This window comes from Amblyraja radiata, chromosome 6, assembly GCF_010909765.2.
Source record: "Amblyraja radiata isolate CabotCenter1 chromosome 6, sAmbRad1.1.pri, whole genome shotgun sequence".
Lineage (NCBI taxonomy): Eukaryota > Metazoa > Chordata > Chondrichthyes > Rajiformes > Rajidae > Amblyraja > Amblyraja radiata.
In genome coordinates, this window is record NC_045961.1 from 16236019 (window position 1) to 16524376 (window position 288358).

At 44.3% G+C, this 288358-nt stretch overlaps 5 protein-coding genes and 1 long non-coding RNA gene across 17 annotated transcripts; 3 read left to right on the plus strand and 3 right to left on the minus strand.

Annotated features, from left to right (window-relative positions):
- Nucleotides 1–18988: 18988 nt before the first annotated feature.
- Nucleotides 18989–23272, plus strand: LOC116974693 (EEF1A lysine methyltransferase 3-like). The gene is made up of 3 exons (XM_033023412.1): nucleotides 18989–19108; nucleotides 20600–20711; nucleotides 22878–23272. Exons 1-3 carry the CDS (start codon nucleotides 18989–18991, stop codon nucleotides 23270–23272), a joined length of 627 nt encoding a protein of 208 aa, XP_032879303.1.
- Nucleotides 23273–32200: 8928 nt separating this feature from the next.
- dnajc3 (DnaJ heat shock protein family (Hsp40) member C3) lies at nucleotides 32201–108931 on the minus strand. Of its 3 annotated transcripts, none has more exons than XM_033022223.1 (13): nucleotides 108650–108931; nucleotides 108383–108592; nucleotides 92204–92314; nucleotides 87919–88043; nucleotides 87717–87791; nucleotides 82638–82790; nucleotides 74611–74792; nucleotides 65148–65267; nucleotides 64852–64957; nucleotides 58247–58367; nucleotides 49880–50012; nucleotides 45570–45718; nucleotides 32201–34081 (listed from the first exon to the last, which is right to left on the minus strand). In XM_033022223.1, exons 2-13 carry the CDS (start codon nucleotides 108462–108464, stop codon nucleotides 33924–33926), a joined length of 1515 nt encoding a protein of 504 aa, XP_032878114.1. In that variant the 5' UTR covers nucleotides 108465–108592; nucleotides 108650–108931; the 3' UTR covers nucleotides 32201–33923. The 3 variants fall into 3 exon arrangements, with proteins under 3 accessions (XP_032878114.1, XP_032878113.1, XP_032878112.1); XM_033022222.1 differs by having other exon boundaries at nucleotides 108383–108525; nucleotides 108593–108931; XM_033022221.1 differs by having other exon boundaries at nucleotides 108383–108931.
- Nucleotides 108932–118285: 9354 nt separating this feature from the next.
- Nucleotides 118286–146202, minus strand: alg5 (ALG5 dolichyl-phosphate beta-glucosyltransferase). The gene is made up of 10 exons (XM_033022235.1): nucleotides 146084–146202; nucleotides 143385–143559; nucleotides 140304–140350; nucleotides 138211–138279; nucleotides 133210–133302; nucleotides 126663–126776; nucleotides 125346–125405; nucleotides 123995–124146; nucleotides 122631–122716; nucleotides 118286–118841 (listed from the first exon to the last, which is right to left on the minus strand). The coding sequence occupies exons 1-10, from the start codon at nucleotides 146141–146143 to the stop codon at nucleotides 118726–118728; spliced, it is 972 nt and encodes a 323-aa protein (XP_032878126.1). The 5' UTR covers nucleotides 146144–146202; the 3' UTR covers nucleotides 118286–118725.
- Nucleotides 146203–146604: 402 nt separating this feature from the next.
- Nucleotides 146605–170793, plus strand: exosc8 (exosome component 8). The gene is made up of 11 exons (XM_033022236.1): nucleotides 146605–146747; nucleotides 150854–150890; nucleotides 151090–151153; nucleotides 152748–152821; nucleotides 157558–157603; nucleotides 159146–159251; nucleotides 160063–160108; nucleotides 161966–162062; nucleotides 164499–164619; nucleotides 165160–165266; nucleotides 170583–170793. The coding sequence occupies exons 1-11, from the start codon at nucleotides 146731–146733 to the stop codon at nucleotides 170729–170731; spliced, it is 864 nt and encodes a 287-aa protein (XP_032878127.1). The 5' UTR covers nucleotides 146605–146730; the 3' UTR covers nucleotides 170732–170793.
- Nucleotides 170794–170846: 53 nt separating this feature from the next.
- Nucleotides 170847–234839, minus strand: supt20h (SPT20 homolog, SAGA complex component). 10 transcript variants are annotated; one of them, XM_033022228.1, is made up of 25 exons: nucleotides 234768–234839; nucleotides 232811–232900; nucleotides 229757–229792; nucleotides 229597–229655; nucleotides 229446–229512; nucleotides 228161–228287; nucleotides 227427–227530; nucleotides 224952–225068; nucleotides 223732–223785; nucleotides 221654–221793; nucleotides 218824–218980; nucleotides 218667–218723; nucleotides 217845–217910; nucleotides 215142–215308; nucleotides 212145–212177; nucleotides 211935–212052; nucleotides 211132–211240; nucleotides 207499–207654; nucleotides 202168–202480; nucleotides 189920–190074; nucleotides 186202–186248; nucleotides 178330–178407; nucleotides 173264–173363; nucleotides 172402–172517; nucleotides 170847–171060 (listed from the first exon to the last, which is right to left on the minus strand). In XM_033022228.1, exons 2-25 carry the CDS (start codon nucleotides 232811–232813, stop codon nucleotides 170938–170940), a joined length of 2502 nt encoding a protein of 833 aa, XP_032878119.1. In that variant the 5' UTR covers nucleotides 232814–232900; nucleotides 234768–234839; the 3' UTR covers nucleotides 170847–170937. The 10 variants fall into 10 exon arrangements, with proteins under 10 accessions (XP_032878119.1, XP_032878115.1, XP_032878117.1 ...); XM_033022224.1 differs by having other exon boundaries at nucleotides 178330–178449; XM_033022226.1 differs by having other exon boundaries at nucleotides 178330–178449; nucleotides 232811–232889; nucleotides 234768–234835.
- Nucleotides 203603–226364, plus strand: LOC116974100. The gene is made up of 3 exons (XR_004412281.1): nucleotides 203603–203702; nucleotides 218405–218417; nucleotides 226353–226364. It is a non-coding gene; the product is annotated as an uncharacterized LOC116974100 (long non-coding RNA).
- Nucleotides 234840–288358: the final 53519 nt, after the last annotated feature.

Below are 288358 nucleotides of genomic sequence, written 5' to 3' on the forward strand. Positions count from 1 at the left end.
TAACTGCTGAGAGATGTTAACGGACCCAGTTCATCGTCTCTATCTATACCTCACACGTAGGCAATAAAGTAGCAAATATAATGAATGACCGTGCACCACTCCAGTCATTCTCTCCCCCGCCTGGCTGTAATACAAATGTTTTACCGCACGCAGCACAAGATTCAAGATCAGCTTCTTCTCGCTTTTGTTCGACTCTTAAACTGACATCTCATTTTCGAAGGACGAATACACGGAGATCTATTTTCGGCTCGTTTCTACTCTTAAGCTTATTTATGTGCAACTGCTCTGTAGCTGTAAACTTATGTTCTGCATTTTATTCTATTCTTGTTTTAAGTCCGTGATTACCCATGTATGATATGATTTGTCCGGCTAGCGGGCAAAACAAAGTTTTCACAGTGTGCATTGGTACACACCACAATTTTTTTTTTAAACACGTACCAATAGTAATTGTGGTTCCCTCAGTTTTCTAAGAGTTTTATCGAGGTGAAATCAACGAAAAAAGCACTGAACGAAGGAAACCTGAAAGGGCTGAGGGTTTAACCAGGCGCTCATCTGAATCGTCTTCGTGCCTCTCCCCACTGCTTCAATGAAACTTTGCTGTAATATGAGCCCAGTTGTCCTAGATGTGTTGACCAAAGTTGGATATCACGGCCTGGTGCAGATTCAGATGCACCCAGACCTCTGCTAACAAACCACATGAGCGAACGCGATGATGTTGGTGCGGAATCTTGCCGACCGTGCGCTCAACATTTTCTCGTATTTGCCGGCGTTAATAATAAGAAATATATTTGCATTGTAGGGACAGATCGATTGTACATTAATACAGGTAAATAGATTCCCGTGTGGAATTAAACAATTAAAGTTAAATTAAGTAAACGAAATAATAGTGCAGTTTTGTGCAATATTAGTCGACTGAACGACACAATGCATTGGACAGAGAGCCACTATTACTCTGCGTTGCAGTAAACGAGATATAAACTAGGAGGCACTGATACAGATACAATAACTTACCAGGAATACCCACCGCTGCAAGTATAGGATAGTAAATTCTGACGATGTTGTAAATCGCTGGATAAACCATTTTCTAATGAAGCAGCGATCACTTGCATAAAAATCAGTTTGTCCAAGAGTACTGGTTCAATTAGTTCTTATACAACCGGGAAAACCTCAGCTCGGCTAATTAGGGTCCTCCTCGGACACATTAGGGCACAGGCCACAGAACAAACACTTCGATGAACTATTCCTGCCTATTGTGTAACAATTGCAAATATATGATGTAACATAATTTAATGTTGTTTGTACAGATTTTCAGCCGATATCGTGGCACGATTTATGCAGGGTCACGGAGGTGATACCGTTTCAATTATCTTTTATTTCTTGTTAATCTTATCAACAAATAATCGTCATTTTCTGCAATCACCATCAATTATCACATCATGGTATCACATAGAAAAAAGTGAATATCATGACGTGAAACCACAGTTACGTCTTTCTTAGCAGAAAGGTGACAGTCTGCCACCTATCAAGAGGCTTTCGTGGTGGAAGCAACATTTGCGGGAGGTTGAGATTTTACGGCAAATAAGAGATTTACTGCATCCGCCTGAGATGCTCCACACAGAAACCGAGTTGTCCGGAAACAGGCTGTTATTTACACACAGACCGATAATTGGAAATGACAATACAAAATCTATCTACTTCTCCGAATCGTCGGACTGTGCCTTGTATTTGTATTGACCAGCTCACTTTGCATCTATGAGAGTTGATATAGTCCCTGTATTTCTGGACGTCCTTTATTTACCTCCATTATCTTTATCAATATTTCTAACGTTCAGATTCTATGGTTATTCTGGTAAAGTTATTTCATGCCTTACAGATATCGCCTTGCATATAACCACTGACCTACGCGGAATGTTATACCTTCCTTCGTTTCCCTGCGTCACGTTTAATAATATATTTAGACAACAATATTGTCATTTTCAGATATACAATACTCAAGCATCACGACATGAATTTTGTTCGCACTGCGTGAAGATACATCGTTAATTCTCTACGTGGAGCTCTTCATCCTTGACCCGACACGGCCCTGACGCGCCGCATCTCGCCCCTTTTTCCAAACACCCCTTTCATTCTCGAACTCACGGTTCAACTAAAATGAACATTGCATTTATGTGATAATAGAAACCATTTGTGATAATGTGATAATGGAGTAAACCATTTCTATTATCGGTGTATTTCACCCGTTTTATCGATTTCCTTTTGCATTTCCGTGAGATCGCCAGGCGCTGTTTTATTCGCATGCAATCAGCACTGTTTATGACAATTGTCCACATCAATTTGTAGCTCTCGCCATACACAAGCCACACATTACAGATTGGAGCACGATTAATTAAATTGTGTAATAATTAAATTGAGAAATTCAAACAAATGCATTAAAACACTGGACATCGCATCGTGCTCTGGTATTTCCTCAGAGTCATATTTATACATCACGGAAACAAGCCGTTTACTCCAACTGGCCCAAGCCAACCAAAATGCCCCATCTGCGCTAGTCTCAGCTAACCACTTGTGACCGATATCCCTCTGTCCTTTCATATCCATGTACCTGACCAGGTGTATTTAAATGTTATTATAGTATCTTCCTGAATTACCTCCTCTGGTCCTCGGTTGTCTATTAAATCTTTACTTAATGCGGCAGAGTGTATGGGCAGGGGTGCTGTGTGGGCGGTGTGTGTGTGCGGGCGGGGGCGTTGCGTAGGCAGGGGGGCTTGTGGGGGTAGGGGCGTGTGGGCAGGCGGGCAGGCGGGGATGAGGGTGGGTGTTGTGTTGGCGGAGGAATGGTGGGTGGGGCGGATGGGTGTATGTGGGGATATAAATGTGGGGATTGGGTGTGTGCGGGTGTGGGTGTGTGGGGGGGAAGTGTGTGTTTGTGTGGGGGTAAGGTGGGTATGTGGGCGAGGGGGGTTGTGGGGGGAGGGAGGTGTGTTGGCGGGAGGGGGGTTGTGGGATGAGATGGATGTGTGGGGGGGGGGCGTTGTGGGGGGAGGGAGGTTGTGGGGGGAGTGGGAGACGTGATTCGCGGGATGTTATAGGGGGAGAGGGTTGTGTGGGCGTGGGGGTGTTGTGGGGGGAGGGAGTGTGTGGGCGCGGGGCGAGTTGTGAGGGGGAGGGGTGTGTGGGAGGGGTGGTGTGGGGGAAGTGAGTTCGGAGAAAAGACGGGGTAAGAGCAATGGGGAAGAGGCGGATATCTCGGTAGAGGGTGGCAGCGAGGGGGACCAGAGGCATAGCAGCTGGAGCTGGCGGTGCGATGGGGGAATTACAGCGGGCGCTGGTCGCTAGTCGCGACATCTTCGACTGCGGGCTGGACTGGGCTGGGTCTCCGAATCTGGGCAGGGCTGGGCTGTGCTGCGTCTCCGACGCTGGGCTGGGTTGGGTCTCCGACTCTGGGCTGGGTCGGGTATTTATTCACACAGAACGTTTGCAGAATATTTTCACAGCCCATGTAATTGGTTAACGAATTCATGTTAAACACCATGTCATGGCGCTGCTTTTACCGTTCAACCAAACATTTGTCGTTTTCCTCCTTTCGGGGGAAATATCAAATAATTTACAATGTTAGTAATGAACACCAGAACCCCTTCAATCCTACTCTATTTAACAATGCTTTATTTATTTAATATCATATCAAATTTGGTTTCAACATGTCGAAAAAATGTAAGACCATGACATTCCCTTATTTACCCCGTTCACGACAAACCCGGTTAATTTGCACATGATGTTTGGCATTATATCACTTTCGTAATTCAGCCAGTAAACTAAAATTGTTTATAGAATAGATAAATAAAGATGTTCTCCCATTATGGATGTCTCTATTCTGCAGGTTGTTTCATATCCCATCTGACGGCCTTCCACTTTTTTGCGGCTTCCTTCATTTCGAATAGCCGGACAATAAAAGTCTGCCAAATATTTACATCAATTCAGAAGCACGAATTAGCCATTTGCTTCTTCTCTGCAATTCATTAACATCATATCTGATATAACAGCAATGGCACTTGTGATCCTGCCTCTGGTAGTTCCAGGAGAAAATGTACCGTGCTTTATTGTTAGCTTTAACATTACCAAAATAAATATATCCATTATTGTGGAAGCGGATACATTTCCACCTCCACCTTCAAATGCGCCGATGGCATCATCGTTGTTGAATGAATTCCGAATGATAACGAATCAGAGTACACAAGAGAGATTTAAAGGTGTACAAACAGCAATCTAACATCAATAAAACCAAGAATGTTTAAGAAGGAACTGCAGATGCTGGAAAATCGAAGGTACACAAAAATGCTGGAGAAACTCAGCGGGTGCAGCAGCATCTCTGGAGCGAAGAAAAAAGGCAACGTTTCGGGCCGAAACCCTTCTTCAGACGAGAATCGTATTTTACCAGAGAAAAAGCTATAATTTCATTCTTCACATGATTAAATTATAATGTTTTATTCTTAATTGTTTACTATATATCGTGTTGTTTCTCACCACGTCCTATCTCACCAGGGACTAACTTTACTGAACGTTTTTCCTTCCAATATTTAATATGTAAAATAATATGTGTGTGTTTATGATTGTGATTATAGTTTGTTTGTTTGTTTGTTTGTCTTTTAGCACAAAGTCCGCGAGCATTGCCACTTTTCATTTCACTGCACATCTCGTATGTGTATGTGACGAATAAACTTGACTTGACTTGTTTCTTGCGAGCAAAGCGCCAACGCAAACCCCTTGTATGTACGCACACTTGACTAATAGCACTTATTCAATTCAATTCAATTCAAATTCAATACAAGAGGAAACGGAGAAGATGGCAAACAAATTTCTGAACACACCCCTTTACATCGACCATCCACCATCCACGGGATCTTGAGGATTCGGTGCCCCAAAAAGACAGCCATCGTCATCGAGTTGCACACCGCGCTGGCCACGTACTCATTTAACTCCTGCCATTGGGAAGAAGGTAGGAGCTTCAAAACTGTAACGCCCAGTTTCACGGATAGCTTATTTCTGGCAACCATCAGGCTATAAACGCTACAACCTACAACTAAGCTCCGAACTAGATAGACTTGTGGCACTGTGGTTTTTTTTAATCTAATGAACTGATTTTTGTTGTTTATTGAGATTATCGAGTATTATGTTTACATATCTGTTGTGCTGCTGCAAATCAGAATTTCGTTGTTCCGTTTCGGGACGTTTGACAATGGAACTCTCTTAATTCCTGACAATGATAGGCGGAAGTACAAACGGGGGTGTTCATAACCCCAGGTTAAAGAGTTGATGCAGGGAGTATGCATCAGCACCGTTCCCGTTCCATAACATTCCAACTACCTGCCATCCCCATAACTCCACATCACTGACTGGGCTTGGCAGTTTCGCGCCTGCGGTTGTATACGTGAATGCCACGAGTTCTCAATGCCGTCATTCTCATAATAGGAATTGAACAAAAGAACACAATCGCAATTTTAACTCCGTGCAATTCACGTGTGGTGCTGTCCGTCCGTAGACATCCTGTGGGTTTTTTTCAGCTTCGTGCCGAATAAACCTCTCAATGTAGAGTAAGCTGCCCTAACGTCGTCTCCTGCGGTTATATTAGTCTCATAAATACAAAAACTAAAAACAAACGAATCAATACTCGAGCAATACAAGGAGCTGCAGATGCGGAAATTTTGAAAAGAACACAATGTGATGGAAGAACTCAATATTCCATGCGGAAATAAATAGCCTTTCTCTGAAACGCCCCCGAACACTCGCCACCGAATAAAGGCTGTACACCGTGCGGCGTGGCAACGAAGGTACGAAATAGTTTAAATGACGTATTTCATGACAATGCATGAAATATATTTCTGAATGATTCACATACAGTTTATTTCAAAGGCAAATGGGGTCAGGGCAGTGTGAAAGTGCAGTGATAACTGGGAAGGAAGAAGGTGTAGTGCAACATGCCGGGGAACATGAGGGGAAGTGGGGTCTGGGCAGGGTGAAGATGTGTTAATGACTGCACAGGGTGATGTTATAGGGGGGGTCAAGGTAAAGGGGCAGTGGGGACTTGGCAAGGTGAAGGAGCGTTGCTTACTCGGCTGTGGGGAAAAGCAATGGGAACCGGAGTAAGGTGAGCGTGCAGTAAGGACCGTGCAGGAAGGCACGGGCGAGAGGAAGTGGCATTGAGGAGTGTGCGTTGTGAAGGTAACATTTCAGAGTCGGCGGGATCATAGCAATGCTGGGAGCAGCGGGATAAATATAAGTGAATACTGGTCAGCGTGAACATTGGGCAGGGTGAAATAGCAATGAAAAATGGGAATGTAATGTGTAGTGGGAACCATGGGAGAGCAACTAGGGCAGTACAGACAGCTTTTGGTGTGCTGGCCTTTATAAATCAGAGCATTGAGTATAGAAGTTGGGATGTAATGTTAAAATTGTACAAGGCATTGGTGAGGCCAATTCTGGAGTATGGGGTACAATTTTGGTCGCCTAATTATAGGGAGGATGTCAACAAAATAGAGAGAGTACAGAGGAGATTTACTATAATGTTGCCTGGGTTTCAGCAACTAAGTTACATAGAAAGGTTGAACAAGTTAGGGCTTTATTCTTTGGAGCGCAGAAGGTTAAGGGGGGACTTGATAGAGGTCATTAAAATGATGAGAGGGATAGACAGAGTTGACGTGGATAAGCTTTTCCCACTGAGAGTAGGGAAAATTCAAACAAGGGGACATGACTTGAGAATTAAGGGACAGAAGTTTAGGGGTAACATGAGGGGGAACTTCTTTACTCAGAGAGTGGTGGCTGTGTGGAATGAGCTTCCAGTGAAAGTGGTGGAGGCAGGTTCGTTTTTATCATTTAAAAATAAATTGGATAGTTATATGGACGGGAAAGGAATGGAGGGTTATGGTCTGAGCGCAGGTATATGGGACTAGGGGAGAATACGTGTTCGGCACGGACTAGAAGGGTCGAGATGGCCTGTTTCCGTGCTGTAATTGTTATATGGTTATATTATATGGTTATACAGGGTATAAATGCAAAGGACATTCGGCATGTTTGAACTGCCAATGTCAATACTGCTCGACAACAACTGATGATAGGTAACAAACATTGTATCATGGTTTGCCCACTACCCAGAAACAAGGCATCACACCAGATCCGGAAGTGGCGGCGCTGTGCTACGGCTGCGGCTCGCCTGCAGTCTGTCTGTTTTTACTTTTTTGTGTTGTTTTTTTTGTCTAGTTTAGTATATTTTTTGGTTATTAGGTGGTGTTATGTGTGTGGGGGGGGGGGGGGTGAAACAGGGCTTTCTGTCTCTCCCTTCTGGGGAATGCGACTTTTTTGTCGTATCCCCCTTCTCTTCCCCCGTCTGCGCTGAAGCCTAATGGCGGAGCTGGCAGCCTCCAACTTGCGACCGACCTCGAGGGTCCGGAGGTAGAGCCAGCCAGGACTCACCAACGCGAGGCTGGCCGTCTTCAAGCTGTGGCGACGTCCGGGCAGAGGCACGACTCGGCGCTCCGGTGAGGGCGGACGGCGCGGGGCTGAGACACTCCCGTGCGGGCGGCACGGCTACCGGCTGGAAGGCGCTCCCGTGTGAGCGGCCTGGATCCCGGCTGGAAGGCGCTCCCATGGGGGCAGCCCGGTGCGGGGCTGATACGCTGCCGTGTGGGTGGCCTGGCTACCGGCTGGAAGGCGCTCCGGTGAGGGCGGACCGGCTCCCGGCTAGAAGGCGCTCCCGTGGGGGCTGCCCGGTGCGGGGCTGCGACGCTGCCGTGTGGGCGGCCCGGTGCGGGGCGGAGACGGTGCTCCGGTGGCTGATGGCGGCGTTCTGGCGGCGGCGACCTGGATCCGGGGCTCGGCCGCGGGCCAGTGGATGACAAAGTCGGGAGCTCGCAGGTCACAGGCTGGTGCCTGTTTTCCTGAGCTCCCGTTGCAACAGCTGCGTCCGCTGGACTGGAGGGCGGCAGCTTCGACCACCCCCGGGCCGCGGAACTTGAACCGCGGGACTGATACCATCGCCCGGTGGGGTATCGCCTCGGCGCAGAGGGAGAAGTGGAGGGAAGAGACAGTAACTCTAAGACTTTTGCCTCCATCACAGTGAGGATGTGTTTGGTGAACTCACTGCGGTGGATGTTAATTTGTGTTTATTGTGTGTTGTTATTATTACATGTATGGCTGCAGGCAACAGCATTTCGTTCAGACCGAAAGGTCTGAATGACAATAAAGGAAATCTAATCTAATCTAATCTGAACCGAGGCAAGAGCACGGCCAAGGACAATTAGTGTCATTCCAATTACATTAATTTGCCACCGCCGTTTGAGACCACAATTCAAATAAGGCGAACAGATGGCTTAATTGGGCAGGATTCAACCGCCTAGACAGGATTAGGGAAGGTTCAAACAAGCTATGGTATACCACAGTCACGCGATGAATCAGGAAAAGCTGTGCCTCTTCTGAAGTCGTTGCGTCAAAAACAACAGCAAGCATATGTCGGGAAGGTTTTCAGCTAGACCTAGGCCAAAGAAAGAAGTGAAAAACGAATGAAGGACAAAACACCGAGCAACGATCTGATACCTGCAAGTCCAATGCTGATGTTCATCAATTCTTTGAGAAAATGATTATGCAATTGGTACTTTCGAACAGTGCGATCAAGAATACCCATTTCTCAGATATTTCAAGTTACATTTCAGATTGAGATTACCAACATGTTATTCCAAAAGCCCCCTCACCAAGGAAGTACAATAACAAATTTAATTGTCGCTTCTGAACAGGTAATGGTGTAAAAACAAACTGAAGAACATTGCATAATGTTGCAGTTTGAAAGAAGACGCCGGGTAATTCCGCGGGAACATTTGAATTGAGCAGTTGTCACACAAGGATTACATGAAAAGGGGGAATTAAAAAGATCAATAATTCTTGCAGTCAGATAACAGCAGTAAAGCAGCGCAGAGCAAAACAGAGTAAATTAAATCTACGAATACCGTTGTGTAGCTACGCACCAGGAACACCAAAAGCTGCTAAAGTAGGACAGTGAATAGCCATTCTTTGAACAAGTAGCCAGGCAGCCGTCGTTTTTTAGATATTACGATTCCACTCTCGATGCAGTCGGCGTGAATAGTGTCAATCCAGTGTAGTGATGTATACGACATCTCTTACTATATAAAGCTCCAGGTGCATAGTCTCTTGATCGTTGATGTCAGTTACACTCATAAAACAAACACGTTACGCCACTATTCCCAGATTTACACGGCTATTGGAAACAATTATTTATTCTGACACACCAAATAGCAGTATGTTAATTTTGCTTCACAGCAGTTGAAAACACGGGGTTATTGGGGCAATGGGAGTGCGAAGGTAGGAGAAGAATCAAGCAAGATTAGAATCGTCACTGTTTATTTTCCATCCAGCTGTGCTAACAGCAAAATGAAAGGTCAATGACAGCTGCCATTCAATGGCAGCATAGAAAAAACGTGAGAATGAATGAACCAACTAACAGAGGATTACCATTGTGGGAGGCCAAATAAAAAAAAGATAGCGGTGACGCCACGTCATAGGGTGTTTGGTCAACTCAGCACGTCAAGCTTATGCAAATCAGCTTGGTTCACTTTCTAAATCGTTATAAACAGGCTTCAGCCAAGCCGCGACTCGAACACTGTGTGCTTTTCCAGTCTCCAAACATGGAGGACACCTGATTGTATGAGGGAGGTCGCAGAGGAGATTAACCAGGATGTTGAATGGGATGGGGAAATCCACGAGGGGATAATTAATTTGCTGGGATTTTTTGAATCTGGAAAAGAAACGCCATTAGATCCTGACTGGAGCATACATAATAATTTGGAACATGGATAACTTTTCCCCAGAACAGACGTGACCAAACTCAAAAGAGTTTTAAATACGAGGCAGGGGATTTACCTGTATCTGAGAAAGATTACAGCCAGAGCGAGATTGGAGTTTGAAAGTCACTGCCTGTGAGATTACGGGATAGGTAGCGGAGGGTCGAGTGCAGTAAATTACAAATAACACCAATAATAATAATTGATACGGGATAATGCAATATTCCAAAATCACAATTTCGGGGTTGTGGCGGCGTTCCGGCGGCGGCGGCCCGACCTCGGAACCTCGGAGGTTCGGCCGCGGGCCAGTGGACGACATCGTCGGTAGCTCGCAGGTCACAGGTTGGTGAACTGTTTTTCCGGAGCTCCCGCAACAACAGCTTCGTCCGCTGTACTGGAGGGCGGCAGCTTCGGCAGCTTCGAGCACCCCGGGCCGCGGAGTTTGAACCGGCCCATTCGCGGTGCTCAGATTCAGCCGCGGGACTGACTTACTTACCTTCACCCGGCGGGGTCACAACATCGGAAGTCTGGATCGCCTCAGCGCAGAGGGAGAACAAGGGGGGAAGAGACAAAGACTTTAAGACTTTTGCCTTCCATCACAGTGAGGAGGTGCCTGGTGAAGTCACTGTGGTGGATGTTAAATTTGTGTTTATTCTGTGTTTTTGTTATTTTATTATATGTATGACTGCGAGGCACGAAATTTCGTTCAGACCGGAAGGTCTGAATGACAATAAAGGATACTTCGATTTAAATCTTTTTATTTGAATTTCACAGCAATTTGCATACATACAATGATAACAGACAGTGACAGTCAAGGCATAATTGTGCAACAGTATGTAAGCGACCCTCAAAGCCCTTACCCTTACCCACCTTCAACCCACCCGAATCAGGTCGGAACCAAACGGGGACAAACAACACTCACATACATACACATCCACACAAATATGGTAAGATAAACGAAACAAAAAGTACTAAAAAAAATAATAATAATAATAAATTTTAAAAATGGGGTCACTAATAACAGTAAATAAGTAAGTAATTAAATAAATAAGTGTGGGGAGGGGGGGGATTAAGGGGAGAGCAGCTGCAGTAGAGCAGAACAATGGTGGAGAGCACTCAGTCCTCTTCCGAGTCCGGGGACAAGTTGAGAGAGTTAACAAGTTCCAAGAAAGGGTTCCATGTATCTAGGAATGACTTGGTAGAGCCTTTGAGAGAGAACCTAAGTTTTTCAAGCTTTAAATTGTAAAGCACCTCCTTAATCCAGCGGGTGTGTGTCGGGGGACAGGTGAGCCTCCAGTTAAGCAAGATCAGTCTCCGGGCTAACAAGGTTGTAAAAGCTAGAACCCGTTTCACCGCAACAGAGAGGTTGGTGTTGGGAGGGGTACCGAAAATGGCTGACAGTGGGTTTGGAGGAATAGTCTGGCCGTAGGCTCTGCTTATCAAGTCGAAAGCACTCCTCCAAAAGGCTGCTAGCTTAGGGCAAGACCAAAACATATGGCTATGGTTGGCAGGGGATTGATTACATCTGTTGCAGGTGTCCCTAACAGCGGGGTAAATTCTAGATAATCTTGCATTTGTGTAGTGGACTTTGTGAAGGACTTTGCATTGGATTAGGCCATGACGGGCACATATGGAGGAAGAATGGATCAAGTCCAAGGCAGAGTCCCATTGCTGGTCTGTTAGTTTCGTATTCAGCTCACCCTCCCACGCAGCTTTTAATGAGGTATGAGGTTTCAATATAACCGACCCTAACAAGTTATACAAAACAGAGATGCATTTCTTCCGGTTGGGATCTAGAGCTAAGATGGTATCGGTCAGGGTTTCAGGGGGGCGATTTGGGAAATGGGGGAATGTCTTCTTCACAAAATCCCTAATCTGGAAAAACGAAAAAGGTGGGAGTTTGGGAGGCTATAGTTGGACGAGAGCTCCGCAAAAGACGAAAAGATGCCATCCTTGTATAGGTTTTTGATACTACTGATACCGTTGCTATGCCAGGTTTTGAATGCGTGGTCTGTACTTGAAGGTTTAAAGATGTGGTTTTTAAGCAGTGGGGTCAAGATGGAAGGGCCTTGTAAACCGAAGTTTTTCCTGAGTTGACTCCATATCTTGAGCGAGAGGGACGCAATTGGGCCTGCACCCACAGATGTTATAGGAAGGGGGAGTTGGGAGCATATGACAGACCACAACGGGAGACGTGAACTCGCCTTTTCCATGTGTACCCAGGTCGGTAGGTGGTCGCAATCATCATTCATCCAATACAGGAGTTTTTGCAAGTTAGCTGCCCAATAGTATCGCCTAAAGTCAGGAAGTGCCAAACTGCCGTCGCTCTTAGGAGACTGCAGTATCGCCTTTCGGATTCTAGCCGGTTTGCTACCCCATAAAAATTTAGATATTGTCCTTTCTAATTTATCAAAAAAAGATTTAGTGATAAGTATAGGGACGTGCTGGAAAAGATACAGGAATTTGGGTAGGACGACCATCTTGACCAGATTTATCCGGCCCACGAGGGATAGCGGTAAAACTGACCAGCGGTCAAAATCTCTTTCAGCTTTCTCAACCAGAGGCAGAAAGTTTGTGCGGAACATATCAGATAAGGGTGTTGTGATAAAGACGCCGAGGTAGCGAAACCCGTCCTCTGCCCATTTGAATGAGGTTAAAGAGCGAGGGAGCTGCTTAGCCAATGAGTTAATCGGTAATAGCTCACTCTTTTGGTAGTTACGTTTATAACCAGAATACGCGCCAAACCGTTCTAAAATATTCGTAATCACAGGGAGAGAGCTGACTGGGTTCGAGATGTACAGGAGCAGGTCATCCGCATACAATGAGACTTTATGAGTTGTGTCGAACCGTGTAATACCTTTAAAGCCCTTCTCTGAGCGTAACCAGACCGCCAAGGGTTCTATCGCGACAGCAAACAGAAGTGGTGATAACGGGCAACCCTGTCTGGTACCTCTCTGAAGGGGGAAGTGGGGCGACAGTGTGCCGTTTGTTTGTACTGAGGCCACCGGGGACGAGTATAATAGACTGACCCAAAGAATAAAACTGTTACCGAGGCCAAACCTGTCCATCGCCTCATATAGGTACCTCCACTCGACCCTGTCGAAAGCTTTTTCGGCGTCGAGGGAGACCACTATCTCCGGGGTCTCACTACTCGGTGAATGGATGATGTTAAGGAGACGCCTAGTATTGTGGGAAGACTGTCGGCCTGGTATGAACCCTGTTTGGTCTAACGAGATAATAGAGGGCATCACTCGTTGAAGACGGAGCGCAAGGGCTTTAGAGAGGATTTTGAGGTCCACATTCAGGAGTTAAATTGGTCTATAGCTACTACAAAGCAGGGGATCTTTCTCCTTTTTAAGAATTAGGGAGATAGTAGCCCACGACAAGGTGGGCGGTAGGCGACGATGTAAAATTGCCTCATTGTACATATCTCTCAGGACTGGTGCGAGGAGAGCAGAGAAAGCTTTGTAATATTCTACAGAGAAGCCGTCAGGGCCGGGCGACTTTCTGCTTTACAGCGATGTGATGGCTGCTTGGACCTCAGCAACAGTTATGGGACCATCCAAGTCTCTCGTGGCTTCATCGTCAATTCGGGGAAACGTCATACTACTGAGCATGTCACCTGCAGTGGGAGGACAATCGGAAACGTATAGTTCAGCGTAGAATTTAGCAAATGCTTCATTAATTCTAAGAGGATCAGTATGAATCTCCCCTAAGCTGGATCTAATGGCTGTAATTAGCCGTGAAGTCGCCTCGGTTCTGGCCTGATGGGCCAAAAGCTTCCCAGCTTTATCCCCAGATTCAAAAAAAGTGTTGCCTAGATTTAAGCAGTCGTAGCTTAGCTTTATTAGTAGACGTAAGGTCAAAGTCTGTTTGTAACCTAATGCGTTCTCTATAAAGGTTAGGGTCTGGGTCAGATGCATATTTGTCATCATTGTCCTTTATTTTTTGTAACAGGTCTGCCGTTTGGGACGTCTCGGTTCTTTTCAGGTTGGAGACAAAAGAGATAAGTTGGCCCCTAATATAGGCTTTTGAAGCTTCTCAGAGTATACCTCTTTCTATGTCCGGCGAGTCATTCAGCTCAAAATATAAGGTAATTTGGGAGTGCAAGAATTGCATGTAGTGAGCCTCTGCTAATAATGAGGAATTGAACCTCCACTGTTTAAAGGGGTTAGTTCGTTTACGAAAGTGGAGATCGAGGGAGGTTGCAGCGTGATCTGATATTACGATGCTATGATACTCGCTGGATTTGATTTTGGAGAGCAGTCTGTTATCTAAGAGAAAGAAGTCTATACGGGTATAGGTACGGTGCACGTGGGGAAAAAATGAAAATAATTTAGTCGTGGGGAATGTAAATATGTATGGGTCTGTGAGCCCAAGTTGTTTGGCGAAAGCATGCAGAGTCTTACCTGATTTAGTTAAAGTAGAGGCTTTGTTCGAAGATCTGTCCAGTATAGGGTCTTGGACCAGAATAAAATCTCCACCCACAATGACGTGGTGATTTTCAATATTTGGGAGAGATGTAAAAAATTTGGTTACAAATGAGCTGTCATCCCAGTTGGGACCGTAAATGCTGGCCAATATGACAGGTGTGTCTTGCAGTTTGCCAGACACCATGACAAAGCGGCCAGCAGGATCCTCCACAGTTTTCTGTGGTTCGAACATAACGTTCTTACGAATCAGGATAGCAGTACCCCTAGCCCTATCATTAAATTTCGAGTGAAATAAGTGGCTAATCCAGCCTCTCTTAAGCCGTGTTACCTCTCTGTTACGAAGGTGGGTCTCTTGAATATAAAATATATCGCCTTTGAGCTGTTGCAAGTGGGCCAAGATCCTGTCAGTCTTGGTAGGACTTCCCACCCCCCTCACGTTCCACGAGACAAATCTAAGAGTGTCGTTTGTGTTGGCCATACTTAGCTATATCCAAGCGAGTGGGCAGAGCGCTGTAGTACTGCAAGTCGAAACGGAAGAGCGCATCGAAACCAGCTGCCGAGAGTGGGGATTTGGGGGGAGGGGGGGGGGGAGAGAGGAGTGATAAAAAAATTAAAATAAAATAAAAAAATAAAAAAAGATACTTACACACGTATACACACAACAAACAAGTGGGACACATATCACTTAACCATCTTTCAAACCTGAGTCCCCGGACCTGAGATCCCCCATGTCCCAACTGAACCTTGAGTGCCCATTGCACCAAGGTGCGTTGTCCTCGCATCCGCATGGAGATATCCGATCTTAACTCCCAATATTTCCACCTCCCAAAGCAACAAAATCGCTCAATGTCAGTAAAGTAACATAAAATGAAATGAGTGTAGTAATAATAATAATAACAATGATAATAATAATTTGAAAAATAGAAAGTAGAAATAAAGTAAAATAAACATAAATAAATAAATACAAAGTTGAAATAATTGCCATAATAGTTGCACTGCCAATGTCATTGCTAACACTAATGGTAATGGTTGTAATGATGATAGTAATAATAAGACAAAGCAAATTAACAAAATGGTGATACTGAATAAGCAAGCCAACGTATAAGTGGAGCAAGAATAGCTTCCTTTGGTATTACATAGTATATCTTAAAATCGACAAGGAATAAAGAAAGAGTTAGCGTTAGAGACAGTTAGCGAGTTGCAAACTGGGCTCTTGGATTAAAGCGCAGGGCAAAAGAACATAAATTAAGTATTGTTAAACAAAAACGCTGTAGGAGCAGATTGGTATAACACAGCCTTGGCTGTAATGAGCTCTTATCAGCCCCAGACAGTCCGCTAGGAAGACTAGTGTAAACAAACTAGCCGAATGCTGGCAGCGGGGCTTTTCACGGGGCGACTTGACGCAAGAGTTAACCAGAGTGCTAAAAACAAGAAGGCAGAGACCAGATCACGAACCACAAAGTGGGTCCCTTAAGCCCAATTTTATAGCATGTGCAGGTGAAGAACCTTTCAAGTATGATTACACATAAACATTATAAGGAAAAGTTGGCATAGGATAGTCACGAATCGTGGTGAATTCTTACCAGCCTCATACATTTCAAGACAGGGGTCTAGTATAATCAGCAAGGCCGAGCGCTAGCAATGGCTAGTTGCTAAGAGCAGTCAAGCTAAAGTTAGTCCATAGTGTAACCGTAGATTAACCGGACCCCTGTGCCACTCGGATATAGACGTACCGAGCGAAGTCAGTCGTCTGTGTGTCCCGGTCTGCGTCGACGGTAAAATGAGATGAAATCCTGAGCGTCCTCAGGAGATGTTAGTCGTCGCCTCTTTCCTTCCCCGGCCATGATGAACAGCTTGGCTGGATAATGAAGGGAGGGTTTGAGACCCAGGTTGTACAGCTCCTTCATAACGTCTCGGTACGCGGAGCGTTGTTCAACTATCTCGGGACAGTAGTCTTCGAAAATGTGGATCGGGATATCCTTGTACTTCAGCTTACCCCTCTGCCTCCGCGCTTCACGCACCACCAACTCGCGGGTCTGGTATCTATGGAAGCAGATCACAACTGCTCTGGATTTCTCACCAGGGCTTGGCTTGGCTGCTGGCGTACGGTGGGCTCGGTCTAGCTCCGGGGCTGATTCCAGTGTGTGTTCGCCAAGAGTCTCGAGCAGGAGTTGAGAGAAAAAAGCTGTTGTTTGGGGGCCTTCGATGTTCTCGGAGAGACCGACTATCCTTATGTTATTTCGGCGACTCCTGCCTTCCAGGCCGATAAGCTTAGACTTTAGCTTGGCGTTCTCTTCGGTCACCGTAGTTAGCATTGTCACTATAGCTCGTATGTCTTGGCTGGTGGTATCAGCAAAAGACGGTGTTGGTGATCTAAAATTGTGGTCTGGATATTGTCCAACTTCGTTTCCAGTTTGGTGAACGCTGCGTTGAATTCTGCCAGTAGCGATACCTTATGCTCTGTTAACATGGCTGCTAGCGTTGCCATGCCGGTGCTGGTCGTCGGGTTTTCCGTCTTTTGCTCCTCTTTCTTTCCTCTGCCTGGCATCTTTACGGCGTGGAGAGGTGCTGTCAATGGTGTTTAAATATTTATGGGTAATTATAAAACTTAGGCTGAGCTATAATAAAAGTTGGATGTGAACAGGTCGGGAGCGTGGAAAAGTGCGACTACTCCAACATGTCGCCCCCAGCGGATCCCGACAATAAAGGATACTTTACTTGTACTTTACTCATCAGAGCTAGCACTTTCCTGTAAATCGACGACAGAATTACAAATCCACAAAAGACACAAAAAGCTTCAGTAACTCAGGCAGCATCTCGGGAGAGAAAGAATAGGTGTCGTTTCGCATCGATACCCATCGAGACGGCGTTTTAGCAAACGGCGAAACGAAATATATAGATGATGATGTAGAGAGATAAAGAACAATGAATGAAACGTATGCGGTAAATCAACGATGATAAAGGGAACAGGTAAGCTGCTGTTGGATAAGAACGAGAAGCTGGTGCGACTTTGATGGGGATGGGATAGAGAGGGAGAGAGGGAATGCCGGGGTTACTTGAAGTTAGATGAATCAACACTCATACCACTGGGCTGAAAGCTGCTCAAGCGAAATATAATATGCTGTTCCCCCAATTTACGTTTAACCTCACTCTGACACTGGAGGAGAACTGGGACAGAAAGGTCAGAGTCGGAATAGGGAGGGAGAATTAAAGTGTTTAACAAACGGGAGATTAAGTAGCTTCAGGCGGACAGCTATGGTGTTCAGCGAAACGATCGCCCAGTGAACGTTTGATCTCGCCGATTTTATAAGAGTCCACATCTTGAACAACGGATTCAGTAGATAAGGTTGAATTATGTGCAAGTGAACCTCTGCCGAACGTGAAAGGACTGTCGCAGTGCCTGGACAGGGTCGAGGGAGGAGATATTGTACTTGAACTGCCAACTGTTGTAATCTTAAACCGTGGCCGGTGACCAAACTGAAGTTACGCTAAATTTATTTTGGTTTAACGTCTATTTATTCCATTCCACGTTGTTTTCTGTCACATCCGAATGGCCTCCAAGATAATACTCGCAAAGGTTATTTTTCCTTCTCGTGCGAGGCCGCAACTATGCTTCAACTTCTGTTCACATGGTACACCGTGCCAGGTCAGTTCATGAAAACTCAACTGAAAGCAAACAAAAATAACGGAATCGCTTCTATTGAGGCCCCCCCCCCCCCCCCGCTCCGCTCCCCACCTCGGTTTAATTCCTTCATGCATGGGGGATTTTAAAAGTGAGCAAATATTCAAAACAACGCCTGCGATACAATGAAACTCCCCGAATGAGTTGCCAACATTGGAGAGAACTGGACGTACTCGATGTCCCCGCACGGGACACGGAGTGAAGAGAGTTCTCTGGACCCTAGAAACCGCATATTACGGCGGACTGAATATTTAGCTTCGTAACACTTCCGCCAGGGTGAGGATGTTGCAATTGTAAATCGGCGTGGCCAGTTAACATTGAAGCTAATGTTCACCGAGACAGCTTGAGACAAACATAGTTTGCAGCCGGTGGATTCAGAACGTCGCTACAAAGGAAAGCGGAGCGTCATCGAACGGTAAGGTAAATCTTAATGTTTACACTTGAAACTTATGAACACCAGCGTCACTCGTTATTTCTACACATTGCTTGGACGGTAAAGTTGCTTCTGAAACAGATGGTTCATTGTTTTCGTTGCAACGGATTCTAAACAAAAATCCTTTATGTTACAAGAACTATCATTAAGATCTAAGCGCCACAGAAATTCCTCCTCCTCTCCTTCCGGAAGGAACGTCCTTTGATTCTGAGGCTATGACTTCTGGTCCAAGATTCTCCCACTAGTGGAAACATCCTCTCCACATCCACACTATCCAAGCCTTTCACATTTGCCCATGAACCTTCTAAACCTTTTCCATCCCTGTACTTGCCTAGATGTCTTTTAAATGTTGACATAGTGTCAGCCTCATTTGACGCCTCTAGCAGCTCGTTCCGTATACCCGTCATCCCATGTGTGAAAGTAAATTAAAGTACGATGACAGCTTTCCAAGTAACTACTCGCATTTTTTTTCCTTCCACTGAATGTCAACCCCACCCAAGTCTCAATATTGAACTTCTTACAAGGAAGGCGGTAACATTGAGTCAACGTAAACTCCCGGAGAGTTGGCCGAGAAAGTATAGACCAACCACAGCAGCAAATGGAACATTCAATGACCTCCGAATCAAATCAACAACAACTCTATCAATTTTGTGGGTACGAACTGAAGATTACCCAAGATTTCAAACACTTAACCGTACCAGCGATGATCTGGGACGCTGTAAGTACAACGTTCGATCCATGTTGTTGTAGAATTGTCGTAAGTTTATTATTGTTACGTGCGCCGAGAAACAGTGAAAAGCTTCTGTTTGCGTGCTGTAAAGTCAAATTGAGCCATGTGTGCATCAACCCATACCCAGGTACAACACGTAATAAAAGGGGAAACACACCAGTGTGCAGAATATAGTTTTACAGCAGTGCAGAGAAAAAGCCCAAGACGGTAATGAGGTCGGGAGATCGGGGTTATATCCAACTCTATGTTCAGTAATATGATAACCTGGAGGAAGAAGCTGCTCCTCAAGCAAGTCTCGACCTGAAACGTCACCCATTCCTTCTCTCCAAAGATGCTGACTGTCCCGCTGAGTTACTCCAGCATTGTGTGTCCACCTTTCTCAAACTGTTGGTATGTGCTTCCAAGCTTTTTTATATTCTACCCCACGGAAGAAGAAAGAACACCTAATTACTGGGGAGTAATTGTTTTATTGATCAAATGTCCACATTCCTGAGACATCGTGAAGTCTAGATGGAGTCGACGGGGGTGAGGTTGGTCTGTGTTTTGGGCTGGGCTACATGGACAACTCTCCGCAATTTATTGTTCCGCAGGAAAAAAAACAAAGTCCGCAATGAGGTAGGTTAGAAGTTGGGTTATGTTCAGTAGTCTGCAAACGGAGGGGGAAACAAGCTGTTCCTGGAATAGTTGGTATGCGGTTTCCAGCTTTCGTATCTTCTACCCAAAGGAAGAGGAAAGGAGATGGGATGACTGTGTTGTGAGTGATTATATTGATTCTACTGGCTAAATTTCCGAGGCATCGTGAAGTGACGATAATATCGATGGTGGAGAGGCAGCTCAGTGTATAGACTGGGCTACATCTACAACTATTTGTAATTGCTTGCATTCTTCGGCAGAGACGTTCCCGAACCAAGCCGTGGTGTAACCCGAAAATATGTTTTCCCCGTGCATCTAAAGAAGTTAATATAAGTTGTTGGGTCGCCTGAGAAAGCAGAGGGACTAGTGTGTTTTATTGACCGGAGTTTCAACGTGGTGGATCTGGGACTAATATTGGGTAATATGTACGCCCAGGAACTTGAAACGTTCCACTATTAGCATTTACATCTCGCTGCCCCCAATATGTTTACAGCTGGTGTTACTGTCATAACTTCTATTGACAAGAAGATTGCAATCAACGAGTGGTGGCAACCTCATGATTGCACAATTGGGTTAAAATTTGAAATGATCCAAACAACCAAAAAAAAAGATGTAGTGGAAAAACGATTCTATTAACTGCAGGGCAGAATTTTAGGCTCATGTACATTGCATTCTAGTTATGCACCACACAATTGATTTACCTTGCACGGAAGAAGATATCAGTGTTAAATTGTGTGCGGGTTGAGTTAATGAGTCCTTTATGTCCCGTGCAACTAAAATTGGATTACAGAAATAAAGGGGAAATATATAGTGCAAATAATTCTAAATCTTATTTTATCCGTACAGGGGATCGTACTCTGCCGGTATTTTGAGGAAACGCGCATCAACTTTACTGGGAAGAAAGTGATTGAACTGGGGTCTGGCACTGGGCTCGTGGGGATTCTTGCCAGCCTCTTGGGTGAGTGGAACCCTACACGTGATGGCACTTTCAGAGAAAATATTTGCACTTTCCCGGCATTGTGTCGGTTAGAAGATGGAACATAATGAGACGTTGAGTCATGAAAAACAGCAACTCAACTTGGGCCTAACTCATCATGGCGATCACCAAAGATAGACTCAAAAAACTGGAGTAACTCAGAGGGTCGGACAGCATCTCCGTCTGAAGAAGTGTCTCGACCCGAAACGTCACCCATTCCTTCTTTCCAGAGATGCTGCCTGTCCCGCTGAGTTACTCAAGCATTTTGTGTCTAACATCTGGAGAAAAGGAATAGGTGACGTTTCGGGTTGAGACCCTTCTTCATACTATCTTCGATTTCAACAAGCATCAGCAGTTCCTTCCTACAAATAGTGATTACCAAGATGTCCAGATGTGCCTGTGCCATTTGACCCTCTTTGATCCATACCCTTCGTGGGTATACACCTTGTTTAAGAAAGAACTGCAGATGCTGGAAAAATCGAAGGTAGACAAAAATGCTGGAGAAACTCAGCGGGTGAGGCAGCATCTATGGAACGAAGACCCTTCTTCAGTCTCGACCCAAAACGTCACTTATTCCTTCGCTCCAAGGGTATACACCTTAATCTTTCACCTTCCTGCCTATCATAAATCTACAAAAGTATACGTTAATACAATTCAAATCATCTGCGTTCATCGCAGATTTTCGGGGGGGGGGGGGGGGGGAATAAACGCGTCTTATCTCATGAAACGTGAAAACGTTTTTCCTCATCTCCGTTCCAAATTGCCTGCCCCGTATTCTTAAACTGTGGCCTCTGGTTCTGAACTCCACCAATGTCGTGAACACGTTTCCTGCATCTGCAGTAATCCCTTAATAATTTTATATATTTCCATAAGATATCTTCTCATCCTTCTTAATTCAAACGAAAAAAGCCCAGTCGCTCCATTCTTTCAACATATGACAGTCCCGCCAGCCCGGGAATTAACCTGGTGAACCTACGCTGCACTCCCTCAATAGCAAGAATGTCCTTCCTCAAATTTGGAGCCCAAACTGCGCACAACACTCCAGGTGCGGTCTCACCAGGGCCCTGTACAACTGCAGAAAGACCTCTTTGCTCCTATACTCAACTCTGTTAGGACGACCAACTTTAGCTTTTTTCACTGCCTGCTGTACCCACATGCTTATTTTCAGTGACTGATATACAAGGACATCCAGGGCTCGTTGTACTTCCCCTTTTCCTAACCTAACACCATTCAGATAATAATCTGCCTTCCTGTTCTTGCCACCAAAGTGGATAACCTCACATTTATCCACATTATACTGCATCTGCCATGCATCTTAGTTTAGAGATACAGCACGGAAACAGGCCCTTCGACCCGTTCGCACTGACCAGCGATCCCCGCACATTAACACTCTCCTTCACACACTAGGGACAATTTACACATACACCAAGCCAATTAATCTACAATTTGGAGCGTGGGAGGAAACCGAAGGTCTCGGAGAAAACCCACGCGGTCACGGGGAGAATGTACAAACTCCGTACAGACGGCACCCGTAGTCGGGATCGAACCCGGGTCACTGGCACTGCACAGCAACTCTACCACTGCGCCACCGTGGCCGCCCACTCACCCAACCTGTCCAAGTCACCCTGCAAAATACATAAGAAACTTAAGCAAATATGGGGGCCGGTTGCGTTTCCTGGACTACTCCGCCATTCAATAAATTTATGACTGATTCAATTCTCGCTCTAACTTCATGCACCTTAATCCCCTTGTGATCCCATTTTCTGCCAATCGTCAACTTTAATGTACTGTATGTATACAATGAGTCCCTCTCCACGACTCTGTGGGACAGAATTGCAAGACACTGAGGCGTACGCACGGGAACAGGTCCACCACCATAACCCAGCATGGTACCAACCTAACCTAACCTAGTCCCCCACTGCCTGAATATTTCACCGATATAATTCTGCACCTTTCCTATCCCCGTGCCTGCCCAACTGTTATCTCCAATAATGTGCGTAGGAGTGGTGTGACCTCTCATGGACGGAGGTGGGGATGGCGCGTGGGTTTTCTCAGCAGTTAAAGCTATGACCGAGACCGTAATATGCATGCGTGTTCCACTCGTTAATCTAAGTACTTGTCGCTTTTATGTTCCTGTTGATTTCGCAGGTGGAGAGGTTACATTGACAGATCGGCCGAACGTCCTGAATCAGATTGTGTACAACGTGAATAGTAACATCCCCTCTGAACTCATAGCGAGAACAAAGGTTAGTGCCCTCCAGTGGGACCATCCACACGACCAGTATGCCTCTAAGTATGATATTATCATTGGCTCGGATATCGTCTATGATCCACGCCAATTCCAGCCACTTATAAACATGCTGTTACACCTGAGCAACCCGGACACCGTTATCTACTTCAGTTCCAAGCTGATTAAGAATATAGCGGCGGTTGTGTTTTATGAAAAAAAACTACCAATGCACTTCGACTTCGAAATTGTTCATACACTTCCACATCAATTAATTAACGTTTACAAAATCACCCGGAGAATTGACAGCGACTAGCAAAATAATCCCGCAGAAAGTTGGGTGGAAATACTCACATTGCTCTACAATTCAAAATCGCCTTGAGGGGCCGGATACAGATTGTGAATCGTGTAGGGACGTTTATGAAGGGTTACATTGCCTTGCGCTTGGGTGGAATCCTTGAGCTAACACGACGCTGTTATGTTTCAGATCTAGGTTTAGGAAAAATATATTAAGCCTATTAATGGTCGTGAAGAGTATAGCTGGGAAAGGGATAAAATCACCATAAGGAACCATTCAAAGCAAGTAGATCCATGATTACGGTTTAGAGTAATAGTAACCGTGAGCTTCGCAATACAGTGAATCAAACCCAGCATTTAATAGACGATGAAATATGAGATTAACCGAGCACTCTTGGTTGCCCTGCTAAATTGCTATGTAAGTAAGTAAGTAAGTAAGTTTATTGGCCAAGTATTCATATACAAGGAATTTGCCTTTGTGCTCCGCCCACAAGTAACAACATGACATACAGTGACAGTTACGAATGACTCAAAAAACACTAAACATTAATAATAATAAAACATTCATGATAAAACACCATTGATCAAGCATGTGAACCAACAAAATACCAGATCAAATGTGTGTCCCTTGCATCGAGATTAGGTTGATTGTGTTGTACTACTGGAAGATTGCAATGATGTTGCGCAGATGATAAAAGATTAGATCTCAATACATTAGAAGTTTACAAACGGTTCGTAGCGGCGCCAAGTTTATCCGTACGGTCACCGCTGAGCATACAAATAGTTCCGACATAGTCCACCAACCTTGTAGTCAATAAACATAGTTACTGCAACACATTGTGCTTCTTTTTTTAGATATAACTTTACTTTGGCTAACTATATGTCGATGCGTTGCTCTCATAATAATCCTGGAGTGCGATTTATACCACAAATATAATTTGCAGTCATTAGCCTGAAGCCTACAATAGTCATAAACAAGAATACTACACATTGCTTAATAGAGTATAATTGCACAAGCGTCAATTTAAATAATTACTTCTCAATTTCAATGGCCATCTGGGATGAATTTAGCAGCCTGTGGCTCAACGACACAATTGTGTTTCTTTACTGTCGGGAGGGTAAATGGAAACATTTCTCCCCAGACAGTTTTTTTTATGACACATTCCCTGCTCTGTCAATTTCCAAAGTAACGTTACGTTATTCTCTGGTTACTGGTCGAAATTACGTTATATTCAATTATTGTTATGGAAACACGCGTTGCATCAGAACTACTTAAAGGCAAACGTGTGGCGGATGGAAGTCAAGCTGCCATATACTGCTTTCTACAGTACTTGCGATCTAAAGGCCACTGGGGACCAGGAAACGTGGGATGTGAGTAGATGCGGACATCATTGACATGTGGAAGTTCACGGACATAACCTACACTCAAATAACCAGATCGAAACACATGACACATCTTTAAGGAATAGTTAAGTATCTATATTTACCTCAAAGGCAATGTATTGCTAACTATACCACATTCAAACAAAGGGATGACTCGGGAGAGGTTAGGGCCAATCAAAGATAAGGGGAGTGTGTTTTTGAGTCAGGGAATGTGGGCGAGGTACTAAATCAGTACGTTGCAACTGTATTCACCAAGAAGACAGACGTGAAGGATAATGACATCATGGTAGGGGTATTCTAATATTGCGCGAACATTTGAGATTAGGAACAAGGTCGATTAGGGACTCTAGAAAAATTATTAAAGTGGTTACATGTCTATATCCCGGTGGAAATCTATCCCATGTTATCGGGTAAGGTAAGAGAGAAGATTGCAAATTCCTTGACGAAGATATTTATAGTATCAGCGGCGAGATACCTGGAGAATAGCCAATGTCGTTCCTTTGATAATGAAGAGAAGTGGAGATGATCCATGGAATTACAGGCCGGTGGTCTTTACGCAAGTGGAATGGCAACTGTCTAGAGGAGGGTTCTTTGGGACAGGATTTAGTCTAATTTGGAAGAGAATGAGTTAATTAGTGACAGTCAGCAAGTTATGTCCTGCAAACTTGATCCACGTTTTTGAGAAGGTGACGAGGTATCAAAGTCAATTTTATTCGTTTATTGAAATGAAATGTATTTACCAGCAGCGATACACTTAAAAAGAACATACAATATACAATAACATTTAACACAAACATCCACCACAGCATTCTTCACTGTGGTGGGAGGCAACATAGTTCTGCCATTCCTCCTTTGTTCACCCGTGGTCGGGGCCATAGACCCTCCGTAGTCGCCGCTGCAGACGACCCGATGTACAGACTCTCTCGGCGGGATGATGGAAACTCCGACGTCGGAGGTGGGGCGGTAAATGTTATCTACGTGGATTGTACTAAGTAAGGTCTTTGACGACATCTCTCGTGGCAGGCTCATCCAGAATATTAAGGTGCATGGTTTCCACGTTGTTTGGTAGGTTGGCTTACCCATTGAATACAGAGACTAGTCGTGGAAAGATGTTATTCTGGCTGGATAGTCTATGACCAGTGGTCTTTCGCAGGGATCTCTGGTGGAACCTGTGGTTTGCAACGAAGTCTTGTTTCTTTATAGGTTGTTTGGTACATTTATAGTTTATACAGGATGGCAACAGACCATTCGGCCCAACACGTCTTTGCCGCCCAAGGTGACTGTCTGAGTTGGTGCCGTTTGCCTATGTTAGGCTCATACCCTCCTCAACCTTCCCTGCCCAGGTCTCTGAAACGATGTTATTGTACCCACCTCCACCATATCCGCTGGTAACTCGTTCCATATCCCTATCACCATCTGTATGAAAAAAAGTCCTTTAAAACCTTTCCTTCTCAACTTAAATGCCCTATCTATGCCATTAATCTATGCCATAGACGACTCATTCCTCTTGGAAAAAGACCAGGGCCATCCACATCATCTATGCCCCACATTATTTTATATACCTCCTTACCTTGATTATTTTAAGCAGTTCGAGTGCATTGACCAATAATATCCGTGCAGTCTTCAATTAGTTTTTTGACAACAACCTTGAAAGGGTACTGATCTAAAGCATAGGCGTCCATAGGATCCCAGTGAATTTGGCAACATTTTTACGAGATTGGCTTGACAATAGTAAGCAGAGGGTGGCCGCCGAAAGTCATTTTTAGATTAAAAACTTGCGACCAGTATTTACGACAGTAAACGAGACTGGGGACTTTGCAGCGTGTTACGTCTGGATGTGGCCAGATAACAGGCTCGAAGATGAACGCCCATTTAGACTGTGCATAGGACATGAGGCGGGCGGTTATGGCACAGCTATGCGCAAGATTCGGTTGGTTACAGCTTGGGACTCGTGTGGCTACGTTCACAAAGCTGCAGCGGGGACGGAATGGCACTGGAGAGGGTAAAGAGAGTTTTCCCCCAAGCTGCGGTCTGGATGGAGCGCTTCACTTCTGAGAGGAGACTGGAAAGACTGGAAATAGAATCCTTGAAGCGCATGAGCCTGTGTGAGGGGGGCAGACGGGGGTGTACATGTGCGTCACCGATATGGTAGATTGTAGCGGTATATTAAGATGAGGATGAAGAGTGAACTATTCAGGGAGAATCTGTTCTCTTTAACATGCAGAGATGGTCGGAACTCGCTGATCTGCTTGACGGATCTTCAAAAAACGTATCGAGATAATATCTGAAATTAGAATGGATTACTTATGTAGCATTGGCAGGTTTGTAATTAATAACCACGAATAGCCGAGGGAATTCTTTCTGTGGTGTGTGACTGTTACTCTATAATTCTACCACCCGAGCGAGTTACGTTCTGGAGAAAATAAAGTTTCGGGTCGCGACCCTTTTTTCACTAGTGACTAGAATTGATGGATATTTCTAATGGCATGGTCTTTCTAACGGTGTACACAATTGTCTGAAGAATGGTCCGAAACGAAATCGACCCGAAACGTCACCCATTCCCTTTTCCAGAGATGCTACCTGTCCCGCTGAGTTACCCCAGCATTTTGCGTTTATCTTCGATTTAAACCAGCATCTGCAGTTCTCTCCTACACATAGGTTGTAAGCGCTCCGCTCTCACGTTCGGTGCTGGAGTTAATAAACATTACAGAGCGAACAACTGATCTACCGCTGTATTTGACGACCTGCCACACGGTAATATTAAAAACATATGCAGCTGTGGCAGGGTGGGGAGGAAAATGATTCCGTTGCGAGATACCGCCGAATGTTCTTATTCAAAACTTAGAAGTGTGTACAGTGTGTAAATGCATGCTGAGTCTTTGACCTGCTCTTGTAAGGGACACACACCAACTCTGCACATCGTGAGAAATAAATCATGATAAAGTCCGAATGAATGAGAAACCGACAACCAACATGATTAGGCAGGTAAAATATAGATAGAATTTAAAACATAAATAGCGCATTATTAGTTGTACGTGAGGAAATTGTAAGCGCGCCACCATCTGCATATCATGCTACTTCGGGAAAGCACCAAACACAATCAAGGGCCACTTACGCCCGACCCTCTTCTCCCCACCCACTTAGGACAGAAGACACAGAAACTTTAAAACACGTCCCACCAGATTTAAGAACAGTTCCTCCCCCGCTGTTGTCAGACCTCTGCACGAATCTTTCATAGACTATCTCTAAACTGTCAGGGATGAAAATCAGGGATGAATTCCAGTCGTTCAATTTATCTCGTCACTCGCCCTTTAGTTATTTTACCTGCACTTTCTCTGCAGTAAACATCATTCATTTCCATACATCTTGAAATAACATTTTAGTTCAAGGTGCTACAATCAAAGCAATGACTCAAATGGAGGCAGAGTGATGAAATGCATCAGAGAAAATCCTTTACAACACGTTGTTACAAATACCCCATTTTAGTTGATAGCCATTGTATGAAAAGCAACCCCACCGATTTGGAAAGAGTGCATTAGCCGGTAGCAGTAACCAATCACAGTAATACTTTATTAGCCAAGTATGTTTTGCAACATACGAGGAATTTCATTTGCCAGGTCAGTCATACAAACAAAAAGCAACGGAACACATAAAATACATTTTAACATAAACATCCACCACAATTACTCCTACACATTCCTCACTGAGATGGAAGGAGAACAAAGTTCAAATCCCTTCTTTGCTCTCCCGCGGCCGGCGGCCTTAAGCCCTCCGTTGACTGGACATTTCTTGACCCCCGTAGCCGGTGCGTTTGGGTCCTCCGCGTCGGGGCGATCAGCTCTTGCACGGGGGGATGTCAGCTCCCCCGCGCTGGACAATCGAACCCCGGGTCGGGGCTGGTCAAACCTTCTGCGTCGTTGGAGCTCCCCGACACGGCCTCTCCCGAGACTGCGAGTTCGCAGGCCGCGGTTAGAGCGATCCCAGGCAAGGGATCAGCTCCGATGTTAAGTCCACGCCCTGCGGTGGGGCTCAAGTCAATCTGAGGAGGCCTCCAGCTCCACGATATTAAGGTGCAGAGTGATCGGAGATACGATCCGGAAAAAAATCGCATCTCCGGCAAGGTAAGAAACTGAAAAATAAGTTTCTCCCACATGAACAAACCGGAAAACATTTACACAGTCTCTTAAAACGCACTAAAAATTAGAAAAAAAACAAAACGAAAAAACAGACAGACTGTTGGTGGGGCTGCCAACCGTGCGGATTCCTGGTGGATTCATTTCAAAACAGCATTCATTTCCATACATCTTGAAGTAACCTTTCATCAAACCAATGAATGCAGAGTGATGAAATGCACCAGCAAATGTAGTTTACAACACTTTGTTCCTTACTACCTTTTTGTTGAAACAGATTGTATTAAAAAAAAGTTGCTAAAATAGTTATCAAAAATTACAGCAGGATTTCGATCAGTTGGGCAAATATGCTGACAAATGGCTAATTGAGATTAAGGCAGATAAAGATAAGTACAACCAGGTCTTGCATTTTGGGAAGTTAAACCACGATCGGCCTTTACAGTGAACGTTAGGATTCAGGTAATGGTGTAGAGCAGAGGGGTCTAGGAGTACAGGTGCATGCAGTGCCTTCCATAAAATTTGGGACAAAGACCCATCATTTATTTATTTGCCTCTGTACTCCACAATTTGAGCTTTGTAATAGAAATCACGTGGTTTAAGTGCACATTGCCAGATTTTATTAAAAAGGTATTTTTATACATTTTGGTTTCACCATGGAGAAATTAAAGCAGTGTTTATATGTAGTCCCCCCATTTTAGCGCACCATAATCTTTTGGACACATGGCTTCACAGATGTTTGTAAATCTATCTGAGGATAGACATTCTTGTCATAGAGGGAGTACAGAGAAGGTTCACCAGACTGATTCCTGGGATGTCAGGACTTTAATATGAAGAAAGACTGGATAGACTTGGCTTGTACTCGCTAGAATTTAGAAGATTGAGGGTCTTATAGAAACTTACAAAATTCTTAAGGGGTTGGACAGGCTAGATGCAGGAAGATTGTTCCCGATGTTGGGGAAGTCCAGAACAAGGGGTCACAGTTTAAGGATAAGGGGGAAATCTTTTCGGACCGAGATGAGAAAAACATTTTTCACACAGAGAGTGGTGAATCTCTGGCATTCTCGGCACAGAAGGTAGTTGAGGCCAGTTCATTGGCTATATTTAAGAGGGAGTTAGATGTGGCCCTTGTGGCTAAAGGTACGAGGGGGTATGGAGAGAAGGCAGGTACAGGATACTGAGTTGGATGATCAACCATGATCATATTGAATGGTGGTGCAGGCTCGAAGGGCCGAATGGCCTACTCCTGCACCTATTTTCTATGTTTCTAATTGCTCAGGTATGTTTAAATGCCTCCTTAATGAAGGTATAAGAGAGTTCTCAGCACCTAGTCTTTCCTCCAGTCTTTCCATTACCTCTGGATTTTTTTATTGCTATTTATCAACATGAGGACCAAAGTTGTGTCAATGAAAGTTAAATAAGCCATTATGAAACCGAGAAACAAGAATAACACTGTTAGAGACAATGCTTATCAAAATCAACTGTTCAGAACATCATTAAGAAGAGAGACCTTACTAATCGCAACAGGACTGGTAAGCCAAGGTGGACCTCCACAGCTAATGACAGAATAATTCACTGTATAAATAAAGACAAATTGCCAAACACCTGTCCGATCAGAAACACTCTCCAGGAGTCAGGTGTGGATTTGTCAATGACCACTGTCCACAGAAGACTGCATGAACAGAAATACAGAGGCTACACTGCAAGATACAAACCACTGGTTAGTCGCAAAAATAGGATGGCCAGGTTACAGTTTGTCAAGAAGTACGTACTTAAAAGAGCAACCACAGTTCTGGAAAAAGGTCTTGTGGACAGATGAGACAAATATTAACTTAAATCAGAGTGATGGCAAGAGCAAAGTATGGAGGAGAGAAAGAACTGCCCAAGATCCAAAGCATATCACCTCATCTGTGAAACATGGTGGTGGGGGTGTTATGGCCTGGGCATGTATGGATTCTGAAGGAACTGGCTCACTTATCTTCATTGATGATACAACTGCTGATGGTAGTAGCATCATTAATTCTGAAGTGTATAGACACATCCTATCTGCTCAAGTTCAAACAAATGCCTCAAAACTCATTGGCCAGCAATTCATTCTACAGCAAGACACTGATCCCAAACATACTTCTAAAGCAACAAAGTAGTTTTTCAAAGCTCCAAAAGGGTCAATTCTTGAGTGGCCAAGTCAATAACCCGATCTGAACCCAATTAAGTATGCCTTTTATACGCTGAAAAGAAAACTGAAGGGGACTAGCCCCCAAAACAAGCATAAGCTAAAGATGGCTGCAATACAGGCCTGGCAGAGCATCACCAGAGAAGACACCCAGCAACTTGTGATGTCCATGAATTGCAGACTTCAAGCTGTCATTGCATGGTAAGGATATGCAACAAAATACTAAACATGATGACTTTCATTTACATGACATAGCTGTGTCCCAGACATTATGGTGCCCTGAATTGGGGGGGGGGGATTATGTATAAACACTGCTGTAATTTCTACATGGTGAAACCAAAATGTATGAAAATGGCCTTTATTAAAATCTGACAATGTGCACTGTAACCACTTGATTTTTTTCTGTTACAAATCTCAAATTGTGGAGTACAGAGGCTAATAAATAAATGATGGGTCTTTGTCCCAAACATTATGGAGGGCACAGTGGTTCCTTTCAAGTGGTGTCACAGGTAGATAGGGCGGTCAAGACGGTTTTCAGTCATCATCAATCAGGGTATTTAATTTGAAGTTGGGATGTTATGTTATAGTCGTAGATGAAGTTAATGAGGCCACATTCCAAGTATTGCGTTCAGTTATGGCCAACCTGCTACAAGAAAGTTGTCAAGCTGGAAAGAGTGCAGAGAATGTTGGAATGTTAGGAGAATGTTGCCAGGACTTGAGGGACTGAGCTATAGGGAGCGGGTAGACAAGCTAGGACTCTATTCCTTGGAGCGCAGGAGCACATATTCATTTCACTTGCACTTTATGTGCAATGTGACAAATAAACCGTATTGTATTGTATTGATGTGGGATGATATTCTTGAGGTATACAATGTCATGAGGGGAACAGAGAGGGTAGATGCACAGAGGCTTTTCTCCAGATCAGGGGAATCAAGAAGCAGAAGGTATAGGTATACGGTAAGTCTGATATTATTTAATAGGAAGCCAAGAAGAAACATTTTCACATGGTGGGTACATGGAATGATCTGTCTGAGAATGTAGTTGTGGCAACATTATAACAACATTAAAAAAAACAAAACATTGGAGATATCTGGATAGGAAAGGTTTAGAGAGATATAGGTCAAACGTGGGCAGGTGGGACTAGTGCAGAAGTGTTATCTCAGTCGGCATGGGCAAGTTGGGCCAAAGGGCCTGTTTTTCTCATGTTCTCACTGACTATTGCCAGAATACACAAAAATAAAATTAAGCACATGGGCAGACGAGGAAGCATAAAAATGTACAATAATCTTTATTCAAACTTTTTATTAGAACTATTTGACATAACCATTTCATGCATTGGTAATGAGTAAACTCATTCATCACCATTATAAATGGAAAGATTAGACAATCTATCCAGAATTTGTAATGATAGCATTGAAAGAGCTGAAAATCCAGAACAAAGTTTGGTGGGGGAGGAGGAGGGGCGAGAAATATTCCCAAAACATGTAAAACTAAATTTTGAAGCATAGTTTGGTTGCATCGTCATTTCTATGTAATCTTGAGTAATTTTAAATCTCGTATCAGATACCAAGTGTCAAAACAAGCCTAAAAAGCTGAAAAAACATGAAAAAATCCAAATTGTTTTGTGCAGTACGTCGAGAATACATGGATTTTTTTCAACAACTGGAAACCGAAGATGTCATACACATTCAATGTTCTAAAGTCGATTGGCAGACACTTCTCAGATAGAAAGCATATAGGATTTTGACAGCATAAACCTTCTGTCCCAAATAATGTACATGAGATGTCTTTTTTAGACCTGGCATTAAATATGTCCTCAGAACAAATAAGGCATTAGAATATATTCTAAATTCAACACTAGTCTGATCAAAAAAGTACACATCTGTAATTTCAAACATGAAGTTTTCTAATGTATCACATGAATAGAAAACACTCAAAGCACACTTCAGAAAGGTTATGTTCCTATTAAATTAGAGACTTTAAAAATGATATAATTGAACATTTAAACAGTGTGCTACTCCTCAAATGTTGAAAATGGAGGTGGCTGGTTTAAAGAGAAATCATAGCTCCATCTACAAACATTCACAGACCATGGAATAGGGAGTTTGTACAAAGAATGGAACAGCCATAATAAGGCACGCAAATAATTTGCCACCAAGCTAGTGTTTCAATCTTTTCGAATAAATTATATATATATTCAACTTAAGGTCTTCTTTCTATTTTGAGTGATGAAGGTATTATCTGCAGCAACTCCATTATTTTCATCAATTTTAAAACCAATATAGGTTTATAGCACAAACAACACTTCAAATTCCCAAATGTCCACCAAAATTGTGAAGAGGATCCAACCAAATTACTGTATGGCAAATAATCGTATTTTTGCCTCTACAGTAGTGAGAATAATCCATTACCCTCAACTTAAGTGGATCACATAATGAATGAAATACCCCAAGTGCATGTAAAAAGGTAAGCTCTTTAGATCTTTACATCAAATGAATACAACTTTGTTTTAAAAAGTGCAAGCTCTACTATGAATTTTCCCAATACAAAAAGGTCAAACATTTAATTTGGCGTGTCATTGTCCACCTCAATCCTATCAGACGTTATTCAAATAGTCCTTGGTCTAGTTATTAAGACACATTGATGGTACTATTGCCACTTAATCCCATATTTCATTGATGATTTGTTACTTTGCTGAAGAAGTTTTCACATCACCTATGCAATAAGAAAAAATTCAGGAGAATAAATTGTTTTAAGTGGGGTCAGATTTATAAGGCAATTGTCTTTATTAAATGTGTACATTGCTTTTCATTATTTTTCAGGAAAATATTTCAAAACTCTCACATCTGTAAAATACTATATGCTGGACATTTTTGGCTGAGCAAAAGGGTTACACTGTTTAAATATGAAGACTAGGTCTCTGGCATCACATTCAACACTTGATCTTCTGAAGTCCTTTCCAGAAATGAGCAGCCAATACTCAAGAATTAGTTAAAATGAAATTTGAAATTAAAAGGTCCTCCTGAGCCAAAAGGATTGAACCCTTGCCATTGATTCCAAGATCTATGAAAGTGTTGACCACCTTCACCCTGTTGATTTTCTGGGTCCAGAGGATCTTCCCCCGAATCAAACTTCTTTCTCATCTCTGGAATAAAGAAACAAAATATAATAACTACAACAACCTGTCTCAAAATAAAATTTACTTTAATTACTGTTTAGTTTTTATTATATTCACCACACTTCAAAATCACAATAGTGCATAGAGAAGTATGCAAAGATCCTAATTTTATACTTTCCCCTTCCTTTGATCCAAAGATTGAGAGTTGACTTTGGAAATCAGAGCGGAAACAGGCCCTTCGCTCGCGGAGTCTGCACCGACATGAGCTCACCCCGTACACTAACACGATCCTACACATTAGGGACAACTTAAAAATTTACCAAAGCCAAATACCCTACAAAATCTACACATCTTTAGAGTGTGGGAGGAAACCGAAGCACCCAGAGAAAACCCACGGGATCACAGGTAGAACGAACAAACCCCATACACACTGCACCCATAGTCAGGATTGAACCCGGGTCCTTGGCGCAGTGCAGCAGCAACTCTGCCACTGCACCACGGTGCCGCACAAATTATAAGCAACTTAACTATAAACTAACAATAATTAAATTCTCTCAAAGATTAGATTAATTTACAGACATTATGGTCTGAGATTAAAAATCAGATGCATCTCTATGCAGCAGTGGAATACAATCATGTCATTTATTATAAAAAGAAGGCATCAAACTAGAAATTCCAAATGACAAAATAGCTGCTTGGGCAGATGATGTTTTTTTGAAAATAAATGAATGCTTTAATTGAATTCCGAGTAAGTGTTGAGGCTTTGAGTCGAGCGTCAAAGGCTCAACACTTACCCTCAAATATATAGTATAGTATATCTTTATTGTCATTTTCCTGAGTACTCACATACCCAGAGGAAACAAAAAAACGTTGCTCAACCAGTGTCCATTCAGTGTGCAATAAAAAATAAATAGAAATAAAAATACATATATCATGAACAAATTAAACACTCTACTCTCTACTAAACATCAACAGGCATTCCGATCGGCAGCGGCACGACAGTGGCTCTGCTGCAGTTTGTCCAGGTTGGTGGTCGGTGTGCGATACTTTGGCAGGGGGCAAAGTCCGTTTATCAGTCTTATAGCCTGCGGGAAGAAGCTGAGGAGCATCCTGCTGGTTTTGCAGCTAATGCTCCTGTACCTCTTCCCAGATGGCAGGATGGAGAATATGTGATGCGATGGGTGGTAGGGGTCTTTGATGATGGAGATGGCTCTGCTGATACATCTCTTCCCGTATATGTCCAGCAGGAAAGGGAGTGGAGCACCAATAATCCTGCTGGCGGTCTTCACAATCCTGTCTAGTTGGTGCCGTTCGTACACCTTGCAGCTCCCGAACCAGGAAGTGATGCCGTAGGTTAATGTGCTCTCGATTGTCCCCCTATAAAAAGTTCGTAGGTGTGTAGTGGGGAGACCTGCTTTCCGTAGTCTTCGGAGAGGGTGTAGTCGCTGCTGGGCTCTCTTGATCAGTGCTGTGGTGTTGGTCGTGGACGTCAGGTCATCTGACAGGTGGAGTCCTAGGAACTTCACGCTGCTGACCCTTTCCACATCAGCTCCATCGATGTGCAGAGGTGTATGGTGTTGTTTTCCCACCCTCCTGAATTCAACCACCATCTCCTTAGTTTTTCCCAAGTTGAGAATGAGGTTGTGGGATTTGCACCATCCTGTGAGCAGCTCCACCTCCATCCTGTACGCCGACTCATCATTGTCACTGATGAGACCCACCACTGTTGTGTCATCAGCGAACTTGTTGATGAAGTTGTTGTTGAGTCTAGCACTTGGCCTCTTGAGCTAAAGTGCAATTTAAATACAGAGAAATGTGAGGTGTTGCAGTTTGGGAAATCTAACATGGCCAGGACCTACACAGTGAATGGTAGGGCTCTGCGGAGTGTTGTTGAGCAGAGGGGTGGATCTAAGAGTGCAGGTGCATGGTTCCTTGAAGGTGGAGTCTCAGGTAGATAGGGTGGTCAAAAAGGCTTTTTGGCATATTGGCCTTCATCAGTCAGAGTATGGAGAATAGAAGTTGGAAGGTCATGTTGCAGTTGTATAAGACGTTGGGGAGGCCGCATCTAGAGTATTGTATTCAGTTCTGTCCATCATATTATAGGAAAGATGTTGTCAAGCTGGAAAGGGTACAGAGAAGATTTACGAGGATGTTCCCAAGGCTAGAGGGTCTGAGCTATCGGGAGAGGTCGAGTAGGCTGGGACTCTATTCCTTGGAGCGCAGGAGGATGAGGGGTGATCTTATGGAGATGTATAAAATCTTGAGAGGAATAGATCAGGAAGGTGCACAGTGTCTCTTGCCCAGAGTAGGGGAATCGAGAACTAGAGGACATAGTTTTAAGGTGAAGGGGAAAAGATTTAATAGGGATCTGAGGGGTAACATTTTCCGCACAAAGGGTAGTGGGTGTAAGAAACAAGCTACTAGAGGAGGTAGTTCAGACGGACTATTCCAACATTTATGAAACAGTTAGACAGGTGGATATGACAAATTTGGAATTATATGGGCCAACCGCAGGCAGGTGGGACCATCGTAGCTGGGGCATGTTGGTCAGCGTGGGCAATTTCGGCCAACAGGCCCGTTTCCACACTGCATCACTCTACGATTTAGTAGTTTTTAAGGATAGTCAGTGACTGATTAAGATTAGTCAGCATGACTGCGTGTGAGAGATTATGTCTCACAAACAGAGTCTTTATTAAAAAAGATCACCGAGAGGCTTGATGAAGTTGGGGCAGGGGCTTTTAACAAGGTCTTTGACAAGGTCGTGTGCAGTAGGCTGGGTTTATGGTTTATAGGTTATATTGCACAGAATCCAGGGTGAGCTAGCCATTTGGATTCAAAATTGGTTTGGAGAAAGGCGTCAAAAGTTCTGGCGGATCATTTTTCTGACTAAAAGCCTGCGACCAATAGAATGCCACAGGGCTGGTTACAGTACTGTTTGTTATATACATTAACGACTTGAATGTAAACATATTTAACATTGTAAGTACATTTGAAGAGGATACCAAGGAATGAGATAGTGCAAAATGGGTATAAGGAGTTAAGTAAAGCACTAAAAGGGTAACCTCCAGGGTGGTGATCTCTGGATTATTGTCAGTGCCAGGTGCTAGTGAGAATGGGAACAGGAAGATAAATGCGTGGCTGCGGAGTTGTTGCAGGGATTCAGATGTTTGGACCATTAGGATCTCTCCTAGGGCAGAGGAGACCTCTACAAGTGATATGGGTTGCATCTGAACTGGAGCGGAACCGATATCCTGGCAGACAGGTTCAGAAGTGCTACATGGGTGAATTTGCAAGGAGCAGGACCCTCTGCAAGCCGAGGCAGGTGAAAAGCTGGTATGGAGGGTGATGAAAGAAAGTTCAGTGGGCAGAATAGGCAGGAGCATTGCAGGGAGCGAGGAAGATTTGTTGCTTTGAATTGCACTTATTTTATTGAGTGATGACTGAAGGGTAAGGCAGGTGAACTCAGGGCGTGGATAGGTACGTGTGACTGGGACGTGTAAATGTTGTAGCCATTGCAGAAAGCTGGTTAAGAGAGGGACAGGACTGGCAGCTTAATGTTCCAGCAAGCAGATGCTACAGGAGAGATAGAGATGGCTTTATTGATGAAGGAGAAAGTCACAGCATTACTGATGGTTTGTCCAGGCTATATGGTGGAGCTGAGAAATTTAAAAAAAAAAGGGATGAGCATCTTGTTGGCAGTGTACTTCAAGCCCCAAAGAGTCAATATGAATTAGAAGAGCAAATATGCTGGGAGATTGCAGGCAGTTTCAGGACTAATAACATTGTCATAGCAGGAGATTTTATCTTTCACAATACTGACTGTGAATGTTAAGTGCTAAAGGTTTAAATGGGGCAGAATTTCTCAAATGTTTTCAGGAAAGTTTCCTCAGACAATATGTACAGGGCCCTACACGGGAGAGGGCAACGCGATCTAGTCTTAGGAAATTGGGAGGGGCAAGTGGATGAGGTGTTCATGGATGAGCCTTTTGGGACCAGCAACTATTACTGGTCTAAGATAGTTTTGGATAAAGACAAGGCATGCCCAGAAGTTAAAATTCTAAACTGGAGCAAGGCCAACTTTGCTCGTATTAGACAGGAACTCACTCAAGTTGATTGTAGCAGGAAAAGGAAGTGTGATGCTTTTAAAAATGTGCTTAAGTGTCCAGGGCATGCATGTTCCTGTTGAGGGGGAAGGTAGGTGAACATAAGGAAGCTTGGATGATGAGAGAAATTGAGGCTCTGGAAGGTCATAAAATGTTGGTGAGGCCAGATTTAGAGTATTGTGTCACCATGTTATAGGAATGATGTTGTCAAGCTTGAAAGAGACAATGTACCAGGATGTTGCCAGGACTTGAGGGACTGAGCTCTGGGGACTGAGCTCTGGGGAGAGGTTGATCAGTCTAGGGCTTTATTCCTAGGAGCACAGGAGGATGAGGGGAGATCTTGTATAGGTAGACAAAATCATGAGAGAATACACACACACACACGAGGAAAACGCAGCGTCTTTTGTCCAGATAGGGGAATCGAGAACCAGAGGACATTGTTTTAAAGTGAGGGATGAAAGATTTAATGGGAACATGAAGGGTAACTTTAAAACAAAGGGTTGTAGGTGTATGGCCTGTTTCCACAGAGGCATGGGCCAGGTATAGGCAGCTGGGCGCAAGTGTATCCCTGGAGGATTTTGGAAACTGAGGAGCACACTAAAGGAGGAATCAGGAGGGCAAAAAAGGGGCATGAGACAGTTTTGCCAGATAATATTAAGGATAATCAAACAAGATTTCTGGAGTACATTAAGGGAAAGAGAGAATAAGGGCCTCAGGAATCAAAGCAATCTTCTCTGTGTGGAGCCATCGATGATAGTCCTCAATTAGTATTTCTCCTCTGATTTTACCATTGAGAAATATGTGGTAACTTGGGGCAGTTAATTGAAGTGTCTTGAGGGCAGTCGGTATTACAGTCGAGAAGGTGATGAACGTCCTAATGCATGTGAAGGTAGACAAATCTAATGGGGCTGATCAATGTATCTGAACACACTGTGGGAAGCCAGAGAAGAGAAGAAATTGTATGTGCCCTGGCTAAGATACAAGTCATCACTATGTACAGGTGGCAGAAGTCTGGAGGTTGTGCCTCTATTTAAAAAGATAGGGTAGATGCACAGGGTCCTTTACTCAGAGTAGGGGAATCACGAACCAGAGAATGTGGGTTCTAGGTGCGAGGGGAAAGATAAGTAGCTGAGGGGCAACCTTTTCACACAGAAGGTAGTGGGTGTATGGAATGAGTTGCCGGAGGAGGTAGTTGAAGCAGAAACTATAACAATATTTATAAGACTTTTGGAAAGTTACATGGAAAGGTTAGTTCTAGGGGAATATTCGCCAAACACAGGCAGGTGGGACTAGTCTAGATGGGCACCTTGGTCAGCATGGGCAAGCTGGGCAGAAGTGCCTGTTTCTGTGCTGTATCATCAAGGTGACACAGGGATAAAAAACAAAATATCAGATCGGTCGTAAGTATGAATGGAATAAACTGGAATCATTATTGAAAATTGTCAACTTAAAACTGGAAGGCTTTAGCAAAAATACCAGAAATTTGAAACTCAAACTCAATATTGGATTCAAAGATTAGAAGATGAGGTGCAGGTTCCTCAAACTTACTTCAGGCTTCATTGTTACAGGTTTGGAGAAACTGAAGACTGAAAGGTCGAGAGCGAGTGGGATAGATAATTAAAGTGTCATACAACAGGCAGCATCTCTGGAGAGAAGGAATGGGTGACATTCCGTGTCTAGACACTTCTTCAGACTGGAGTCTGAAGAGGGTCTCGACCCGAAACGTCACCCATTCCTTCTCTCCAGAGATGCTGCCTGTCCCGCTGAGTTACCCCAGCATTTTGTGTCTACCTTCGATTTAAAGCAGCATCTGCAGTTCTTTCTTACACATTAAAGTGTCAGACTTGGGAAGCTTGGGATCATATTTGTTCACCAACATAAAGTAGAAATCAATTTGAATTTGGTCTCTGTTACAAAGTAAATCACATGATCATCAAGTACAGTGCACTGGTTGAAAAATTACCAAATTTAACTTTCACACAATCATGACATACTTTCCCCACAAGTAAAATGCAAGTGAAGTTTTTCCAAATGATTTGTCCAAATTGCAATATTATTAATGCTATTAATAAATATGAATCTGCCATGAAAACGGAGCCAAATGTTCTTCAGTACTTTGTATGCAAAGGAAAGAATTTGCCATTGTTACTCAAAGGTAAGTTTAGTAAATGGGCTATTTGCAGTTTCTTTTTTCTGCAGATGATACTCATTTAGTAAAAATTCAATTATAGTGGTTAGAACCACTTAACAGAATCTATAACCAGGGAGTTTTGGAAAGAACTGCAGATGCTTGTTTAAATCGAAGGTAGACACAAAATACTGGAGTAACTCAGAGTGACAGGCGGCATCTCCGGAGAGAAGGAATGGGTGAGATTTCGGGACGAGACCCTTCTTCAGACTGAGCTTTAAGCTGAGAGGAACAAAGTTTAAAGGAGATGTGCAGGGCAAGTTTTTTTAATATGCAGAATGCCTAGAACTCACTACTAGAGATGGTGGTTGTGGAGGTAGATACAATAGTGGTATTGAAGAGGCTTATAGATCAGCACATGGGCATGCGGGGAATGGAGGGATTGCGATTAATCAGACAGAGATGAATCATGTTCAACATGGACATTGTGGCCTGCAGGGCTTGTTCCTGTGATGTACTGTTCTTATTCATTTCAGATAAAGTTAAAACATTCGAACAGACTTGTTTACTTTTAGCATGCCATTCTCTTCCAATAAGACTTGGCTAATGTGCATCACTAAATCAACATTGGCAAAGACATTACATGAAATCAGAAGTACAATCAGAAAACGCTGCAGATCCCATTAGAGAGTGGAAGGGCAAAATGAAACAAACATTGGCAGAGGAAGAATGAAGTGTTGGAAATAATGAACAGGCTAGTTAGTTTAGTTTAGAGATACAGCACAACCAGCTGTTTGTAATAATTCTACATAACCTCATTTTCTAATTCCTGTACATTAAGGGCAATTTTTAAAGAGACCAATTAACTTACAAACCCTTAGGGATATTGGAGGAAACTGGATCACCCAGAGGAATCACACTCAGTCACAGGGAGAACATACAAACTCCATAGAGACAGGTCGGGATTGAATCTGGGTCTCCGTTGCTGTGAGACTGCAGCTCCACTAGTTGCACCACTGTGTCTCCCTAAAGGAAATCTCCCCGGTTTGAATTGAAACCTCTCATGTGACAGGCAGCAATGCAGAGGAGATTTACTAGAATGATCCCAGGAATGAGTGGGTTAACATATGTTGAGCGTTTGAAGACACTGGCCCCTGTACTCGCTGGAGTTTAGAACGATGAGGGGAGACCTCATTGAAAACTACTGAAAAATGAAAGGCCTGGATAGAGTGGATGGGGAGAGGATGTTTCCACCAGTGGGAGAGTCCAGGACCAGAGGCCACAGCCTCAGAATAAAAGGACGTACATTTAGAAAGGAGATGTAGTGCAAAGGTTAATCAGACAATTTCAGCAAAAATGTAAAATGGAGTTATCTGCTAAATTAGCAGCATGGCATTCTGTAGCCCTTCGAAAAAGATTCAAACACACTGTTTCCCAGACAAGTGAGAGATATTTTCTGCACCTGTCCATGCCTGAGAGAGTCTGACTCTTATCACATCAGTGTAGTTTTTCTCAGGCCATTCTATGGGAAAGCGTAGTGTTGGTGAACAAAACATAACAGCAATAGTTAGGTAGACCACCTGTGCCCCCTGCCGCTAGTAGCACAGAATGGCTTACGATTGACTTGGGGAGGGGGTAGTGGCACGGTCTGCTCTGATATGAAAGGCCATAAAGGAGGGGTGCTGGGCGCCCTTTCAGGTAGAGAGCTCCAGCCTTGGACCATGTCACGAATGGTGGCAGGTGATCAAGAACAGAACCATCCTGCGGCGTGCTCTGCTGTGTTTGCGAGTGTACAGGGACATACGGGGAACATAAGTGCATGTGCCTTATTTGGTAGTGTAATAAAATACTCAATGAATCAAACTCTCTTGTCTGAATCCAGTGATTTATCGAACACACCAGGAGAAGAGGACAAATTTATCTCGTTTGAGGATGGTGAATCTGTGGAATTCATTGCTACACAAGGCCTTGGAGGCCATCAATGGATATTTTTAAGGTGGAGATAGACAGATTCTTCAATAGTATGGGTGTCAGGGGTTATTGGGAGAAGGCAGGAGAATGGGGGTGAGAGAGAGAGAGATAGATCAGCCATGAATGAACAGGCCCAATTCTGCTCCTACAATTTATGAACATTGACTTGATATGTTAAATCTGTCTTTCTGCTCAGAAATTGCCTAAAATTACATTTATGGGCCTGTCCCACTTAGGCGACTGTCAAGTTGCCTGCAGTCGCCAGAAAAACCAGCAACTGGAACGGCGACTATCACAGTGAAACACACACACACACGTCGCTTCCTTCACCAGCCCACTTCCTTCACCAGCCCGTTATGCAGGCGGGGAACAGGGCAAGCGGGGGGGCGGGGAGCGCTGTAAAAAAATCACACAGTGCAAAGCCAAGGTGAAACAGACACACACCGCGATGAACAGGAAGGTTGGCGCTGTAAAAAGACGGTTAAAACACAGTATACGGTAAGTCCTTTAAAAGAGGGGGGGGGGGGGAAGAAGGAGTGGACACAACTTTTAAGAAGCCAGAGATACACAGCTGCGAAGCTTGGCGGACATTTAACATTGCCAGTCGGTTATCTTTAGTTCTGAAAACTACTGCTTACCTTTTTTCCCCAATGAGCCAATGAGTAGCTCCGGCTACAACCTACAAGAACCTCTGACCTACTGGCAACCCATTAGGACCTCCTGGCGACCCACCTATGGCTCGAGAATTCTCACTACTCTCCATGGCGGCTTCATTCTAGTCGCCGCTATTTTTTCAACATGTTGAAAAATTCATGGCGACCATAATGAGGCCACGACTAGTTTCCAGAACGTAGCAGGAACTCCTCACGACCATGAAAGTAACTCCCCAGCCTAAGTCCCAACTGATAGATTACATACTCAACTCTTGTATAGAGTCATAGAATCATACAATCATGGAGACTTATCGCGTGGAAACATGCCCACACCAGCCAACATATCCCACCTACACTAGTTTCACCTGCCTGCATTTGGCCCACATCCCTCTCAATCTGTCCTATCCATGTACCCGACTAAAAGTTCCTTAAACGTTGCGATAATATCGGGCTCAACTAACTCCTCCAGCAAGCTGCTCCATACACCCACCACTCTGTGCGAAATAGTTACCCCTCGGGTTCATATTAAACCTTTTTCCCCCTCACCTGATGACCTCTGGTTCTCAATTCCCATACTCTGGCCAAGAGACTCTGTGCATCTATCTACCTGGTCTATTTCACATGATTTTTTCCTGTTCCTACCCTGCTCAACCTCTCCTTATAGACAATGAGAATTACAGGCCCTCGAGTCTTGGCAACATTCTTGTAAATCTTCTCTGCACCTTTTCCAACTTGACAACATATTTCCCATAACATGGTGCCCAGAATTGAACACAATGCTACAAATACTTAGATGCACAAAATCTCTTGCCCAGAGTAGTGGAATCAAGGACCAGAGGACATAGGTTCAAGGGCAAAAGATTTAATAGGAATCTGAGGGATAACTTTTTCCACACAAAGGGTGGTGGGTGTATGGAACAAGTTGCCAGAGGAGGTAGTTGAGGATGGGACTATCCAAACGTTTAAGAAACAGCTCGACAGGTACATGTATACGAAAGGTTTGGACGGATATGGACCAAGCACAAGCAGGTGGGACTAGTGTAGCTGGGACATGTTGGCCAGTGTGGTCAAGTTGGGCCGAAGGGCCTGTTTCCACACTGTATCACTCTATAACTCACCTCACCAACATCTTATACAACTGCAACATGACCTCCCAACTTCTTTACTCAATCCCCTGACTGATGAAGGCCAATGTGCCAAAAGTCTTTTTGACCATCCTATCTACCTGTGATGCCACTTTCAACGAACGGTGTAGCTGTACTCCTAGATCCCTCTGCTCTACAACACTCCCTAGATCCCCTCCGTTCACTGCCAATGTTAAACTTCCAAAAATACAGTACCTCACATTTCTCTCTATCAAATTCTATCAATCATTCCTCAGCCCCTCTGCCCAACCGATTACAATCCTGCTGCAATTTTTGACAACCATCTTCACTATCTGCAATACCACCCACTTTTGTGTCATCTGCAAAGTTGCTAATCATACCATGTAATCCTTTTTGGTTACATCCTCAAACTCAGATTCGAGAGACATAACCTCCCACGAACAAAACCATGCTGACTATCCCAGCTGACTATCCCAAATCAGCCCAAGTCCATCTCAATGCATGTATATCCTATCCCGCAGAATATTCTCTCGTAATTTTCTAACCACAAATGTTAAGCTCACTGGCCAGTAGTTCCCAACCTTTTCCCTGCAGCCCTTCTCGAATACAGGCACATTTGCCACCCTCCAGTCTTCTGGCACCTTGCCGGGCTCCACACAGAGTTGATTCCATTGGGGGTCCCAATCTCTTCGGATTATCCTTAATGCTATCTGCCAGCGCCATCTCCTGTACCCTTTTTGCCCTTCTAATTCCCTTGTTTAGTTTGTTCCTTAAGGGCCTGTCCCACTTGGCTGTCATTCGCGCGCCGTTCACGCGACCTGCTAGCGTGCGGGTAGCGCGTGGGTAGCGCGTGGAGTGTTGTGGAGGAGTGTGGACTTAGTCCTGCGTGAAATCTTTGCGTGCCACCGGCCTACCGCGTAACTGATGGCCAAAGTGGGACAGGCTCAAGACAGGCGCAACGTCTCACCTCCAACAGCAGCAGAAGCAAGCAAACGATCGCCGAGCTCGGTCTGGGGCTCATGGCCGTTGTGGATCCGGATCCGCCTCCACTCCTACTCCCAGAGCGGGGCCAAGACAATTGGAGATAAGACACAAAATGCTGGAGTAACTCAGCGGGACCGGCAGCATCTCTGGAGAGAAGCAATGGGTGACGTTTCGGGTCGAGACTCTTCATCATCCATTCCTTCTCTCCAGAGATGCTGCCGGTCCCGCCGAGTTACTCCTGCATCTTGTGTCTATCTTCAAATTACGTCACGTGCTCCAGACGGCTGTGCGGACGCATGATGACGCTCTCGCGACCGTCGCGCGTCAGTCACTACCGGCCTGTCGCATAAATGGTGGCCAAGTGGGACAGGCCCTTTAGTTCTCGATACTCCTCCGGGAATACACTTGATTCCAGGCGCCTACATCTGTCCCATGCCTCCTTGCTACCCTTGACCAATGCCTCAATTTTCCTCGTCATCCCAGTTTCTCAAGGACTCGCACCCAATGTTAACATACAATGGAAACATAAAATATCTAGGAAAGGAGATGTCTAAAACAAAAATCCCTCACCTGGATCTATGAGTACTTCTTTAGCAGCTGCTATGTCTATGAATTTTTTTTCAGCTTGCTTCTTCTCATTTTCTTCCTGGAAGTTATCAGGATGCCACTGCATTGCTAGTTTTCTGTACGCTTTTATTATCTCCCGTTTTTTAGCGTTTCTGTTGAGAAAAAAGTTCAATGAAACTGTGTACAACTATTGATCTGTTTAATAGATTAAACCACACAAGTTATACACATTCAATGTTGCTTTCCTTTAATTGAAAAGATTGGCAAGATCTATTGCTGCATAATGCAGTCTTTTGGAAATAATTTAAGGGATAAAGACGCAAGTCTGGAAGTACAGTTAAAAGCATTTTGTGAACACAAGAAAATGCAGATGTTGGAAATCTAAGCAAAACATTTGCATAGGAAAATGGACTTGGCATTTGGGTTGGGATGCTTCCTCTGTCCCCATTTCCTTCCACAGATGCAGCCTGACCTGCTGAGTTCCTTCAGCACTTTGTGTTTTGCTAACAGCATTTATGTACTTATTATTTTTACTTGAATTTGTAAAATTAACATCTTGAATATTTTGGGAAATCACTCAATGTAAGCTACGTCCCATAAGCTGCCTAACATTTTAAAATAAACTATATTTGCAATTGCTACACAAAGTCACAGAGCTGACGCAAAGGAAAGCTAAATCTCAGAAACTGTCTGCACCTGATAGTACACCTGATTGTGTTCTTCAAATCTGTGCAGACCAAGAGGCCGAAGTTTTTGCAGACATCTTCAAACTCTCATTACTGAGGCCCCCACCTGCTTTAAGCAGGCATCAATAACACCAGTGCCCAAGAAGAGCAAGCCAAAATGCCTCAATTACTACAATAATGGTGGCACTAATGTGATGAAGTGCTTTGAGCGTGTGTAGGAAGGAACTGCAGTTGCTGGTTTACACCGAAGATAGACACAAAATGCTGGAGTAACTCAGCGGCTCAGGCGGCATCTCTGGAGGGGAGGAATATATGACGTTTCTGGTTGAGACCCTTCTCAGACTGAGTCGGCGGATGGAAACTAAAAGGTATGAAAAGGCACGAAGAACAAACGAATGAAAGGTATGAAAAGAACAAATCAAAGGCAGAAGCCATGATCAATGAAACGAGAGTCAACAATCCTCCATTGTTGGCTGTGGAATAGGTGGTAACGAGTAGATACAAACGGTGAAACTATGCAGGACGACAGTGAAACTAGTAGGATGACTATGGTACGGGAACATTGGAAAGAGAGGGAATGCAAGGGTTACATGAAATTAGTGAAATCAATATTCAATCCGCTGGGCTGAAAGCTGTCTCAGCAAAATATATGGTGCTGATCCTCCAATTTGCGTTTGACCTCACTCTGATAGTGGAGGCGGCCCAGGACAGAAAGATCATAATGAGAGTGGGAAGTGGAATTAAAGTGTTTCAAGTAACCCTTGCATTCCCTCTCTTTCTGTCCCTCCCCCACCCTAGTCATCCTATTAGTTTCATTGTCATCCTGCTCAGTTTCACTGTTTGCATGTACTCTTTCTCAAGGGGTTTGAGAGGTTGGTTATGGCGCAGATCAACTCCTACCTCAACAAGAACCAGGACCCACTACAATTTGATTACCTCTACAACAGGTCAACGGAGGATGTAAAAACGCTGGCTCTCCACTCTGTACGAGACCACTTGGACAATCAAAACACATACGCCAGGCTGTTGTACATGGACTACAGATTGGCGTTAATCACCACTATCCCCTCCAAACTAGTTATCAGGCTTATGGAACTGGGTCTCTGCACATTCTCTGCAACTGGATCCACGTCTTCCTCATCAACAGACCACAATCAGTATGAATTGACAGCAACACTTCCTCCTCGAAAATCATCAGTCCAGGAACAGCTCAAGGCTGTATGCTCAGTCCCCTGCTCTACTCACTCTATACTCATGATAGTGTAACCACACACAGTTCTAATTCCATCCTCAAAGTCGCCATTGACACCACTGTTGTTGGACGAATTACAGATGACGACAAGTCAGAGTATGGGTGGGCGATCAACTGACTGACCAAATGCTGCTAGAACAACAACCTTGCTCTCAACATCAGGAAAAACAAGGAACCTATTGTCAACTTTGGAAGAGGAAGGCAGAGGGCCCACAAACCTGTCTCCATCAAGAGAGTCACAACCCTCACATTCCTGGGCGTACACATCTCTGAAGATGTGTCCTGATCCAAGCAGATTGGTGCAATCATAAAGAAAACACCTCAGTTCCTCCAAGAAGATTGGAGGGATTCGATAAGTTGACAAATACTCTTTTTAACTTCCGCAGGTAAACAATAGAAATCATATTGACTGGTTGTATCACAGCCTGCTTCAGCAACTGGAGTGCCCATGAACGAAGGAGATTGCAAAATGTGGTGAACACTGCACAGTCCATCAGGGGTTCTGACCTTCCCACCAGCAAAGGGGTCTACAGGAGTCATGGAGTCAAAAAGGCAGCCAGCATCATCAGTGATCTACATCACCCTGGCCACAATCTCATTTCACTCCTGCCATCAAGAAGGTGGTACACCAGCCTGAAAACTAATGATCATGTTCAGGAGCAGCTCTCTCCAGCAACAATCAGGCTAATAAACACTACAAATAAGCTCCAAACTACATCGACCTGGGGGCATGGTTTTTGTCAGTCATAAAGCATAGAAACAGGCCCTTCGGCTGGACTTGCACACAAAGACCAACATGTCCCACCTGCCTGCGTTTGGCCCATAATCTCTCTAAACCAAATGTATCCATACGCCTGTCTAAATGCATCTTTAATGTTTCATGTACCTGCCTCAACTACCTATTCCAGCAGTTTGTTCCATACACCCACGACTCTTTGGTAAGAGGGTTTAGTCAGAGGGTGGTGAATCTGTGGAATTCATTGCCACAGATGGCTGTGAAGGTTGTTAATGGATATTTTTGAGGTGGAGATTGATAGATTTTTGATTAGTAAGGGTGTCAGGGGTTATGGGGGCGAAGACAGGAGAATGGGGGTGAGAGGGAGAGATAGATCAGCCATGACTGAATGGCAGAGGAGACTTGATGGGCCAAATGGCCTCATTCTGCTCCCAGAACTTAAGATAAAAGTTAACCCTCAAATTCATATTAAATCGTTCCCCCCTCACCTTAAACCTACATCCTCTGGTTTTCGATTCCCTTACTCTGGGCAAGAGACTCGATCTATGCCTCTCACAATTTTGTATACCTCTACAAGATCATTCCTCATTCTCCCGTGCTCAAGTAATAGTGTCCTAGCCTGCTCAACCTCTCCCCATAGCTCAGACCCTTGAGCCCTGGCAACATCCTCGTAAATCTTCTCTGAACCCTTTCCAGTTTGACAACATCTGTCCCATAACACGGTGCCCAGACTGGACACAATACTCTAAATTTGGCCTCACCAACATCTGCTATAACAACAACATGACCTCCCAACTTCTACACTCTATATTCTGACTGATGTTTATCTGCACTCAGACTTGGCTTTGTGTTATAATTATTTGACAGAGACAGAGAGAGACAGAGACAGAGACAAATGCTGGAGTAACAGCGGGTCAGGCAGCATCTCTGGAGAAAAGAAATAGGTGATGTTTCAGGTTGAGACCCTTCTTCAGACTGAGTCAAGAGACATAGACAGTACTTAGGAGCAATGAGTGGAAGATATGTAAAAAGCACTGATAATCAAGGAAATGTGGGGCATACAATAGGTAATCGTTGGGTGTGAGATAGGTGACGAGTAAACAGAGGAACTCAATAGGACGAACGTAAAACTAGTACGACGACTTAGGTGGGGAGAGGATGGAGAGAGGGAAAAAGCAAGGGTTACTTGAAGTTAGAGGAATCAATATTCATACCACTGGGGTGTAAGCTGCCCAAGTGAAATATGAAATGCTGTTCCTCCGATTTACGTTTGGCCTCCTGACAATGGAGGAGGCCCAGGACAGAAAGGTCAGTATGGGAGTGGAAAGGGGAGTTAGTGTTTGGCAACCGGGAGATCATGTAGGCAGAGGCAGACTGAGCAAAGCTGTTCAGCAAAACAATTGCCCAGTCTGCGCTTGCATACAGGTGTCCACACCTGGAATAGCAGATACAGTAGATGAGGTTGGAGGAGGTGCAAGCAGAGCAATAACCGTAAAACTCTTGACTCTTGAAGCTTATTGGATTAATATGAAGATTTATTTTTCAACACTTAAGCACCTCCTGGATATCCTATCCTGTCACATCCCAGATCCACAAATTATATTTGGATATTAACAATTTTTGACAAATTCACAAGTACCTTTTTACTCCTAGTATTTTATAGTAGTCTTTCTTTTGTGACTGCTTTAGAAGTTTCTGTGCCCTTTCCAGTCCTTCTTTTACTCCTTGATCATTGTCACTGTGGTCCCTTGCAACTTCAAAGTCTTTGATCGCTGTAAAAAAAACCTAAGTACAATGACTTCATTCTTCACAGTTAGTCAGTTATAGTAATGCTGGACTTTAAGACTCTCATTCACCCAGTTCAGATCTTCACCAAGTAATAAGAAACACATGATTGGTATGTTGTAGAATGCAAGGATGGTTGTCCCAGGTTAATAGCATGAGAGGTACGGATAGGGTAGACAGTCAGAACCTTCTTCCCCAGGGTGGAAATGTCCAGCACTAAAGGGCATAGCTATAAGGTCAGAGGGGTGGGGGGGGGGGGGGGGGGGGGGGGGGGGGGGGGAGAGTTTAAAGGTTGGTGCAGAGGGCTACTTTTGTTTTTACACAGAGAGGGGCAGGGGCTGGTGGCAGATACAATAGTGGCATTTAAGAGGCTTTTAGATGGGCACATGGAAGCGCAGGAAATAGAGGGATGTGGAGATGGGTCTCGACCCGAAACATCGCCCATTCCTTCCCTCCAGAGATGCTGGCTCACTCGCTGAGATACTCCAGCATTTTTCGTCTACCTTCGATTTAAACCAGCATCTGCAGTTCTTTCTTACACAGAGGGACATGGATCGTGTGCAGGCAGATTAGATCATTTTAACTTGGTATCATGAACAGTACCAACATTGTGAGCCAAGGGGCGGCATTCCTGTGCTGTGCAATGATATAGATCAACTAGAAAGTTGGTCAAAACAACAGGAAATAGAATTTAATCCAGACAAATGTGAGGCAATACATTTTGGGTAACCAATGCAGAGCGCTTGGGCAGGTTAGAACTTTATTCCTTGGAGTGCAGGAGGTTGAGAGGCTAACCTATAGAGTTGTATAAGATTGTGAGGGGAATAGACAGGGTAAATGCAGAGTCGTTTACCCAGAGAAGGGGAAACAAGAATCAGAGAACCTCAGTTTAAGGTGAGAGGGAACAGATTTAATAGGAATCCGAGGGGCTGTTTATATAACCATAGAGGGTGGAGGGTGCATGTAATGAGTTGTCAGGGGAGGCAGGTACTATAAAAGCATTTAATGGACACTTGGACACGTACAGAAACGTTTTAGAGGGCCATGGGCCAATACAGGCAAATCTAGCTCAGAAGGGGCTTCTTTGTTGTCATGGACAAGTTGGGCCAGAGGGCCATTTTCTGTGCTGTACGACACATGACTCCCTGAAAGTGGCAACACAAGGAGATAGAATGATAAAGAAAGAATACCAATGGTAAAGAAAGAATAACAATGAACAGCAGATGCTGGAATTTAGAGCAAACCACAAAGTGCTGGAAGCTCTCGGTGGGTCAGGCAGCATCAGGGAGGGAATGGACAGCAACATTTCAGGCTGGGACACTTCTTCAGCCTCAAAAAGAATCAATAACTTCTTCTTGCACTTGAGAAAGGGTGCAGCCGCCTTAGTCCTGAAGTTGGAGTGATCCCTCCCCGGGGTGTGTCCAGGGTTTAAAGACCCGTCGTCATGGTGCCCAGATGGGCCAGAACCTCGACCAGCTAAGTTCCTGTCGACTTCGGAGTATAGGATTTTGGTGTGTGCGCGCTTCATCATAATTCCTTACAATGCTATGTACGACAGTGATCGCAACTACTACTGAAGCATGGATGGCCTTCGGCTCGGTTTGACAGGCCTTGTTTTTGGTCCTGCTGGGGGTCCACAGCCCCCTCCTCACCTGGTAAAACAGGTGGGAGACGGTTTAGTCGTCGATTATCCGATCATGGAAAGAAAGCGAAAGGTATGCTTGCCTTCATCAGTTAGCGCAGTAAGTATAAGAGTCAGGAAGACATGCTGCAGCTTTATTAAACTTTGGTTAAGCTGCATTTGGAAGATTGCGTGCAGTTCTAGTCACTCCATTACAGGAAGGATATATTGGTATTGGCTTAATGTCAAGTGTACCGAGATATAATGCAAAGCTTTCGTTTGCGTGCTATCCAGTCAAATCAATTCATACTGCACACCAGTACAATCAAGCCACACACAAGTACAACTGGTAGTGCAAGAGAAGAGAGAACAATGCCAGTGTGGAGAATATAGTGTTGCAGTATTACAGCACAGCAGTTGCAGAGAGAGAGAGAGAGAGAGAGAGAGGAAAGATTTAAAAGGGACCAGAGGGGCAATTTATTTTTAAATACAGAAGGCAGTACATATATGGAATGAGATGCCAGAGCAATTGGTTAAAGCTGGTACAATACCAGCATTTTTTTAAGACGTTGGTACAGTTATGTAGATAGGAAAGGTTTAGAGGGATATAATCCAAACATTGGCAAAATGGACTAACTTCGATGAGCATTTTGGTCAGCATGACAAGTTAGCCCGAAAGGTCAGTTTCCGTGCTGTATTACCCCATGATCCTATGAGTCACTCCTGGCCTCGTAAGGCCTGCCTAACCATTTAATAAGATCATGGCTGATCCAGGGCCCACTTCCTTTTCGGTGGTTGTTCCCCTCTGTAATCAATTCTCTTGATTTTTCAAAAATGTATCTACCTCTTGCAGGATGAGGGAATTCGGGGGACAAGTCGCTGGTGCCTCTGACGACGACACCTGTGGAAATTGTGCCCAGGTGCAGTTCCTGAAGGACAGTGTTAGGGAACTGGAGCAGCAGCTGGATGCCCTCAGCACCATCCGGGAAAACGAGAGCTTCCCGGACAGGACCAACAGTGAGGCTGTCACACGGAGGATACAAGAAGAGCGAAGGTGGGTGACGATGAGGAAGAGAAGTAAACATGGAGTGCAGGAGTTCCCAGTGGCTGTACCTAATGGAAAATAGGTACACCCTCTTGGCGGCTGTCGGGGCGGATGACACGTCAAGTTTGAGCGGCAGCCAGGGCTGTGACTCCAACCCTGGTGCTGAAACTCAACGGGGAAGAACGACGTCTCGCAGAGCCGTAGTGGTGGGGGACTCGATAGTCAGATTTTGCGGCAACAGGCGAGACTCCAGGATGGTGTGCTGCCTCCCTGGACATCCTCCAGGGCCCAGGACTTCTCGGTGCAGCTGCATGACATCTTCAAGGGGGAGGGGAGCAGCCGGAAGTTGTTGCACATGTTGGCATAAACGATATAGGTAGGAAGAGGAAGAAGGTTCTGCAACATGAATTTAGGGAATTAGGTAAAAGGCTGAAAAGCAGGACCTCCAAGATAGTTATCTCCGATTTGCTTCCAGTACCTCGTGCTCGTGAAGGTAAGAATAGGAAAATAGGAGGAAAGGAATCGGTGCAGGGGGCAAGGATTTAGATATCTGGACCATTGAGGTCGCTTCTGCGGCAGGGGTGACCTGTACAAAAGGGATGGGTTACACCTTAACTGGAGGGGTACCCACACACTGGCAGGCAGGTTGGCTAATGCTACACAGGTGGGTTTAAACTAGATTGGCAGGGGGGTGGGATCTCATACAGGACAAAGGCAGATGAGAGGTTAGAAGTTGGTATGGAGGGTGATGAGGGAAAGGTTAGTGGACAGAATAGGCTGGTGAAAGGCAGAGAGCGAGGAAGGAGGGTTGGTTTAAACTGCACGTATTTTAATGCAAGGGGCCTGACGGGCAAGGCAGATGAGCTTAGGGCATGGAGAGGTACGCGCGACTGGGTCGTTGTAGCCATGACTGAAACCTGGTTACGAGAGAGGCAGGACTGGCAGCTCAATGTTATGGGGTACAGGAGCTTCAGGAGAGACAGGAGGGAAAAAAAAAAAAAAAAAGAGGGGGAGGGGTTGCATTGTTGATTAAGGAGGATGTCACGGCTGTGTTCATAGGTGACATTACAGACGGTTCGTCTTGTGAGGCTATGTGAGGAGCAAGAAAGGGATGATCACCTTGATGGGGGTGTACGACAGACCCCCGAATAGCCAATGGGAATTAGAAGAACAAATGTGCCAGGAGATTGCAGACAGCTGCAGGTCAAATAAGGTTGTTGTTGTAGTAGGGGATTTTAACTTTCCCAATATTGACTGGTAAAATCATAACGTGAAGGGTTTAGATGGGGTGCAGTTCCTCAAAAGTGTTCAGGAGAGTTTTCTCAAGCAGTATGTAGAGGCCCCCATACCCGAGAGGGCAACACTGGATCTAGTATTTGAAAATTGGGAAGGGCAAGTTAATGAAGTGTTGGTGGAGGAGCCTTTTGAGACCAGTGACCACAGTTCGATTAGGTTTAAGATAGTTATGGATTGGGACAGAGAGGGCCCACGTGCTAAAATGCTCAACTGGGTTTAGGCCAACTTTGAGGGTATGAGAGAAGGTCTCGCTCAAATTGACTGGAGCAGGTTATTTGAGGGGAAAGGAACATCGGCCAAGTGGGATGTTATTAAAAGTGTGCTGACAAAAGCTCAGGAAGTGTACGTTCTTGTTGGAGTGAAGGGCAAAGCAGGCAAACGTAAGGAAGCTTGGCTGACGAGGGAAATTGAGGCATTTGTCAAAAACAAGAAGGATGCATGGGGCAGGTATAGGCAGCTGGGATCATTGGGCATCCCTGGAGCAGTTTCAGGATCTAAGGAGTAAACTGAAAAAGGAAATCAGAAGGGCAAAAAGGGGCCAGGAGATAGCTCTGGCAGGTAGCATTAAGGACAATCCGAAAAGATTTTATAAGTACATAAGGGGGAAAAAAAGTAACTAGAGAGAGAGAGTGGGACGTCTCAGGAATCAAGGAGGTCACCTCTGTGTGGGACCACAGGAGGTAGGCAAGGTCCTCAATGAGTATTTCTCCCCTGTATTTACTGAGGAGAATGACAGGACGGAGGAACTTGGGGCAGTCAATAGAAGCATCTTGAGAGCAGTCAGTGTTACTGTCGAAGAAGTAATAATAATAATAATGGATGGGATTTATATAGCGCCTTTCTAATACTCAAGGCGCTTTACATCGCATTATTCATTCACTCCTCAGTCACACTCGGTGGTGGTAAGCTACTTCTGTAGCCACAGCTGCCCTGGGGCAGACTGACGGAAGCGTGGCTGCCAATCTGCGCCTACGGCCCCTCCGACCACCACCAATCACTCACACACATTCACACACAGGCAAAGGTGGGTGAAGTGTCTTGCCCAAGGACACAACGACAGTATGCACTCCAAGCGGGATTCGAACCGGCTACCTTCCGGCTGCCAGCCGAACACTTAGCCCATTGTGCCATCTGTCGTCCCAAGTACTGAATGTACTATCGTGTATGAAGGTAGACAAATCTCCAGGGCCTGATCAGATATATCCGAAGACATTGTGGATAATTAGAGGGGAAATTGCCAGAGACCTGGTTGAAATTTATGAGTCGTCCTGAAATACAGGAGAGGTGCCGGAAGATTGGAGGGTGGCAAATGTTGTGCCTCTACTCAAAAAGGGCTTCAGGGATAATGCTGGGAACTATAGGCGAGTGAGCTTAACATCTGGAGTTGGAAAGTTACTGGAGTATTCCGAGGTATAGGTTATACATGCATTTGGATGGGCAAGGACTGATTAAAGATAGTCAGCATGGTTTTGTACGTGGGAGGTGGTGTCTCACAAATCTGATTGAGTTTTTTTGATGACGTGACCAAAAAGGTCGATGAGGACAGAGCTGTAGATGTTGTATACATGGATTTCATTAAGGCATTCGACTACGTTCCGCATGGTAGGCTGCTCTGGAAGGTTAGATTGCATGGGATCCGAGGAGATAGCAGAATGGATAGCAAATTGGCTCCATTGAAGGAAGCAGAGGGTGATGGTGGAAGGTTGCTACTCGGACTGGAGGCCTGTGACTAGTGGTGTGCCTTTAGGTTCGGTGCTGGGCCGTTACTGGTTATCATCTACAGAAATAATTTGGATGAGAACATACAGGGCAAGATTAGGAAGTTTCCTGATGATACAAAAGTTAGTGGTTTTGCTGATAGTGAAGATGGTTGTGAACGATTGCAGCAGGATCTTGATCGATTGGGCAGGTGGGCGGAGGAATGGTTGATGGAATTGAATACAGAGAAAAGTGAGGTGTTGCATTTTGGGATGTTGAACAAGGACAGGACCTACACATTAAATGGTAGGCCTCTGGGGAGTGTTGTAGAGCAGAAGGATCTAGGAGTGCAGACGCATGGTTCCTTGATGGTTGTGTCGCAGGTAAATCAGGTGGTCAAAAAAGCTTTTGGCACATTGTCCTTCAGTCAGAGTAATGAGTTAGAAGTTGGGAGGTAATGTTGCAGTTATATAAGACGTTGGTGAGACCACATTTAGAGTATTGTGTTCAGTTCTGGGCACCATGCTATAGGAAACATATTGTCAAGCTTGAAAGGGTTCAGAGAGGATTTACGATTATGTTGCCAGGACTAGAGGGTATGAGCTATAGGGGTGATCTTATAGAGGTGTATAAAATTATGAGGGGAATAGATCGGGTAGATGCACCGAATCTCTTGCCAAATGTGGGGGGATCGTGGACCAGAAGACATAGGTTCAAGGTGAAGGGGAAAAAAGATTTAATAGGAATCTGTGGGGTAACTTTTTCCACCAAAGTGTGGTGGGTGTATGGAACAAGCTGTCAGATGAGGTATTGAGGTAGGGTCTATCCCCAAATTTAAGTAAAGGTACGTGGATAGGATAAGTTTGGAGGGATATGGACCAAATGCAAGCAGGTGGGACTAGTGTAGCTGGGACATGTTGGCCAGACAACAACCTGGCTGCTCACCCGGCTTGAGATCTAACTATTCCTTTGGTTTATGTTTCATTTGCAAGAAGAAGTTGGCCGGTGTGGGCAAGTTGGGCCCCAAGGGCTTGTTTCCACACTATCACTCTATGACCTCTTCTTTAAATCCTCCCAGTCATCTAGCTTTCACCTCTCCCAGGAATTCCAGAGAGCTACCACCCTTGCATGAAACCCAAACTATTTAACATCTTAATTCAAATGATAGGAACAGGAACGTCATTATCAGTGGTAATTGGACTGGACTACACTTTCACTGGAAGCAGTTCATCTCCAGTGTGGTGGGTGTATGGAACAAGGTCTGTGGTGAATGTTATGCTATTTGATCATCCGTATATAAGGGAGGTCATATGACCAACACCCACATGCTGTGAATGTGTGCTTCATCTGCCTAGGTGTTTGGCAGGAAACCCCTTGCAGAAATATTTCAGTATTTAACCCTCAATCATTCAGAGGTGCAAATGGACCTTAGACATTCCAAAGTAGACAGATTATTCTGAAATCATGTGGAAGGAGCATATTTTAAATAACAAAACAAAATCTCGCAATTGACTTTACCAACCATGAGACCAGAGCTCATCTTTTCATTCCTCTGCTATTTCCCTCTCCCAGATTAAACTACCCCCTGAACTCCATCACTGCTCCACACCAATCCGCTACACCTGAGCCCTAGTCTGAACCAGAGTCCCTTGACCCTTTCCAGAGTTTCAAACAGTCAGAGGCATCTTGCTACCCGATGAATCACTTGCTATAGGTTAAAGCCCCAACCGATTGGCGAGGGATGCAACACATCAGAAGACAAGAATCTGCAAGACTGATATTGGTGGACATACTGTGTCTCTACCTTCCACATGACCAAGTAACTTCAGTTAGTTATTCCCATAATTAATGGGCGTTGGATGATCCATTCCATTAGCAACTATCTCTCCACTTCTAATGCTTATTGCAAGAGTTTTCACTGCTGTTGCCTGCAAGTCGGTTAGTGATGTTAACGAGACAATGTTAGTGAGTCGTTAGCAATGCATTAGTCGAGAGTCACAGTTAAAAGATGTTTGACATAGGTCTTTAAATGCACAGAAAATAGTAGGTGTCTGGAATGTGCTGCAAGGGAAGTTGGTTGAAGCGAATATGACTGGAATTAGACATGGACATGTTGGGAATTGAGGAATACGGATTATGTGCAAGGAGATGGAGTTAATTTAATTCAATATCATGCTCAGCACATAAGTCATTTGCCAAAGGGCCTGTCCAATGCTGTATTCTTTGAATAAAACTCAACTAGCATCTGGTTCATATCCTCACTTGATTATTCATGCTCATATATAATTTGAGTGACAAATATGTCGTAGATTTTCCAGATTGTAGAGTTATGAACAGTGATAATTTTGGCATTAGCACTGGTTTAAGACCAAAGCAACAGGGGGAATAAAGGCTAGATAGGAATTATTTGCTGCATCTACCATACACCTTGAAATATCATCGGTTAATATTGTGCTTTTAAGACTGCTCAACATAATTTAAACAGAGGCTTAGAAAGTTGCTCTCTTCAGCAAAATGCATGTACCTAAACATTCATAGAACGAAACACCAGTAGATCGTACCTTCTTCAAACTGTTCCTCTAAAATATAAGCTTCTGCCCTGTCTTTCAAGGCATTGATATTGCCTGCATCTTGTTCCAATACTTCCGTGCAAGATCTGATAGCTTCCTTTGCTTGTTCGTTCTGTGCAAGATATATTATAATCAAAATAATATCCTTAAATGAACATTTTATTGATTAATTACTTAAATGTTCTGAAAAATGTGTTTGCTCCATCCCCATCCCCAGCCAAACCCCATCCATCAAAATGCTTAGATTTGTTCTGATTTTGCATCTTGGACCCGAGACATTAACTCCATTTCTGCTCATGATGGAAATGGAGCAAGGCAGGACTGAGGAAAATGCTGATTGTCCCATCCATTAGATTGGCTGAATGATAAACAAATACATGGATACAGTAGGGACTGGCAACGACAGAGATTTGGAGAAGATGGTGATGAGGCGAATGGATGGGTCAAAGCAGAGCATTCAACCACAACATGTTGTAATGCTGCAAAACCAGCATGGCACAGAACATTTTATCAATCAATGCACCCCCGATACAGAAATTGTGTCAGGGTACAAGTGTACACACATAAACCAGTGTCCTGGCAGAATTACTGAAAAAAAAAAACCTGGAGATGGATATTGTTGTATTTTACCAGCAGTAATTATTTTCAGATGCATTACACAGGGGGGAATTACTTGGAGGGGAACCTAAGAGAGGTGCTTCCATGTGCCCTAATCCTTTACAGTAGTAAATGTTGCAGACTTAAAAGGTACTGTCGAAGTAACAGTGGTTTATACAGTGCCCTCCATAATGTTTGGGACAAAGGCCCATCATTTATTTATTTGCCTCTGTACTCCACAATTTGAGATTTGAAATAGATTAAAAAAAAGTCCAGAGGTGGTTAAAGTGCACATTGTCAGATTTTATTAAAGGGTATTTCTACACATTTTGGTTTCACCACATAGAAATTACAGCAGTGATTATACATAGTCCCCCCATTTCAGGGCACAATAATGTTTGGGACACAGCAATGTCATGTAAATGAAAGTCGTCATGTTCAGTATTTTGTTGCATATCCTTTGCATGCAATGATTGCTTGAAGTCTGCGATTCATGGACATCACCAGTTGGCGGACCATGTATAAACACTGCTGTAATTTGTACATGGTGAATCCAAAATGTATAAAAATACCCTTTAATAAAATCTAACAATGTGCACTTTAACCACATGTGATTTTTTTCTATTACAAATCTCAAATTGTGGAGTACGGAGGCAAATAAATAAATGATGGGTCTTTGTCCCAAACATTATGGAGGGCACTGTATTGCAGACGGTATACACTGCAGCCAATGTGCATTGATACAGAAGGAAGTAGGTATTTACAATGGTAGATTGAGAGATAAGATAGATATATATTTGGATAGTGGTAGATCGGGGCATACGAATAAATTAGGTTTTTTGAAGAAATAACTAAAAAGGTTGACGAAGACAAGGCCAAAGATGTTGTCTACATCTTCTTATAGCTAATAACCTCTCTCAAACTCCCTTGATTAAGGGCATCTCAAACTGGAGAATTCAATGTTCATACCGTTGGGTTGTAAGCTATCCAAATGGAATATGAGGTGCTGTTTCATGAGTTTGTATGTGGCCTCACTCTGGCAATGGAGGCGGCCCAGGACAGAAAGATCAGAGTATGGGAATGGGAAGGATAGTTAAAATGGTTAGCAACCAGGAGATCCAGTCGGCCTTGGTGGACCTAGTGTAGGTGTTCAGTGAAATTGATGCCGAGTGTACTCTTTGCCTCCTGTGCATCGATGAGGAGACCAAGCATAGACTCTTGGACGAATTCTCCAATAACCACTTGGAAATCCCTACATCAACCCCCTCAAAGTCAGGTAGCATCTCTGGAGAATATGATGACTGTTGTTTTGGGTCTTCAGACTGATTCGTGGGGTGGGAGGATGAAAGTTAGATGAGAGGGGCAGAAGAAAGCCTGGCAGGTAACAGGTTGATACAAGTTGATAAGCAATGGCAGGGCAAAGGCCAAAAATGGAAGGCAAAAGGATTGAACTCAGAATCATGAAGCTAGAGGAAGGAATGTAGGCGGAAGGGAAGAGGGGAGAAATAGCTGGGAGTCCAGGTGGACACAGGGAAATTGGTGGCGGGGGAGCAGGGGAGATGTGGTGAATGTAAGGAGAGTGGTCCTTTTGCCCATGTACACTTATCCTATTCCTTTTTAGACGGTGTTAATCTTCATGGGGATTATAGGATCTGGAGTTGAGTCTATTGCTTTACAGTCCTGATTCAGCATGAGAGCAGCTCACTGCAGATTCCCCAACCATTTGTCTGCTGGTGTAGCTGTCGTTTGTATTCAGCTGGCCCAGTTACGTTTCTGGTCCACACGGATACATGGATGCTGATGGGAATAGGATAGAGAACATAGAACATACAGTATAGCAACTGGCCTTTAGGCCCACAGTGACTGTGCCGAACAAGATGCCAAAACCAGCTGTAACCTGCCTGCATAAAATCCATGTTCCTCCAATCCCTGCATATGTTTATTTAAAAATCTGTTAAATGTCACTGTTGTATCTGTCTCCACTACCACTTCTGGCAGTGCATTCCAGGCACTCACTACCCACTATGTAAAGAAACCTGCCTTGCACACCTTTACATTTTGCCCCTCTCACCTTAAAGCTATGCCCTCTGGTATTTGATATTTCCATCCTAGGAAAAATGTACTTTGTTACCCTATATACTTCCATCATGTTTCCCCACAACCTTTAGAATTCCAGAGAAATTCATCCATGTCTGCCCAAACTCTTCTTGCAGCACATTTCCCCTAATCCAGGCATCATTGTGATAAACATCCTCTGCACTCTTTTCAAAGCTTCCATATCCTTCCTGTAATGGGGCAACCAGAACTGTACATAATAGTCCAAATCCAACAATCTGACTCTTATCTTCAATGCCCCAACCAAAGAAAGCAACCATACCATATGCTTTACGTCGTACTATCAGGATGGACTGTTTCTTTGCTGAGGAATTGAGAATAAAATTGAAAATTGAACATTCATCATAAGCATTATCAAATCTACTGCCCTGATGTCCTGGGTGCGGCCCAATATTTGCCCTTGTGAAAGTCATTACTTCAATATTTGGTATGTTTCCCTCTAACCCATTGTTCTCCCACTTTATTTGAGGCGCCTGATGCCATACAGCATACATGATCAAACGCTGCCAGGATGTCATTGGCAGTCACTTTCTCCTCATCTTGGGAATGAACCTTTTTAGCCCTTTATTTGGCCCAGGCTTTGACAGACGCATGTTCCTGGCACAATACAACACTGCCACTCTGAAGAGATTATCCTTCCGAGTCTCACTTGATAGCACTTTTGACAACACACTGCCAATGACGAAGAATAGATGGGAAGACAATAAAATTGATTGAATTTGTCTTTTTTTGTGAGCAGAATCTACCAGGGCAGTTTTCCCATGTCACTGGGGAGCGGTCATTATTATAACAGTGCAGAAATACCTTTGTTACAGGTGCTACTGGCTCTACCCACCACATTGAGTGAAAACGTTATCCCTCAGGTTCTTATTAAATCTTTTCCCCTTCACCTTAAACCTATGTCCTCTGGTCCTCGATTCACCGACTGGGAAGAGACTGAGTGCATCTACCCGATCTATTCCTCTCGTATGTTAAAGAAGATCCACAAATGAGTTAATGTTCCATGAAGTGAATGATTAAGAGGATACCCAGGTCACAGAGGTCCGGAGAATTAAAGCAACACGCAACTGGAAAAATCATGGGTGCATTACTGACCTGCTGTTCACAGCATTAGCCAGGGGGCCCATGGCAGGTTGGTAATTAGATTTTAAATTAGCTTAGTGAAAGGAGACAAAGGATGAAGGGTCTGCATATGCTGGAATTTAGAGCAAAAACAAAACTGCTGAAGGAACTCAAGGGAACTTGTGACAACCACGGTGGAGAGAAATGGTCAATCAATGTCTTGGGTAGAGACCCATCATCTGGACACTGAAGCTCAAATGAAGAGCCTCAACCTGAAACGCCAACTGTACATTTCCATCCACAGATGATGGCAGAGTTTTGAGATTGGATGCAAGTAACTCATGTTGTATAAGGATTGGTACTGGGGCCACTGCTGTTTGCAAATGTTTGCAAATAAACTGGATATACAAGAAATGATCATTGGACAATACAAAAAAATGGTGGAGCTGTGATGCAGTTATGAGAGTATGAATGAGACGAGAACATGTACCGTGAATGGTAGGGTGCTCAGAAGTATTGTGGAGCTTGGTGTACAAGTCCAAAGATCCTTGAAGGTGGCAACACAAATAGATAACATGGTTATGAGGATATGAGAAACTGGCTTTCACTAATCAGGACATTGAATACAAGAGCAGGGAGATAACGCTCCAATTTTATAAAACTTGAGTCAGGCCTCAGTTTGAATACTGTGTACATTACTGGTCACCACACTGCAGGAAAGATGTGATGGTGCTGGAGAGGATGCAGAGGAGCTGTACACTGGGAAGTTATTTGGAATGGAGCGATTCAGTAATGAGGAGAGCATGGAAAAGCTAGGTCTGTTTCCCCTGGTGCAGAGCTAAAGCAGAGAAATGTTGAGGTAAATACAATTATGAGGGATGTACATCGAGAAGACTGCAAGGAATTGTCCCTGTATTAATTAAAAGTGAGATAAAACTAGAGGACATTTCGAGCAAGAGTTAAGAAGGTTGGAGGGGATCTGAGGGGAACCATTTTCACCCAGAGAGTACCGATTACCTGAAATACACTGCCTGGGAGAGTAGTGGAAAGAGAGTTGCTTTCAGCATTAAGTGGTGCCTAGATGAAAGTTATGAGCATAATGCTGGGAGATTGGTCCCCACTGGTTAGTGTGGATGTGGTGGGGCTAGTGGTCACTTTCTATGTTGTTTGACACTATCCCACTAATGTGCCCCATTCCTCTCTCTCCAACTGTCACCATTATAGCTTACCTGGAGTTTAACAAAGCCTTTGACAAAGTTCTACAAGCCAAGCTGATCAAAAAGTCAAAGCGTTGGGGAATTAGGGTAAGTGGCAAATTAAATCTATGGTAGGCACAATAACAGAATGGTTGGGTGCAAAGAAGTCATGGTTAACTGACATTTGTATTACTGCAAGACCATTTCACAAGGAATACTTGTTTTCTTGTTTTTAGCTTTCAGTTTTTGTTTATTGTCACGTGTACCGAGGTACATGAAAGGTTTTTGTTTTCGGTCGGTGTAAGGGGCATGACGAAGTTGCTTGTTCATGAAACAAAAATAGGCTGCATTGTTGTGTGTGAAGTCCAGCACGGTAAGGAAACAGAACAAATAACAGGCTGTGAGATAGGGTGGTGGAATAAAAGGACCTCGTAACACACATCCAAAGGTTCTTACACAGGGACAAGAAATATTGCTTAATAAACAATGGTTAAGAAGGAACCGCCGATGCAGATGTCTACCTTTAATAAACAAAGGGATGTTTTCTTCCATTTGCTGAGACATCAAGACTACTATTTCAATACATGTCAGAACTGTATACAGATCACAACACATAGCAAAATTATTTGATCCTGAGGTTGACAGGGATCTGGAATTTATTATCTGTAAGAGTTGTAGAAGCAGAGACCCTCACCATATTTAAAAAGTACATGGATGTGTGCATCAAAAATGGAGCCCAGCCGAGGTCTCACGGGTCGGTCGGAGGAGCCAGGCCTCACGGGTCAGAGCCCGGGTCGTCGTAGCGACCGACGGAGCCCACCGCTAGGGACCGGGGCAGCACCACGGGGGCCTCAGGAGAGGACACTGCAGTGTTGTGGGGAGGTCGGTGCGGCAGCCGATTATGGTGTCGACCGACGAAAGAGACGGTCACGTGAAGTGGGGCGTCGGCAGCAGTGAGGCCTCGCGACGATGGGGCCTCAGCGATAAAACAATGGAGGTCCCAGCGTGGTGGACAACCCTGAGGGGAGGGGGGACGGACGGACCGCTGTGGCGGAGAAAACAAAAGCAAGAGGAGCCGGCGCGCTTTGTAACTTTGTCAGCGCCATTGGCGGCCACTATTTGTATACATTGGATATACAAGCAAAGTATAATAAATTACACTGTTATTACAAATTGTACAAACATTTATATTTTACAGGACATTGTGTTTTTTCTTTAAAAATGATGTGTATTCTGCTTGTCTGGTTGGAAAACAAATCTTCTGACCCTCCCCCTCCAGATCTTTCCACCAATTCCATGCTCCTTGGTTATAGTAGACACAAAATGCTGGAGTAACTCAGCGGGACAGGCAGCATCCCTGGAGAGAAGGAATGGATGAAGTTTCAGACTGAAGAATGGTCTCGACCCGAAACATCACCCATCACTTCTCTCCAGAGATGCTGCCTGTCCCGCTGAGGTACTCCAGCATTTTGTGTCTACCTTCGATTTAAACTAGCATCTGCAGTTCTTTCCAAAACTCCCTGGTTATAGATTCTGTTAAGTGGTTCTAACCACTTTAATTTAATTTTTACTAAATGAGTACCATCTACAGAAAAAAACTGCAAATAGCCTATTTACTAAACTTACCTTTGAGTGACAATGGCAAATTCTTTCCTTTGCATACAAAGTGTAATGAAAAACATTTGGCTCAGTTTTCATGGCAGATTCATATTTATTAATAGCATCAGAGAATCTATAATCAGAAGAAAATAATTTCAAATCATTGTAAGATTTGTCCTGTTTTTTGTAATCAGTGGCTCATTTGCTGGGATTATACAGCATTACAGTAAGATTATGCTGATCAATGGCCAAAATCTTAAATACCCATTGAACCTATTCCAAGTTGGAAGATCAAACCTGGAATAATTTTAAGATGCACTTACTTTTCTTGTCTTACGAGATCTTCTCCTGTTGACAACTGCTTGTTAAGTTTTTTCACTTGCTTATAATGGGCAAAACATTGTTTGTGATCTGGATCCAATTTGAGGCATTCCCGAATTTCACTGTGTGCAAATCAAACAAAATTTTACACATACCGGCAAACCCAAGGATTAAACTTACTCTCTAATGCAATGGGGCCAACTAAAAGAAATCGACTGACATGAGAAGGAAGGGTAGGTTGGATTCAAATATGGCAGACTGGGTAGAGTACAATGGCTGTATAACTTGTTGCAATTTGTTGATTCAAATCAAATATTATGGTTCGCTGAACACCGCCGCTCAGTCCGCCTAAACCTACCTGATCTCCCTGTTGCTAAACACTAACTTCCCCTCCCATTCCCACACTGATCTTTCCGTCCTGGGTCTCCTCCATTGTCTGAGTGAGGCCCAGCACAAATTGGAGGAACAGCACCTCATATTTCACTTGGGCAACTTACATCCCGGAAGTATGAACACTGACTTCTCTAACTTCAAGTAACTCTTGCTTACCTTCCCTCCATCCCTCCCCTTCTCCGACCAGCCTGACTGTCTGACTACATTTTATCTGTTTTGTTATTACCTTCTCCCAGCGAACAATGATCTATTCTACAAATGTATTTGATCCCCATTCTCTTTGTCCTGTTTTCATACCTTACATTTCTTTATTATGCATCTCCCTCTCCCCTGTCATCAGCCTGAAGAAGGGTCTCGACCTAAAATGTTACCCATTCCTTCTCTCATGAGATGCTGCCGGTCCCGCTGAGTTACTCCAGCATTTTGAGTCTATCTTCGGTTTAAACCAGCATCTGCAGTTCCTCCCTACACATTATGGTTAATTTCTTGTCCTCTCTTCGCCTCTTTTCTCTGCTCATATCTCCATTAAAATTACACAGTGGTGAATCACATCAGCAACATTATACAGCCATTGTACCCTATCCAACCTGCCATATCTTCACTCAGTGAAATTTAAATCTCACAGCTATCGAGACTAATATTTATTTCTCAAGTGTGAAACGGTAACTATTAATCTTTCCACAGTTACAGCCCGACTAGCTTAATTTCTTAAGCAAATATTTTTTTTAATAAATCATGTTAAATCAGGTTTTCTTACAATCTTATACATGCCTGGCCTGTTATGCAGGTCTCATCATCTTATTACACAGATCAAGCAGTTAAATGAGCTGTAACTACTGCCATTAAACTACTTTGACTCTTCTTGGCACAGATACTCATTTGATTCTACACATTCCTACAATTTCCCCTCCATCACCTTTCCTTTCATTGAAAATTAACTTGCATTTGTCCATTTCCCAATTATGATGAAGAGTTACAAACACAATTTCCATTTCTATTTTTGTACACAAATTTCTTGTTCTGAAGTGTTATTTTAAATAAGGCCTAATGTACTGAAACGTTAAACTAACTATATCATACTTTGAATGTGGGATGTCAAGCACATTGACTTTCTATCTGACCAAGGTAATAACATAACATCAGATTTTGTCAAAAGTTTATGTTGCCACCACAATTACTTATTTAGTATCACAAAGGATCCAATTGAAATTCTATGATTTTGATGGATAAAAATGCATTCCACAATATTTTATATCAATAACCCTCCACTGAAAATGAAATAATTAACAAAACGTTCAGTTTGGTACAAATAAATAAAGCTGTCATCATTAGATCTGTGGCACGAGGATTGCCTCGGAGGCACTGTGTAGGATGGAACTGCACATGCTGGTTTATTTTGGAAGATAAGACACAAATTGCTGGAGTAACTCAGCGGGGCAGGCAGTATCTCTGGAAAGAAGGAATGAGTGACGTTTCGGGTCGAGACCTTTCTTCAGACATGTCACCGAAATGTCACCTATTCCTTCTCTCCAGAGATGCTTCCTGACCCAGAGTTACTCCAGCATTTTGTGTCTATCTTTGGCACAGAGGCACAGCAGCGAAGAGTGAAGTCAGAGTGATTGTGACAAGAGACACGATGGTTAGGGGGGCAGGTAGAAGATTCTGTGGCTGCAAACACAACTCAGTGATGGCGTGTTAAGTCCCTGGTGTCAGGATCCAGGATGTATCCAGAGGAGAAGGTTGAACAGCCAGAAGATGTTTACATTCACCAAATGACATAAGTAGGGAAAAGGATGAACTCTTGCAGAGTGAATATAGGGAGTTAGGCAAAAGGTTAAAAAGTGGGAACTCAAATACCTTACTCTCCAAATTTCTCCCAGTGCCACGTGCTCAAGAGTAGGAAGTGAAGATAAGACTATTGAATGCATGGCTCAAGAATTGGTGCAGGGGCAGAGATTCAGAATTTTGGATCACTGGGATCTCTTATGGGATGGAGGTGACAAGGGAGACGGGTTGACCCTGAACTGGAAGGGGAAACCAATGTTTGGATGAGCAGGTCTTCAAGTGCTACCAGAGAGGGTTTAATGGAGATTGGCACAGAGACAGGATCCAATGCCTTGTGAGGCAGGTAAGAGGCTGAAAATCAATACAGAAGCCAATGAGAGTAAATATGGTAGGCAGCATTGCCAGAGAGCGAGGAAAGTGCTGGATTTAACTGCATTTATTTCAATGCTCGTGGTCTGACAGGCAAGGCGGATAAATTCAAGCAGTGGATAAATATATGCGACTGAGATGTTATAGCCATAGAGGAACCTGGCTAAGGGATAGACAGAGTTGACAACTTAATGTTCCATGGTACAGGTGAGCTAGAGGTGGAGTTTTATTGACTAAGGAGAACATCATGGCAATGATATTACTGAGGGACCATCCAGTGAGCTATATGGGTGGATCTGAGAAGTAAAAAAAGGGATGATCACCCCGCAAGTCCCCAAATAAATGACAGGAATTAGACCAACAGATATGCCAGTGTTGTCATGGTACGAGATTTTAATGCTGTGATTACAGAAGTTGGGAGGTCATGTTGCAGTTGTATAGAAACATAGAAAATAGATGCAGGAGTAGGCCATTTGGCCCTTCGAGCCTGCACCCCCATTCAATATGATCATGGCTGATCATCCAACTCAGTATCCTGTACCTGCCTTCTCTCCATACCCCCTGATCCCTTTAGTCACAAGGGCCACATCTAACTCCCTCTCAAATATAGCCAATGAACTGGCCTCAACTACCTTCTGTGGCAGAGAATTCCAGAGATTCACCACTCTCTGTGTGAAAAATGTTTTCCTCATCTCGGTCCTAAAAGATTTCCCCCTTATCCTTAGACTGTGACCCCTTGTTCTGGACTTCCCCAACATCGGGAACAATCTTCCTGCATCTAGCCTGTCCAACCCCTATATGGCATTAGTGAGGCAACATCTAAAGTATTGTGTTCAGTTTTTATCACGTTACAGGAAATATGCTGTTAAGCTAGAAAGGACAGAGAAAACAAAGATGTTGCCAGGATTTGAGGGCATGAGCTATAGAGAGAGTTTGAACTGGTCAAGACCATATTCCTTGGAACGCAGAATGATGAGGAACGATCTTATAGAGGTGTATAAAATCATGAGGTGAATAGAAAGGGTAAATGCACAGAGTATTTCACCCAGGGTAGGCAAATCAAAAACAAGAGGACATATGTTTACGTTGAGATGGACAAGATTTAACATGAAGTGGAGGGGCAACTTTTTAAACAGAAGGTAATGGGTATATGAAACGAGCTGCCAGAGGATATAGTTGAGGCAAGTACTATCGTTATGTTTAAGAGACATTTGGACAGGTACATGGATAGGATAGGTTTGGAGAATTATGGGCTAAGCATGGGCAGGTGGGACTAATGTATCTGGGCACGTTGGTTGGCATGGGCTAGTTGGGCTGAAAGACTTGTTTCCACACTCTAGGACTCTGAATATAGATTTAAATAGTATGGAAACAGGCACTTTGGCCCACCGAGTCCGCACACCAATGATCACCTGTACACTAGCTCTATCCCACACACCAGGTTCAATTTACACAAGCCAATTAACCTACAAACCTGCACATCCTTTGAATGTGGGAGGAAACCAGATCACCCGGAGAAAACCCATGATGTCACAGAGGAAACATACAAACTGCACAGACAGCAACCAGAGTCAGGATCAAACCTGGGTCTCTGGCACTGCAAAACCACAACTCTAATGCCGCTGTGCTGGGTCGCCCTCTGCCAAGACCTTAGATGATGAGGAATTTGTCAAGTGCGAGGGGATAATTTTCTCAAACATTATGAAGTCCAACAAGGGAGAGGGCAAAACGTGACATACTTAAAGGGAAGATAGACACAAAATGCTGGATTAACTCAGCGGGACAGGCTGCATCTCTGGAGAGAAGAAATGGGTGACGTTTCGGGTCAAGGCCCTTCTTTCGGGTCGAGACTGATCAGTCTGACGAGGATCTCGACCCGAAACGTCAGCCATTCCTTCTCTCCAGAGATGCTGCCTGTCCCGCTGAGTTATTCCAGTATTTTGTGTCTATCTTCGTTTTAAACCAGTATCTGCAGTTCTTTCCTACACATACTTTAAGGGAATTGGGCAGGGCAACTGACCACGGTGGCAGTGGGTGAACACCAGGGGGTTGGCGACCACAGTTCTATTAGCTTTGAAATAGTTATTTCAAAGGTCTGGTCCACAAGTTAAAGTTCTAAACTGGGCTAATGCTAACTTTGATAGGATTAGACAGGAACTTGAAAAAGTTGATCAGAGAACGTTGCTTGAGGGTAAATGGACGCCCAGAAAGTGAAATGCTTTTAAAAATGTTACAGTGAGAGTTCAAGATAAACATGTTCTTGTTCAGATTGAAGAGCAGGGTAGGAAAGTTACTGGAGTTAAGGTATACTGAAAACAGTTGTTTTTACTGACCTCTTCATAACGGTTTTCAGTTATAGCGGACTGACTTACTGACCTTCAATGCCAGGCTGAGCTGCCGATGCCTCCCTTGCCTTGCATGCTGCCACTGTTGCCCCCTACCCAGTCCCACCTGCCGCTGCCCCCACTGCCTCCCCGGCTGCTTGCACGCCAAACCTCCTGTCGCCACCACCATTATCCCAGCCACTCCCAGGCCCCATCTGCTGCCGCTGCCATCAACACCCCAGCAGCTCTCGTTACCGCTACCACCCCAGCCATTCCTGTATCCATCACGCCCACTGCCATCAATCAATCTGCACGCAGGCCGCGCCTCCCGCAGCCACCACCACTGTCATCGCCACAGTAGACACCTCCGCAACCGCCAGGTCGCAATGTAGGCTGCTCTGGAAGGTTCGATCGCATGGGATAAAAGGAGATAGGTCCATGAATAGAAAATTGGCTTCATGGAAGGGTGCTTTTTGGACTGAAGGCCTGTGACTAGTGATGTGCCTTATGGTTTGGTGCTGGTCTTGTTAGTTTGTCATCCATGTCAATGATTTGGATGAGAACATACATGGCAAGATTAGCAAGTTTGCAGATAATACAAAAGTGGGTGGTTTTGCAGTGAAGATGGTTGTCAAAAATTGCAGCAGGATCTTGTTCAGTTGGCCAGGTGGGCTGAGTAATAGTAGGCCCCCCCCTCGGTCATGACTGACCATGGGTGATGCATCCTGGTCGGATGCAAGCCTGGGCGGAAATATGGAGGACAGGCTGTTGCCCATGCATGTTCCCCCTCTTCACGTCGCTGATCGATCCAAAGGAACAGCAGGGCCGTTACAGTTTGGCACCAGCGCAGTCGCAGGAGCTGCCAGAGTGAGGTTGTAGACAACGACGAACTGCCTTAGGGACTCTGACTCAGGATTTTCTTGAGGTTTACTTCTGGAGCCTTTTCCATGACTGGATATGGCCACAAGGCATTGAAGGTATTAAATCATTGGAGTTTTCCCTCTCTTAGATGGACTGCCTTCCCAGCCCCATCTGCCCGAGACTCGTGCGGGCAGGAGCGTCTACCTTCCCGTGCAGGTCTATAGCACTTGCCCACTGCCCACTGAGGAATGGTTAATGGAATTTAATACAGAGAAATGTGAGGTGTTGCATTTTGGAGCAATAATATGGACAAAACCTAAACAGTGAATCTTAGGGCTCTGTGGAGTGTTTTAGAGCAGGGGGATCTAGGAGTGCAGGTACATAGTTCCTTGAAAGTGGCGTAGGGTGGTCAAAAAGGATTTCATCACATTGGCCATCATTAGGCAGAGTACCAAGTAGAGAAGCTGGGAGGTCATGTTGCAGTTCTATAACACGTTGGTGGGGGCACATTTGGAGTATTGTGTTCAGTTGGAGGGCATATTTGGAGTATTGTGTTCACCATGTTATAGGAAAGATGATGTCAAGCTGGAAATGGTACAAAGAAGATTGTTATGACTAAGACTCTATCCCTTGGAAAAGCAGAAAGATGAGGGGTGAATTTTTGGAGGTGTGCAGAATAGATCGGGTAGATGCACAGAGTCTCTTGACCAGAGATGGGGAAATCGAGAACCAGAGGACATATGCTTAAGCTGAGGTGTGGGGGGGGGGGAGGGGGGGAATACTTTAATAGGAATCCGAGGGGTAACATTTTCACACAATGGGTGATGGGTGTATGGAACGAGCTGCTGGAGGAGGTAGTTGAGGCAGGTACTATCGTAAGGTTTAAGAAACATTTAGACAAGTATATGGATAGGATAGGTTTAGAGATATATGGACCAAGCACAGGCAGATGGGACTAGTGTAGATGGGACATGTTGGTGGGACAGTTAGGTCAAAGGGTCGGTTTCCATGCTGCATGGTTCTCTGACCACTGTCGTGAATTTGAGCACTACCAAGTACGACTACCGCCGCTGCACCTTACCCGCCCACAAGACGCGATCAATTACTCTGCTGATTCCCACCTCTTGCTCAGCCACCTGCAGGCCAGGGCTGTCAACTCACCTGGACTACAGGCCCAGTTCCAGACAGAGGGTCTGAACAAGGGTGTCAACCCGAAACATCACCTATACATGTTCTCCAAAAATACTGCCTGGACTGATGAGTTACTCCAGCACTCTGTTCTTCTGTGTATTAACCAGCAACTGGAGTAGTTTCTTTCTACTACTTTTACAATAAAAATACCATAGTTGGAAATAACGGACACAATTCCATCCTCCTCCTCCCCCTCTCCCCATATGGTCCCTTATAATGAGGGCTTACTGTACAAGCATTTCCAAAGACAGATTAACTAGGGATAGACAACATGGTATTGTGTGTGGGAGATTGTATTTTGGCAGTTTTTTTAACGTTGCCAAGAAAACAAGTAAAGAAGGAAGTGCAGATGCTGCTTTACAAAACAAAAATACTGCGCTGGAGCAGCTCAGCGGGTCAGAAAGCATCTCTGGAGAACAGATAGGTGACATTTCGGGTCGCGACCGTTCTTCAGAATGTGAAGTTAATGAGGTCAGATCTATAGAAGTAGCTTTCAATGATCTTCAGCAAGGCATTCGTTAAGATTCCACATTGAAGGTTAGATCACATGGGATCTAGGGAGAGCTAGCTCAATGGATAAAGAGCAGAAAACAAAGTGCTGGAAGAACCCAGTGGGTCAGGCAACATCTGTGGAGGGATTGGACAGATGACATTTTGGAACAGGACCTTTCGGCAAACTGGATAATATAATTTGCTTAATGGTAGGAAACAAGAGGGTGGTGGTGGTGGTTTGTTTTTCAGAGTGGAAGCCTACGAGCAGCAGTGTGCCTCAGGCATTGGTGCTTGGTCCATTACTGGTGGTCTTCAATAGCAACAATTTGAATAAGAATGTACAAGGCATGATTACGTAGATTGCACGCATCACTAAAATAGGCCATATCTTAGACAGTGAAGATGGCTATCAACGATCACAGCAGGATCTTGATCAGCTAGGCAAGTGGCTCAACGAACATCATATTGAGTTTAATTCAGGTAAGTGCGAGATGTTGGGAACTCAATTTAGGGCCGATCCTTCAATGAACGGTTCACCCTGAGGAGTGTTGTAAAGCAGAAGAATCTACGAGTACAAGTACATAGTTCTCTAAAAAAGGTGTTACAGGTACATAACGTAGTGAAGAAAGCTTTTGCCACGCAGGGCGACATTCTTCAGGGAACTGAGTAGAGAAATTGGAATATTATGTTGCAGCTGTACAGGACGCTATGAGGATACACTTGGGAGTATTGATCACTTTTGGTCACCCTATTCTGGGGAAGATGTAATTAAATGGAAAGCATCCTCAGAATAAGAGGATGTTGCCAGGACACGAGGGACTAAGCTGCAGGGAGAGATTGAGCAAGCTGGGACTTTATTCCTCAGAGCACAGGAGGCAGAGTAGTGATTTTATAGAAATATATAAAATGATGAAGGGAATGGAAAGGGTGAATGCACAGAATCTTTTACCCGAGCAGGGGATTCAAGAAATATAGTTTCCACACAGACCACAATGGTTATATGGAACGAGCTGCCAGAGAAAGTCATTGAAGCAGCTGAGACAATAACAACATTTAAAAGACATTTGAACATTTACATGGACAGGAAAGATTTGGTCAATGGCCAAATGGGGACATCTTGGTGGGCATGGCAGAGTTTAGTTTAGAGATACAGCAAGGAAACAGGCCCTTCAGCCCAGGCCGACTTGCTGTCCGCATATACAAGCACTATTCTGCAGACTAGGGACAATTTACAATTTTTGCCGAAACCATATCAGCCGACAAACTTGTACATCTTTGTAGTGTGGAATGCCCAGGCAAAAGTCAGGCGGTCACGGGGAGAATGTACAAACTACGCGTAGACATGACCGGTAGTCAGGACCAAACCCGGATCTCTGGCACTGTACAGCAGCAACTCCACCTCCGCGCTACCATGCCGCTCCAAAGCTAATTGAGGCGTTGAGGGGGTTATCACTGAGCCCACAGTCAACAAATGGACCATTGTGGGCTCCACCTTTCCTTGATTGTTACTTTTTGCACATCTTTCATTCATTTGTTCCATATCTCTCTAGATCACTTCCCTTTCCACTGACTCTCAGTCTGAAGGGTCTCAACCCAAAACGTCACCAATTCCTTTTCTCCAGAGATGCTCCTGAGTTACTCCAGCTTTTTGTACCTATCTTCGGTTTAAACCAGCATCTGCAGTTCCTACCTACACAAGGGATATGAATCATGTGCAGGCAGATGAGATCAGTTCAGCTTGGCATCATGTTCGGCAGACAATGTTTGTTGGTGTTCCTATGTCCTACTGTTAGACAATAGACAATAGACAATAGGGGCAGGAGAAGGCCCTTCGAGCCAGCACTGCCATTTAATGTGATCATGGCTGATCATCCCCAATCAGTACCCCGTTCCTGCCTTCTCCCCATATCCCCTGACTCCGCTATTTTTAAAGAGCCCTTTCTAGCTCTCTTGAAAGCATCCAGAGAACTATGATCCTATGATCCAGAGAACAACTTCTATGATCCTATGACTCTACAGCGTAATCTGAAAACAAAATTAGAATACTTACCCAAGAGACAACTCATGATCTCCAAGCTGATAATAAATTATACTAATTTTGTAGAATGCTTCAGTGTTGTCATATTTAAGTTTTGATGCTGCTTTCAAATCATTTATTGCTTTTCCACTTTCATCAAGCTGTATGTAGCATTCTGCCCGGAGTTCTCTTAACTCAGAATCCCAAACACAAGTCTGATGCAGGAAAAAAAAAAAAAAAAAAATATCAGCACCAAATAGAAAACTTCTGATAACTTGCAAATATGTACCCCAACACAAAGATGTAATCAAATGAGTTGCCTAGAACAAATACAATGAGAGGTGAGATACACACAAGACAAGAAATGTGGGGACTGAGTGGGGTATTAGGTAAAGGACACAAAGAGATTGCAATCAAGAGGAAAGATTTGAAAGGATTTAGCCATAAGGATGTGTTTTGGGAACTTTGGAAAAGTGGATGCAAATAAAGTAAACCGGTCAATAGATTAGGACAGAAAATGCTGTGTGTACATGGCAGAAGCAGTGGGAGGCATCTTTCTGTACTCTGTCTACACTACTCCCCGCTTGCTATTGAGCCCATAGTACAATCCCAAGAGAGTGTTTGCACCATTCTTATTATTTCTAAGCTCCACCCATTCTGCCTCAACAGATGGAGCTTCCAGTGTGCCCTCTCTGACCGTCTCCCTGATAAGTCGTACAAATCCTCCATCTCAATCACGTCTGAAACATCAAAATCCAGGAACATTAAGCTGCCCGTCATGGCACCCCCCTCAACCACATTTCCATAACTTCAGTCTCAAGCATGAATCCAGACTCTAAGTTCATCTGCTTTCTCCACTATAATCCTTTGCATTGAAGTGAACACACTTCAGCCCATCAGCATCATTATATTCCAACCTCTCCCTGCATTTCTTTTCTATGAAATGTACTGGCACCAACCTCTATCTTCCCATCACTCGTTCCAATTTCTGACCTACTATTCCGGTTTTAACCCTCCAGAGTAGCATGTGTGAACCTTCCTGCAATGATACTGGGCCACCTCCAGTTCAGATGTAACCCGGCCCTCGTGTACAGGTCACCTGTGCCCCAGAAGAGATCATAATGATCTAAACGATGAAACAAGGGACTGCAGATGTTGGTTTACACAAAAGAATACAAAGTGCTGGAGTAGCTCAGAGGGTCAAGCAGCATTTCAGGGGCACACGGGTAGGCGACGTTTCGGGTTGGGACTCCACTCAGAGTTTGAAGACAGCTCCTGACCTGAAATACCACCTATCCATAATCTCCAGCAGCTAAGTTATTCCTGCACTGTGTCCAATGGTCTAAAAATCGGAATCCCTGGCCCCTGCACTAATTCCTGGGCCACGCATTCATGAGCCTGTTTCTACCCGAACACATGGCACCAGGAGTGATCCAGAGATTACTATCCTCAGGGTTCTGCTTTTTAATCTTCTGCGTAACTCCATATGTTCACAGGACCTTTTCCCTTTTCTGACCCTGTCATTTATGTTAATGTGTACAATGACGTCCAGCAGCCTGCCCTCCCCCTAGAGAATGTGAGGCAACTGCTTGGAGATTCTGAACCCTGGCACGAGGGAGACAGCACACCATTCTTGCTGCTACAGAATCTCATGCCTGTGCACCTAACTAACGAGTCTTTTATCACTACGGCTCTGAGTGACCTCTTTCTTCCCCACGTGCCTCAGAACAGGTACCACACCGCAGACCACTGCTGCTCCTCTCCCCTGACTAGTTCTCCTTCACAACAGTATGCAAAGGAGCATTCTCGAGGGGAACGGCCCCAGGGGAGTCCTGCACTTTCTACCTGCTCCCTAACCTGGTGGTCACCCATCTACCAGAGGTGTGACCACCTCACTGCAACTCTCATCTAAGACACCCAGATCCAGCTGCAGCTCCAGTTCCTTAGCATGGTCTTTAAGAAGCTGCAGCTGAATGTACTTACTGCAGGTGGAGTCCTCAGGTGCACTGGAAATCACCCCGACTGCCAACATCCTGCAGGATCATTCCACTATCCCACCTGCCATCTCTACTGCAAGAAATATATAGGAAGAGTCACCCATAAAAACAGACTGTACCTTAATTTGCTAATACTCTTTTCTTCAGCTCTCGCCAAAGCCGCTCGAGACAAAGCCTCAGCATTGTACTTTCCCTTAACACAGCACCAAACCTCTTGAGCCAAAGCCTCAATCCTTCAACGCAGCATTTCACCTCAACACAGCCTCTGTCAACATGGCCACCTGCTAACCTTCCCTCCTTTTACATGGCTGCTGCTTCTGTTACTCAGCCAACTAAATGCCTGCTTTTCAAATGGCCCACCTTTACTTGATACAAAGCCTCTTTTTAATCAAAACAGAGCCTTCACTCCACTCTCTTGCTGGTATTTCAAAAATGCTTCTTTCCTAAACCTATGTCCTCTGGTTCATGATTTCTCAACCCTGGGTAGAATCTCACCCCATCTATTCCCCGTCATAATTTTGTACACTTCCATAAGATCACCCCTCAGCCTCCAGGTCTCCAAGGAATAAAGACTGAGCCCATCAAATCTCTACTTATAGCTCAAGTACTCTAGTATTGTCAACACCCTCATAAATCTTCTCTGCACTCTTTCCAGTTTAATGGTGTTCTTCCTACAGCAGAATGGCCAAAACGGAACAGTTGTGGTATAACTCGCTTAACGCTACACTGCATAGCACTGCTTTACTGTCACACCCTTTCATGTAGCAGCCTCGTTTTTCCAGTCCGAGCCTTGGCTTTAATGAATGCGCAGGGGTTAATAAGTAGCATGATGGTGCTTTTGAAAGTGTTCTGCAGCAGAGACACAATTTCAGGCGTGCGGAGGTGTGCAACGGGACCGCAGTGGCTGTGCCTGTGGGGTTGCGAGCTCCTTCTACCAGGTGAGTATGGGTGATTTTCCCCGGCCACCAGGAGACAGGAGGAGTGCAAGGGGTAGAATCTGCTGGCTTCTACGCGGCTAGAAGGGGCCATCTACCAGTGGAGCATGGGTGATTTTCCCAGACGAACGTGACACAGGGGAGTGCGAGGGGCAGGATTTGCCAGTTCCTACGGGTCTCCAGGAGCTTCTGCCATGTGCAAACAGTACATTTACCCACCAAGATTTAGATGGGTTCTGGTTTATGCTTCACTGCGTTAGCGATTTACCGTCCCCCGAGTTAGGTTTATGGCTGCATGCAGAGTGGTTATGATCCAGCACAACTCTGGGCTGTGGTCCTGCATTCCCCAAACACAAGGAACTGCAGATGCTGGAATCCGGCATAGAATAGAAAGTACTGGAGTAACAGTAGATCAGGCAGCCTCTCTGGAGGGGCTTTTTGAAATTAAAGCTGCAGTCAGGGAATCCAGTTGTTGCACGCTTCTTTTTATAGTGGAGCCATGAATGGAATTGGCGAGTTAAAAATAATTTCAGGATCGCATCTCCATTTATGCTATGTTATAATGACCCTGCATTGCAATGTTCAGTTTAACAGTTCATTTTCTAGTAACATACCTAGAGCGCTAATTGAGGTATTACTGTACTTTAAATACGGCCTAACCAATGTCTTGTACAACTCTAACATAACGATCCAACTCTAGAGTTTTATTGTCAGAAACTGAAACGGAACAATGAATTTCTTCCTTGCAGTAGTACAACAGGTTTGCAACCACAGTATTCAATAGTTAATATAAATAAACAAATGAAATAAATACAAACATTATCGTGTAAAGCAAAACAAAGCCCAAAGTCCCTAGTGTAACCAAATTGTAGTTTATTTGGTGTGTGTAGTGATCAATAGTCTGTTGTTCCTGAACCTGGACATTAGTGTTTTCGGACTGCATTACCTTCTTCCCGATGGCAGGAGTAAAATGAGAGCGTAACCTGGTAGTATGGGTCCTTATTAATGATGCTGGTTTTTGAGGTGTTACTTCCTATAGATCCCTTCAATGGAGGTCAGTACCCATGATGGACCCGACAACATTCACCACGTTTTGCAATCTCCTTCATTACCGGGCGTTCCATTTGCCGAACTAGGCCGTGATGCAACCAGCCAATATGATCTCTACCATTCACCTATAGCATGTTCAAGAGTGGAGTTACCAACATACTGAATCTTCTTAATCTTATAAGTAGAGACATTGATGGGCTTTCTTAATGATTGCATCAATCAGTTGTGCCCTGGAAAGATCTTTAGAGATGTGCACGCCCAGGAATTTGAAGTTATTGATTCTCTCCACTACCAATCCGTGGATCATTAGCCTTCCTCTTCTAAAGTCAACAATCAGCTTCTTGGTTTTACTGATGTTGAGAGCAAGGATTATTGTGGGACACCATTAAATCAGACCATTCCCCTATATTCCTCCACCTCCTCGCAACCTACCAGCTGGATTGGCGCGGCCTTTCCTGCCAGGGACCGGACCAGAGCATCAGCAGCCACAACGCAGTGTGGATACATCGCGGAGCGGGCGATGCCTCACCTGGAATCGCCGTTTGGAGCTCCGGAGAGTTGGGCCTGCTGCATCGACCTCGTGGAGCTGTGGTTCACGGAGCTCCCAACGCGGGCAGCGCTGACTTTAACATCACGGAGTCCTGGGACTCTTTACCGAGGGCCGCCAGGGTTGAATCTCCGCCCAGCGCGGCCTGTGGACATTGGGAGACGCGGACTCTGGTGGAAGGTGGCCGATTCAGAGGTCCAGGCAGCCGAGGATGTTCTCCCTTTTGACGTCGGGGTTCCATCGTTCCCGGCGAGAGGGCCTGAACATCGGGCCGCCCGTGGTAGCGACTACGGGGTGCTCGGGAGCCCCCGACCAATGGTGAACATAGGGGAACATCAGCGAGGAGGTTGACTGGACTTTGGTTCCTTCCCTCACAGTGGGGAACTTTGGTGCCGCTGTGGGGATGTTGTGTTGTGGACTACTGTGTTCTGTGTTTTTGTGGGGTTTTTTGTATAAGGAAAATAGCATTTCGTCGTCTCTTAATTGAAGAGAATGACAATAAATTGAATCCAATCCAATTAATTAAATATTCAGACTCATTACCCGTAATTCATGCGATGATGGTGTCGTCAGCAAATTTAAAGATGGGGTTGAAACAGTGTCAACTATAGTCAAGGGTAATAGAACGAGTAGAGTAGGGGGCTGAGCACACAACCTTGTGGTGCCCCTGTGCCTGATTGTTATCGAGAAGGAAGTGTTGTTGCCAATTTGTACCAATCGTGTATTGTTGACGAGGAAGTCAAGGATCTAGTTGCAAAGGGATACACTGAGATCCAATTTCCCGAGTTTGGTAACAAGTTTGGAGGAGATGACAGCGTTGAAAGCAGTGCTGTACTCTATGAACAACAGATGTGTTTTGTTGGTCCAAGTGGTCCAGTGGAGAGTCAGCGAGGTTGCATCCCCTGTTGACCTATTGTGGCGGTAGGAAAATTGTAGTGGGTCCAGGGTCTTGCTGACGTAGGAATTGATATAAATCAGAACCAATCTCTCAAGGCACTTCACCACCCCAGATGTTCGTGCCACTGGTCAGTCGCCATTGAGGCATGTCAAGTTACTCTTCTTGGCCACCAGTATTAATGATGGCCTTTCAAGGCAGGTGGGAACTTCAGACCTCAGTAATGAGAGGTTGAAGATGTTCATAAAAACTTCAGCCAGTTGGTCCGCGCATGTTTTGAGAACATAACCAGGTACATCATCAGGTTCAGGTCCGAGGGTTCACCCTCCTGAAGGATCTTCTGATATCAATGACTGAGATTGCAATAAGGGGGCCCGAGAAGGTACAGTGTTCGATGCGTGCATATAATGCATTAAGCTCGTCCCGGAGTAAGGCCTTGCTGTCTTGTGATTTGGCCTTGCCCACAATCACAACTTGAAGTTGTGGGCTCGCCCTGTCCTTATCCATACCCATTTTAAAGCGAGTAAAGGGCAGCTGGTCCCCAAAGATTCTGGCCAACGACAATTCAGTCATTTGCCCTTCACAATTTCCAAAGTCAAGCTTTGCCGTCTCCTTTGCGGGGCCCTGCAAAATATGCAAGGTAGGTTTCCTGAACATATTTGACAAATTCCAGCCCAAACTAAGCCTTTGGTTCCACAGGAGTCTCAGTCTATAGAGGGAAAGTTGAAATCCTGTACTATGACAGCCCTATTAGTCTTGCAGCTGCCAAAACCTTCCCTGCAAATTTGTTCTTCTAATACCCATTGATCATTTACGGGCCCCTCCATATTTCGGAGCTCCACCCGCAGAGCCTCACTGGACGAACCAGTAGTAATGTCATCTGGACGACTGCTGCGACGTTCTCCTCGTCAATAAAACGACTCCCCTCCTCTTTTACCCCACCTCCATCTCCCCCCCCCCCCCCCCCCCCCCCCCAAGCTGTATCCATCTGTCACTTGGAGAAGAGGACACAAAGTGCTGGAGTAACTTAGCGGGTCAGGCAGCATCTCTGAAGAACATGATAGATGACATTTCTGGTCGGGACCCTTCTTCAGACTGTTCACCTGCCCATGTTCTCCAGAGATGCTGCACGACCCGCTGAGTGACTCCAGCACTTCGTGCCTTGTTTTGTAAACAGTTCCTTGTTTCTCCAACTATCACTTGCCAGGCTTTGCCTCGCCCCTCCACCTCTTTTCCAGCTTTCTCCCCCTACAATTAGTCTGAAGGGTCTTGACCAAAAAAAAACCTGTCCATTCCCTCCGCTGATGCTGCCTGACCCATTGAATTGTCCAGCACCTTGTTTTAGTTTATGCATATTGCTTCATTTGAAGAGCGTTCTCAAAACATTCTTCATTAGTACAGCCACGGCTTCCCTGATCAACATTGCAAAAGGCCCTCTGTATTTACATCCCCATGCTGTCCAATCACACCCTTCTCTTCTTCTTGCGTTTGAGGCAGCAGAAGTCTACAGCAGGGTGATGCCTTCCGGTTCGACATCCGTAGGTGCCAGTCCTAAAAAGGGCGCATGCTCTGGGTTGGCGCCAAGCTGCGGCGCTGCTGCGGTCTCCGTTTGTTGTCGTTCACGTGGCTGAGGTCAGTTGACAGGACTCACCACACCTGAAACCGCTACACATTGGAATATCGAGTTGCCAATCTTTCATTTAACCATGTCTTTGGTTGCTTTTAGGCAAGGTTACATATTACCACCCTGAACATGATCTCTTTGCCAATTTCACGGTTCATTTATTAGATCTAGTCGGTGTCAAATTATATTTAATTATGTAAATGTGAAGCAATTTGGGGCATGTTCATGTTTTAAATGAAAATATTAGTTCATTTGAGTATCAGCATTGGATACTGACTATTAAGAACATATCTTGCTGCAGTTCTGAGATTCAGTAAGGAAGTGAGAAAGCAAAACAGTTCAATGCACAGTTTAACCAAAGATCCTATAGCAAGCAAGATAGTCCACTCGACGAAAAAGACGTAGTGCGGTCATGGGCAGATTCATGAGTAATTTTCGGCCCCATTTCCGTAACCGGCTTCCGTCACCGCACCAACGATCCCATAGGGAGCAAACATAACTAGTGCGGAGACAGAAGCCAGTTACCGAAACATCCTCGTAAAAATAAAAGTTATTTGGTAAAAATCTTCTCCTCATTTTCAGAATTATAATTTATTAACACAAACTGTTCCCCCGCAACATTGATTACACTGCGAGTCGGGTCGGGTTACTGAAATGGATGGAAAAAAAGACCCACGTTCCGCTCTGTTGCGTACTACACGTCAGCCCATTGCATTTAGAAGAAGTGGTCTATCTTGCTCCGCTATAGGATCTTTGGTTTAACTGCACTGCTGCCAGCAGCAAGCAGCAGCAGTAGATGACAGCAATCAAATCAGAAAACAGCTTTCCTCTTCAATTTCAAACTGAGAAGCAAATGGCTTTTCCACGTTAGCAGTAACCAGTCAATTATATTAAGGAAATGAACACATCTGTACTTGTAGTTTTCTACAGTAGGACTGTTTAAAAGAGGGAGAGAGATTTTTCACTTTAGCATTGCCACTGTGCCTTGTGAAAAATTACATCCAAGACTTGCCTCAATAAGAATGTCTAGTAATTCACTCGCAGCGGTGTACTCCTGCTGCTCAAAGGCAGCCCGTGCCTGTGTAATTATCCTTTGCAATTCATCGGCTTTCGTTAATTGGGACCTGGCTTCATTTGCCTCTTTCTCACTGGGGTTAGATAGTATCTGAAAAATAAACAATCTGTTATGACTAGTATCACAGAAAAGCAACAGGTAAAAATATATTTACTAAATCAATTCAAAACAGGTTACAAAATATTGACACAAATAATTGCACATGCTAAAAATCTGAAAACAGACCCGAAATGTTTACAGCTCCTCACACCATGGTTGGTGGCTGAACTTCTGAATATTTCCAGCATTTTGTGGATTTATTTGGGAAATAATGAACACAGCAAAATTGATTCGTCTTCGCAAATGATTTTCATGATAGACAATAGACAATAGGTGCAGGAGTAGGCCATTCGGCCCTTCGAGCCAGCACCACCATTCAATATGATCATGGCTGATCATCCCCAATCAGTACCCCGTTCCTGCCTTCTCCCCATATCCCCCAACTCCGCTATTTTTAAGAGCCCTACCTGGCTCTCTTGAAAGCATCCAGAGAACCTGCCTCCACCGCCCTCTGAGGCAGATAACTTAATGATGTTTAAATCAAGTAAACACTGTTGCTGAAGATCATTGTACATGGTTCATGAATGAATGGCAATTGGAAATAGTTCACTGCAAAGTTTTCAGATTGTGAGTAACATCTCTACATGGACAAAAAGAAAGGACGCTAATGCTGCGGTTAATAAATGCCGGTCCATCAATGACGGCCACTTTCAAGCTGGCATAATTTGAACCTTTTGAATAGAGAATATCAACAAATGCAATCAGAATGTTCAAGAAGGAACTGCAGATGCGGGAATATCGAAGGTAGACAAAAATGCTGGAGAAAATGCAATCAGAAAGCAGGTGCTGAGGAATCCCCAGAAGCAGCCCATTAACACTTGGATACAGGTGCAAGGTTGTGATGACAAAATAAGTAAAATAATCTGAACTCAACAGGAATTGAGTGTCCCTGAAGAAATATGACGTTACACGCAGCATTTGTCTTAAAAAACAAAATTAAAAGCAGGTGATGAGAACACATTTGGTGAAAATATTGGCTCAACAAATATTTGCTTCAATGATCAACCATATCAGTTGTGCCTTCGTTAACTATAGATGTGTGCCTTCTTCAAATGGGTTAGAACAGGGGACTCAATAACTGCAAAAGTTTCAAATAATTACTCAGCACATGTATCCAATTACTTCCTCAATATGTTGCAACATCACATTTAAGTTAATGCTTTCAACAGATTTATTGTCCCATATCAGCACAGATCAGGGGCATGTCCTATTTTAATAGGGCTATGGATTAAAATGCTCTTGTGAGTGGTCTAGTCAAAAATATAAAAATGATGGGAATACTCAGGCAGGCAGCATCTATTGAGAGCAAAACAAAGTCATCAGATGAACAATTTATGGCCAGAGAAATGTTCTCATAGCATCTAGCCCTTCATACACATATAGAATGTTGTACAATTCGATCACCTCTTGCTTTTTCAGAAGGTTTAGGTTCATTCTGATCAATTTTCCTCATATCATTTAGAATAAGGGAGCTGTATTCATAAAATGTATCAAACAGTGGTTACTTGCGAACAAATGAAGAGAGAACATAGCTCAGGAACAAGCTGTATGGCCCACAATGTCAGTGCCGAACACGATGTCAAGTCAAGCTTATCGCCTCATGTCCCTAATTCCCTGCATATTCAAGTGCTTAATTAAAAGCCTCCCAAAATTTTAATCTGCCTCCACCACCACTACTGGCAGTGTGTTACAAGCACCCACCGCTCGGTGTAAAATAAATTACCCCATACATCTCCTTTAAACTTTGCCCCTCCCACCTTATACCTTTGATAATATAGTCTTTGATATTTCCACCCTGGGAAAAATGCACGACTGTCTATCCTATCTATGGCGCTCATAATCTTATATAGTTTTATCATGCTCCCCTCTAGCTCCAGCACTCGAGAAAACAATTCGCGTTTGTCCAAGCTTTCCTCATAACTAATATTTCCTAATAATTAATACACTTTAATGCAGGCAGCATTCTGGTAAACCTTCTATGTACCTTTTACAAAGCCACCACATCCTTCCTTTGATGGGTCAAACGGATCTGCACACATTGCCACCCATGCAAGCTTGCAGGCCAAAGAGCATGGAAATTGGCCCTTCAGCCCAACATGCCCCATCTGCACTAGACCCACCTGCTTGTGCTTGGCCCATATCCCTCTTTACCCATCTTATCCATATCCTATCCGTATACCAGAAAGAAAAAGGAAACTTTTGCAAAATTTAAAAAGTTGGAATCAGAGAGAGCATTTGAAGAATATAAAGGAGGCGATTAGATGGGCCAAAATGGGTTACAAGCTGGCTTTGGTGTGTCAGGTTAAAGAAAATCCCAAAGTTTACTACACCTATATTAAAAACAAGAGAATAACCAAGGACTGTTCAAGATCAAGTAATTTGTCATTGGAGTCTGGGGATGTAGGCAAAATACTTAACAAGGCCATAGCATCAGTTTTCACCATGAAAAAGGACATGGAGGACAGCAAGATTACTGTGGGGAATATTAACACATGCAAGGGCAGATTGACATTAAGAAGGTGATGGTGTTGGGGGCTCTTGAAGAGCATTAAGGAGAATAAATCCCCAAAACCTGGTCAGTTTATATCAAAGGTTATTGAGAGAGGCAAGAGAGGAGATTGCTGGGGCCTTCACAAAGCTCTTTGCTTCTTCGCGAGCCGCAGGCGAGGTTCCTGAGCACCGGAGAGTAGCTAATATTATTAATGAAGATATAAGGGAAGTAAAGCGTATCCAGTTGTGAAGAGGGGGAGGAGTTTATTTAGTTATCCAAAATTGGAGACTTCAATGTGTTCTGGAATGGAAAGCTTCATCTTGGGAGCAGATGCAGCAGAGACTGAGAAATTAAGAGATATATCTTTGCATGAGAAGGTGTAGTTTGCAGGAAACATTAGTTGATAGTCTGTCCCTTGTTATAGAGACTGTGAAGATCCTGCCTGGTTTTGACTTTCCAAACAGCAACACCTCGTACTAATTTGCATTAAAGTCCAGTAATGGAGATAAGTGCGGTGTGTTGCTTTTTGGGAAGTCAAACCTGGGCAGGACCTCGACACCGATTGTTAGCAATTTTGCAGAGACAATGTTAACTTAACTAACAACCAAATCATTAATGCATATAATAGGCAGCAGGGAACCCAGCACTCACCCCTGTGGCACACAACTGTTCACAGGCCTCCGATCAGTAAAACAGCACCCCCTCCCCCCAACTTCCCTTTGACTTCTTCCTCCAAGTCAATTTTGAATCTCACCAGGTGAGGCAGCATCTCTGGAGAGAAGGAACGGGCGACGTTTTGGGTCGAGACCCTTCTTCAGACTGAACAAGGGTCTCGACCCGCAACGTCGCCAATTCCTTCTCTCCAGAGATGAGGAAATATTATACAAATAGAACTGCTTGGATAGTGACTTTTATATAAGCTAGGTAAATTGCAAAAGAAAAGTTTAAAGTTTTCCTGAACCGAAATAAAGTGCAAACAGACACATACACACAGGCAAAGATGAATCAAAACATGGAGGCCTGAACCGGAACCTGCTTAGCTTAGGTTATTGTTTGGGGCAATTATAGCACTGGAGGAAATTGTATTTGTTATGGCTTTGTGTTGAAGAATGGGAAGCTGAATAAGGGACCTCTTCTTAGGCCATCTGCTCTGTCTCTATGGCACATTTTTGAGCTCTGAATGTGACATAAAGGTGAAGAGTTATGGCTTGTTATGCTAGGTTTGAGACAGAATTCAAGGCTGAGAGATGATAGACTGCACTTAGCTTCGGCTGTGTAAAATAATAATGAGTGTGATATGGAATAAGATGTAAGTGAAGGAATAGTTGCTTTGAGAAATAATTAGATTGAGGGAGTAGTTTATAGTAGGTTGAAGCAGATGGAATTCTGACGTAATGGTCTGTGATGTAGTCTCTTGTGTTCTGCCTGGTACATGAAATTGGAAATCCTACTTCCCGATAACAGGAAAGGCACCAAACTTATATTAACTAAATTGACAGATTTACGACCCATGTATCTTTGGATGGGAGATGGAAATGTGCGTTTTGAACTTAGAAACTGTAATTCAGCAAACTAATATAATTAATGTTTTAAAGACATAGGTAATGGTATTTCAAAATGTGTAAAATTATAGTAACACCAATTATGAAATGTATTGTCTTAGTAGAAAGGTACACTTTAGACTTATAGAAATTGTTTAGATTTATAGAAATATATTTTCTCTTGGTATAGAAAGTGTGTATGACTTGTGTGATCATTGTGTTATATACACGCATCTTGTATTTTGAGGAGTGGTCTTTCATAAGAGCCTACTGGGGTTTTGCTGTGTTGAAATAAAATAATTCTAAAACAGTTATAAAGCACAGGCAAACGAAGGCTGTAATGAGGCCAGGGAAGGGGGATCATGTGACTGATGTTGTAAATCACCAGAAGGACTCAGATGATTGGTTACTAGCTTGTCATACCCTCTGTATCTGAAATGTCCAATACCTATATAAATGCCATGAGTTTGTATCAGTTACTCCTCTCTGGACCCGCCCCAGAGCATCAGCTCTGTGTTGGAAGATTCAAGAGACTAGTCTCAGCTGAATAAAGAATTGATTTTAACAGCAACAAGTGTTTGAGTCAAGTTGACTTTAGATTGAAAGAACTTAGTTTAACAGAGATGCTGCTTCACCTGCTGAGTAACTCCAGCATTGTGTCTACCTTTGATTTAAACCAGCATCTGCAGCTTTTTCTTACTCAAATTTGAATCTAACAAGCTAGCTTGCCTCGGATTCCATGTGTCTTTATCTACAGATAAAAATTCTTCATTGAAAAATTATTTCAAACTGAAACAAAAGCAGTGAATATATAGATTCAATAAATTATCAACGACAATATTGGTGACCCAAAAGACAGCCAAAATGTACCAAACTCCCACTTACCACTTTCTTAAAGTCTTCTGCAGCTTCATTTAACTTCCCTTGTTTTAGTAGCAGATTTCCTCTCTGTAACCTTGCCTGAAAAAATTCAGATACCAATAAGTGAAACATGTTCCAATTAACAAAATACTATGCAAGCACTCTTTGGTACTCAACTCCAAAAAGAACAAATCTATACAAGCATCATGAAGACAATGTTACTTACAGATGTGAAGTCTGGTTTCAGCTCAATGACCTTACTTAGGTCTGGAAGAGCAGACTTTGATTTGCCCATAGCTAGATAGACTGTGGCACGTCTGTAATAGGCAACATAGTTATCAGGATCTCCATCTGTAAATACAGAATATTACAGTATTATTCATTATATTAAGAATAGTAAGGAACACTATTATGGACATTGAGCAGAACAAAACAGACTTCAATATTGTAACACGTGCAAAATGTTATATTATTTGAAAATTACTGTGAATTTTGTCAGTACCAACAACACTAAAAGTGGCTACAAAATCACAAGCCTAATTCACGACCAGGGAACAAGAACTTAAAAATGGTAAATAATGAGGAAACCCCAGGGCAATCTGATAAATTGGGCAATTAAATTTAATGTTGACAAATGGAGACACAAGAAACTGCAAACACCGGAATCTTGAGCAAAATACTAAGCACAGGAGGAACTCAGCAGGTCAGGCAACATCTGGGGAGGGAAGGGACAGGCCACAATTTAGGTTGGGACCCTCCTTCAGACATCTGTCGTTGAAATACACCGTGCCAAAATATTGCCTGTCTATTCCCTCACCAGATGCTGCCTGACCTGCTGAGTTCCTCCAGCACAGGTGTTGTCTGTGTCGAGTTTGCACGTTAAATCTGTGAATGCATAGGTTTCCTCTGGGTGCTCTAGTTTTCACCCACAACCCAAAAATGGGTGGGTCTGTAGATTAATCAGCCTCTGTAAATTGCCATTCGTGTGGAGAAAGTAGACGCAAAAGTAGGATAACATAAAACTAGTATGAAAGGGTGATTGATGATGGATGTTGAAGGTGGAAGAAAGTCCTACTATTCCCCCCCACCCCCCCCCCAAGAATGCATTTGGATTAAATTTGTGTGGATTAAATTCCAACTCCAAATTGCTCCACCCAATTTTCCAGCTGATATCCCACTACATCCTTGGACAACCTTCTTTGGCTTCTTGGACAATCATTTTCACATCACCTGCATGCTTGCTAATGACCCTTTTTCTCATCAGCCATTTATGACATGATTGGTCCTGGGATTTTATATATTAACTTAAGGAGGGGGAGACGAAGGGGGGGGGGGGGGGAGAAAGATGAGGGATGATCTTCCAGAGGTGCACAAAATCTGGAGGAGAACAGATTGGGTAAACAAAAGTTCTTGCCCAGAGTAGGGGAAATCGGGAACGAGGACATACAGTGGCTAGCAAAAGTTATCATACCCCTTGAACTTTTCCACATTTTGTCACGTTACAACCACAAACGTAAATGTATTTTATTGGGATTTTATGTGATAGACCAACACAAAGTGGCTCATAATTGTGAAGTGGAAGGAAAATGATACATGGTTTTCAATTTTTTTTACAAATAAAAAACTGAAAAGTGTGACGTGCAAAAGTATTCAGCCCCCTTTACTCCGATACCCCTAAATAAAATTCAGTGCAACCAATTGCCTTCAGAAGTCACCTAATTAGTAAATAGAGTCCACTTGTGTGTAATATAATCTCAGTATAAATATAGCTGTTCAGTGAAGGCCTCAGATGTTTGTTAAAGAACATTAGTGAACAAACAGCATCATGAAGCCCAAGGAACACACCAGACAGATCAGGGGTAAAGTTGTGGAGAAGTTTAAAGCAGGGTTGGGTTATAAAAAAAATATCCCAAGCTTTGAACATCTCACGGAGCACTGTTCAATCCATCATCCGAAAATGGAAAGAGTATGGCACAACTGCAAACCTACCAAGACATGGCCGTCCACCTAAACTGACAGGCCAGGCAAGGAGAGCATTGATCAGAGAAGCAGCCAAGAGGCCCATGGTAACTCTAGGGGAGCTGCAGAGATGCACAGCTCAGGTGGGAGAATCTGTCCACAGGACAACTAATAGTCGTGCACTCCACAAATCGAGCCTTTATGGAAGAGTGGCAAGAAGAAAGCCATTGTTGAAAAAAAAGCCATAAGAAGTCCCGTTTGCAGTTTGCCACAAGCCATGTGGGGGACACAGCAAACATGTGGAGGTAGGTGCTCTGGTCAGATGAGACCAAAATTGAAGTTTTTGGCCTAAATGCAAAACGCTATGTGTGGTGGAAAACTAACACTGCACATCACCCTGAACACACCATCCCCACTGTGAAACATGGTGGTGGCAGCATCATGCTGTGGGGATGCTTTTCTTCAGCAGGGACAGGGAAGCTGGTCAGAGTTGATGGGAAGATGAATGGAGCCAAATACAGGGCAATCTTGGAAGAAAACCTGTTAGGGTCTGCAAAAGACTTAAGACTGGGGCGGAGGTTCACCTTCCAGCAGGACAACGACCCTAAACATACAGCCAGAGCTACAATGAAATGGTTTAGATCAAAGCATATTCATGTGTTAGAATGGCCCAGTCAAAGTCCAGACCTAAATCCAATTGAGAATCTTTGGCAAGACTTGAAAATTGCTGTTCACAGACGCTCTCCATCCAATCTGACTGAGCTTGAGCTATTTTGCAATGAAGAATGGGCAAAAATCTCAGTCTCTAGATGTGCAAAGCTGGCAGAGACATACCCCAAATGACTTGCAGCTGTAATTGCAGCGAAAGGTGGTTCTACAAAGTATTGACTCAGGGGGGCTGAATACTTTTGCACGCCACACTTTTCAGTTTTTTTATTTGTAAAAAAATTTGAAAACCATGTATCATTTTCGTTCCACTTCACAATTATGCACCACTTTGTGTTGGTCTATCACATAAAATCCCAATAAAATACATTTACGTTTGTGGTTGTAACGTGACAAAATGTGGAAAAGTTCAAGGGATATGAAAACTTTTGCAAGCCACTGTAGGTTTAAGGTGAGGGGGAAATAGATTTAATAGGAACCATAATGGGGTATTTTTGTGGGTTTATTTTTTAGTTTTTTAATATACACAGTGGAGTGTATATGGAACAAGCTTCTGAAGGTGGTAAGAGGGAGGTACTATCACACAGTTTAAGAAACATTTAGACAGGTACATGGATAGGATACGTTTAGAGGGATAAGGGCCAAATGCAGGCAGGTGGGACTAGTGTAGTTGGGACGTTGGTCAGTGCGGGCAAGTTGGGTCGAAGGGCCTGTTTCCACAGTCAGACTATGCCTCTATTTTGGATGACAGCCTGTTCAGCTTCAACATGCTAGTGCACAGTATTCCAATTACTTTTAAGCTTTGGCTTCCATTATCATACAAATCAAATTTCCTACATTTACTTAGTGGAGGGAAAGAAGTCCAATATACATTTTGTAATTACATATTTCATTTAATGAGCTATAATGTATCACCATACAATGTTAATATGGGCAAGGTCGGAGTTAGTGACTTTTGAAAATAATTTTTGTACCAAAACAATCTAGCTTCATAAATAGGTAATAGAAGGACAAGGAGAATGTTGATCTTTAGGACTGTCACCCGACTGCTGGTAAATTGGTTTCTCCCTTGTTCGGTAAGTAATTAAGTAAATTTCAACTATGTTCTTCCATAAATACCACGGTGATAATAAAATGTCCACAATTGTAATTGTGATTAATTTATTAGCCAAGTATGTAAAAACATAAGGAATTTGGTTTGCCATAGTCATACCAAAAAAGCAAATACATAAAATTAACATAAACATCCACCACAGCACACTGCGATGTAAGGCAATAACATATTATCTTCTTCCCTCCATTTCTCCTGCAGTCGGGGCGGTCGAAGTCGATCCCTAACCAAGGGGCCGCAAGCTCCACGATGTTAAGTCCACAGTCGATCCACAGCAAGAGGCCGTCAGCTCCACGATGTTAGGCCGTAGTGCGGACGGAGATACGACACAGAAAAAGTCGCATCTCCGTCAAGGAAAGTGATAAAGAGGTCCCCCCCTCCCCCACATAATCCAAAACTAAAGATACACTAAAACATACATTTAACAACAGACTAAAAACAACAAAAAGAAAAGGATGAGACAGACCGTTGGCGAGGCTGCCATCGTACAGCGCCACCTGGTGGATCAATGTGGGGGCACTTGAGTAATTCAGGAGGGCATGAATAGACTGTGTTTCTGCAGTCTGAAGGGGGTCCTGTCCTGAATCATCTCCTTTCCATGCCTTCCAGAGATGCTGTTTGACCTACTGAGTTCTTTCAGCTCTTTGTGTTTTACTCAAGATTCCAGCATCTGCTGTTCCTGGTATCTCCATCAATAATTAAACATGTATTTGTTCTTTAGAACTGCTAAGAGTAATACTGCAACAGTTTTAAAAACCATTACCCCCACACTTACCTACAGCAGCATGAAAATGAGACAATGCGTCTGCTAACTGTCCTGCAGCCAAAAGTTTCTTCCCCATTTCAAGGTGTTTTTCAACTTCAGCATTTATACCTCCTTCTATTCCTGTAAAAGCATCAAAATGATACATTAAGACTAGGTTATAATACTAAGTATTATAATTCTGCTTTAAAAGAAAGGACGTGGAGGAACAAGAAGCACACTAAACAGCATTGCATGTCATTTTTAAATTAATAAACAAGATATGGAGATGGTTCGGCCAACACATTCTGACTGCAAGACTAACACAAAATTTTGTGTCAAGACCCTTCTTCAGACGTTGCCGCCGTCTGTTCCTTTTTTATTAAAGACAGTCGGAAGTGATAAAATCAGAAAAGGCCCGAGATATTATGGTTGGTGCTGATCTGTGGGGTCATGGTCCAAGTATAAGTAGGAGAAGGCATCCGAGAGCTGGCGCCTGGCAACGTCTGAAGAAGGGTCTCGACCCGAAAAGTCACCCATTCTTTCTCTGCAGAGATGCTGCCTGTCCCACTGAGCTACTCCAGCATTTTGTGTCCATCTTCAGTTTAAACCAGCATCTGCAGCTCCTTCCTACACACTGCAAGACTCACCACTTTCAATTGCTGTAGTTCACAAGTTGAAGGCAACCCATTGCTAAGAGTTAGATTAAGGGCCATTCCCCACTGGCAGTGAAGAAATTCTTACGTACGAGTTGTTGCATTTTGGGATGTCAAGCCAGGGCAAGGACCTTTATATTGAATGGTAGGGCCTGGGGAGTGCACCCTTCCCAAAGCCTCCACATCCTTCCTTTAATGGTGCGATCAGAACTGTACGCAATACTCCAAATGTGGCAAAGCCAAAATCCAATAAAGCTGCATCATGACTTCCTAATTCTTATACTAAATGTGCAGTCCTATGAAAGTAAGCATGCCGCATGACTTCTTTACGCCATCAACTTGTGCTGTCACTTTCTGCGAGCTATGGACTTGGATCCATAGTTTTAGAGATACAGGGTAGATACAGGCTCTTCGACCCACCATCCACACCAACCAGTACACTAGTTCTATCCTGCACACTAGGAAATATTTTCAGAGGCCAATTTACCTGCAAATCTGCACACCTTTGGAATGTGGAGGAATCCAGAGCACCTGAAGAAAACCCACGCGATCATAGGGACGTACAAACAACACCTGCAGTCAATATCAAACCCGGGTCTCTGGCGCTGTAAGGCAGCAAACCTACCGCAGCTCCATGATACCGATAGTTCCCTCCGTAGATCAAAGCTGCTCAGGGTTATGTCACTAATTGTACACTTCCCCCGTACATACGACCTCCCAAAGTGCAACACATTACACTGCTCAGATTTATTTCTACCCACCATTTCGCCATCCAAATCTGTAGCTGATCCATATTCCACTGTATAATTTGAAGGGGTCTCAGACTGAGGAAGGCGGTCTACCTTAGTGAGGACTGCAAACTTTAAACAGTCTACATTTTCATCCAAGCCATTTATATATAATCACAAACATAGAGAGAGGTCAGAACACAGATTCCTACAGAATTCCAGTGGTCACAGACCTCCAGCCCAAATACTTCACTTCCACTAAACCCCTCTATCTCCTATCAGCAAACCAGTTCTGAATCTATGCAACCAAGTCACTATTAATCCCATGCATCTTAATCTTCTGGATCAGCCACCATGGGGGACTTTATCAAATACCAAACCAAAATCAATGTCGACAACATCCACCACTCTACCCACATCGATCACCTTCAGCACCTCCTCAGAAAACCCGATCAAATTAATAAGACACAATCAGATGCATACATAGCCATGAAACTAACTCATTCTCTTCCAAATGGCAGTTAATCCTATCCTGAAGAATCCTCTCCGAAAGCATTCCAAACACTATCGTGACACTCACCGGTCTAGAATTCCCTGGATTTCCTCTACTTCCCTTCCTACACTCCAGTCCTCCAGGATCTAGCATATGGATAGAGAAGGTGCAAAGATCTTCACCAAGTCTCCCACAACTATCGTGCCTCTTTCAATTACCTGGGATAAATTCCATCAAGTCCTGGGGATTTAGCCACCATAATGCTCTTTGAGATCCCCAACACCATCTCCTCCTTAATCTCAAGATGTGTTAACATATTAGTTGTTTTCTCTAGACTTATCTCACTTGTCTTATCTACCTTAATTTCCTCCTTCTAGGTGAAACCAGATGCAAAGTATTCGTTTAGTACCTCACCATGAGGTACGAAAGGTGTAGTGATTTCAGGCACAAATTTCCTCCTTTACCCTAAAGCAGTCCACCTTTTCCCTGGTAATCTTGTTTTTAAATGTAGAGTTGAAAACCCCTGGGACTTTCTTTAATCTCATTTTCTACTGCAAGAATAGGTGACAACACCTCCGCCACAATAACTCTCAATTACGTAACCCCACGAGAAAGTGATTTTGGTCCCCAACCATACTTCTTATAACCGACAAATGTGCCACCACACTTGGTGCCAATGCAATCTACAAACTTGCAGATGAAACTATGATGGGGCAGATTACAAACAATGCCAAGCCAGAGTACAGGAAGGAAATAGATAATTTAGTAACTTGGTGTCAGGACAACAACCGCTCCCCCAATGTCAGCAAGATGAAGGAGCAAGTTATCGACTTTAGACTTCAGAAACGGGTCCTTCAGTCCACCGAGCCCGCGCCAATCAGTGATCACCCTGTGTGTATATTAATACAGGTGCACAACCTTTTATCCGAAAGCCTTGGGACCAGACACTTTTCGTAATTCAGAATTTGTCGGTCTTCGGAATGGAAATTTTTTTGCGTAGATTTTAAAGGCTGGCTCAGTGGTAGAGTGCTCGGCTCATATCCGCAAGGTCGCGAGTTTGCGCCTTGATCCCGGCAGTAAACTCGGTCGTGAGTTTGAGTCTTCAATGTAGTTTTTTCTTGCAGAATAAATGTTTGTATGAAATGCAGTGTGGGAGAGGTGTGGGCAGAACTTTGATTGTGATTGCCCACCAGTCTAAAAAGCCGCTGTGTCTCCCTGTCCCTGGGATAGCAGGGGGGCGATCAAATAGCACAATACCCCCCTCCCCCTCCAACTCCAGAGGAATCCGCTCCCCGATGGGCCGCTACGGCGACAAGTGGCAGTTTGCCCACAGCCCGAGCTGCGCCCCCTCATCCGCCACCCCAAGAACAAGACGTACCTTGCACACTATCAGCTTCTGCCCCTACGTGTTCCTCTGGAGTTGGAGCGGGGCTGGGCTGGAGTTGCTGCTGGCTGTGGGTCTCTGGGATCTCCGTGCTTGCAGTGGGCCTGGGGGTCGGTGTCCCGTCTCCGGCCACCCCCCTGGACAGGAGCTGAGACTGGGAACTGTACCGCCCTTGCCCCCTCCCTCTGCAACTGCAAACAACCCCACTCTCCTGCAAGGGCGGTACAGTTCCCGGAGGATGGCAGGTGGCCGGAGACGTCAGGACCAACAGGAACCCGCTCCCCGATGGGCCCATACGACGCCCCGAGCTGCGCCCCGTCATCAGCGGGGCTGGGCTGGGCTGCTGTTGGCTGTGGGTCTCTGGGATCTCCGTGCTTGCAGTGGGCCTGGGGGTCGGTGTCCCGATGAGGGGGCGCAGCTCGGGGAGCGGCTTCTGGTGGTCCTGACATCTCCGGCCAGTTTGCAGTTTTCCTCTGGAGTTGGAACGGGGCTGGGCTGCTGCTGGCTGTGGGTCTCTGGGATCTCCGTGCTTGCGGTGGGCCTGGGGGTCGGTGTCCCGTTGGTCCTGACGTCTCCGGTGACTGGCACGGTCCTGCTGCAATCGCCGATGTGAAGACAGTGCAAAGCCCCCACGCCGGTGCAATGGGCGGGGAGCTGGAGAGAGGAGGGAAGGGGTCACACACATGGCCGGGAAGCAGAAGGGTGTAGGTGGGGTGAAACTGAAGGGAGCGACAATCTGCTGCTGCCTGCCCCGCTGAGTTTAAAAGTTCCCACGCAAGACTCACGATACACTGTGTATCGTGAGTCTACCGTGGGAACTTTTTAACTCAGCGGGCAGGCAGCAGCATATTGTCAATTATTAACCCTCCCGCGCAATATACCCTCACCTTCTCTTTTATGAATGGGGATTTAGTTCCCCTTTCTTCGAGGACCGACCGGAGGTTCCGCTGTCACCTCTGCGGGCCGCCCTCGGTGAACGTTTTCAAGGACCTTTCTTCAAGGACCGAAAAAATGGCCGCTATTCGGAGGTTTTCGTTATTTGGATCTTCGGATAAAAGGTTGTGCACCTGTACTGTCCTACACACTGGGGACAATTTTACTGCTGCCAATTAACCTACAAGCCTGTACGTTTTTGGAGTGTGGGAAGAAACCGGTGCACATGGAGAAATCCCACATGGTCAAAGGGACAATGTACAAACTCCCTACAAACAGCTCCTGTAGTCAGCATCGAATGCGAGTCTCTGGTGCTGTAAGGCAGCAACTCTACCGCTGCACCACTGGGCCGCCCCTGTGCCGACTTCAGGAAGTGTGATGCCCCAATCGACATCTATGGTCCCCAAATGTTGATGGCTGAGAATGTCAAGTTCCTTGGTGTTAATAATACCAAACATCTGTCTTAAACCAACAATATGATCTAACAACCGAGGCAGCACACCAATGCTTCTACTTTCTTTGGAGACTGAGGAAATTCAGCATGCCACCAACAACTCCTACACATTTCTACAGATGTACGACAGCAAGCATATTATTGGGCTGCATCACAGCACGGATTGGGGAGCGAGTGGTTTGGGTGGGAAGGAACGAGTTAACCAGGGAGTGAAGGGGGAACAGTCTCTGTGGAAGGCAGAAAGGGGTGGCGATGGGAAGATGTGGTGGGATCCAGTTAGAAAATTCCCCTTCCTACGCTGACCTTTCTGTCCTGAGCCTCCTCCATTGGCAGAATGAGGTCAAACGCAAATCGGATGAACAGCACCTGATATTTCACTTGGACAGCTTACAACCCAGCGGTATGACAATTGATTTCAGCTTGGGGAGCTTACACCCTAATGGCATGACATTGGATCCTCGAATTTTAGGAGCCTGACCTACAACCCCCCCCCATATTCCCCACCCTCTTTCCAGTGCTCTATCCGATTCTTGAATGCATATGTGTAGTACACTTGAAGTTCAGCACGTGTCTGGTAAAATGCTCATTAAATATTGCACTAGTCAATTACACAATTCTTTCTTGCAAAGTGCGTTTGAGATAATTATTTTTTAGTTTAGAGATACAAAGTGGAAATAGAGCCTTCGACCCACTGATTCCATACCAACCCTCACACATTAACGCAATCCCACACACACTAGGGACAATTTACACATATACCAAGCCAATTAACCTACAAACTTGTACGTCTTTGGAATGTGGGAAGAAACCAAAGATCTCGGAGGAAACCCATGCAGTCACGGGGAGAAAGTTAAAACTCCAAATAAACAGCACCTGTATTTGGGACCGAATCCAGGTGTTCGGCGCCGAAAGCCAGCCACTTTACTGCTGTGCCACCCGTTCTGAAAATTTGGAAAATGCTGCGTTCCAAGTGTGGATAACAAATAATCCCACAGATAAATGTAAATGTAATAGCTGAAGGACAAAGTGCACTATGGTAGACGTTGAACAATCCCCGTTTCAGGCGTACACTAGCCCCATCACCAAACTCTACCTCCGCTACATTTGTGCGACCTCCTGCACCCAGGCAGCACTCACTGACTTAATCAACTTCACCACTAATTTCCATCCTGCACTCAAATTCATTTGGACCATCTCCGACATCTAGATCTCGCCGTCTCCATCACAGGAAACCGATTATTGACCGACACCTACTACAAACCTACTGACTCCCAGAGCTATCTTGACTATACTTCTTCCCACCCCGTTTCCTGTAAAGGCTCTATCCCCTACTCCCAATTCCTCCGTCTACGCCGCATCTGCGCACAGGATGAGGTGTTCCATTCCAGGGCATCGGAGATGTCATTCTTTAGGAAAGGGAGGGTTCCCATCTTTTATAAATGAGGCTCTCCTTGATATCCCGCAGCTCCGCTCTTCCTACCACTCCCCCCATTCATAACAAGGACAGAGTCCTCCTTGTCCTCACCTTCCACCCCATCAGCCGTCGCATACAGCATATAATCCTCCAACATTTTCGCCACCACTAACGGAATCCCACTACTGGCCACATCTTCCCATCTCCACTCCTTTCTCATTTCCAGAGACCGTTCCCTCCGAAACTCCCTGGTCAACCCACCCAAAGCACCCCCACCCCAGGTACTTTCCCCTGCAACATCCAAGCACCCAAACAGTCTTTCCAGGTGAGGCAGAGGTTCACTTGCACCTCCTTCAACCTCATCTACTGTATCCGCTGTTCCAGGTGTCAACTTCTCTACATCGCCGACACCAAGTGAACACCTCCGCTCAGTCCGTCTTAACATACCTGATCTCAGCTCAGAACTTCAACTCCCCCGCCCAGTCCCAATCTGGCCTTTTTGTCCTGGGCCTCCTCCATTATCACAGTGAGGCCCAGCACAAATTGGAGGAACAGCATCTCATATTTCACTTCTGTAGTTTACACCCCAGCTGTATGAACATTGATAGTCCTTGCTTTCTCTCTCCATCCCCTCCCCCCACTGGTCTTACTTTCTCCGACTACATTCTATCTTTGTCCCGCCGTCTCCCCTGACATCAGTCTGAAGGGTCTCGACCCGAAACGCCACCCTTTCCTTCTCTCCAGAGATGCTGCCTGGCCCGCTGAGTTACTCCAGCATTTTGTGTCTACCTTCGATTTAAACCAGCATGTGCAGTTCTTTCCTACACATGGTAGAAATACAATTGCCTGCATAAATTTAGCATATTAACATAGAACGGAACAGCACAAGAACAAATCCTTCAGCCCACAATGTATGTGCCAAACACGGCCATGCCAAGGCCATCATTTGTCTATCTGCACATAACCCATATATCTGGAATATCCATTACCTACATATCTATATACTATCTATCTAAAAGTCTCTTAAATTTCACTAACGTATCTGCTTCAACCACCACCCTGAGAACGAGTTATAGGCACTCATCACTCTATGTAAATAAAATGTTTTAAACATTTTAAACTTTGCCCCTCAAAGTTATGACCTCGTTTTAATTTTTCCAGTTGGGAAAATAATTCTGACTGTCTATGGCTCATAACTTTATACATCAGGTCTCCCTGCAACCTTTAGCATTTTAAAGAAAACCATCCACATCTATCCTCTCTGTGTAGCTGATACCTCCCCAACCCAGGCATCATTCTGATAAACCTCCTCTGCACTCGTTCCAAAGCCACCACATACTTCCCATAATGGAGTGACTAGAAATGCACATAATATTCCAAATGCAGCCGTACCAAAGCTCTATAAAGCAGTGTCATAACTTGGCCCAACCCTTCTAATGATAGAACAAACAACCTTTGTTCCCCATTCCTGTAATTGTTGTCCTATTCAAATAATGCCCAACCTCATGCCGTTGAGCATTCCGGAATAGTACTCCACACCTACAAAGTAATAATTCCAGTCTCTGCTAAGGGAGCAGTTATTGGAAAAGGGATAAAAACACATAAATCCCCAAGAGGAATAGAAGACAGGGCAAGAGAGTCAAGAGAGCTCTATTCTCATACGTCTTGTAACAGAACTATTACATTTTTACTTGCAGCAGCACAACAAATTTGTAAACATAGCATTCAGTAGATACCATAATAAACCACAAAAAGTTCAATAAATTAAAAAGTAAAAATGAAAACAAATCCAAAAGTCCCTGATGCAATCAGGCAGTTCGTAGTTTAGTTGGAGTTTATACTGCTCAATATGGTTGTTGGCAAGAAGCTGTTCCTGAATCCTGGATGTTAGTTTTCAGGCTCTTATACCTTCTTCCCAGCATATGAAATGAGAATGCGGCCAGGGTGGCATGCACCCTTCATGATGCTGGCTGCCTTTTTGAAACAGCACCTCCTGAAGATGCTTTCGATGGTGGGGTGGTCAGTACCCATAATGGACTGGGCAATGTTCACCACTTTGTCATCTCCTTCGTTCTTAGGCATTAGAGTTTGAGGAGCCATAATGCAACCAGTCAGAACACCAGGACAGATCTTCAGAGATATGCATGCCCAGAAATTTGAAGTTATTGATTCTCTCCACCAAACAGTCGATGTGGACAGGTTTGTGGATCATCAGCCTTCCTCTTTTAAAGTCAACAATCAGTTCCTTGGCTTTACAGACAATGAGAGTCCGGTTGCTGTTCTGGCACTAGTTGGATAATCGATCTCCCTCTATACTCCGACTTATCGTTATCAGTAATACGTCCAACAACAGATGTGATCTGCAAATTTAAAGATGGAGTTGGAACCCTGCCCCGCTACAGTCATGGCTATAAAGTGTGTGGAGCAAGGGTCTGAGCACAAAGCCTTGAGGTGCTGCTGTGCTGATGGTTATAGAGGAGGAATTTTGTTCATACCGATTTGTTCTGTTGTTGGGGAAGTCAAGGATCCAGTTGCAAAGGGACGTGCAGAGATGCAATTCCCTAACTGTGGCATATTTGCTCAGGTCTGATGTCCAATTATGGATTACCCAGTCAACCAACTCGTTCTTCTGCCCTCCCTGAGCAGCACTGCTGGGGCTGCACTCTTCAGTCACTGCTTAAATGCAAGAAGGAGCACAGCCAGGTGGTCAGATTTCACAAAGTGTGGGCAAGGGATGGAGCGACAGGTATCTCTGGTGGCAGAAAAGCAGTGGTCGAAGGTGTACTCTCCTCTGGTGCTGCAGAACACATCACGTACTGACGGCAGCTTGGGAGTGATCTTTTCAAGCCGGCTTTGTTGAAGTCCCCAGCTACGATAAGAAAGGCATCTGGCGTTTGTTGACCATGGCATGCAGCTCCTCCTGTGCTAGATGGACATCTGCCTGGGGTAGGATGCAGGCCGCGGTTAAGATGATGGGGCGAATTCCCTCTGGAGGTGGAAGGGGTGGCATTTTACCGCCAAGTGTTTTGGGTGTGGAGAGCAGGAGATGGACCAGACTGTTATTTCTGAGCACCATGAAGAGTTTACCACGATGCAGACATCACTGCCTCTCCCCAATGCCTCCATTCGGACCATGTGATGAAAAGAGAAACTTTTAGACTTGAGGGCCAAATCTAGAGAACAGGGGGGAGCCCTGTCTCCAGAACAGCACAGCAGCTCAGCGTTAAGTTCCTGTCTTACAGCACCAGGGACTCAGGTTCAATCCTGACCTCAGCTGCCGTCTGTACGGAGTTTGTACATTCTCCCTGTGACCACATGGCTTTCCTCCAGGAGCTTCAGTTTCTGCCACAATCCAAAGATGTACAGATTTGTAGGTTAATTGGGTTCTGTAAATTGTCCCTAGTGTGCAAGAGGTGTGGGAGATTGCAACCTTCACGTGGTCCACTCTGTTTCCACGAATGCAATCAACCTGGCGTGCACAAACGGAAGATCTAACAGAACAAGTTGTCTTACAACTTTAGGCTGTACACCCCATACGCAAGAAGAAGTGTGTAAGATAGTGCTAGTGTGCAGGGGGATCGCTGGTTGGTGCAGACTCAGTGGGCCGAGGACCCAGTTTCCATATTCTATCTTTAAAGTCTAAAGTAAAGAGCATACAGCATTTTCTCCTTTCTCTTTACCCCCAAGTCCTCAACTTCACTTTCTAGAGACGTACATTGACCAGTGGATTGGTTGGGAGGGTATGAAGGTCCCATGCTGCAATCTTGTAAAACCCCAGCGACCAACCCCAGCGACCACATTTCTCGACACAATGTGATCTCCCTGGTCTTTCCTAGCATGGCATTGCGTAACAGCGATCCTCAAGCACTGGGATTTCCTTGCCATGGGGGATTCCCTTACAATCAGTAGCTCCATTGCCATCGGGACACCACGATAGCACTAATCCATTTAAATGGACCAGCAGCTCGTCAGTGGCAGCACTGATTCGTGCAGTTTATTTTATCCATAAAAGTTCAAAACTGCCATTTGATTTGTTGCTCTTGTTCTGCTTGTGAAATGTCACCACAAAAACAGTGCCATTTTGGAAAAATAAATCCTGCTGGGGGCAGTATATGCAGCGGTGATATCCAGTTATATGATAGATGTAGCAGGGCTGTGAACAATTAGAACAGATGAGAGAGACGATAGAGAGTGGCAGCAATGGGATTTTAAAATGCTTGAGAAGTGATGCAAAAATGTTTTCAGGAAGTTAAAATACTCAAGCAGTACGAGGGAACGATAAATAGAATGATAGACAGAGCGAGGAATACTTTTTATGAAGAGCAAAGAGAACAGGTGCTTCGTGCCTATCACAGCTGGCTTATGTCCCAGGTGACATGTGGCATTCTACAATTAGCCAACCATCATGTCACCAATTGGATACTCAACAACTGACACAGTGGAGTCAGGAAACACAACTTTACTGCCACCTACAATCACTGACTATGTGGATCAGGTCTGCCATGCTGCTGGGGAACTTATTATAGGAGTTGTTCTCCATGTCCCGCACCAGCTGAAGAGCAAGACTTTCGTACTATACCAAGTGCATAATATTGGACAATATAAACAGGGAGCTTGGATAATGGTACATAATGCTCCAGTCTATGTTGTAATAATTGACTAAGAGCCAAAGGGGCATCAGGTTGAATAGATGTAATCAAGGAGAGAATCACTGGGCCTGTCCAGAAGAGATGATAATTGTAATATAGCCTAGTTGCGGATACACATTATATTAACTGCAATTGTAATTGATGCAAAAACTAATACCGCCTTTGAGAGTGTTGCTATATTGCAGGGAAATTATTGTGTCCCCTCCTTTGGTAAATGGTATGAAAATTACAGCTGGAATAGCATCCTATGTGGGCATCATGTCATAACCAGGGTCTCACGAGACAGATCACCATCGGTAAAAAGGAATTGATGGTACTATCGGATGAACAGGTGGGAACTGTGAAATTTGTTAAGCCATGAAATGATTAGATGAAACATTAAAGAGATTTTGACCAAACTTCCGCTAATACCACACCTCCATGCCGATTGAAAAGCACCGAAGTCAGAGGGTGAGATGGTCAATCACGAATGGTCCAAGGCGACTCAGAAGCATGGCAAAGAAGTGGAGGATGGTTCTGGGATGCAAGCTGCCCAAGTAAAATACGAGATGCTGTTCATCCAAATTTTCATTTGGCCTCACTCTGACAATGGAGGCGGCCTAGGACAGAAAGGTCAGTATGGGAAGGGGAATTAAAGTGTTTGGCAACCACGAGATTATGAGAGGCAGAGATAGGGTAGACAGTCAGAACCATCTTCCCCCACGGTGGATATGTCCAACACTAGAAGACAAAGCTATCAGGTGAAAGTTTAAATGGAGATGCATTTGGCAAGTTTTCTTTATACACAGCAAGTAATGGGGGCCTGGAATGAACTATCTGGGGTGATGATGATGGAGGCAGATACCAGTGTGATGTTTAAGAGGTTTTTAGATAGGCACATGGAAGTGCATGGTATAAAGGAATACGAATTATGTACAGGCAAATGAGATCAGTTTAACTTGGATACATGTTCAATACCACCATTGTAGGTTGAAGGACCCGTCCCTGTAATGTACTACTCATAAGATAAACATAGAATGGTGTAAATCAGGCCGAGGGCAATAATTCACGAGATAAGAAAAGTCACCCATTTGCAAGACATTAGATTTTCTAATTAAGAGGGAACGAAGTTGATCACCGCCTAATTATTTTTAAACGAGCAAAATCCACATGCAACTATTGTGTCGCGACAATAAAAAAAAGGCTATGGTGCTGAGAGTTATGGAGGCTCCTTGGGTTTAGTTTAGAGATACAGCGAGGAAACAGACCCTTTGGCCCACCAAGTCCGCACCAACCAGTGATTCCCCGCACACTTACACTATCCTACACACAACTAGGGACAATTTATAATTTTACCAAGCCAACTAGCCTGCAAACCTGCATGCCTTTGGTGTGTGGGAAGAAACTCAAGAACCATGCAGATCACGGGGAGACGTACAAACTCCGTACAAACAGTACAAGTGGTCAGGATTGAACCCGGGTCTCTGGCGCTGAAATGCAACAACTCTACTGCTTCGTCACCATGCCATCCTCTCACTGTTTACCAGTATTGACTGGAAAAAGGCTTGAATACGCAGAGTAGTTTATGAAACTCACCACTTAAAGAGATTATCTTTGTGCACTGTCCCATTAAAGCCAGATTCAGAGTAGAGGTGAAACATACATTCCCCTCCGACAGCATCCACTAAGCTTTGTCTCATCGAGAAACATTACACATTTCTTTTAATCATATTTTTTATATATCTTACAAATAACTATGGCCCAAACACTGAGCATGTAGCTTTGGTTGCCATCCAAATTAAAATACCAGTTACTCCTGTCAACTACTCAATCTGCAATAGTACAAATGCATTTCTGCACACTTACCCTTTATGCGAGACCTTATCAAAAGTATTTTGCTTCTCTTTTGCATATCCCACAGGTTACATTCTCCAAAAGAATAAAATCTCCAGGTGATTTGTTAACCGTGATGCCCTTTTCATACACCCATACTGACTTTATCCAATTCTGTTAGTGCTCTCCATGTTTTCACGATTACATTTTTGTAAAAGTCTAGGATTTCCCCCAACTACTGACAAAGTAACGCCTCCCTTTTCTTTTAACAAATAGTGAAATTACGTTTGCTATCATCCAATATTTAGAAACTGCTTCACAATCCACAGACATTTGCTAGATGACCAGTGCATCCACTATTTTCAGGGCCACTTCCTTTACTGCTCTAAAATGCTGATTTTCAGGCAGTGGGGATTAGTCCATATTCAGCCCCGTTAATTTCCCCAACAGTAAAATGGATATAAAGAACTGTAGTTGCAGGAATCTTGAGCATAACACAAAGTGCTGGAGTAACTCAGCAGGTCAGGCAGCAGCTGTAGAGGGAATGACAGCCTGAAGTATCCTTACCCAAAATGTTATCTCTCAATTTTCTCCACAGGGGCTGCATGCTCCACTGAGTTTCTCCAGGATTGAGTTGTGGACTAATTTCCCCAGCACTTGTTTTTTTTTTTAAATGTTGAATTCCTCCCTCTCAGTAAACCCTCATGTTCCAAAATACCCAGGAGGTTATAACTAATCTACATATTCTGCCACTATGCTCCCAATTATAATTTGCCCTATGTTTGTAGGTTACCTACATCTATCTTCATTAGCCTTTTCATCCTCACTAATTTATAGAAGCTATATTATATCACCTGCAAATCTGACCTCATACATCAGCTTCTCCTTAAACCTTTTTGTTCTCCTTTGCTGAATGCTAAACTGCACCATTTTATTGCCTACTGCCTTTACTAGTAATATATGCACCTCCTCTGTGGGTCTAATAACATCCCTAATTTAATATTCCCCAAAAATATGTTGGGGAAAGATGGCTCAACTGTGACTTATGTCACAGTTGAGCCATCTTTCCCCAACATATTTTTGTACTGACAGGGATAAAGGGTTCATATATTTCACATACATTTTGTACCAATCATCCATGCTTGGATAAGCAACATTCCCACATTATCATAACCAGGTCCCACCTCATACAGTTTATTTTGTTAGATTCAAGACCCTTGCTTCTGCCACTCTCCATTTTAATGAAATAGTCATGCTTAATCATGACACAGTCAGGGTCCCCTAATATCAACAATATCCCAACTATATATATCAAGTTGTATTAATTCAACAACCTTATTGCTAATGCTTTTAGAGTTATGGCCAAGTTGATACCATATCTCTAAATGTTTTCACTATAGTTTTGCCACTGGAATTTAACTACAAAATAATATGCCTTTTATGCAATGAACATAGTAAACCATGAAAAACGTGACAGCACCACGTTTGATCAGTTACAGAAATGATGTAGTGTTGGGCTGCAAAACGTTACTTGAATGCATCAGCCATGACCCCAAGAAAAGCAGGCATTCCAGTATATTGTTAACAAAGCATAGCACAGTGGTGCAGCTGGTAGAGCTACTGCCTCACAGTACCAGAGAACCAGGTCTGATCCTGTTGCTGTCTGAGTGGAGTTTGCATGTTCTCCCTGTAACCATGTGGGTTTCCACCAGGTGTGCCAATCTACAACCACCCTCAGCATTGAATCATGGAGCATTCTGATGTTAAGCTTATATGTTTTTTTTTGCTTTTTATCCAATGGGCCCTACTACATGATCGAGTGAAAGTCAACAGACCACCTATAAGCCCTGAAATTGGGATTGCTGGGAGTACTGGAACTGCCTCCTGATCAGAAGATGCACAAACCCATAGAAAGTAGTTTGCTGGGTCAGGTGAATGTGGAATTCAGTGCCTGCAAAAGCAAAAAGCCTGGCAGATTTAAAAAGCATCAGTGCCTACAAATTTAAAAACCGAAAGTTGAATATCACTTATCATGTATCTATACATTATAAATGGCATGGTTGTAATCATGCATTGTCTTTCTGCTGACTGGATGGCACATAACAAAAGCTTTTCACTGTACCTTGGTACACGTGACAATAAACTAAATTGAATTGAACTGAAACAATTTTTTAATGATCCTATGGCATGACAAAAGTCACTGGAAATACAGTGTATTTGTTGACATTAATTGTACTCGGGAATTATCAAAATTCTATTTTCCTTGCTACCAAATCTAATAATCTCTCTGACCATTCACACTTTGGGCAGGGACTTCACTGTACGGAACTATAATGACCACCGACAATGATTACCAAATAGGGGTACAGGGTCTTTATACCTCCTGCCTCGACTCTGTCCAGGGACCCCGACAGTCCTTTCAGGTGAGGCAGAGATTCACTTGCATCTCCAACCTCATCGACTGCATCCGTTGTTCAAGGTGTGGATAGACTGCCTTGGCCTAAGCAATCTCCTGAGTGCCAAACACTAGCTCACCTTCCCATACCAACCTTTCTGTCAGAGTGAGGCCAAAAGCAAGTTGGAGGAACAATACTTCATATTTCACTTGAGCAATTTACAACCCAGTGGTATGAATATTGATTTCTCTCATTTCTTTGCATTCCCTCGCTCAGTCCCTCCCCCACTCTAGTCGTCCTGCTAGTTCCACTATCATATTGCTTAGTTTCACTTGTTATCACCTTCTCCACAGCCAACAATGGACCATTGTGGGTTCCACCTTCCCATGATCATCGTAGATTTGTCCTTTTACATCATTTTCATCCATTTGTCCTTTGTACATTTTCATGTCTCTCATCTCCCCACAATCTGAAGGGTGTCGTCCCTAAACCTCAACTATTCCTTTTCTCCAGAGATGCTACCTGACTCACTGAGTTACTCCAACATTTTATGTCTATCTAATTAACCCCATTCCACTCTGCTCTTCCAGTTAAAACCTCCTCCACACATTTATCCAAATAGGGTAGCAAGTTATTTTATCAACTGGTTAAGATCAGGTGTTACATTTCTGTATTATGACCAAAATTTAAACAGTTATCATTTGCAAAAACCTACTTCGTGAACGGGAACACCTCAGCAAAACATTAAGCTACCTTCAGAAATACATTAAGATACCTTAAGTTACCTTCAGAAAGACATTAAGCTATATAATACAATAATAAACAATAAAATCATTGCCTTCTCCGCGTTTTAACGTAGCAGATCAGAGCATTATCATCAGGATTGACATATAGGAAGAGAAGAGCGTTTGGAGACTCAATTTATCACTGGGACATGCTTATTTTAATTAAAGCAACACAAGACATTGATGCCCCTCAGCAACGGGAGGCAGAGCTTCCAACAGCAACATGGGTGTCCACCCCCCTCGCATCGTTTTACGTCGGGCCCTATGCCTTCAATATTGCCGACATTCACTCACTTATCGATTCCATCACTTGGCGAAGGGTTGTTGCAACTGACGCGCCGGGCAGAGTTAAACCGGAGGGGAATTTATAAAAAGTTTGACTAAATGTCACAAGTGAGATGTCGATAACTCGGCGCCCGGCCTACACTCCCCTCCCACACACACACACACACACACAGCAGCAGCAGCAATGCCGCTTCCTCCTCCTCCTCCTCCTCCTCCTCCCTACCTTCACACTGAAGATCGATGAGAACCAGCAGGAAGGGGACATAGGAGAACACTTTGGACAGACATGCCCGTGGTGCCACCATCCCGACCGCGGCCTAGGGCTCCTTCAAGGCAGCGGCCCGGAGCTTCTTCACGGAAACAGGCCTGGAGCTCCTTCACGGCGGAGGCCCGGGGCAAGGCAGCGGTCTGGGGCTCCTTCACGGAAACAGGCCTGGAGCTCCTTCACGGCGGAGGCCCGGGGCAAGGCCGCGGTCTGGGGCTCCTTCACGGCAACAGGCAGTGAGCTCCTTCAGATCCTCCGGCGAAGAGGTAAGTCGTGAACCCGGCTCCTCGACCTCTTCTGCCGCTGTTGTTTCAGCGTCAGTTTCCTCCACTATAAAGCCATGGCAGCCCGCACTGAGCCCTCTGTTCCGTTGCCACCGACCAGCACACGTCCAATTGCTTGCTTGCCCGCACCGCAGCTTCTACATCCACCTGGTTTAGATGCCTTGCCCGGTGCCGGGGGGTGAATTGAGAGCCGACTTCAGAATACCCCGATTTCAACACGAAATTTCGCACGGTCAATCGTGGTTTATTCGGATTGGATCACAAGAGGCTTGGTGACACACACTGACTTGATTCGATAGCGACGATTGAAGGTCCCACCCACACTGTGCAAGGTTCAGGACGTGCAGCTCTGGCATTAGCGGAACCGCGTATCTTGTGTTGGACGTTGCATGTTCGTAAGTGTATTATCGGCTCATATTTAAAACGTGTGCCCAGACCTTCATGTAGTTTGTGTAGGAAGGAACTGCAGATGCTGCTTTACTCTCTGTCCCGCCCCCACCCTAGTTCTCTGACTAGTTTCACTGTCCTCCTAATTTTTTTAAAGTTTAAACTTAAAGTTTTTTTGGCCTTCCATCACAGCAATGTGATGGATGTTTATGTAAATTATGCTGTGTCTTGGGTCTATTTGTTTGTAATGTATGGCTGCAGAAACGTCATTTCGTTTGGACCTCAAGGGGTCCAAATGACAAATAAATTGTATCGTATTAATTTTACTGATTGTATGTATGCCTCCTTGTCAGCTTCCCCCTCAGCCAACAATGAACCCATTCTCCATTTCCTTGACCATCATCTGCCTTGATCTACTGACCTCACCCATATCTCTAGTCTCCCTCTACCCTGACTCTCAGTCTGAAGAAGGATCTCCACCGAAACGTCACCCATTCCTTCTCTCGGGGATGCTGCCTGACCCGCTGAGTTACAGCTTGTGGTATTCCCAGGCGTGCTCCAACCAGGACTGTGGCAGAAGCATAACTTTTATTAACAGGTGCTTAATTCTTACCGAAATAAAAACCCGCACTAATTAGTTTGGATTATATTCTTTATTGCATTAGATAGATTAAAGATGAGAAATGTTCAGTAAATCAGGCAACATCACTGAGAATAAAACCCAAATATTCTGCTTAAAAGCCAACAGATTACTCGGGGACACCTGTCCAGAGTACCTGGTATCCCTAAGTAACGTTAGCAAATTTGCAGATGACATGAAAGCTGGGTGGCAGTGTGAACTGTGAGGAGGATGCTATGCCCTTACGGAAATAACACCAAGCTCCAGCTGCCCCTGAAGTCCCTGGAGGAGGAGTTCAAGGTGACTCGGGCCAGAGAGGTGATGACGTACAGGGACTCCAGCGACCCCAAGGTGGCTCAAGCAGGGGTGGAGGTGAAAACTGTGAGGAAGTGGAGAGCCGGCGAAGCCATGCTGCAAGCAGAGTCCCGGATACGCCACAGAGTCCTGGTGGGAGCAGTGACTCGGGGAAGAGCAGGCCTGGGAATCTTCCCATCTCCCCAGTTTGACAAGGCCAAGGGGAAGGAGAGGCGCAGGCTGGTCCAGGAGGAAGTGAGGGCAGTGGTGGAGGAGGAGAGGTGTACCAGAGCAGTTGGATTGAGGCAGCAGGGAGCCTGGACAAGGTGGGAGCAGGCCATGGACCGAAAAGTCATATGGACTGAGCTCTGGCAGGCTGAACCACAGCGCATCAAGTTCCTGGTCCAGGCAGTGTATGATGTCCTGCCCAGCCCATCAAACCTCTTCATCTGGGGCAAAGCGGAATCTCCAGATTGCCCGCAATGCTCAGGCAAGGGGACGTTGGAACACATCCTGAGCTGAGCTGAACACATCCTGAGCAAGTCTCTTGGGCAGGGCCGGTACACATGGCATCACGACCAGGTTCTCAAACCCATTGCAGAAGCCATCAGCATGGGAATCAGCAGCTGCAGACGAGAACGCCCCACCACCCAGATGATCACCTTCGTGAAGGCCGGAGTGCTGCTGCCAAGAACCACAGCAGCCAGGAATCAGTCAGTAATCCTGGCAACTGCGCAGGACTGGCAGCTTTCCGTAGACCTGGTGAAACAGCTGAAGTTTCCACAGCACATTGCCACGACCACCCTGAGGCCAGATATCCTCCTGGTCTCAGAGGCGACCAAAAACATCGTCTTGTTGGAACTGACAGTGCCGTGGGAGGACCGTCTGGAGGAGGCCCACGAGAGGAAGATGGCCAAGTATGAAGAGCTGGTCATAGACTGCCGTAAGCAGGGCTGGAAGGCAAGGTGTATGCCCATCGAGGATGGCTGCAGAGGTTTTGTAGGGCAATCGCTCTACAAAGCCTTGAATGCACTGGGCATCAACGGAGTGGCAAGGAGAAGGGCCATCAAGAACACCACAGAGGCAGCGGAGAAGGCACCAAGATGGCTCTGGATCAGGAGAGGAGGTCTATGGGGAGGAGCGATTGCCACCTGAACACAAGTCGTGGTCTGATCAACCACGGCTGGGTCGCCTGGGTGAGGGTGTCTGATGTTGAAAGACCCGAAACACCCAATGACCCTAGGTTACATCACTGATGATGTGTTCAGGATCATCTATCGATGTATTTGTATCAATGAGAATGCAGGGTGACTTGGACAGGTTGGGTGAGTGGGCAGATACATGGCAGATGCAGTTTAATGTGGATAAATGTGAGGTTATCAACTGGTAGCAGGAAGGCAGATTACTATCTAAATGGTGTCAAGTTGGGAAAAGGGGATGTACAACTGGATCTGGGGGTCCTTGTTCGTCAGAAAATGAAAGTAAACATGCAGGTACAGCAGGCAGTGAAGAAAGTGAATGGCATGTTGGCATTTATAACAAGAGGAGTTGAGTATAGGAGTAAAGAGGTCCTTCTGCAGTTGTCCAGGGCCCTAGAGAGACCGCACCTGGAGTATTGTGTGCAGTTTTAGTCCCCTAATTTGAGGAAGGACATTCTTGCAATTGAGGGAGTGCAACGTAGGTTTAAAAGTTTATTTCCCGGGATGGCGGGACTGTCATATGCCGAGAGAATGGAGCGGCTGGGCTTGTGCACTCTAGAGTTTGGAAGGATGAGAGGGAATCTTATTGAAACATATAAGATTGTTAAGGGTTTGGTCATGCTAGAGGCAGGAAACATGTTCCCGATGTTGGGGGAGTCCAGAACCAGGGGCCACAGTTTAAGAATATGGTGGTAAGCCATTTAGAACGGAGACAAGGAAACACTTTTTCTCACAGAGAGTTGTGAGTCTGTGGAATTCTCTGCCTCAGAGAGTGGTGGAGGCCAGTTCTCTGGATACATTCAAGAGAGAGCTAGATAGGGCTCTTAAAGATAGCGGAGTCAGGGGATATGGGGAGAAGGCAGGAACGGGGTACTGATTGGGGATGATCACATTGAATGGTGGTGCTGGCTCAAAGGGCCGAGTGGCCTACTCCTGCACCTATTGTCTATGACCCCCATGGAGTTAAACAAATGTAAATTATGCTACTGTATATATTTGCCATTGAACATTAACCCAATGAAATACATTTATCCATTTGAAATTACCAGCAACAAGTAGATATGTTGGGCATGTTTAGTTTAGCATTACATCATGGAACAGGCCCTTTGGCCCATGGTGACCATCAACCACTCCCAACACACGAGGGATAATTTTACAGAGGCCAATTAACCTACAATGCACGACTTTGGGATGTGGATAGAAACCGTAGAAACCCCACCCAGTGACGGAGAATGTGCAAACTCCACACACACACACCACCCAAGGTCAGGATCGAACTCAGGTCTCTGACGCTGCTAAGTAGCAGCTCTACCAGCTGTGCTACTGTGTGGCCTGTGTTTGATCAGATGGGAGCTAGCCTCCCAATTGGAAGAAGCAAAGCATTCCATGGATAGGCAAGCTGAGATCTACTCGAATGCTGAATACAGCAAATCTTTCAGAAGAACTGAACATTGAGATAAAATATGTCCAGAAAAGACCCAGTATGAGGGAATTGAAGATGAAAGGAAGGATTATTAAGGAATGTCAAAAGGGATGACTGTGCAAGTTAAAAGGTCAGGCTGAAGATCAAAATTGTAGAGAATGGATGTGTTTATTTATTGTAAATGGATTGTCATACTTTCTGATGTGCACTTGCTATCCACCTCAGTATCCACCCATATTCCATAACTATCTTGCATCAATTTATATCTTCTTAACTTAATATTGGTGTGAATGCTGTTCTCTCAAATGATATCTGTAAATCCTATCTCATTCTTAACAAGTAGATAGAGTGGTGAAAGAAGGCATTTGACATGCTTGCCTTCATTGGTCAGGGCATTGAGTGTAAGTCAGGAAGGCATAATGCAGTTTTGTAGTTCTTTGGTAAGGCTGCATTTCGAGTTTTGCACGCAGTTCTTGTCGCCCCAATACAGGAAAGATGTGGAGGCTTTAGAAAAGCGAGAGGACTTTTACGAGAATGATGCCTGGATGAGGGGGGTGTCAGCTGTATTCTCTGGAATGACAGAGGTTACATTGATCTCTGATTGAAGTACAGTATATACAATCATTAGAGGCTTACAGAGGGTAGACAGTCAGAACTTTTTCCTTGGAAGGAAATATTAAATATGAGAGGGTACAATTTTAAGGTGATGTGGGCAATGTTTAAAAGTGATGAGCAGGGCAAGTTTTTTTTATGCAGTGGGTGGTGAGTGCCTGGAACATGCAGCTGGGTGCGGTGGTAGAGACAGATTTGATACAGGCGTTTAAGAGACTTTTAGAAAGACGTATAGATATGCAGAGAATGGAGGGATATAGACATTGTGCAGGCAATGAAAAGTTGGTCTTGAGGCATCATGTTTGACACAGACATGATGGGCCAAAGGGCCTGTTCTATGGCGTACTGTTCTATATTCTATGTCTAATCACTTGCTATTCTAAACTTCATGTGACATTGAGATGAAATGTACATTTCAGCTTAAGAGTAAATCCAACGGTAAAACAAGCTCTGAAATCCTCAGTGTGAACTTGAGCAGCTGAACTCACTTCCTGGAAATATGGGCTTCAGGGAGAAATGAACTGCCTGAAGTTTCCATGTTGTGCAGAAAGGCCTCACTTATGAATAAGTTTACTATCTGATTCCAAAGCCAGATGACAATGATTGGAAAACATTGGAATGGATTATGCCATTTAGTTACTCCTGACAGATTTTGTAATATGTGTCTTAGAAATGTAAGTGTGAGATGTTGTATTTCGGAAAGGTTAAACCAGGGTAGGATATGCACCGTAAGTGGTAACGTCCTGGAGATTGTTGTAGAATTGAGAGATCTAGGAGTGCTGGTGCACATTTCCTTGAAATTGGCAATACAGGCAGACAGGGTGGTGAAGAAAATGTGTGGTATGCTTGCCTTCATCCATCAATGCATTGAGTACGGGAGTTTGGATGTCATGTTACAAATGTACAAGTGATCGTGACACACTTGGAGTACAGAGTATGGTTCTGATCATCTAGCTACATAAAGGATGTCATGTGGAGGAAGGAACTGCAGATGTTGGTTTAAACTGATGATAGACTAAAAAATGCTGGTAAACACTTTCCTTGAATCTATTTCTAAAATCTCTTTGGATTTCCCTTGATATTATCTGATAGTTAGAGCTATCTCCTGCCCCCTTTTTGTCCCTCTGATTCCTGCTTAAGTATGCTCCTCAGTGTCCGAAACTCCTCCTGGGATACATTTGATCCCAGCCTCCGATACCAGTTCATTTTTCCGGACCAGAGCCTCAAGTTCTCTTGTCATCCAAGCTTCCTTACTTCAATCTGCTTCACCCTTCATTCTAACAGGAACATGCACGAGCCTCTCTAGCCTTGTTGATGGAGAATTCCCAATGGACCTGAACTCTTGGCACACTTTAAAAAATATCTCATTTACCGGATGTTCTTCTGCTGGCAAACATTCTACTCCAATCAACTTGCGTAAGTTCCTACCAAATACCAAAGTTAGCCATGCCCTAATTCAGAATTTAACTTGAGGGCCCGTCCTGTCTTTATCCACAACTATCTTAAAGTTAATAGAACAGTGGTCGCTGGTCCCAATTTCCCAAGAGCAAATCCAGCTTTGCCCTCTCCCAAGTAGGGGTATCTATATATTGTCTGAGGAAACTTTCCCGGACACATTTCACAAATTCCACCCTGTGCAAGCCCTTGGCACGATGACAGTTTCATGCAAGCTTTTAGAGTCATAGTGATACAGCGTGGAAAAAGGGCCTTTGCCCCAACTTGCGCACATTGGCCAACATGCCCCTGCTGCATTAATCCCACCTGCCCACGTTTGGTCCCTATCCCTCGAACCCTGTCCTATCCATGTACCTGTCTAACTGTTTATTAAATGGGATAGTCCTTGCCTCAACTACTCATCTGGCAGTTTGTTCCATACAGCCACCACTCATTGTGTGAAAAAGTTACCCCTGGTTTCTGGTTAAATTTTTCCCCCTTCATCTTAAACCTCTGTTTATTACTACTATGTCACTACTATGGGCAAGGTTGATGCAGATGAAGAGGGGTACATTGCTGGATAAACTCTAAACATTGTGGTCCCATTAAGGCCTCCACATAGGTGAAGCTCAACATATGCGAGATCTAGTGCAGGCTAGGTGATGGCTTTTTTTGAGCATTTGCACTGTCTGCATAGCCGCCTGGAGCCATTTTAATACCGGTACCATTTCCTTGACAACCTGTCTGTCCCCTGCTTCCTTCACTGCCAGGGCAAGATCAAACAATCTAGAGAAACAGCACCTCATGTTCCACCTCGGTTATATACTGTGCAACCCAACAACAAGAACAATTCTCTTCTTTCAGTTAACCGGTTCCCCCTAGTTCATCTAATTTCCCGCACATACCTTTTCTTCCCATAAATACTTCACCCCTTCCCACCCTTCTTCTCCCCTGCCCACTCCATCTGCCCCTCACCCAAACATTCGTCTTATAAGGTCCCATTCCCCTCTGTTGTGATCGGCCCACAATCCCTTCCTTATTTGTTCCCAAATTTCATCTCCCATTTATATCATCTCTCTCTCGAGCTCTGTTACCTCCACCAAACATGTCCCAGTATCTGTTGTTATATTCACCCTTTCTCATACCTCTGACCCCCATCTACCAATCCATTCCTCTTTTCACTGCCATTCATCAATTCATCCCTCCTCAACTGACTCCATTCACCAATCCATCCCTTCTCACCTTTATCCACTTATCGTATTGCTAATTCTAGCCCCACCCGCTCCACTCTCAGTCCGGAGGAACAGTTCCAACCCGTAACATCAACTGTCCATGTCCCACCGAAGAACGGTGGCGAAGCAGTAGTTGCTGCCTTGCATAACCAGAGCCCTGGGTTCGATCCTGACAATGGGTGCTGTCTGTACAGGGTTTGTACATTCTTCCTGTGACCGTGTGGGTTTTTCCCGGGTGATCTGGTTTCTTCCCTCATACCAAAGGTGTACAAATTTGTAGGTTAATTAGCTTTGGTAAAGTTTTTAAATTGTCCCTAGTGTGCAGGATAGTGCTGGTGTACCGGGTGATCTCTGGTTGGCGCAGACTCCAGAGGCTGAAGTGCCTGTTTCTGTGCTGTATCTCTAAATTATAAAAGTGGGGGTAAAAGAGGAGGGTGTGTTGCTTTATTGATTAAGAAGAAAGTCACGACAGTAGCCCGAAATGACATTGTTGATAGTTCACTCAGTGAGGTTGTATGGGTGGAGGTGAGAAATAAAAAGGGAATGATTACCTTGCTGGGGTGTATTGCAGGCCACCAAATAGTCAACAGGAATTAGACGAGCAAATATGCTAGGAGAATGTGAGCAGCCGCAAGACTAATAAGGTTGTTATAGTAACCTAACTATAACAATATACAGTAGAATATATTGACACAGAATGTCATAGTGCAGAAGGCTTAGCAATGGTGGAGTTTGTGAAAGGAAAATTTACTTTGGCTGTACATAGAGAGACAGGTAGGACTCCTGCACAGGAGAGGGCAAAACTTGATCTACTCTGAGGAAATTGGGATGGGCAAGTGACTGACACGTTCATGGGCGGGCCTTTTGGGACAAGCAACTACCGTTCTATTAGCTTCCAGATAGCTATGGATAAAGGCAGGATGTGCCCCACGAGATAAGAAATTCTCAATTAGGGCAAGGCCAAATTTGATATTCAACAGGACCTTGCTCAAGTTGATTGAAGTAGGTTGTTTGCAGGCAAAGGGACACCCTGAAAGTGGATGCTTTTAAAAGTATGATGATAAGTTCAGGGCATGCATATTCCTGTTAAAGTGAGGGGCAAGGCAGGTGGGCATAAGGAAGCTTGGGTGATGAAAGAAATTGAGGTGCTGGGGTCAGGAAAAAGGTGGCTTGGGACAGGCAAAGGTAGCTGGGATTAAGTGTATCACTGGAGGAATTTCAGGAACTGGGAATCATACTTCATAATGAAATCAGGAGGGCAAAAAGAGAACAGGAGAAAGCTCTGGCAGATAATATTAAGGGAAATCCAAAAAGATTTTATAAGTAGTGTGGCGTCAGGGATGACAATGGTTCTGGCTGTGACCACACCAACACTCGCTGTATGGTTAACTCGCTTGTTATCTGTTATTTGCAGTGACAAAAAAGTCAAGGACCACAAGAGGGCGCTGATCATCAGAGCATATGTGCAGCAGTGCCAGCAATCTCAGGCATGTCTCAGCAGCTCAATCCTGGTCTTAAAAGAGGAGGCAGTGTGATCTCAGGCTTCTCCCTGCACTTCCACCTTGCCTCAAGAGGAGTCGCTAATATTCTCAGACATATCCTGGCAGCTCAGCGTTGGCGAAACGTCCCCTATTCCATGGTCTCCAGAGATGCTACCTGACCTTCTGAATTATTCCAGCACATTGTCCTTTCTTTTATGTTAACTCTAGATGTAGGGATAAATTCTAGGATAGGTTTAGAGGGATAAGGTCCAAATGCAGGCAGGTGGGACGAGTGTAGATAGGACATGTTGATCAGTTGGGCAGGTTGTGTTTCCAAGAGGGACCCGTTTCCACGCTCTATGATTCTATCTCTCTCCACAGATGCTGCCTGCCCTGCTAAGTATTTCTACCATTTTCCTTTTTTTTTTTTAAAGCTCCAAAGCCTGGTATTTTGCCAGCCACTCTGATAAACATAGAAAATAGGTGCAGGAGTAGGCCATTCGGCCCTTCGAGCCAGCAGCGTCATTCAATATGATCATGGCTGATCATCCAAAATCAGTACCTCGTTCCTGCCTTCTCCCCATAACCCTTGATTCAATTAGCCCTAAGAGCTATATCTAACTTTGAATACATCCAGTGAATTGGCCTCCACTGCCTTCTGTGGCAGAGAATTCCAGTGCCTTCGGCAGAAAGTCTGATTTGTGACCTGATTTTTTTTTCTTCTACCCAATACTTCTTGATGTACTGGATAGTAAATTTAGCTGGATTGGCTTTTATATGAGCCAATAAATTCAATAAATGCTTGGAAATCTGAGACTCACTTCATAATCAATAATAAACCCAATGAATCCAAACATAAACTATGGATTAAACAAAATTAAGAAACACAAGCACCATTTTGAGTCATGCTCTCTTTGCAACGAGGCATGGCAATTTCGTTTAATTTGGCAACCGAATTGTACAAAAATGTTTAAGACAGTGCTGTCAATCACTCAGCACTAAATATGCATTTCATTAATTGGATCCCATTTACAGAAAGAGTTGTCCAAGACATTATAACCATGATACAGACGAGAATGATGCACCATTATTCGTTAAATATAAGCCGTTCCCCTGTGTTTTTTTGGTCTTTTGAATCATTTTATCTCTGATTCAACCAATCTGTCCAGGAAGTTTCCACTTCATTTTCCAGCATGCAATCCATAGAGAGCCATGAAAGCGAAGCAAACTCTGTCACCTTCTGCAGTAAATCTCTTGAGTCGCCCTGTCCCCTGATTATATTCTTGTTTGAGCTTTCTCATTTGCTGTTTCACCTTCTCAATTACAGTCCAATAACTTAATTGACCTTTTTGGGCTTTTCCAGATTCCAGGCACCAGTGAGGTAACGTAATCGAATGAAGAGAAGATCTTTACCCATCTGTAGCCAACTCCAGAAAGGAACGAGCTTGGATCCTGTAATGCAAGATAAATAAAGTGGAATTGATGGGAAAAAAGTGCTGACTGGAGTAACTCAGTGGGTCAGGCAGCAGGACACGGATAGTTAATGTTTCGGGTCGGGACCCTTCTTCAGACCTGGGTCCCAATCTGAAACTTTGAAATGTGAAGAAGAATGATAAGAGGAACGAAGGCATAAGGTGAAATAATTAGTTATTGAGGAACAGTTAAATAGAGATACAAGGAACTGTTGATGCTGGAATCCTGAGCAGAACACAAAATGCTACGGTAACTCAGCTTCTCTGGAAGGCATGGACTGACGACATTATTGTCAGGACTGAAGAAATTCCTGACCTGAAAAGTTACCAGGTCTGAAGAAAGGTCCAGACCTGGAATGTTGTCTGTCCATTCCCTGCACAGATGCTGCCTGACCCGAAGTATCTGCAGTTCATTGTGTCTCCATTTAACTGTCCCTTAATAGCTACATTATTTCACTGTCTGCCTTTGTTCCTCTCGCCATCCTCCTTCACCTTCTCTGCTATCCAGAGTAACTTGACTTCTCTATCAGTTCAGATCAACACAAACTGTTACTCTAGGACAACATTGTTGTCATTTGGGATAGTATCATTAAGGGAATAGACACCATTCTCTGTCACAAGGATCAGAACGCCAAAGATACACAAAATGCTGGAGTAACTCAGCGGGACAGGCAGCATCTCTGGATACATACATAGATACATAGAAAATAGGTGCAGGAGTAGGCCATTCGGCCCTTCGAGCCTGCACCGCCATTCAATACGATCATGGCTGATCATCCAACTCAGTATCCCGTACCTGCCTTCTCTCCATACCCCCTGATCCCTTTAGCCACAAGGGCCACATCTAACTCCCTCTTAAATATAGCCAATGAACTGGCCTCAACTACCCTCTGTGGCAGAGAGTTCCAGAGATTCACCACTCTCTGTGTGAAAAAGTTTCTTCTCATCTCGGTCCTAAAGGATTTCCCCCTTATCCTTAAGCTGTGACCCCTTGTCCTGGACTTCCCCAACATCGGGAACAATCTTCCTGCATCTAGCCTGTCCAACCCCATAAGAATTTTGTACGTTTCTATAAGATCCCCTCTCAATCTCCTAAATTCTAGCGAGTATAAGCCAAGTCTATCCAGTCTTTCTTCATATGAAAGTCCTGACATCCCAGGAATCAGTCTAGTGAACCTTCTCTGCACTCCCTCTATGGCTATAATGTCCTTCCTCAGATTTGGAGACCAAAACTGTACGCAATACTCCAGGTGTGGTCTCACCAAGACCCTGTACAACTGCAGTAGAACATCCCTGCTCCTATACTCAAATCCTTTTGCTATGAAAGCTAACATACCATTCGCTTTCTTCACTGCCTGCTGCACCTGCATGCCCACTTTCAATGACTGGTGTACCATGACACCCAGGTCTCGCTGCATCTCCCCTTTTCCTAATCGGCCACCATTTAGATAATAGCCACCATGGAGAGAAGGAATGGGTGACGTTTCGGGTTGAGACCTTTCGTCTGAAGAAAGGTCTCGACCCGAAAGGTCACCCATTTCTTCTCTCCACAGATGCTGCCTGTCCTGCTGAGTTACTCCAGCATTTTGTGTCTTCTTCGATTTAAACCAACATCTGCAGTTCTTTCCTACACTCTTAGTCCCAAAGGATGTGCTGTCAGCCTGGTGCCCAGATTCAGGTTAGTCTGACCGGCAAAGGAACTTGGAGTGGGAGGGGAAAGATCCAGTCATCGTGGTCCATGTGGGTACTGATGACATAGGTCGAACAAGGAAAGAGGTTCTGCTCAGGGAATTTGAACATCTAGGCACCAAATTGAAAACCAGAACCAGAAAGGTAATAATCTCTGGATTGCTTCTTGGGCCACATGCAAATTGGCATAGGGTTGAGAAGATTAAATTGTTAAATGTGTGGCTCAAAGGATGGTGTGAAAGAAATGGATTTGAATTTGTGGGACATTGGCACCAGTATTGGGGGAAGCTGTTCCAACGGGGTGGACTCCACTTGAACCCGCTGGAACCAGGGCCGCATAACCAGGGTTAGAGATGGGGATTTAAACTATATAGTAGGGGGGGAGGGGTCAACAATTTGGAAATACATGGATGAAGTTAAAGGGAAGGAGAGTGCAGGAGAGGTCACGGAAGTCTCCAGAAGTAATAGGACAGGAAGTTTAAGTCGGGATGAATAACTAAGGTCAGGTAACGTTGGGACAAATGTGAGAAGAGGGGTGGTGAATACTGAACTAAAGGTGTTATATTTGAATGCACACGTAATACAGAACAAAGTGGACAAGCTTTTAGCGCAGTTAGATATTGGTAGGTAGGACCTTGTGGGTATTATGGAGACGTGGTTGAGAGAGGATATGAGCTGGGAGCTGAATATCCAAGGTTACATGTCCTATTGAAAAGACAAACAGTGGGGAGAGGGTTGGGTAAGCTCTTCTGGGATTGAATGAAATTCAGTCCTTAACAAAGGGTGCCATAGGATCAGAAGATGTAAAATCCTTGTGGGTTGAGATGCAAAACTGCAAAGGTAAAACGATGGGATTTATTTACAGGCCCCCAAACAGTAGCCAGGAAGTAGGGTGCAAGCTACATCCGGAGATATAATCGGCGTGGAAAAAAAGATAATGTTACAGTGGTCATGAAGGATTTCAACCTGCAGGTAGACTGGGATAATCAGGTTGGTACTGGATCCCAAGAGAGGGAATTTGTACAGTGCCTATGAGATGGTTTCTTAGAGCAGCTTGTAGTTGAGCCCACCAGGAAAAAGACAATTCTGGATCTAGTATAATGTAATAAATCGGATTTGATTAGGGAACGCAAGGTAAAGGAACCACTCGGAGATAGTGTCCATAATATGATAAAATTCAACCTGCAATTTGGAGGGAGAAAATTAATCGAATGTCCGTATTTCTGTTGAGCAGAGGCATTAGGGAGGAGCTGGCTAAAGTTGACTGGAAAGGGACCCGAGCAGGAATGACGGTGGAACAGGAATGGGAGGAATATATGGGAATAATTTGGAAGATGCAGGATCTTTTCATTCCAAAGAGAAAGAAAGATTCTAACAGAACAGTGAGGCAACCATGGCTAAGAAGGGAAGTCAAAGACCAGCAAAAAACTACAAGAGAAGGAATATAACATTGCAAAGATTAGTAGGAAGCCAGAGGATTGGGAAGCTTTTAAAAAACAGAAAGGCAATATGGGGAGAAAAGTAAGCTAGCCAATAATATAAAAGAAGATAACAAAGGTTTCTTCAGATATATAAATAAGAAAGAGGCAAGAGTGGATGTCAGACTGCTGGAAAATGATGCTGGAAAGGTGATAATGGGGTATAAAGAAATGGCAGAGGAATTTAATACATTTTTTGCACCAGTTTTCTCAGTAGAAGACACCAGGAACGTGGGTAAAATTCAAGATAGTCAGGTGTGCAAGTTAGTGGAGTGATCATCACCAAAGTGAAGGTTCTTGAGAAGCTGAAAGATCTAAAGGTGGATAAGTTACCTGGACCGGATGAACTGCATCCCAGGCTTCTGAAAGAGGTGGCTTTAGAAATTGTGGAGGCATAAGTTGTGATCTTTCAAGAATCACTAAAGTTAGGGGTGGTTCCAGATGATTGGAAAAATGCCCATATTATCTGATTTGATTAAATAGCATACAAAACAAAGCTTTTCACTGTATCTCAGTACATGTGACAATTATAAAACCGAAGCCACTGAGTTTCTCCAATATTTGCTGTCTCTACTCTGCACACTGATGTCTACATTACTCACCCTCGATCTCTGTCCATTCCACTGCGACTTCTGTAATTGGAATCTTTAAACACTGAGCAATGTAGAGGAGTTCCACGTCAAAAGCCCTGAAATGTATATTAAAACCAATTGTAAGATTATAGAAAAAAAGTGAGCAAGTAGCAAGTTTGCAATATATATAAAGGACAAGAAATCTTAACATTTTTATTTTATTTTCCTCAACCCGCCTCGTAATGGCGGTTAAGTTCTTAGGTTTGCACATACTGGTCCGGAGATGGATGTTGGTAAAAAGACAGAGTGCTGGAGTAACTCAGCAGGTCAGGCAGCATCTCTGGAGAATGTTTCGAGTCAGAACCCTTCTTCAGCCTGATTGTAGTAGTGGGGAGAAATCTGGAAGAGAGGTGGGGGCAGGACAAAGCCTGGCCCTTTCATTTTTCCTATATACTGTTCATTCACAGAACACAGAAGAGTACAGGCCTCCGTGCTGAACATGATGCCAAGATCAACTTTTATAGGCCTGCACATAATCCACATCTCTACTTTTTCTGCAAATCCATGTGTCAATCCAAAAGTCTCTTAAACACCGCTATTGTGTCTGCCTCAACCCCCACCCTTGGCAGCAACTCAAGGCACTCACCACCCTGTGTAAAACAAGTTGCCCGCACATCTCCTTTAAATCGATAGTACAGTACTGCAATCTTCCTTAAGAAATAGAAATTAACTTTTCCAGAGATTCAAATTAAGTGATATCAACAAATCTGTATATTCAAAAAGCCATTTTAACGGGGGCAGCACAGTGGCATAACAGGTAGAGTTGCTGCCTGACAGCGCCAGAGGCCCAGGTTCGATCCTGACCTCGGGTGCTATCTGTATAGAGTTTGCACATTCTCCCCGTGACCACGAGTTTCCTCCAGACACTCTAGATTTCTTCAACATCCCAAAGACGTGTGGCTTTGTAGGTTAATTAGCCTCTGTAAATTGTCCCTAGTCTGTAGGATAGAACGATATATGATTCGATAGAACTGTATTTATCCCAGGAGGGAAATTGATCTGACATCAGTCAGAAAACACAACAAGATATGTGAAACATGAAATTAAACTGATGAGTGGAAAGTCTAGGATTGGGGATATGCAAAGATTGAGGAGGGGTGAGAAAGGGAGTCAGTCCACCCCATGACAGAAGGGAGAGGAGTTATACAGTTTGATAGCCACAGGGGAAAAGGATCTCCTGTGCCGTTCTGTGCTGCATCTTGGTCGAACCAGTTTGTTGCTGAAGGTGCTCAGGTTGACCAGTGTGTCCCGTGATCGATGGTTGGTGAGGCAGAGGGCCTGTTTCCATGCTGTATCTCTACAACAAAAATAAATGGTGTAATTCAAAAGCATACCAGCGGTCCACATGCAACGTAGAGAAGGTTCTTCGAGCTGCTTCTCTGGTCAAAAGCTTGAAGCCGCACTGTGTGTCCTTGACACCCCTCACACACAAAAACCACACCAGAAAGTGGAACCCATACATGAGCAGTGTCCGAAAATAAGAACGCTGAAACAGAAAAGGTAAAACTCCATCAAAAGTCATCGACAATCAAATTGATATAACTCAGAATATAAACACAAGGAACTGCAGATGCTGGTTTACAAAAAGGACGCAACATGCTGGAGTAATTCAGTCGGTCAGGCAGCATCTCAGTAGAGCATGGATAGCTGACGCTCCATTTCGAAACGACTGAAGAAAGGTCAAGACCCGAAAAGTCTGCTCTCATGTTTTCCAGAGATGCTGCCCGAACCGCTGAGTTGCTCCAGCATTTTTTTTTGATATAATTCAGAAGTTGATTTGCAAAATAGAATTTTGAAAAGCTTGCAAATACAATTTTAAAAAGTGGTCCCTTAAGCCTTCTGGTCCCTCTGGTTCTCGATTCCCTACTCTGGGTAAAAGACTCTGTGCATTCACCCTATCTATTCCCCACATGACTTTGTACAGCTCTACAATATCACCCCTCAGCTGCCTGCGCTCCAAGGAATGAAGACGTTGTCCGCCCAACCTCTCCCTGTAGCTCAGGCCCTCGTGTACGTGCCTCAACGAACTTCTCTCGAACCTCTTCAGGTGCACAGTAGAGAATATGCTGACCGGTTGCATCGTGGCTTGGTTCGGCAACCTGAGCATCCAGGAGCGGAAAAGGCTGCAAAAAGTTGTAAACACTGCCCAGTCCATCATCGGCTCTGACCTCCCCACCATCGAGGGGATCTATAGCAGGCGCTGCCTCAAAAAGGCTGCAAGCATCATCAAGGACCCACACCATCCTGGCCACACACTCATCTCTCCGCTGCCATCAGGTAGAAGGTACACAAGCCTGAAATCTGCAACATCCAGGTTCAGGAACAGCCTCTCCCCCACAGCCATCAGATTATTAAACACAACTTCAAACAAACTATGAACTATAACAGCCTATTGCACTTTATCTGTGTATTTATGTGTGCATATATATATTCTATGGTACATGGTCACACTGATCTGAGCTGTATTAATGCCTAAAATATTCTGTCGTGCTGCAGCAAGCAAGAATTTTATTGTCCTATCTGGGCCACATGACATTAAACTCTCTTGACTTGACTTGAACTACCTCCTCTGGCAACCTGTTCCATAAGTTGTATTGCTAAAATTCAAATTGGAGTAATGTTTTCAAATGGCATTCAAATTCACACAACAACTTCATCTGTTTATAGCTCAACATTTGCTCTTACGTTGGCGATTGTTTCTTTCTCCAAATGAGCTCTTGACCCACATGAAATGGCCATGTCGTCCTGAAAGAGAGATTAAAGTTAATTCAGTTAGCTGATTTCCCACAAAAGTATTGAACTGATCAGGCAATGTGTTGTTGAAACAGGAAACTACAGTGTACCGGCAACTCTAAAAAAAAAAAATGGTATTTTCAATTTTCTAATAGTACAAAGATTTAAAAAAAAGTTAAATGAAAACTCTATTACTTAAATTAGGTTGTTGGCCGTTAAATAACTTCTCGGGCAGCACAGTGGTGCAGCGGTAAAGTTGCTGCCTCAGTGCCAGAGACTTGGGTTAGATCCTGACTACGGGTGCTGTCGGTGTGGAATTTGTACATACCGTGACAGCATGGGTTTTCTCCGGGTGCTCCCATTACCTCCCAGATCCCAGAGACGTACAGGTTAGTAGGTTAATGGTTTCTGTAAATTGTCCCTAGTGTGTAGGATAGAACTAGTGCACGGGTGATCGATGGTCGGCGTGGACTTGGTGGGCCAATGGGCCTGTTTCTACGCTGCACACCGGCATCTTTACGTCTATTAAAATGGCACTACAAACTATACGTCAACGGATTATCTAATTCATTCAAAATTCTGTTCCACAAGTTGCATGAATTATGGTGATAAAAATTCATTGCAACTCATGACCCCAAATTCAATGTGAAGAAGGTACAGGAACCTGAAAACCATGAGCTCCAGACTCAGGAACAGCTTCTTCCCAGCTCTTGAACACTACAAACACGAACTAAACAATGAACTACGAACTATCTTGGCTGCACTCGGGACTTTGGCCTTTTATTTTGCACTAATAATTTAATTTATTGAATTTTGGTTTTCGTTGACTACTGTGTTTACAGGCCTGTTAGGCTGCTGTAAGTAAGAATTTCCTTGTTCTGTTTTCGGTACATATGACAATTAAACACTCCTAACCCTTGATTCATTCTGAACAATTCATATGGGACTTGTTCGGAGAATACAGCATGTATCCATATTTTCTTGATATATTGGTTTTGGTCATACCACACAACTACTTCACATTACTTTTCAGCCACTACCAGAAATTTGGAAACCAGATATGAAGGGAGGTTCTGAAGACAATAGGGCAGCATCTTTTGCAATTCACTTATCAACTTAAAGCAGTCATTTTGCACTAAGTTCCATCCTTTGGATCTTGAAAGAACAACATGGAACCAAATAGTTTTCTGGAGGTTTGATTACATTTGCAGCAAATTGGCTGCATTTTCCACAGATCAGACATATGCACAAACACAGGGCAATACTCACAGGGCCCGGCTGGAGAGCTTTCAGAGCCGCTTCGACTTTCTCAATATCAGCAAATTTAGTAGCTCCGTCGGCATCAGCCATGAGAATAAATCTTCCTCGCGAGCTCAGTACACCCTGGTCAGAAATAATGTGTGTCATTGTAAATGCTATAATGTGTATACATGCTAATGACATGATTAAGCTTCAGAGCAGATGAGAAAGGGACACAACAATCAATGGTGCTTTACAATCACATGTGAAAACGCACAGTAACATTTTTTTCTGGTATACTCTTCAGTAAAGTATTGCCAAACCTAAGCACAATCCCCGATTAGCAAAGTACAGAAATGATCCACTGAGGCCACATATTAGTTGCACACCAGCATCTGCAGTTCCTTGTGTCTTCAATGCCCCGCATAGCTACAGTGCCCTCCATAATGTTTGGAACAAAGACCCATCATTTATTTATTTGCCTCTTTCCTCCACAATTTGAGATTTGTAATAGAAGAAATCACATGTGGTTAAAGTGCACATTGTCAGATTTCAATAAAGGCCATTTTTATACCTTTTGGTTTCACCATGTAGAAATTACAGCTATGTTTATACATCGCCCCACCCCCATTTCAGGGCACCATAATGTTTGGGACACAGAAATGTCATGTAAATTAAAGTAGCCATGTTTAGTATTTTGTTGCATATCCTTTGCATGCAATGACTGTTTGTGAAGTCAGCGATCCATGGACATCACCTGCTGGGTGTCTTCTCGGGTGATGCTCTGCCAGGCCTGTATTGTAGCCATCTTTAGCTAATGCTTGTTTTGGGGGCTAGTCCCCTTCAGTTTTCTCTTCAGCATATAAAAGGCATGCTAAATTGGGTTCAGATCGGGTGATTGACTTGGCCACTCAAGAATTTACCATTTTTTAGCTTTGAAAAACTCCTTTGTTGCATTAGCAGTATGTTTGGGATCATTGTCTTGCTGTGGAATGAATTGCTGTCCAATGAGTTTGAGGCATTTGTTTGAACTTGAGCAGATAGGATGTGTCTATACACTTCAGAATTCATTATGCTACTACCATCAGCAGTTGTATCATCAATGAAGATAAGTGAGCCAGTACCTTCAGCAGCCATACATGCCCAGGCCATAACACCCCCACCACCGTGTTTCACAGATGAGGTGGTATGCTTTGGATCTTGGGCAGTTCCTTCTCTCCTCCATACTTTGCTCTTGTTATCACTCTGATAAGTCAATCTTCGTCTCATCTGCCCACAAGACCTTTTTCCAGAACAGTGGTTGCTCTTTTAAGTACTTCATGGCAAACTGTAACCTGGCCATCCTATTTTTGTGGCAAACCAGTGGTTTGTACCTTGCAGTGTAGCATTTGTATTTCTGTTCATGAAGTCTTCTGCGGAGAGTAGTCATTGACAAATCCACACCTGAAGAGTGTTTCTGATCTGTCGGACAGGTGTTTGTTCTCTTTCTTCTTAATGATGTTCCAAACAGTTGATTTTGGTAAGCCTAAGATTTGGCTGATGTCACTAAAGGGCCTGTCCCACTTTGCGACTACTGACGCTCGTAGTCGCCCCAAAAACCGTCGTAGCCACTCCGCGTCACCGTCACGTCAAGTTGTATGACACTCTGCATCGCCCGCCTTCACAGCACAAGAAGGTTACACCGAAGTATAATCATCACATTGGAAATTAACTTATCTACAATAAATCTAAGGACCAATAACTTTTTAAGAAATAAATTTATTTAACGTCAGCGTCACCGGGTATCACCCGCAGGACAGCATACGTCAGCGTGTGACATGATAAGACGCCCAGGTGTCGCCTGAAGATTTTGAACATTCCAAAATCCAGGGGCAGCAGGGAGACACCGCGCGTCACTACATGTGTCATTGCCCGACCACGCCGCGACAATCTCTTTCCAGGCTGTCGCCGAAAATGTCGCCCAAGTGGGACAGGCCCGTATCGGTTTTATTCTTGTTTCTGTCTCATTACGGCTTCTTTAACTTTTATTGGCACAACTTTGGTCCTCATGTTGATAAACAGCAATAAAAATTTCCAAAGGTGATGGAAAGACTGGAGGAAAGACTGGGTGCTGAGAGCTGTCTTATACCTGCATTAAGGAGGCAATTAAACACACCTGAGCAATTACAGACACCTGTGAAGCCATGTGTCCCAAACATTATGGTGCCCTGAAATGGGGGGACTATGTAAAACACTGCTGTAATTCCTACATGATGAAACAAAAAGGTATAAAAATGGTCTTTATTAAAATCTGACAATGAGCACTTGAACAACATGTGATTTTTTCTATTACAAATCTCAAATTGTGGAGTACAGAGGCAAATAAATAAATGATGGGTCTTTGTCACAAACATTATGTCACACTATCCATTCTCAAGGAGACATGGGAGAATTTTATTATAAGCTAGCTTCAAAAAGGAACAAGAACACAATGTGTTTCAAGCACCATGCACCCTTCAGATGTGCAAACAAGGGCAGGAGCAACAGATAAGGTTTTACATGCTGCAGAGTATAGAACTCAGAGAGTGCTGTCACAGAGTTAAAGGCTGCACACTAGCTACACAAATATTATGGTAAAAAGTGATTCAACATCACATCAGAGTAAAGAAAATAAAGGGCTGATCTTCCAAGAGTGTGGAGACAATTAAGAATTTGGATGAATAGACAAAGACAACTGCAAAACACAAAGTCGTGGAGGAACTCAGCGGGTCAGGCAGCATCTGAGGAGGGTAGGGACCCTTCTTAGAAACATAGAAATTAGGTGCAGGAGTAGGCCATTCGGCCCTTCGAGCCTGCACCGCCATTCAATATGATCATGGCTGATCATCCAACTCAGTATCCCGTACCTGCCTTCTCTCCATACCTTCTGATCCCCTTAGCCACAAGGGCCACATCTAACTCCCTCTTAAATATTGAATCCTTTATTGAATTGATTCCTTTATTTGTCAAATATAGCCAATGAACTGGCCTCGACTACCCTCTGTGGCAGAGAGATCCAGAGATTCACCACTCTCTGTGTGAAAAAAGTTCTTCTCATCTCGGTTTTAAAGGATTTCCCCCTTATCCTTAAGCTGTGACCCCTTGTCCTGGACTTCCCCAACATCGGGAACAATCTTCCTGCATCTAGCCTGTCCAACCCCTTAAGAATTTTGTAAGTTTCTATGATCCCCTCTCAATCTCCTAAATTCTAGAGAGTATAAACCAAGTCTATCCAGTCTTTCTTCATAAGACAGTCCTGACATCCCAGGAATCAGTCTGGTGAACCTTCTCTGCACTCCCTCTATGGCAATAATGTCCTTCCTCAGATTTGGAGACCAAAACTGTACGCAATACTCCAGGTGTGGTCTCACCAAGACCCTGTACAACTGCAGTAGAACCTCCCTGCTCCTATACTCAAATCCTTTTGCTATGAAAGCTAACATACCATTCGCTTTCTTCACTGCCTGCTGCACCTGCATGCCTACTTTCAATGACTGGTGTACCATGACACCCAGGTCTCGCTGCATCTCCCCTTTTCCTAATCGGCCACCATTTAGATAATAGTCTGCTTTCCTGTTTTTGCCACCAAAATGGATAACCTCACATTTATCCACATTATACTGCATCTGCCAAACATTTGCCCACTCACTCAACCTATCCAAGTCACCTTGCAGTCTCCTAGCATCCTCCTCACAGCTAACACTGCCCCCCAGCTTAGTGTAATCCGCAAACTTGGAGATATTGCCTTCAATTCCCTCATCCAGATCATTAATATATATTGTAAATAGCTGGGGTCCCAGCACTGAGCCTTGCGGTACCCCACTAGTCACTGCCTGCCATTGTGAAAAGGACCCGTTTACTCCTACTCTTTGCTTCCTGTTTGCCAGCCAGTTCTCTATCCACATCAATACTGAATCCCCAATGCCGTGTGCTTTAAGTTTGTATACTAATCTCTTATGTGGGACCTTGTCGAAAGCCTTCTGGAAGTCCAGATACACCACATCCACTGGTTCTCCCCTATCCACGCTACTAGTTACATCCTCGAAAAATTCTATAAGATTCGTCAGACATGATTTACCTTTCGTAAATCCATGCTGACTTTGTCCAATGATTTCACCACTTTCCAAATGTGCTGCTATCCCATCTTTAATAACTGACTCTAGCAATTTCCCCACTACCGATGTTAGACTAACTGGTCTGTAATTCCCCGATTTCTCTCTCCCTCCCTTCTTAAAAAGTGGGGTTACGTTTGCTACCCGCCAATCCTCAGGAACTACTCCAGAATCTAAAGAGTTTTGAAAGATTATTACTAATGCATCCACTATTTCTGGAGCTACTTCCTTAAGTACTCTGGGATGCAGCCTATCTGGCCCTGGGGATTTATCGGCCTTTAATCCATTCAATTTACCCAACACCACTTCCCGACTAACCTGGATTTCACTCAATTCCTCCAACTCCTTGTCCCCTGCTATTTCCGGCAGATTATTTATGTCTTCCTTAGTGAAGACGGAACCAAAGTAGTTATTCAATTGGTCCGCCATATCCTTGTTCCCCATGATCAACTCACCTGTTTCTGACTGCAAGGGACCTACATTTGTTTTAACTAATCTCTTTCTTTTCACATATCTATAAAAACTTTTGCAGTCAGTTTTTATGTTCCCTGCCAGTTTTCTTTCATAATCTATTTTTCCTTTCCTAATTAAGCCCTTTGTCCTCCTCTGCTGGTCTCTGAATTTCTCCCATGCTGCTTTTTCTGACTAATTTGTACGCATCATCCTTCGCTTTGATACTATCCCTGATTTCCCTTGTTATCCACGGATGCACTACCTTCCCTGATTTATTCTTTTGCCAAACTGGGATGAACAATTTTTGTAGTTCATCCATGCAGTCTTTAAATGTCTTCCATTGCATATCCACCGTCAACCCTTTTAGAATTAATTGCCAGTCAATCTTGGCCAATTCGCGTCTCATACCCTCAAAGTTACCTTTCTTTAAGTTCAGAACCATTGTTTCTGAATTAACAATGTCACTCTCCATCCTAATGAAGAACTCAACCATATTATGGTCACTCTTGCCCAAGGGGGCACGTACAACAAGACTGCTAACTAACCCTTCCTCATTACTCAATACCCAGTCTAAAATAGCCTGCACTCTCGTTGGTTCCTCTACATGTTGATTTAGATAACTATCCCGCATACATTCCAAGAAATCCTCTTCTTCAGCACCCCTGCCAATTTGATTCACCCAATCTATATGTAGATTGAAGTCACCCATTATAACTGTTTTACCCTTGTCGCATGCATTTCTAATTTCCTGTTTGATACCATCTCCAACTTCACTACTACTGTTAGGTGGCCTGTACACAACACCCACCAGCGTTTTCTGCCCCTTAGTGTTTCGCAGCTCTACCCATACCGATTCCACATCCTCCAAACTAATGTCCTTCCTTTCCATTGCGTTAATCTCCTCTCTAACCAGCAACGCTACCCCACCTCCTTTTCCTTTCTCTCTATCCCTCCTGAATATTGAATATCCCTGGATGTTCAGCTCCCAGCCTTGGTCACCCTGGAGCCATGTCTCCGTGATCCCAACTATATCATAATCATCAATGGCTATCTGCACGTTCAACTCATCCACCTTATTACGAATACTCCTTGCATTGAGACACAAAGCCTTCAGGCTTGTTTTTACAACTCTCTTACCCCTTATACAATTATGTTGAAAAGTGGCCCTTTTTGATTTTTGCCCTGATTTTGTCTGCCTGCCACTTTTACTTTTCACCTTGCTACCTATTGCTTCTACCCTCATTTTACACCCCCCTGCCTCTCTGCTCTTGTACCCATCCCCCTGCCACATTAGTTTAAATCTTCACCCGGCCAGAAAGGCCACAAAGTGCCTCGACCCGAAACGTCACCCATTCCTTCTTGCCAGAGATACTGCCTGGCCTGCAAAGTTACTCCAGCTTTTAGTGTCTATATATTCATGTCCTCTAGAGCTGCTAGATTGGGCGATGGAAAGCTGAATGACCAACACTTCGCAGTTATAACTTCAAAAGAAAGCTCTGGCACGAAGATAACTCCACCTGCACTGGAAAAAATATTGTTGATTTGATGAGGTTAAATTTAGCTCGTACAATTAAAAACTGTGAACATCGTACGTAGAACAGTACAGAACCGGAACAGGCCCTGTGGCCAACAAGGTCTGTGCTGAACATAATGCCAAGTTACATTAATCACCTCTGCCTGTGCACTCTCTCACTCCCTGCACATTCATGTGGCCATCTAAAAGTCTCTTAAACACTATTGTATCTGCCTCCGCCACCACCCCTGGCAGTGCGTTCCACACCCCCATTACCCTCTGTATTAAAAAAACTTGCCCTGCACATCTCCTTTAAACTTCGCCCCTTTCACCTTAAAGCTATACCTTCTAGTCTTTGACATTTCCACCCTGGGGAAAAAGGCTCTGAGGTGAACGAATTACAATGTGGAATCAGAAATTTTACATTAACCCACAGATGTTTGTCAGTAAAGGATCGGATGAAAGAAAATTAAAACCATACCATTTTAATAGCTCCACCTTTCCCACGGTTTTGTGTTAGCGTTAGTACACGTACTGCATCTGACCCATACTTCTTAGAATATGTCAATCCAACCTGCAGCACATTAAAACAAAACAATTGCAAGATTTAGACAACGTACGAAAAAGATTCCATGAGGTAATCTTGCCAACATATTGCCAGACTTAATTTTAACAAGCTTTCTTTCTTTTTGACAAAACATTTGTTGCAGAGTTCAATGTCACTAATATAGGCAAGAAGTAAAGCCAGAGTTGTACAGCGCAGAAACAGGCCCTTTGGCCCAACCAGCCCATGCTGACCAACATTCCCCAACCCACCTGTACTTGGCCCACATCCCTCCAAACCCATCCCATCCATGTATCTGTCCATATGTTCCCCAAACGTTGTGATAGTACCTGCCTCAACCACCTTCTCTGGCAGCTCGCTCCACACACCCACAGCGTAAAAAGGTTGCCCCTCATCAAATAGGCTCCATCAAATAACAGTTCTTCATTTCACAATGGCTTTAATTTGATTGACAAGCATCTTAAATTTGAAATATTAGTCACTGGTGCTGACTTTACAAAAGACCAGTGCTTTATTTGTGATGGTGAGGTGTACATATAAATATCATTATTTCATTTCCAGGCCAAGTGACACGTATGCTTATTAAGGGTGTATACTGGCACCATTTTGTCTACAATGTGCCACGAAGGACAATTTTCAGGGTTCCTCGGATAATGGGAGCAGCAGTAGTGGCAGTAATTAGCAGCAGTAATTATGATTTTTCACATTTTCACAGTTTAGGAACCAAACTCCAAAGCAGAAGACAGAATTATATATTGGCTCCATTAAAGACCTATTGATTTAAACTCTAGATTATGCATGAGAACACGAACCATACTCAGGAAACTATCCACAATGATTAATCATGTAACAATAGGCTCCCACAATAAAAAAGGTTTCTTTCACAACCTGCAGTTCCATACAATCAGAACCTTTTTCCCAGGATGGAATAATCAAATACTAAAGGGCATAGCCTTATGGTGAGTGGGATGACATTGATTCAGTCTGTCAGGGGAGACCTGATAGAAGTATATAAAATTATGAGAGGCATAGATAGGGGAGACAGTCAGAACCTTTTTCCCCAGTGTGGAAATATCAAATACTAGAAGGCATAGCTTTAAGGTAAGTGGGGCAAAGTTTAAAGGTGATGTACGGCGCAAGTTTGTTTTATACAGAGGATGGCGGGTGCCTGCAACAGGGGTGGAGGCAGGTACGATTGTGGTGTTTAAAAGACTATTGGATAGGCTGACAGATAAAGCAGGGAATGGAGGGATATGGATAACATGCAAGCAGATAAGAATTGGTCCTGGCATTAGATTCGGCACAGACATTGAGGGCTGAAGGGCCTGTTTCGGTGCTGTACTGTTCTACGTTCACACGGAACCAACTACATATGATTTATATCCAATGGCTATTAATGACAGGAGAGACATGCACATTTGTGCTTTTTCAAACTGTGATTTTACGCTGCAAATCTGAAATTAAAATCAGAAAAGGCCGCAAATACTCGGCAGATGATTTAGCATTTATGGAGAGACAGGATTGTTGTTTCAGGTTGATGAACCGTCACTGTTTGTAGCAAAGAGCAGGATGTCGGTAAGGAAAGCTGCTGGTTGAAATCTGAGGGAGAGCCAAGTTATAAATAATTTTGAGACACAAGGGACTGCAGATGCTGGAATCTTGAGCAAAACTCAAAGTACCGGAGTACAAATTAAACAAGGCAGGCAGCATCTGCGGAGAGTTGGACATTTGAAGGGTCCCCACCCAAAATGTCGTCTGTCCATTCCCTCCACAGATGTTGCGTGACCAGCCGAGATCCTCCAGCACTTTGTGCTTTACTTATAAATAACTTTTTGAATGGATTGAGTTAATGTAAATTAATTGCTTTTGCTATTCTTGTGCTTTAGTGTTTCATTGTGTTTATTATCTTTAAAACAATTGTTTTTGAAACAGTATCAGTGTTAATAATGTTTTGAATGTATGTGAATGTCTGAAGGACAAGCTACATTAATACCCATTGCTACTATATATTGTTGAAAGATACAGCATGGAAACAGGCTCGTCGACACACCGAATCAATGCTGACCATCGATTACCTGTACACTAGTTCTGTGTATCTAACTTTTTCATCCACTCCCTGCACACTGGGGACAATTTACAGGGGGCCAATTAACCGACAAACCTGCATGCCTTTGGGCTATGGAAGAGGAAACCCACGCAGTCACAGGGAGAATGTGCAAACTCCACACAGACAGCACCCGAAGTCAGGATCGATCATGGGTCTCTGGTGTTGTGAGACAGCGGTTCTACCAGCTATGCCACTGTGCCATCCCCTCAGATTTCAATAATGAAACTGCCAATGTATTCAATTTCTCCCATTCAAAAATACTTAATTTTGGAAAACCCCAAATGTGGACTGATACTGATTAGGACATGTCTTATTGATGTGCCGTAAATTCCACCACATCAGTGAGTGATGTGTTATTTAATTTTACTTTAGCAAAACACAAAGTGCTGGAGGAACTCAGCTGGTTAGGCAACATCTGTTATCAGGCAATTGAACCATCCTATCACCAACTAGAAAGCGGTCCTGACCTACCACCTACCTCATTGGAGACCCTCGGACTATCTTTAATTGGACTTTACTGGACTTTATCTTGTGCTAAACGTTATTCCCTTTATCGTGTACCTGTACACTGTGGATGGCTTGATTGTAATCATGTATAGTCTTTTCATTGACTGGATGGCACGTGACACAAAAGCTTTTCACCGTACTAAACTTTGGAGGGAATGGACAGGCGACGATTTTGTGCTTCCATTCCATTCTCTCCACAGATGCAGCCTGACTTGCTGAGGTCTTCCAGTGCTCCTCAAGATTCCACCATCTGCTGTTTCTTATATTGTTATTTTTACTTTAGTTGGACAATGAGTCTGATTGTGTCAATCTGGTGTCCCCTGATTAAGAATGACTGCCCACTTGCACTCACCTAGGCCAGAGGTAGAGGCCTATTATGCTGCTGCTCTGTAGGGGCAAGGTTGAGACAGCGACCTGGTGTTGTAACTGGAGACCCAGTCCTTGACAGAAGGCAATGTGTGGGAGAGAACCACCTTTAATTTTAACTATTTAAAAAATTCATTAAAACCGAATTAGAAGATAATAACGTTAACACAAAAATAATTAAAAGTATTAAAAGTCAAAGGGATCTACAAGAGGCACTGCCTCAAAAAGGCAGCCAGCATCAACAAAGACCCACACCACTCTGGCCACGCTCTCATCTCGCTTCTACCATCGCAAAGAAGGTACAGGAGCCTGAAAACCGTGACCTCCAGGTTCAACAACAGTTTCTTCCCAAGAACCAATAATATCCTTTCAACAACATTGAAAAGAGACGTGGACAGGTACATGGATTAGGAAACGTATAGAGGGATATGGGCTAAACTTGGACAGGTTTGACTAGTATAGGTGGAGCTTCCACCTATGTCAATGATCTGTTTCCTATCATTGACGTCAGACACACAGACTTGTAATTACGCTAATTCTTGCTGCTCTACTTCGATAAGCTATCACATTAGTCCACCACCTGCCATTGCACACATCACTGGTGACAAACAAAGATTTTGTACACTGTCAGGCCCCAGCAATGTCCTCCCTGAGCCGTCTTTTATTCTAAGGACTTTGTTTTATGCAATAATGCTGGTGTTATTGATTTTTTTTGTTTATTATCTTAGCGACAAATGCTTTGTTTACAGGCCTGTTATACTGCTACATGTAAAAAGTCCATTGCAAAGATGGACACAAAATGCTGGAATGACTCAGTGGGTAAGGCAGCATCCCTGGAGAACATGGAGAGGCAACATTTCGGATCAGAACCCAGTTCAGACATGTTGTCCCCGAGATGTTGCCTGACTTGCTGAGTTACTCCAGCAATTTGGGTCTAACTTTAAAATAAACCAGCATCTGCAGTTCCTTGTTCTCACATCATAAGAATTTAATTAGGGGGCGCTGACCTGTGCGTGGCTGCCCAGCCTGCAGCTGTCTGTCTTTTCATCTTTTTTTTATTTTTAGTTAGTTAAAGTGTTTTTGTTTCTGGAGTTCTAGACTTTTTTATGTGGGGGGTGGGGGGGGGAAGGGGGAAACTACCTTTCAGGGTCCCTACCTGGTCGGAGAGGCAGCTTTTCTCCGGGCTGCAGCTTCGACCCGTCCTCGCGGCCTACCAGCGGGCCTGGAGCGGCGTTTCCTGTCGGGCACTGCCCAGAACCACGGCTTCGGCAGCGGCACAGCGCTGGAGCGCTATCGTGGAGCGGGCGATGCCTTGCCTGGGTCGCCGCGCTGGAGCTCCGGTGAGCTGAAGACCGCCGAGTAAAACATCGCGGAGCTGCGGGTTTGAGGAGCGGCCCAGCTGCGGGCGGCGGCGCCGAACTGTACACCGGGAGCCTGGGATCTCTAGATGAGATCGCCAGTTGTGGAGCTCCAACCGGCGCGGCCCTGTTGGCTTCGGAAGCCGCGGCCTCCAGTACGGAAGCGGCCGTTCCAGGGTTCCCAGGCCGCTGCGAGGATTCTCCCGACGCCGGAGCAACATCAACCGGCGAGAACGGCCAGGAACATCGGGCCTCCGTAGAGGCAACTGTGGAGGCCTCAATTGGCTCGACTATGGGTGAACTGGGGTTGGGGACTGGACATTATGCCTTCCCTCATGGTGGGAGCCATTGTGGGGGGATGTTCTTTATGTTTAAATCTCTTATTAATGTTATGTCTGTATTCTTTCTTTATGTGCTGCATTGGCAAGAAGCATTTCACTACACCTAGGTGTATGTGACCAATAAATAACCTTTGAACCTTTTTTGAACCTTTAATTGTTCTGTTTTCAGTCCTTAAAGGCAGTTAAACACTCTGATCTTCTACCGAAACCCACGCAATTTGTTGTCGGGAGTTCCTACCTCTGTCGTTTTGTCTTTGCTGCCGTCATCCACCACAATCACCTCATAGGAAAATGAAGAGTCTTTCTTCTACAAGGAAGATAAAAACAAAATGTGAAAATATAATTTGAAAATGTAAACATAATATTTAATGCAATCTATCTATAACATTATAAAATGAATCAAATATTTCTCTGAAATAGGAAGATTGTAAAAGTAAGTGGGAGGGTACATGGGAAAAGAGGAAATAGTCGAGGGGCTAACGCAACACTTGTTGATACTGTGGCTTCCTTTGCTGTAATCCATTAAGTCATTAGACAAAGATGTGAACATAAGTATTAATATGGAAAATCCTGCTGGAGCTCTTTGCACAGACAGACATGTTTGTGCACATCCCTTTCTTTCTTTGTTTATTATATTATCTATTGAGTAGTGTGTCATAGTCATAAAGCATGGAAATAGGTCTTCAACCCAATTTACCCACACCGACCAACATCCCCCATCTACACTAATCCCACCTGCCTGCGTTTGGCCCATATCCCTCTTTCCTATCCATGTGCCTGTCCAAATGTTTCTTAAATGTTGCGATAGTACCTGCTTCAACTACCTCCTCCGGCAGCTCGTTCCATACATCCATTTTACATTTTTGTGTAAAAAGTTATTCCTCAGGTTCCTAGTAGATCTTTCCCCCCTCACCTAAACCTATGTCTTCTGGTTCTCGATTCCCCTACTCTGGGCAAATGACTCCAGTGTTTACAACCTGTTTACAACTCAACATTTACATATCTGTTGTGCTGCTGCAAGTAAGAATTTCATTGTTCCGTTTCAGGACAGATGGAAATAAAATACCCTTCAATCTTTAAGCTAAACTCTCTAGTATTTGACAATTCCACCCTAGGAAGAGGTTTCTGATTGCCACCCTATCCATGCCTTTCATATTTTTAATAATTCTGCAAAATTTGTTGTGTTTCGGTAAGATCTCCTTATGAAAACAAATGTTTTAGGGCAAGGCTTCACAAGGAGAGACGTGTATAGCTGTTCATAGTGCAATGCTACATTCCTTGGTGGCCAAAGTAGACATTTGGAGATGTATTACCACAACACAAAACATCTTGGAAATCATTCCCATGAATTCACTTATTAAAAATAATAATGTAAACACGAGAGCCCATATTTTAAATGACAATAGACAATACACAATAGGTGCAGGAGTAGGCCATTCGAGCCAGCACTGCCATTCAATGTGATCATGGATGATAATCCCCAATCAGTACCGCATTCCTGCCTTCTCCCCATATCCCCTGAATCCGCTATCTTTAAGAGCCCTATCTAGCTCTCTCTTGAAAGTATCGAAAGAACCGGCCTCCACCGCCCTCTGAGGCAGAGAATTCCACAGACTCACAACTCTCTGTGAGATAAAGTGTTTCCTCGTCTCTGTTCAAAATGGCTTACCCTTATTCTTAAACTGTGGCCCCTGGTTCTGGTCTCCCCCAACATCGGGAACATGTTTCCTGCCTCTAGCGTGTCCAAACCCTTAACAATCTTATATGTTTCAATAAGATACCCTCTCATCCTTCTAAACTCCAGAGTGTACAAGCCCAGCCGCTCCATTCTCTCAGCATATGACAGTCCCGCCATCCCGGGAAATAAACTTGTAAACCTACACAGCACTCCCTCAATAGCAAGGACGTCCTTCCTCAAATTAGGGGACCAAAACTGCACACAATACTCCAGGTGTGGTCTCACTAGGGCCCTGTACAACTGCAGAAGGACCTCTTTGCTCCTATACTCGACTGCTCTTGTTATAAAAGCCAATATGCCAATTGCTTTCTTCACTGCCTGCTGTACCTGCATGCTTACTTTCATAGACTGATGAACAAGGACCCCCAGATCCCGTTGTACTTTCCCTTTTCCCAACGACGCCATTTAGATAGTAATCTGCCTTCCTGTTTTTGATACCAAAGTGGACAAGTACAGTTTTGCACATTATGCCATTTTAAAGGAGAATAAATAACAGAAAAACAAGGTTCTGCATTCACATATTAAGTGCATTCCAAATAAAACCAAAAATGATGAATGCAATAAAGGATTAGTGAGACAGTAAACCTCAATACCAGTCTTTGTTCCAAATATTCCAGTGCTTCATCCATCATCAGAGGTACTGGAATTAAAGAAGAAACATGAGAATTTTAGTTCATGACCAAGGTGATCTTTTACAAGAAAAGTCACAAAGTGCCGGCATAACTTGGCAGACCAGGTAATCAGGTAATTGTTTTGATTATGTTATAATAATAATAATAATAAATGTATTTGTATAACATATTTAAAAACAACTCACGTTGACCAAAGTGCTGTACATCAGTGCAGGTACTAATTTGATACATACAAAGGTAGACAGACCGAACAATACATACAAAAACTGTTTACAGCGCACCCTCAGAGGGCCTCAAAAACGCTAGGGAGTAGAAATAGGTTTTGCGTCGTGACTTAAAGGAGCAGTTCTGATGAGGAGCGGGATGCTATTCTACAGTTTAGGTGCTGCAACCGCAAAAGCGCGGTCACCCCTGAGCTTAAACCTAGACCGCGGGATAGTCAGTAGCCCCAAGTCGGCCGACCTGACGGACCTGGAGGTAGAATGGTGGGTTAGAAGATTTTTGATATGGGGGGGTCAATCCCGTTAAGGGCTATGTATACGTATAAGAGGAGCTTGAAGTTGATTCTGTACCGTACTGGGAGCCAGTGGAGAGAGTTGGCTGCTTTCCCAAGGCAGCATGAAGTGCAGATGGAGTCGATGGTGGGGAGTCTAGTCTGTGTGATGGACTGGGCTTCATCTCCAATTCTCTGCAATTTCTTGTAGTCTTTGAGAGTTTGTAAATTTTATTTCAATTTCAATCAGAGGAAAACGTGCTACATTAATCGACAATATCACTGCCCAGCGTCAGAGAGGTCAATACTTTGCATCTGTTTAAATAGTGCAGGGCATATGACATTCATTGCATAAGCTCTCACACTAAATATGCTTCAACTACCTCCTCTGGCAGCTCGTTCCATATACGCACTACCCTACTGCTGACAGAAGATGTGAGAGCATAACACGAATTACAGCTGGCACCAATTTTTTAATATCATCTTCAGGACGTTATGTAACTCTAAATGTGAAAAGTTTTGAAAGCTGGATATGTGTCAGAAATTATATCCATATCTTTTCCTTCGGAGTATTGGAGGTTGAGGGGAGGGTGACCTGATAGAAGTGTATAAAATTATGAGAGGCGTTGATAGGGTAGACAGTCAGAACTTCCCCAGGATGGAAATGTCAAAGACTAGCTTTAAGTTGAGAGGGGAAAAATGTAAAGGAGATGTGCAGAGCAAAATATTTTTTCACAGAGCGTGGTGGGTACATGGAACGTGCTGCCAGGGGTGGTGGTGGTGGAGGCAAATACGATAGTGGCTTAAACTAGAGGCTTTTGGACATGGACATGTAGGGAATGGAGGTATATGGATCACGTGCAGGCAGAGGAGTTTCGTTTACTTGGCATCATGTTCGGCACAGAACTACACTGCCCTCCATAATGTTTTGGACAAATACCCAGTGTTTATTTATTTGCCTTGATACTCCACAATTTGAGATTTTCAATGGAAAAAAAAAATCACATGTGGTTAAAGTGCACATTGTCAGGTATTTTTATACATTTTGGTTTCACCGTGTAGAAATTACAGCTGCGTTTATACATAGTACCCCCATTTTAGGGCACCATAATGTTTGGGACACATGGCTTCACAGGTGTTTGTAATTGCTCAGGTGTGTTCAATTGCCTCCTTAATGCAGGTATAAGAGAGCTCTAAGCATCTAGTCTTTCCTCCAGTCTTTCCATCACCTTTGGAAACATTTCTTGCTGTTTATCAACATGGGGACCAAAGTTGTGCCAATGAAAGTCAAAGAAGCCATTAAGCCAAACCTTAGGCTTACCAAAATCAACTGCTTGGAACATCATTAAGACGAAAGAGAGCACTGGTGAGCGTACTAATCACAAAGGAACTGACAGGCCAAGGACGACCTCCATAGCTGATAACAGAAGAATTCTCAATATAATAAAGAAAAATCCACAAACACCTGTCCGACAGATCAGAAACACTCTTCAGGAGTGTATTAATCAATGACCACTGTCTGCAGAAGATTTCATGAACAGAAATTGCAAGATGCAAACCACGGGTTAGCTGCAAAAATAAGATGGCCAGGTTAGTTTGCCAAGAAGTACTTAAAAGAGCAACCAGTTATGGAATAAAGGTCTTGTGGACAGATGAGACGAAAATTAACATATCAGAGTGATGGCAAGAGCAAAGTATGGAAGAGAGAAGGAACTGCCCAAGATCCAAAGCATACCACCTCATCTGTGAAACACGGTGGTGGGGGTGTTATGGCCTGGGCATGTATGGCTGCTGAAGGTACTGACTCCCTTATCACCATCATAATGAATTCTGAAGTGTATAGGCACATCCTATCTGCTCAAGTTCAAACAAATGCCTCAAAACTCATTGGCCGGCGGTTCATTCGACAGCAAGACAATGATCCCAAACATACTGCTAAAGCAACAAAGGAGTTTTTCAAAGGTAAAAAATGGTCAATTCTTGAGTGGCCAAGTCAATCACCCGATCTGAACCCAATTAAGCATGCCTTTTATATGCTAAAGGAAAAAACTGAAGGGGACTAGCCCCAAAACAAGCATATGCTAAAGATATGTTGCAATACAGGCCTGGCAGAGCAACACCATCACTCAGCAACTGGTGATGTCCATGAATCGCAGACTTCAAGCAATCATGGCATGCAAAGGATATGCAACAAAATACTAAACATGACTACTTTCATTTACATGACATTGCTGTGTCCCAAACATTATGGTGCCCTGAAATGGGGGGGGGGGGGACTTATGTATAAACACAGCTGTAATTTCTACATGATGAAAATGTTTAAAAATGTCCTTTATTAAAATCTGACAATCTGCACTTTAACCACATGTGATTTTTTCTATTACAAATCTCAAATTGTGGAGTACAGAGGCAAATAAATAAATGATGGGTCTTTGTCCTAAACATTATGGAGGGCACTGTATGGTCTGTTCTATGTTCTATTGACATTTATCATAATGTATGTCAAGAATCACAACACTTGTAAAGCTGATTCTGATTTTAAGACTTACATCTTTGTTCTTCATTATACGATGGGACAATAACAGATAGTTCTTTAGTAGAAGGATCATGGATACTTGGGAACAATTCCTTTCTTGCAGAATTTACGTTTAAGAAATACTTCTCTTTCTCTCCACGAACAAGGTTTGGCATTTTTATCGCTGTCGCATGTGCAATAAACACGAGCTGTGGAAACAATATGATAAAGAAAACCTGTCAGATTGAAAAACAGATACTGTTGACACATGTGCAGAAGGATCTTGGGGTCCAAGTCCATAATTCCCTGAAAGAGGCAACACATTTATAGAGTGGTAAAGAAGGCATATGGTGTTCTGTTCTTCAATGGTCGGGGATATTGAGGATGCGTCAGGAAGTTACGATGCAGCTTTATAGGACTTTGTTGAGTCGCATTTGGAGTATTGCGTGCAGTTCTGGTCGCCCCATTACAGGAAGAATGTGGAGGCTTTGGAGAGGGTGCAGAGAAGTATACCAGAATTATAACTGGATTTGGGGGTATTAGTTGCAGGGAGAGGTTGGACAGACTTGGATTGTTTTCTCTGGAAGGCCAGAGATTACGGGGAGACCTGATAGAAGTATATAACATTATAAGAGGAATAGATAGGGTAGAGTCAGAATCTTTTACCCAAGCTGGAAATATCAAATACTAGAGCGCATCGCTTTAAAGTGAGAGGGACAAACCCTAAAGATTTGTAGGACAAGTTTTTTTTACACACAGAGGGTAGTGGGTGCCTACAACACTGCCAGGGGTGGTGGCAGAGACATACAATAGAGATGTTTAAGAGACTTTTGGATGGGCTCATGGATATGCAGGGAATGAAGGGGCATAGATTGTGTATGGCCAGATAAGACTTGGTCTTGGTATCATGTTCGGCAGAAATTGTGGGTTGAAAGGCCTGTTCCTGTGCTGTACTGTTCTATATTCTCAGTTATGATATTCCTTCACCTCTCACAAGTCACGGGGCAGAAATTTCCATACAAAATATGAGGCCATTTAGCTTCATCAAATCTTTACCAGCTTCTTGAACAATCACATTCTTGGATCTTGAATTGATGAAGTCCACTAGCATCTTTCAGCTGAGCTGTAGCAGTCATTGGAGGAGACAATAAATGTGATTAAGATATTTGTTTGGAGGCTTAGTGATGTTAGGCAAAACTTGGTGGCAGTACTGATGCAGCGTGTGATAAGAATGGAGTGTCATCTGCTCAGTAAACAGTCAGTCAGTAAGGTATAGAATATGTAAAATAAATATCATGGCTTCCGTTTTTTGTTTGCACGACGAACATTTAATCTGGCATTGGAAGGCATTTGGTCCAATGGCAAATACTAAACTTTGTACAAGAACCTTTCAGGGTATAAACTATAGGGAAAGGTCAGGCAGTCTAGGACTTTATTCCATGAAGGGCAGAGGCATAAGTTTAGACTTTGGAGAAACTGTGTGGATACAGCCTCTTCGACCCAACGAGTCTGCACTGACCAGCGATCCCCATACACTAGGACTATCCTACACACTAGGGACAATATAATGAAGCCAATTAGCCTGCAAACCTGCAAGTCTTTGGAGTGTGGGAGGAAATCCAAGCACCCAGAGAAAACCCACGCGGTCACAGGAAGAACGTACAAATTCTGTACAGACAGCACCCAAGGACAGGATTGAACCCAGGTCTCTGCTGTTGTGAGTCAGCAACTCTACCGCTGTGCCACTGTGCCGTCTGAGGGGTTATTGTACAAAGGTGAATAAAATCATGAGGGGATTATATAGGGTGAATGCACACTTTCACCCAGGGTAGGGGAATCAAGAACCAGAGGACATAAGTTTAAGAGAGGGGAAAGATTTAATAGGAACCCGAGGGACAACTTTTTCATACTGAGGGTGGTGGGGGTGTATGGAACAGGCTGTCAGATGAGGTAGTTGATGTAGGTATTATAACAACATTTAAAATACATTTAGACAAATACGTGGAGAGGAAAGGTTTAGAGGTTTAGAGGTTTAAAGGTTCCATCGAACGTGTCCAAAGACAGGCAGCTAGATTTGTTACTAACACCTATGAGAGAGAAGCGAGTGTCACCAAACTTCTGAATTCTCTGGGGTGGAACGCTCTCCAAGACAGACGTGAAGCTCACCGTTTGACCTGTGTTTTACAAAATGTTAAATGGTCAGCTCGACATAGATCGAGCAGACGAGGGCATTCGATCCAATTTGTAATCCCAGCTACATTAACAGATGTGTACAGCAATTCGTTCTCCCCCCGCACAATTAAAGCATGGAATAATCTCCACCCTACTATAGTTACCCAACCAGATGCAACTAAATTGAAAGTAGCTCTTTCTTCCTAATAACCCTTTCTAGCTTAAGCCCTCCCTTCACCACCTCCAGTTTAAATTCCATTTGGAATATTTTGGAAGACCAAGAACCAAGAGGGATAGACACAAAAAGCTGGAGTAACTCCGCGGGACAGGTAGCATCTCCGGAGAGAATGAATAGGGGACGTTTCGGGTCGGGACCCTACTTCGGGTTTAGAGGGAGATTGGCCAAACGCGGGCAGGTGGGACTAGATCGGGCATCTTGGGTCAGAATGGGCGAGTTGGGCCGAAGGGTCTGTTTCTGTGCTGTGACCAGGTACCGGCGGACCGAGTGACTCGACCTCCGCACGGACACCCACACCCCGGCCCGGCCCGGCTCGCACTCACCAGGCCCAGGGCTGCCAGCGCGACAGCCACCAGGATCTGCAGCGCTGCCGCCGGCTCCATCACCGCCGACAGGCCGCTGCCGGCACCCGCCGCAACCAATGGGAGTGACCGCCGGCACCCGCCGCAACCAATGGGAGCGGCCGCCGGCACCCGCTGCAACCAATGGGAGCGGCCGCCTGCCCCCTGACAACCTCCACAGCCAATTGGAGCAGCCGCCGGCCACCTGGCAAACGCCACGGCCAATAGGAGCGGGAGTCGGGAGCCGGGCCCCTTGGTAACCGCCACAGCCAATAGCGCCACATTCCAGCTCACTGGCAACCACCGCAGCCAATGGGCGAGCCCTTCGGCTCCTCGGCAATCGCCTCAACCAATGAGAGCTGCCACCGGTTCCATGGCAACCTCTGTAGCTCAGGCTGACCGCGCCGGCCAATGGCAGCCGGACAGCGCGGCGGTAGAGCGGTTGGGCGGCGACGCGCGCCTCACACGCTTGTACACGTCAGCGCGGTTACGGGCACGCACGTACACCTCGGACGTCAGCGCGTCGGGCGCGGTGCGTGACCTGCGGAGCAGCGGCCTGTAGTTTCGCTGCCGCACAAACTCAACCCTGACCCGGGCGGAACGGAGCGCTGAGGCGGCGGCGGCGGAGGATGTCTGCGGGATTCAAGTGAGAGGCGCCGGAGGAGAGGAATGAGAGGAGGGGAGAGGTTGGCGGAGGAGCGGGGAGGGAGAAGACGAGGATGCGAGCGGTCACTGGTAGAAGGGGCCCAGTGGTCTCTGGCCAGAGGGAGAGACCGGGGAGAGGGGCCGAGCGGTCACCGGGGCGGGGAGAGAGGAGAGGGGCCGAACGGCCGTGGGAGCCGGGAGAGAGGAGAAGATAGGGGCCGAGTGGCCGTGTAGGTGGAGAGGAGAGGGGCCGAGCGGTCACCGGGATAGGGCGCGGGGGCAGGTGCGGTCCCCAGGTTGTTGGTCCGGAGAGTCTGTGGGAGGAAGTTTAACATTTGCTCCACCCCGGGACATCCTGTGCCGCTGCAGTGATTTAAGTTTAGTTTATCCAAACAATCCGTGGTTAATGTCCATTCATAAAAGTAAAACGTGATGTGCACCAGGAAGTGCTTTAGTTTAGAGATACAGCGTGGTAATGGGGCTTTTTCACGGGGCGAGTTGACGCAAGATGTCACCAGAGTGAAGAGGTCGTGGTCCAGCACGAGTCTCGCACGATATAACGGGTGTAGATAAAGAGTTCCCACGGTACTCGGCATTTCTGTTATTTGTGCGAGTGACTTGTCCGTTTCCCGAGCTTTCGCGTTAAATCTTGAATGAACATCGTGAACTACACGTGACACAAATGATGTAACTTTTTTTTTCACACACTATATATATCCTCCCTTGGTTGAATTGGCTCATTTGGAGACATATTTTACTGTGTATGTGGGAGACACAGATGGACTGAGCACAGTACCTCGGTCTTACTGTGTGTGGGAGAGGGGGAGAAAGAGACGTACACTCACAGAGGCAGAGTCTCTCAGCCTGTGTAAGAGGGAGAGAGAGAGAGAGAGGCACGCACAAGGTGGATGTGAAATCTCACCTGCCTGTTTCAGTGACAGACACCCGCCGCCAGTAAATGAAGACACCCCCATCTGTCTCCCCCTCCTCTCCCTCGACTCCCCCACCTTTCCCTCCCAACTCCAGTCCCGTCCCGACCCCCTGGGAAACTGAATAGAGCAACAATATAGATATAGAAACTGAAACAATATAGAAACTGAATAGCGCAACATGGCAAAAACATCTCTGACACGCTTTGCCCCCTTTCTTTGAGATTTTCTGGGAGCCATCTCTGCAAGTGTTCCTGTTAAAGAGATTATCCAACAATGACAATTAGGTGGGACGTCCTCGAAGGACACATACTCACCTTCTGACCCCTCTGTCCAGCTTCCGGGTTTACCGTTCGCAGGAGTTCCCACGCGCTATATCTCTAAAATCTGAAGTTAGGTAATGTCTAAAGGAACTGCAGACGCTGGTTAATGCTGGTTAATACGCACAGAAGGACACAAAATGTTGGTGTAACTCAGCAGGTAAGTCAGATCTGGGAAGAAAAACATAAAAAGCTGGAATAAGTCAGCGGGTCAGGCAGCATCTCTGGAGAAAAAGAATAGTTGACGATTCGAATCGGAGCCCTTCTTCAGACAGCCTAATCGGAATTGAGTCTGAAGATGTGTCTCGTCCCGAAACATCAGCTTTTTTTCTCCAGAGATGCTGCTTGACTCGCTGAGTTACTCCAGCTTTTTGTGTCTGTCTTCGGTTTAAACCAGCATGTGCAGTTCACTCCTTACACGGGTCTCTGTACAACATTGATTGGTAGCGTTCCGGACCCCTGGACCCGAGGACTCCGACCTGTATCTCTCAAAGAAGTACATGTGAAAAATTTCTCACGGACCATAAAAATGCGTAACCTTTCAGTAAAGTCCCTTTTAAAGTCCCTTTTAAAGATTATAGTTATTTTCTTGAATCTCATTAACATAACTCATGAATAAGTTGATGTCCATATGCGGATGCAAATCTTTATTTTTATTTATTTTTTAAATTCAATCCCACAGAAGATAATTTTTACTCACCTTCTGTCCCCTCTGTCCAGCTTCCGGGTTCACCGTTCGCAGGAGTTCCCACGGTACCCGCAAGAGTTATTACGGATATCGCACTGGCCACTACGTTCATATAATGTTGCAATACTCAACCACAAGTGTACAAGTCAATCTTGGAGAAATTCAAACTTTCTTGAATTTTCTCCCGAGTGACCAAGTTAAACGATGACCTGCCGTTAGCGCTACGGTGGTCCACGGTGGTCCACGAATGCCGTACTGTTATCGCACGAGGTTCCCGCGATGTTAAACTCCGGTTAACTCTTGCGTCAAGTCGCCCCGTGAAAAGGCCGCTTTACAGACCCCTTTGCTTCAGCCCACCGAGTCCGTGCCGACCAGCGATCCCCGCACATTAACACCATCCTGCACACACTAGGGATAATTTACAAAACACCAAGCCAATTAACCTACAAACCTGTATGTCTTTGGAGTGTGGGAGGAAACCGAAGCACCCGGAGAAAACCCACGCGGTCACGGGGAGGACATACAAACTCCCACAGCACCTGTGGTTAAGGGCCTGTCCCACTGTACGAGTTAAATCGAGATTTTTCCCGAGTTTTCCCCTGATTCGAACTCGGAGAAGTCCGTAGCGGGTCCGTAGGAGTTCGTGGATGTCTTGTAGCGGCTCGTACGAGGAAATCCGGTAAACTTGTGAAGATTTTTCAACACTGAAAAATGTCCACGAGTAAAAAAAATACTTGTGATGAAATAAATTGTTACTTTTTACCCGTACGAGTCACTACGAGACATCCACAAACTCCTACGGACCCGCTATGGACATTCTCCGAGTTCGAATCGGGGGAAAACTCGGGAGAACTCTTGAATTACCTTGTACAGTGGGACAGGCCCTTCAGGATCGAACCCGGGTCTCTGGCGCTGCGCCACCCTTTAACCCTCATTATATTATAAACTCTGGACTCCCCCAACCTCTGACGCTCCAGAGAAAACAATGAAAAGTCTGTCCAACCTGTAGCTGAAACACATCGTCCTGATAAACCCGCTCCAAAGCCACATCTTATACCCATATAGGGCTTCTCCCGTTCCTTCAACCTCCCCAAGATGTGCGGGTGGGTGGGTTAATGGGCCTCTGTAAATTGCTCCAAGTGTGCAGAGGATTGAAGGGATCCCAGGGAGATGGTGGGCAGAGTAAAATGACTTTTGCCCCATATCCTTCTATACCTTTGTAGAAGCAAAGAACTGCAGATGCAGGTTTATGCTTCTTCCAAAGAAGGTCCTCGCCCAAAACGTCACCTGTTCCTTTTCTTCGGATATGCTGCCTGTCCCACTAAGATACTCCAGTATTTTGTTTCTGTCTTACGGATATTCATGCTGGCCATGTTTGGCTCGTATCTCTCTAAACCTTTCCAGCCCATGTACCTGAGAGTTACTGCCTTACAGTGCCAGAGACTCTGGTTCGATCCCGCATGGTAGAGTTGCTGCCTTGGGTTCGATCCTGACTGCGGGTGCTGTCTATACGGGGCTTCTACATTCTCCCCGTGACTGCGTGGGTTTTCTCTGAGATCTTCAATTGCCTCCCACACTCCAAAGTATAATTGGCTTGATATAAATGTAAAATTGTCCCTAGTGTGTATAGGATAGTGTTCGTGTGCTGGGATCGCTGGTCGGTGTGGCTCTGTAAGCTGAATGGCCTGTTTCCGCACTGTCTCACTAAACTAAAGTGGGGACCCAGCTGTAAGCTGCCTGCTGCTACACGCGGCAGCAGACAGACCGTTAAGACATAAGACTGTTTCGGTGACTGACTTTGTCGGTGCCGAAACATGGCGACACGTGTACTACCTAGGTGAGGTCTGCTGTATGATTTTACCGGATTGTGTGCAAAACAAAGCATTTCACTGCACCTAGGTACATGTGACAATTAAGTATCATTGCATCATTGACTTAATTGTTAATATAGTACTTGCATCAACTACCTCCATTGCCAGCTCGTTCTATATGCCCGTCACCCACTGTAAAAAAGCAGTGTGAAGTTGATTTAATATTATGAATTAACAGAAGACATGGATGGATGTGATGTAAAGCTGTATGTAAAATGTTACAGGGCAGTGTTGTCACACAATGCAACTCAGTACTCAGACACAACAAATTAGTTGTTCTCTCTTTATCCCTTGCTTAGAACGGTAGAACCTTTGGAATACTACAGGAAATTTCTGGTAGGTGACTTCATGCTTTAATTTCTCGTAAATAACTTGCGGACCGATGCATTTTCCTTAACATCTGCATGTACGGTTGATGATAAATCACATAATCCCTTAAGATGTATAGAATGGTCCAGTGTGCCCCTCGATGCTGTTTTACACTGCAAGTCTGGTACCACATAGACTTCCTCAACATTATTTGTATGTTTGTTAGAAAGAAAATTGTCGACCTGATGGCAGGGAACTCGGTGAATTCAGAACAACGACCCTAAATATCGGTGAGAATCTAGACTTGCCTAAATGCTTTATTTTATAAAATGTCACTTTGTAGATCTATAAGATGGAGCAACGTGTATGTTGATTTCTTTAAAGTGAGAACATGGAACAGTATAGCACATGAACAGCCCTTCGGCCCACAATGTCTGTTCCGAACATGATGCCAAGTTAAAATAATCTCCAACAGGATCCCACTACTAGCCACATCTTCCCATCTCCACTCCTTTCCGTTTTCTCTCTGCAACTCCCTGGTCAACTCATCTGTTGTTCCAGGTGTGAACTCCTGTTTATCGGTGAGAGCAAGTGTAGGCTTGGCGATCGTTTAGCTGAATACCCCCGCTCAGTCCGCCTGAACCTACCCAATCTCCCAGTTGCTCAGCACTTTAACTCCCTCTCCCATTTGCAATCTGACCTTTCTGTCCTGGGCCATCTCCATTGTCAGAGTGAGGCCCAGTGCAAATTGGAGGAACAGCACCTTATATTTTGCTTGGGTAATTTACGCCCCAACAGTATGAATATTCTCTAACTTCAAGTAGCCCTTGCTTTCCCTCTTCATCCCCTCCCCCTTCCCAGTTCTCTGACCAGTCTTGCTGTCTCCGACTACATTTTATCTCTGTTTTGTTATTACCTTCTCCCAGGGAACAACTATCTATTCTACATTTTCCCTGATCGCCATTCCCTATGTCCTGTTTTCACACCATACACTTCCTTATCTATACACTTCCTTATCTATGTACGTCCCACTCCCCTGACATTAGTCTGAAGTAGGGTCTCGCCCCGAAACATCACCCATTCCTTCTCTCCAGAGATGCTGCCTGTTCCGCTGTGATATTCCAGCATTTTGTGTCTATCTTAAAATAATCTCTACCTTCACGTGATCCATATCCCTGCATTTCCTGCATACCCATACACCTATCTAAAAGACTCTTCAATGCCAATGTTGTATCTTCCTCCACCACAACTCCCAGTAGCAGGTTCCAGGCACCCACCACCCTGTTTAAAAAAAAAAAACAAACAAAAAAAACTGCATCTCTTTTAATTTAGTTTAGCTTATTATTGCCATGTGTACCGAAGTACAGTGAAAAGCTTTCGATTGCACGCCATCAATGGAGCAACTGGGCTTGTATTCACTGGAATTTAGTAGGATGAGAGAGGATCTTATAGAAATACAAAATTATAAAGGGATTGGACACGCTAGATGCAGGAAACATGTTCCTGATGCTGAGGGAGTCCAAATCCTGGAGCCACAGTTTAGGAATAAAGGGTAGGCCATTTAGAACTGTGATGAGGAGAAACTTTTGTGAATAATGGTCAGCACGGACTTTGTGGGCCGATGGGCCTGTTTCCATGCTGTATCTCTGAACTGAACTACTTCCTCTTGCAGCTCGCTGCACTATGTGTTTTATAACTTTTACTAATGGAAATTAACTGCGGTTTTATTTTGATCAGTGATTCCACAACAATATCCAATGCCTTGTACATCTTCCAAGGTGCCATTGCATTTACTGATCCGTTGTTTAAAAAAGGGAAAACTGTTGCAAGGAATTGTTAAGAAAAGGCACGTTTAAATATGTTGCTTTCCTGACTTCATTTCAGGCTCAATTACAACTGCGGATGGTTCAGCTCTGGTGAAACTGGGGAACACCACGGTGGTGTGTGGCATCAAAGTGGTGAGCGTTCCTTACCTGTAACTGTGCACCTGAAGAAGGTAGTAGGAGGAGAAATAATGGGGGGTTTGGGGATGAAAGTGTGTGGGGGAGTAGGTTCGAGGTTACCAGGGCTCCTCTAGCTTCACAATCCACAACTCTTCTATCCTCTCACACCTTCTGTTTTTATTTCTAGAATTTGTTCCAACTGTCTGTCTATCACCGGTATCCACCTATTACCTGCCAAGCCTTTTCATGCCTCTTCTCTTTCAACTTTCTCCCCCCACTGTAATCATAGAAGAAGTTCCCGACCCGAAACATCACCTATCTATGTACTAACGGGATGCTACACGACTCGCTGATTTACGCCAGCACTTTGTGTCCTTTTTTATGAACAAAGTATTGCATTGGGAGACTGGAGGTCCTTATGCAGTTGTACAGGGCCCTCGTGAGACCACACCTGGAGTATCGTGTGCAGTTTTGGTCCTCTAATTTGAGGAAGGACGTTCTTGCTATTGAGGGAGTGCAGCGTAGGTTTACAAGGTTAATTCCCGGGATGGCGGGTCTGTCGTATGCTGAGAGAAGGGAGCGGCTGGGCTTGTACACTCTGGAGTTTAGAAGGATGAGAGGGAATCTTACTGAAACATATAAGATTACTAGACTAAGTGGGACCCGTTGGGTTCCAGCATCACACGGGAGGGCTGGTCCCCCAACACAATATTCCACCTCTCCACCAATTCCAATATTGCTGGCCAGTGGGGGGGGTTTCTGGAGCGCTAGTATGTGTGTTGTGGGTCAAAGGGACTGGCTTCCAGAGGGCTAGTATGGACATTGTGGGCTGAATGGATTCTTGGGCTGGCAGCTCAGTCACTCTGGCTGGGCAGCTCAGTCACTCTGGCCGGGCAGCTCAGTCACTCAGGCTGTTGTGCACTGAAGGAACTGGTTTCCAGAGGGCTAGTATGGACATTGTGGACTGAATGGATTTTTGGACTTGCAGTTCACTAAGTCATGACACCCAGATCTACCTCGGCACCAAATCCCCCCACAACCCCCCCCCCTCTCCCATATCAACTCCTGTTTGTCAGCTATAAAAACCTGGATGCAACATAATTTCCTCAAACTCAACAGCGATAAGACAGAATTCCTCCTCATAGGCTCCAAAGCCACACTCAGCAAAATCAATAACCCCACTCTCACCATCGACGGCACCACTGTCTCCCCATCTCCCCAGGCCCGCAACCTTGGCGTGATCTTTGATTCCACCCTCTCCCTTGAGCCTCACATCCGCCATGTCATTAAAACCTCCTTCTTTCATCTCCGCAACATCGCCAAACTCAGACCCTCTCTCACACCTCCCGCTGCTGAAAGACTCATCCATGCCTTCATCTCCTCCCGACTGGACTACTGCAACTCACTTCTCCTTGGCATCAGCTCCACCTACATCAACCGACTCCAATTGGTCCAGAACGCAGCCGCCCGACTCATCACCCACACCAAATCCTGGCATCACATCACTCCAGTCCTCAAACAACTTCACTGGCTTCCCATCTCCCACCGGATCAACTACAAAATCCTGATCCTCGCCTACAAAGCCCTCCACCATCTGGCCCCCCCATATCTCACTGACCTCCTCTCCCCCTACCAACCCTCATGGTCCCTCAGATCCACATCAGCCGGTCTCCTCTCCATCCACAAGTCCAACCTCCGCAGTTTTGGGGACAGAGCCTTCTCCAGGGCAGCTCCCAGGCTCTGGAACTCCCTCCCCCAACTGATCCGCAATTCCGTGTCCCTCACCATCTTCCAGTCCCGCCTCAAGACCCATCTCTTCACCTCTGCCTATCCTTAGCCCCACGTCCCCCTCCCTTTTCATCTGTGCATTAATTGCCTCATATTGTGTTTTGTATTGAATTCTGTCTACTTTGTGTACTAGTCATGTCTCTACTATTTATTTCATTCCCCTTACATGTTTTTCCTCTACCCGCTAAATTTTTGTAAGGTGTCCTTGAGACTCTTGAAAGGCGCCCATAAATAAAATTTATTATTATTATTATTATGGGTAGTGGGCTGGCACTTCAGTCACTTACAGCTGGTGGGCTGGCATTTCACTTACTCAGTCCAGTCTCTCACAGCTGGTGGTGGCAGTTCACTCAGTCACCCCTCTTCCCTTCTCCCCCCCCACTCTGCTCCATGCCATTCCCCTCTCCCACACGCATTCAGTCCATCTCCCCTCAATCTCCCCCCATGCACTCTTAGTGGCTCTCCACACACACACACGCATTCACACAGACACACACACACACAGATACTCAGACACTCACGCAGACACACATACAGACACTCATACACAGACAGTCAAACACTCACACATACACAGACACACACAGACACTCACCCACAGACACTTACAGACACAGCAACTCATACATACGCACGCACAGACAGATGACGCGCACACACACACTTTAGAAGCAATAGATACTATCTGCAAGCATTTTAGAACCAATAGACTTTTTTTGCAAGCTTTAGAACGAATAGACATTTTTTTTCAAGCTTTAGAACCAATAGTCATTTTTTTGCAAGCTTTCGAACCAATAGACATTTTTTGCAAGCATTTTAGAACCAAAAAAGACACATTCTGCAAGCATTGTAGAACCAAAAGAGACACTTTTTGCAAACATTGTAGAACCAAAAAAGACACATTCTGCAAGCATTGTAGAACCAAAAGAGACACTTTTTACAAACATTTTAGAACCAATAGACACTTTTTGCAAACGTTTTAGAACCTATAGACACTTTTTGCAAGCGTTTTAGAACCAATAGACTCTTTTTGCAAGCGTTTTAGAACCAATAGACTCTTTTTGCAAACATTTTAGAACCAATAGACACTTTTTGCAAGCATTTTAACCACTAAGGGCACTCACATTTGAGTAGACGTGTTATTCACAGCTCAGAGAAACGTGACCCTCTGCCTTCCTCCATCTTGAAGAGACTGTGAGGCACACCACTTCTGGGTTTTATAGTCCCTCCCCCTCCCACCTTTGCAAGCATTTTAGAACCAATAGAGACACTTTTTGCAAGCATTTTAGAACCAATAGACATTTTGTGCAAGCTTTAGAACCAATAGATTTTTTTTGCAAGCTTTAGAACCAATAGACATTTTTTTGCAAACTTTAGAACCAATAGTTTTTTTTTGCAAGCTTTAGAACCAAAAAAGACACATTCTGCAAGCATTATAGAACGAAAAGAGACACTTTTTGCAAACATTTTAGAACCGTTACACTTTTTGCAAACATTTTAGAACGAATAGACATTTTTTGCAAGCATTAGAACCAATAGACATTTTTTGCAAGCATTTTAGAACCAATAGAGACATTTTTTGCAAGCTTTAGAACCAATAGACACTTTTTGCAAATATTTTAGAACCAATAGACACTTTTTGCAAGCATTTTAGAACCACTAAGGGCACTCGCATTTGAGTTGACATGTGTTCAGTGTTATTCACAGCTCAGAGAAACGTGACCCTCTGCCTTCCTCCATCTTGAAGAGTGAGTGAGGCACACCATTTCCTGGTTTTATAGTCCCTCCCCCCTGCCGCCAGCGGGGGCAGCAGAGAGAATGGGGAATTTTGTAATAACATTAATATCTCTGTCATTTTTCATCGACGGAAAAAAGCTTCGGCACACATGCGGCGGAGGGGGGCTCTGAGCAAGGTGGCCAAAAATGACGGCCGTAGATGGCGGCGTTCTCTCGGAAATCGCAGCACAGACGGCCAAAACCGGTCAAGAACAGAGATTTAGTAATATAGATAGATAGATTAGGGATTTGGACATGCCAGAGGCAGGAAACATGTTCCCGATGTTGGGGTGGTCCAGAACCAGGGGCCAAAGTTTAAGAAAAAGGAGTAAGCCATTTTGAACTGAGACGAGGAAACACTTTTTCACACAGAGAGTTGTGAGTCTGTGGAATTCTCTGCCTCCGAAGGCGGTGGAGGCTGGTTCTCTGGATATTTTCAAGAAAGAGCTATATAGGGCTCTTAAAGATAGTGGAGTCAGGGGATATGGGGAGAAGGCAGGAACTGGGGTACTGATTGGGGATGATCAGCCATGATCACATTGAATGGCGTTGCTGGCTCGATGGGCCGAATGGTCTACTCGTGCACCTATTGTCTATTGGATGGTCAAACGTTTAATTCTGTAATATCTTGATACAGTCTTTAATCTGCTAATGTGAGGGAGTTTATTCTGCTGACAATTAACAAAAATAAAACAACATATAGTAAATCAAATGCCAAATGAGGTCTGAGTATGATAATTCTGCGGCCTCACAGCTCCAAAGACCCAGGGGTTCAATCCTGACCTTGGGTGCTGTCTGTGTGGAGTTTACATGTCCCCCCCTTTGACCGCGTGGGTTTCTTCCAGATGCTTCGGTTTCCTCCCTCATTCCAAAGATGTGCAGGTTTGCAGGTCAATCAGCCCTCTGTAAATTGTCCCTGGTGTGTAGTTAGTTGATGAGAAAGTGGGGTAAAATAGAACTAATGTGAACACGGACTCAGTGGGCCGAAGGGCCTGGTTCCACTCTGTATCTCTAAACTAAACTCAATCATAAATTAGTTGCGACCCAAGTTATTTAACATTGGGAGTGCAGAATTATTGTACTTTTTCGTTAAAACTGAGAAGCAATACGGGCATTATTTTGGTAAAAATTGTAATCTTTTAATCAAGAATAAATTAATGTATGAATGACTACAATTCCTTTTACAGGAGTTTGCAGCACCAACAGTGGATGCACCAAATAAAGGCTATATAGGTGAGTTAATGGTGAAAAATCACTTTACAGTTCAGTCGATAACATTGCAATGGTACATCCAAGCTTGGAACTTTATGCATAAAGTGTTTTATTCTTATTGTAAAATGGTTAAACCAGCTGATTTTTTTGTTTGTTACATTTTTGAGGTTATAAATCGATTGATGAAACAACAGTTGACATTGAATGATTCGAGGAATGTAGTTGAGGCAGGTAATTCAAGAGCTTTCCCGAGTTTAAAAATAAATCTAACTCGTGGTAAGCACATAGAATGTACGTAGCGGGTACGTCGGAGCTCGGGACGTCTCTTAGCGGCTCGTAACGCTAACGGCAGGTACTCTGGAAACGCGGTAAGCTGTTGAAAAATGTCCACGAGTGCCCCGAGTACCTACGAGCAGCTATTACCGTAATTCTTCGAGTTTGAATCAGGGGAAACTCGGGAGAACTCTTGAATTACCTCGTACAGTGGGATACAGGCCCTTTAGCATGGAAACTGGCCTTTCGGTCCAACTCAACCATTCCGACCAAGATGCCCCATCTAGGCTAGTCCAGTTTGTCCATGTTTAGCCCATATCCCTTTTAACTTTTCCTATCCCTCTACCTGTCCACCAAGCTGAGGCTTTATTTGTCACTAATTTCAGAGGAACAGTAGGTTTAGGTTTATCATTGTCACATGTACTGAGGTACAGTGAAAGCATGCTATCCAAACAGATGAGATACACCATACACAAATACAATCAAGCCAAACTCAAATACAATAGGTAGAGCAAAGGGGAAGATTGAGTGCAGAATATAGTTCTCAGCATTGTAGCGCATCAGTTTCAGAGACAAAGTTCAATGTCCGCAATGGGGTAGAGGTGAATCGGACAGTACCCTAGCTTATGGAAGGACTGTTCAAAAGACTGATAAGAGGGGGAAGAACCTGTTCCTGAGTGTGATGGTCCGAGCTTTCAAGCTTCTGTACCTTCTGCTGGATGGGAGCAAATATCATTAACCTTTTATGGAAACAAGGAACTGTAGATGCTGGTTTATTCCAAAGATAGACACAAAGTGCTGGAATAACTCGGTGGGTCAGGCAGTATCTCTGGAGAAAAAGAATGGGTGACGTTTCGGGTCGGGACCCTTCGTCAGACTTGTCCTGACCCGAAATGTCACCTATCCTTTTTCCCTAGAGATGCTGCTTGACCCACTGAGTTACTCCAGCACTTTGTGTCTATCACTGAATTAATCTTTTGTGTCAAGGGTGATGGGGAGGCAGGAGAATGGCGTTGAGAAGGAACAATAGATCTACCATGATTGAATGGTGGAGTTGACTCGATGGGCCGATTGGCTTAATTCTGCCCCTATGACTTATGGACTTTTATCATCAGCTTAATTTTGTGTTTAAAATCAATGGTTGTTTTATTATCACGTGCACACAACACATTGAAGTTGTTTTGCACAACCCACAAATGCACAGTCGCCATATTTTGCCGTTGTTTCTTTTTTTAAAAACAAAGAAAATGTTGGTGCATTAGAGTGTGTAATGAATTATTTTAATTGCAGTACCCAATGTGGATCTGCCACCGTTATGTTCCTCGAGATTTCGAGCGGGCCCTCCTGGAGAGCAGGCACAAGCTGCAAGTCAGTTCATCCTCGATGTCCTGGAAAAGTAAGAGCTTTAATTCCACCTGCAAGTTTTCAGGTTTCTGCCATTCTCTCATTAACCTGCCTGCCTCCAGGCCCAACTCTCCTCCTGAGAGCGGCACGGTGGTGCAGTGGTAGAGTTGCTGCCTTACAGCGCCACAGACCTAGGTTGGATCATGACTACAGGTGCTGTCTGTATGGAGTTTGTACATTCTCCCCATGACTGCGTGGGTTTTCTCCGAGTTCTCCGGTCTCCTCCCACACTCCCAAGACCTACAGGATTGTAGGTTAATTGATTTCTGCAAATTGTAAAATTGGCCCTAGCATGCAGGATAGTGCTAGTGTACAGGGTGATCGAAGGTCGGTGTGCTCAGTGGTCTGGAGGGCCTGTTTCCGCACTGTATCTCTGAAGTTGAAAGACTCAGCAACGCTCCCTGTCTCCACCCGTATCTCGCCAGGCTTTTTCCCGCGCCCTCCTTTCTTCTAGCTTTCTCCCCACCCCCACCACAATCAGTTTGAAGAAGGGTTCTGACCTGAAACATCGCCTGTCCATTCCCTCCACAGATGCTACCTGACCCGCTGCTCCTCCAGCACATTCTGCCTTTTTTCATAAACCAGCATCTGCGGATCCTTGCGCCAACAATTCTTACTTGCTGCTGCATTATTGCAAAGACACACAGATGAAAATATAAAAAATAATATTGTGATAAATTAGTGATCCGCAATACTCGGTAACCACAATTGTGCAAAACTGAAGTCTGATAAATGTATAACAGTTATACATATTATAATGTTTGGGGCATTTTAATCATGCTTTTCCTTTTTCAAATATACAGTGCTCAAATTATTCAGAAGGAGGATCTCTGTATTGAGAAAGGAAAGGTGAGCAAATTTAAGAGTAGTTATTAACAGCATTTTTGAATTTAAACAATTTAAATTTATGTGAAAATTACTTGAATTAAGTCATTGGTGAGACCACATTGTGTACAGTTCTGGTCGCCCAGCTACAGGAAGGATACCATTAAGTTGGAAAGGGTGCAGAAGAGATTCACCAGGATTTTGCCTGGACGTGGGCTTGAGTTACAGGGAGAGGATGGATAGGCTAGGGTTTTTGTCTTTGAAGTGTAGGAGGCTGAGGGGTGACCTTATTGAGGTGTACAAGATCATGGGGGGCACGGATAAAGTGAACGCTTACACCCTTTTCCCCAGGATAGGGTGTTCTAAAAATGGAGAGCATAGGTTTAAAGTGAGAGGGGAGAGGTTTAAGAGGGACCTCGGGCAACTCTTTCACTCGGAGGATGGTCCGTATCTGGAACAAGCTGCCAGAGGAAGCTATAGAGGCGGATACAATCATTACTTTTAAAAGACATTTGGATAGATATATGGATTGCCAAACAGGCAATTTGGAGTATTGTGTGCAGTTCTGGTTGCCCCATTAAAGGACGGATATGGAGGCTTTAGAGAAGGTGCAGAGGAGGTCTACCAGAATGATGCCTGGATTAGAGGGTTTCAGCTACAGGGAGAGTTGGATGAACTTGAAATGTTTTCTCTGGAACGTTGGAGGTTGAGTGGAGACCTGATAGCAGTATGTGAAATTATGAGAGGCATAGATAGCCAGAACCTTTTTCCCCAGTGTGGATTTGTCCAACACTAGAGGGCATAGCTGTACGGTGAGGAGGAAAGTTTAATGGACATGTGAGGGGCAAGTATTTTTTACACAGAGGGTGGTGGGGGCCTTGAATGCATTGTTTGGGTTAGTGGGGAGGCAGATACAAGAGTGGTGTTTAAGAGGCTTTTAGATAGGCACATGGAAGTGCAGGGAATAGAGGGAGATGGATCATGTGCAGGCTGATGAGATCAGTTTAACTTAGCATCATGTTGGGCACGGACATTGTGGGCTCTGCTGTACTCTTCTATGTTCTAAATTGGACAAGCCCAGCGTTCCAAAGGCCCCAAAACAACTTTTCAGCGTAAGATAAATGGAATTGATAGCTATCAGATTAAAGGGCCAACCAACCCTGTTTTGCCTGCATTTTAATTTGTGTGAAAAATGAATGCTAGAATTGTTAATTTGTAGTTGCCATCTCCCACGATCATTCTCACAAGAATTACATTGACTGCCAAACAGGCAACTTCCAGACTGCAAACTACTTCTTTTGGTGACGGGAAACTCAGCAAGTCACCGATGACTCTTTAAAAATTTCTCCAGATTCTGTCGGGCTGCATCTTAGCTGGGTTTGAGAGCAGCTCTACCCAACACCCAAGAAATTGCAGGGAGTTGTGGATGTAACCCAGTCCATCACACAGACCAGACATAGACTCCCATCTGCATCTCACACTATCTCAGAAAGTACAGAAGCTTGAAAGTGTCCACCACCAGACTCGGGAACAGCTTCTTCCCCTCTGTTATCAGGCTTCTGAATGGTCCTGCCATAAGCTAGGGTACTGTCCGATTCGCCTCTACCACTTTGCGGACATTGGACTTTGTCTCTGGAACTGATGTGCTACAGTGGTGAGAACTATATTCTGCACTCTGTATCTTCCCCTTTGATCTACCTACTGTACGAGTTTGACTTGATTGTATTTATGTGTAGTATTATCTGATCTGATTGGATAGCATGCAAAACAAAGCTTTCCTCGGTACACGTGACAATAATAAACCTAAACCTAAGTGACTTAAGGGCTACAGAAAACATTGAACCAATATATTTTGATGTATTTATTTTTCTTTTGTTCCAGCTTGTATGGGTTGTATATTGTGACCTGATGTGTTTAGATTATGATGGCAACCTACTAGACGTCTGTGTAACAGCTCTGTTGGCGGCACTGAAAAATGGTGAGCATGTATAATCTCATAGAGATTTACTTCATTTTTCTTTGCAAAGCCTATGCTTTGCAATTTGGGATCTTTAAGGGCCTGTCCCACTTTCCCCAGTTATTCACGAATTCTCCCGAGTTATTCACAAATTCTCCCGAGTTTTCAAACTTGCAGAATGTTCGTAACAAGTCCGTAGGAGGCCGTAGATATATCGTAGCGGCTCGTTATGCCAGCCTTAGGTACTCGGGGCATCAGGTAAGTCGGGACTTTTTTTCAGCATGATGAAAAATGTCCACGAGTAAAAAAAAATAGCCCCAAGTACTTACGGCTGGTATAACGAGTCGCTGCGATATATCCACGGACTCGTTACGAACATTCTGCGAGTTTGAAAACTCGGGAGAATTCATGAATAACTCGGGAGAATTCGTGAATAACTCGGGAAAGTGGGACAGGCCTTTTAAGGTGAGAGGGGAAAAGTTTACAGGAGATGTGCCCTATTGCAGGAAGCATGTCGAGGGTTTGGAGAAGGTACAAAGGAGATTTATCAGAATGCTACATGGAGAGGTTGGACAGGCTTGGATTGTTTTCTCTAGAATGTCAGAGGTTGCGGGCAGACCTGATAGAAGCATATAATATTGAGTGGTATAGTTAGGGTAGACAGTCAGAACCTTTTTCCCAGGAATACAAGAGGGCATAGGTTTAAGGTGAGAAGGGCAAAGTTTAAAGATGTGCGATGCATGTTTTTTTTTGAGGAAATTGATTAAGCTGCCAATCCAACACTTTCTGAGCCAGGTTTCTGTAACACCTACAACGTCCCAGTCGCATCCACACCCAGTTCATCCGACCTATCCATCAGGCATCTATCTAACATTTGAAAAATACTATTTAATCCAACAGTGCTTCCACGCTTCCTGCCTGTCCTGTCCACTGAATCTTCTTTCATCGCCTTCCATACCAACTTCCAGCCTCTCACCTATCCCGTCCAATGTAGCGAATGGAGGAATGTGGATCATGAGATGGCAGAGGGGATTAGTTTAATTTGAAATCATGTTCGGCATGGACATTGTGGGCCGAAGGGCCTGTTCCGCTGCTGTACTGTTCCATGTCCTATTCAAATGTTGGACCTGATCTATATCCACACGATTTCAATTCATTTGAGTATGGAAATCTTGTAATGTCCTTGTGCTAATTTTAAAAATTATCTATTTAATGTTTTAAACAACATTGGCAACCTTTCTTTTGATATTATTGTGGGTGCAAAACATTTTGTATTAAGCGGGTCCTTACTACAAGGGTATGTCATGTGTTTGTGGAATGCTAACAGTTACTTTTATGGTATCAATATTCATTCTCCACTTTTCCTCTAAATGTTTCTGCAAAATTATTTGGCTTCTCAAAGCCATGTTATTTTCTGCTAGGAAGCTGTTGGGTTTGCTGTAGTTAGCCGTTCAAAACAGCTTGGAAAGTTATTACTGACCTGAAACGTCGTCTGTCCGTTCCCTCCACAGATGCTGTCTGACCTGCTGAATTCCTTCAACACAGTATTTTTTCATGATTCCGGCATCAGCAGTTTCTTGTGTCTCCAACTTGGAAGTGATTGTGTGTGTGTGTGTCTCTATGTACCTGCATCTGTTATCATTTCTAGTCGATGGGATTCTGCTGAAGCTGTCTCTGCCTTACTGCTTCTATATTCCAGGTGTTGTCTCTTAAACCCCTCTCCTATATGATCTTTACCTTACGTTTACTAAACATTTAAACCTCCTCGTCCATTTGATAAGTTTTAAAAGCAAGCTAAAACTGTTTCTTTTCCTTCATTAGTTAAGACATAGAATTCTCTTGCGACCACATCCAGTTTAAATTCCACTTGGAATATTTTGGAGGACCAAGAAACCAAGAACCAAATGCTGAAGAGGATCACAAATTATTTAAAAGGAAAAATATTTGTATTTGGGCAGAAAGCACGTAATTTATACTGAATGGAGTCACAAGTTCATTCGGCATAGGAGCAGAATTAGGCTATTTAGCCCATCAAGTCTACTGTGCCATTCAATCAATGGCGGATCTATCTGTCCTAAACCCCAATCTCCTGACTTCACCCCCATAACCCTCGACACAAAAGGTAGGGAACTGCAGGTGCTAGTTTACAAACTCACCAAATACTGGAGTAACTCAGCATCCCTGGAGAACGCGGATAGATGATGATTTGGGTCAGGACTCTGGACGTGGATAGGCGACGTTTCGGGTCAGGGCTTGAAATGGGTCCTGGCCCAAAATGTCACATATCCATGTTCTCCAGAGATGCTGCCTGACCTACTGAGTTACTCCAGCATTTTGTGTCTTTGACATGTACTACATTATAGCTTTTGGGGAACTTGGTCAATGTGACATTGAACTATTGTTGTAGGCAATGATTTCCTGTCTTAATGACTGATGATAATCCTTCTGTTCCCACAGTCCAGTTGCCTTCTGTGTCGATCAGTGAAGAAACCGGTTTGGCAGAAGTTAACATGAACCAGAAACATCATCTAAACATCAGGAAGTACCCCGTTGCTACATCTTTTGCCATTTTTGATGAGTGAGTGTTTACGAGGTTGCTATAATAATTTCATGGGTTTTCTCTGCAGCTTTTAGTGTTTTGGTCCATATCCCTCTAACCCCTACTTATCCATATATCTGTCCAAATGTCTTTTCAAAGTTGTAATTGTATCCATCCCTATTGCTTCTAGTAGCTTGTCCCCTCCAGTCTTTGCAGCACTGTGACTTTTTTAAATTCTCTTTCTTTCCTCCCTCCCTCCCATCTCCTGGTAATTTCAGTCCCGGGATCGATCCTGACCTGGGGTGCTGTGAACTCATGGGTTTCCTGTAGGTTCTCTTGTTTCCTCCCACACTCCAAAGACATGCGAGTTTGTAGGTTAATTGGCTTCTGTAAATTGTCCCTAGTGTGTGGGATCGTGTTAGTGTACTTGGTGATAGCTGGTCGACGTGGACTCTGGGCCGCTTTCCGCAATGTAGTCTAAGCTTGATTCAAGTTACCGAGTTGTATAGATCACTGTATATCAGACTGGCTCGTGACTTGAATTGTCTGCTGATATTTGTTTCTTTTTGTTTACAAAAGCACAATATGTATTGTAGATCCCACGGCTGAGGAAGAAACCCTGTCGTCAGGAATAGCCACGATAGTAATCGATGAAGACAACCGACTCTGCGCAGTGCATAAACCAGGTGAGTTCATGTGGCATTGTTGGTTGCAGTAAGTGGTCACTTTGGCAGAGACTTTTGTTGGATATTTTGCAGCTGCTGAGAGATGGTGGTTTTAAACTGAATAAGGGGGGTGGGGTGTCGAATGGGCTAGTGGAGGATGGAGTTAAAGGGAAAGGGTTTCTTAAATGTGTGAGTGTAGAGACAGAGGGGTGTAAAATGAGGGTAGAAGCAATAGGTAGCAAGGTGAAAAGTAAAAGTGGCAGGCCGGAAAATCCAGGGCAAAAATCAAAAAGGGCCACTTTTCAACAAAATTGTATAAGGGGTAAGAGTGTTGTAAAAACAAGCCTGAAGGCTTTGTGTCTCAATGCAAGGAGCATTCGTAATAAGGTGGATGAGTTGAATGTGCAGATAGCTATTAATGACTATGATATAGTTGGGATCACGGAGACATGGCTCCAGGGTGACCAAGGCTGGGAGCTGAACATCCAGGGATATTCAATATTCAGGAGGGATAGAGAGAAAGGAAAAGGAGGTGGGGTAGCGTTGCTGATTAGAGAGGAGATTAACGCAATGGAAAGGAAGGACATTAGTTTGCAGGATGTGGAATCGGTATGGGTAGAGCTGCGAAACACTAAGGGGCAGAAAACGCTGGTGGGTGTAGTGTACAGGCCACCTAACAGTAGTAGTGAAGTTGGAGATGGTATCAAACAGGAAATTAGAAATGCGTGCGACAAAGGCAAAACCGTTATAATGGGTGACTTCAATCTACATATAGATTGGGTGAATCAAATTGGCAGGGGTGCTGAGGAAGAGGATTTTTTGGAATGTATGCGGGATAGTTATCTAAATTAACATGTAGAGGAACCAACGAGAGAGCAGGCTATTTTAGACTGGGTATTGAGTAATGAGGAAGGGTTAGTTAGCAGTCTTGTTGTACGTGCCCCCTTGGGCAAGAGTGACCATAATATGGTTGAGTTCTTCATTAGGATGGAGAGTGACATTGTTAATTCAGAAACAATGGTTCTGAACTTAAAGAAAGGTAACTTTGAGGGTATGAGACGTGAATTGGCCAAGATTGACTGGCAATTAATTCTAAAAGGGTTGACGGTGGATATGCAATGGAAGACATTTAAAGACTGCATGGATGGTACAAAAATTGTTCATCCCAGTTTGGCAAAAGAATAAATCAGGGAAGGTGGTGCATCCGTGGATAACAAGAGAAATCAGGGATAGTATCAAAGCGAAGGATGATGCGTACAAATTAGCCAGAAAAAGCAGCATACCGGAGGACTGGGAGAAATTCAGAGACCAGCAGAGGAGGACAAAGGGCTTAATTAGGAAAGGAAAAATAGATTATGAAAGAAAACTGGCAGGGAACATAAAAACTGACTGCAAAAGTTTTTATAGATATGTGAAAAGAAAGAGATTAGTTAAAACAAATGTAGGTCCCTTGCAGTCAGAAACGGGTGAGTTGATCATGGGGAACAAGGATATGGCGGACCAATTGAATAACTACTTTGGTTCCGTCTTCACTAAGGAAGACATAAATAATCTGCCGGAAATAGCAGGGGACCGCGGGTCAAAGGAGTTGGAGGAATTGAGTGAAATCCAGGTTAGTCGGGAAGTGGTGTTGGGTAAATTGAATGGATTAAAGGCCGATAAATCCCCAGGGCCAGATAGGTTGCATCCCAGAGTACTTAAGGAAGTAGCTCCAGAAATAGTGGATGCATTAGTAATAATCTTTCAAAACTCTTTAGATTCTGGAGTAGTTCCTGAGGATTGGCGGGTAGCAAACGTAACCCCACTTTTTAAGAAGGGAGGGAGAGAGAAAACGGGGAATTACAGACCAGTTAGTCTAACATCGGTAGTGGGGAAACTGCTAGAGTCAGTTATTAAAGATGGGATAGCAGCACATTTGGAAAGTGGTGAAATCATTGGACAAAGTCAGCATGGATTTACAAAAGGTAAATCATGTCTGACGAATCTTATAGAATTTTTCGAGGATGTAACTAGTAGCGTGGATGGGGAGAACCAGTGGATGTGGTGTATCTGGACTTCCAGAAGGCTTTCGACAAGGTCCCACATAAGAGATTAGTATACAAACTTAAAGCATTGGGGGTTCAGTATTGATGTGGATAGAGAACTGGCTGGCAAACAGGAAGCAAAGAGTAGGAGTAAACGGGTCCTTTTCACAATGGCAGGCAGTGACTAGTGGGGTACCGCAAGGCTCAGTGCTGGGACCCCAGCTATTTACAATATATATTAATGATCTGGATGAGGGAATTGAAGGCAATATCTCCAAGTTTGCGGATGACACTAAGCTGGGGGGCAGTGTTAGCTGTGAGGAGGATGCTAGGAGACTGCAAGGTGACTTGGATAGGCTGGGTGAGTGGGCAAATGTTTGGCAGATGCAGTATAATGTGGATAAATGTGAGGTTATCCACTTTGGTGGCAAAAACAGGAAAGCAGACTATTATCTAAATGGTGGCCGACTAGGAAAAGGGGAGATGCAGCGAGACCTGGGTGTCATGGTACACCAGTCATTGAAAGTGGGCATGCAGGTGCAGCAGGCAGTGAAGAAAGCGAATGGTATGTTAGCTTTCATAGCAAAAGGATTTGAGTATAGGAGCAGGGAGGTTCTACTGCAGTTGTACAGGGTCTTGGTGAGACCACACCTGGAGTATTGCGTACAGTTTTGGTCTCCAAATCTGAGGAAGGACATTATTGCCATAGAGGGAGTGCAGAGAAGGTTCACCAGACTGATTCCTGGGATGTCAGGACTGTCTTATGAAGAAAGACTGGATAGACTTGGTTTATACTCTCTAGAATTTAGGAGATTGAGAGGGGATCTTATAGAAACTTACAAAATTCTTAAGGGGTTGGACAGGCTAGATGCAGGAAGATTGCTCCCGATGTTGGGGAAGTCCAGGACAAGGGGTCACAGCTTAAGGATAAGGGGGAAATCCTTTAAAACCGAGATGAGAAGAACTTTTTTCACACAGAGAGTGGTGAATCTCTGGAACTCCCTGCCACAGAGGGTAGTCGAGGCCAGTTCATTGGCTATATTTAAGAGGGAGTTAGATGTGGCCCTGGTGGCTAAGGGGATCAGAGGGTATGGATAGAAGGCAGGTACGGGATACTGAGTTGGATGATCAGCCATGATCATATTGAATGGCGGTGCAGGCTCGAAGGGCCGAATGGCCTACTCCTGCACCTAATTTCTATGTTTCTATGTTTCTATGCTTTCAAATACCACATAAGTGTCTGCGTCATTGATCTGGCTTTATTGATGACACAAAGGTTCATCGAAGAATCTGAAATCTAGTACTGCTTTAGAGAAAGGACATCATTTTTGTGTAGGATTCTTGGAAGTAAATTGGAAGTTCTACCACAGAGGTACACCTGGGATAGTGGCCAATTAACTTAGCTGTCAGAGTGGTTTAGTTCAGTTTAAAGATACAGCATGGAAACAGGCCCTTCAGCCCACCTAGTCCACGCTGACTATCGATCACCCGTACACACTAGTTCTATGTTATCCCATTCCCTACACACCAGGGGCAATTTACAAAGACCAATTAACCTACAAACCCACACATCTTTGGTATGTAGGAGCAAACCGGAGCACCTGGCCAAAACCTATGCAGGTCACGGGGAGAACGTACAAACTCCGTACAGACTGCACCCGTAGTCAAGATCGAACCATTCTCTGGTGCTGCCACCACTGTGTCGGTGTTTGTCTGTTTTAAAATAAAAATGAGCAAGCAACAATAAATATCCTTTTATTTCTTAAAATAAATAAAATCAACGCAAAGTAATTTTCCCATGGCCTGGGCGATTTAGATTATTCCATTCAGATGGACTGGAATGGTGTGCAATCTAAGTGGATCAACTGAACCTGAATGCACATAACACTTCTCACATCCAGCAAGTGGCTGAATCCCATGGTGTGCCCTTCTCAAGTGTGATTTTGCATTTGATTTAACTCCTGCTGCTTTTAACCTTTGCAAAAATCATATGGAGAGAATAAAAAAATTAATGTAGGATTAGTGTAAATGGGTGGTCAGCGTGGACTCAGTGAGCCGAAGGGCCTGCATCCATGCTGTATCTCTCTGAAGAAATACCATCTTCCAGGATACACAAAAATGCTGGAGAAACTCAGCGGGTGCAGCAGCATCTATGGAGCGAAGGAAATAGGCAACGTTTCAGGCCGAAACCCTTCCTCAGACATTTTGACCCAAAACGTTGCCTATTTCCTTCACTCCATAGATGCTGCTGCACCCGCTGAGTTTCTCCAGCATTTTTGTGTACCTTTGATTTTCCAGCATCTGCAGTTCCGTCTTAAACACCATCTTCCGGGAAACTGATATTAAAGGCATTATTTCCTGAGAATTTTTACTCCAACTTCATTAACCATAATACGTTAAGTAATTTTTCTTTCCCCAACAAAATCCGTGCATGTCCCATCTTCCCCCACCAAATGAACCGGATAAGGAATATCAGGATCGCCACCCACTGTATCTTTCTTCACATCAGACACTTCCCTGCTCCCCTTCTTCATTGCTGGCCTGGCCAATTATTTTTTCATCATCTCTCTTGCTGTTTTTCCCCACATCCCCATCCAACTCTTGTAAGTTTGGACTGGTTTGAAAAGGGGGGGGTGAGAGGAGAAGGATTTAATAGGAACCTGAGGGGCAACGTTTCCACAAAAAGGGTAGTGGGTATATGGAACGAGCTGCTGGAGGTGGTAGTTGAGCCAGATACTATTGCAATGTTTAAGCAGCATTTTGACGGGTACATGGATCGGATAGGTTTGGAGGGATATGGGCCAAACTCAGCCAGGTGGGACTAGTGTAGATGGGGCATGTTGGCCAGTGTGGGTAAGTTGCACTGAAGGGCCTGTTTCCAAGCTTTAATTGTTATTAAAGTCTGTTAAAACATGCAGTTAAACAGACAGTGACATTATTTGCAATGAGAAAACCTACGCTTTGACCAGAAAAATATATGTTTTTGAAGTGAGATTTTAGAATTTTTATTCACCCGTGTAATTACTTTAAGCATTGGAAATTTGTGACTTCTTTGACTAAATAGTCCAGTAATTGCATAATTTGAGATCAGTATTTAAATCTATACATGTAAAATTGTCAACGCTGCCTTCCAATAAGGTGTCCAACCCACTTTCGAAAGATTTAGCAATCCAGCCACTAATTACAGTATCTGATTGGTGCCGTGAGAACTGATTTAAAAATATCCAACAAACATCATTCTTTGGATATTTTCCACATCAAAAACTTGAACCTGACCTTGTTGTAAATTATTCTTTTTGTCTCCCGTGTGAAGGAGGAAGTGTTCTCTCAAGTGAAAAGCTCCAGGACTGCGTTGTTCGCGCGGAAACAAGACACCGGGAAGTTCATAAGCTCCTGGCTGAAGTAATTAAGAGCGTAACGCCCTTAAAACGAGAGAAGTTGAACCTGCAATTGGAAGTTTGACTGTACAATAAACCAAGTGTTTTTTTTCAAACCAATAAATATATACATGTTTTTAAACTGAAGTTCAGAAAATGATTCTTACTGAAACAAAAGATGATACTATGCAAACCATGGGTATGTTTTGTTTTTTAAATATTTAAAAAGAACATTCACCACCATGAACGGTAAGTTCAAGGAGCAGCTCACAGGTAGAACCATGAGATGGGTCATGATTTAGGTGGAGTCGGTGTTCCTCTTTTCCGTTTATTTTTTGACTGGCTGCTTGTATGTTGCTGCTGCTGTTGCATTTGAACTGCCATAGCCATTTGATGCTGTAAGTATCGGAACTGCTGCCGGGGAAAGAGAGAAGGAGAAACAGAAGACCGCACATGTGAGACTCGAAGGGAAACTACTCGAACCGATACCTCAACAACAAAGAGATGATTCAGTTTAAACATTTGAAAATGTTTTTGAGGATAGAAACGGGGAAAAGAAATTAAACCCACAAACGTAATGACTACAGTCAAGCAGAACCTGTGGCACAGAAGGGTTAGGACAATCTGACATACAAACACTCGTTCCAGCAGAGCTCTCTGCATGCTTGTTAGTCAACGTCTGATTGGAAAGTGCTTTAGTATTTCCAGTTGGATGCAGATAGAGTTGGTGACAGACAAGCAGTAAGGCAGAAACCATGAGGCATCTGTGGACTTGAAGGAACTACAGACGCTAGCTTATAGGAAAAGACACAAAGTGCTGCAGTAACTCAGCGGATAAGGCAGCATCTCTGCAGAGTATGAATAGGTGACGTATCAGGTAGACCCTTCTTCAGAATGATTTGTTCGGGGGGGGGGGGGGCAGGGGAAGAGGAGAGAAAGTTGGGTGTTGTGAGAAAGGCTGCTAAGTGATAGGTGGATACAGGAGAAGAGGGTGATAGGTGAATACAGTTTAGGTATCCACCTATCACTTGCCTGGCTTTGTCCTGCCCCAACTCTTCCAGCCTTCTCTCCTCCATCCCCCCCCCCGCCCACACACACACACACACACACAACTATCAGTCTGAAGACAGCTCCTGAGACAGAATGTCACCTATCCACGTTCTCTGGAGATGCTGCCATACCCATTGAGTTATTCCAGCACTTCCATCTTTTTAAGAGACATCTGTGCTAAGTTCAGTATTGTGTTGGTTGTGCAATATCCTAGGTTAAACAATGGTACTCAAAGATAGACCCGCAACAAAATGCGAAGAAAACTTAAAGCACAAGGATCTTTTCTGCAAAGATATTTCCAGAATTAATTTGGGGTACAGAAAGTATAAGAGGGTAAGCAAGCTGCCAAGTTCCAACTGCAGGCAATCCGGTAGAGATGGTGGGAAGTATTCTTACATTTGCCTGGAGTGGTTTTTAACTTTCAATGTGCCACAAGCACTTCTTGAGCAGAAATACAAAAGAGAGGTGGATGGCTGAGATGTCAATTTAAATTCAATGCTCCAAAGTGACCAGAGAGTTGCCACTCAATCAGTCAATCTGTTAGCCAACTGCCTGCACACTCAGATTCAAACCAAACATCATTTGAGTTTTATTTGTTATTTTTTGGGAGCAGCATCTCTGCTTTTCTCTTTTATTTTGGAGCTGAGAATTTTTTTTGTTTTGTGTTTTGTTATCAAATATTTCATGGAACTGTAGCCAAGTTACTTGTATCTGTTGCTGCTGCAAGACCTGTTGCTGGTGTAAGGCGGATGCAAGCTCGAGGGCCGGATGAGGGTGGCTTTGTCTGGGTCTGCATGCAGCAGAGCCAACTTGAGACAACACTACAGGGTAGGGAGGAATCAGAATGGGGAAAGATTGTAACAAATGGGGGTCAGTAGAATTCACCTTGTAGTTTGAATCAGAAACACAGCTCAATATTAATGGCATGTGGTAAGAGTAAAGATAACATAACTTTGTTAAACCTACTGAGTGTGTTTCATTTACACTTTTTTTTCAGATATGACCACATTTCATTGAGAAATAATAATTTCAAATCACAGCCAATTGTTCAGTTTGGTTTTAAAATGAATGCTGTCTGGATGATAAGAGTTTTATTTAAAATTCCAATTCAGTAAAATAATCCACACTCTACTGCAGGTGAAACGGTAATGAAAATATGCATGCTGTGATTGTCCACACTATTAGTATAATCAGGAAATGAAAGATGAATGGCATGCTCTCTGAAACTCGCTTTGTTCAACAAAGCAGTTAGGTTTTTTTTGGGGGGGGGGGTTGTGAAGGATTGGGTAAGGTCAAGGGAAAAGGGTTAAGTGCAACAAAGTAAACACATGCATTCAAAGTCACTAAGTGTGGGATGCATTCCCTTTACACTAGTGCACTTTCTCAAGTAATCTATCTTACTGCAAGTGCCAATGATAGGACCATGAGGAAAAAGCAGTAGATGAGAGGCAAGCGATACGAGGCAACTGGAGGAGCCGGTGAGAGTTCTGATAGAAGGTTGTTCGAGATGGAAGTGACGTATAGCGAGGAACACAAGTCAGAGGAATGAAAGTTTAATAGTATGTACCTGTGCTCTGGGAAGGTGCAAAGCCTGCAGCCAGGTTGATGACTGCAGTCTGCTGTGCTGTCAAAGCCTGTTCTTGACTAGCTGGAGTCTGGTCAGAATTCTGCTGGACAGAACACAGGTCCTGTATCTGAGTTCTACGCATCAGTGTGAAGTATCATGGATCTGATATTTCAACAAGTTCTAGACTAAAACCTCTCAAGAGAATCAACCTCGAGTCAAACCAAGCTGGTGTTTTGCAAGAGATATCAACATCGTACAAATAGAGTGATTTAACCAGTTGAGGGGAGATCTGGAATCATTTCCCTGAAGGATTCACTATTTTGTTAAAGAATGTTGTCAGTCATAGAGCTTTCTAGATCTGCATTTGGGAAACAAAAACACAATCTATACACCATTTATTTTCCAGAATCACATGAATCAATTACTTATGCTTACAAAAGGAAACAAAAGTGAATTTGATTCTATTCAGTGTTGGTTGATGAAAAGTGATTGCAAACTAAAATGCAGCACTTCAGTAAAATAGTATGTATTTGATCGATTGATTGAAAGATACAGCATGGAAACAGGCCCTTCAGGCCATGGCAACCATCGATCATCACCCGTTCACACTAGTTCTATGTTATCCCACTTTCATAACCACTCCCGAGACACTAGTGGGCAATTTACAGTCGCCATTTAACCTACAAATCTGCATGTCTTTGGGATGTGGGAGGAAACTGGAACTCCCGGAAGAAACCCACGTGGGGAAGAACAACGGACAATTGGGGGGCGGCGGCAAAGGACAATGGGGACCTGGCGTGGGGGAACTGGTGGGGAACAGGGGGGGGGAGGGGGAGCAGGCGTGCTTTGTAACTTTTTCAGAGCCGTAGGTGGCTGCTATTTGTATACATTGCGTGTATGCAAGCAAAGTATCTCACTGTGCCTAGTCACATGTGACAATAAAGTATTCCTATTCCTACAAGGAGAACGTGCAAACTCCATTCAGACAGCACCCATAGTCAGGATTGAACCCGGGTCATTGGTGCTGTAAGGCAGCAGCTCTAGCTGCGCCAATGTGGCACCCTAACTGCAATACAAGTTTGACTCCATATTTAGCCTCAACAATCAACATAATTTTTCTTCCTAGAACAACAGTATTGTTGTTTAATTCATCTGTACTTAAAATACTTCTTCAAATTTTAACTAGAAAAAGGTGATTCTTGGAAATATGAATCTTATTTGAAAGTGCATTGTTGCAACTTACATGTCTCAATAATGTTTGGATTCAAGCAACTGCAGATGTTAGTTGACAAAAGACAACAAACTGCTGGAGTAACTCAGCAGGTCAGGCAGCAGCTCTGGAGAACATGGATAGGTGATGTGTCGGGTCAGGGCCTTCCTAGTCTGAAGATGTTCTCCAGGGATGCTGCTCAGTTGCTCCAGCACTGCGTCTTTTTTTGTCTCGAGTAATAGTTTACTGGAAAAGCTTGTGGAAATTTCATCCAGTATGAATAAAGAATGCGGTGCTGGCTCGAAGGGCCGAATGGCCTCATTCTGCACCTATTTTCTAATGCAAGCGGGTACACTATCTGGCCAGGTCCATCATTCATTATGATGGGACTAGCATAGATAGGGAATCCTGGTTGGCATGGACGAATTCTGCCGAACGGCCTGTTTCTCTGCTGTATGACTCTAAGCTCAACTTTCCAGCATAATATACGTACTCTTCGATGTTCTTGGCATTGAAAGAGCTATGAATCCTCTTGAGTAAGCTGAGCAGTCACAGCTCTCTGGGGTGGAGAGGTTTAGGAGGAAACATGAAAAGCATATCCAGGTGCGCAACAAAGTCGGCAAATAAGAAAGCGCCATGCATTTTATGAAGCATTACCGTAACCCTTCATAACCAAGCGAACACAAGTAAAGCAGCTTCGACCATCAGCCGTGAGGGGTTGCCATTATACTGCTGCATTTTTGTGGATTTAATAACATGCCATCAAATTCTTACAAAGCATCTAACATCAAATTAGCCGCCAAGGCGACCACATCAAATCAAACATTGTTATTGACACGGGCAAAAACTGGACCAAAAACCTACTGTTTTTAGGGATGATAGGAATTAAAAACTGTCTGGAAATGTGTTTTTAATGGATAATGAGACAGAGGGCCTGTACTTATTGGAGCCATTAATCAGAACCTCAAGACATTTCAGAGATATCTTTATATAGGTGGTGTCTTAACTAAATATAGAGATTTACAAGGACTCGAGGGCCTGAGCTACAGGGAGAGGTTGAGCAGGCTAGGGGGCTTTATTCCTTGGAGTGCAGGAGGATGAGGGGTGATCTTATAGAGGTGTATAAGATCATGAAGGGAATAGATAGAGCTAGTGTACAATCTATTACCCAAGGGGAATCAAGAACCAGACATATTTCAAATCATATTTCAATATTTCAAATGTCATTAGAAACGGGAATAGTGCCGGAGGATTGGCGTACTGCGCATGTTGTTCCATTGTTTAAAAAGGGGTCTAAGAGTAAACCTAGCAATTATAGACCTATTAGTTTGACGTCAGTGGTGGGCAAATTAATGGAAAGAATACTTAGAGATAATATATATAAGCATCTGGATAAACAGGGTCTGATTAGGAACAGTCAACATGGATTTGTGCCTGGAAGGTCATGTTTAACTAATCTTCTTGAATTTTTTGAAGATGTTACTCGGGAAATTGATGAGGGTAAAGCAGTGGATGTTGTGTATATGGACTTCAGTAAGGCCTTTGACAAGGTTCCTCATGGAAGGTTGGTTAAGAAGGTTCAATGGTTGGGTATTAATGGTGGAGTAGCAAGATGGATTCAACAGTGGCTGAATGGGAGATGCCAGAGAGTAATGGTGGATGGTTGTTTGTCAGGTTGGAGGCCAGTGACGAGTGGGGTGCCACAGGGATCTGTGTTGGGTCCACTGTTGTTTGTCATGTACATCAATGATCTGGACGATGGTGTGGTAAATTGGATTAGTAAGTATGCAGATGATACTAAGATAGGTGGGGTTGCGGGTAATGAAGAAGAGTTTCAAAGTCTACAGATAGATTTATGCCAGTTGGAAGAGTGGGCTGAAAGATGGCAGATGGAGTTTAATGCTGATAAGTGTGAGGTGCTACATCTTGGCAGGACAAATCAAAATAGGACGTACATGGTAAATGGTAGGGAATTGAAGAATGTAGGTGAACAGAGGGATCTGGGAATAACTGTGCACAGTTCCATGAAAGTGGAATCTCATGTAGATAGGGTGGTAAAGAAAGGTTTAGGTGTGCTGGCCTTTATAAATCAGAGCATTGAGTATAGAAGTTGGGATGTAATGTTAAAATTGTACAAGGCATTGGTGAGGCCAATTCTGGAGTATGGTGTACAATTTTGGTCGCCTAATTATAGGAAGGATGTCAACAAAATAGAGAGAGTACAGAGGAGATTTACTAGAATGTTGCCTGGGTTTCAGCAACTAAGTTACAGAGAAAGGTTGAACAAGTTAGGGCTTTATTCTTTGGAGCGCAGAAGGTTAAGGGGGGACTTGATAGAGGTTTTTAAAATGATGAGAGGGATAGACAGAGTTGACGTGGAAAAGCTTTTCCCACTGAGAGTAGGGAAGATTCAAACAAGGGGACATGACTTGAGAATTAAGGGACTGAAGTTTAGGGGTAACATGAGGGGGAACTTCTTTACTCAGAGAGTGGTAGCTGTGTGGAATGAGCTTCCAGTGAAGGTGGTGGAAGCAGGTTCGTTTTTATCATTTAAAAATAAATTGGATAGTTATATGGATGGGAAAGGAATGGAGGGTTATGGTCTGAGCGCAGGTATATGGGACTAGGGGAGATTATGTGTTCGGCACGGACTAGAGGGGTCGAGATGGCCTGTTTCCGTGCTGTAATTGTTATATGGTTATATGGTTATAAGTTTGAGGTGAGAGGGAAAAGGTTTAAAAGGAACCTGAGGGGCAGCTTTTCCACTCAGGGTGGTGGGTATATGGAACGAGCTGCCAGAGTGGCAGGTACTATAACAACATTTAAAACATATTTACATATGTTTAGTACTTGCAGGCCAACTTATCACACCTTATTAAACTAAACCACTGATTAATTTTGACCAAGTAGCTTCAAGCACACAACTAATTATGTGCTGAAAATATTAAAATATTTTCCAATCAATAAGTTGGCTGGCCAGTACAATTTCTAAATGTATAAATTATGTATCAGACCATTTACTGATACTTGCTAATTAGATATATAGACTGCCAATTAACACTCCCAAATATTTAAGCTAATATTTTTAAGATTGTAGCACTGCATAAAAAGATCACAGTATTTCTGCCCTGAAGAGTTGAAGTTTCTGAATGTAATCAAACAATTAAATCGGCAGAAACTTTTTTTTACTAATGTTGGTGCAAATCAAGCCACAAGATGTTGTAGAAAATGTTCATGGTACAAACATCCCTTTAAACTCCGAGTTGGTCTTGTGGCAGATCACAATTTACTGCTTGTTATATATAGACCAGGGGGAATTATGTCCTAGCAGCCCAATCACTTTGGTAGTCACTGTTCCAACATCTAACACCTCGGCATCAAGCACACAACTAAATATGTGCTGAAAATATTAAAAATATTTACCAATTTAATCCAATCAATAATTTTTCTAGCAATTTATAAATTTGTAAATTATATTAATTTAATTAATAATGAAATTATTTAAATTTTATTTTAATTAAGAGATACAGCATGGACACAGGCCCATCAGCCATGTCGACCATCAGCCCCGCTCATACTAGTTCTACGTTATCCCACTCTCCAATCCATTCCTTACATACATGGGGCAATTTACTGAGGCAAATTAACCCACGCGGTCACTGAGAGAACGTGCAAACTCCACACACACAGAACCCGGGTGTCTGGCGCTGTGAGCCAGTAGTTCTACCCGCTGTGTCACTGTACCTAAATTTAAGTATTTTATAAAAAAAGAACGCATCTTCATCTGTGGTCCTGGCCCTGTTCGATAAGAATAAATGGTCTGATTCACTAGCTTTGTAACATAAAGAAAGCGCACCTGTTCTCCCTGCTGTGGAGTGCTGGAGGCTGCAGACTGCTGGGACGATGGGAGCTGAGCAAACTGGGGCAGCTGTTCCTGTTGGAGAGGATTGAAGATCACTGGTGGACCACTTGACAGCTGGGTAGGATTAAAAATGTCAAATAAAAACAAAACCACCGTCTAAATTTGAATTATATGATTGTATGTTTATAACTACACCCCTGTTTTTGTCAAATTAAGATCTTATAGAACAGTACAGCACAAGAACAGGCTCTTCTGCCCACAATGTTCGCACCCAACATGATGGCAAGACCGGCTCTTTTCTGCCTGCACATGATCCATATCCCTAATCCCTGCATATCCGTGCGCCTGTCCAAAAGTCTCTTAAACGCCACATTGTAACTACCTCTACCATCACCCCTGGCAGTGCGTTCCAGGTACCCACCGTCCTCTGTGTAAAATAAACATGCCCTGAAACTCCTTTAAACTTTGACCCGCTCACCTTAAAGCTATGCCCTCCAGTATTTGATTTTTGTATCTTGGGAAAAAGGTTCTGACTGCCTACTACTCGCATGCAAAATATATCATTGGGACACAAGCAACTGCAGATGCTGGAATCCTGTGTAGAACACAGGTGCTCAACAGGTCAGAGAGCATTTCTGAAGAAGGGTCCTGACCCAAAACATTGCTTATCAATGTCCTCCAAGAAATGCTGCCTGACCCGCTGCGTTACTCCAGCACTTTATGGTCTAAAACACATTACCACTTTTTGAAATGCCTAGCAAATGACAAGGCCAAATCATTATAAGTTTATCACAAGTTGTTTTTAAGATTTTACAGTTCTGTACTTAGAACTTTTGTAACTGTCGGCACCAGAAACATGGCGACTCTTGGTGTACTGCCTAGGTGAAGTCTGCTGTATAATTTTACTGGATTGTATGGAAAAACAAAAAAATTCACTGTTCCTCGCTACTTGTGACAATAACGTATCATTGAGAATTGTAAAAGCCACTTGGATAGATTGACCTCGCAACCTGACGCCCTGAACTGAGTAGCTTGTGGGCATTTCAGAAGGGATTCGATCATAAACTGCAGGGGACAGTGTGAGACCACTTGGTAAGATATTAGTGAATCTAGACTAGTTCTGAGGAAGGTCACTAACACGATGCATACAATAATATTAACCGGTTTCTTTCTCCACAGTAGACACAAAAAGCTGGATTAACTCAACGGGACAGGCAGCATCTCTGGAGAGAAGGAATAGGTGACGTTTCGAGTCGAGTCTGATGAAGGGTCTCCACCCGAAACGTTGCCCATTCCTTCTCTCCAGAGATGCTGCCTGTCCCGCTGCATTACTCCAGCATTTTGTGATCACCTTTCTGCTCCCTTTGGTCAACAACGGACTGTTTTGTCTTGCTGGTGTAAGGGCTGGGTTGTTATCCTGACTCCATGACAAAAAGTTCTCGATCTTTTTCTGGTAGTTCATCTTCCCCTTTGCTCTACCTATTGTACTCAACTTTGACATGATTGTATTTATGTATTGTATTATCTAATCTGTTTGGATAGCATGCAAAACATAACCTTTCACCATACTTCGGTACCCGTGACAATGATACACCTAAACTTAAGGTGGAGGTCAGCTTTGTATAAAACCAACCACAGAGCCCTTGATGAAAAACATTCTCGAGACTTAGTGTAGAAACAAAGAACTGCAGATGCTGGTTAATACACAAAAGGGCACAAAGTGCTGGAGTAACTCAGCCGGTCAGAAGGCATCTCTGGAGAACATGGATGTCAGTTCTCCAGAGATGCTGCTTGATCTGCTGAGTCACACCAGCACACTGTGTCCATTCTCGAGACTTGTCCAACCAACTTTAAATTGGAGGAACAGCACCTCATATTTTGCTTGGGTAGTTTGCACCTCAGCGGTATGAACATTGACTTCCCTAACTACAGATAGCCCTTGCTTTCCCTCTCTCTCCATCCCCTCCCCCTACCCAGTTCTCCCACTAGTCAAACTGCCTCCGACAACATTCTATCTTCGTCCCGCCCCCTCCCGACATCTGTCTGAAGAAGAGTCTCAACCCGAAACGTCACCCATTCCTTCTCTCCAGAGATGCTGCCTGTCCCGCTGAGTTACTACAACATTTTTTGTCTACCTTCGTATTAAACCAGCATCTGCAGTTCTTTCCCACAAACTTTACATTTAATATCTATATTGATATTTTATGTGTTGCTTTAAACAGGGAGCTGATTTTTAAGCAAGGAACCCACTATTTTGTCTGCGTTGAGGTGTGCATTTGCATTGTGATCTTTAGACTTTAGAATACAGCGCTGAAACTGGCCCTTTGGCCCATCATGCTGACCAGCGATCACCCTGTCCACTAACACTATCGTACACATTAGGGATAATTTACAATGTTTACTGATGTCAATTAACCTACAAACCTGTATATTTTTGGAGTGTGGAAGGAAACCTGAGCACCCGGAGAAAACCCACGCGGTCACAGGGAACAGGCGCAAAACTCCACAAAGACAGCACCCGAGGACAGGATCGAACCCGGGTCATTGGCGCTGTGAGGCAGTAGCACTACCCGCCCCATCGCCCAAACATGGAGGGTTATCAAGGTGTGAGAACATGCTTACGTAAATTTGATCAGAACAGGTTCGCAGATGAATAAAATAGGAGACCAGTTGAATGTGTAGAATTAATTATATGAGATCAAGTAAGAATCGTATCCAATATGATTCTTGAGTCCAATAGTAGCAACAAAAGTGTCAACAATGTAGACCTTTGAACGCCTAAACACAAATGATAAATCCAACAAATTGGTCCTTTCCTTACCGTAATTGGATTTATCACTTGGAGCAAAATTCAGGAATGTTCTTTGCAGGGTTTATCTATCAATCTATCTATCTATCTATCTATCTATTACCCCCATCTCCACCCCACCTCCTTCCCGTCTCCCTTGCACCACTCCCCGCTACCCCTCTCCCACCCCCCTACCCCTCTCCCCCCCTTCCTGCCCTCCCCACTCTCCTCCCACTCCCCGCTCTCCTCCCCCTTCCCATCACCCTCTCACTCCCCCTACGCCGCTCTGCTTTCCCTCCCAAATCTCTCCCATTTCCTCCTCCCCCTCTCCCCTCCCTCCCCTCCCCTCCCCTCTTCTCACCCTCCCCTCTCCCCACCACGATTTTTACCATTTCGCTAGCAATTTCACTTTTACATTCGCAAATCCACTCCTCATTAAATGTAGTCATTTTTCTGTACACATTTTTAATAAAATCCTTCACTCCCCCCCACTCAGTCATTTTTTCGCCTCAGCTGGCCACCTTCTAATCGCGTGCCCCGCGCGACCATAACGGCAGCTGCCACCTGATACTCCTCCACTCCCCCCCCCTCCCGTCCCGGCCCGGCTCTGTCACGCTGGCCGAAGCCATAGATCGGCTGGTCCCCCACTGCTTTTCGCCGTCCTCGCTGGCGGCCCGCAGGCTCACTCGGTATCACGCCCGCCCACTCCACCCTCCCTGTACTCGGGGTCTGAAGCGCCAAGGATGCGAGGCGATGGAGCTGAGGCTCACTCTGAGGCTGCTGGGCGACCCTACCCCTCTCCTCCCTCCCTTCTTAATAGAATATCAATGGGGGTGGTTTGTGTGTGTGTGTGTGTGAGAGGTTGGTTAGTGTGTGTGTGACGCATCAGGCCGCCCCCTCCCCTCGCAACCACGCGTTGTGGGAACAGACCCAACGGGTCTGCATTTGGTCTCGTCTATCTATCTTTAAAACTGTGTGGCTGCCGGCGTCTGTCCGCCGTCCGTCCGGCCGCCTGCCGGCCGCCTTTCTGCCTTTGATTCGTTGCTACGCCGACCCCTCCCCAATCCCTCCCCCCATCCCCCACCTCTCTCCCCCTCCCCCATCGCTCTCTCCTCCCCCTCCCCCTCTCCATCTCCATCCCACTCTCCTCAGCCCTCTCCTCCCACCCCCACCCCATTTCTCCCTCCCCACTCTTCCCCCTCCCTCCACACTCTTCCCACTATCTCCCCGACCCTATCTCCCTCCACCCCTCCCTCCCCCTCCCCCTCCCCTCTCTCTTCCCCTCCCCCACCCCTCTCGCCTCCCCCCTCTCCATCTCCCTTGCTAAATACATTCTTGCCATAGAGGGAGTACAGAGAAGGTTAACCAGACTGATTCCTGGGATGTCAGGACTTTCATATGAAGAAAGACTGGATAGACTCGGCTTGTACTCGCTAGAATTTAGAATATTGAGGGGGGATCTTATAGAAACTTACAAAATTTTGAAGGGGTTGGACAGGCTAGATGCAGGAAGATTGTTCCCGATGTTGGGGAAGTCCAGAACAAGGGGTTATAGTTTAAGGATAAGGGGGAAATCTTTTAGGACCGAGATGAGAAAAACATTTTTCACACAGAGTGGTGAATCTCTGGAATTCTCTGCCACAGAAGGTAGTTGAGGCCAGTTCATTGGCTATATTTAAGAGGGAGTTAGATGTGGCCCTTGTGGCTAAAGGGATCAGGGGGTATGGAGAGAAGGCAGGTACAGGATACTGAGTTGGATGATCAGCCATGATCATATTGAATGGCGGTGCAGGCTCGAAGGGCCAAATGGCCTACTCCTGCACCTAATTTCTATGTTTCTGTTTCCCTCTCATCACCCCTCTCCCTCTCCCACCCATCCCTCTCTCCCCCACCCCCTTCACTCTTTACCCCACCCCCTTCCCTCTCTCCCCCCGCCCCCTTCCCCCTACCCCTCTGCCCCTTCCACCACTCCCCCTACCCCTCCCTCCCCACTCTTCCACTTCTCTCCCTCACTCCACCCCTCTCCCTCCCCCACCCCTCTCTCTCCCCCTCCCTTCCCCCTCCCCTCCCCCCACCCCTTCCCCGCTGACCCTCCCCACTCTTCCACCTCTCCCCCTCCCACTATCCCTCCCCACTCTTTCCCCCCTCTCCCCCTCCCTCCACACTCTTCCCCCTCCCTCCTCCTCTCCCTCCCCACCCCCCCAAATCTCTCTCCCCTCCCCATCTCTCTCTCCTCCCCTCTCCCTCTCTTCATCCCTCTCCCTCTCCTCTCCCTCCCATCCCTCTCTGTCCCACTCACCTTCCCTCTCCCCCACCCCTCTACCCCATCTCCCTCCTTCCCTCCCCCACACCTCTCTCCCCCTCCCCATCCCTCTCTCCTCCCCCTCCCCCACCCCTCTCTCCTCCCCCTCCCCCACCCCTCTCTGCTCTCCCTCTCCTCACCCCTCTCTGCTCTCACTCTCCTCCCCCCCCCCCCCCCCCCGCAAACGCCGTTGGGGAAACAGACCCAACGGGTCTGCATTTGGTCTAGTATTATTATAAAACTCTGATCTTGAATGCGGATGTATTTGTGTGTGGATTTGTGTGTTTTTCTGATTCACATCTCCTCGACAACCCGACGCGCTAACGGTGACATGTTTACATATTCCGGGAGAGATTTACCTCATGATCTCGAAAATCGTCTCATCTGAAAATTTGATTCACTGTTTCCTGTTATTTCTTCAAATTGTTCACCAACCTGAGATATTTTTTAAACTAACGAGCTGATGACGTCACAATGGCTCTGCTCCTCGCGGCCAGCTGCGCACAGTTTTCAACGCGCAGCCTGTTGGGCACTGATTTTGCACGAGCTGCGAGTTACGTAACCCCCCCCCCCCCCAACTCACCGCCGCTTGGCTGGCCGTCCACAGCGCCCCGCCGCAGCCCTCCCACCCCCAGGACTCTGGATTGAAGCCGCTGAACACGCAGTAATTTGGTTGGGCTTGAGCGCTTCAGACATTCCGAGAGCTGCCGAGGCCCACCGCCCGCTCGCAGTCTGCCCCGTCCACGCCGGCCGCTCGCAGAGTTCAAGTCCGCCTTCTCCCCCCCCCACCTCTCACCTGTCCCCCCTCTCCTCCCCCCTCCCTCCCACCCCGTCCCTCCCCCCTCCCCTCCCCCCTCCACCCCCCCCTTCCCCCTCTCTCTCCCCCCACTCCCTCTCCCTACTCCACCTCCTCTCCCCCCTCTACTGCCTTCCCCCTTTCTACTCCTCCCTCCTCCACCACCCACACCCCTTTCCCCTTTCCTCCTCCCCCCCACCATCTCCCCCTCTCCATCTCCACCTCCCTCCACCCCCCTCTCCCCCTCTCTGCCCCTCGAGATAGCGCGGGGATGGGGTAAAAGGAGCCAATGAATAATATTAATATTATATCAAGGGGGGTGGTTAGTGTGTGTGTGACGCCGCAGGCCCCCCCGCAACCGAGAGTTGAGGGGACGGGACCCAACGGTAAATTGTTTTGAAGGAATTTCACGTTTAGTGTGGCACTCCGGGGGAGTTGCTGCCTTAGAGCGTCAGGGACCCAGGTTCGATCCTGACTACAGGTACTTAGAAACATAGAAAATAGGTGCAGGAGTAGGCCATTCGGCCCTTCGAGCCTGCACCGCCATTCAATATGATCATGGCTGATCATCCAACTCAGTATCCTGTACCTGCCTTCTCTCCATACCCCCTGATCCCTTTAGCCACAAGGGCCACATCTAACTCCCTCTTAAATACAGCCAATGAACTGGTCTCAACTACCTTCTGTGGCAGAGAGTTCCAAAGATTCACCACTCTGTGTGAAAAGTGTTTTTCTCATCTCGGTCCCAAAGGATTTCCCCTCCATCCTTAAGCTGTGACCCCTTGTCCTGGACTTCCCCAACACCGGGAACAATCTTCCTGCATCTAGCCTGTCCAACCCCTTAAGAATTTTGTACGTTTCTATAAGATCCCCCCTCAATCTTCCTAAATTCTAGCGAGTACAAGCCGAGTCTATCCAGTCTTTCTTCATATGAAAGTCCTGACATCCCAGGAATCAGTCTGGCGAACCTTCTCTGCACTCCCTCTATGGCAATAATGTCCTTCCTCAGATTTGGAGACAAAAACTGTAAGCAATACTCCAGGTGTGGTCTCACCAAGACCCTGTACAACTGCAGTAAAACCTCCCTGCTCCTATACTCAAATCCTTTTGCTATGAATGTTAACATACCATTCGCTTTCTTCACTGCCTGCTGCACCTGCATGCCTACTTTACGGTACGGAGCATACGGTACGGAGCCTGCATGCCTACTTTGTCTGTACAGAGCTTGTACGTTCTCCCTGTGACCGCGAAGGCTTTCTCCAAGATCTTCGGTTTCCTCCCACACTCCAAGGATATACAGGTTTGTCGGTTAACTGACTGTTGTAAATTGTAAATTGTCCCTAGTGTGTAGGATGGTGTTAGTGTATGGGGTGATCGAAGGTCGGCGCGGACCCGTTGTGCCGAAGGGCTTGTTTCCGCGCTGCATCACTAAAGGCACAAGATAAAGTTAAGTACATTCTGGTGAATACAAAAAACTGTTCAAGTCAATAGATGTTTTGGGAATTTAGGATTTTAAGTAATTAGATCAGAAATGTCATTGGCCAAGTACATTTGCACTGCGCAAACTTTAGTTCAATGGAAGAGATCTTGTCTACATCACACATACATCTTGTCTACATCAGAAGCCTGTTGCACATTTTAAAATACATTTTTTGGTAAATAGAATTAGGAATAATGGGAGGGGATATGTCTGACGTTCAAGTCTTATTCCTATTTTGTGCTTGTAAAATATTCTAATCCAGAAAGCTGTAAGATTAACATGAACACGGGGGTATCTAATAGGAATTCTGAATTTCACATTAAGGGTTAATTTCAGACAAGAACTAACTCTTTAACTTGCCTTTATAAACACGTTGTATTCTGTATTTCAAAAATACTAGTGAGGAGCACGAAATGTTGCAGGTACGTACGGTATGACACCCAGAATAGCGAAGGTGATGAATGAAAATAGAGGAATGGACAATAATAAAGAAACCTTACCTGAAGCAAGTTCAGAGGTCTGAAACCAGGAGCATTTTTTGGACCACCTGCCGAAAATAAAAGTGACATATTAGGTGAATTAGAATGCACAATTTTGATTAGTAACGGTGTCAAGGGTTATGGGGAGAAGGCAGGGGATGGGGTTAAGAAGGATAGATAGATCAGCCATGATTGAATGAAGACTTGATGGGCCGAATGGTCTAATTACATAGAAACATAGAAAATAGGTGCAGGAGGAGGCCATTCGGCCCTTCGAGCCAGCACCGCCATTCATTGTGATCATGGCTGATCGTCCCCTATCAATAACCCGTGCCTGCCTTCTCCCCATATCCCTTGATTCTACTAGCCCCCAGAGCTCTATCTAACTCTCTCTTAAATCCATCCAATGACTTGGCCTCCACTGCCCTCTGTGGCAGGGAATTCCACAAATAATTCTGCTCCTATCACGTATGAACATGAATTAGGTTCAGATACAGGGACTCCCACCAGGTGCGGTTGCATGTACTTTTCTCACGGTATTTATATTCTACTAATTCTACTAATGGCTCTGGTGTATTGTTCTGATCTAAAAGCTGCGGGGAGTTAAAAATGTTCCAGGCTTGTCAGCGTCATACAGCACAGAAACGGGCCATTCGGCCCAACTCGTCCATGCCAACCAAGGTGTCCCATCTACACCAAATGCATCTGCCTGCATTTGGCCCACAACCCTCCAAACCTTTCCTATCCATGTACCTATCCAAATGGCCTCTAAATGTTTTAGTACCTGCCTCAACTCCTCTGGCAGCTCGTTCCATGTACCCACCACCTTTTGCGTGAAAACGTTTCCCCTTAGGTTCCTATTAAATCTTTTCTTCCTCACTTTAAACCTATGCCCTCTGGTTCTTGATTCCCCTACCCTGGGTAAAAGACTCAGACCCTCAGTACATCGACCCTCTATTCCTCTCATGATTTTATACACCTCTATAAAGTAGGAAAGAATTTTCAAATGGAAGCCAAATAGGGGACACTTTTGATATTAAATCACTGTGCTGACAGAAGTTTGACTTTTTACTTTAACTATATAGTTTCAGAAACTTTACGCCAAGAGGTCGTTCAGCCCATCATGTTGTGCTGGCTCATCACATTAGAGTTGCTTATGCTGACAAAAGTGTCAAAGATTGTTTGCCTCAAAAATAAAAACCTGATTTTTGCTGCTTTGAAAAATAAATGAAATTGCATCCAAAAATCAGTATCATTTAGTCTGGATTCAGATGTTGGACAATGATAATAAACATTGGAGGCATTGAAAGGGTAAACAGCCAGAACCTTTCCACCAGGGTGTAATTGTCAAAGACGAGAGTGCATAGCTTTAAGGTGAGAAGGGAAAGTTTATTTAAAGAAGATGTGCAAGGCAAGTTTTGAGTAGTGTGTGCCTGGAACATGCTGCCGGGGGGGGGTGGTGGTGGAGGAGGCAGATACAATAGTAGTGTTGAAGAGGCTATTAGATAGGCATACGGATATACAGGGAATAGAGGGATATGGATCACGTGGAGCAGAGGAGATTAGTTAATCTTGGCATCATGCTCATCACACACTATGTGGCTGAAGAGTCTGTTCCTGAGCTGTACAATTCTTTGTTCTTATATTTCAGGTGGTAGTCACTGCGACCTTGATCATGGGTCTAGCAATCTCAGACGTGTGGATTTGCACTTTCAAATGTTAACTTTAACCTGGCGTCATCCACTTTTAGCATCAGTAACAGTGATGAAATCAAACACATTCCAAACCAATCACAATAAGGGATTCTCAGATGGCAAGCTAGGAGAGTAAAAACTAATTTTATAAATGTTTTATATAGAAATGTTAACATTTCACATTTTAATGAGAGCAGCATTTCACCGTTCATATACATGGACCTGTGGTAGCTGTCCACTGCCAGGTCCACCCCAATAAGAATACCTCCAGATTCAGGGACAGTTTCTTTCCAGCTGTTATCAGGCAACTAAACCATCCCTTCACCAGCTAGAGAGCGGACCTGAACTCCAATCTACCTAATTGGAAACCTTCAAACTATCTTTAATAGACACAGCTCCTGGTTTAGTTAGTGTTTTGTTGTGTTCAAGAATAAAGAACCTAGAACAGTACAGCACTGGAACAGACCCTTCGGCCCACAATTGCTGATTGTTCAATGGTTGTAAGATTGGGACTACATCCTTACATTATGGAAGGTCCCTTCAGCAGAACATAGAGCAGTATAGACCCGAAACGCCAGTTTGAAGAAGGGCCACGACCCGAACCATCACTTATCCATGTTCTTCAGAAATGTCGCCCGAACCGCTGTGTTACTCCAGCTCTATGTTTCTTTATTTGTGAATGACCATCTGCAGATTCTCGTTTCTACATAGAACAGTATGGCACAGGAATAGGCCCACAATGTCTGTGCCGAAGATGATGTCAACTTCAACCTTTATCTGCCTGCGCCTCACCCTAATGTCCCCATTCCCTGCATATTTTGAAAATGGCACCAAAACCTGGCGCTTCTTGCATGCAGAACCAGTAGACTATTTCTGTACAATTGCTAACAGGGGATGTGCTTAGCTATGGCGATACTCTACTGGACTGTTTGTAAGAAAATAATTTCACTGTGTGTATGCACTTCAATAATCAAGAGAGTGTTTTATTGTCCTATGTCCCAGACAGAACAATGAAATTCTTACTTGCAGCAGCACAAACAAATGTGTAAACATTGTAAAAGAGAGCCACAAAATGCAGGAGAAACTCAGCGGGTCAGGCGGCATCTCTGGAGAAAAGGAATAGGTGTCGTTTGGGTTTAGACGCTTCTTCAAACCCTTCAGTGTGAAGAAGGGACTCGACCTGAAATATCACCTATTCAGTTTCTCCTGATCTGCTGAGTTACTCCAGCATTTTGTGTCTGTATCTTGGGTGTAAACCAGCACCTGCAGTTCCTTCCTACACACACACACACGCGCACACACGCACACACACACACACACACACACACACACACACATATATACACATATATATATATACACATACATATATATGTATTTATTTATTCATATAAACACATCCAAACACAGAAAAACAATAGTAGCACAAAAAGGCAAAGCTAATGGCCACCAATCGAAGTAGTTCAGAGCTTATTTGGAGGTTGTAGTGTTTAATAGTCAGATGGCTGTAGGGAAGAAGCTGTTCCTGAACCTGGACATTGCTTTGCACATGTGACAGTAAAACCATTGAGATTGCTTCCTGGCAAGCTGCACGGCAGAGGGGTTGCCACACGGCAGACCACAGCTCGCTACCGCGGCAACGAGAGGGAGCCCGGACTCTGCTCGCACCGTGCCCTGGATATGGGAGGCGCACCCCCCGGGGAACGAGGGGTAAAGAGGGACATCGGTTCGCGGGATTACCGGAATGGAGGCGACGGCTGCAACGGGCAGTTGTGGTCAGCTGCAGCTGGGACTGTACAATGGCTTCTCTTGCATAGGGACTCAGTGGGCTGTTCTGTACATTCTGTACTAACCAGAGTAATTGTGCTCATGTACAGGGATAGTCTTGCTGATCTGTATGCAAAAAATCTATTTCACTGCACCCGAGTGCACGTGACAATAAAGAAACCATTGACCATTCTTGGAACTGGAGCAGTGATAACAATTATATTCAGAGCAATTGTTCGCAATACTTTTTCAAGTGTTTCATCTTATGGAGTACTCACCAACTTGGGCTGCGGACTGCATGGCGGCTGGGAGGGAGCTTGGCACCAGTGCTACTGGAGGTATAATACTGCTCAGATTTAGAGCAGTGGGGGCTTTGGCACCAGGACTGCTCCCCAGCATGGGATTTGAACCACTCATTAATGTCTGTGCTCCACTGGAAGGGAAACAAAACAGATACATTGTTCATATGTTATATTTCTTTCAGCTATTCCACCACTTTTTCAGCATTTGTTGAAACAAGAACAGAACAGACCCTTCGGACCACAATGTCTGTGCCGAACATGACGCCAAGACCAACTTTTATCTGCCTGCACGTGATCCTTATCCCTTTTAAACCACAAGGTCATAAATGATAGGAGCAGAATTAGGCCATTCAGCCCATCAAGTCTACTCCGCCATTCAATCATGGCTGATCACTCTCTCCGTCCTAACCCCATTCTCCTGCCTTCTCCCCATAACCTCTGACACTTGTACTAATCAAAAATCTATCTATCTCTGCCTTAAATATATCCACTGATTTGGCCCCCACAGCCTTCTGTGACAAAGAATTCCACAGATTCACCACCCTCTAGCTTAGAAATTTCTCATTTCCTTCCTAAAAGAACGTCCTTTAACTCTGCTATGACCTCTAGTCCTAGACATTCCCACTAGTGGAAACATCCTCTCCACTTTCGGAGGTTTAATACACATATTTTAAATGACGTGCAAGGCTATCAATATTTAAAACAACAAATGAAACTTTTTTTCGATACAAATGATATACCAGGTACTTTGCCTTCTTTATTATGGGAAACTTTTAAGGCATTTATGAGAGGAATTATAATTTCATATCAAAGTTTTCAAAATAAAAAGAATAAGACAGAACAATTGTTGTTAGAACAAGAAATCAGACAGTTAGAGTTGGATAATGCCAAAGATTCCACGACAGATAAACACAATAAGATAATATTACTGAAATTTAAACTTAATCGAATTTTATCGGCAAGAGTAATAAGACTATTCCAAATTACAAAACAGGAACATTTTGAGTTTGGTGACAAACCACATAAGCTTTTAGCTCGCCAATTGAAAAAACAAGAAAAGGAAAATACTATAACCAAAATTAAATCAGAGAAAGGTGAATTACTAATACTACCTAAAGATATTAATAATAGATTTGCCCAATTTTACCAAAACTTATATACATCTAAAATTAAAATAGAAGATAGTAAAATAATTTTTTTTCTAGATAACTGTAATCTTCCAATACTGGACCTTTTGGAACAAGAGGAACTAGGAGCTCAAATTACAATCAAAGAAATAGGTGAAACAATAAAATCGCTGAAAAATGGTAAGACACCGGGGACCAGTTGGTTTTAATAATGAATTTTATAAAACATTTCATGAGATAACGACCCCTTATTTATTTAATTTATACTCCCATGCTTTTAAAGAAAACAAACTACCTGAAACACTAACAGAATCAACTATTACGCTTATTCCAAAAAAAGATAAAGATTTAGAAGATACGGGCTCGTACAGAGCTATATCACTTTTAAATACAGATCAGAACATTTTAGCAAAGATTTTAGCAAGAAGATTAAGCAAATATATTAGTAAATTGATAAACCCTGATCAAACGGGGTTTATACCCAAAAGATACTCATTTAATAATCTGAGACGCCTGTTTAATATAATGTACTCGCATAAAGTAGAGGAAGAAGAAATATCAATTATTTCTTTGGATGCAGAGAAAGCATTTGATCAGGTAGAGTGGCAATACTTATATAAAGTACTACAAAAATTTAATATGGGAGAGAATTTTATAACATGGGTAAAATTATTATATGATAAACCGATGGCAAGAATTTTAACTAATAACATGTTATCTCAAAAATTTCAACTATCAAGGGGTAATAGGCAGGGATGTGCACTATCACCCCTGCTATTTTCCCTTATGATAGAACCCCTGGCTGAAAGTATAAGAATTCATCCGAATATTCAGGGCTATAATACCAGGGACTCAAAGAATAAAATCTCATTATATGCAGACGATATACTTTTATATATTACAAAGTCACAAACGAGCATACCAAATTTATTAAACTTAATAGAGGAATTTGGGTCTTTTCTGGATATAGAATAAACTGGAATAAAAGTGAAATCATGACATTAAAACCTCAAGAACCTACACACTTATTGAAGTTCCCCTTTAAAATCGCAACAGAAAAATTTAAATATTTGGGTATTCAGATTACTAGAAAATATAAAGCATTATTCAACGCTAATTTCATACCTTTATTAAATAAACTTAATACGCTGATTAAATTTTGGAAAACACTTCCCTTATCATTATTAGGTAGAATAAATGCAATAAAAATGATCTTCCTACCACAATTAGGTAGGACTGTACACTGACAATGACAATTAAAATTGAATCTGAATCTGAATTACTATACCTATTTCAGTCTATACCGGTATATATACCAAAATATTTAAAAAAAAAATTAGACTCTAATATTACTAATTATATTTGGGACTATAGATCACATAGAATCACAAAAAAACACTTATGTAAACCAAAAGAGGTCGGGGGACTTTCACTTCCGAATTTTATGTATTATTGCTGGGCAGTGCATCTTAAGAATATGATTTATTGGTTGGATAGTTCTACCCAACAGACAGAATGGATAAAAATGGAGAAGGAGGATTGCCATCCTTGTAATATAGGAACGATCCTCTTCTCCCCAAAAAAACTGAATAACACATTATATAAGAAGAACCCAATTATATATGGTACAATAAGAATTTGGAAACAAATAAAATTATCTTTAAAATTAAGAAATCTATCACTGTTAATGCCAATAGCGAATAACCCTTTATTTAAACCATCTCTTATTGATAAGACATATAACCAATGGGAAAGTCTCGGAATTAGAAGGATCGGGGATATGTACTAAATGGGAAACCTACTATCATTCCAACAATTACAATTAAAATTTAAATTGAAAAACAACCAATATTTTAAATATCTTCAGATTTGCGATTTCATGAAAAAAAATATACAAGGATATCAAAAAGTAACTCCTGACATTGGAAGAAGCAATGAATATTGAAGCTGACTCACAAAAATTAATATCATATTTATATAATAGTATTCTAAATATAGACCTACCATCGACAGAGGTACTTAGAGAAGAGTGGGAACGGGAACTAATGATAAAAATTACGAAGGTTAAATGGGAAAAATACTTGATATATATTCACAAATGTTCAATTAATGTAAGACATAATCTAATTCAATTTAAAATTGTACATAGATTATAATTCAAAAACAAGATTGAACAAATTTTATCCAAATATATCCGCCACTTGTGATAAATGTCTAGCCCAAAAGGCAACTATAACACACTCCTTAGTTTCCTGCATAAAACGTTATAGATTTTGGAATTATATTTTTGAAATATTTACAAAATTATTCAAGACAAGAATGGAACCTAATACTGAAATGATTATATTTGGCGTAATGGAAGATGGGAATAAATTGAACACATCTCAAAATCTATTCCTTAACTATGGTTTAATAATAGCAAAAAGATTAATACTTAAATTTTGGAAGGGTACATCAATACCAACGCTTAAAATGTGGATTGCAAGTATGTTGGACACAGCTCATCTTGAGGAAATGCGATTCCTCCTAATGGATAAATCAGACCAATTCATAACGAGTTGGTCTCCATTCGTCGTTTTTTTGGAATCATATGGTGCAACACAATTGTAAAAGAACTGTTTCAGGACTGGACGAGGGTTGGTCAAGATTATAAATAATGATCTCCTTTTCTTTTTTATTTTATTTTATTTTCTCTATTTTCTCTCTCAACTTTCTTCATTTACTCGTTTTCTTTCTTCACACACTATATATTTCACATCTTTCTATCCTTTACTATCTAACTTCTTTTTCTTATTCTAATCTTTTTTCAATGTAACAAAAAAAAAAAAAAGTTGTACATAAAATGTATTATGAAAATATATATTAGGCACTTTGGTGCCATATGCCTGTACTTACTTCTAATAAAATTAAAAAATTTTTTTAAAAAAATAAATAAATAAATAAAATGCCATTATCGTATCTGCCTCCACCACCACCCTTGGCAGCGCAAGTTCCAGATACCTACCACCCTCTGTGTAAAAAAACTTGCCCCTCACATCCCCTTTAAACTTCGCCCCTCTCACCTGAGAACTATGTCATTTAGTCTTTGACTAAAAGCTTTAAGGTAAGCATGCTATTTACCAAAAAGTTCATCAGTTATAGGAGCATCCTTTTGTTCTGGGCTGAAGGAAAGTTGAAGAATCAGGAAATTTCTAACCTATTGTGGTTACTAAAAAATAAATTTCACCAGGGACTAACTTAAAAGAGGTCCTTCTGCAGTTGTACAGGGCCCCAGTGACCACACCTGGAGTATTGTGTGCAGTTTCAGTCTCCAAATTTGAGGAAGGACATTCTTGCTATTGAGGGAGTGCAGCAGGTTAATTCCCGGATGGCGGGATGTTGATAGAAGGGAGCGGCTGGGCTTGTACACTCTGGAATTTAGTAAGATGAGAGGGGATCTTATTGAAACATATCAGATTATTAATTCACGCTTATTGGACACACTAGAGGCAGGAAACATGTTCCCCATGTTGGGGGAGTTCAGAACCAGTGCCCACAATTTAAGAATAAGGGGTAAGCCATTTAGAACGGAGATGAGGAAAAACCTTTTCACACAGAGTTGTGAGTCTGTGGAATTCTCTGCCTCAGAAGGCAGTGGAGGCCGGTTATCTGGATGCTTTCAAGAGAGAGTTAGATAGAGCTCTTAAAGAATGCGGAGTCAGGGGATATGGGGAGCAGGCAGGAACGGGGTACTGATTGTGAATGATCAGCCATGATCCTATTGAACGGTGGTGCTGGCTCGAAGGGCCGAATTGCCTACTCCTGCACCTATTGTCTATTGTCTAAAAAGTCACAAGAAAGATTCAGTGAAAACTGAGCAGCAGCAGCAGCAGCGTCATCCTAATGCAACATAGCAGAGGTAGGAACAATTGCTGGGTTAAAGGCCCGGATAGAGTGGATGTGGAAAGGATGTTTCCACTCGTGGGAGTCTAGGACCAGAAGGCGCAGCCTCAGAATAAAAGGACGTACCTTTAGAAAGGAGATGAAAAGGAACTGAGGGTGAAGAATCTGTGGAATCCATTGCCTCAGATGGCTGTGGAGGCCGTTATTGAGTATTTTTATGGTAGAGATTGACATATTCCTGATTAGTATGGGTGTCAGGGATTATGGAGGGGGGGGGGGAAGAAAGGGGTTGAGAGGGAAAGACATATCAGCCAAGATTGAATGGTTGAGTAGACTTGATGGGCCGAATGGCCTAATTCTGCTCCTATGACTTACGAATTAGTGCTGGGTGTATTCACAGGTAAAGAATTTTTTAACAAAATATGTTCAGGACCATACCTGGTGGTAAATGCAACCATTATACATAAGAATAATGTCTAACATTTCAGGGAAGAGCAAGTACCAAATAGGTCTCTAAACATGCAACAGTGCAGTACAGGAGCCACAATGTTCATGCCGACCATCATGCCATGTTAAATTAATCTCCTCTGCCTGCAAGTGATCCATTTCTCCCCACTCCTTGCATAACCTTTATTTATTTTTAATTTAACAATAACTTCTTTCAACACTATTATCTCAGACTTTGCAGAACAGCTACCGAACTTCACCTGATGTGTAAATATTTAAAAAATGACATTATAAAATGACCAATGAGAGGTGACTGTATGACAGATCAAAAATCTTCACGTCATTATTTTCAGTCAAGGAATACCGATATCTAATTGCACTTTGTATGTGTTCCGTGTCTTTAATTAATAAGGAAATTAACTGCTTTAACTTAAACATAGTGGAGAGTAAATTGAAGTTCATATCAAATCACCCATCCTTCATGGAATACATTTACGAAGACGGCCATAGGTCAAGGAGCAATGTTGAGAGTGAGTTTAACTGTGTGCCTTAGAAAGTTTCCCATATTAACGTTGACATGCAGTTATAAAGTCATAGAGTAATACAGCACAGAAACAGACCCTTCGGCCCAACTCGTCCATGTCGACGAAGTTGTCCCATCTACACTAATTCCATCCACCTGCATTTGGCCCATATACCTCTAAACTAGTGGTTTAGACTTTAGAGATACAGCATGGAAATAGGCCCTTCGGCCCAACTCGAACCATGTCGACAAAGTTGCCCCATCTACACTAATTCCATCTCCCTGCATTTGGCCCATATACTAGTGGTTTGGACTTTAGAGATACAGCATGGAAACAGGCCCTTCGGCCCACCGAGTCCACGCCCACCAGCGATCACCCCGTACACTAACACTATCCCACACACTAGGGACAATTTACAATTTACTGAAACAGATTAATCAACAAACCTATACATCTCTGGAGTGTGGGAGGAGACTGGAGCGGTCGGAGAAAACCACAGGGAGAACATACAAACGCCGCACAGACAGCGCCCATAGTCAGGATCGCATCTGGGTCTCTGACGCTGAGGCGCAGTAATTCTACTGCTTTGCCACTGTCGCCCAAGCATTTTCAGACTGCTGTGCCACATTTAGTAACTATTTCACTCCTCAGTAAGAAGCTTTTCACTGTACCTCAGTGCACGTGACAATAAACTAAACTGAAAGTGATTTTCAATGCAATGGGTGGACTTGATAAAATGATACCAGTTTCCCAACTTCAAAATGTTCCAAGAAATATTATTTAGCAAAATAGTGCACGCTTTTGGAGAGATGGTCAGAGGAGCGCAGGACAGAACAACCAACCACCATAGGCAGGTACGTGATAGGACAGGTTTGGAGAGACATGGACCACGCCCAGGCAGGTGGGACTAGTGTAGCTGGGACATGTTGGCCAGTGTGGGCAAGTTGGGCAAAAGGACTTGTTTCCACGCTGTATCACTCTATGACTATAACCGGCCAGAATTACGGCAAGTGCATACGGACACCTCTCTTGCCCATTATCCCGCTACCTTCTTGCCGCTTCGCACCTCCTAGGTAATCCCAGAGACCCCCCCCCCCGGGGGTGGTACTGCCCACTCTAGGAACCACTGCTCTAGACGACTGCTCATGTACCCGAAACGTTAAAATTATGCCTGCCTCAACTACCTCAGGTAAAGATCGACACAAAATGCTGGAGTAATACAGTGTGTCAGGAACCATCTTCAGAGGGAAACGACAGGTGATGTTTCGGGTCGGGACCCTTCTTCAGACCGAGAGTAGGGGGTGGTTGAGATATGGGCGGGGGGGGAGGGGGGGGGGGGGAGTGGAGTGGGTGAGGTGAAGTTCCGGAGGCGAGAAAAGACCGAGACCAATCATTGCTGGCAGCTGAAGACCTCAAGCAGGGAGGTGTCCTGGTAGGCCCATTGTTGGCTAGGGAAGATGTGATCTCAAGATGTGGTGAACTGTGCAACTGATTAAATGATTAGGATGGAGGAAGGGGGCAAGGGAAGAGGGGAGTGTAAGTAAAAGTAACTTAAAATTAGAGATAACTCCTTTAACAGCTCGTTCCATACACCCACCACTGTGTGAAAAAGTTGATCTTCAGATTCCTATTAAATCTTTCCCCTCTCACCTTAAACCTATGTTCCCTCATTCTTGATTCCCCTACTCTGGGTAAAAGACTTCTTGCATTCATCCTATCTATTCCCCTCATGATTTTGTATACCTCCATAAGATCTCCTCTCATCCTCCTGCGCTCCCGGAATAAAGTCCTAGCCTGCCCAACATCCCCCTGTAGCCTAGGCACTCAAGTCATGTATGGTTTATTTGATCTGTTTAGTCAGCGTGCAAGACGAAGCTTTTCACTGTACCTCGTTGCACATGACAACAATAAACCTAGTTTTATTTGATTTGATGGTACAGCACGTTAATAAAGGTTTTTCACTGTACCTTGGTACATGTGATAATAATAAACCTAAACCTAGTTTTATTACATTTGATCTTCTAGCACATAGACAAGTTTTGCCCTATACCTGGGTACACGTGGCAATAATAAATCTAAAACTAGTTTAGTTTAGAGATACAGCGGGGAAACAAGTCCTTCGGCCCACCGAGTCCATGCCGACCAGCGATCTCCGTACACTAGCACTAACCTACACACTAGAGACAATTTACAAGATTAACGAGCCAATTAGCCTGCAAACCTGTATGTCTTTGGAGTGTGGGAGGAAACAACGGCACCCGGAGAAAACCCATGAACGTGCAAACTCCGTACAGACAGCACCTGTAGTCAGGGTCGAACCCAGGTCTCTGGCGCTGTTGCATCACGAAGTCATAGAGTGACACAGCGTGAAAATAGGCTCCAACTTGCCCACACCGGCCAACATGTCCCAGCGACACTAGTCCCACCTGCTCGCGTTTGGTCCATATCCCTTCAAACCTGTCTTTTCCGTGTACCTGTCTAACTGTTTTATAATGTTGGGAATAGTCCTTGCTTCTACTACCTCCTCTGGCAGCTCGTTCCATACCATAATCGATTTGTGTAGAAAGGAACTGCAGATGCTGGTTTAAACCAAAGATATAGACACAAAAAGCTGGAGTAACTCAGCGGGACATGCAGCATCTCCGGAGAGAAGGAATGGGTGACGTTTCAGGTCGAGACCCTTCTTCAAACTGGTTAGGGATAAGGGAAACGAGAGATATAGAGGATGATGTGGAGAGATAAAGAACAATGAATAAAAGGTATGCAAAAAAGTCACAATGATAAAGAAAACAGGCCATTGAAGGCTGTTTGTAAGGTGAAAACAAGAAGCTAGTGTGACTTGCGTGGGTGAGGGATAGAGAGAAAGGGAATGCCGGGGCTACCTGAAGTGAGAGAAATCAATACTTATACCACTGGGCTGTAAGCTGCCCAAGCGAAATATGAGATGCTGTTCCTCCAATTTGCATTTAGACTCACTCTGACAATGGAGGAGACGTAGGACAGAAAGGTCTGTGTAGGAATGGGAAGGAGAATTAAAGTGTCCGGCAACCGGAAGATCAGGTAAGTTCAGGCGGGCTGAGTGAAGGTGTTCCGTGAAACGATCACCCAGTCTACGTTTGATCTCGCCGATGTATAAGAGTCCACATCTTGAACAATGGATTCAGTAGATGAGGTTGGAGGAGATGCAAGGAGGAGGTGAACCTCTACCTCACCTGAAAGGACTGTCGGGGTCCCTGGACAGAGTCGAGGGAGGAGGTATAGCGACAAGTGTTGCATCTTCTGCAGTTGCAGGGGAAGGTACCTGGGGTGGGGGTGGGGGTGGTTTGAGTGGGAAGAGATGAGTTAACCAGGGAGTTGCGGAGGGAACAGTCTCTGCGGAAAGGGGTGGAGATGGGAAAATGTGGTTAATGGTGGTATCCCATTGGAGGTGGCGTAAATGTCGGAGAATTATGTGTTGTATACGACGGTGACTGCATATTCGATTTGATCTTTTACAGCACATAAACAAAAGCTTTCACTACACCTGGGACTCCATGATACTAATAAACCTAAACCTAGATTTATTTCATTTGATTGTGCAGCATGTAAATAAAAGCTCTTCACTGTTCACATGACAATAATAAACCTAATTTTAATTTATTTGATCTTATGGCACTCAAACAAAATCTTTTCACCACACCTGGGTACATAGAAACATAGAAAATAGGTGCAGGAGTAGGCCATTTGGCCCTTCGAGCCTGCACCGCCATTCAATATGATCATGGCTGATCATCCAACTCAGTATCCTGTACCTGCCTTCTCTCCATACCCCCTGATCCCTTTAGCCACAAGGGCCACATCTAATTCCCTCTTAAATATAGCCAATGAACTGGCCTCAACTACCTTCTGTGGCAGAGAATTCCAGAGATTCACCACTCTCTGTGTGAAAAATGGTGTGACCCCTTCTTCTGGACTTTCCCAACATCGGGAACAATCTTCCTGCATCTAGCCTGTCCAACCCCTTAAGAATTTTGTAAGTTTCTATAAGATCCCCCCTCAATCTTCTAAATTCTAGCGAGTACAAGCCGAGTCTATCCAGTCTTTCTTCATATGAAAGTCCTGACATCCCAGGAATCAGTCTGGTGAACCTTCTCTGTCCTCCCTCTATGGCAAGAATGTCTTTCCTCAGATTAGGAGCCCAAAACTGTACGCAATACTCCAGGTGTGGTCTCACCAAGACCCTGTACAACTGCAGTAGAACCTCCCTGCACCTATACTCAAATCCTTTTGCTATGAATGCTAACATACCATTCGCTTTCTTCACTGCCTGCTGCACCTGCATGCCTACTTTCAATGACTGGTGTACCATGACACCCAGGTCTCGTTGCATCACCCCTTTTCCTAATCGGCCACCATTCAGATAATAGTCTACTTTCCTGTTTTTGCCACCAATGTGGATAACCTCACATGTATCCACATTATACTGCATCTGCCATGCATTTGCCCACTCACCTAGCCTATCCAAGTCACCTTGCAGCCTCCTAGCATCCTCCTCACAGCTAACACTGCCCCCCAGCTTCGTGTCATCCGCAAACTTGGAGATGTTGCATTCAATTCCCTCGTCCAAATCATTATTATATATTGTAAATAGCTGGGGTCCCAGCACTGAGCCTTGCGGTACCCCACTAGTCACTGCCTGCCATTCTGAAAAGGACCCGTTTACTCCTACTCTTTGCTTCCTGTCTGCCAGCCAGTTCTCTATGCACATCAATACTGAACCCTCAATACCGTGTGCTTTAAGTTTGTATACTAATCTCTTATGTGGGACCTTGTCGAAAGCCTTCTGAAAGTCTAGATATAACACATCCACTGATTCTCCCTTATCCACTCTACTAGTTACATCCTCGAAAAATTCTATAAGATTCGTCAGACATGATTTACCTTTCATAAATCCATGCTGACTTTGTCCAATGATTTCACCACTTTCCAAATGTGCTGCTATCCCATCTTTAATAACTGACTCTAGCAGTTTCCCCACTACCGATGTTAGACTAACTGGTCTGTAATTCCCCGTTTTCTCTCTCCCTCCTTTTTTTAAAAGTGGGGTTACATTAGCTACCCTCCAATCCTCAGGAACTACTCCAGAATCTAAAGAGTTTTGAAAAATTATCACTAATACATCCACTATTTCTGGGGCTACTTCCTTAAGTACTCTGGGATGCAGCCTATCTGGCCCTGGGGATTTATCGGCCTTTAATCCATTCAATTTACCTAACACCACTTCCCGGCTAACCTGGATTTTACTCAGTTCCTCCATCTCATTTCACCCCCGGTCCCCTGCTATTTCCGGCAGATTATTTAGGTCTTCCTTAGTGAAGACAGAACCAAAGTAGTTATTCAATTGGTCTGCCATGTCCTTGTTCCCCATGATCAATTCATCTGTTTCTGACTGCAAGGGACCTACATTTGTTTTAACTAATCTTTTTCTCTTCACATATCTATAAAAACGTTTGCAGTCAGTTTTTATGTTCCCTGCCAGTTTTCTTTCATAGTCTATTTTCCCTTTCCTAATTAAGCCCTTTGTCCTCCTCTGCTGGACTGAATTTCTCCCAGTCCTCTGGTAGGCTGCTTTTTCTGGCTAATTTGTATGCTTCATCTTTTGTTTTGATACTATCCCTGATTTCCCTTGTTATCCATGGATGCACTACCTTCCCCGATTTATTATTTTGCCAAACTGGGATGGACAATTTTTGTAGTTCATCCATGTAGTCTTTAAATGCCTTCCATTGCCTATCCACCGTCAACCCTTTAAGAATCAATTGCCAGTCTATCTTGGCCAATTCACCTATCATACCCTCAAAGTTACCTTTCTTTAAGTTCAGAACCCTTGTTTCTGAATTAATTATGTCACTCTCCGTCCTAATGAGGAACTCAACCATATTATGGTCACTCTTGCCCAAGGGGCCATGCACAAGACTGTTAACTAACCCTTCCTCATTACTCAATACCCAGTCTAGAATAGCCTGCTCTCTCGTTGTTTCCTCTACATGTTGGTTTAGAAAACTATCCCGCATACATACCAAGAAATCCACTTCCTCAGCACCCCAGCCAATTTAATTCACCCAATCTATATGTAGATTGACAATAGTAAACCTAAATCTATAAATGTAAATAAAAAACACCAAAACTGTAAATAATGCATATAGTTAAAATGTTCAGGGAAGGTTTAAGAAGGCATTTAAGAAGAAAGTTTAAGATTTCTTACCAAACAGAGCCGACTACATTGATGAAGTTGAGGCCGGCTGCATTCGCCATTCCCTGGCTGTTCGAGCTCCCTGTGGTAATGGAGGTGACCATGGTAGACAGAGGCATGCTCACTACTGGCAGGGCTTGACCGAGAGCCAACTGCTGTTGGGCAAAAGGGGTTAGAAGGGTCTGCGGGTTGAGGCCTGATTCTTGTATAGAAGGGGTGGCTGTGGGGGTAGCTGCAGATGTTGGGGTTTGTACATCGCAAGGGTGTGGAGTTGATGAAGGGGTGTTGGTTGGTGTAGGGGTGGATGACTTGGGTGTTCCAGATCCTGCTCATTGAAAAAAGAAAAAGCACCGGGTTATTACTTTAAAACTGGCGTCAAGATTTGTTATGCAAAACTGTGCAAATAAAAAAAGCAGTTACAGTTAACGCTGAGGGAGGAAAAGTGTTTCAAATGAATCGATATAGTGATTTGCAATCGCATGATGTCAAGTACATTTCAAGGCCATATGCGAACTGCCATCAAAACATTGTCCATTTATTTTGAGTGATACAATAGTTTCACAAATCGTAGCTGCCGTATACAGCCTCAGAAAGCTAGGGTGTGAAAAAATCTTACACTGCTTCAGAGAGGAAATGAAATCTAATCCATTAACTGCAACTTCTACGCTTTGAATAATTATTTAATAGAGAGCATGTTGATTTTTATGATTATAGATTTTTAATATTATACTTATCATACAGTAAATCAGCACTATTGGGTAATTAGACTTACACACTGTCCCAAATGGTAATCTTGCAGTGAATACATATCCCAAAGTGGTCATACATGCATGTCCTGTGCACTATTGATAAATTTTAGTGATCATAAAATAAAATCAAGAAAGCTTTACAGATTATTGTCGAAAACAACTTGTACCATAGGTAAGTATACATCTTTAACAATAATTGCACATATCAAGCTGATTAAACGCTCTTCCAAATTTCACTTCTAAAATGCAAGGAGCAAATGCAGTCACATTTTATTTTGGAGCACAGACTAACATGCAAAGTTTGTATTCTTTGTAATATAAAATAATAACAACGGAATCAATTTCTTTAGATCTAAAGTTTACAAATATGCTAACTCTGAAAGATGTGAAGAGAATGTTGCGTCATTTAAAAACTGTTTCGTGTCAATGCTAACTAAAAGAGGATTCATGATCTGGTTAGTGCCCTTCTGTCAAGTACAATGAGCACTTTAAATGTGTTCCTTTAATTCCATTTAGTAGGTGGAAGGAGGAGATTTTGTGGTGCTTGTGGTAAGCTAACTACAAAACCAAAGGTACACAAAAATGCTGGAGAAACTCAGCAGGTGCAGCAGCATCTATGGAGCGAAGGAAATAGGTAACGTTTCGGGCCAAAACCCTTCTTCTACAAAACCAAGTTGTGATCTGTCTGCATGCACACATAAACACTGTAGACTGAAGGTCCTACAATGTATCCCTCTTCTTTCAGTGTATTATCAACTGTTTTGAAGTTTCATAATTATACATCCAATTTTAGAAAGTGTCAGATGGGCAGAAATTTGTAGTCAGAATACATGTAAAACTATGTAATTTCCAAACCCTGCAAATCGGTGTGATGCACAAGATCATGTGTTGCGTGTGTAGGAAGGGACTGGTGATGCTGGTTTACACCGAAGATAGACAAAATGCTGGAGTAACTCAACGGGCCAGGCACCGAATCCGGAGAAAAGGAATAGGTGACGTTTGGGGTCGAGATCCTTCTTCAGACTCCCCCGATGCAGAAGATGGATGGCAGGATGAAGAAGGATGGATGGCAGTCTGAAGAAGGGTCTCGACCCGAAACGTCACCCATTTTTTTCCTCCCGAGATGCTGCCTGACCCGCTGAGTTACTCCAGCTTTTTGTGTCCATCAAGTGTTGCACGGTGATTTGAGTTCACAAGCCTCCCACATTTTAACTGATTGGCAGTGGGGTGGGTGGGGGTGGGAGTTGGTTAGAGGAGGAGAAATTGCAGTCTTATTGTACATGTGACAATAATAAACTATACAGGTGCTGCCTGGCCTGCTGAGTTCTTACAGTAGCTTTGTTCCAAAAAGGTTTTTTCCCATAGATGCTGACACATCTTCTATTTTGGTTGGGGTTTTTTTTGTATGTAATTTGTATGTAATTACTTTAACCAGATTCAACAACAATCAGAAAGTCCACCCATGATAATGAGAGCAAGGTATTCTTCTGCAACGGATGAACATAGAGATAATGTTTCACAACTTTTGTTTCACCAGACGAAACTGTTACTTTTGGGAAAACTGTGATTCACTCATTGATCATATTGATCATATTGTACCTGGAATCTGGAGCGTAGATGTTTGGCAACTTTTTTAAAATAGCCGAGTCAAATGACTTGGATTCATCTATGATGAGAATGGTGGTAGGTATATGGAACGAGCTGCCAGAGAAGGTAGTTGAGGCAGATACTATAACACCATTTAAAAGACACTGGGATAGGTATATGGATAGAAAATGTTTAGAGGGATATGGACCAAATACGGGCAGGTGGGAATAGCGTAGATAGGGCATCTTGCTCGGCATGGATGAGTTGGCTGGAGGGCCCGTTTTCTTCCTGTATGACTCAAATATTCATTAAACTGTGCAAGATGCAATAGAGAGCTATTTAACCTAATAATTGTGGATGATCAGCCATGATCACATTGAATGGCGGTGCTGGCTCGAAGGGCCGAATGGCTACTCCTGCACCAATTGTCTATTGTTTAAATCAAACCAAGAATTATAGTTGACAGAAGCAGATAAATCAAGTCTCTAGAACAGATGCACTGTAATGCTGAGAACTATATTCAGCACTCGGCACCTTTCCCTTTGCTCTCTCTGTTGTACTTGAGTTTGACTTGATTGTGTTTATGTATAGAGGATAGAATAGAGATAAGGAGGAATTTCAGGGTATAAGTCAAGACCATCGATCACCCATTCACACCAGTTCTTTTTTATCTCGCTTTCCTATCCACTCTCTATACACCAAGGTCAATTTACTGAGGCCAATTATCATACAAACCCACATGTCTTTGGGATGTGGGAGGAAACAGGAGCACCCGGAGGAAACCAATACGGTCACAGGGAGAAGGTGCAAACTCCACATAGACGGCACACATGGTCAGGATCGAACTTGAGTCTGTCGGACTGTGAGGCAGCAGCTCTATTAGTTGCACCACTGCCTCACAAAGTCAAATAAGAACAGGCAGACTGGGCAGACTCAAGGTGGTTATATACCTTGAATGGGGAGGTATCGAGGGACAATAGCTAACTAATGCTCAGGTCCTAGCAACGTATGAACTCTTGCAAACAAATTGCAGAGGAAATCATTTTCAGTCAAAACAATAACACTTAACACTTGTATTGTGTGAAAGTATAGTGACTTACAGGTTCATTGAAACAGAAGTGTAATAAAGTATAAAAATCTTAGCTATAAAATATTTACAATGAAATAAATCAGTGAAGTTATAGAGCACTATTCATGCCCAAACACTTGAAAGAACTGCACTGTGAACTATCACAATGTTCAATGATAATTATTTTATAGTCTTTTGCTATTGACAACATTCCACAAACAGCCAAATGTGTTTATAGTTTAATTTAGTTTAGAGATACAGTGCGGAAACAGGCCCTTCGGCCCCTCGTGTCCGCACCAACCAAAATCCCTGCATACTAACACTATCCTACACACTAGGGAGCATTTACAGAAGCCAATTAGCTTACAAACCTGTACGTCTTTGGAGTGTGGAAGGAAACCGGAGCACCCGGAGAAAACCCACGCAGGTCATGGGGAGAACGTACAAACTCTGTACAGACAGCACCCGTGGTGAGGATCGAACCCAGGTCGCTGACGCTGTGAGGCAGCAGCTCTATGGCTGCGCCCTGGCTGGCGTTGGTTGTGGGAGGAATTTCAACACGTTCTCAGTCAAGCGGTTCTGAAATAACGTTAAATGGACCACTGGAACAGGTTGATAAAACATGCCAAAGTAGCCCAGTCAGTCCAATGAGCTACACCTGTTACACTCTGGTATGTTTTTGTTTGAGAGATAACAGAATGGGAAACAGGTCCTTCAGCCCACCGAGTCACCGCCGGCCATCGATCACCCGTTCACGCTAGTTCTATGTTATTCCACATTCTCATCCACTGCCTACACACTCAGGGCAATTTACAGAGGGACGATTAACCTACAAACCCCACACGTTTGGAATGTGGGAGGAAACCAGAGCACCTGGAGGAAACCCACCTGGTCACAGGGAGAACTTTGAAACAGTACAGACAGCACCCATAGCGAGGATTGAACCTGGATCTCTGGGGCTGTGATGCAGAAACTCTTCGCTGCGCCACCGTGCCACTCAAGTGTGAGGGAAACAATCTTATGAACAACCAACTAAACTACAAATATTGAATGAAGTTGCATCCTAATTTGAACTAACTCCCACTAATTCCAATCCACTGTGCTTGCTGATTTACAGTGACACTTGGTCAAGCAAAGATTTCGCAATAAAACACTCTGGACGTGTTTTTACGACACTCATCCAAATTTTGCAAGTTGACCCATTTTCTTTGCCCCTCTGTGCCTCAGTAACCTCGTTACAATGCTCTGTGAACACCGGGTTCTTCTAATTCCAGTCTTTTGTGCTCTCCCAATTATTATTACTCACCGGTTAGGCACTTGGATAGTTTTCAGTCTTTAACTTACTTTCGTGAACATCTCAAGCTCTCCTGTCGTCTTTAATACACTCTTGAAATGAAACAGTCCTGCCATCACAAGTTCTAAAGGAACTAAGTGACTTGCAATGTTTTACTATGCAAAAGGTGCTAAATAAACCTGTTGATGACATTTGTCCTGAGCATATTAAATAATTCCAATTCAGATTTAAAGCACATTACTGAGGATGACCTTGTTATAGCGATTTACTGATTAATATCAGCAAGTTTTACTGCAAGAGATCTTAAGCATGTGAAGCGGTTCTTTGAATTGATTGCTGCCTTTTCACCATCAGTTATTTTACACATTCAACTATAGCAATATGCGTAAAAGCTTAATATTTTGTCAACTGCAACACTTGTTTATTTTCACTTTAACTGTTCTTGAGCACACAAACATTCAAAAGCTGTATTGTACAATTATATACATCAAAGTTAAGTAAGTGATACAGTTAAATCTGGCACACGTTCGTCACAAAAGAGCGTACTGAGGGGAAGGCCATTTTAAACAATTTAGCTTCTTGATGCCTATGCACATCATTAACAGTGAACTAGCCACACGTGTGTTGCTAGTTATTCCACTCACTTTGTGATGAACCCACAGGGGACATGGCCGGTGACGAGAGCATGTTCACTTGATCCACTGAGTGCTTCCGGGACGGATTGAAACTTTTGGTCGTGGGTGGAGGGGGAGTTGTGGACTTCAGATGGCCACTTGGTTGCAAAGGACCAAAAACATTTCCTAAAATACAGAGCACAAACATATTTTAGGCCAACACTCAAAACAAAATCTCACCACTGAACTCGAGCAAAAATAATTTCTTTAATTTCCCATTGTCACTGCTGGTCTTCTCTTGGGCATCGTTCTTCAAAACAACCAAAGTATTATTTCCTGCCTGCCTTTCAATCCCTGTTTTCAGAGCCAGTGTGGAAACAGCCCCATAGGCCCACTTTGCCCACACTGACCAAACATGCCCCACCTGCCTGCATTTGGCCCATATCCATCATAACCTATCCATGTACCCATCGAAATGTTTCTTAAATGTTGTGATAGTACCTGCGCCAACTACCTCTTCTGACAGCTCATTCCATACACCCTCCACTCTTTGTGTAAAAAAAGTTACCCCTCAGGTTTCTATTAATTTTTTACTCCCTCACCTTAAACTATGTCCTCTGGTTATTGTTTCCCCAACTCTGGTCAAGAGACTGTGCGTTTACCTATTCCTCTCACGATTTTGTACACTTCTATAAGATCAGCCCTTGTTCTCTTGTGCTCTCTTGTGGAATAGAGACCTAGCCTGCTCAACCGCTTCCTACAGCTTAGGCCCTCGAGTCCTGGCAACCACCTCATAAATCTCTGTACCCATTCCAGCTTGTTCTGTGTGATTAAAAGATGGTCACAGATACATTCTGCTTGGTCAAACAAATCCTTCCTCCCAGTCATTCCTTATTCTCCTCGCTCCGTCCAACAGTAGATTCAGAAGCTTGAAAGCGCGCACTATCAAACTCAGGAACAGCTTCTTCCTCAGGCTTCTGAACGGTCCTTCCATTAGCTGGGATACAGTTCTGGTTTCCAGCCAACTTCATCAAAGACACAAAACACTGGAGCAACTCATTGAAGTGCTTCAACAATCTTTCAACCTAAAAGCAATTTACTTACAAAATTATGAAATTGAAATACATTGGGACTATGATTATATTGGATGTTAACATATAGGTATTTGTTTGTTTAGTTTATTGTCACGTGTACCGAGGTACAGTGAAAAGCTTTTGTAGCGTGCTAACCAGTCAGCAGAAACACAATATATGATTACAATCGATCCATTTACAGAGTATAGATACTTGATAAGGGAATAACGTTTAGCATATAGATTGTAATGACAATTTCAAACGTCCAATGTCTCACTTTCCGTTGCCATTACTACACAGGCAGGTACGAGTGAACTTACGCAGATGATAAAAAACGGAGCCTCCAGTCGTTATTTCCAATTTAATTGATTCTTCATTGAAGTAGTTGGACGAACAAAGAGATGATTAATACCAGGTACTCCTTATTCTCATTCAAGCTGTAACATCCCGTTCCCTCTCATCTGGAAAGAACTGTGTACTCTCTCTCCCCTTGCCTGGTCTGATCTGGTCACCCTGTGACTACCCTATATGTAACATCCTACAAAGTGTCAAGAGCCTTCCCCCAAGTGTTCAAAATAATACTTCTAAAAATATCTAGACAAAACAATATAATATGCCAACAGTAGCTGGCCTAAATCTAAATGGCTCCTACATAGATATTTGATAAGGGAATAACGTTAAGCCATTTGGTTGCATTACTCATCTTTATACAGGTACACAACCTTTTATCCGAAAGCCTTGGGACCAGACACTTCTCGGATTTCGGAATTTTTCGGATTTCGGAATGGAAGATTTTTAGCGTAGATTAGGTAGGAAGCGGGCGGCTTGAAAAGTCTCCAGCGGCTGCCTCCTCCCCGGAGACCGGGGAATCATTGTAAATCATTGCTTAAATGTTAGTCAGTTAGTTTGGAGGGATTTTATGTGGTGGGGGTGGTGAAGGGGGTAACTTTAATTCTTAGTCCCCTACCTGGTCGGAGAGGCGGGAAGCGGGCAATGCCTTACCGGGTCGCCATGCAGTAAGCTCCGGAGCGCTGTGGCCGCCGACTCCCAACATCGCGGAGCTGGGGCTGCGGGCGTCCGGCCGCGGGCGGCACCGGTTGGAGCTCCGACCCCGGCGAACTCTACCCCTGGCTGCGCGGCGCTCCAAATCCAGCGCGGCCCGCGGCCGGAAGCCCGCAACCCCAGCTCCGCAATGTTGGGAGTCGGCGGCCACAGCGCTGGGATACCAGCGGGGAGCGGGCAATGCCTTACCGGGTCGTCGTGCGGTAAGCTCTGAAGCGCTGTGGCCGACTCCCAACATCGCGGAGCTGGGGCTGCGGGCTGCGCTGGATTTGGAGCGCCGCGCATCCAGGGGTAGAGTTGCCGGGGTCGGAGCTACAACCGGCGCCGCCGCGGCCGGACGCCCGCAGCCCCAGCTCCGCGATGTTGGGAGTCGGCGGCCACAGCGCTCCGGAGCTTACTGCACGGCGACCCGGTAAGGCATTGCCCGCTCCCCGCCTCTCCGACCAGGTAGGGGACTAAGAATTAAAGTTTCCCCCTTCACCCCCCCCCCCCCTTCACATAAATGCCCTCCAAACTAACTGACTAACATTTAAGCAATGATTTACAGATGTTTAAGTGTCTCCCCGGTCTCCGGGGAGGAGGCAGCCGCTACAGTAGTACAGACCTGGGTTGACCGTGGGTCGTTTCGGGTCAAGTTTGGCGCCAAACGCGAGCTTTGGTGTGCAGACGACATCCTGGGAAAAATGTCCGGTTTTCGGAGCTTTTCGGTTTCCGGAACACCGGATAAAAGGTTGTGCACCTGTACTAACTTGCTTTTTTTCAAACTTTATCTACCAATTCAGTGCTGCACACAGGGTGGTTTGTGTGCACCCAGTGCTCAAGAACTGTTATAAGGACACAAAGTGCTGGAGTAACTCAGCGGGTTTGGCAGCATCTCCAGAGGGCATGGAAAGGTGATGTTTCAGGTTGGGGCCCTTCTTCATACTGATTGTGATGGTGGGGGGGGAAGAAAATCGGAAGTAGGGGCGGGGCAAAGCCTAGAAAGTGATAGGTGGATACAGGTGAGGGAAACGTTTGATAAAAGTGAGATAAGGAGAGAAGGAGATGCGAATTGTAAAGCCGGAGGAAGGAATATTTGCTAAGGAGAGAAATGGGTGCCAGTCCAGGTGAAGCACATGGAAGAGAGGGGCAAGGATAAAATATAGAAAAAGGTGGTTGTTTGTAGGCTAGTTACCTAAAAGTGGAGAATTCAATGTTGTTACCGTTCAGTTGTAAGTTACCCAAGCAAAATATGAGGTGCTGTTCCTCCAGTTTGCGTGTGGTCTCATCCTGGCAATGTGGGAGGCCCAGGACTGAAAGGTCGGTGTGGGATGGGAAGGGGAGTTAATATATTCTACACTATGATTATATTTCTCTTCACTTTACCTATTGTACTTCAGTATGGTTTGATTGTATTCATGTACAGCATTATCTGACTGGCTAAAAGAAGCTTTGCACTGTACCTCAGTACACATGACAATAATATACTAATACCTGTAGAAGAAGGTCTTGATGTTGGCATTTCAATAACTCAATCTAAAGGGTTTACCTGAAGAGCTGGCACTGGATCCACCGGGTAGTTTAATAGGTGGTGGTCTGTGCTTTACGCCCTTTCCCAGGACCGAAGACTGGACAGATCCAGAAATTTCTTCAGATTGCTACAAAATAAAAATTGTGGCTAATTAAAGTTTAATTGGTATAAAATAACATTGATTACATAGAAACAGATTTTTTTTAAAGCTTGTGTAGGATAGTTCTAGTGTACGGGGATTGATGTTTAGTGATACCTGTACTGAACTGTATACAAAAATGAATTTCATTATATCTTGGTACATGTGACAAAGTACCATTGAACCATTGGAGAGAATGGGAGGTGGGTATATGGAACGGGTTCTAGAGGAGGTAGTTGAGGAAGGTACTATAACAACATCTAAAAGACAAACCCAGTGGGCCTATTTACATGTAGAAGAACGAAGAACGGCAGATGCTGGTTAATATACCTTGAGGAAATTTTGCACTGGAGCAAGTACATAGGGTCTAAAGAAGAGTCTGGACCAAATTGTCACCTATTTATGTTATCATTTCCTGGCCTGTTTCCATGCCATATCTCTAAACAAAACATTTAAAGACACAGAGTGCTGGGGTAACTCAGCGGGTTAGGCAGCATCTCTGGAGAACATGAATAGGTGACGTTTTTGGTCTTCTTTGGACAGGTACGTGGATAGAAAGGGTTTAGAGGGATATGGGCCAATTACTGGCAAATGGGGCATCTTGGTCGTGGTGGTTGTGGGGCCGAAGTGTTTCCATGCTCTATCCAACTTTAACTAGTACAACACACTACTGTGTACCCACCTCGATTTCCTTCCCAGGGGACAGGTGACCCTGACTGACCAAGCCTGCTGCATTGTGAGAAATCTTCACTGGACACTTGGTATCCTGCTGCAAGACCTCAAGATACTGCTTTACAAACCTGCAGTTTAACAAGACGCATTGTAAAATATTAAATACTCATGAAAACTCTAAAGTGCAAAAAGTGGTGAGAAGAAAAGCAAAGGCACTCACCTGTCAGCCTCTGCTTTTGTACCTACAGGGAACCTAGTGTACAAAACAACATTTTACAATTGAGCTTCAGGGGAGCAGTACAGATGTTGTCACACATGAACATATATGATGTTCGATACACACTCTTGTAACTTGAAAAGCTGTATTTAAAGCCTTGTAAAAACACTAGCACTTAATCAATGCCAATACTTTAGTCCAGTGCCGGGATGCAATTATTAACTGACATATTGTACTATATGCCATGAGGAACGATTTAATAGGAACCTGAGGGGCAACGTTTCAGAGGGTGGTGGGAATATGGAACGAGCTTCCAGAGGAGGTAGTTGAGGTAGGTGCAATAACATAAAATATTTACACAGGTACATGGAAAGGTTGAGAGGGATATAGGCCATAAGCAGGCAGGTGGGACTAACGTAGATGAGGCATCTTGGTTGGCATAGATGAGTTGGGCTGAAGGGCCTGGATGAATCAAAAATTTCGCAAACTTAAAAGGTCCATTGATATACCGTAAATCCTCGCAATTCACTGGAGGTTAGAAGGATGAGAGGATATCTTATAGAAACATATAAAATTATTTTAAAAACTGGACAAACTAGATGCAGGAACATTTTTCCCAATGTTGGGCGAGTCCAGAACCAGGAGACACAGTCTTAGAATAAAGGGGAGGCCATTTAAGACTGAGGTGAGAAAAACGTTTTCACCCAGAGTTGTGAATTTGTGGAATTCCCTGCCACAGAGGGTAGTGGAGGCCAAATCACTGGATGGATTAAAGAGAGAGTTAGATAGAGCTATAGGGGCTGCGGTCAAGGGATATGGGGAGAAGGCAGGCACGGGTTATTGATTGGGGGCGATCAGCCATGATCACAATGAATGGCGGTGCTGGCTCGAAGGGCCGAATAGCCTCCTCCCGCACCTTGTTTCTATGTTTCTAATAACAGACCTCTATGAAGTGGATTTGGTTCTAGCGGACTCAGGCTCCCGTTGCACCGTCCACCCACTTCCGCCACGTTACCCATTGAGCTGGCGCCACATGGTGGGAGCTTCCAGTTGCAGGAGCAGAGAGAGCGAGCAGCATGAAGGTGTCGTGAGTACCGGCTACATCCCTGGAGCATCGTGTGTGCGGCCGGGGGCTCTGCCGCTCCCCGGCCTGTGAATTCACATTTGTTTAAATTCCCCCCCCCCCACCTCCCCTGATGCCGCGTTTCTTCCCTCCCGGCCTTGGGTTAAACTAACCCCCCCCTCACTCAGTTATAGTGGACAATCGGCAATAATGGACACTATACCCTGTACCATGGTCCATTACTATTGAGGCTTTACTGTATTTGACAATGATCAAGGTTTTAATGCTGGCGAACATATTTTCATCAACAACACAGCAGAAATAATTACCCAGATATTCACCATTTCATGTCCATGGGGCTGCTGGAGTTGGGTGCTTTTGCACAAGTAATCCATTAACCATAAATTGAATTTCTCTCTTTCATGCAAATTATATTTAAAAATACAAAGTACATAAGTAGTTTTCATGTAGCCAGTGAAGTTTTGATATTGCTGGAAATTTGTTGTGGTATTAGAATTAGTCATAGAGCTTACAGCACAGAGACAGGCCATTCGGCCCACTCCTCCATGCTGACCTAGTCTCACATGCCTACACCTGGCTCTTCTCGATGCACATGTCAGTGTCTTTTACATGTCGTAATTGTACCCAACTCGACCACCCTCTGGCAGCTCAGTGCATGTACGCACCACCCTCTGTGTGAAAAAGTTGCCCCTAAGGTTCGTAATGAATCTTTCCTCTCACCTTAAACCTATGTACTCCAGCTTTAGACACCCCTACTCTGGGTGCCTATGCAGCTCTTCTTTACAACTCAAACTTTCCAGATGCAGTAACGTCCTCGTAGATCATCGTCTGCACCCATTCAACTTGAATGACATACTTTCTCTCGCTGGATGACCAGAATTGCACACACTGCTCCAAATGTGGCCTTATCAATGTCCTAAACGGCTGCAACATGATGTCCCAAGTAATACACTCACTACACTGACAAATGAAGTGTGCCAAACATTTTCTTCACTGATTTGTCCACCTGTGTTGCTAGCTTCATGGAACTATGTCTCTGCACCCCTAGGGTCTCATGCTCTGCAACATTCCCCAGGGTCCAACCATGTATTGTACATGTCCTGCCCTGGTTTGTCTTACCAAAATGTGAAATTTCTCTTTTATCCAAATTAAATGCCACCTTGGCCCATTTGCTCGATAACCTTCTGTAATTTCAGATCACCTTTTTCACTGTCCACTATACTCGTTTAGTGTCATCCACATATTTACTAAGTATGCCGCTTACATTCATATCCAGAGTCATAGGGAGTCACGGAGTTGTACAGCACGGAAGCAGGCCCTTCAGCCCAACTTGCCCATGACAACCAAGATGTCCCTTCTACACTAACACCTGTGTTTGGCCCAGATCCCTCTAAACCTTTCCTCTCCATGCATCTGTCCAAGTGGCTTTTAAATGTTGTTGTGGTACCTGCCTCAGCTACCTCCTCTGGCCACCCGTTCCATACACTCACTGCCTGTGCAATGATGGCTTTGTAGTGCAGGAATGAACAAACAGTGTCACCATCTTGGAACAGATGTCACCCAAAAGGTGAATAAAGGGCGAATGAAATTTCAGCCTTACTGTCCTGTTCAATCTCTTTCACCTACTATGTACAAGTATTATGAATGAATAAGTTTATTAACAAAATTAAATGATTATTAACATTATTAACAAAAGATGTGCGCGATCAAATGTGTTTGATGGGAGGTAACGACTGTCTTTCCTATATATCAGTGGTATATAGTTTCCTATATATAACATAAAGACAATGCTCATTGTTACTTGCTTGGGGTCTAGTGGGGTTTTTTTTAACAAGGGGCACAGAAAGGTTCGCCCCAAAACACTTATTTTCACACAACCTCCCATTTCAGTGCCTGACCCCTTCATTTCTACTTACGGGATGTGAGTAACCAAATGTCTGTTCTCTTCCTCTGGTTTGGGGTCCTTCATCATTTGTATCTTACCATAAAATAGGGGGTCATCTGGTGACTGATAAATGGTTAGTTTGGATGCATGAAATTGATCTGTCCCTTCCCACTCAAAGATATATTCATCGTTTGTTTCCTGAAAGAATAATTATACATCAGCTTTAAAGGACTTCATTAAATAGAACTTTAGATCAAAAATCAGATGCAAGTGCAAATTTTACCAGTAGAATGCTTGCTCTTTAGTTTAGTTTATTATTGTCAAGTGTACCGAGGTACAGCAAAAAAGCTTTTGTTTGCACGATATCTAGTCAAAAGCCAACATGATTACAATCAACCTGTCCACAGTGTGCAGATACGAGATAAAGGGAATAACTTTTAATGGAAAGATAAAACATTGAAATCTGATAAAAGATTGATTAAAGATAATTCCAAGGTTTCAATGAGGTAGATGGGAGGTTAGGGCCACACTGCAGCTGATGAGAGGATAGTTCAGTGGCTTGAACATCATTATCATCATTGTTGAAAACATTAGCGACGCAGTGGTACTGGTTTCTAACGTGAACGGTGACGGACGCACCACACATCTCTGTCCCCCAGATCCTGCGGACTTCCGCCGCTGGAAGTATAGGATTTTGGTGTGTGTTCCTTACAATGCTATGTATGACAGTGATCGCAACCTCTACTGAAGTGTGAGTCGTTGGCTCGCTAGAAGCTTGTTCGCCCTTTGACAGGTCTTGTTTTTGGTCCTGCTGGGGATCCACAGCCCCCTCCTCACCTGGCAAACCAGGTGGGGGAGACGGTTTAGTCGCCGACTATCCGACCATGGAGCAGGTAGCACGGGATTACATGGTACCCGTGGCGGGGGAAACTCCCCCCCCCGACCTGACCTAACAACTGGGAAGAAACTGTTCCTGAACTATTCCTATACCACCAGTAAAGCCCAGAATATAGATACATAGAAAATAGGTGCAGGATTAGGCCATTCAGCCCATCGAGCCAGCACCACCATTCAATATGATCTAACTCTCTCGTGAATACATTCTGTGAATTGGCCTCCAATGCCTTCTGTGACAGGGAATTCCACAGATTCACAACTCTTCCTCATCTCAGTCCTAAATGGCCTACTCCTTATTCTTAAACTGTGACCCCTGGTTCTGGACTCCCCCAACATAGGGAAGATTTTTCCTGCATGTGGCCTGTCCAATCCCTTAAGAATTTTATATGTTTCTATAAGATCCCATGTCATCCATCTAAATTCCAGTGAATATAAGCCCAGTCGATCCATTCTTTCATCAATATCCAATGGACTGGCTGATTTTCAGGGCCATTATTCCATTAATATTCCAATGCACACAATTAACTTTGTTCTTAGACATTACACAAGAGCATATTATATTTTCCGGTTCATCTGACCAGTTTAATGGAAGCACAGTAAACAGAAAATGCAGGAAACAGGATGCTGTTGAGATTAAAGGGAGAGTGTGAAATCAGGCTCTGGTAAATTCAATAACATCACTGGAAGCCAAGATCCAAGGTGTTAAAGATAACGTGGGCAACGAGGCCCCAATAAGCTTAAAGGGAGTGCGGGAAATGGGGCCCTGGTGAGTTCAAATGCAGCACTGGAAACCAAGACCCAATCATTAAAGAACGTGGTACACAGCACCCTGGTGAGATTAAAGAAGGTGTTACACAGCGTTCTGGTGAGTTTAATGATCGTGGGAAACGGGGCCCCAATAGGTTTTAAGAGAACATGGGCAACGGGGTCCCAGTAAGTTGAAAGAATGTGGGTAATGGGGCCCCTGTGAGTTTAATGAGAATGTGGGAAATAAAGCCCTGATTAGTATAAAGGCAGGGCAGGAAATGGGGCCCAGGTTAATTTAAAGAAAACGTGTGGAATGGAGTCCTGATGAGTTTAATGAATGTGGGAAATGAAGCCCCAGTGAGTTTAAAGGGACCAGGGGAAAGTTTAAAGGGAGCTTAGGAAATGGAGACCATGCTGAACCAAATCGGAGAGCAGATTATCACAGTTACTGTGTTAGGGCATTTCCAATGCTACAGCCAAAATTTACCAATTGTTTGTTTCTTCTAATATTGGATACTCGCAATACATTAAATTCAAGATTAATATTTTGGTCTGAATGAAGGGCCCCAACCTGAAACATCACCTGTCCATGTTCTCCAGAGATGTTGCCTGACCCGCCGAGTTACTCCACTACTTACTCCAGTGTCTATTATTATGAAGGTACACAAAAATTCTGGAGAAACTCAGTGGGTGCAGCAGCATCTATGGAGCGAAGGAAATAGGCAACGTTTCGGTCCGAAACCACAAAAATGCTCGAGAAACTCAGCGGGTGCAGCAGCATCTATGGAGCGAAGGAAATAGGCAACGTTTCGGCCCGAAACATTGCCTATTTCCTTCGCTCCATAGATGCTGCTGCACCCGCTGAGTTTCTCCAGCATTTTTGTGTACCTTCGATTTTCTAGCATCTGCAGTTCCTTCTTAAACACATCTATTATTATGAACCAGTTCCTTGTTTCTACAAAAGTTTGCAATGTCCTACACTGCTAATGGAGTAAACTGAACCAGTTAGAGCTGCAACTGAAAATAAGTTCTAGTGTCCAAAGTGTCCAAAATATTTGAATAAAATAATCAAAAGAACTGTCGCACTTACATGGGGTGGCCAGGTTTGTAACTCATCAGATCGATTAATTTTTTCCACCTTGACATACTTTTCCACCTGGACAAGTGCCAAATTTGAAATCAAAATTAACAAAAATACAGTATTATTCACATGGTCACCGTTGCACGATAAATGAATCACCCTCCTAATGGCAACTCAAAACAATACAAAAATCTATCAAAGTTCCCTGCAAGTGGCATCACAGGTAGGTAAGGTGGCTTCTGGCAAGCTAGCCTTCATCAGTCAGGGAATTGAGTACAGAGGTTGGGACGATATGTTCCAGTTGTACAAGATGTTGGTGAGGCCACACTGGAGTATTGCATGTTTAGTCATTCTGCTGTGACGGAGATGCCAAATAAGTGGGAAAGAGTGTGGAGAAGATGTTGTCTCTAGGGCTTGAGCTTCAGGGAGAGGTTGGGCAGGCTAGGACTTTATTCCTTGGAGCGCAGGAGGATGAAGGTTGATCTTATGGAGGTGTACAAAATCATGAGGTGAATAGATTGGGCGAATACAGAATATTTTATTCACAGTAGGGGAATCATGAACCAGAGGACAAAGATTTAAGTTGAAAGGGGAAAGGATCCTGAGGGGCAAGTTTTTCCACACAGAGAGTGGTGGGTATATGGAAAGAGTTGCCAGAGAAAGTAGTTGGGCGGGTATTCTAACAACTTTTAAAAGACATTTGGACAGGTACATGGAGAGGAACGTATCGAAGGAAAACATGGGCAAATGGGAGTAGCTTAGATGGAGCATCTTGGTCGGTATGGAATAGCTCAGGATAAAATATTCTTCATTAAAGACAGAGAGACTTACATCAATTTCAGATGGCACTGTAAGCTGGCAAGGATTCTGCCTCCACATGTCGACACACTGCCATGAGAGAAGGGGAGAAAAAAAATTATGTCAATACCACTGTGTTGAAGACAAAGGTTGAGAAGATTTATTGTTTGAAACATGAAAAGCAACCTACATTTCCAGCTCTTGAAATTTTAAGGTCAACAGGTAACACCGGCTTTCTTTCCTTTCTCTTTTGTAAATAATCAAACAACTTAAGATGAGGTGACGGTGTGTACTGGGCTATCTCCTGCTGTTTGTTCAATGCCGGCCGAGAATACCTCTTCATATTCCTGTTGAAAATAGACAAAAAGCACTCTTAAATGAACACAAATTAAGTTAGTTTAATTATTATTGTCATGTGTACTGAGGTATGGCGAAAAGCTTTTAGTTACGTGCTATCCAGTCAGTGGTAAGACTATACATAATTACAATTAGGCAGTTCACAGTGTACGGATAAAGGATGCAACGTAAAATCCGATTAAGGATAATTCAAAGGTCTCTATGACTTTAATACCAATAACCGGTACATAGATTTCAATGCAGAATATAACTGTAAATTAAAATTATTTTCTCATTAATCTAATTTTAGGTAGAGGAAACAGAATTAAACTGGGCCATAGAAAACATTTGTGCCTCCATTTTCAGTTAGTAGACACACAAGGATGCTGGAATCTTGAACAAAGCGCAAAGTGCTGTTGGAACTCATTGTGTCAGGCAGCATCTGTGGAGGGAATGGACAGGTGATGTTTTGGGTCAGTCTGGAGAAGGGTCCCCGACCCTAAACAGAGTTGATCTATTTGCTCCACAGATGGTGCCTGACTTACTGGGTTCCTTCGGCACTTTTGGTGCTACAAAATACTTTTTTTTTAAAGCACTGTAAGCTGATGTTCTGCACCTTTCTTCACTTAAGATATATCCTTTTGGCAAAACATGGTCCGCCTGTGGTTGCCTCTTATTCCCTAGCTGCAGGATAAAGCTCAGGAGAGACTGAATGCAAGAACACAACGTTCACATCTTGTTCAGAAGCTGGGACTTTTTGAATACGCGGCAACCAGCATCTATCCCAAAGTAACAAGAGGGACTTATCAATAGTTTGGGGAGAAAGGTGGAGGGGGTGTGTGGATGGGGTTGGTTAGAGGTTACTGGGACTCCTTTAATGCCAAGGGCTCAAATAGGGCACAATTTGGTTGTGCATCCAGGAGTTATTTTTTGACACAATAGTTTTTTGAAAGATGGGCCAGACCAGACCCAATATGAAGCAATGAGCCTGGCCAGGTGACCAAAGTTTCAGTGGGGGAGTATTTTGAGAACAGGCTCCATAATCCCAATTACCCCACTGTGCAACCTAAGTTCATAATGTTAACCTAAGTTATGTTGGACTCTATTGTGTGTTGTGTTCTTTATTTTAATGTATGGATGTATGCAAAAACAAATTTCAGACCACGGTCTGACAATTAAGTGCCATCGTATCGTATTTCTCTCGTATCTCGTATCGTATAAAACGTAGGAGCAGAATTAGGACACTCAGCCCCATCAAGTCTGCTCTGCCATTCAATCAGAGTTGATCTATTTTTCCCTCTCAACCCTCTATTCTCATGCCTGCTCCCCATAACCTTTGACACCCGTACTAATCAATCATAGTATCAGCCATTGATTCATTCTGACCAGTTTCAATAGACTTTGGATTCAAAGTCGTACCGCACGGAAGCAAGCCCTTCAGTCTAACTTATCCATGCCGAACCAGATGCCACATTTACACTTTGCTATTTGCTCGTGTTTGGCCTAAATCCCATTCGGCCTCTGCAAAGTTCAAATTACCGTTTACCAAGAAATGCTGAGCATCTCTTTATTACGACATATTAGGATATGGGTAGAGATTTCAAGTGAATTTGAACAAATAAAAAACATTCCCTCATCTGTGTCTTTCATCACCTCTTGGCCTGATGCAAACGTGCAAGTTCATTAGATTTGGATTAGACGTGGCTGATCTTTAAGAATTTTAAAAAACATTTATTTGCCTGTTTTAAACATTAGATACATGTTGAAAAGACGAGAAATTTTGCTGAGTTTAAACTTGGAAATGTAGGGGTGGCACAGTAGCGCAGCGGCAGAGTGGCTGCCTCACAACGCCAAAGACTGGTTCAATCCTGACTATGGGTGATGTCTGCATGGAGTGTGCACATTCTCCCTGTGACCACGTGGGTTTTCTCCAGGTGTGCTGGTTTCCTCTCACATCCTAAAGGCATGCAGGTTTTGTAGGTTAATTTGCCTCTGTACATCGCCGCTATTGTGCTGGATGTGAAAGTGGGGTGTGAACGCTGCCCAGTACATCAACGGCTCTGACATCCCCACCATCGAAGGGATTTATCGAAGTCGCTGCCTCAAAAAGGCAGACAGCATCATCAGAGACCCACACCATCCTGGCCACACACTCATTTCACCACTGCCATTGGGAAGAAGAGCCCGAGAACTGTAACGTCCAGGTTCAGGCCATCAGTACACTACAACCTCATAAGTTCTGAACTACAATAGACTATTATTATTATTGCACTGTTATTGTTTATTTTTTGAGTATGTGTGCATGTGTATATTATATATATATAAATATATATATATATATAAATATAAACACATGTGAGTATGTGTATATATACACATTGAACTTTTTTTCCCTCTCTCTCATTTATCATATTATTTATTATGTTTACATATTCTGTTGTGCTGCAGCAAGCAAGAATTTCATTGTTCTATCTGGGACACATGACAATAAAACAATCTTGACAAAGAACTTGTGTGAATGGGTGATCGGTGGTTGGCGTGGACCCAGTGGGCCAATGGGCCTGTTTACATGCTGAATTTCTAAAACTAAACCTACAGAATAATCCCACGGTTAATTAAAGAGTTTGAAACAACAACAGACTATCAACACAAAACTTTACAACACTTTTCCAACTTTTACCCACCTTCTCATAGGTCTAGTGTTCATCTTTTGTTTGTTGTAAAGAAGTTTATTGGTTGTGCAGGTGACAGTGAAGGAAGGGTCGAGACAAAGTGGCTCTGCCGTGTGGAGCACCAACTGACTTTCAAGGACAAGCTTGTCATCCTGTGTTGAGAGAAAGATCGACTTTAAAAACAACGTTGCAATGTTTTAAATAACAAAATGGATCAAGTGGCCATACCAAGTCTTGAAAGATTTTTAAATAAACCAGTCTTTGAAACGGTTTCGTCATTGCAACTAATTCCTGGGATGGCGGGATTGTCATATGCTGAGAGAATGGAGCAGCTGGGCTTGTACACTCTGGAGTTTAGAAGGATGAGAGGATATCTCATTGAAACATATAAGATTGTTTAGGGCTTGGACACGCTGGAGGCAGGAAACATGTTCCCGATGTTGGGGGAGTCCAGAACCAGGGGCCACAGTTTAAGAATAAGGAGCAAGTCATTTAGAAAGGAGACGAGGAAACACTTTTTTTCACAGAGAGTGGTGAGTCTGTGGAATTTTCTGCCTCAGAGGGCGGTGGAGGCAGGTTCTCTGGATGCTTTCAAGAGAGAGCTAGATAGGGCTCTTAAAAATAACAGATTCAGGGGATATGGGGAGAAGGCAGGAACGGGGTCCTGATTAGGGATGATCAGCCATGATCACATTGACTGGCTCGAAGGGCTGAATGGCCTACTTCTGCATCTATTGTCTATTATCAACTAGTTTTATTTATGCCGCAAGATCATAAACATCTGGTCAGGTATGTGCTGCTATCAAGCGAGGTCATATTTGTTTTGTATCGTAACGGCAACTATTTAATTACCTCTCCAGCCCTGATTTTGCGAGACTATTCATGACTTCCGCAAACTTTCCTCTGAATACATTACCATGTAATGGTCCAAATGGTCCAGAACTCATTTTAAGGTGATCCAAGAAAGTGTTCAGACCCAAAACATCACCTATTCTTTTCCTCCAGAGATGCTGCCTGACCCACTGATTTACTCCAGTATATTGTGTCTATCTAAGGTGATCCCTCTATGCTCAGGACCTCTACACTAAAGGAAGCACATTTTATGGACCTAACCTATCCAACAGGCAAGGCATACAATTCAGGGTGAAAGTGTGGGCAAATGGGCAAAGAGGACAACATGTGCATGGTAGGCTGAAGGGCCAGTTCCTATGGGTGAGTGCACGATTAGTTTAATTTAGAGATACAACATGGAAACAGGCCATTTGGCCCATCGAGTCCAAGCCAACCAATGGTCACCCATACACTAGTTCTATCCTACATACTGGGGAAAATTTTCAAAAGCCAATAAACCTACAAGCCTGAACGACTCAGGAATGTGGGAGGAAACTGGAGAACCGGATGAAACCCACGCAGTCACATTGAGAACATGTGAACAGACAGCACCTATAGTCAGGATCGGACCCGGGTCTCTGGCGCTGTGAGGCAGCAACTCTACCGCTGTGCCACCCTTAAATTATTATTACACTGCAAGGGCTGGGAAGCGAGCGGGTATGATCATCTCTGACCCCTCTCACCCTGGCCACAAACTCTTTGAATCACTTCTCTCTGGAAGGCGACTCCGGACTGTCAAAGCTGCCACAGCCAGACATAAAAACAGTTTTTTTCCCCACAAGCAGTAGCTCTACTCAATAACCAAAAATCTGTAGCCTCCCTTTGATCTGGTATTTTGTTGGTTCACATGCTTGATCAATGGTGTTTTATCATTAATGTTTTATTATTATTAATGTTTAGTGTTTTCTGTATCATTCGTAACTGTCACTATGTCATGTTGTTACTTGTGGACGGAGCACCAAGGCAAATTCCTTGTATGTGAATACGTGGCCAATAAACTTCCTTACTTATTAGGAGTATTAACAAAGGACAGCACCAATCATAGATTGAGTAGAATCATTAGGTTGTTATTAACTTTAAATGGCTTCATCTACTTTGATACTGTTGCAAGACTGAATCCGATATGTAGCGAAAAATAGAATTTACATTTACAAAATAAAGATTAGCGTTCAATATATTTACAAAGTTGCGCAATTCACCTGCGTCCATTTGTGGTTGTCACTTGTTATTGCGTGAACATCACAAATTAAACTCTACGGAAAAAAAAAGCAAAGCCAGAATAAATAAAGAACTGTTCCGGAGCACAGATGCACAGGGTGGGGTATCACATTCAGAAGCACGTTCCCTCCACAGATGCTGCCTGACCCACTGAGATCCTCCAGCACTTTGTGTTCAAGAAGGAACTGCAGATGCTGGAAAATCGAAGGTACACAAAAATGCTGGAGAAACTCAGTGGGTGCAGCAGCATCTATGGAGCGAAGGAAATAGGCAACGTTTCGGCCCGAAACCCTTCTTCAGACTGAAGAAGTGGTTTTGGCCCGAAACGTTGCCTATTTCCTTCGCTCCATAGATGTTGCTGTACCCGCTGAGTTTCTCCAGCATTTTTGTGTACCTTACTCCAGCATTTTGTGTCTACCGTCATAATAAATTGAGCACTCCACAGTGTACAGTTACATGATATAATTTCTGCAATGAATGACTCTAAACGATCTTTACTATCTGAGATTCAAAAGCCAAAATGGAAGATGGATAGAGAAAGAAAGGGGAACCAAAAAGAACCTTTGTTGTTGATTCTGCATAATCTAAGCAGGATGTCCATACACTACTTTTCTTGAGAATATTATCAATGCAAGTTACTCCTCCCAAAGTACCCACTTGACACAGGAAAATGCAATAGGAATATTAACATGAAACAATGATGAAAGGTAGATATGGAAAGGATATTTCCAGGAGTGGGACAGTCTAGGACCAGAGGTCACAGCCTCAGAAAAAAAAGGATGTACCTTTAGAATGGAGATGAGGAGGAATTTATTTTGCCAATGGGTGGTGAATCTGTGGAATTATTGCCACAGACGGCTGTAGAGACCAAGTCATTGGGTATTTTTAAAGTGGAGATTGCTAGGTTCCTGATAAGTAAGGGTATCAAAGGTTATAGGGGAGAAGGCAGGAGAATGGGGCTGAGAGGGAAAATAAATCAGCCTTGATTGAATGGCAAAACAGACTTGATGGGCCGAATGGCCTAATTTTGCTCCTATGACTTGCGGTCTTGCAGACTGTGGAGTGGAAAAAATATTTCTGTTGAAGGAGTGCACTATGTTTGCTGAATGCAAACAGTATTTTTTGGTGGGCTTGTGGTGAGAGAAGATGGGGTAGATGCAAAGGAAGGGGAATCTCAGTTCTAAAAGCCACGGTGTATTACCTGCATTGTGGGCCGGAGTAGAATGTGCCTGCTTTGGTACGTAAGTGCTTTCAAATGACCAGACTGCCGGTAATCCCGTATTTCAGCTATGACGCATCCACAGTGAAAAATATTCACCTGAAAGCAAAACAAAACTTTCATGAAAATGTTTAAAGCCACGAGTTTAACAAAGTGGTGCTGGCTGTATTCAAAAGTAAAAGGAAATTAGTTTGCTCTCATTAATTACCCAGATTTTGCTTTTGCAACAATGTTGAGCCCATCAGTTTAGTTTAGATTAGATTAGTGTAGAGATTCTGCATGGAAAAGGGCTCTTCAGCCCACCGAGTCCACACCGACCATCTTGGGCAAAACATAAGAGTGCTCCAGCACTGTGTTTAGGATATTAAGGTGCATGCAAATATTCTAGGTGTACAGTGCCATCCATAATGTTTGGGACAAAGACCCATCATTTATTTATTTGCATTTGTACTCTACAATTTGAGATTTGTTATAGAAAAAAATCACATTTGGTTAAAGTGCACAATGTCAGATTTCATTAAAAAGGTATTTTTATACATTTTGGTTTCACCATGTAGAAATTACAGCTGTGTTTATACATAGTCCCCCCATTTCAGGGCACCATAATGTTTGGGACACATGGCTTCACAGGCGTTTGTAATTGCTCAGGTGTGTTTAAATGCCTCCTTAATGCAGGTATTAGAGAGCTCTCAGCACCTAGTCTTTCATGCAGTCTTTCCATCACCTCTGGAAACTTTTATTGCTGTTTATCAACATGGGGACCAAAGTTGTGCCAATGAAAGTTAAATAATCCATTATGAGACTGAGAAACAAACATAAAACTGTTAGATACATCAGCCTACTTATTCAATACACTTGAAAAATTTAAGATTGGTCCAAAATGTATCTCTTGAATCAAGCTGATATATCATATACCTCAGGCTTCTGTACTTACTAATAATAAGAGATCCCCTTTCTTTAGGCTCTTCCGAGGTACTAGACAGGCTGTCCTTCAAGCCCTTTATTGTTTGATATTGCTTTGCAACCCTTGGTCACTGCTTTTAGGGAATCCCCCAAGGAAGACATCCACAGCTGATGACAGAAGAATTATCTCTATAATAAAGAAAAATCCCCAAACACCTGTCCGACAGATCAGAAGCACTCTTCAGGAGTCAGGTGTGGATTTGTCAATGATCACTGTCCGCAGAACCCTACATGAACAGAAATACAGAGACTACACTACAAGATGCAAACTACTGGTTAGCCGCAAAAATATAGATGGCCAGGTTACAGTTTGCCAAGAAGTACTTAAAAGAGCAACCAGTTCTGGATAAAGGTCTTGTGGACAGATGAGACGAAGATGAATTTATATCAGAGTGATGGCAAGAGCAATGTATGGAGGAGAGAAGGAACTGCCCAAGATACAAAGCAGACCATCTCATCTGCGAAACACGGTTGTGAGGGTGTTATGGCCTGGGCATGTATAGCTGCTGAAGGTACTGGCTCACTTTTCTTCATTGATGATACAACTGCTGATGGTGGTAGAACAATGAATTCTGAAGTGTATAGACACATCCTATCTGCTCAAGTTCAAACAAATGCCTCAAAACTCATTGGACAGCAGTTCATTCCACAGCAAGACAATGATCCCAAACATACTGCTAAAGCAACAAAGGAGTTTTTCAAATCTAAAAAATTGTCAATTCTTGAGTGGCCAAGCCACTCACCCGATCTGAACCCAATTGAGCATGCCTTTTATATGCTGAAGAGAAAACTGACGGGGACTAGCACCCAAAACAAACCTAAGCTAAAGATGGCTGCAATACAGGCCTGGCAGAGCATCGCCAGAGAAGACACCCAGCAACTGGTGATGTCCATGAATTGCAGACTGCAAGCAGTCATTGCATGCAAGGACCTGCAAAAAAATACTAAACATGACTACTTTCATTTACATCACATTGCTATGTCCCAAACATTATGGTGCCCTGAAATGGGGGGGACTATGTATAAACATGGCTGTAATTTCTACATGGTGAAACCAAAATGCATGAAAATGGCCTTAATTAAAATCTAACAATGTGCACTTTAACTACATGTGACTTTTTCAATCACAAATCTCAAATTGTGGAGTACAGAGGCAAATAAATAAATGATGGATCTTTGTCACAAACATTATGGAGGGCACTGTGATACAATAAACCCTCATTATTACAGACTTTATAATGGATTTTGGTAATAGTGGACTGTCTCTTTAAGAACACACTGCTAGTTCAAATAAATTGACAAGCCATTGCTTAGATTGACACTTAACTATTAAACAATGTAACAAACAGTCTTTAGTATTTTTAGTTAGTATCAAAAATGCATTTTTAGCTGTTAAAATGCGCTTGGTACACTCTACAGGTTAGCATCCACGCATGCAGTTATACGGGAATTACTATGATCAAGTCGTTCCTACTCTTGCATGATTTACTTCACCTGAGATTTTTCCAAAAGATCCACGAGAATTGGTGGAAGCTCTTCTGCATCTAAGTATTCCAGTAGCTCTCCTTCCTCGTAAGGCAAGCGGATTGTTTCCGAGTCTGCATTCATTACAAGTACAACATTAAAAAGATGTGCACATTCCAACTTTCATAATTTATACAGCATACCTTTTAGCAAGCTGGGCATGCATTAGAATATAGAATAGTACAGCACAGGAACAGGCCCTTCGGTACATAATGTCTGTGCCGAACATGATGAAAGTTAAACTAATCTCCTAAACCTGAGCCATATCTCTCCCTATCCATGTGCCGATCTAAAAGCACCATTATTGCATCTGCTTCCACCGTCACCCTTGGCAGCTCGCTCCAGTCATCCACCCACCGTCTGTATAAGAAAAGTTGCCCCACACGTAAGAGTCATACAGCACGGAAACAGACCCTTCTGCCCAACTTGCCCATGATGACCAAGATGGTCCATCTATGCTAGTCCCACTTCCCCACGTTTGGCACATAACTCTCTAAACCTTTCCTATCCATGTACATCTCCTTCAATCTTTGCGAATCTCATTTTAAAGCTGCAACCAATGTTATAATCAACCAAATCCTAATATTTTACTGTCTGATAGAGATTAGAAGAAACACAATAATAATAATAATGCATTTATAATTCCTCTCTATTATCTATTCAGCACAAATGATTAACAACCTAGAATAATTAAAGAATGGTACCTGAGCCATTTTTCCCCCGGAGCATCAGTGAATAACCGTCATTTCCTGGATATAAGTTTACCACGAGACACGACACTCTCTCCTGCATCACCAGTTTCTCCAGCAGGTTAACATTTCGCCTTAGTTTCTGAGAAGTAATCACAAATCCAGATTGTAATCAAATGTCACATTTTGCTTTGATTAAATCAGTTATAATAATTGTAGGAGCAAATGGAAAGGCCATGCGGAGTTGGTGTTTGAAGTAATGGGCGATTTATTAACACTGGTGCACACCAGGAATCCAGGCAAAGCTGATCTGCTGAGCGCGACTTTGGTACAGATTTTATATTCTCAGCTGACAAGATTATACAGAAACTTGACAAGATTAACAGTAAAACTAGGTCTTGATTACAGAATAAAATGATTATCCACAAGTCCAACTTAGTTGACAGTAGATCCAATTTGCTTTCTCATCTACTCCCTGCACAAAGTGGACATTTGCAGAGCTCAATTAATCTACAAGACAAATTGAGAAAAATACAAAATGTAAAATATTGTTGATTTAATAAATACTTTATGAAACATTTTCAAGCAGAACTTTGATAACGTTTCAATCAATTAGAAAAGAACAAACTAATTTTTTAAAAGATTTGTAGTTTAGTTTAGCGATATAGCCAGTAAACAGGCCCTCTGGCAACCATGCCAACCATTGATCACCCATTCACACTGTTACTATGTAATCCCACTTTCTCATCAACTACCTACACACTAGGGCAACCTACAGCCCCCGGGCCGAATGCGGCCCGTAACCCGAAAACATCCGGCCCGCCGAGCCCCCCGAGCAGCGGCGCCCAGAGCCGTCCCGAGTAGGTACCGGGCGCCCGAGCAGCAGCCTAGCGCTGAGCTCAGGCTGTACCGCATCCTGCACAAAGCTGCAGCACAGCCGCGCACCTTCTGTGAACACGTTTAAGAAAGAACTGCAGATGCTGGAAAAATCAAAGGTAGACAAAAATGTTGGAGAAACTCAGCGGATGAGACATGCAAGGATTGCATGAGGCTGCCTCACCCGCTGAGTTTCTCTAGCATGTTTGTCTACCTTCAGTGAACACGTGATTTGATGCCTGCCATCCGGGGCGGGACCCATGTGTACACGTGATAGATGTGGCCCGCCATCCGCTCACAGACATGCGTCCCGGCCCCTATGCAGAACAAGGTTGCCAACCTCTGCACTATGGTCAATTTACAGAGGCCAATAACCTACAAGCCTCAATAAGGAAAAAACTTTTTTTTAAACAAACGAGGTTACCTTCAGTTCTGGTTCTTTTTCACATTCTTCCATGTACAAATCATACAGCTTCTGATGCACGGATTTCCTAAAGTAACAAATATATAAAATTCAGTTACTTCAGATTTCTGGCAAAATCATCTTTAAAATACTTTGATTGTCAAAATAGTACCGTCCACTGGAGGAATGCCTTCTTTTTGGAGGTCTCTGCCTGGCACATCCAATGATATACTAAAAAAAATTGTAAATTACAAGGAATAAATGGCACAGGTCAAGTGAAAGATACAGTTGAATAACAGAGTACAGATGCATGGTTATTGTGAACAACTCACCTCGGCACGGTCCAGAGCATATTCCAAAGCATGATACTGCGGAAAGAAAATGTATTTACTTAGGAATTCGAAAGATGCAAGATATCCTGAAATCCAGTCATCAGTTCTGAAAATCCTTCCTTTCCAAAAGTATTTACTATTTGATAGACACAAGGTGCTGGAGTAACTCAGCAGGTCAGGCGGCATCTCTGGAGGAAAAGGATGGGTGACATTTCGTGTCGGGAACATCTTCAGTTTCGGGTTCGACACTTTCTGTCTAACTTTGGTATAAACCACATGCAGTTCTTTGTTTCTATATTTACTGTTGAATGTGGAGAATGCTAAATTATTGGTGAGTCTCATTGTCTATATAACTCATTTTCACCTAGCCCACAGCTAACAATGCATCATTTCCTTGATCATCGTAACTTTTTGGCATTTCTTTCATTTCTTTGTTCTGCATCTCTCTATATCACCGCCTATATCTCGTTTACCTTTCCCGACTCTCAGTCAGAAGGGTCTCGACCCGAAACATCACCCGTTCCTTTTCTCCAGAGATGCTGCCTGACCCACTGAGTTACTCCACCTTTTTGTGTCAATCTTCATGCCAAATTATTAGCTGTCCAAATAATAGAAGCATTACTTTAAAGGGAAAGTACCTGAAGAAAAATTATCTTCTTAATAAATCTCCAAATATTTTTCCCGCTTCACAATTCGCAACTCTTCAATCCTTTTGTCTCACACCTTGTTTTTTTCATCTCTGCCCAAACATCTGCCTATCAACCCCCCCCCCCCCCCCGCCCAGCACCACCAACTATTATCTGCCATGCTTTGTCCAGCCCCTCCTCTCTTCCAGCTTTCTCCCGTCCCCATCACAATCAATCTGAAGAAGAGCCCTGACCCGAAACATCACCTATCCACGTTCCCCAGAGATGTGCCTGACCCGCTGAGTTACTCCAGCACTGTGTGAAACGTCACCTATCCACGTTCCCCAGAGATGTGCCTGACCCACTGAGTTACTCCAGCACTTTGTATCCTTTTTGGTAATCCAGCAGTTCCTCATTTCCACATATTCCCTGCACGTTGTTTTTTTCCCCAATAATTCTTCCCAGTATGTGAGAAAGAATAAGTTATCACGTGATTCAGTGGCTATAGTGAAGAAAATAATTACCAAATTATATCTACACGAATCAGAATCAACATCATTACTTGATTAATCCTATCTTCATCCGGACCATACTGGAATTTACATCTTAACCAAAAATTATATCTATTAGGATTACTATTTAACATTTCAATGTTGAAAGTATTTTTACACAAACACATAACTATAAAGAGGCATAGACAAGGTAGACAGTCAGAACATTTTTCTCAGGATGAAAATGCAAAAGACCAGATGGCATAGCTTTAAGGTGAGAGGGACAAAATTTTAATAGGGTGGTGAGTCCCTGGAATGCACTGCTAGGCGTGATAATGAAGGCAGTCAATTGTGGTGTTTAAGAGTCTTTTTGATAGGTACATGGATATGCAGGGAATAGAGGCTTATAGTCATGAGCAGGCAGTGGAAAGTTTAGCTTGGTGCCATGTTCAGCATGGACATTGTGGGCCGAGGGGCTCGTCCCTGTGCTGTACTGTTCTATATTTTAAGTCACCAGGCAACAATGACTATTCCATTTTGTGCAAATAATTTCTTCCATATTAAATTAAATGACTTTTAAATTTAAGTCCCGCATTTTGTGTCTATCTGCAGGTGATGCAACTGAAGATACAGACAAACGTTGGAGTAACTCAGCGGGTCAGGCAGCATCTCTGGAGAAAAGGAACAGGTAATATTTTGGGTTGAGACCCTTCCTCTGTATTCTCCAGAATTGCTCAGTTACACCAACATTTTATGTCTGGATTTGGTGCAAAAATAACATGTCTGAAACAGATGCAGTTTACGTTAACCTATCCCAAAAAACGATGCCAACTGGATATCGTTTTTGATAATCAAAGGTTGGGTTAAATTAAGAAAATACTGGATGATGATCTAGGTTTGTGAAAGCACAAAGTCGATGTTTGGGAGATTGTGGCAATACTTTAGTGCAAAGGTAACAATGGCAAGGCGGACACGATAGAAGTACATGTACCATGAAGTAAAGGTGGTCTTTCCATTAGCGAAGACGGTGGGGGGGGGCGGGTTGAGAATCAACTCGCCACCATTGTGTCTGAAATTTGTTTTTGCTTTAGTACCAACTATGTGAGGGGATTCAGATTCTTCAAAATTGACTGTTTATTGGAGACACAAGGAACTGCAGAATGCTGGAAAAACATATGGATAACTTTAACAAAACAAAATATTGATAACTTTAATAAAACACCTTTGCCACTGAGTCCACATGCAAACTGGAGGAACAGCACCTTATATTCTGCTAGGGTTGCTTAAAACCTAATGGTATTAATATTGAATTCTACTATTCTAGATAACCAGCTTTTCTTTGTTTCTCTCCCTGGTCTTCCCTCTGCCCTAACTGAACTCACACCCATCTCTCCCCTTCTACCTATATTCCTTCCTCTGGCTTCACAATTCACACGTCTTATCTCACACTTTTTGTCTTTTCACCCCTGGCTTTGTCCACCCATTTGCCTATCAATACCCCCCCTCACCCACATTCACCTATCACTTGGCAGGTTTTGTCCTGCCCTTCCTCTCAATAGACAATAGGCGAAGGAGTAGGCCATTCGGCCCTTTGAGCCAACATTGCCATTCAATATGATCATGGCTGATCATCCATACTCAGTACCCCATTCCAGCCTTTTCCCCATATCCCTTGTCTCCCAATAGACAATAGAAAATAGCTTCAAGTCCTTCAGCTTCTACTCCCCCCCTCCTCCACCAGCACAATCAGTTTGAAGAAGGATCCCGACCTGAAATGTCACTTATCCATGTCTTCCAGAGATGCTGCCTGATCCGCCGAGTTACTCCAACACTTTGCATCTTTTTTTGTAAATCAGTCTCTGGAGTTCCTTGTATCTAGAGCTATTTCGCTGAATATTCAATTCCCAAATTAACAATAGTTTCTTCAAAATACTCACCATTTGGAAATAAATTAGGTCCAGGGTATCAGAAGAGAAGTCACGAATGTAGGGAGAAAGTCATAGTTCTCCTAAAGATCTAGAATTCCGCTGAGAGCAAAATTAATTATTTTGCAAGGCATTCACAAAGCATTAAAATTAAAATTTGTTCTCACAAAGCACCAATAATAAAACATCCCAAAGAATGCGAAAGTAATTAATTGAAAGCCAATGGGTGAAATATTAGTTATATGTTCATCTAGACCATTCAGAGAAATTACATATTACGGTAGATGTTTCTTTTTTCTTTAGGTTCCTTCACATAATTCCCCTCGTACAACATGGCTGTCTGTCCATTCCCTTCACAGATGCTGCCTGACCCGCTGAATTTCTCCAGAACCCAGTGTTTTGTTGCCTCTTGTGTCTCCACACTCATTGGATGTTCCTGTTGAGTTCTACACTCATTGACGTATCTATTACATAGAAAATAGGTGCAGAAGTAGGCCATTTGGCCCTTCGAGCCAGCATTGCCATTCAATATGATCATGGCTGATCATCCTAAATCAGTAACCCGTTCTGGATTTTTCCTCATATCCCTTGGGCTAAGAGCTAAATCTCTCTTGAATACATCCAGTGAATTGGTCTCCACTACCTTCTATGGCAGAGAATTCCACAAATTCACAACTCTCTGGGTGAAAAAGTTTTTCATCTCAGTCCTAACTGGCCTACCCCTTATCCTTAAACTGTGACCCCTGGTTCTGGACTCCCCCAACATCGGGAACATTTTTCCTGCATCTACCCTGTCCAATCTTCTAAGAAATTTATATGTTTCTGTAACATCCCCTCCCATCCTTCTAAATTCCAGTGAATACAAGTCCAATCAACCCATTCTTTCATTTTATGTCAGTCCCGCCATCCCGGGAATTAACCCGGTGAACCTACGCTGCACTTCCTCAATAGCAACAATGTCCTTCCTCAAATTAAGAGACCAAAATTGCACACAATGCTCCAGGTGTGGTCTCACCAGGGCCCTGTACAACAGCAGTAGGACCTCCTTGCTCCTAAACTCAAATCCTCTCACAATTGGATGTACCTATAGTGTCTCTACATTCATTGGATGTACCTATCATGTCTGTACGCACACAAGTGTGTGTCGGCACTCATTGAATGCACAGGTTGGTTGCATGCACTCATTGGATGTATAGGTTGGGTGTCTATACAAATTGGATTACCTATTTTGTCTTTACATGTTGAATATGCCCGTTGGGTCTCTACGGTCATTGGATACACCTGTTGGTGTCTCTACACTCATACAATGTACCTGTTAAATATCTATAGGGACAAAATGCCAGAGTAACTCAGCGGGGGTTCAGGCAGCATCTCTGGAGAGAAGGGATGGGTGATGTTTCGGGTTGGAGACTCTTCTTCAGACTGATATCAGGAGAGAGGGAGGTACATAGACTGATGTCAGGAGAGAGGGAGATACATAGATAAGGATGCGTATAGATAAGGTGTGAAAACAGGACAAAAGGAAATGGAAATCAAGGAAAAAGTAGAACAGATCATTGTTAGTTGGGAGAAGGTAACAACAAAGCAGAGATAAAATGTATTTGGAGAACTGGGGAGGGATGCAGAGAGAGGAAAAGCAAATGCTGTTAGGGCATCACCCTTGCTGTTAATACTCTGTATGAATGTCTATACACATTTGGATGTCCCCATTGTATCTCCTCCACCCATTGAGTGTCCACAGCGGGTGGGTGCGATGCGCATTCCCAGCCGCTGGGTGGCGCCGCTGCTCGGTCTCAGGGCAGCGACCGGGCGGCTCAGCACAGCCACAGCCACCGCCACAGGGCGACAGCAGCGGCAGCGGGGAGAGTCTGTCTGTCTGTCTGTCCGCCCGCCGCCCGCGCCCCTCCACCGGACAACGCCCGCCCGCACCCCGGGTCGCTGCCGACCGCCCCGTTCCGCCCTCCTTTACCCCGTCCGCCGATCCGGCCGCCATCTTCCGCCTGCCCTGCCTGACTTCCGCATGGGGGCGGGACCTCGGCACCGGAAGCTGGCGCCTCGGCTGTGATTGACAGGTGGGCAACTTGCCCACCAAGACCAAGACCATGAATGGACACCAAGTGTAAAGTGTGCAAACGACAGATCAAAGCAACAACAGAAGATTCAATGTGCAGGGAGGAACTGCAGATGTTGGTTTACACTGAAGATGGACACAAAAAGCTGAAGATAGACACTCCCCTGATTCTTGGTCTGAAGAAAGGTCTCGGCCCGAAATGTCACCTATTCCTTTTCTACAGATATGCTGCCTGCCCCGCAGAGTTAAGGGCCTGTCCCACTTGCAAGCGATTGCATGCGTTTGGCGCGACCAAACGGAAGCGGAGTTCACGCGAAGTTCGCGCTAAGTACACGCTATGTTGTGACATGCTGACCAATCAGCTGGGCAGGAGGCGGGCCGACTGAATTTGTGCGTCGCACAGCGCCGGGCGGTGATGTCATCACGCAACGCCATGCCGGACGGTGACGTCATCGCGCAACGCCACACGCTAGGCGTACGCCGTCAAGATGCTGCGTACGACCGCAATGCGCCTGCATGCCGACAGGCCGTTGGGGCACGAAGATTTCGGACACTCAGTTTTTCGGAGCCCCGCGCGATGTCGGGACCAGCCCCGTACAACTCCACGCTTCTAAGTGGGAACGGCCCCGCGCGGCCATACGGTGCCCGTACGCCTCAAGCGACCACATTTGGTCACGGCAAACGCATGCAATCGCATGCAAGTGGGACAGGCCCTTTACTCCAGCACTTTGTTGCGATCTGCAGGAGATGCAACACCGAAGAAAGACACAAAATCTGGAGTAACTCAGCGGGACAGGCAGCGTCTCTGGGGAGAAGGAATGGGTGACGTTTCGGGTCGAGACCTTTCTTCGGACTGAGAGTCAGGAGCGAGGGAGATACAGAGATATGGAGGGGTAAGGTGTGAACACGGGAAATGAAAGGGGACGTAGATCATGGAAAATGTAGAATAGATCATTGTTAGCTGAGGGGACGGTGACATCGAGACATACAATCAGTAAAATTTAATCAGGAGAACAATGAAACTAGTCAAACCTCTCACAAGCAGGATAAGAGAAGGGTGGAGAGAGACGGAAAGCAAGGATTACTTGAAGTTAGAGAAGTCAATATTCCTACTGCTGGGTCGTAAGCTGCCCAAGCATACCCAAGATGGGGTGGAAGATGAGAACTAGGGTACTCTGTCGCTGTTGCGACTGGAAGGAGTGAGAGCAAGAGCGGAGCTGTGGGATACCGCGGAGATCCTAGTGAGGGCCTCATCAATGATGGAAGAGGGGGTAGAGTCTTTACAGGAAGCAGGGTGGGAAGAAGTGTAGTCTAGATAGCTGTGGGAGTCAATAGGTTTATAATAGATGTCAGTCGATAGTCTATCTTCTGTGATGGAGACGGTGAGATCAAGAAACGGTAGGGAGATGTCAGACAAAGGGTCGGGTCTCGACCCAAACGTCACCCATTTGAGTCTGAAGAAGGGTCTCGACCCGCAACGTCACCCATCCCTTCTCTCCAGAGATGCTGCCTGTCCCGCTGAGTTACTCCAGCTTTTTGTGTCTATTTAGGGAGATGTCGGAGATGGTCCAAATGAATTTGTGTGCAGGATTGAAATTGATAGAGAAGTTAATGAAGTCCATGAGTGCAGGAGATAGCCCCAATGCGGTCGTCAATGTAGCGGAGATAGAGTTCGAGGATATCGCTAGTGTACACCTGGAACAGGGATTGTTCAACAAACCCTACAAAGAGGCTGGCATAGCTGGGGCCCATGCGATTGCCCATGGCTACGCCTTGGATTTGGAGGAAGTGGGAGGTCGAAGGATATTGTTAAGAGTAAAGACCAGCTCCGCTAGGCAGAGGAGGGTGTTGGTCGTGGGAAAGTGGCTGGTTTCCTGTCCAACATCTGAACCTATACTTCCTCCCTCGACTCCATCTAAGGACCCCGATATTCCTTTCAGGTGAGGCAGAAGTTCACTTACAGTACACCTCCAACTTCATCTGCTGTATCTGCTGTTCTAGGTGTGGACCAAGACCAAATGCAGGCTCAGCAATCGTTTCGCTGAACACCTTCACAGTCAGTTTAGGCCTACGTGATCTCACGGTTGCTAAACACATTAACTTCCCCCTCCCATTCCCACACTGACCTTTCTGTCCTGGGCCTCCTCCATTGTCAGAGTGTGGCCCAACACAAATTGGAGGAACAGCACCTCATATTTTGCTTGGGTAGTTCACATCCCAGTGTTATGAATATTGATTTGTCTAACATCAAGTAACCCTTGCTTTCCCTCTCTCTCCGTTACCCCCCCCCCCTTCCTAGTTCTCCAATTAGTTCTACTGCCCTTGTGATTAAATATTACTGATTGCATGCCACGTTGTCACCTTCCCCTCAGCCAACAATGAACCATTCTACATTTCTGTATCATCGTCTGCTATAATCTGTTGTTTTCACACCTTACCCTTCCATTTCTCTGGTCTCCCTCTTCCCTTACTCTCAGTCTGTGGAAGGGTGCTGTCTGTATGGAGATTGTACCATGTTCTCCCCGTGACCACGTGGGTTTTCTCTGAGATCTTCGGTTTCCTCCCACACTCCAAAGTTGTACAGATTTGTAGGTTAATTGGCTTGGTAGAAGTGTAAATTGTCCTGAGTGTGTGTCGGATAGTGTTAGTGTGCGGGGATCGCTGGTTCTCGTGAACTCGGTGGGCCGAAGGGCCTATTTCCGCGCTGTATCTCTAAACCAAAACTAAAAGATGCCCCACCGACGCTCCTGCCACCTGCACTATCCGTATAGTTTACTTTATTATTGTCATGTATACCGAGGTCAGAAGGAATAGGAATAGAATTAAGCCATTCGGCCTATCAAGTCTACTCAACCATTCAATCATGGCTGATCTATCTATCCCTCCAAACCCCATTCTCCTGCCTTCTCCCCATAATCTCTGACACCTGTACGAATCAAGAATCTATCTATCTTTGTGAACAGTGAAAAGATTTTTTGTTCTGTGTTATCCAGTCAGCAGAGACTTTACATGATTACAATCAAGTCATTTCTCAGTGCACAGATGCAGGGTAAAGGGAATAATGGTTAGTGTCTGATAAAGTCCAGTAAAGTCCAATTAAATATAGTCCATGGGCCTCCAATTGGTAAATGGTAGCTCAGGACTGGTGTCTGGTTGGTGATAGCATGGTTCAGTTGACTTGGGAGCAAGAAACTGTCCCTGAATCTGGAGATGTGCATTCTCACACTTCTGTATCTCTTACCTGATGGGAAAGGGGAGAAGAGGGAGTGATCGGAGTGAGACTGGTCCTTGATTATGCTGGAGGCCATGCCAAGAGAGAGTGAGGTGTAGTATCTAGCTGTGAGTTCTAGCCCTGTGCATTAAGACTAGCACCAGACGGTCATGTAACCATACCATGACTCAGTGGGAAGGGCACAGCAGCTTTTTGGCATGTGGTACCATTTAGATTGCCAGCAACAAATGATCAGTGGAGCCACAGTGTGAGGATTGGAGCTGGGGGCTGACTGATGTGATGGATTTTAATCCATATAATTAGGAAAAAAGGAAATTTCTAATGAAACCATCTGGTATTCGTCATAAATAAAGTCAAATTTGAAATAGTCTGTTCCACGACATTCCCACTAGTGGAAACATCCTCTCCACATTCATTCTATCCAGTCCTTTCACGAGTCTTTGGTATACGCTGGGACTAAGGCTGCATTGATGTCAGGAGCAAATTGTTCCTGGCAAAGGGGGAGATTTTAGAGATGGGCTGAGGGACCTGTTTCCCTGTAGTATGATTCTATCACTTTAAAACAACAGACCTGAAAAAATAGTTATGACTAACCACAAATGGATGTGTAGATAAAAATGCTGAAGAAACTCAGCGGGTGAGGCAGCGTCTATGGAGCGAAGGAATATTGATTGAATTTTTAGAATTGATAGAATTTATTACCACACAACCAGGGTCGGTGGAATTTGGGTTGTCAGCAGCGATACAATAATAAAGAACACACAACCACAATAAAAATGTAACACAAACATCCACCACAGCATTCATCACTGTGGTGGAAGGCACAAAATTTGGCCAGTCCTCCTCCATTTCCCCCCCGTGGACAGGACCAGAGTCCAGAGTCAGTCCAGGATCGGCTCTTCCTCACCGGAGACCGCGGCTTTAAGTTGTTGTAGGCCGCACGCCAGCGGTCGAGATTTAAAGTCTCCGCCGCAGCCAGAAGCACCGTAGACTGCAGGGCCAGCGGTCGAAGCTCCCCTGCAGGGGTGATGGTAAGTCCATGCCGGCCCCGCGGTAGAAGTTGGCCGCGGGCCGGCAGTGATGGCTTCTTCCCCCGGGTCCCCCACGAGGGATCCCGGGCTGTAGACGCCGCACCAGCTGGAGCTCTGCAGACCGCGATTTCAGGCCGCGACTTCAGGCTGCCGGCTGCCTCAGGCCAGCGAAACGGAGCGCTCCCCTCCAGCGAGCCCCAGCGAGGGCCCACCCGCTCCACAAGGAGAGTCCACGCTGCGCCCGCCGCTGAAGCCCCGGGCGCGTCTCCGGGAAAGGCCGCGCCGATCCTTGATGTTAGGCCACGGGGGAGGCGACCTGGAAAAAGTCGCCTCTCCATTGAGGAGGCGACCGAAGCGGTTTCCCCCTTGTCCCCCCTCACACAAAACACACAAAGGAACATTAAACACATACTTTAAAACATACTAAAAAAAAAAAAAATATGTGACGTTTCGAGCCGAGACCCTTCTTCAAACTTTTTGATTTTTCCAGCATCTGCAGTTCCTTCTTAAACAGATAGATGTGTGGTTATCATGCAGCTCACAAACATAGAAACATACAAAATAGGTGCAGGAGTAGGCCATTCGGCCCTTCGAGATGATAATGGCTGATCAATATGATAATGGCATCATCCAACTCAGTATCCCGTACCTGCCTTCTCTCCATACCCCCTGATCCCCTTAGCCACAAGGGCCACATCTAACTCCCTCTTAAATATAGCCAATGAACTGGCCTCAACTACATTCTGTGGCAGAGAATTCCAGAGATTCACCACTCTCTGTGAGAAAAATGTTTTTTTCATCTCGATCCTAAAAGACTTCCCCCTTATCCTTAAATTGTGACCCCTTGTTCTGGACCTCCCCAACATTGGGAACAATCTTCCTGCATCTAACCTGTCCAACCCCTTAAGAATTTTGTAAGTTTCTATGATCCCCCCTCAATCTTCTAAATTCTAGCGAGTACAAGCCGAGTCTATCCAGTCTTTCTTCATATGAAAGTCCTGACATCCCAGGAATCAGTCTGGTGAACCTTCTCTGTACTCCCTCTATGGCAAGAATGTATTTCCTCAGATTAGGAGACCAAAACTGTAGGCAATACTCCAGGTGTGGTCTCACCAAGACCCTGTACAACTGCAGTAGAACCTCCTATACTCAAATCCTTTTGCTATGAATGCTAACATACCATTCGCTTTCTTCACTGCCTGCTGCACCTGCATGCCCACTTTCAATGACTGGTGTACCATGACACCCTGGTCTCGTTGCATCTCCCCTTTTCCTAATCGGCCACCATTCAAATAATAGTCTACTTTCCTGTTTTTGCCACCAAAGTGGATAACCTCACATTTATCCACATTATACTGCATCTGCCATGCATTTTCCCCACTCACCCAACCTTGCAGCGTCCTAGCATCCTCCTCACAGCTAACATTGCCCCCCAGCTTCATGTCATCCGCAAACTTGGAGATGTTGCATTCAATTCCCTTGTCCAAATCATGAATATATATTGTAAATAGCAGGGGTCCCAGCACCGAGCCTTGCGGTACCCCACTAGTCACTGCCTGCCATTGTGAAAAGGACCCGTTTACTCCTACTCTTTGCTTCCTGTCTGCCAGCCAGTTCTCTATCCACATCAATACTGAACCCCTAATACCATGTGCTTTAAGTTTGCATACTAATCTCTTATGTGGGACCTTGTAGAAAGCCTTCTGAAAGTCCAGATATAACACATCCACTGGTTCTCCCTTATCCACTCTACTAGTTACATCCTCGAAAAATTCTATAAGATTCGTCAGACATGATTTACCTTTCATAAATCCATGCTGACTTTGTCCAATGATTTCACCACTTTCCAAATGTGCTGCTATCCCATCTTTAATAACTGACTATAGCAGTTTCCCCACTACCGATGTTAGACTAACTGGTCTGTAATTCCACGTTTTCTCTCTCCCTCCCTTTTTAAAAAGTGGGGTTACATTAGCTACCCTCCAATCCTCAGGAACTACTCCAGAATCTAAAGAGTTTTGAAAAATTATCACTAATGCATCCACTATTTCTGGGGCTACTTCCTTAAGTACTCTGGGATGCAGCCTATTTGGCCCTGAGGATTTATCGGCCTTTAATCCATTCAATTTACCTAACACAACTTCCCGGCTAACCTGGATTTCACTCAGTTCCATCTCATTTGACCCCCGGTCCCCTGCTATTTCCGGCAGATTATTTGTCTTCCTTAGTTAAGACAGAACCAAAGTAGTTATTCAATTGGTCTGCCATGCCCTTGTTCCCCATGATCAATTCACCTGTTTCTGACTGCAAGGGACCTCCATTTGTTTTAACTAATATTTTTCTTTTCACATATCTATAAAAACATTTGCAGTCAGTTTTTATGTTCCCTGACAGTTTTTTTTTCATAATCTATTTCCCTTTTCCTAATTTCTCCCAGTCCTCTGGTAGGTTGCTTTTTCTGGCTAATTTGTATGCTTCATCTTTTGTTTTGATACTATCCCTGATTTCCCTTGTTATCCACGGATGTATTACCTTCCCTGATTTATTCTTTTGCCAAACTGGGATGAACAATTTTTGTAATTCATCCATGCTGTCTTTAAATGCCTTCCATTGCCTATCCACCGTCAACCCTTTAAGAATCAATTGCCAGTCTATCTTGGCCAATTCATGTCTCATACCCTCAAAGTTACCTTTCTTTAAGTTCAGAGCCCTTGTTTCTAAATTATTTATGTCAGTCTCCATCCTAATGAAGAACTCAACCATATTATGGTCACTCTTGCCCAAGGGGCCACGCACAACAAGACTGTTAACTAACCCTTCCTCATTACTCAATACCCAGTCTAGAATAGCCTGCTCTCTCGTTGGTTCCGCTACATGTTGGTTTAGAAAACTATCCCGCATACATTCCAAGTAATCCTCTTCCTCAGCACCCCTGCCAATTTGATTCACCCAATCTATATGTAGATTGAAGTCACCCTTTATAACTGTTTTACCTATGTTGCACGCATTTCTAATTTCCTGTTTGATGCCCTCCCCAACTCCACTACTACTGTTAGGTGGCCTGTACACAACAACTCCCACTAGCGTTTTCTGCCCCTTAGTGTTTCGCATGCTCTACCCATATCTATTCCACATCCTCCAAGCTAATGTCCTTCCTTTCTATTGCGTTAACCTCCTCACTAACCAGCAACGCTACCCCACCTCCGTTTCCTTTCTGTCTATCCCTCCTGAATATTGAATATCCCTGGATGTTCAGCTCCCAGCCTTGGTCACCCTGGAGCCATGCTTGAAGATAGACACAAAATGCTGGAGTAACTCAGCGGGACAGGATTACTCCGGTCATCAGTTACTCCAGCATTTTGTGTCCATCTTCAGTGTAAACCAGCATCTGCAGTTCCTTCCTACACACACCATCATGCTTGATACACCTCCCCAAAATCATCACCATTCTCCATTACAATCATATAGTAATCTTCAGTAACTAGCTTTCAGATATAATTCTAGGGCAAGATTGCTAAGGCAGAGGAAATCTGAATGATAGCAGCTATGTTGTCACAGTGCTCCTATCATGTATTTTTTGTTAAACAAAATCAGGATCTCATTATGATCCAGACCCTTTGATCCAACTTGCCCATGCCGACCAACATGTCCCATCTACACTGGTCCCACTTGTCTGCATTTGGCCATATGTTGAGGCTCTATAAGGCGCTGGTCAGGCCACATTTGGAGTACTGAGAGCAAATTTGGGCCCCTTACCTGAGGAAGGACGTGCTGGCTCTGGAGAGGGTCCAGAGGAGGTTTACAAGAATGATCCCATGAATGAGTGAGTCAGTTTGACAGCACTGGGCCACTATTCGCTGGAGTTTAGAAGGATTAGGGGGGACCTCATTGAAACTTACAGAATAATGAACTGCATAGATAGAGTGGATGTGTAAAGGATGTTTTCATTGGTGGGAGAGTCTATGATCAGAGGTCATAGCCTCAGAATTAAAGAGCACGCTTTTAGAAAGGAGGTGAAGAGGAACTTCTTTAGTCAGAGGGTAGTTAATCTGTGGAACATTCCAACAGAGGGCTGTGGATGCCAAGTCAGTGGATATTTTTAAGGCAGAGATCGACAAATTTTTGATTAGAACGAGAGTCAAGGGTTATGGGGAGAAGGCTGGAAAATGGGATTAGGAGGCAGAGATCAGCCAAGATTGAATGGCAGAGTGGACTCGATGGGCCGAATGGCCTACTTCTACTCCTAGAACTTGTGAACATCTATATAACGAAAAGTCTCATCTTGCCAACTTCCTGTTTGCGGCGTATATTGATTTTAGAAAAAACGCTACCTTATATCACTATGATTTTTGGCCATCTTACTCACAGTCCTCCTCCGCTGAGGTAACCCCGAGGATTTTTCTGATCAATGAAAAATAAAAAAGTTTTGAATGTTAAAAAATCTTGAGATCAGCTGATTGGTCCTCTCACCTGTCAATCGCCGTGATGAAGGTAACGCCCCTTCCGGGGGGCAGCAGTATAAAGCCCAAATGGTATGAAATTACATTTGAATTTGGTGGCCTGCACTCTGCTTGAAATGGTATGAAATTGCATTTCAATTTGATGGCCTGCACTCTGCTTGAAATGGTATGAAATTGCATTTGAATTTGGTGGCCTGCACTCTGCTTGAAATGGTATGAAATTGCATTTGGATTTGGTGGCTTGCACTCTGCTTGAAATAGCATGAAATTGCATTTGAATTTGGTGGCCTGCGCTCCTCTTGAAATGGTATGAAATTGCATTTGAATTTGGTGGCCTGCACTCTGCTTGAAATGGTATGAAATTGATTTCAATTTGGTGGCCTGCACTCTACTTGAAATGGAATTTCAAGGAATAGCTCATGACTGAGCTTCCAGCCCACCAGCCCTGAGTGACTGAGCTGCCAGCCCGCCAGGTCTGAGTGACTGAGCTGCCAGCCCACCAGGCCTGAGTGACTGAGCTGCCAGCCCATCAGGCCTGAGTGACTGAGCTGCCAGCCCAAGAATCCATTCGGCCCACAATTTCCATACCAGCCCTCTGTCCCACTTAGTCCAGTATCCCTCTAAACCTTTCCCATCCAAATGTCTTTAAATATTGTAATAGTACCTGCCTCAACTACCTCCTCTGACAGCTCATTCCATGCACCCACCATCCTCTGTGCGAATATGTTGCCCCTCAGGTTCTTTCCCCTCTCACATTAACCCCTGATTCTTTGATTGATTTCCCTGCCGTGGGTAAAAGACTCTGTGCATTCTCCCTATCTATTCCCCTCATGATTTTATACACCTCTATAAGATCACCCCTCATGCTCCTGCACTCCAAGGAATAATGTCCTAACCAGCACAAACTCTCCCTCTAGTTCAGGCCCTTGTCCTGCAACATTCTTGTAACGTAATTTGGTGGTGATTCATGATTCAGCCATTACTGCGCCAGTGTCGATTATATCTACAGTGCTTATCATGTATAGAATACGAAAATATTGATATAAAGTGGATTTTTTCACATGTGGATTATAGGACAAAAACACAAGATGCTTGGAGTACTCAGCGGGTCAGGCAGAATCTGTGGAGGGAATGGACGGGTGACATTTCGGGTTGGGATCCTTCATCACTCTGATTGTAGTTGGGGGGAGAAATCTGGGAAAGAGAGGTGGGGAGTGGACAAAACCAGCCAAATGATAGGTGGACTTGGGTATGTGTGTTTGATTTCCTGTAATGTATTTCATATGTGTGCATACTATGTAATTTGAACGTACGGTAACTTGGTTTGGTTATCAGGTAAAGCTGATATTGAACTGAATTACATGTGTGATTAATGCTCGCTCTTGCTCCCCCTAAGTCTGTCTCTGTCTCTCTGCTTCTCTCTCTGTCTCTCTGCTTCTCTCTCTGTCTCTACACTAATCTCTGTCTCTCTGCTTCTGTCTCTGTCGCTTTCTGTCTCTCCGCTTTTGTCATTCTCGCTCTCTCTGCTTTTGTCATTCTCTCTCTCCGTCTCTCTCTCTTTCTGTTTCTCTCTCTTTCTCTCTGCTTCTGTCTTTGTCTCTTTCATCTCTCTTTTACTCTCCCTCTCTTTTTTATCCCCATCTCTTCCTGTTTTTTTTTGTTTTTTCTCTCTCTCTCTCTCTCTCTCTCTCTCTCTCTCTCTCTCTCTCTCTCTCTCTATCTCTCTCTACTCATCTCTCTCTTCTCATCTCTCTCTCTCTCTCTCTCATTCTCTCTCTCTCTCTCTCCCTCTCTCTCCCTCTCCCTCCTCTCCCTTCCCTCTCCCTCTCCCTCTCTCTCTCCCTCTCCCTCTCCCTCTCCCTCTCCCTCTCCCTCTCCCTCTCCCTCTCCCTCTCTCCCTCTCCCTCTCCCTCTCGCCTCTCCCTCTCCCTCTCCCTCTCCCTCTCCCTCTCCCTCTCCTCTCTCCCCTCTTCTCTGTATCCTCTCTCTCCCTGTATCTCTCTCTCTCCCTGTATCTCTCTCTCTCCCTGTATCTCTCTCTCTCCCCCCTCTCTCTCTCCCTTCTCTCTCTCCCCCCTCTATCTCGTCTCTCCCCTGTATCTCCTCTCTCCCCTCGTATCTCTCTCCTCTCCTCTCCCTTATCTCTCTCTCTCCTCCCCCCTCTCTCCTCTCCGTCTCTTCTCATCTCTCTCTCCCCCCTCTCTCTCTCTCTCTCTCTCTGTGTCTCACACAGTCCCACCGGTATGCACACACGTGCACACACACACAAACGCATACATCTGTACTGCAGATTTTAACTTTATGTGTGTGTGGTTCTCATAGGAAAACATTTTCTGTCTAGCCACTGCTTACATCATCGCAGGCTGCCATATGAAAACATTTTGGCTTTGATTTATCTGCTCAAAGTCACTTGCAACATTTTCTCCATTCGAAGCCAAACAGATGATGTAACTATACTGGGTAACATTAACAGGGTATGTTGGTTTTGATTGTAAGCATATGGCATGTGCTTTTAATATATTAGTGAAGTTATGCTTGAAGTGCAAAGAACTAATGTTTCTTAACACAAAGAGCCGATATAACACAAATGATTATTGTAGTTGACCAAGTCATGGGATTTGAGATTTAAAGAAATAAATATTTTTGACAGAGAATTGGTATAAAACACAAAGGTCTGGGGATGTTAGCACCCGAGTAGACAGAAAGAGTCAAACAAACTTTTTTTTATGCTGACATCTCTGATTTCAGGATTGTGTTAATGTTTCAACATTTGAACACTGGCATACTGTTATCCCTGATGTTATTTAGAGTCATAGTCATACAGCACGGAAACAGCCCCTTTGGCCCAACATGTCCACTCTGACCAAGATGTCCTATCTACGTTTGTCCCATCTCAGTTTTCCCTGTTGCCAGCCAGGCAACCTCGGCAGTTTTTTAGGTTGCCAAATAACGGTTTAGGTGGTCATTTAAGACGGCTTACATGATGCGTGCGATAATGTGCTCGGACGAAGTGCGTAGTTACCAGTCGGAATTATGGTCAATGAAGCATTCATTTATTATTTCTGCTTCAAATAAAGTCGCAAACTAAACATATTCACCAATCAAGACATGATATATACCACAATGACATGCAGCAAAACTATAATACAGTATCTCAACTCTTTTTACACATTACAATGAATGCAATTTCTATTATCTCTTTCCACTTCCAAACAAAAATCTGGTTGGATTATTCAGCGTATGATCAACCTCGGTGAGATCAAGCGCAGGCTTGGCGATCGCTTTGCACAAAACCTCCACTCAGTTCGCAATAACCAACCTGATCTCCCAGTGGCTCAGCACTTCAACTCCCCCTCCCAATCCCAATCCGACCTTTCTGTCTAAAAAAAAAGAAACTATCCATTTTCAGTCTTAAATCTCTAAGTGACGCTATGTCCCCCTTTACAGCTACTGTATGTTTTAATTCAGTTCAAGACTATGGGGCAGTACATTGGCCATAAAGTTGCGGCCTAAAATTGCCAGTGACCTGGAATTGATCCTGAATATTGGGTGCTGTCTGTATGGAGTTTTGTTTTCTCGTTTATAACATTGTTTACAGAGTACTATGTTTACATATTCTGTTGTGCTGCTGCAAGTAAGGATTTCATTGTTCTAACTGTGACATGAGAGAATAACACACTCTAGACTTGACTTGCGTCGCTAATGTGTGGGATAGAACTAGTGTACGGGTGATCGGTGGTCGGCGTGGACTCGGTGGGCCGAAGGGCCTGTTTCCACGTTATATCTTTAAATTAAACTAAAAACACTAAAACCAGAGGAAATCTAAAGAATGGTCTCTACCCGAAAAGTCACCCAATTTCTTCTATTCAGAGATGCTGGCTGCTCCATGGAGTTCCCCCGCACAATTAAAGCATGGAATAGTCTTCACCCTACCATAGGTACCCAACCAGACGCAACTAAATTTAAGGTGGCTCTTTTTTCCCCAAGAACCCTTTTTTGCTTAAGTCCAAGTCAAGAGTCAAGAGAGTTTTATTGTCATGTGTCCCAGATAGGACAATGAAATTCTTGCTTGCTGCAGCACAACAGAATATGTAAACATAATACAGAACAGGAGATAAAAGTTCAGTGTGTCTATATACCATTGACCATATATATTCACAATAAATAAACAGATAAAATGCAATAGGCTGTTATTTTTCAGTTTGGAGTTTGGTGGTGGTGGGTTCACCAGTTTAAATTCCATTTGGAATATATTTGGAGGATCAGTAAACCAAGAAGCAAGAGTTACTCCAGGGAGTTACTCCAGCTCCAGGCAGCGATTCTGCGTTTGGTTTTCAGCGATCGCGGTGAGGCGGCAACCAGATAGCAATGGCGGCCAGATCTCCCACAATGCAAAGGGAGGGAGAAAGTAGCAGACGCCAACCAGTTGCCGTGGAAGTGCGCATGTGCAGGGCGGCACATGCGCACAACCACGGCCGATGATGTGCTGGCCGTGGTTGTGCACATGTGCAGAGGGAGGATGTGCAGGCCGTGGCAGTGTGCATGTGTAAGGTGGCCTGCCGTGCCGAGAGGAGACCCAAGACCCGAGACCCGAGAGCCGGACACGGATGGCGGGCGGAGACAGAGAGTGACAGAGAGAGAGAGAGATAGAGAGGGGGCCCACTCAGAATTAAATGATATGTGTCCCGGGTGCTTGCCAAGACGGGCAAAATGGCATGGCTTTTAGGTTGCCCGGCGGGACAGTAGATTGCCATTGGCACCCGGGCAACCGCTAATTTCGAGCCCTGCATCTGCCCATGTATTGCCCATATTCCTTTAAACCTTTCGTATCCATGTACCTGTCCAAATGCCTTTTAAATTCTGCTATCGTACCTGTCTCAACTACTTTCTCTGGCAGCTTGTTCCATACACCCATTACTGTCTGGAAAAAGTTGCACCTCAGTTCCTATTAAATCTTTTCTCTCTCACCGTAAACCTATGTCCTCTGGTTCTAGAATCCCCTACTCTGAGTAAAAGACTCTGTACATCTGCCCTATCTATTCCCCTCATGATCTTATACACTGTATGTATACCTCAGCCTCCAGCACTCCACGGTTTGACTTCCAAAACTCAACATCCTGCACTTATCTGCATTAAACTCCATTAACCATTCCTCAGCCCACTTGCCCATCTGATCAAGTTCCTGCTACATGATCTGCTTAGATAGCAGGCCAAACAAGGCTTTTCACTGTACCCTGATAAACATGACAATAATAAACCTAAACCAATGCCCATTGTAACTGCAATGAAAATAATAGTTCACAGTAACAGCTCTTCAGATTTGCATATGCCCCTCTAGGTACCAGGCAACCCTGAAACATAAATGTGTAGCAAGGAACTGCAGATGCTGGTTTAAATCGAAGTTAGTCACAAAATGATGGAGTAACTCAGCGGGACAGGCAGCATCTCTGGAGTTTTTGGGTCGAGACCCCTCTTCAGTCTGAAACATAAATTCCTGGTATTTTAATTCTGTGGTATGAATATTTTTACTGCATTACACATAAGAATAGGCAACTGTTAAAATCAGTCTTTCTTCAAAAGGATTCCAATTAAAAAAATATATTTGGATGTTAAATTGAAACTTTTTTATTAGCTATCAGTACAAGCCAGCTACCCTGCAGTAGTTCTTTCCCTGTTGAGGTGTCTAATGAGTTGCAGCTTGACATCAAAACCTAAGAACAAAAGAATGCCCAATCTATGTGGCATACAAATCTTTAATGTTTAAGAAAGAACTGCAGATGCTGGAAAAATCGAAGGTAGACAGAAAAGCAGGAGAAACTCAGCGGGTGAGGCAGCATCTATAGAGCGAAGGAATAGGCAATGTTTCGGGACAAGATCCTTCTTCAGACTGATGTCGGGGGGTGGCGGGAAAAAGAAAGGCGGAGACAGGAGGCTGTGGGAGAACTGGGAAGGGTAGGGAAAGGAAGGAGAAAGCAAGGACTACCTGAAATTGGAGAAGTCAATGTTCATACCGCTGGGGTGTAAACTACCCAAGCGAAATATGAGGTGCTGCTCCTCCAATTTGTGGTGGGACTCACTCTGGCCATGGAGGTGGCCCAGGATAGAAAGGTCAGATTCAGAATGGGAGGGGGGTTTGAAATGCTGAGCCACCGGGAGATCAGGTTGGTTATTGCGAACTGTGCGGAGGTGTTGGGCGAAGCGATCGCCAAGCCTACGCTTGGTCTCACGGATGTAGAGCAATTGACACCTGGAACAGCGGATGCAATAGATGAGGTTGGAGGAGGTGCAGGTGAACCTCTGCCTCACCTGGAAAGACTGCTTGGGTCCTTGGTTGGAGTCGACAGCGGAGGTAAAGCGACAAGTGTAGCATTTCCTGCGGTTGCAAGGGAAAGTACCGGGGAGGGGGTAGTTTGGGTGGGAAGGGACGAATTGACAAATTGTCCCCGCCTCTTCCTTTTTTATCCCACCCCCACACCGACATCAGTCTGAAGAAGGGTCTCGACCCGAAACGTCGCCTATTACTTCGCTCCATAGATGCTGCCTCACCTGCTGAGTTTCTCCAGCATTTTTGTCTACCTTCCAAATCTTTTGTCTACCTTCCAAATCTTTAATAGCTGCTTCAGCATAATAGGGCTTGAGCCTCAACCTAGCAATTCACCCAAAACAACAGGGTTCAGAGGAACTGCAGGTGCTGGTTTAAAAAAAAAAATGACACAAAGTGCTGGAGTAACTCAGCGGGTCAGGCAGCATCTCTGGATAGAAGGAATAGGTGACATTTCGGACCATGATCCTTCTTCACACTGGGAGTCAGGGAAGAGGGAGACATGGAGCTATGGAAGGGTAAGGTGTGAAAATGAGAGATCAAACAGGACGAACTTCAAGAAAAATGCAGAATTGTTACCTGAGGAGAAGGTGACAATGAGGCATACAATCAGTAAAATTTAATCAAGGGGACAGAAAAACTAGTCGGACAACTGGGATGGGCGAGGGATGGAGAGAGAGGGAAAGTAAAGGTTTCTTCAAGTTAGAGAAGTAAATGTTCATACCGATGGGGTGTAAGCTGCCCAAGCGAAATATGAGGTGCTGTTCCTCCAATTTATGCTGGGCCTCACTCTGACAATGGAGGAGGCCCAGGACAGAAAGGTCATTGTGGGACTGGGAGGGAGAGATAACGTGTTTAACAAGATCACATGGGTCTAGGCAGACTGAGCGGAGGGGTTCAGCGGAACGATCGCCGAGCCTGCGCTTGGTCTCGCTAATATACAGGAGTCCACACCTGGAACAAGGGATACAGTAGATACGGTTGGTGGAGGTGCAAGTGAACCTCTGCCTCACCTGAAAGGACTGTCGGAGTCCTTGGACGGAGCTGAGGGAGGAGGCATAGGGACAGGTGTTGCATCACCTGTGGTTGCAGACGAAAATGCCTGAGGAAGGGGTGGTTTGGGTGGGAAGGAATGATTTAACCAGGGAGTTGTGGAGGCAACGGTCTCTGCGGAAAGCGGAAAGGGGTGGAGAAGGGTAGATGTGGCTAGTGGTGGAATCCCGATGGAGGTGGCGAAAATGTCGGAGGATTATGTGCTGTATGCGACGGCTGATGGGGACTAGGGGGACTCTGTCCCTGTTGCTACTAGAGGCAAGAGCGGAGCTGCAGGATACCGAAGAGACCCGTGTGAGGGCCTCATTATGATGGAAGAGGGGAACCCCTGTTCCAAAAACAATGAGGATATCTCAGATCTCCTGGTATGGAACACATCTTAGACGCAGATGTGGCTTGGATGGAGGAATTGGGATTTACAGATAGAGTCTTTGCAGGAGGCAGGGTGGGAAGAAGTTACTCCAGGATTTTGTGTCTCTCTTTTGTATAAACCAGCATTTGCAGTTCCTTCCTACATACTAGTTCTATGTTATCCCACTTTCTCATACACTTCCTATACACTCGGGGTAATTTACAGAAGAGGGTAATGGTGGAAGGTTGCTTCTCAGACTAGATGCCTGTGACTAGTGATGTGCTTCAGGGTTCGGTGCTAGGCCCATTACTGTTTGTCATCTACATCAATGATTTGGATGAGAACATACAGGGCAAGATTAGCAAGTTTGTTGATGATACAAAAGTGAGTGGTTTTGCTGACAGTGATTGTGAACGATTGCAGGGGAATCTGGATCGATTGGCCAGGTGGGCGGAGGATTGGTTGATGGAATTTAATACAGAGAAGTGTGAGGTGTTGCATTTTGAACAAGGGCAGGATCTATACCGTAAATGGTAGTCCACTGGGTGGTGTTGTGGAGCAGAGGGATCTAGGAGTACGTGCATGGTTCCATGAAGGTCGAGTCGCAGGTAGACAAGGTGGTCCAAAAGGCTTTTGGCACTTTGGCCTTCATCAGTCGGAATATTGAGTATATAAGTTGGGAAGTCATGTTGCAGTTGTATAAGACGTTGGTGAGACCGCATTTAGAATATTGTGTTCAGTTCTGGGCACCATGTTATAGGAAAGATATTGTCAAGCTTGAAAGGGTTCAGAAAATATTTACGAGAATGTGCCAGGACTAGAGGGTGTGAGCTATAGGGAGAGGTTGAGTAGGCTGGGTCTGTATTCCATGGAGCTGAGGAGGATGAGGGGAGATCTTATAGAGGTATACAAAATCATGAGAGGAATAGATCGGGTAGATGCACAGAGTCTTTTGCCCAGAATAGGGGAATCGTGGACCAGAGGACATAGGTTCAAGGTGAAGGGGAAAAGATTGAATAGGAATCCAAGGGGTATCTTTTTCACACAAAGGGTGGTGGGTGTATGGAACAAGCTGCCAGAGGAGGTAGTTGAGGCTGGAACTATCCCATCATTTAAGAAACCGGCAGGTACATGGATCGGACAGGATTGGAGGGATATGGACCAAGGCAAGCAAGTGGGACTAGTGTAGCTGGGACATGTTCGCCGGTGTGGGCAAGTTGGGCCGAAGGGCCTGTTTCCACACTGTAACACACGATGACTCTATGGCTCTAAGCCAATTAACCCTCAATCCCGTCCGTCTTTGGGACGTGGGAGGAAACCGGAACACCCACAGGAAACCCACGGTCAATAGACAATGGACAATAGGTGCAAGAGTAGGCCTTTCGGCCCTTCGAGCCAGCACCGCCATTCAATGTGATCATGGCTGATAATCCACAATCAGTATCCTGTTCCTGCCTTCTCCCCATACCCCATGTCTCTGCTATTTTTAAGAGCCCTATCTAGCTCTCTCTTGAAAGTATCCACAGGGAGAATGTGCAAACTCCATACATATAACACCCGAGGTCAGGATCGAACCCAGGTCTCGGGTATCGTGAGGCAGCGGCTCTACCAGCTGTGCCACAGTGCTGAAAGTATTGTCCAACTTGGTTTAAAACAGATAATATTCTACCATTGAGACATGCAGATAGGATAAGGTTTTAATTGAGACGTAAGAAATTATAGCTGCTAAATCTTGAGCAAAACACAATGTGCTGGAGGAACTCAGCAGGTCAGGCAGTTTCTGTGGAGGGAATGGGCAGATGATGTTTTGGTTTGGGACCCTTCTTCACACTCAAATTCCACCAGATTCATGCTGTAGAAACAAGGTGCTGATTTATGGGGGAAAAAAAGACAGAAAGTTTGAGTAACTCAATGGGTCAGTCAGCATCTCTTGAGAACATGGATAGGTGACATTTCAGGTTGGGACCCTTCAGACTGATCAGTTTGAAACGATTAGTCTGAAAAAGGGTCCAGACCTGAAACGTCACCCATTCATGTTCTCCAGAATGGCTGCCTGACCGACTGTTACTCTCGCACTTTGTGTCCTTTTTCTTCAGATTCATGCTTTTAGTTTAGACTTTAGAGATCGAGTGTGCTTGGTGCCTTCAGCCACCAAGTCTGCACCAACCAGTTATCGCCCTATACACTAACCTACACATACTAGGGACAATTTTACTATTTACCGAACCCAAGTAACCTACAAACCTATACGTCTTTGTAGTGTAGGAGGAAACCAGAACACCCGGAGAAAATCCATGCAGTCACAGAGAGAATGTACAAATACCATACAGACCGCACCCGTAGTCAGGATCGAACCCGGATGTCTGGCGCTGTGAGGCAGCAACTCTACCGCTGCACCACTGTGCCACATGGACTTTTTATAAGACAGCATAACCTAAAATGCTCTGTATTAAAAAGAACCCCCACAGAGAGTGAGAATTTAGCTTTAACTATTCTAGTATATTTATTTTATATAAAGTTATGGAATTTAGAACCTCATCTGGTTTTTGTGACCCTAACCCACACTCATTGAGCGGATTGGTTTTGATGCAGTGACTGGAACATTGCCATTGTTTAGATCCAGCCCCCTGCCCATTCAGAACAGACACAGGCTTAGAACGACTTGATAGGCAGATCTCATTAGTCTGGGTGAGTCCTGATCCCCCTCCCCCCTCTCTTCCCTGGCCTACCTGGATGCGCACCCATATCTCCTTCCCTCCTGTCCCCGTCTACATTCCTTCCTCTGGCTTCAATTTTCACCTCTTCTCTCCTTATCTCACCTCTAGTCTTTATTCAAACATCTGCCCCACCTCCCTCACCTATATTCACCTTAGGGGCGGCAGAGTGGCTCAGCGGTAGAGTTGCTGCCTCACAGCGCCAGTGACCTGGGTTCAATCCTGATTACGGGTGCTGTCTGTACGGAGTTTGTACATCCTCCCTGTGACCGAGTGAGTTTTCTTCGGGTGCTCCGGCTTCCTCCCACGTTCCAAAGCCGTACAGGTTTGTTGGTTAATTGGCTTCAGTAAAAATTGTAAATGGTCCCCAGTGTGTAGGATAGTGCTAGCATATGGGGTGATCGCTGGTCGGCACGGACTCTGTGGGCCGAAGAGACTGTTTTCAGCTGTATCTTTAAAGTCTATCACCGCCAGGCTTTCTTCCAGCTTTCTCTCCTTTACTCCATGAATCTGAAGAAGGGGTCTCTCCTTTACTCCATGAGTTTGAAGAAAATCCAAAACGTCGTTTATCCATATCCTCTAAAGAGGCTGCCCGAGTTCCTTCACCACTGTGCTCTATGCAAGATTTCAGCATCTGCGGTTCCTTATGTTTTCAGTGTTTTAGTTTAGTTTAGTTTAGATACAGTGCGGAAACAGGCCCTTTCGACCCACCAGGTCCGCGTCGACCAGCGATCCCCACACATTAACACCATCCCATACCCACTAGGGACAATTTTTACATTTATCAAGCCAATTAATCTACAAACCTGTACATTTTTGGAGTATGGGAGGAAACCAAAGAATCTTTGAGAAAACCCACGCAGGTCACGGGGAGAAGGTACAAACTCCGTACATACAGCACCCGTAGTCAGGATGGAACCCGGGTCTCTGGCGCTGCATTCGCTGTAAAGCAGCAACTCTACCGCTGCGCCACCGTGCCGCCCTTGTATTTCTGGTTGGGATATCGTTTGCATGTCGTGTATTTCTGATAGATTGTTCAATTTAATTGATATTCTTCATAGTTTAATATGAAGTGATGCAATATAAGAATAGGACGATTGTATTTTGGGAACTTAGCAGTGAAGAAAATATGTCAGATGGAATAAAAAGGGGTAAGTTGTTTCAAAATGAAAATGGAAACTTAATAGCACTTGAAGTGGCGCAGCGGATAGAGCGAGAGACCCGGGTTCGATCTTGATGGTGCTGTCTGTTTAAAGTTTGCATGTTCCCCCTGTGACCGCATGTGTTTCCTTCAAGGGCTCCGGTTTTCTCTCACATGCCAAAGAGGTGCGGGTTTGCAGGTTAATTGGCCGCTGTAACTTGCCCGTTGTGCGTAGGGAGTGGATGAGAAAGTGGAATAGAGCCGCTGCCTCACAGCGCCAGAGACCTGGGTCAATCCTGACCTCGGGTGCTGTGTCTGTGGAGTTTGCACGTTCTCCCTGTGACCATGTGGGTTTCTCCCAGGTGCTCCGGTTTCCTCCCACATCCCAAAGACGTGCAGGCTAATTACCCTCTGTAAATTGCCCGTAATGTGTAGGGAGTGGATGAGAAAGTGGGATAGCCTAGTACTAGTGTGAACGGCTGATCAATGGTTGGCGTGGACCCGGTGGGCTGAAAGGCCTGTTTCTATGCTTTCATTTCAATCAATCAATCAATCAATCAATCAATCAATTGAATACACAATCCCAGAATACATTTCTAGTTCTGCTTCCACCCAAGCCTAATACAGCAACATCTGCAAATACTCAGACATAAATATTTAATACATGGCTTGAGATACTGTGTGAGCCCATAAGCATTATGGAAAAATTGCTGTAATGATCCAAATGGCCCCAGAGTACAATATTCTCGTAGTTTCAAATTATTGGTTTCCTTCAGAACAGCTTGGTCATTTCAAGCATCATTGGCTGGAATTGGCACATTTAATTTGAAGCATTGCGTGTAGTTCTGGTCGCCCCAATACAGGAAGGATGTGGAGGCTTTGGAGAGGGTGCAAAGGTTTGCCAGAATGATGCCTGGATTAGGGGGTATTAGCTATAAGGAGAGTTTGGACAGACTTGGATTGTTTTCTCTGGAATGCCAGAGGTTGCAGGGAGACCTGATAGAAGACTATAAAATGATGGGAGACATAGATAGGGTAGACAGGCAGTACCCTTTTCCCTGGATGGAAAAGATCAAATATCAGAGGGCACATCTTTAAAGGGAGAGCGACCAACTAAAAAAGATGTGCGGGGCAAGTTTTTTTTACATGGAGGTTGTATGTGCCTTGAATACATTGCCAGGGGTGGTGGTGGAGGCAGATACAATAGTGGCATTCAAGAGACGTTTGGATCGGCACATGAATATGCAGCAAATGGAGGGATATGAATTATGTGCAGGCAGATACAAATTCATCCTGGCATCATGTTCGGCACAGACAACTTAATTAGAAAATTTGCAGACGATACCACCGTAGTGAGCCGGATATCAAATAATGACGAGACGGAGTACAGGAAGGAGATTGAGAACTTCGTAACCTGTGGCGAACAACCTTTCTCTCAATGTCGTCAGCAAGAGAAAGGAGATAGTGATGGACTTCAGGAAGCAAACCGGTACACATATCCCAGCATACATCGACGGTGCCGAAGTAGGAATGGTTGAAAGCTTCATGTTCCTCAGAGTAAATATCACAAGCAACTTGTCCTGGATCAGCCATATTGGCCAAGAAAGAACACCAATGCCTCTATTTCCTTAGAAAGCTTAGGAAGTTCGGCATGTCCCCGACAACTCTCACCAACTTCTACAGATGTGCCGTAGAAAGCATTAAGGTTCACTTGCACCTTCTCCAACCTCATCTGTATTGCGTACAGTTTTGGTCTCCAAATCTGAGGAAGGACATTATAGCCATAGAGGGAGTGCAGAGAAGGTTCACTAGACTGATTCCTGGGATGTCAGGACTTTCATATGAAGGAAGACTGGATAGACTTGGCTTATACTCGCTAGAATTTAGGAGATTGAGAGGGGATCTTATAGAAACGTACAAAATTCTTATGGGGTTGGACAGGCTAGATGCAGGAAGATTGTTGCCGATGTTGGGGAAGTCCAGGACACGGGGTCACAGCTTAAGGATAAGGGGGAAATCCTTTAGGACCGAGATGAGAAGAAACTTTTTCACACAGAGAGTGGTGAATCTCTGGAACTCTCTGCCACAGAGGGTAGTTGAGGCCAGTTCATTGGCTATATTTAAGAGGGAGTTAGATGTGGCCCTTGTGGCTAAAGGGATCATGGGGTATGGAGAGAAGGCAGGTACGGGATACTGAGTTGGATGATCAGCCATGATCATATTGAATGGCGGTGCAGGCTCGAAGGGCCGAATGGCCTACTCCTGCACCTATTTTCTATGTATCTATGTATCTACTGTATCCGTTGTTCAAAATGTGGACTCTTATACATCAGTGAGACCAAACGTAGGCTGGACGATCGTTTCTTTGAACACCTTCGCTCAGTCCGCCTGGACCTATCTGATCTCCCGGTTGCCAAACACTTTAATTCCCCCTCCTATTCCCACACTGACTTTTCTGTCCTGGGCCTCCTCCGTTGTCAGAGTGAGGCTAATCGCAAATTGGAGGAACAGCATCACATATTTCGTTTGGGCAGCTTACAACCAGCTTACAACGTGATATGATATTAATTTCTCTAACTTCAATAACCCCAGCACTCCCTCTCTCTCCATCTCTCACCCACCCAAGTCGCATCAGGTTCCCATTCTCACCTAGCACACAGCTAACAATGGCCTGTTTCCATTATCAACATTACTTTTTGGCATTTCTTTAATTCATTTGTTCTATATCTCTCTCCATCACTATCTATATCTCTCCTTTCCCTTTCCCCTGACTAGTCTGAATAAGTGTCTCGACCCAAAACGTTACCCATTCCTTCTCTCCAGAGATGCTGCCTGTCCCGCTGAGTTACTCCAACTTTTTATGTCTATCTTCGGATTAAACCAGCATCTGCAGTTCCTTCCGACACATTAATAGACACTTAGACAGGTACGTGGATGGGAAAGGTTGAAGCTCAGGCAAATGGGACCAGTGTAGATGGAGCATCTTGGTCAGCATGGAAGGTGTTTCTGTGCTGTTTGACTCTACGCCTATGAACGAGGAGGCGCAGGTTGAAAGAATTAATAGGAACCCGAGGGGCAACTTGGAAGGAGAAGATGGTTGAGGCAGATACAATAACATTTGAAAGACATTTGGAGGAATATCAGCCAAATGCTGGCAGATGGAACTAGTTTAGAAGGAACTTTATTCCATCACCATGGATGACTTAGACCAGAGCACCTGTTTCTGAACTCTTGTTCTGGGTTAAGACCTGGTCGTAGAATCGGAGGGAAGGAGGAATCACAAAGGGGTATCAGTGAGAGAAATCCTGTTCACCAGTTCTCCAGAAATTCAGTGAGAGAAAGACCTGTTTCTGACATGACTCCATGACCATCTTTTATTAGTGTGGCCTTCATGGATATGCATGGAATTGATGGATATGGATTATGTGCAGGCAGAAGAGATTAATTTAATTTGGCCAGTTTAATGCACAGGAATGAAAAAGATTGCAAAAAGTGGTGGATGCTGCTCAGTCCATCACAGTACTGACTTCCCCACCACACACTGCCCGGTCCATTTTTAGTTTAGTTTAGAGATACAGCGCGGAAACAGGCCCTTCGAGCCACCGGGTCCTTGCCGACCAGCGATCCCCGCACATTAACACTATCCTACACCTACTAGGGACAATTTTTACATTTACCAAGCCAATTAACCTACAAACCTGTACGTCTTTGGAGTGTGGGAGGAAACCGAAGATCTCAGAGTAAACCCACGCAGGTCACGGAGAGAACATACAAACTCCATACAGAGTCGGGATCGAACCCGGGTCTCCGGCGCTGCATTTGCTGTAAGACAGCCACCGTGACAATCACAGTAGTGACTTGCCCACCACAGGTAATGACCTCCCCACCACACACTGCCCGGTCCACCATGGGTACTGACCTCCCCACCATTGTAGAGCTCTACAGGAGTCGCTACCTCAAGAAGGCAGCAAGCAGCAAAGACCCACACGACCTTGGCCGCGCTCTCATTTCACTCCTACCATCGGGAATCAGGTATAGGAATCTAAAAACTGATTCGCCCAGATTCAGGAGCAGCTTCTTCCCAACAACCATCAGGCTATTAGACAGAACAACCTCCAAATAAGCTCCAGACTACATAGACTAGGGGGCATTGTCTTTGCACTTTTATTGTTTGTTTGCTTTTTTTAAGTATGCTGAACCATTTTTTGTTCATGGTGTTTACAGAATACTGTGTTTACATCCCTGATGTGCTGCTGCAAGTAAGAATGTCATTGTTCTGTTTCGGGACATGTGACAATAAAACATTCTTGATCATGTTTAGCATGGACATTGTGAGCCGAAAGGTAGACACAAAATGCTGGAGTGACAAGCGGCATCTCTGGATAGAAGGAATGGGTGATATTTCGGGTCGAGACCCTTCTTCAGACTATTCCTGTGCTGTACTGTTCTACATTCTATATTAATTTGATACCTGCTACTTTTCCCACATTTTTGGGACTCTAATGAACGGAGAAAAGCTGTTCTGCAGCTGATGTTTTTTTTCATCATTTTCTTTGCTGCTGTAGTTTTAGACCTTTGTATTTAAGATGTTCCTTCCAGCCATCTTCCCATTCAACTGTCTGACTCGCACTGAGTTGCAAGACTTACTGAGGCTGTTCCTCAGCTCACTCTATTTCTTTGGACCTTTCTTTAATCTGTTCGTGCTATCACCTGTTAGACAAACCACAATTTGTTCTGCTTTAAATTGGTTCACAGTTTGACAGCCAAGAGGCGTTTAAATAGGCACTTGACTATGCGGGAATGGATGGTACATGGATCACGTGCAGGCAGAGGAGATTAGCGTTAAGGGCCTGTCCCACTTGTCGATTTTTTTGGTGACTGTCGACATCATTGACTGGCGTATCAGGTCACCGAGAAAGTTGCGGCGTGACGCGGCGTGATGACGTATTGACGCGCGGTGTTTCCTCAAGTGTCGCAACATTTTTTTTGTCGCCGTTGGATTTTGAAATGTTCAAAATCTTTCGGCAACCCTGATACGCCAGTCAATGACGCCGGCAGTCGCCGAAAAAAATTGGCAAGTGGGACAGGTCCATAACTTGGCATCATGTTCGGCCACAGGTTGCTACTTTGTATCTTCTCTTGCTTTATCTATTGAATGAGTTTGTGTAGGAAGGGACTGCAGATGCTGGTTTATACGGAGGTTGGACAGTGCTGGAGTAGCTCAGCGGGTCAGGCAGCATCTGTGGGGGGAAAAAAGGATAGGTGACATTGTGGATTGGAACCCTTCTTCAGACTGAAAGTAGAGGAGGTAGGGGGTGAGGGAGGGGAAACTAGTGTTGCCAGTGTTGGAAAAGGCCAGAACAAATCAGGGCCGGCTACAGATGACTAAGGGTGGAGTCCATAATGGCCCTTGAGTTTGACTTGTATGTGTGCATGATATATCTGATCTGATTGGATAGCATGCAATACAAAGGTTTTGTCAGTATATGTGACAATAATAAACCTAAACCTACTGGGAAGGAACTGTAGATGCTGGTTTAAACCGCAGACACAAAAAGCTGGAGTAACTCAGTGGGACAGGCAGCATCTCTGGAGAGAAGGAATGGGTGATGCTTCGGGTCGGTCTGAAGAAGGGTCTCTGCCTGAAACGTCACCCACTCCTTCTCTCCAGAGATGCTGCCTGTCCCGCTAAGTTACTCAGGGGGGCGCCGTCGAGTATGGCTGCCCTGCCAGCCGCTGTTAGTCCTTTCACCCTTTTTGTTTTATTTTTAGTGTTAAAAAGTGTTTGTTTTGGAGATCTAGTCTTTTTATGTGGGGGGTGGGAGAGGGGGGGGGGGGCGGTGGGGGAAGGGGGAAGGGGGAAACTGTTTTTCTCAGTCCCTAACTGGTCGGAGATGCGTCTTCCCTCCGAGCCGTATCTTCGTCCCTTTCCTCGCGGCCTACCAACGGGACTGGAGTGGCGTTTCCTGCCGGGACCGGCCAGAACTTCAGCTTCGGCGGCGGCACAGCACTGAAGCACAATCACGGAGCGGGCGATGCCTTACCCGGGTCGCCGTGCTGTGGGCTCCGGAGTGCTGAGACCGCCGACTCCAACATCGCGGAGCTGTAGTCTGTGGAGCGTCCAACTGCGGGGCGGCGCTGAACTTTAAACACAGCAGAGCCTGGATCTCTCGTCGAGATCACCAGTGTTGGAGCTCCGACAAGCGTGGCCCGTGGACTTCGGGAGCCGCGGTCTCCGGGGAGGAAGCGGCCGTTCCAGACACTCCAAGCCGCTGAGAGGGTTCTGCTGACGCCGGAGCTCCATCATCCGGCGAGAGGGCCTGAAACATAGGGCTGCTGTAGCGGCGACTGCGGAGGCCTCAATAGGCCTGACCATGGGTGACCAGGGGATAGGACTAGACTTTGCTGCCTTCCCTCTCAGTGGGAACCATTGTGGGGGGATGTTTTTATGTTTATTGTTAAATTCTTTAATGTTGTGTCTTATTTTTATTGGTGTGCTGCAATTGGCAAGTCAAATTGTTGTATGTGACAATAAATGTCCTTTGTATCCTTTGTATCCTTTACTCCAGCTTTTTGTCTCAACCAACACCTATTCCTGTGATGTACTGTCCCATGTTCTCTGTTGTTCTATGACAAGGTGCATGTTTTACACTCAGCAGTGAATGGATGGCACCAACATCTCATTGCATTTAGATTTGCCTGCAGACTCTGCTGCCTGGAGTGCAGAGGTGATCTTATAGAGGTGTACAAAATCATGAGGTGAACAAATAGGATGAATGCATAGAATCCTTAACCAGGGTAGGGGAATTGTGAACCAGAGAACATAGGTTTAAGGTGAGGGGGGAAAGATTTAATAAGAATCTGAGGGGTAACTTTTTTACACAAAGGGTGGTAGGTGTATGGAACGAGGAAGTTGAGGCGGATACTGCCATAATGAGCGAGAAACACTTGGACAGGTACATGGATAGGAAAGGTTTAGAGGGATATATGGGCCAAGCACAGGCAGGTGGGACTAATGTAGATGGGGCATGTTGGTTGGCATGGGCAGGTTGGGCCAAAGGGTTTGTTGCCACGCTGTATGACTATAGCTTTTGGCACTAGACCTTGCTGTGATTTGGGTGAGGTTTGGTGAGCTGATCTTTACAGAGGATACGTGAGCTGTTCAGCAAGGATCTGGTTGACGAAGTGCTCTCTACGGCTCCACAAATTAAAAACAGAGACTATTTTACAGAAAGTCAGCATATTTCTACTGTCGAAAATAACCATATCTCAGTACTGGTTATGTGATTATCTAGTGGTTTGACTTTCGCCTGTAATTATCCATAGCTGACTTCAGAGGCACCAGACTCACTAGACTTTAAGAATACAGTGTGGAAACAGACCCTGTGGCCCACCGAGTCCATGCCGATTATCGATCACCCCTTACACTAGCACTATCCTACACACTAGGAACAATTGACAATTTTACCAAAGCCAATTAACCTACAAGCCTGCATGTTTTTGGAGTGTGTTTTTGGAGAGCACCCAGAGAAAACGCACGTGGTCACAAACTGTACAAACAGCACCTGTAGTCAGGATCGATTCCTTGGGTCTCTGGCACCATAAGGCGGCAACGATCTTCAGTTTACTCCTACACTCCAAAAACGTGCAGGTTTGTTGGTTAATTGGTTTGGTGTAAATGTAAAATAGTTCCGAGTGTGTGTAGGATGGTGTGAATATGTGGGGATCGCTGGTCGGTGCGGACTCGGTGGGCCGAAAGGCCTGTTCCCGTGCACTATCTCTAAACTAAAGTAAACTAAACCTCCTCTGGCAACTCGTTCCATATACCCACCACCCTGTGTGAAATATGTTGTCCTTCAGATTCCCATCAAATCTTTTCCCTCAAACCTTAAACCAATGCCCTCCAGATCCTAATACTCCCACCCTGAAAAAAACTGTGCATTCACCTTATCTATTCCTCACATGTGTTATACACCTTTATAAGATTACCCCTCAGCCTCCTGCATGCCAAGGAATATATTTCTCAATGGTCCTGTGGTTATTTGGTTCTCTATTATCATGTGCACCAAGCTACAGTGAAATTAATTTTTTGCATTAAGATTATAAGATTATTGCCATATATATGTACAATCCTAGATTCTAGATTCCTCATGAGAGGAATAGATCGGGTCTCTTGCCCAGAGTAGGTGAATTGAGGACCAGAGGACATAGGTTCAAGGTGAAGGGGAACAATTTAATAGGAATCTGAGGGGTAACGTTTTCACACAAAGGGTGGTGGGTGTATGGAACAAGCTGCCAGAATAGATAATTGAGGCAGGGACTGTCCCAACATTTAAGAAACAGTTAGACAGGTACATAGATAGGACAGGTTTGGAGGCATATGGACCAAACGCTGGTGTGTGGGACTAGTGTAGATGCGATATGTTGGCCGGTGTGGGAAGTTGGACCGAAGGTCCTGTTTCCACACTGTATCACTCTATGACTATGACAAGAATACATAGAAACAGCCCAGCTGAGTCCATATGCAGGTGTTGCTAGTCTCGGTTTGGGGCCATATAGGCCCGTTGCAGCTGAGCCCTCCATCTGATCGTCCCTGTTGTTACGACTCCCGAATGCAGGTACTTCAGAGCCGCGTAACATAATTCAAAAACCAGGTTCAAGTTCAAAAATAGTTTTAATTTTTCAATGGAACTCAAAACCCAAACCTGATTCAAACAACCCAGTCAGGGATATGGATGGACTAACAAACAATTAAACAGTGCTCCAGCCAGCCACGTAATGGGCCGTCGAACCGGAGACTCTAAAACCTGCCTAAAGAGATATAACCCTGAAACAAAATATCCGAAAACACTAAGGTCAGCCCTTATCCATCCCAATTCAATATTTGTTAACAAGTAATGGTGAAAGTACACAAAGTTCTATGCCATGTGGCCAGGCCTTCCTCAGCTCACACCAGCAGGCTGCTCACAAGTCAGGGTCTACGAAGAAGAGAGAGAATCCTGGGAAACTCTGGTATTTAAGCTTCAGATGAGTCACCCGTCACCTGACGCAGCTTGGCCAATCGGGTACAGGAGCCTTTTAACCCCTTGATTCCAGACTCACAGCCACGAGGCCTGTACTCGGGAGAGAAACAGAGAAAGGTAAGTACATAGCATTCACCAGGGGGGGGAAGCACCTAACACCCCCACCCAAAGATACTGAATACGTTTCGGAAGAAGAGAGAAAAAACACCACCAAATCCCAGAAACTATTCAGGAGCTAAAACACTACTGACGCGACCAGGGGAGGGAAGCGCCTAACACCTGTGAACCGTCGTCCCTCTCCTGGCACATCCTCTTCAGCCCTCTGCAGCCGACCTTGAGGGCGCGAAAGTAATACCCCCTGGTCCGTCTTACCTGCCCTTTGTCCAGCGTCCGCTGCCGTCGCCGACTCTTCGAGGTGAACGGGCTGGGCTCGGGCTTCCCTCCCCTGGTTCTGCAGTGGACGAGCCAGTCTGCTGTTGAGGTATACTCCAAGTACAGCCACATTAACATCCTGTACAACTGTAACATCACATCCCAACTTTTGTACTAAATACTCTGACTGATGAAGGCCAGCATGCCAATCCGGAAGTGGCAGCGCTGCCCTGGCAGCAGCGGCTCGCCTGCAGTCCGTTACTTTTTTGTGTTGTTTTTTTTCGTTTTGTCTAGTTAAGTTTTTGGTTTTTAGGTTATGTTTATGTGGGGGGGTGGGGGGTCGGGGGTCGAAACGGGGTTTGCTGTCTCTCCCTTCGGGGGAATGCGACTTTTTTGTCGTATCCCCTTTCTCTGCCTCCGTCTGCGCTGAGGCCTAATGGCGGAGCTGGCGACCTCGAGACTCCGGAGGCAGAGCCAGTCAGGACTTGCCCTGGGCTCGCTCCCGTGAGGGCGGTCCGGCTCGGGGCTGGAACGGCGCTCCCATGAGGGGCTGTGACGCCCCCGTGAAGGCGGCCTGGCGCGGGGCTGAGACTCTCCCGTGAGGGGCTGTGGCACTCCCGTCGGGGCGGCCCAGCCCGAGGGTGGAATGGCGCTCCCGTCGGAGCGGCCCAGCTCGAGGGAGGTACGGCGCTCCCGTCAGAGCGGCCCAGCTCGAGGGTGGAATGGCGCTCCCGTCGGAGCGGCCCAGCTCGAGGGAGGTACGGCGCTCCCGTCGGAGCGGCCCAGATCGAGGGTGGTATGGCGTTGCCGTCGGAGCGGCCCAGCTCGAGGGAGGTACGGCGCTCCCATCGGAGCGGCCCAGCTCGAGGGAGGTACCGCGCTCCCGTCGGAGCGGCCCAGCTCGAGGGAGGAACGGCACTCACGTGAGGGCGATCCGGCTAAGGGCTGGAACGGTGCTCCGGTGGCTGGGACGGCGTTCTGGCAGCGGTGACCTGAGTCCGGGGTTCAGCCGCGGGCCAGCGGCTGCATCCGCTGGACTGGAGGGCGGCAGCTTCGACCACCCCGGGCCGCGGTGTTTGAGCCGGCCCGTTTGCGGGGTTCGGTGAGCCGCGGGACTGGTTGTACCATTGCCCGGTGGGGTATCGCCTCTGCGCAGAGGGAGAAGAGGAGGGAAGAGACTGCAGCCCTAAGATTTTTGCCTCCACCACAGTGAGGAGGTGTTTGGAGGACTCACTGTGGTGGATGTTAATTTGTGTTTGTTGTTGTTTATTATTGTATGTATGACTGCAGGCACGAAATTTCGTTCAGACCGTAAGGTCTGAATGACAATAAAGGTAATTCTATTCTATTCTATTCGAAAAGCATTCTTGACCACCCAATTTACCTGTAAAACCACTTTTGGGGAACTATGCACCTCCACTCTTACATCCCACTGCTCTACAACACTCCCCAGAGCCCTGCTATTCACTATGAAGGTCTTGTCTTGGTTTGACTTCCCAATACCACCAGGTGGCGCCATCAATGGCTAACTCGCCAACAGTCTGTCTGTCCCTTCCTTCTTTGTGTTTTAATAGTACGTGTTAAATGTATGTTTTTAGTGTTCTTTAGCTTGTTTTATATGCGTGGCAGGGTGGGGGGTTGGGGGAAACGTTTTCTAATCTCTTACCTCGATGGAGATGCGATTTTTTTCTGTATCGTCTCCTAACATCGAGGAATTGCCGACCTTTGTTGGAGACTGACAATGGGAGCTCCAACTGCGGGTGCCTGCGGACTTTAACATCATGGAGCTCGCGGTCTCTGATTAGAGACCGACTTTGGGAACTCCAAGCCACAGGAGCTTCGACCTCCCCGACTGCGGGAGAATAAAGAGGAAGAAGATTGTAGTTTTTTGCCTTTCACCTCACAGTGAGGAATGTGGATAATCCACTGTGGTGGATGTTTATGTTAACCTTTATGTAGTTGTGTGTCTTGTTGCTTTTTTTTTGTTTAGTATAGCTGTATGGTAATTCGCATATCACTGTACCTTAATTGGCACACGTGTCAATAAAAGACCTTTGAAAACTTTGAAAATGCAGCACCTCACACTTATCTGCATTAAACCTCATTAGCCTTTCTTCAGCTCACCTGCCCGGCTGATCAAGAGAATGCCGTCAATTTTGATAACCATCTTCACTGTCTACTATACCACATATTTTTATGCCATCTGCAAACTTACTAATGCATTGCATATTCTCACCTAAATTATTTATATAGATGACTAACAGGTGACGAGAAGTTTCTTAAAACTGCTGACGTACTGTGTCAAATCCAGTGAGTTCCTAGCTGTGGCTGTTAACTTTGTCCAATCTCGAAACTAAAACTCTAAAGCATCTGCAGGTCCTTGTGTATCCACTAGATGGCTGTATTGTGCTACATGTTTTGCAGGAACTAAAAAATTACCAGGAAATAAATACTTTTTGTCCATAAAAAGTGCCTTTCTCGGAAGGCTGAAACAGCTCTCTGACCAGTGATATAATTTGGAAGATAGTCACCGTTACAATGGGGACAATGTTGCAACCGGTTCACCCGTAACACAGTTCTATGAACAGCTGTGAGATATCGGCCAATTTTTCTCCCAGCTACATTTTCCGGAACCTGTTGATTCTTGGGGACCCAGGACATTGTTGTCAGGTTCCACGTATTCTGTTTGCTGCCCTCTGTGCTATTCAAGTGGATGAAAGCATTGGATGACAGTATTCACAAAAAATGCTTTTAACTTGAAGATCTCTGCTGGTGCTAAAACCCTCAAGAACAAAAGAGTCATAGTCAGACATCATGGAAACAGGCCCTTTGGCCCAAGTCGCCCATGCCGACCAAGATGCCTCCTCTAAGCTGGTCCTATTTGACTGCGTTTTCTCCATACAGTATCCCTCTAAACAAGGGGTGGGGAATATTTTCATGTAGGAATGCCACATTAAGTTAGCTGTAATCTAATAAGGTCGCATCCAAGAAACTTCAATTAGATATACTTCACGACATTTATCTTGAAAGTTGTTGAAGAAATCTATTCCTTGTGTTCTACCCTTAAGAGTGCCCAAAGCGAGTAACTCTTTGTGGCAATAAAATAGCCCTCATGACTTACTAATGTTATAATTGTGGCCGTCAGTTGGGGAGGATTATTTAGTTGAATCTTCTTTTACTCTTTGGTATTTTAAATACGATCATTTTAAGATTAAAATAAAAATAATAAAAGACGAACAAAAACATATTAATAAAAATAAAAGGATTTGTTCTATAAGATTTGGATTAATTCAAAAGGCCGCAATTAATGGCCTAGAAGACTGCATGGATCCCCACACTTGCTCTAAACCATTGCTATCCATGTACCTGTCCAAATGTCTTTTTACTGCTGTTATAGTACCTGCCTCAACTATCTTCTCAACTATCATTACATACAGTGCCTTCCATAATGTTTGGGACAAAGACCCATCATTTATTTATTTGCCTCTGTACTCCACAATTTGAGATTTGTAATAGAAAACAATCACATGTGTTCAAAGTGCACATTGTCAGATTTTATTAAAGGCAATGTTTATACATTTTGGTCTCACCGTGTAGAAATTACAGCTGTCCCCCCCATTTCAGGGCACCATAATGTTTGGGACACATGGCTTCACAGGTCTTTGTAATTGCTCAGGTGTGTTTAATTGCCTCCTTAATGCAGGTATAAGAGAGCTCTCAGCACCTGGTCTTTCCTCCAGTCTTTCCATCACCTTTGGAAACTTTTATTGCTGTTTATCAACATGAGCACCAAAGTTGTGCCAATGAAAGTCAAAGAAGCCATTATGAGACTGAGAAACAAGAATAAAACTGTTGGAGATATCAGCCAAACATTATGCTTACCAAAATCAACTGCTTGGGACATCATTAAGAAGAAAGAGAGCACTGGTGAGTTTACTAATTGCAAAGGACCAAGGAAGACCTCCACAGCTGATGACAGAAGAATTCTCTCTATAATAAAGAAAAGTCCCTAAAACACCTAAAAGATTAGAAACTCTTCAGGAGTCAGGTGTGGATTTGTCAATAACCACTGTCTGCTGAAGACTTCATGAACAGAAATACAGAGGCTACACTGCAAGTTGCAAACCACTGGTTAGTCGCTAAAATAGGATGGCCAGGTTACAGTTTGCCAAGAAGTACTTAAAAGTACTTAAACAGTTCTGGAAAAAAGGTCTGTGGAAAGATAACACATAGATCAACTTATATCAGAGTGATGGCAAGTGCAAAGTATGGAGGAGAGAAGGAATTGCCCAAGATCCAAAGCATACCACCTCATCTGTGAAATACGGTGGTGGGGGGTTATGGCCTGGGCATGTATGGCTGTTGAAGGTACTGGCTCACTTATCTTCATTGATGATACAACTGCTGATGGTAGTAGCATAATGAATTCTGAAGTGTATAGACACATCCTATCTGCTCAAGTTCAAACAAATGCCTCAAAACTCACTGGCCGGCGGTTCATTCTACAGCAAGACAATGATCCCAAACATACTGCTAAAGCAACAAAGGAGTTTTTCCAAAGCTAAAAAATTTGTAAATTCTTGAGTGGCCAAGTCAATCACCCGATCTGAACCCAATTAGAAGCATGCCTTTTATATGCTGAAGAGAAAACTGAAGGTGACTAGCCCCCAAAACAAGAATAAGCTAAAGATGGCTGCAATATAGGCCTGGCAGAGCATCACCAGAGAAGACACCCAGCAACTGGTGATGTCCATGAATCGCAGACTTCAAGCAGTCATTGCTTGTAAAGGATATGCAACAAAATACTGAACATGACGATTTTCATTTACATGACATTGCTGTATCCCAAACATTATGGTGCCCTGAAATGGGGGGGGGGGGGGGGGGGGGGACTATGTATAAACACTGCTGTAATTTCTACATGGTGAAAATGTATAAAAATGGCCTTTATTAAAATCTGACAATGTGCACTTTAACCACATGTTTTGTTTTCTATTACAAATCTCAAATTTGTCTCCTCTGGTTCTTGATTCCCCTCCCCCTGTGCATTCACCTTATCTAATCCCCTCATGATTTTATACAGTATAAGATTACCCCTCATTCTCCTGCGCTCCAAGGATTAAAGTCCAACCTCTCCCTACAGCCCATGCCCTTGAGTACTGGTAGAATGAAACAACCTGATCTCAGTGCAACCGGAGGTGGATGGATGACTGCTGGATGATACCGGACTACACTCTCCCCTGCCCACTCCCCTGCCAACTAAGAGCATACTTTTACCTGTAAGACCAGGTAGCATCCTGGTGCACCTCTTCTGCACCCTTTCTGACGATGCCATGCTTTATCCCGCCCTCAACTCTTTTCCAGCTCCCCCCCCCACCCCATTTACAATCAGAGGAAGGGTCCACGAAACGTTGCCCGTTCATGTTCTCCAGAGATGCTGCTGAGCTAGTTTAGTTTATTGTCACATGTACTGAGGCGTAGTGATTTTATAAATGTAATCTAACGACTGGTTTACCCACTCTTTTTGATCTGAGTGGTTTAGGGAGAGCGTCACTGTGGTTCTGAAGCAAAATCAGCTTGTAGCTCTCAATATGGACATATCATGGTATATGGACATATCATGGTATATGGACACATTTATCTGTTTTGTAGTAAATGCCTACTATTTTCTGTGTGCTTAAGCAAAGCAAGAATTTCATTGTCCAATACAGGGACACATGACAATAAACTAACTTGAACTTGAACTTGAACTTGAACGAGAGTCAAGTTCAGGATCATTTACCTTTGTCTCCACTTTCTTTAGAGATTCTGATCTTACATCTGAACTTGGAATAATACCAAAGTCTGACAGATCTGCTTCTTTGTCTATGCTTGCTCTTGAACCCAGTTCATCCCTTGCTCGGATCATATAGTTTATGTGCACACTTCCAACACATCCTCCAATTTCTACCAAGTACCTCCTAGTACCACACACTTCAACTACTAGTCCCACCTCCCATTTGTTTGCTTTGTAAGAGGGGCTGAGAACACAAACCTGACCTATGTTGTTTTTGACTTCCACCATAATGAAGTATCTGATCATATTATTTGTGTTCAACCTTAGGGGACAGGTTAGGTAGAACCAAACCCAGTCAAGTACTGAGCCTTCTTTTGATGAGAAATTCAGCTGGCATAATCCTGTGGTAGATTGTGGCGTGGTATGATATTTCAGCAAGAAACTAGCTAGCCGCTGTGACATACTGAATTTTGAATTCCCCCGAATAATTTGTTTCTTGAGAGTTTCTTTGACTATCCTGACTGACCTTTCTGATGTACCATTAGATGCCAGATGATATGTTGGCACTAAGGCATGCTTGATATCATTTAGCTTCGTGAAAGTTTGGAACAGCGCAGCACGAAACTGGGGGCCTTTGTCAGAGACAAGCTCGTCAGGTAATCCTTGACATGCAAAGATAGTCCGCAATGCATCTATTGTTCTTTCTGCTGTTGTGTTTGTACCTATATGTACCACCTCAATCCACTTTGAGTGGTTATTTACTGAAACAAGAACATTATTATTCCCTTGTTCACAAATGTTCACATGAACCCTCTGAAAAGGTCTAGTAGGCCAAGACCATGTTTACAAACAGGTTTGGGTAGGCCTTCTTCCACAACTCCGACAGGTGCTACATTTGCTTGCCATTGCTACTGTGTCATTGTCCAATCCTGGCCAATACATGCAACCTCTGGCTGTAGACTTCATTCCCACAATACCTGTGTGTTCACTATGGAGTTATATAAGTAATCTTTGTTTCTTAAAGAATTGGGTACCACTACTCTGTGACACCTTTTAATACACCCTTGCTCACACGACAGGTCATGTTGTTTATTGTGATAAGGTTTTAATTCATCAGCACATGGTTTTGTTTCTGACCATCCACACAAAGTTTGTTCGTATACTTGTTTCAGCACTGTGTCCTTTGAGTTTCAGCAGCAATTTCAACTGCTGCGACTGGGAAGTCATTGTCCACTGCTTCTGTGACGTTGATAGCACCTTCAGTGCCCACATCTGACTCTCCATGAGGCAAATGCAACAATGCATCAGCAATGGCGTTTTCTTTAGAGCTGCGGTAATCAATGCTGAAGTCATACTGTGACAGGAGAACTGTCCAGTGCTGCATCCTCCAGGCTGCCATTGTAGGCAATGCTGATCGCGGACCAAGAATAGTGAGAAGTGGCTTATGATCAGTCACCAGGGTGAATTTCCGACCCAACAGATACTGATGCCAAACTTCTTGATTCCTAAGATGATACCAAGGGCTTCTTTCTCGATTTGTGCATAATTCCGCTCACTCATGGTAAATGTGTGTGATGCAAAGGCTTTTCTTGTCCATGTTCCATTACATGTGAAATCACAGCTCCTACCCCACAACCAGGCGCATCACAAGCTACTGTAACTTCAACTTGCAATTTGTACCGTAGTGAACAAGTAATGCATCACTGGTCAAGCTTTCCTTACATGCATCATAAGCATTTTGTTGCTCGTTGGACCATTCCCATTTTTTATCCTTGTTCAACAACTTGTGAAGAGGAGCTAGCTTTGTTGCTAACTTGGGTAAGAAGTGTGAGTAATACTGTACCATACCCAGGAAGGAGCGTAGTTGAGACACATTCTGTGGTCCTGGGGCATTTGCTTGCTATCGCTTCAATCTTTTCCTTCACTGATTGTAGTCCATGTTGATCCACTTTCAAACCAACATACACTACGTCAGTCTGTAAGAATGCACATTTGCTTCTTTTCAACTTTACTGTGATCATCAAGCCGTTTCAACATTTCACTGTGTATCTCCAGATTCTCCTCCTCAGTAACAGTCGCAATCAGTAAGTCATCTTGATTGATCAAACAATGTGGGATTCCTTGCAGAATCTCATTCATCGCAGCTTGGAAGATTTTTGATGGTGACCACACCATAGGGTAGTTTTGTGTAGGGATACAGCCCCATGTGTGTGTTTATCATGAGATACTGCTGGCTCTTACGATCAACATTTTTCTGAGCATATGCATTTGAAAGATCTAGCTTCGAAAGTACCTTGGAACCAGCAAGTTCAGCGTATAAATCTTGCGAGGTTGGTAGTGGATACTGTTCATCATCAACTGCCTGGTTGATGGTCACTTTGTAGTCTCCACACAATGTCACTGTGCTGTCCGCTTTCAGAACCACTACTGTTGGAGAAGCCCAATCACTGCGATCTGTTTTAACCAGTACACCGTTTTGTTCCAACTTTTTGATTTCAGCTTCGACTTTACTTTTCAGCGAATATGGCACTGGTCGCGGTATACAATAGACAGGTTCCACATCGGGTCGAATCCTGATGTGTGCTTGCTCGCCCTTTATGCCATTGTAGCTGTCATTGAACATAGCATGATGTTTCTGCAGCAACTGATCCAGTTGTGTTTGCTCTTCGACTTGGAATACAGATTTCCAGTCCAGTTTTAGTAAATGGAGCAAATTTTTACCCATCAACGTTGGCCTATTGACATAACTTGCCACAACTATTGGCAACTTCAGACTCTTGCCTATGTGTTGTGCATCACAAACTATCTCTCCACATGTCTCCAATACTTCTCCAAAGTACTTTTACAGCTGAATGTTTGTTTCTGAGAGTGGTGTATTGCTAAACTTGGATTCATAGGTGTCTTTGCTTATAATCATGCAATCAGCAGCCATATCAATATGCACAGTAATGCATTGATTGGTCACCTTGTGTGAAAGTCTTCCTTTCCAGACCCACTGTTCGTAATGTAGATGCCGTACAGATCACGTTCATTGCTCTGATTGTTCTTCGATGTTGTGAATCCTACACGTTTGGTTTTGTTGAGCCTTTTGTTTTGCTTTATCCTGTGATGGTGATCTGCATGTTGATGCAATATGGCCTTTCTTTGAGAGGTGTAGAACTTAGAGTCCTTGAGCTGGCACTTATTTGGTTTGTGTTGACCATTGCAACGATAGCACATATCTACGCTTTCCCCAGAACTTTGCTGTGAAGGCCTTTTCCCTGTCTTGTCACACTTGTGTTTTGGAACTGCCTTTTGACTATTGACTGTGCCAGCATGTGTTGGTCGAAACTCCCATGCACGTTGAGATGCCATCTCCATGGCCAAAGCAGTTTGCTTGCCAAATCAAAGGTAAGGGCTGGTGTGTTCAGGAATTTTGATTCAGTTCGCTCATCCAGCAATCCACATACAAATCTATCATGCAAAGCTCAATCCAGAAATATGCCAACATTGTCGACACAACTCCTTCAATGCGATAATGTACTCATCCACAGTCTCACTGGACCTCTGGTTTCTTGTGTGAAATTTTCAGCAATCTCTATGGGTTTAGGGTTGAAGTGAGCATCAGGTTTTCAAACAACAGTCTCAAATGAAACATTCCTTGCTTTCTCTGGGGCTTGGATGTTGGTGAAAGCTGCATAAACTTCAGGACCAATTTCAGTTAATAGAATGGCCTTTTTGCATCCCGGATAGCTTTGTGCTCTTACCTGCAATTAAACACCATCCTCCATTTTTTCGGTTTCCATAATATTATATGCACTAAAAAACATTTCCATTCGCTCACATTACGAGGTAAAGGTTTCACGGTTCTTGTCAAAAGCCCCGAATGGGCCGATGTATCTCATGGATGCCATCTTGCCACGTAGACACAACACAAAGATAGCCTGACAGTCTCGAGATGATTCATGCAACTGCTGTTTTAAACTACAGTCCATGCATAGAAGAGTCTAACCCTAACCCTATTGTATCCAGATGTTAAACAATGCCGCATATTGCGAAACCATCTTGCAGCGAATTTAAAGGTTAAGTTCACAAACTCTGTCCGATCCACATAATTTGTAAGATATTAAGGGTAATGGCATGTAGATAGATTGAAAGGCATTTATTATTTTACAAAGGTACACTGCACATATTCACACACATAGTCACGAGACTAATAAGAAAATGAATATATCACTCAACACAAATCACAACATTTGATACTCAGTTCCTCAAGGCACAATTACTATTACAGTACATACACTACAAGCAGTGTAGGATTAAATAAAGAGTGGAGCTTTTTGAGAACATACTCTACGAGATATTGTCCATTCACTCCACAGATGCTGCCTGAACCACCAAGTTCCTCCAGCACTGTGTTTTGCTCTAGATTCCAGTATCTGTAGTTGCTTTTGTCTCCATTCTTGAGAATTCTCCTTAACCCAAACAGTTAATTTAGTTTAGTTTATTGTCACGTGTACCGAGGAACTGTGTAAAGCATTTGTTGCGGAAAGACGACAAGTGATTACAATGGAGCCATCCACAGTGTACAGATACAGGATAAAGGGAATAAGGTTTAGCGCAAGATAAACTTCAGTAAAGACTGATTAAAGATAGTCCGAGGGTCTCCAATGAGGTAGATGGTAGCTCAGGACTGCTCTCTTGTTATTGATAGGATGATTAGCAAATTGGAAAGGTGGCCACGACCCGAGATCTCACGTGGCAGAAGATGCTACAGAGGTGGGCTGTTCCATAAGGAGAAGCGTATGATTGGAGAAGCATATTAAATCTCGTTCTGCCATTCTCAGTAATAAACCTCATATTAGCCCAAATTTAACCTGAGACTCTTTAGGTTAGAGATACAGCGTGGAAATAGCCCTTTCGGACCACCAGATCCACGCCGGCCAGCGATCCCCACACATTAACACTATCCTACACACACCAGAGACAATTTACATTTATAGCAATCCAATTAACCTACAAACCTGTACGTCTTTGGAGTGTGGGAAGAAACACATATAACATCTGCTCGCTAATTCACAGTGAGAAAATTAAAAATTACAAATGCTTTATTGATGCTTTGGGGATTCCACTTTTTGACCCTGTTCATCATTCAATCAGAGCTATTTATATTATGTATATGTGAATTTACTTTAGTCCAAGAGAGGGGCGGCATTTTAGAGATATAGCGCAGAAACAGGCCCTTCGGCCCACCGAGTCCACATTGACTATCCTACACACACTAAGGAAAATTTCACATTTATACCAAGCCAATTAACTTACAAGCCAAGTGTGGGCGGAAACCGAGGATCCAAAGACCGGAGAAACACACACGGTCACAGGGAGAACGTGCAAACTCTGTAAAGACCGCACCCGTAGTCACGGGCGCTGTAAGGCAGCAATTCTACCGCTGAGCCATCGTGCCGCCCCTCTCTTGGACTAATGATGATATTCTTTTGAAAGGTTTTGTCACTGCTGACGAGGTTTGAAATGCTACTGTTGGCTTTAAATAGGACACTCATGCTGGTCACAAAGGCACATCGATTGAAAGGATTTGCAAAGTGGACATCAACATGTTACCAAGAACGTATTTCTCTTCAGTTCAATGCGTCAACATCCCAGTTTATGTCCACCAACAGTCATCTGATCACAAGGGTTTACTGCTCATTGCAGAAATTAATAATGTTTAGATCACAGGTACGTAAGGCCAAGTAACCAGTCCCTGGTAAGTAACTTGCTGATAAAGACACAAAGTGCTGGAGTAACTCAGTAGATCAGTTAGCATCTTTGGAGAACGTGTATAGGTGATGTTTCGGGTCGGGATAAAGGGCTGAGTTACTCCAGCACTCTGACTTTTTTGGTAAACCAGCATCTGCAGTTCCTTGTGTCTGTGTAATTTGCTAAGGCGATTTGATTTAATTGTAGTTGCAATTGTAATTAATTAATTAGCCAAGTATGTAAAAACATACAAGGAATATGATTTGTCATACAGTCATACCAAAAAAAGCAACAAGACACACAACTACATAAAAAGTAACATAAACATCCACCACAGCGCACTGTGATGGAAGGCAATGACGTATTATCTTCTTCCCTCCTTTTCTCCTGCGGTCGGGGCAGTTGAACCATCTGCAGTCGAGACAATCGAAGCTCCCGCAGCTGGTGATCGAAGCTCCCGCGATCGGGACTGTCGAAGCTCCTGCGGTTGGAGCTCCCGAAGTCGATCTCTAACCAAGGGACCGCCAGCTCCACGATGTTGTCCACAGGCTCCCACGGTTGGAGCTCCCAAGGTCGATCCCCAGCAAAGGGGCCGCGAGCTCTACGATGTTAGGCCGCAGTGCGGACGGAGATACGACAAGGAAAAAGTTGCGTCTCCGTCGAGGAAAGAGATAATAAAAGTTTCCCCACCTCACACATAATTCAATACTAAAGATACACTAAAACATACATTTAACAACAGACTAAACACAACAAAAGGAGAAAAGGATAAGACAGACTGTTGGCGAGGCTGCCATCGTACGATACCACCCAGTGGCATCTAGGTTTAAGTCTGTTATTGTCACATGTACCGAGGTACAGTGAAAAGCTTTGATTTGCATGCTGCCAATCAGATCAGACAATACTATACATAAATACAATCAAGCCAAACTCAAGTACAATAGGTAGAGCAAAAGGGAAGATACAGAGTGCAGAATATAGTTCTCAGCATTGTAGCGCATCAGTTCCAGAGACAAAGTCCAATGTCTGCAATGGGGTAGAGGTGAATCGGACAGTACCCCAGCTTATGGAAGGACCGTTCAGAAGCCTGATAACAGATGGTCATAGAGTCATACATCACAGAACCAGGCCCTTCAACTAAATCTGCCCACGCCAACCAAGATGCCACATCTAAGGTGGTCTCATCAGTCCGTGTTTGGCCCATACCTCTAAGCCTATCCTATCCATGTACCTGTGCAAATGTTTTTTAAATGTTGTGGTAGAAGCTGTTCCTGAGTCTGGCGGTGCTCACTTTCAAGCTTCTGTGGCCTCTGCCAGACGGGAGCGGGGAGAAGAAGGAATGACCAGGGTGGGACACGTCTTTGCTTGTGTTGGCTGCTTTCCCGAGGCTGTGTGAAGATGGAGTCAATGGTGGGGAATGTTGTCTGTGTGATGGACTGGATGACGTCTACAACTCTCTGCAATGGGATACCATGTGGCTTGGTGCCATAGGTCACAATGGAATACAAAACTATTATTTAAGCCCACATTGCCTCCTCAATAGTTGGAATGTTTTCCCACTCAGCTTTTCCAAATAACTCCCACCGAAACAGGACTTCATCCAAAACTCTAGCGCCCATGCCTTTTCCTTTTCTTCGCCCTGTATCATTGTCAATTCTTCATGGACCTGCTTGTATAACAGCAACTAGATTTAAAATTCTGATCTTCGTGTTCAAAGCAACCATTTACCAAGAAATATCACATTCTGAGACCACTGCACTGCAATCAAGTCAAACTCAAGTACAATAGGTAGAGCAAAGAGGCAGGTACAGGGTGCAGAATATAGTTCTCAGCATCCAATGTCCGCAATGGGGTAGAGGTGAATCGGACAGTACCCCAGCTTATGGAAGGATCATTCAGAAGCCTGACGGGGAAGAAACTGAGACCTGTGTACAATAATGGTTGATAGACACAAAAAGCTGGCGTAACTCAGCGGGACAGGCAGCATCTCTGGAGAGAAGGGTGACGTTTCGGGTCTCCAGAGACGCTGCCTGTCCTGCTGAGTTACTCCTATTTTCGGTTTAAACCAGCGTCTGCAGTTCCTTCTTGTACAATACTGGTTGCTCAGATGTAAGAAGGATGGAGATATGAAGAACTGCAGATGCTGGAGAAACAGAGAGCATAATCATAGACCAGTCTCACCCCGGTCACTCCCTCTTCTCCCTTCTCCCTTCAGGCAAGAGGTACAGAAGTGTGATAACACACACCTCCTGATTCAGGGACAGTTTCTTCCCAGCTGTTATCAGGCAACTGAACCATCTTATCAGTCTCGTGAATATGCGCAGTGTATTTTTGTAAAATAAAGAAGACCCACACTGACAACGACTTGACTGAAAACCTGTCTTTGTTTCAGCCAACATGCCACTACCATAGTATCTTACACTGTCCTTATGCTTCAGCACCCACAATAGATAGTAATGCCCCTGTCCCACTTAGGAAACCTGAACGGAAATCTCTGGAGACTTTGCGCCTCACCCAAGGTTTCCGTGCAGTTCCCCGAGGTTGCAGGTGGTTGCCGGAGGTTGCAGGGAGTGGAAGCAGGTAGGAAGACTGACAAAAACCTCCGGGAACCTCCGGGAACCGCACGGAAACCTTGGGTGGGGCGCAAAGTCTCCAGAGGTTTCCGTTCAGGTTTCCTAAGTGGGACAGGGGCATAAGGATCTAGAATGCAGAACCATGACTGGAAGGTGTCAAGAATGTTTAATTGTTATAGAGTCACACAACAGGGAAACAGGCCCTTCGGCCCAACTTGCCCATGCCGACCATGATGTCCCATCTACACCAGTCCCACCTGCCTGTCACATTGAGTAGAATAGAATAGAATGCCTTTTATTGTCATTCAAACACCTTAGTTTGAACAAAATTGCATTTTCTACAGTCTTAACAATTACAAAAAAAACCAAGACCCACACTTAACACACAAACATCGATCACAGTAAATCTCCAACACCTCCTCTTATCTCTTATCAAAAGTCTTATCTCTTCCCTTGTTCTTCTCCCACGGTCCTGCAGTCCAACTCCAATGTTAAGGCGAACTGGGACTCACGATGGTAAGTCCCGCGGCCGTTTAAGCCGCGCCGGGCGATGTTAGGCCCCGCTCCAAGTCATGTACCGACAACAAAATAATTCAATTCTTACTTGCTGCGGCTTAACAAGCCTGTTTGCACAATAAATATATAATTTTTGGCTGAGGGAAGCCTGATAGAAATATATAAGATTATGAGAGGCATAGGTAGGGTGGACAGTCAGAACTTCTTTCCTGGAGTGGAAATGTTAAAGGTTAGAGGGCAGAGCTTGAAAGTCGTCTTCTTTTGTTGCAAGTATTGACATCGCTGTCATCGTCCGTCCTGAAAAGACACAAGCTTCCGGCGACAATCAGTGGAAGCCATCACTTGTCGCAATAGATGATGGTGGTAGCAGAATTAGCTCAGGATACTCCCAGTTTCCAGCCCCGTGACGTGGACACTTCTGCTATGGGGCCAGCTTGAGAGTGAGAGGGCTAAAGATTAAAGAGGATTGTGGAGCAAGTTTTTCTTTACACAGAATAGATAGGGAAAATGCAGAGTCTTTCACCCAGTGTAGGGGAATCAAGAACCAGAGGACATAGGTTTCAGATGAGAGGAGAAAGATTTAATATGAATCTGAGGAGCAACTTTTTCACACAGAGGGCAGTCAGAGGAGGTAATTGAGGCTGACACTATAAGTGGTGTGTTCCTCAAACGTGCCGCCAGGGGTGGTGATGGAGGCAGATATGATAGTGGCTTTTAAGAGACCTTTTGATAGGCACGTGATTATGCAGGGAATAGAGGGATATGGATCACATGCCAAATGAGAAGATAAATTTGATTTTGCATCATGTTCGGCACAGACATTGTGGCCAAAGGGCCTGCTCCTGTACTCTACTGTTCCATAAGTAATAATACAACAAATTAATAACTGTAATACTAAGTAACCAGGTGTCTTTTAAATATTGTTATAGTACTTGCCTCGACTACTTCCTCTGTGTGGAAAAAGCTGCCCCTCGGATTCCTATTTCATTCCCCTACTCTGGGAATAAGAGAGCGCAATGTGAGAACTTTATTATTGACCTGCATCACAATCAAAATACATATTAAAATCAGAGCTAATCCCAAAATGTAGATTGTTAGTAGCCAAGAGTTTACTCAATGGAAATAAAGGCACAGCCAAAACTACAGCTTCTTTGTGCTCCAAGGAATTAAATAAACAAGTATTGTTAACTGTTGATTTCCCCAAATCCAGTTCAGTAAATGAAAATGTAGTCATTTTTTGCTGAATTTGGTTGTAATACCGTTGAAGAGAATTGTTCATAGAATTTTGTAAAATGAATTCTGAAATGAAATGCTACTTAACGTTGAATTCTCCAACATAGCATACTATCACCTCCCTCCCTTCTCTCCCCAGCCCCTCATCCCCACACTCCTCCATTCTCCCACCAGCCATTAAAATCACCCTCAGTCACCCTGCATCTTTCCCCTCCTCCGTATGCTCATCTCCCATCCTAGAGTCCCCCATTTCCCTTTAACCCCCTTCCCCTCTTTCCCCTCTCTCTGTCCCCTCCCACCCATATTCCTCCCTCCACCTTTACATTTCACTCCTCCCCTTCTCTCCCGACACCCTTTTGTCTCCTTTTCACCTCCAGCCTTTGTCACTTACTCCACCCATCTGCCAAACATCCCCACCTGTATCCACCTTTCACTTGCCAGGCTTTGTCCCACCTCCAAATCTCTCAATCAGTCTGCAGAAGGGTCTCGACCCGAAACGTTGCCTATTTCCTTCGCTCCATAGATGCTGCCCCACCCGCTGAGTTTCTACAGCATTTTTGTCTACCCCAAATCTCTTTTCAAGCTTTATCCTCCCTGCCTCACTCCACCAGTCCGAAGAAGGGTCCTGACCCGAAACGTCGTCTGTCCATTTCCTCCACAGATGCTGCCTGACCCACTGAGTTCCTCCAGCACTTTGTGTTTTGCTCAAGATTCCAGCACCTGCAGTTCCTTGTGTCCCTACTGAACTCTGCTGACCAGTCAGGACTTATTCAATTGTTGAAATTGCTACTGCTCATATTTTCAATCTTTCTACATTTAGCCTTTCCAACGTACTTGGAATGAATAAAATAAAATGTTTATTCACAATGCCTCCAGGGCACAGAGTAAATATTACATTTCCCATAACATCCAAAGTTCAAGAAAATGCAACATAGAACAGTACAACAGAGGAACGGGCACTTTGGTCCACAATGTCCATGCCCAACATGATGGATGCCAAGTTAAACTGATCTCATCAGCCTGTACATTATCCATACCCCTCCATTCCATGCATTTCCACGTGCCTATCTAAAACCCATTTAAACATCACTATCGTATCCATCTCCACCACCATGTTCCAGGCACCCAACACCCTCTGTGTACAAAAACTTGCCTCATACATGCCCTTTAAACTTTGTCCCTATCTCCTTAAAGCTATGCCTTCTAATCACAGACATGCAGCTTGGAAACAGGCCATTCGGTCCATCTCATCCATGCCAGCCAAGGTGCTTAATCTTAGCTCGGAGCGTGCCTGCATTTGGCCCGTATCCCTTGAAACCTTTCCTGTCCGCGTACCTGTCTAAAAGTCATTTAAAAGTTGTTTTGGTACCTGTCTCAACTATCTCCTCTGGCAGCTCGTTCCATATAGCCCCAACCATCTGTGCGGAAAGAATTGCCCATCATGTTCTTTTTAAATATTTCCCCTCTCACCTTAAACTATGTCCTCTGGTTCTTGATTTCCCCTATTTTGGGTAAAAGGCCGGGCATTCACCCTATCTATTCCTCTCATGATCTTATACATCTCTATATGATCACCCCTCAGCCTCCTGTGCTCTAAGGATTAAAGTCCTATCCTGACCAACCTCTTGCCTCGAGTCCTGGCAACATCTTCATATATCTTCTCTCAGCCTTTGCAATTTCCATCCTGGGAAAAAGGTTCTGACTGTCTACCTTATCTATGCCTTTCATAATTTCATATATTTGAATCGGGTCTCCTCTCAAACTCCGATGTTCCAGAGGAAACAACCCAAGTTTGACAACATTTTCCTTGCAGCCAATACCCTCCCAAGAATATTAAACCATTTTTGAAAATTTATTCCTAAGTAGTAGTAATGCTGACCTCCACTGCTTTAATTTAAAAACTGAGGTTCTTTGTGGAATTATTCTAAATCTGCTGGAAACCATACCGTTTATTTCTTGGAGAAATTCAGGTAGACCTTTTCCCTTCTGAATTCATATTGGCTAATTTCTATTAGGTTTCTTCATTATTAAAAATGCAATCTGCTCGCTGTCAAAAATGGTGCCAAAACAGATGTTAAAAACAAGCAGAGAACGGGAGTAAAAGGACAAAAACTATATATATTAAAAAAACTGCCAACTTGATCGGGGAAAATAAATTCAAAATCCAATCTGTCAGAGCAAAGAAAAGTAATTTGAGAAAATATGGTGTAATATGAGGTTAGTTTAATTTAGAGATACAGCATCGAAACAGACCCTGTGGCTCGTTGCATCCACGCTGACCATCGATCACCCGTTCACACTAGTTCTAAGTTATCCCACTTTCTCATCCACTCCCTACACACCAGGGGCCAATTAGAGGGCCGATTAACCTACAAACCCGCACGTCTTTGCGATGTGGGAGGAAACCGGAGGACCCAGAGGAAACCCACGCGGTCACAGGGAGAACGTTCAAACTCCACAGAGACAGCAACCGAGGTCAGGATTGAACCCTGTGAGGTAGCGGCTCTACCAGCTGCGCCACGGTACCTCCCTCCTTGTGTTTGTCAACTTGAAAAAGCATTCACAGATCTGGGGAAAATATTGATAGTTATTGTAGATAGCACAATAGTCAAAACTGACTGCATAAGTCACAGGTAAAATGCTATCCAAATGAATTCCTAAAAGAATGCTGCTTACAAGAATAAAGTAATGATCAGATCATCTAAAAAGCTGAGATGTGGAATCACTGAAAGATTATTCTAAAACTTGGTAATCACAATTCTCCTGCCAATATCAACATCACTGATCCCTTATTCCCTCAGGCATTAATTTAAGACAGGTACACAAAATTGCTGGGGAAACTCAGCGGGTGCAGCAGCATCTATGGAGCGAAGGAAATAGGCGACGTTTCGGGCCGAAACCCTTCTTCAGACAATTAATTTAAGACATCTTGCCCTTCTCTCCACACCTGATTCATCTAGGAAGCAATCTCTCCTTACCCATACCATAGTCAAACAGCAAGGACATAGGCCCTTCAGCCCAACTTGTCCATGCCATCACCAGCTAAGATGCCCCAGCTAAACTCGTTCACCTGACCACATTTGGCCGATATCCCCCTAAACTTTTCCTATTCATGTATCTGTCCAAATGTCTTCCAAATGTTCTTATAGTGTCAGCCTCAATTACCTCCTCTGACTGCCCTCTGTGTGAAAAAGTTGCTCCTCAGATTCATATTAAATCTTTCTCCTCTCATCTGAAACCTATGTCCTCTGGTTCTTGATTCCCCTACCCTGGGTGAAAGACTCTGCATTTTCCCTATCTATTCCTCTCATGATTTAATACACCTCTATAAGATCACCCCTCATCCTCCTGCGCTCCAAAGAATAAAGTCCTAACCAGCCTAACCTCAAGTCCAGGCAACATCCTTGTAAATCTTCTCTGCACTATCCCAGCTCAACAACATCCTTCTTAGAGCAGGATGACCAAATGAGAACACTATGCTTTAAATATGGCCTCACCAACATCTGGTACCAATATCCACTATTAATTGTTAGCTCTTAGCCCAGTCCGTCCACGGATTCTGCCTGACTCACTGAGTTCCTTCAGCACTTTGTGTTTTTTTTACTCATCAATTGGTCAGACGGATTACTTCTGTGCAGGCCAGTCTGTGTCAAAATCTTTAACTTGTTTTTAAATTTCTCCTATTGTCCCAATACATCAGCACATTATTTCATTCCAAAGTTTGAGACAATAGACAATTAAACAGTGAACAACTATACACGGGTATAGTTTTCTGTTCTAGGACTTCAGAGATGTTGTCTTCCATTAGTAAACATAGCTCCCCTCCTGCTGTTATAGATGGATCCCTCACCCGTGTCTCCTCTGTTACTCAAGATTCCAGCATCTGCAGTTCCTTATGTCTCCCTATGAAATACAGGTCCACCACCGATTTTCGTTGGACCTGTATTTCTCCTAGAACACCCTTGGACTCCTCTCGGAGACTGTGACCTCTGTTGGTCTGGCAAAATATATAATCTAGAAAGGCTCTGGAACCAAGGGTGCCGGAAAATCGGTGGTGGACCTGTATGATGTAAGGGCAGCGTTGCTTTGATGTGGTGGTACGGTAGTATGGTGTATTGACACCTTGAAGACTAGATTTACAATTTTTTTGAATTTTTAATAGTACAAAAAAGATTGCTCATGTTTAAAACATAAAATACACATTAAATTAGCCAATCAAGCTCTTAAACAACTTATTGATAGGAAGGAATGCATAGCCACCTACTGCAAGATGCACCCTTTTGTGTACAAAAAAGCCCTATTTATTTGTAATTTGCCATCTCAACCAACTGCATTTCGTTGTCTCTGTACTGTACACTGACAATGACAATTAAAGTTGAATCTGAATCTGAGATAAGGCTGAATTATACTATTAATAATCTAAAGATTTCTCGTTTTATATATATATTTTAACATGCCATTTTCTTAGTATTTTAACCATAAGTTAAACGGCGTTTAATTGTGGATAGAATTTTCAGCAGGTTAGCTGGCTTGAATTGCAATGTAAGTTGGCCACCCCTTAAAATAAAGTTGACCAATTAATCATTGATTTCATAGCATTTTCATTGAGGTAAATTGTACCTTCACCTCGGTCATTCCTTCCTCTCCCTGCTCCCTGCTCCCGTCCAGCAGAAGGTACAGAAGCTTGAAAGCACGCAACACCAGACTCAGGAACAGATTCTTCCCCTCTGTTATCAGGTTTCTGAATGTTCCTGCCATATGACTCACAACGCCAGAGACCCTGGTTCTATCTTGATCTCGGGTGCTGTCAGCGTGGAGTTTGCATAGTCTCCCTGTGACTGTGTGGGTTTCCTCCAACATCCCAAAGTCGTGCAGGTTTGTAAGTTAATTGGCCCTCTGTAAATTGCCCCTAGTGCATCGGGAGTGGATGTGAAAGTGGGTTAACATAGAACAAGTGTGAGCGGGGGACTGATGGTCAGTGTGGACTCAATGGGCCAAAGGGCTTGTTTCCATTCTGACTCTAAACTAAAACTAAAATTTATTGAAATAATCAGCTGTCTTTGAAGTTTTGACTGATTAGTGGGCAGATGCTCCCTATTCAAGGTTATTCAAACAACTTCCATGTTGCATAAAGTCATTACTTCTTCTCCCCACTCCTGTCCAGTCGAAGGTACAGAAAGTGCGCACCACCAGACTCAGGAACAGCTTCTTTTCCTCTGTTATCAGGCTTCTGAACGGTCCTTCCATAACCTAGGGTACTGTCCTATTCACCTCTACCCCATTGAGGACATTGGACTTTTGTCCAAGATAGATCTGGAACTGATGCGCTACAATGCTGAGAACTATATTCTGCACTCTGTATCTTCCCCTTTGCTCTACCTATTGTACTTGAATCTGACTTGATTGTATTTATGCCTAGTAGATCTGATCTGTTTGTATAGCATGCAAAACAAAGCTTTTCACTATAACTCGGTACACGTGACAATGATAAACCTAAACCTAAATTAGACCCAAAATGCTGAGTAACTCAGCGGACAGGCAGCATCTCTGGAGAGAAGGAATGAGTGATGTTTCGGGTCAAGACCCTTCTTCAGAACGGAGAGAGGGGGGGAACTTCTTCAAAGTAGACATACCTTGAGGAGATTTAAATCTGCACATTTCGTCTGCTCCACTGCAAAATCTCCTTAAGGTATGTCTACACGACCCAAAACATCACCCATTCCTTCTCCCCAGAGATGCTGCCTGTCCCGCTGAGTTACTCCAGCTTTTTGTGTCTATCTTCGGTTTAAACCAGCATCTGCAGTTCCTTCTTACACAACTCGAACCTAAAGTTTGTTTAATCTGTTGAAAGGCATTCATCACATGAATAACATGGCTCCAGAAGAGGACAAGAGATGTTCAACGAGTCAGTGTGAATGACCATGCTGTAAATGCTGGGTTGTTTTAAACTTGTGAATGTGCTTCCTCTGGCTTAGCCTGGGATGGGCATTCACTGTTTTGGAGTCTGCAATGCCATTTTTCAATGCCTGCTGCACCTGTACAAACAATAGTCGACATTCTGCAATGTGGAAACCTTTGTGTACTACCTCCCAAGCAACAAACGGTTATCCGTTGGGTCAGGAGGTCAGAAGAATCAATTCTGCAGCCAGGTCCTTGTACACATTCTACAGCTTTGTTTGTTGACCTTCTTGAAAGGTTTGCTTGATTAGTTTGTGGGCCAACTTTCCCAGCAAGGTTTTTTTCTAGCACGACCCACCAAGTCCATGCCGGCCATCGATCACCCGTTCACACCAGTTCTATGTTGTCCCACTTTCTCATCCACTCCCTACACAGCAGGGGCAATTTACAGAGGGCCAATTAACCTACAAACCCGCACGTCTTTGGGATGAGGGAGGAAACCGGAGCACCCGTTGGAAACCCACATGGTCACAGGGAGAACGTGCAAACTCCACACAGACAGCACCCAGGGTCAGGTCCCACTGTGAGGCAGAGGCCCTACCAGCTGCGCCACTGTCCCACCCCTGAATCTTTATTAATAAGAATTGATCATAGTGATTCTCCAAGGCAAAGATCCTATAGTGGAGCAAGATAGACCACTCCTTCTAAATGCAACGGGCTTACGTGTAGTATGCAACGGAGCGGAACGTGGGCCTTTTTTTCATCCATTTCAGTAACCCGACCCGACCCGACCCGACTCGCAGTGTAATCAACGTTGCGGGGGAACAGTTTGTGTTAATAAATTATAATTCTGAAAATGAGGAGAAGATTTTCACCAAATAACTTTTATTTTTACGAGGATGTTTCCGTAACCGGCTTCCGTCTCCGCACTAGTTATCTTTCCTCCATTATGGGATCTTTGGTGCAGAGACGGAAGCCGGTTACGGAAATGGGGCCGTGAATCTGCCCATGACCGTACTACGTCTTTATTTGTCGAGTGATCTATCTTGCTTGCTATAGGATCTTTTGTGCTCAAGGTGCCATGAGATCCGATAATAATTCAACCACCTGGAATGTAGTAGCCAGCTGTGAATTTCAGATCCACACAGATCTAAACGTGGGATGTGAGAACTAGCTGATCTTTTGACATATTAATGTATGAAGAATTTATGCTTGAGGGATTGCTTGTGGTAAGGAGTGTTAATCACAGCCACACAGATCTTTCTCATTCTCCAATTTACATGTAAATGTGAATTGTTAGCTACCCTGGGAAGGACAATGATATAAATTAACATAGAGGTTTAGACACAAAATTCTGGAGTAAAGGGCCTGTCCCACCAGCATGCGGCGAGTGTGACCTAATGTGGTCGCTTGAGCCGTACGGCCTCGCGGGCCTGTCCCACTTCGATCGCTGGAGCCGTATGGAGTTGTGCGGGGCTGGGCCCGACATCGCGCGGGGCTCCGAAAAACTGACACTGTCCAAAAATTCCGCGTGGTAACGGCCTGTCGGCCCGCAGCCGCATTGAGGCCGTACGCAGCGCCTCGACAGGCGTACGCAGCGTCTCAACGGCGTACACAGCGATGATGTCACCGCCCGGCGTTCCGTTGCATGATGACGTAACTGCCCGACGCCGTGCGACGTCCAAATTCAGTCGGCCCGCCTCCTGCCCAGCTGATTGGTGAGTATGATGTCGGGACCAGCCCCTCACAACTCCAGACGGCTCCGCGGTTGGAAGTGGGACCGGCCCCGCGAGGCCGTACGCCTTAAGCCACCATGTTTGGTCGCGCTGGACGCATGCAATCGCATGCTGGTGGGAAAGGCCCTTAACTCAGCGGATCAAGCAAGATTGTCATTGTAGCTCACCAGACGTGTGCCTGTGACACTAATCGTGAACTTGAAATCTTCCGTGATTGAATCGCTGTGCCAGGAATGCATCAACACTCAGGATACAATGCACCCTTTTCCAAAGATGACTTCAGTTTCATAGTTTTGAACAAGTGGATTCGAGGCTTGGCGT

Bases quoted from the DNA above. Each gene is read 5' to 3' on its own strand.
- supt20h (XM_033022224.1), bottom strand. The intron at 218,981-221,653 runs GTGGGTAAAAGT...TATTTTCAACAG, and splicing joins AACACTAGACCTATGAGAAG to GAATATGAAGAGGTATTCTC. The intron at 202,481-207,498 runs GTGAGTGGAATA...TTCAATGAGCAG, and splicing joins CCCTGTGGGTTCATCACAAA to GATCTGGAACACCCAAGTCA.
- exosc8 (XM_033022236.1), top strand. The intron at 159,252-160,062 runs GTAAGAGCTTTA...TCAAATATACAG, and splicing joins ATCCTCGATGTCCTGGAAAA to TGCTCAAATTATTCAGAAGG. The intron at 160,109-161,965 runs GTGAGCAAATTT...CTTTTGTTCCAG, and splicing joins TCTGTATTGAGAAAGGAAAG to CTTGTATGGGTTGTATATTG.
- alg5 (XM_033022235.1), bottom strand. From the start codon at position 146,143: ATGGAGCCGGCGGCAGCGCTGCAGATCCTGGTGGCTGTCGCGCTGGCA. The intron at 124,147-125,345 runs GTAAGAGCAAAT...TTTCTGTTTCAG, and splicing joins AGAAAGAAACAATCGCCAAC to CGTTCTTATTTTCGGACACT. The intron at 122,717-123,994 runs GTATGCTTTTGA...TATACATTTCAG, and splicing joins ACGTTGCATGTGGACCGCTG to GGCTTTTGACGTGGAACTCC.
- dnajc3 (XM_033022223.1), bottom strand. From the start codon at position 108,464: ATGGTGGCACCACGGGCATGTCTGTCCAAAGTGTTCTCCTATGTCCCC. The intron at 82,791-87,716 runs GTAAGTGGGAGT...TTTATTTTTCAG, and splicing joins CAGAAGACTTTAAGAAAGTG to ATACTATCTAACCCCAGTGA. The intron at 45,719-49,879 runs GTACTTGTGAAT...TTTTCTCAACAG, and splicing joins AAAATACTAGGAGTAAAAAG to AAACGCTAAAAAACGGGAGA.
- LOC116974693 (XM_033023412.1), top strand. From the start codon at position 18,989: ATGGAACATTCAATGACCTCCGAATCAAATCAACAACAACTCTATCAA. The intron at 19,109-20,599 runs GTAAGTACAACG...TTATCCGTACAG, and splicing joins CAGCGATGATCTGGGACGCT to GGGATCGTACTCTGCCGGTA. The intron at 20,712-22,877 runs GTGAGTGGAACC...TTGATTTCGCAG, and splicing joins GATTCTTGCCAGCCTCTTGG to GTGGAGAGGTTACATTGACA.